At 47.4% G+C, this 288,358-nt stretch overlaps 7 protein-coding genes, 2 long non-coding RNA genes and 2 pseudogenes across 12 annotated transcripts in view; 5 read left to right on the top strand and 6 right to left on the bottom strand.

Moving 5' to 3' along the window:
• Positions 1-11,298, top strand: part of LOC140389206 (uncharacterized) — a 17,488-nt gene extending 6,190 nt beyond the window's left edge. Inside the window, exon 2 of the mRNA XM_072473381.1 lies at positions 1-11,298. This exon is cut by the window's left edge and continues 3,309 nt beyond it. The gene's annotated coding sequence lies outside the window, so the exon portion shown is untranslated.
• Positions 11,299-32,114: 20,816 nt separating this feature from the next.
• On the bottom strand, positions 32,115-37,301 carry LOC140389205 (uncharacterized). Of its 3 annotated transcripts, none has more exons than XM_072473379.1 (4): positions 37,142-37,301; positions 34,974-36,177; positions 33,394-33,550; positions 32,115-33,303 (listed from the first exon to the last, which is right to left on the bottom strand). In XM_072473379.1, the coding sequence occupies exons 2-4, from the start codon at positions 35,760-35,762 to the stop codon at positions 32,906-32,908; spliced, it is 1,344 nt and encodes a 447-aa protein (XP_072329480.1). In that variant the 5' UTR covers positions 35,763-36,177; positions 37,142-37,301; the 3' UTR covers positions 32,115-32,905. The 3 variants fall into 3 exon arrangements, with proteins under 3 accessions (XP_072329480.1, XP_072329481.1, XP_072329479.1); XM_072473380.1 differs by having other exon boundaries at positions 37,054-37,143; XM_072473378.1 differs by lacking the exon at positions 37,142-37,301 and having other exon boundaries at positions 34,974-36,806.
• Positions 37,302-72,995: 35,694 nt separating this feature from the next.
• On the bottom strand, positions 72,996-129,957 carry LOC140389211 (uncharacterized). Its single transcript, XM_072473389.1, has 3 exons — positions 129,922-129,957; positions 127,175-128,567; positions 72,996-74,523 (listed from the first exon to the last, which is right to left on the bottom strand). The coding sequence occupies exons 2-3, from the start codon at positions 128,184-128,186 to the stop codon at positions 74,483-74,485; spliced, it is 1,053 nt and encodes a 350-aa protein (XP_072329490.1). The 5' UTR covers positions 128,187-128,567; positions 129,922-129,957; the 3' UTR covers positions 72,996-74,482.
• Positions 83,052-166,034, top strand: LOC140389219 (uncharacterized; annotated as a pseudogene).
• On the top strand, positions 116,528-116,641 carry LOC140390936 (U6 spliceosomal RNA; annotated as a pseudogene).
• LOC140389230 (uncharacterized) lies at positions 134,855-147,082 on the bottom strand. The gene is made up of 2 exons (XR_011934306.1): positions 146,833-147,082; positions 134,855-136,683 (listed from the first exon to the last, which is right to left on the bottom strand). It is a non-coding gene; the product is annotated as an uncharacterized lncRNA (long non-coding RNA).
• A 1,832-nt stretch (positions 166,035-167,866) lies between the features above and the next one.
• On the bottom strand, positions 167,867-198,157 carry LOC140389217 (uncharacterized). Its single transcript, XM_072473403.1, is given in 7 exon segments — positions 167,867-169,493; positions 169,582-169,738; positions 170,457-171,239; positions 194,238-194,329; positions 194,618-194,660; positions 194,893-196,172; positions 197,701-198,157. Coding segments are annotated over 6 exon segments (2,859 nt in total). The 5' UTR covers positions 195,856-196,172; positions 197,701-198,157; the 3' UTR covers positions 167,867-168,672.
• An 8-nt stretch (positions 198,158-198,165) lies between these two features.
• On the top strand, positions 198,166-199,693 carry LOC140389231 (uncharacterized). The gene is made up of 2 exons (XR_011934307.1): positions 198,166-199,231; positions 199,554-199,693. It is a non-coding gene; the product is annotated as an uncharacterized lncRNA (long non-coding RNA).
• Positions 199,694-226,604: 26,911 nt separating this feature from the next.
• LOC140389199 (uncharacterized) lies at positions 226,605-230,638 on the top strand. Its single transcript, XM_072473369.1, is given in 3 exon segments — positions 226,605-229,649; positions 229,651-229,724; positions 229,727-230,638. Coding segments are annotated over 3 exon segments (1,596 nt in total). The 5' UTR covers positions 226,605-228,468; the 3' UTR covers positions 230,068-230,638.
• An 8,780-nt stretch (positions 230,639-239,418) lies between these two features.
• On the bottom strand, positions 239,419-255,242 carry LOC140389202 (uncharacterized). Its single transcript, XM_072473374.1, has 5 exons — positions 254,823-255,242; positions 252,784-253,020; positions 252,057-252,691; positions 241,583-241,739; positions 239,419-241,495 (listed from the first exon to the last, which is right to left on the bottom strand). The coding sequence occupies exons 3-5, from the start codon at positions 252,585-252,587 to the stop codon at positions 240,771-240,773; spliced, it is 1,413 nt and encodes a 470-aa protein (XP_072329475.1). The 5' UTR covers positions 252,588-252,691; positions 252,784-253,020; positions 254,823-255,242; the 3' UTR covers positions 239,419-240,770.
• Positions 255,243-274,577: 19,335 nt separating this feature from the next.
• Positions 274,578-288,358, bottom strand: part of LOC140389197 (uncharacterized) — a 16,990-nt gene continuing 3,209 nt past the window's right edge. For both annotated transcript variants that reach the window (XM_072473365.1, XM_072473366.1), the window contains exons 2-5: positions 285,386-286,538; positions 279,524-279,715; positions 278,624-278,768; positions 274,578-278,489 (exon numbers count right to left, since the gene is read on the bottom strand). In XM_072473365.1, the coding sequence (XP_072329466.1) occupies positions 277,702-278,489; positions 278,624-278,768; positions 279,524-279,715; positions 285,386-286,084 (1,824 nt within the window). In that variant the 5' untranslated portion in view covers positions 286,085-286,538 and the 3' untranslated portion in view covers positions 274,578-277,701. The remainder of the gene's footprint in view (positions 278,490-278,623; positions 278,769-279,523; positions 279,716-285,385; positions 286,539-288,358) is intronic.

Here is a 288,358-nt window from a genome sequence, read left to right as displayed (position 1 = left end):
GTCGCTGGCTGGGCCAGCATTTATTGCCCATCCTTAGTTGCCCTTCAGAAGATGGGGGTGAGTTGCCTTGAACTGCCGCAGTCCCTGGGGTGTAGGTACACCCACTGTGCTGTTAGGGAGAGAGTTCCAGGATTTATCCCAGCGACAGTGAAGGAACGGCAATGTATTTCCGAGAGACTTGGGGGCGGGGGAAACTCCAGGTGGTGGTGTTCCCGGGATGGGCAGCACGGTAGCACAGTGGTTAAAATTATTGTTTCACAGCGCCAGGGATCCGGGTTCGATTCCCGGCTTGGGTCACTGTCTGTGTGGAGTCTTTACATTCTCTCCGTGTTTGGTGAGATTCCTCCGGGTGCTCCAATTTCCTCCCACAAGACCCAAAAGATGTGCTTGTTAGGTAATTTGGACATTCTGAATTCTCCCTCCGTTTACTCGAACAGGCACTGGAATGTGGCGAATAGGATCTTTTCACAGTAACTTCATTGCAATGTTAATGTCAGCCTACTTGTGACACTAATAAAGATTATTATCTGCTGCTCTTGACTTCTAGATGGTAGTGGTCGTGGGTTTGGAAGGTGCTGCCAAAGGAACCTTGGCCAGTTACTGCAGTGCACTTGTAGATAGGACACACAGCTGCCACTGTTCGTCGGTGGTGGAGGGTTTGAATGTTTGTGAAAGGGGGAGCAATCAAGCGAGCTGCTTTGTCCTGGATGGTGTTGAGCTTCTTGAGTGTTGGAGCTGCACTCATCCAGGCAAATGGAGAGTATTCCATTACACTCCTGACTTCTGTCTTGTGGACAGGCTTTGGGGGGGGTGGTCAGGAGGTGAGATATTCACAGTAGGATTCTTAGCCTTTGATCTGCCCTGGTACCCAAAGACTATGGCTAGTCTAATTCAGTTTCTGATCAATGGTAACCCCAGGATGTTGATTGTGTGGGATTCACCGAAGGTAATGCCATTGAATGTCAAGGGGCGATGGTTAGATCCTCTCTTGTAGGAGATGGTCATTGTTTGGCACTTGTGTGGCATGAATGTAACTTGCCACTTGTCAGTCCAAGCCTGGATATTGCCCATGTCTTGCTGCATTTGGACATTGGCAGCTTCATTATCTGAGGAGTCGCAAATGGTGCTGAACATCGCGCCGTCATCTGCAAATATCCCCACTTCTGACCTTATGATAATAATCGCTTATTGTCATAAGTAGGCTTCAATGAAGTTACTGTGAAAAGCCCCTAGTCGCCACATTCCGGCACCTGTTCGGGGAGGCCGGTACGGGAATTGAACCCACACTGCTGGCCTTGTTCAGCATTACAAGCCAGCTGTTTAGCCCACTGTGCTAAACCAGCCCTTTAATAAATAATCTTTATTGTCACAAGTAGGCTTGCATTAACACTGCAATGAAGTTGCTGTGAAAAGCCCCGAGTCGCCGAATATGATGTAAGGGAGATCATTGATGGAGCAGCTGAAGATTATCATAAATTTACAGTGCAGAAGGAGGCCATTCGGCCCATCGAGTCTGCACCGGCTCTTGGAAAGAGCACCCCACCCAAGGTCAACACCTCTACCCTATCCCCATAACCCAGTAACTCCACCCAACACTAAGGGGCAATTTTGGACACTAAGGGTAATTTATCCTGGCCAATCCACCTAACCTGCACATCTTTGGACTGCGGGAGGAAACCGGAGCACCCGGAGGAAACCCACGCACACACGGGGAGGATGTGCAGACTCCGCACAGTCAGTGACCCAAGCCGGAATCAAACCTGGGACCCTGGAGCTGTGAAGCAATTGTGCCATCCACAATGCTACCATTCAGTGAAGAATGCATGAGAGCATGTTGGTTTGATCGTTTGGCCTGGGACACTAACTACCCTGAGGAACTCCTGCAGTGATGTTCTGGAGCTGAGATGATTGACCTGCATCGACCACAGCCATCTTCCTTTGTGACAGGAATGGCTCTAACCAATGGAGAGATTTCTCTCTAATTCCCATTGACTTCAGTTTAGCCAAGGCTCCTTCATGCCATACTCGGTCAAATGCTGCCTTGATGTCAAGGGCAATCTCTCTCACCTCACCTCTGGCATTCAGCTCTTTTGTCCATGTTTGAATGAGGTCAGGAGCTGAGTGAGCCTGGCGGAACCCAATCTGAGCGTCCGTGAGTAGGTTATTTCTGAGTAAGTGCCGCTTGATAGCACTGTTGATGGCTCCTTCCATCACATTGCTGATGATGCAGAGTAGGCTGATAGGGCAGTAATTGACTGGTATGGATTTGTCCTGCATCTTGTGTACAGGACACACCAGGGTAATTTTCCACATTGCCGGGTAGATGCCAGTGTTGTAGCTGTACTGGAACAGCTTGGCTAGGATTGCGGCAAGTTCTGGAGCACAAGTCTATTCTGGAGCACTATTGCCGGAATATTGTCAGGGGACATATGCTTTGCAGTACCCAGTGCCTTCAGCGGGTTCTTGATATCACGTGGAGCATTGGCTGTGGACTGACATCTGTGATGTTGGGGACCTCCGGAGGAGACTGAGATGGACCATTCACTTGGCACTTGTAGCTGAATATTGCTGTGAATGCCTCAGCCTTGTCTTTTGCACATAGTACTGGGCTCCTCATCATTGAAGATTGGGATATTTGTGGCTCCTCCTCCAGTGAGTTGTTTAATAGTCCACCACCATTCACGGCTGGATGTGGCAGGATTGCAGAGCTTAGATTTGATCCGTTTGTTGTGGAATCACTTAGCTCTGTCTATTACTTGCTGCTTATGCTGTTTGGCACACAAGTCGTCCTGTGTTGTAGCTTCACCAGGTTGACACCTCATTTTTTGGTATGCCTGGCATTGCTCCTGGCATGCTTTCCTGCACTCTTCATTGAACCAGGGTTGATCCCCTGGCTTGGTGGTAATGGTAGAATGGGGGATATGCCGGGGCATGAGGTTGCAGGTTGCGTTTGAATACAGGTTTGATGCTGCTGATGGCCCACAGCGCCTCATGGATGCCCAGACTTGAGTTGCTAGATCTATTCGAAGTCTATCCCAATTAATACAGTGTTAGTGCCACACAACACGGTGGAGGGTATCCTCAATGTGAAGACGGAACTTTGTCTCCACAAAGACTATGCGGTGGTCACTTCTACCGATACTGATGTGGACAGACACATCTGCAGCAGGCAGATTGGTGAGGTTGAGGTCAAGTATGTTTTTCCCTCTTGTCGGTTTCCTCACCACCTGCTGCCATCCCAGTCTAGCAGCTATGTCCATTAGGACTCAGCCAGCTCGGTCTGTGGTGGACTGAGCCACTCTTGGTGATGCCTACGGAAGTCCCCCACCCAGAACATATTCTGCGCCTTTGCCACCCTCAGTGCTTCCTCCAAGTGGTGTTCAAGGAGTAGTGATTCATCAGCCGATGGTGGGCAGTACGTGGTAATCAGCAGGCGGTTTCCTTGCCCATGTTTAACCTGAAGCCATGAGACTTCATGGGGTCCAAAGTCGATGTTGAGGACTCCCAGGGAAACTCCCTCCTGGCTGTAGACCACTGTACTGCCACCTCTTCTGGGTTCGTCCTGCCGGTGAGACAGGACATCCTGCAATGGTGATAGTGGTGTCTGGGACATTGTCTGTAAGGTATGATTCTGTGAGTATGACGATGTCAGGTTGTTGCTTGACTAGTCTGTGAGACAGCTCTCCCAACATTGGTAAAGGGCCCCAGATGTTAGTAAGGAGGACTTTGCAGGGTTGACAGGGCTGGGTTTGCCGTTATAGTTTCCGGTGCCTGGATTTATGCCGGGTGGTCTGTCCGGTTCCACTCCTTTTGTATGTTTTTGTAGAGGTTGGATACAACTGAGCATGGAGAGGAAGTTGGGAAAGTTCGGGGCATTCTCGGGATATAAATTAAATATAGGGAAAAGCGAAGTGTTCCCGATGAACAAGTTGGGTCAGCGAGCTAATCTAAGGGGGTGGGTGCCATTTAAGGTGGCCAGAGACAGGCATAGATACCTGGGGATTCAGGTAGCGAGGGAATGTGCGATGCTTCACAAATGGAATTTAACAAAACTGGTGGAGGAGGGTAGGGAGGTTCTGAAGACGTGGGACATGCTACACTTGACTTTGGCAGGGAGGGTCCAAGTGGTGAAGATGAACATTCTACCGAGGTTCCTGTTCATATTCTAGACCCTCACGATCTTTGTACCGAAGACCTTCTTTTGAAAACTGGATATGATTATTTCAGACATTGTCTGGGCAGGGAAGGTGCCTAAGGTTAAGAGGGCGGCACAGTGGCACAGTGATTAGCACTGCTGCCTTACAGCTCCTAGGTCCCAGGTTCAATTCCGGCCTCGGGTGACTGTGCAGAGTTTGCACTTTCTCCCCAAATCTGCGTGGGTTCTCTCCGGGTGCTCCGGTTTCCTCCCACTGTCTAAAGATGTGCAAGTTAGGTGGATTGTCCATGCTAAATTGCCTCTTAGTTAGGTCGGGTTACTGGGGTTACAGAGATAGGGTGGAAACCTGGGCTTAAGTGGGGTGCTCTTTTCAAGGGCTGGTGCATACGCAATGGGCCAAATGGCCTCCTTCTGCACTGTAAATTCTATTATTCTATGACCCTGTTATAGAGACAGAGGCAGAAGGGAGGGTTGGCAATGCTGAACCTGCTACATTATTACTGGGCGGCGAACATGGAGAAGATGAGGCAGTGGTGGGAAGGAGAAGGGGTAGAATGGGTTAAGATGAAAGGAAAACCTGTAGAGGGTCCAGCTTGAGGGCTATGGTGATGGTGGAGTTGCCAATGGTTCCAAGGAAACACTCAGAGAGCCCTGTAGTGAAGTCCAGGGTCAAGGTGTGAGGAGGCACTTTTGGATAGAGGGCTGAAGAACTGAACAGGTTTTTTGGGTCGGTCTTCACAGTGGAAGACACAAATAACATGCCAGTGACGGATAGAAATGAGGCTTTGACAGGTGAGGACCTTGAGAGGATTGTTATCACTAAAGAGGTAGTGATGGGCAAGCTAATGGGGCTAAAGGTAGACACGTCTCCTGGCCCTGATGGAATGCATCCCAGAGTGCTAAAGGAGATGGCTAGGGAAATTGCAAATGCACTAGTGATAATTTACCAAAATTCACTAGACTCTGGGGTGGTCCCGGCGGATTGGAAATTAGCAAACGTGACACCACTGTTTAAAAAAGGAGGTAGGCAGAAAGCGGGTAATTATAGGCCAGTGAGCTTAACTTCGGTAGTAGGGAAGATGCTGGAATCTGTCATCAAGGAAGAAATAGCGAGGCATCTGGATGGAAATTGTCCCATTGGGCAGACGCAGCATGGGTTCATAAAGGGCAGGTCGTGCCTAACTAATTTAGTGGAATTGTTTGAGGACATTACCAGTGCGGTAGATAACGGGGAGCCAATGGATGTGGTATATCTGGATTTCCAGAAAGCCTTTGACAAGGTGCCACACAAAAGGTTGCTGCATAAGATAAAGATGCATGGCATTAAGGGTAAAGTAGTAGCATGGATAGAGGATTGGTTAATTAATAGAAAGCAAAGAGTGGGGATTAATGGGTGTTTCTCTGGTTGGCAATCAGTAGCTAGTGGTGTCCCTCAGGGATCAGTGTTGGGCCCACAATTGTTCACAATTTACATAGATGATTTGGACTTGGGGACCAAGGGCAATGTGTACAAGATTGCAGACGACACTAAGATGAGTGGTAAAGCAAAAAGTGCAGAGGATACTGGAAGTCTGCAGAGGGATTTGGATAGGTTAAGTGAATGGGCTAGGGTCTGGCAGATGGAATATATTGTTGACAAATGTGAGGTTATCCATTTTGGTAGGAATAACAGCAAAAGGGATTATTATTTAAATGATAAAATATTAAAGCCTGCTGCTGTGCAGAGAGACCTGGGTGTGCATGAAATTGAAAATCGCTTATTGTCACAAGTAGGCTTCAAATGAAGTTACTGTGAAAAGCCCCTAGTTGCCACATTCCGGCACCTGTTCGGGGCGGCTGGTATGGGAAAAGTCGCAAAACGTTGGTTTACAAGTGCAACAGGTGATTAAGAAGGCAAATGGAATTTTGTCCTTCATTGCTCGAGGGATAGAGTTTAAGACTAGGGAGGTTATGCTGCAATTGTATAAGGTGTTAGTGAGGCCACACACTGTTCAGTTTTGGTCTCCTTATTTGAGAAAGGACGTACTGGCACTGGAGGGTGTGCAGAGGAAATTCACTAGGTTAATCCCCGAGCTGAAGGGGTTGGATTACGAGGAGAGGTTAAGTAGACTGGGACTGTACTCGTTGGAATTTAGAAGGATGAGGGGGGATCTTATAGAAACATATAAAATTATGAAGGGAATAGATAGGATAGATGTGGGCAGGTTGTTTCCATTGGCGGGTGAAAGCAGAACAAGGGGGCATAGCCTCAAAATAAGGGGAAGTAGATTTAGGACTGAGTTTAGGAGGAACTTCTTCACCCAAAGGGTTGTGAATCTATGGAATTCCTTGACCAGTGAAGCAGTTGAGGCTCCTTCATTAAATGTTTTTAAGATAAAGATAGATAGTTTTTTGAAGAATAAAGGGATTAAGGGTTATGGTGTTCGGTCCGGAAAGTGGAGCTGTGTCCATAAAAGATCAGCCATGATCTCATTGAAGACGGAGCAGGCTCGAGGGGCCAGGTGGCCCACTGCTGCTCCTAGTTCTTATGTCGGTGTTAAGGCCGTTGTGCGAAATCCACGGTTTTGAGCCGTGGGCTGCAAATAGATGGCATGTATAGGAAGTGGCGAGAAGTGGGGCTGGTTAAAATGAGGGATCTGTACCTGGAAGAAGGGTTTACCAGTATAGAGGAACTGAAGGAGAGGGTAGAGTTCCTGAGAGGAAGTGAGTTTAGGTACCTGCATGTAACGGACTTCGCAGGGAAGGTTGAGAAAGAATTCCCCAGGTTGCCCTGTTGGAGTGACTGCGACTTCCAGATGTGGAAGCGGAGGCCAGGATCGGAGACCTATACAGGTGGCTGGGAGAGCAGGGCGGCGAGCAGGTGGTGAAGATTAAGGAGAAGTGGGAGAGGGAGCCAGGAGGGGAGATAAACCGAGGAGTATGGAGTGAGACGCTACAAAGGGTAAATGTGACCTCCTCATGCGCAAGGATGAGCCTGATACAGTTCAAGGTGGTACACAGGGTACCCATGACTCGGGCAAGAATGAGTGGGTTCTTCCAGAGAGTGACAGACGAGTGTGAGAAGTGTGGGCGAGGGCCAGCGAATCATGTTCATAGGTTTTGGGACTGCGAAGAGTTAGGGAGATTTTGGGCGGGAATGTTCGCGGCGATACTGATTTTCTTCAGTATTTATGAATGAGAGGGGCCATATTGTTGGAGAGGACAGTGTGAAACAGACTGGTAAGCTCGAGGAGATACTTGTTGGAAAGGAAGATGTGTTGGGCATTTTGAAAAACTTGAGGGTAGACAAGTCCCCCGGGCCTGACGGGATATATCCAAGGATTCTATGGGAAGCAAGAGATGAAATTGCAGAGCCGTTGGCAATGATCTTTTCGTCCTCACTGTCAACAGGGGTGGTACCAGGGGATTGGAGAGTGGCGAATGTCGTGCCCCTGTTCAAAAAAGGGAATAGGGGTAACCCTGGGAATTACAGGCCAGTTAGTCTTACTTCGGCGGTAGGCAAAGTAATGGAAAGGGTACTGAGGGATAGGATTTCTGAGCATCTGGAAAGACACTGCTTGATTAGGGATAGTCAGCACAGATTTGTGAGGGGTCGGTCTTGCCTCACAAGTCTTATTGAATTCTTTGAGGAGGTGACCAAGCACATGGATGAAGGTAAAGCAGTGGATGTGGTGTACATGGATTTTAGTAAGGCATTTGATAAGGTTCTCCATGGTAGGCTTATGCAGAAAGTAAGGAGGCATGGGATAGTGGGAAATTTGGCCAGTTGGATAACGAACTGGCTAACCGATAGAAGTCAGAGAGTGGTGGTGGATGGCAAATATTCAACCTGGAGCCCAGTTACCAGTGGCGTACCGCAGGGATCAGTTCTGGGTCCTCTGCTGTTTGTGATTTTCATTAATGACTTGGATGAGGGAGTTGAAGGGTGGGTCAGTAAATTTGCAGACGATACAAAGATTGGTGGAGTTGTGGATAGTGAGGAGGGCTGTTGTCGGCTGCAAAGAGACATAGATGGGATGCAGAGCTGGGCTGAGAAGTGGCAGATGGAGTTTAACCCTGAAAAGTGTGAGGTTGTCCATTTTGGAAGGACAAATATGAATGCGTAATACAGGGTTAACGATAGGGTTCTTGGCAATGTGGAGGAGCAAAGAGACCTTGGGGTCTATGTTCATACATCTTTGAAAGTTGCCACTCAAGTGGGAAGAGCTGTGAAGAAGGTCTATGGTGTGCTAGCGTTCATTAGCAGAGAGATTGAATTTAAGAGCCGTGAGGTGATGATGCAGCTGTACAAAACCTTGATAAGGCCACGTTTGGAGTAATGTGTGCAGTTCTGGTCGCCTCATTTTCGGAAGGATGTGGAAGCTTTGGAAAAGGTGCAAAGGAGATTTACCAGGATGTTGCCTGGAATGGAGAGTAGGCCTTACGAGGAAAGGTTGAGGGTGTTAGGCCTTTTCTCATTAGAACGGAGAAGGATGAGGGGCGACTTGATAGAGGTTTATAAGATGATCAGGGGAATAGATACAGTCAGAGATTTTTTTCCCCAGGTGGAACAAACCATTACAAGGGGACATAAATTTAAGGTGAATGGTGGAAGATATAGGGGGGATGGCAGAGCTAGGTTCTTTACCCAGAGAGTAGTGGGGGCATGGAATGCACTGCCTATGGAAGTAGTTGAGTCGGAAACATTAGGGACCTTCAAGCAGCTATTGGATAGGTATATGGATTACGGTAGAATGAAGGGGTGTAGATTAATTTGTTCTTAATCTAGGACAAAAGTTCGGCACAACATCGTGGGTCGAAGGGCCTGTTCTGTGCTGCATTTTTCTATGTTCTATGATAACAAAGATAGTGAGGGAGGAGGTTGAACTGGACCCATTTGTGGCGATATTTGGGGTATCGGAGAAGCCATAGCTGATAGAGGGCAGGAGGGCCGATGTTGTGACCTTCACTTCTCTGATTCCCCGGTGAAGAATTCTGCTGGAGTGGCGGTCAGCAATCGGGGCGGCTGGCTGGGGGACCTGTATGACTTTCTTTGGTTGGAAAAGATTAAGTCCGAATTAAAGGGTTCAGCGGAGGGCTTCGAGGCAAGGTGGGGGATGTTTGTGGCCATGTTTCAGGAGCTGTTCATCGCGGAAGGGTGAGGGGGAGGAAGGGGTGAAAAAGGAGAACATTTGTACAAACTGGCTCGTTGGAGTTTGTTCCTCGAATCGTTTCTGTTTTGTAATTTAAAAAAAAAGAAATGGAGACTTTGAGCAGTGGATCAGGTGGGGATTTAAACTTGTCATTGCCCCATCTGAATAAAACCTGACTTATATCAACTGCTGTCTCAGTTCCCCCGGTAAACGTTTGACAGAGATTTCTAGTGTGGGAATAGCATTCTCATCCTCGGAGGGTTTCAAACTGACACCAGTGTGGGATGTGTATCCTCAGATGTGTTTGACAGCAGATCAGAAGAGGAAGACCCACAGTATCCAAGGCAGTGATGATGGGGAGTGGTGTGGTCAGCATATGTACAGGAGAGGACACAGTAGCATGGGAGCCAGAGAGAGAGGGACAAGAGGGAGTAACAGAAGAGAGTGGGAGAGTAACTGTTCCTAAGGGAGTGACTCTTGGACCTGTGGAATATTACTTTTACTCAGGCTGTAAACTGTTCTTGGGAGTTCCTCTTGCTGGGGAGTCGCTGTGGCTCGGAGATTGAGTCTATTGTCACCAAATCTAACAAAATAAGGTACACCTTGACAGTCCTCCATGTCAGTACTGGGTACATCTGATACAAGCTCTGTTAACACGAAACCAGCTGTATGGAAGAGAAACCTTCAAGTGTGAGATTTGTGTTAACATTTTCCAGGTATCTTCATGCTTCCTGAGAAATCAGAGGGATCACAGTGGAGGAACCTTTCAGCTGTGAGATGTGTGACTGCTTTGACAAAGGGTCATCCGGACTCGAAATGTTAGCTCTTTTCTCTCCCTACAGATGCTGCCAGACATGCTGAGATTTTCCAGCATTTACTTTTTGGTTTCAGATGTGTGACTGAGTCTTATCACCTATTACCACTGCCCAGCATTTCTCCCCTTATCACATTCTTATTTTTCAGATCATACTCACTGTGTGTACCTGTTTCTGCCACATTCTCAGACAGTGCATTCCAGATCCTAACCACTTGCTGTGTGAAAAGGTATTCCCTCACATCTCCATTGATTCTTTTCTGTTCCTCTGGTTCTCAATCCTTCCACCAATGGGAACAGTTTCTCCCTATCTACCCTGTTCCAGACCCATCATGATTTTGAAACCTTGTGAATGTTGGGGGTCCTGGAAAGGGAGGAGGCCTGTACAGGGGCTTGGGGAGTCTGAACAGGGAGGGCCCTCAGGGACCCAATAATGGACTGTCCTTACTTGAGGAGGTGTGGGGTAATGCTCATGTGTGTGGGGGGTGACATTACCCATGGGTGAGAGACCCTCAAGCTTACTTAGAGAGCGGGGCATCCTTTCAAAATGGCACCCTGATCACTGAGGAGCCAGTCGGGTCAGTGAGTTCAGATCCCCAGGGATGAAAGTAATTCTAAGTGTGGGCTAAACCGGTGAGAAACTTTCCAGAGCCCCAAAAGGTGACGGTGTCGTTTGATAGAGGTGGGGAACTCTCCAACAGAGCCGGCGGAAAACCCGCCACAAATGACAGAAACATTTCCATTAGATCGCAGCCTATATTTTGGATGGCTCGCTGGGGTGTAGATAATTTGATGGATTGTATTCAGTCCTAACGAAGCAGGCCATGGGATATCTTAATGGGATACAGATTATGTAATTAATGTGAGGAGCCAGGTCTGTCTGCAGTTCTGCCAAATACTGTCAGGCTGAGCAGAAGGGTCTGATAAGACAGAAGTGTACTGGATCAGCCCTTGAGTCTTTCTCCAAAACGTCTCTACACCAAGGACCGCAAGTAAACCTGTTCTGTTAACTTTTTAAAATTGGCATTTGAACTGTATTGGGTTGTATAATTCGAATTAGTGGCAAGTGTAGATAGTAAGTTAAAGTTTTACCTTTTATTGAAGAACTTTTTAACTGTTAATTGTAAAACTATTTATTTGATGTTAATGTGGTTAATGCTGTGTTTAAATTAAAGTTTGTTTTAACCTAAAACATACCTATTGGTCAGAGTCATCACTCCTGGCGTGAAGTATCCTTTCTTCAGCTTAACAAATTGCAAATTGTTTGGAGTTTCTCGTCTGGTATCCAAACAAAAATTGGGGTCTGGTCCGGTATCCTAATAGCCCCTTTGCACCCAGATCCTTCTGCTCCTGCTCACCCTTTAGAATTAGAATTCCTCCAGTGCAGGAGGCTATTCAGCCCATTGAGCCTGCTCTGAACCTCTGAAAGAACACCCTACCTAGGTCCACTCTCCTGCACTATTCCCATAACCCCACCTACCTGCAAACCTTTGGACATTAAGGGGCAATTTATCAAGACTAATCCACTTAACTTGTACATCTTTGGAATGTGGGAGGAAACCAGAGCACTTCATCTATTATCTCTCTATTTCTACTCTAGTGCCATCTGTCCCCTGATACTTTGTGTACCTTGGTGTTTCTCTCTACTGCGACATCCTGCTTCCCACTCCTGCCAACTTAGTTTAAACCCTCTCCAAGAGTATCAGCCAATCGCTCTGTGAGGAAATTGGTCACGGCTCTGTTGTTTTTTTAAAATTTAGAGTACCCAATTAATTTTTTCCAATTAAGGGGCAATTTAGCATTCCCAATCCACCTACCTAGCACATGTTTGTGTGGGGGCGAAACCCACACAAACGCGGGAAGAATGTGCAAACTCCACACGGACAGTGACTCAGAGCTGGGATCGAACCTGGGACCTCGGCACCGTGAGGCAGCAATGCTAACCACTGTGCCACTGTGCTACCCTTCGCGGCTCTGTTTAAGTGTAACCCGCCCAATCTGTACAGGTCCCATCTCCTCCAGAATTGATTCCAATGTTCCAGAACTCTAAAGCACTCCACCCTGCTCTATCTCTCCAGCCACATATTCATCTGCTTTATCCTCATTTTTCTATACTCACTTGCCTCTGGTACTGGGATTCATCCAGAGATTTCTACTTTTGAAGTCCCACTTGATGATTTTCTACTGCGCTCCCTAAATTCTGACCACAGGATTAAATCCCACTGTCGACCTATGTTGGTGGTACCGATGTAGACCTTGCTGTTCATTCTTGATCCCTCAGGGTGTGGGGCAGCTGAACATAAGAACTAGGAGCAGGAATAGGCAATTTATTCTCTCAAGCCTGCTCTGCCATTCAATATGATCGTGGCTGATCTCCTCTCGGCCTCAACTCCACTTTCTTGCTCATTCTCCATAACCCTTCAACCCATTGCTAATTAAAAATCTGTATATCTCCTCCTTAAATAAACTCACTGATTCACATCCACTGCAATCTGGGGTAGTGAATGTCAGACTCACAACCCTTTGAGAGAAGTAATTTCTCCTCACCTGTTTTAACTCTGCCACCCTTTATCCTTAAATTAGATTGCCCAAAAGAGAAAGTTCCAGTCAACGTCTACTTTGTCAATACGTTTTACCATCTGATGTACCTCAATTAGGGTCTCCTCATTATTCTAAACTCGACAGAGGATAGGCCTAAAATACTCAATCTCGCTTCATAAGACAAACCACTCATCTCTGGAATCAATCTAGTGAACTTCCTCTGAACTACATCCAATGCAACTGCATCCCTCCTCAAAAAAGGGGACCAAAACTGTACATAGTACTCCAGTTACGGTCTCACCAATGCCTTAGACAGTTGCAGCAACACTTCCCCACTTTTATACTCTACACCAAAAATTCCATTTGCCTTCCTTATTACCTTCTCTATCTGCAGCTAGTTTTCTGCGATTCATGCACAAGGACACCCAGATCCCTCTGCACCAAAGCATTCTGATGTTTCTCTCCGTTTCGATAATACGTTGCCGTTTCATTTTTCTGACCAAAATGGACAACCTCACACTTATCGATGTTAAACTCCTTCTGCCAAATTTTGGCCCACTCACCTAATCTATCTATATCCATCTGAAATTTTCTAATTTCCTCATTGCAACTTACTAGCCCATCTAATTTATTGTCATCAGCAAATTTGGCTATCATACCTTCTATCCCAACATCCAAGTCATTAAAATATATTGTAAATATTTGGGGCCTGAGGACCGAGCCCTATGGCTCCCCACTAGTTACATCTTGCCAACCAGGAAAAGACTGATCAATGCCAACTCTCTGTCTTCTGTTGGTTAACCAGTCTAATCCTATGTGACCTTAACTTGTGTGCTGTACCTTATCAAATGCCTTCTGGAAGTCCACACAAACTGCATCTGCAGGATCCCCATCATCCACTTCACTTGTTACATCTTCGAACAACTTTAGCAAATTAGTCAAACACGATTTACTCTTCATAAAACCATGCTCTGATTGATTGTGTTTTGGCTTTCTAAATGTCCTGTTCTTACTTCCTTAATAATTGATTCTAACAATTTCCCTACGACAGATGTTAAACTAACTAGTCTATATTTTCCTACTTTCTGCCTCCCTCCATTTTGGAATAAGTGTGTTACATTAGGATTCATCCAATCCACTAGAATCTTTCCCCATCCAGGGAATTTGGAATATTATAACCAATGGATCCACTATCTCCACTGCCACTTCATTTAAGTCCTTAGGATGTAGGCCATCAGGCCCTGGGGACTTGTCTGTCTTCAATCCCAATAGTTTGTTTAGTACTTTTTCCCTATTGATGATTTTTAAAGTTCCTCCCTTTCTATTACCTCTACATTACCTGTTACTATTGAGATGGTACTAGTGTCCTCCACCATGAAAACTAATGCAAAATATTGATTTAGTGTCTCTGCCATTTCTCTGTTCCCCACTATTAACTACCCAGTCTCATCCTCCAGAGGACAAAAAATCCCTTTTATATGGTTTTAGAAGCTTTTGTTATCTTTTTTATATTTTGTGCATGTTTTCTTTCATAATTTACCTTTGCTCTTTTTATTACTTTTTCAGTAAACCTTTGTTGATCTTTTACATTTCCCAATCTTCCGGCCTGCCACTGGTCTTTGCAATATGGTATGGCTTAGTTTTTGTCTTTGTTTAATTTCCTTGCGAAGCCATGGATATTTTTTCCCCCTCTCAAAATCTTTCTTCCTCCCTGGAATATATTTGAGTTGGGATAAATTGAATATTTCCTGCCACTACTCATCAACAGTGTTCTACATTTTAGTCTTCCTGCCCAGTCCTCTCAGGCCAAATTTGTCCTTTTAAAAAAAAAAATTTTTAATTAAAGTTTTCACAAAATATCAACAACAAAATGTAAGACTTCCGGTTGCGGTGATGCCGAGCTAGCCGCACGTTTCGGCGGCTCCAGCTCCGACGGACCTTCGGGCTCTTTTAAGAGCCCCAACGTGGAATTTTTCGACTACGCGACCCGGTGTGGGGTGTGTGGGAAGGGAGTCCCCCCCGAACGAAGAAGGAAAAAACCGGTGGCGGCGGCTGCAGCCGGAGGAATCATCGACCAAAAGGTCAGAGGGAGAGAAAAACAAAATGGCGGCGGAGAAAGCGCAGGCGGCATGGGGGCCTGAGCAGGACGAAATCGTGAGACGGTGCGTGGACCTGCTGAAGAGGGAGGTGCTGACCCCGATGCTACAGGCAATCGAGGGGCTCAAGGAGACATTAAAGACCCAGGAGACTGAGCTCCGCGTGGTGGAGCAGAAGGTGACAGATGTTGAGGACGAGATCCTGGGCCTGGCGGTTAAGACTCAGACGCACGAGGCACTTCATAAAAAGTGTGCGGAAAGGATCAAGGCCCTAGAAAACGGAGCGCGAAGGAAGAACCTTAGGATACTAGGTCTCCCTGAGGGTGTGGAAGGAGTGGACTGTGGAGTGTACGCGAGTAAGATGCTGAGCTCACTGATGGGTGCTGAGGCCCCTGCGGGCCCCATGGAGGTGGAGTGGGCAAATCGGATTCCGGCGAGAAGACCAAAAGCGGGAGAACCACCGAGGGCGATAATCGTGCGATTTTACCGCCTTAAGGACAGAGAAGAGGTCCTGAGATGGGCTAAAAAGGTGCGGAGTAGCAGATGGGAGAATGCTGTGGTACGGATATACCAGGATTGGAGTGCGGAGGTGGCGGGAAGGAGGGCGAGCTTCAACCGAGCCAAAGAGGTGTTGCATAAAAGGAAAGTGAAGTTTGGGATGCTGCAGCCGGCAAGACTATGGGTCACGTATCAGGAGACACACTATTATTTCGAGACGGCGGAGGAAGCATGGTCCTTCATCAAAGAAGAGAAATTGGACCGGAACTGAGGGACTGATGCTGCAGGGAATTGTTATTGTTATTGTTTTTGTTAATGTTATGGTGGAAGTTAAGTGAAACAGGGAAGGGGGGAGACATTGGGGAAATGTGGGCGCCGGCGAGGGGGGAAAGACGGGACATAGTCGGAGAATGGGGAATGGGAGGGGGAGGGGAAAGGGAGCTGCGCCATAAGAGGCGGGTCAGGTAAAGGGATGTTCCCGCGCCAGAAAGAATAAGGCGGGAAGACAGGCGCAAGGCAGATGGGAGTTCCCCCACACGGGGGGGGGGGGTCGAGGAGTGAGCAGGAGTAGCCGGGGTCAGTTGAAGTCAGCTGACTTACGGAAGTGATATGGGGGGAGCAATCAAGCTAGATAGGGATCTAGCGGGGGGGGGGACAACTGGGTTGCTGCTGCGGAAATCTAAAAGGAAATGGCTAAAGAGTGGGTGAGCGGGGATGGTGTGCGACGCTGGGGGAGCGAGCGGGAGCGCGGAGGCGGGATGTGGGACTGGCCTAGAGAAGGTAATGGCTAGTCGACACGGGAGGGGGGCACGTAGCCCCCTAGTGAGGCTGATCACGTGGAACGTGAGAGGCCTGAATGGACCGATAAAAAGGGCCCGAGCGCTCGCGCATTTGAAAGGACTAAGGGCAGACGTGGCTATGCTCCAAGAAACGCACCTAAAGGTGGCGGACCAAGATAGGCTAAGGAAAGGATGGGTGGGACAGGTGTTCCACTCAGGACTGGACGCAAAGAACAGAGGGGTGGCCATTTTGGTGGGGAAACGATTAGCATTTGAAGCAAAGAACATCGTAGCAGATAGCGGAGGTAGATATGTAATGGTGAGTGGTAGGCTGGAGGGAATGGAGGTCGTGTTGGTTAATGTGTATGCCCCAAACTGGGACGATGCGGGATTCATGAGACGGATGCTGTGGCGTATTCCGGACCTGGAGTCAGGAAACTTGATTTTAGGAGGGGACTTTAATACGGTGCTGGGCCCGGGGCTAGATAGATCCAGCTCAAGGACCGGAAGAAGGCCGGCAGCGGCCAAGGTACTTAAGGGCTTTATGGACCAAATGGGGGGAGTGGATCCATGGCGATTTCTTAGACCTAGGGCTAGGGAGTTTTCCTTCTTCTCCCATGTCCATAAAGTGTACTCCCGGATAGATTTTTTTGTTTTGGGAAGGTCGCTGATCTCTAGGGTGGAAGAAGCTGAGTACTCAGCCATAGCGGTTTCGGATTATGCCCCACATTGGGTGGACCTGGAAGTAGGTGAGGACAGGGAACAGAGAACACTCTGGCGATTAGATGTGGGACTGATGGCGGATGAGGGAGTATGTGCAAGAGTGCGGGGGTGTATTGAGAGATACCTGGAGGTCAATGACGACGGCGAGGTCCCTGTGGGAGTGGTCTGGGAAGCATTAAAAGCGGTGGTCAGAGGAGAGCTGATCTCAATTGGGGCCCACAAAAGGAAAACAGAGGTCAAGGAAAGGGAAAGGTTACTGGGGGAGATTTTAAGGGTGGACAGGGAATTTGCAGAGACCCCGGAGGAGGAGTTGTACAGGGAGAGGAGACGACTCCAGACGGAGTTTGACCTTCTGACCACCAGAAAGGCGGAGGTACTGTGGAGGAAGGCACAGGGGAGGAGGTATGAATATGGGGAAAAGGCTAGTCGCCTGTTGGCGCACCAATTGCGAAAGAGGGCAGCAGCGAGGGAGATAGGAGGAATTAGAGACGAAAGGGGAGACACGGTGCGAAGGGCAGGAAAGATAAATGAGGTGTTCAAGACCTTCTATGAGGAACTGTATAGGTCTCAACCCCCAGAGGAAGAGGAGGGGATGAGGCAGTTCCTGGACCAATTGAGGTTCCCGGAAGTGGAGGAGCAGGAGGTGGCAGGCCTGGGGGCACCGATTGAGGTGGACGAGGTTATTAAGGGACTGGGAAGCATGCAAGCAGGGAAGGCCCCGGGGCCAGACGGGTTCCCGGTGGAATATTACAGAAAATATGTGGACTTGTTGGCCCCGTTAATGGCGAGGACGTTCAATGAGGCCAGGGAAGGTGCGACTCTACCCCCGACGATGTCGGAGGCGACGATATCGCTAATTTTGAAGAGGGACAAAGATCCGTTGCAGTGCGGGTCCTATAGACCTATTTCACTATTGAACGTGGACGCCAAATTGCTGGCAAAGGTACTGGCATCGAGGATAGAGGACTGTGTCCCGGGGGTGGTGCACGAAGACCAGACAGGGTTCGTAAAAGGGAGACAACTGAATGTTAACGTGCGACGACTATTAGGGGTGATAATGATGCCCCCAGTGGAGGGGGAGGCAGAGATAGTGGCGGCAATGGACGCAGAGAAGGCATTTGATAGGGTGGAGTGGGAGTATTTATGGGAAGTGTTAAGGAGGTTTGGGTTTGGGAACGGGTTTATTAGCTGGGTTAGACTTCTTTATGGGGCACCAACGGCATGCGTAGTTACAGGTCGACATCGATCGGAGTATTTCCGATTATATAGGGGAACAAGGCAGGGATGCCCACTGTCTCCATTGTTGTTTGCGTTGGCAATTGAACCTCTGGCCATGGCGTTGAGAGACTCCAGGAAATGGAGAGGGGTGATTAGAGGGGGAGAAGAACACCGAGTCTCGTTATACGCAGATGACCTATTGTTATACGTGTCGGACCCAGCGGGGGGGATGATAGAGGTTATGAGAATTTTGAGGAGGTTCGGGGAATTCTCGGGGTATAGGCTAAACATGGGGAAGAGTGAATTATTTGTGATACATCCAGGGGACCAGAGTAGAGAGATAGAAGGCTTACCGCTAAGGAAAGTGGAAAGAAACTTCCGATACCTGGGGATTCAGATCGCTAGGAGCTGGGGAACCTTGCACAGACTTAATCTGACACGGCTGGTAGGACAAATGGAGGAGGACTTCAAGAGGTGGGACATGCAGCCTCTGTCGCTGGCGGGCAGGGTGCAGGCAATTGAGATGATGGTCCTCCCGAGGTTCTTATTTGTATTTCAATGTCTCCCTATATTAATCACCAGGACCTTTTCTAATAAAATAGATAGGAGCATCACGAGCTTCGTGTGGGCAGGGAAAGTTCCGAGAGTAAGGAGGGGGTTCCTTCAGCGTAGTAGGGACAGAGGAGGACTGGCACTACCGAACTTGGGTGATTACTATTGGGCCGCCAATGTGGCAATGATACGTAGATGGATGATGGAGGGTGAGGGAGCGGCGTGGAAAAGACTGGAGAGAAAGTCCGGTAAAGGGACGAGTTTAGAGGCGCTGGTGACGGCGCCGCTACCGTTCTCACCTAAAAAGTATACCACAAACCCGGTGGTGGCGGCAACACTGAACATATGGGGACAGTGGAGGCGACAGAGAGGGGTGCGGGGAGCCCTGGTGGGGTCCCCTATCAGGAACAACCATAGGTTCTCCCCAGGAAGAATGGATGGAGGATTTCAGAGCTGGTACCAGTCGGGAATTAGGAAGGTGGGAGATTTATTTATAGATGGGACTTTTGCGAGTTTGGGAGCATTGGAGGAAAAGTATAAGTTGCCCCGGGGAAATTTTTTGAGATATATGCAGGTGAGGGCGTTTACTAGACAACAGGTGAGGGAATTTCCGTTGCTCCCGACACAGGGGATACAGGACAGGGTGCTTTCAGGGGTGTGGGTCGGAGAGGGCAAGGTGTCAGAGATTTACAAAGAGATGAGGGAAGAGGGGGAGGAGTCGGTGGGTGAACTAAAGGGAAAGTGGGAAGAAGAATTAGGGGAGGAGATAGAGGAGGGTATGTGGGCTGATGCCCTAAGCAGGGTAAATTCCTCTTCCTCATGCGCCAGGCTTAGCGTGATTCAATTTAAGGTGCTACATAGAGCACACATAACGGGGGCAAGATTGAGCAGGTTCTTTGGAGTGGAGGACAAATGCGGGAGGTGTGGCGGGAGCCCGGCAAACCACGCACATATGTTTTGGGCGTGCCCGGCACTGGAAGGGTATTGGAAGGGAGTGACGGGAGTGATTTCGCAAGTGGTGAAGGCCCGGGTCAAACCAGACTGGGGGTTAGCTCTATTTGGAGTTGCGGAAGAGCCGGGAGTGCAGGAGGCGAAAGAGGCCGATGTCGTGGCCTTTGCGTCCCTAGTAGCCCGGCGCAGGATCCTACTCATGTGGAAGGAGGCGAAACCCCCCGGACTGGAGGCCTGGGTAAATGATATGGCGGGGTTTATTAAACTGGAGCAGATAAAGTTTGCCCTGAGAGGATCGGCTCAAGGGTTCACCAGGCGGTGGCAGCCATTTCTCGACTACCTAGGGGAACGTTAGAGGGGAGATAGATGACCAGCAGCAGCAACCCGGGGGGGCGGGGGGGTTTAGTTTAGTTTAGGTCAATGGATAATGGGGTTTTGTTACCTGTGTATTAAAAATTTCTGCTTTGTTATTGTTTTGTTTGCTTTGTAAGAGGGAAAAATGTTGTTTAGAAAGAATTTTCAATAAAATATATATTTTTAAAAACAACAAAATGTAAAAGGAACCCAGTGGAATTAAATACAAAACAAAACAAAACCCAGTGCCCCCCTCCCCCCAAACATAAATAATATATTAACACCCACCGAATCACATAGCAAACATAGCAAATATATACACCCTCTCAGATCCCCCAGTAGAGACAAACAAAAATAAATTAAAATAAAATAAAATAAATAAAATAGAACCCCCCCCCCCCCCCCCCCCGGGTTGCTGCTGCTGCTGACCATTGTCTACCGTTCTGCCAGGAAGTCCAAGTACGGTTGCCACCGCCTGAAGAACCCTTGCACCGATCCCCTTAAGGCAAATTTCACCCTCTCCAATTTAATAAACCCCGCCATATCGTTGATCCAGGAACGCCAAATCTGTCCTCATGCCAATGTAATTACCTTTGTTTATCTCCAGAAAATTAAGTGATGTGGTAGTCACCACTAGCAGTATTATATGTATTACGGTAAGACACGTATAATAGAGGTACATGGGTAAATCCCTGCCTGCTGGCTCCGCCCAGTAGGCAGCGTATAAATGTGTGTGCTCGCCGGTGCTGCAGCCATTCTGGTGGCAGCTACAGGAGGCACAACATCTTTGCTCAATAAAGTCTTGATTATTCCATTACTCTCGTCTTTGTGGTAATTGATAGTGTATCAAGTGACATCCTTGACCCCAGCATGAGGGAGACAATATTCCATCCTGGATTCACGTGTATGGTCACACAAATGCCTGTCTGTTCCCCTAAATATCAAATGTCCAATCACTATTCTCAGTATGTCTTTGTGCTCCCCTGATCCAGCTGTGCTCTGATAGACTTGGTTCTGGTTGAATTCCCCGAGCTCCTTCCTGCGTCACTAAAGTTCAGTGTCATTTCTGACCATCAGAATTAGAACCAGACTAGAACCAGGGACTTTATATAAACTTATTTTTGTAGTATTCTGAGAGTTTTCCCTGATGTAAGTGTGTGTGTGTATGTTAGTAAAGTGAGACAGCTCTCAGGAGTGGGTATGGGGTAGAATTGGACCCTGCTTTCGTTGGTGATGTGAATTATAGACAGATCCTCTTCAGGTGACAGGTGTTTGACTAATACCATGGCCAATGTTTGTACTCTCCTGTCTGGGATGACGACTATCCTGAGTATGGTTTGGGAGTCGGGGTGAGTTTCTCCAGACCTGAGTTCCCTCAGCCATCATACCACAATGTAATAATGGTGTGATATGTTCACCGTACACTCTTCCATGATTCATTTTGTGTTCTGGGAAAGATCTTGGGTAATTTTTAAATGCTTTGATTTTTGGTTGATTCAAAGTTTGGTGTGAGCTGACTATTGCGTTGTTATTTGTTTGCTGTTTTATCAAACTTCTGTACAGATTTATAACTCACAATAATTGCATTTCCGAGACATTTTCCCTTTTTTTTCAGCAAGTTGTGTTCCTATTCACTGAAACACTCAGGAGCCTACAGTAAGAGTCCCGTACACAATATACTGATCAATGTCACTGTGGCTGGTATACTTTCTCTATCAATGGGTTTCAAATTTCCAGTTCACAGGAAGCAGAATGTTTCCCTCAAAAGAAAGACTTCCAATTATCTATATAAGTTTGTGAATGCAGCACGTCCAAAACACTTTAGCCAATTAAGTGTTTAAAAAGAAATATAGTCACTAGAAATGTGTCAGTCAATTAGTGTACAGAAAGACCCCACAAATAGCAATGTGATAATGACCAGACAATCAATTTTTGTGACATTGATTGCAGGATCCATATTGACCAGGACATCAGCGATAACTCCCCTGCTCTTATACAATATAGTGTCATGGAATCTTTTACATTCCCTGAGAGGGCAGACCGGGCCTTTTATAACTCATCTGGAAGATGATACCTCTTGACAGTGCAGCGCTCCCTCAGAACTGCACTGGAGTGTCAGCCTCAGAGCTCAAGTCTCTGGAGTTAGACCTGAACCCACAACCTTCTGATTCAGAGACGAGAGTGCTAACTAACCCACAGCTGACAACTTATAATATTTCTGTTATGTTGCATTCAGTTTCTAAGGGGTTAAGTCCCAAGGCTGTGTACAGAATGCTTTTCCCCTGTAAAGTGGCAGCCTAAATGTTTGATTTGATTTTAAGTGGTAACTAGTTGGAGCTGCTACAGGTGTCAATGTTGTCTTTGTGTCTGGATTCCTGAAAAAACAGAAAGTACTGGACAATCTCAACGGGTCTGACAGCATCTGTGGAGAAGGGGGCTAACGTTTCGGGTCTAGATGACTCTGTCAAAGCGAGGGAGAACTGGAAATAGGGTCAGATTTATCCTGTTTGGGGGGGGGGGGGGGGGTGCGCGCGCGCGTGGAACAGTGGAGCTGGATAGGGAGCCGGCAATAGCTGGAGATTGACAAAGGTGTGGACAGAAAGACAAAAGGAATGTAAACGGAGGTGACTACAGCGATGAAGGGTGCTGATAGTGGCACATTAAGCAGTCAGAATGTTTTAAATGGCAACAAAAAGATAAGCAGTGTGTCAAGCAGGGGCAGCACGGTAGCATTGTGGATAGCACCATTGCTTCACAGCTCCAGGGTCCCAGGTTCAATTCCGGCTTGGGTCACTGTCTGTGCGGAGTCTGCACATCCTCCCCGTGTGTGCGTGGGTTTCCTCCGGGTGCTCCGGTTTCCTCCCACAGTCCAAAGATGTGCAGGTTAGGTGGATTAGCCATGATAAATTGCCCTTAGTGTCCAGAATTGCCCTTAGTGTTGGGTGGGGTTACTGGGTTATGGGGATAGGGTGGAGGTGTTGACCTTGGGTAGGGTGCTCTTTCCAAGAGCCGGTGCTGACTCGATGGGCCGAATGGCCTCCTTCTGCACTGTAAATTCTATGATAATCTATGAAAGGAGAACCTGGGACAAGAGGGAACAGATGGCCCCAGTGGGGTGGGGAAGGGGGGATAATGGTGAGAGAAAAACAGATGGATAGAAGAAATGAAAAGTAATTGATAGAAATAAAAATGGAACGAAGGTGGAGGAGAAAGTTCACTATCTGAAGTTGTTCAACTCAATGTTAAGTCCGTAAGGCGTGCCGAATTGGAAGATGATGTGCTGTTTCTCCAGTTTTCACTGGAACACTGTAGCAGGCCAAGGACGAACATGTGGACATGAGAGCAGGGCGGTAACTTGAAATGGCAAGGTCAAACAGGAAGGTCTGCTTGCAGATGGATAGGAGTCTGCGTTTAGCCTCCCAAATGCAGAGTGGGCGGCAGTGGGAGCAGCAAATACATTCGACCAGATTAAAGGAGGTTCCCATGAAGTGCTGCTTCATCTAAAAAGAGTGTTTTGGCCCGTGGATGGTGAGCAGGGAGGAGGTAAAGGGGTACGTGTGACTACATTACCCATGCTGCATGTGGGCCCAGGACCTGCGCAGTGTGGAGTGGCAGTATGGAATTGGATAGAGCTGGGGCTCGCAGTGCCTGATGAGAGTTGCAGTTCTGAACGCAGCAGCGGTTGGAGCCCAGCGTTCGGGAGTGAACGCGAGGAAACCCACGCCCGAGTAGCTAAATTGAATTGAAAAGCAGAGATTGAACCTTGGTAGGAACCAGAGCGATGGCGGTGGGAAGATTCACTATTGCAGCAGATTCTCTGCATACAACTGAAGAGTGAAAAGTGCCACAATTCAGAGCCGTCCCACTGACTGGACAACACAGAAGAGTTGCAGGAGGAGGACAGTGTGGTCCGGGCATGTCAAAGGCTGCAGAGAGGTTGCTTCTCTCTCCACTGATGTTTCCTGACCTGAGCATTTCCAGCACTTTCTGAATCTCTCTCACATTTCCAACATTCACAGTATTTTTCCCCATTGGAGTCCAAGAGCTGGCTGTGTGCACTTTAGGGAAGTGTAGTCTATGGGTTGATTTGATGGAGCTTTGAAAATAACAAACAGTTTGTCTTCATGACTTCATGTGGATAAATTATTTCAATTGGAGAGGTTAGGGAGGACCAAAGGCCATATTTACAAGTTGTGCAAGGGCAGAACTATAGATTCTTCAATCATTAAAAGTAACAAGGCAGCACAACAAGACATTTTATTAAAAAATCAAACAATAACACGGGAAAGAATGGTTTTTTTCTGTTCACTGTAAGGATACTTGGCAGCCTTCGATGGCCAGGATGTTTACTGGAACATAAAGTGCCGGGTGTTCAAACTCGGGTGTTCTCATGCCACACTTTGCTTAATGCTTCATTTATCCAACTATTTGCAACATCTTGTTGACTTTCCCAACTGCTTATCTATTGGACTTATTTACTTCACTAAATGTCAGGCCCTTTTGCTCGTTCGTTGGACTTTGCCTCGGACTAGAGCCAGGCACCGAATCCCGAAGCCATGGTCAACCCAGGGGTTCCCAACAAAGAGAATGGCGTGAGATTCTTGTTTTATATTCTTGTTTTATATCCTTATTTTATATTCTTATTTGTATTATTTTTGCAAATAAAGTAGAGTCGATGAACTTCTGTCATTGTTCTCTTTATTATTGTGCCTGAACCATAAAGAATCTTTGGAGTAATCCAAGACAAACACTGGGGTCCTTTTTTGGATGAATAGAATTGAAAAGCAGAGAAGTGATGTTGAATTTGTCTAGAACCTTGTTTCGACCTCACTTGGAGAGCTGAGCACAGTTCAGATCAACATATTGAAAAAGGACAGAAAGAACTCGAGAAGGTGCAAATAATATTGATGAGGATGATATTGAGATTGTAACTATCAGGAAAGACTGAACAGGCTGACACACTTTTCCCTAAATGTTGAATTATAAAATTAAGAATTAGGGTGTAAATGCAGGGAAGATGTTTCCACTTGTGTAGGGGAGTCAAAAACTAGCGGCCAGAAATATAAGATGGTAAATAATAATAATCTTTATTGTCACAAGTAGGCTTACAGTAACACTGCAATTAAGTTACTGTGAAAAGCCCCTCGTCACCACATTCCAGTGGCTGTTCAGGTACACAGGGAGAATTCAGAATGTCCAATTCACCGAACAGCACGTCTTTTGGGACTTGTGGGAGGAAACCCACACAGACACAGGGAGAACGTGCAGACACCGCACACAGAGTGACCCAAGTCGGGAATCGAACCTAGGACTCTGGAGCTGTGAAGCAACAGTGCTACCCGCTGTGCTACCTTGCTGCCCTCATTCACAGTAAATAACAAGTCCAATGAGGAATTCCAGAGAAACCTCTTTCACAATAGAATGATGGGAATGTGGAGCTTGCTCCCACAAGGAATGGCTGAGGCAAATAGTTTTGATGTATTTGATGGGAAGCCAGGTAAATAGATGAGGGACAAAAGATTAGAAGGATCTCCTGTGAGGGTGAGATAAAATAGGTTGGGAGAAAGATCATGTGGAGCATAAGCACTGGTAGAAAGCAGATGGGCAGAATGGTTTGTCTGCTGATGGGGTGAGTAAAAGGCTGCATTTGTTGCATGTGTTTACTCCATTACCACTGATAGATTAGGTAGCTGCCAGGAACAAAGATGGGGCTGCTCAAATAATCACAGCTGTGTTTTAGCCAGCATTGTTTAATTTCCAATTGAAGCAGATTGGCCAGAGCGCCTGTCACTGATGGAGAGGGAGCCAGGTTTCCAGTTGGGAGCCACAGTCAGACTCAAGCCTGGAGCAGTGAGTTTGGTCTGAGTGGGAGTCAGATATTTGTTTATCAGAGATGGCATTTTGTGGATGTGAGAGAGAGTGTTTATATTGTTCCAAACTGAAAATGCCTCTTAAAACCTCAAGTTTCTACTCTGTGCCCTGGCTACAACTTTAATGTGACAAGAATTATGACAAAATCATTCACAAATTGACCTTTCGTTGCTGCTTCTTTCAGTCTGATGTGTTGGAAGCAGCTCTCACTACACTCAGCTTGTCTACCTCCAGCAGTTCCAGTATCTATTACTTAGAATAGCATTTAGCTCCTGTAAAATGTCCACTTCTTCCTTCAGATTGTTTCCAATCAAATCAACCCCAGATGTTGTAATTCAGCCTTTTTGACATTTTGTTTTGACTGCGAGCAGCAAAAGGACAGTTTCTGGAAGCAGGGGACGTCTCCTGTGAATTGGAACTTGCCACCTCTATAGGTGTTTAGTTATTTCTCTTCCCACACCTCGTGGTGCCGAAGGCAGACTTTCATCTGATCCCAAAGCAAGGTTTTTCTGGAACATTTCACTACCCTGTCACCAGAGGCCACTCCACACTCAGCATGTCTGACCAGGAGTCTCTCCCACTCTTACCACCAGCCACTGGTGTGTTGGAAGGATTTTCCAGGTTGATGCTCATCCTGTTTGGCCCTGTTATGAATGCACCTTCATTGGCCACCAAATCCTGGGGTGGGATTTGAACCCAGAACTTGTGTCTCAGAGGCACACTGCACCACAAGGCCACCTCAATCAGTGCTTTGTAGGATGGATCTGACATTATTGACTTTACAGTTCCCCAAAGACCACGCGCATGAGCTGCCTCTCACTTTTCCATCTCATTTTAAAAGTAGTAAATGTCACACCGTCAAACTGTTCTGGACAAACTAAAATAAATATATTTATCAATATGCAAGATTTTAGACAGAAGCAGAAAAAAAGTGCCAGAAACAATTGGGACTAAATAAACATTCCAGAGCATCAGGAAGATGGTATATGTGCGCAGTGATGTCATTGACACAGGTGCAGAGGGTATCGGCAGGCTGAGCGCAGCAGATTGACATCATTGGATTTCTGGGCAATCGCAGACCCGTGCACCTGTGCGGACGGGTATTGGCGACCATCTTGTATTGGCAAGAGACATTGTGAGAGAAAATAGATAGGGAGATGGCTCTTGTGGAGCAGAAGCAAGTAGAAAGTAGTTGGGCCAAATGATTTGTTTCCAAGCTTTAAAAACAAATCAAATCTAAAAACGCTGGAAATATTCAATATTCCGCCTCCTCCCTCACCAGTGACGGTCCTATGCTGCCCCCTCCCACACACCATCCCTGCCGATCAAATGTCCTTTTATTTTATTACCTCACCTTTGGTCACTGTGGAGTCAATCTCCGAGTCATTGTCACCTCCCAAGCACGAGGAACTCCCTAAGCACAGTTTCTGCCCTGGGCAGAGAGTCATAGTGTTACTCCGCTATTCCCGGAGCCACTCCCCGAGTAACAGCTGTAATGTTGTCTGCTTCATGATAAGGATGGCTTGGATGCGTAGTGTGCAACAAAGAACATCAAGCTATGTTGTTCAACAAATCTAATTTATTAACACTACTTATAACTAGATTTGAACGTCTTCCTAAGTACAAAGGTTGCTAAATAAACTATGCTATAACTATATCTACAGATCTCCTGAACACACGATTACTCTCTCTCACGCCTAAACACCTACTCCCAGAATCAAGTATGTCACCCGATCTGTGGGCGGCACGGTAGCACAGTGGTTAGAACTGTTGCTTCAGGGTCCCAGGTTCAATTCCAGGCTTGGGTCACTGCCTGCACTGTCATCCAGCAGAGGGCAGTAGAGCGGAGCTGCTGATTGGCTGTTGCGGGGGAAATTTGCATACGTCCGTGTGCTCACCCTAACTTGAAGGTGGTTTGTGGAGGAGCTGTTGTCAAGTGAGCACTTTGGTGATAGTGACCACAATTCGATTACGTTTACTTTAGTGATGGAAAGGGATAGGTATATACCGCAGGGCAAGAGTTATATCTGGGGGAAAGGCAATTATGATGTGATGAGGCATGACTTAGGATGCATCGGATGGAGAGGAAAACTGCAGGTGATGGGCACAATGGAAATGTGGAGCTTGTTCAAGGAACAGCTACTGCGTGTCCTTGATAAGTATGTACCTGTCAGGCAGGGAGGAAGTGGTCGAGCGAGGGAACCGTGGTTTACTAAAGCAGTCGAAACACTTGTCAAGAGGAAGAAGGAGGCTTATGTAAAGATGAGACATGAAGGTTCAGTTAGGGCGCTCGAGAGTTACAAGTTAGCTAGGAAGGACCTAAAGAGAGAGCTAAGAAGAGCCAGGAGGGGACATGAGAAGTCTTTGGCAGGTAGGATCAAGGATAACCCTTAAGCTTTCTATAGCTATGTCAGGAATAAACGAATGACTAGGGTAAGAGTAGGGCCAGTCAAGGACAGTAGTGGGAAGTTGTGCGTGGAGTCCGAGGAGATAGGAGAGGTGCTAAATGAATATTTTTCATCAGTATTCACACAGGATAAAGACAATGTTGTTGAGGAGAATACTGAGATTCAGGCTACTAGACTAGAAGGGCTTGAGGTTCATAAGGAGGAGGTGTTAGCAATTCTGGAAAGTGTGAAAATAGATAAGTCCCCTGGGCCGGATGGGATTTATCCTAGGATTCTCTGGGAAGCTAGGGAGGAGATTGCTGAGCCTTTGGCTTTGATCTTTAAGTCATCTTTGTCTTCAGGAATAGTGCCAGAAGACTGGAGGATAGCAAATGTTGTCCCCTTGTTCAAGAAGGGGAGTAGAGACAACCCTGGTAACTATAGACCAGTGAGCCTTACTTCTGTTGTGGGCAAAATCTTGGAAAGGTTTATAAGAGATAGGATGTATAATCATCTGGAAAGGAATAATTTGATTAGAGATAGTCAACGCGGTTTTGTGAAGGGTAGGTCATGCCTCACAAACCTTATCGAGTTCTTTGAGAAGGTGACCAAACAGGTGGATGAGGGTAAAGCAGTTGATGTGGCGTATATGGATTTCAGTAAAGCGTTTGATAAGGTTCCCCATGGTAGGCTACTGCAGAAAATACGGAGGCATGGGTATCAGGGTGATTTAGCAGTTTGGATCAGAAATTGGCTAGCTGGAAGAAGACAAAGGGTGGTGGTTGATGGGAAATGTTCAGACTGGAGTCCAGTTACTAGTGGTGTACCACAAGGATCTGTTTTGGGGCCACTGTTGTTTGTCATTTTTATAAATGACCTGGAGGAGGGCGTAGAAGGATGGATGAGTAAATTTGCAGGTGACACTAAAGTCGGTGGAGTTGTGGACAGTGCGGAAAGATGTTACAAGTTACAGAGGGACATAGATAAGCTGCAGCGCTGGGCTGAGCGGTGGCAAATGGAGTTTAATGCAGAAAAGTGTGAGGTGATTCATTTTGGAAGGAATAACAGGAAGACAGAGTACTGGGCTAATGGTAAGATTCTTGGCAGTGTGGATGAGCAGAGAGATCTCGGTGTCCATGTCCATAGATCCCTGAAAGTTGCCACCCAGGTTGAGAGGGTTGTTAAGAAGGCTTACGGTGTGTTAGCTTTTATTGGTAGAGGGATTGAGTTTCGGGGCCATGAGGTCATGTTGCAGCTGTACAAAACTCTGGTGCGGCCGCATTTGGAGTATTGCGTGCAATTCTGGTCGCCGCATTATAGGAAGAATGTGGAAGCATTGGAAAGGGTGCAGAGGAGATTTACCAGAATGTTGCCTGGTATGGAGGGAAGATCTTATGAGGAAAGGCTGAGGGACTTGAGGCTGGTTTCATGAGAGAGAAGAAGGTTAAGAGGTGACTTAATTGAGGCATACAAGATGATCAGAGGATTGGATAGGGTGGACAGTGAGAGCCTTTTTCCCCGGATGGTGATGTCTAGCACGAGGGGACATAGCTTTAAATTGAAGGGAGATAGATATAAGACAGATGTCAGAGATAGGTTCTTTACTCAGAGAGTAGTAAGGGTGTGGAATGCACTGCCTGCAACAGTAGTGGACTCGCCAACACTAAGGGCATTCAAATGGTTATTGATTAGACATATGGACGATAAGGGAATAGTGTAGATGGGCTTTAGAGTGGTTTCACAGGTCGGCGCAACATCGAGGACCGAAGGGTCTGTACTGCGCTGTAATGTTCTATGTTCTGCCAGTGTCTGCGTGGGTTTCCTCCCACAGTCCAAAGATGTGCAGGTTAAGTGGATTGGCCAAAAAAAAAAGGTAAGGTGGGGTTACTGGGATAGGGTGGAGGTGTAGGCTTAAGTAGGGTGCTCTTTCCAAGGAGCGGTGAGGACTCGATGGGCTGAATGACCTCCTCCTGCACTGTGAATTCTATGATCTACGTTGGTGTTTTTCAAACTTTCTTTCCGGGGACCCATTTTTACCAACTGGCCAAACTTCAGGACCCAACCCGGCCGACCTTCACGACCCACGCTGGCCGACCTTCGCGGCCCACGCCGGCCGACCTTCACGGCCCAGCATTTTCTCTTACCTTGTTTGCTGCTGACAAAAATGGAGGAAATGGGTTTGGGTCCCTTTGCCGCTCGTACACACTTCTCCAATGGAAGCCTTCCGGTGTCGGAAAGTATGGAGTCTCCATCTGTCCAAAGTTCTGCATTTTTTTCCTGTAAAATTTTATCAAATAACGCCCCCCCCAAACTTGTAAAAAATAATAAAAATAAAATGAAAAAAATAAAATGAATAAAATAAAAGAATAAAATAAAATGAATGAACCCCCCCCCCGAACTTGTAAAAAAAAGCTGCGACTGTTTAAAGAAAAGGCGGCCGTGCATGCGTGCCCGATCACCGGCGCGCACCGATGATATGGCACGCATGCGCAGTGCGGCCACATTTGTTTTACATGTTCGCGGCCATTTTGAAGGCCGCTTGCAGCCGACGTGATTAAAAGCCGGCTGCTGCGGCTGTTGAGTGGGGATTTGCGTGATCGGGAGCGCAGCGACGGACGGCTCCGCGACCCTCCCGACACCCATCCGCGACCCACCCGTGGGTTGCGCCCCCGAGTTTGACAATGCCTGATCTACGTGACTGCTCTTGAGCACCATCTGGTGGTTAGATGTATTTACATGAAATTGTTGACCCTTCATTTACCATACAATATCCATATTGTCACAACAGTCAGTCCCCAAATCACAGTGTTACTCCCAAAGTCACAATGTTACTCCGAGTAACATTCACTTCCCAAGTACTGGTCGATTCGCCTCTCCCAATCTCTTTTGTGATTCTTTTTCCCATCGCCCTCTCTCCTGTGCATGTGCTGCACTTGGATGCTGTGGGTCTTCCTCTTTTGATCTGCTGTTGAACACATCCGAGGCTACACATCCCACACTGATGTTGTCAGTTTGAAATCCTCCGAGGATGAAGAATGCTATTCCCACACTAGAACTCTCTGTCAATGTTTACCAGGAAAGGAGCAGTTTGTTTTATAGATGGCATTGTGTATGTAATATCTACACTCATTCAGGAATAAATATTCAGTGAGATGGATCAAGATTCTTATGAATTTCATCCCATAATATCCACACTAATGTTCAGGCAGTCTGACTATCCTGTGGGCAGTCAGGTGTGGAAATGCCCCTTATGCTGTGTGAGAAGATCCAGCTGAGAGACCTGTTTACTCGGTGCTTTGTGCTGAGCTGTTTGACTGGAGCAAACCCAACTCAGGAGAAAGGGCCTGGAAGTTAGAGTTGGGCTTCCGTTCCAAGGTTGTGGAGTATCCTGGGTGTCGGGCCGAGTGACCCTGGATTGAGTAAGGAGAATGCTGGGTGAGGAGCCGGGTAGAAGGCCCGTCCTCAAGAACTGGCATTGTATCTAAGTTTAAAAAACAGAGAAACACAAAACAGCTGTCAACACTCACATTTCACATCCCATCCATGCCAACCGATGCCCGTGCAGCATAGCTCCACATACCTGCTACATCTTATGCCCCCCATCCATACCCCCTCCATACCAACTTAGGCATCCAACCACTCCCATGGCTCCTCATACCGTTTATGCGAACCTCTTTCTCCCACCCAGTCCACATGGCCCTTTATAGCCTCTGTACCAACTATGTGCTAATTCGAACTAGCTCATGCTGCCCATCCACCACCCATTGTCCTTACGCAACCACCAGTATCCATAATGGACAGACTTCAGAACCCACGCTGAGGGTAAATAAAGTGCAGTTCCGAGTGTCTTGCAGACTTTTTTTCAACCATTTATTTTTTTTAAAAACCCTTGTAGTACATTTACATTCCTTATAACAAACATCTCACTCAATTGCAACATCCTGTCTAAAAAAAAAGCATTGAAATTCAGAACCACTTGGAGCTGTCAATCAAAATACGATATGGCAGGCACCCTAAAATAATTATAGAAGGTTGTGAAATATTTCATGAAACATTAATCCATTTAATTTCGGAGGTTCATATCAACAGACGAGAGTGTAAGACAATAATTTTAACACTCCAGTTTTAATGCACACCATTTCTACTTTCAGTCATCTCAAAGGGCAGCTTAACTCCCACGAAAGATCTCTGGGCACCATATTCTCGACAAAAGGGGACCCTATCTATCTGAGCAATCCACCAAGTTCAGTCCTGTTCCTACTGAGTCTAATTTGCACACCAAGGCTTTCAGACACCTTTCAAGCAAAACCAACAAGTGGAGGCAGCTGCTGATTTCTATGGATCGTTGTCTCTGTGTAACATGCAAATCCAAACCGGACCAATCCTGATCCCACGGATTCGGGTCTCTTCTGCCATTGTCCTCACGATGGAGAGGCTTGTCAGTAATGGCAAAAATCCAGACAGAAAACTGTTCCTCAGGAGGGTGGAGAATGCAGTCGAGGAGGAAAGGAGGCAATGTTGGAGGGATGGACCCTAATGCCTGCTGTGGCCTCCCCAGTCCTCGTGACGTGAACCATCCTGTTGCAGAGACATGTCCAGCAGCAGTTGACTCTGCACTGGGCTGCTGCTGTCCAGAAGGTGCAGGTGCTACAATCTGAGACACAATCTGCCTCATTTCATTTGACGTTTCATTGCAAAAGCTGAAAAAAAACCTCATTCTGCTGCTGAAGAATCGCATTGTTTCTTTGCAGATCCATCTTAAATTCGGTCAACTTTTGCTGAAGCAAGTTAGAAGTGGCCTGATAACTTACAACCTGTTCCTGATGTGAGCACTCAAAGAGGTTTCAGATCATCTTCATTTTCTTCACCGGTAGCATGGGCCTGATGTTGTCCGTGTGCTCGTGGAGATGGCGGAGCTTCTGCTCCCAAAGCCGCAGGTTCCTCATCTACGGAAGGTTCTGAGTGCTCTCGCTCCACCACAGCAGCCAGATCATCACAGGCCTCCTCCTTCACATAAGCCATAATATTTAACTTTAACTCACCCACACTGCTCTCCAAGTCAGACAGCTTACCCTCCTGACACTCCTCTCCCTCCTTCACTGCAGCTGCCATGCCACATTGCTGTGAGGTATTCACCTCCGTCCCTTCCTCATCAGCCCTTTCAGGAATCTCGGACGCTGCTGCCAACTCTCCTCCATCACCATCTGATGTGTCCATGGACACCTGTGTATCTGTCAGAGGAGGAAAATCACAATTATTATCTTTTGTCACATAAATTAACTCTGCTCCTGATGGTTTAAACACTCAGCTGCTGACATCACCTTCACTCATCCCCATTTCTGATCTGCCGTTGGTTATCGTGGGGTTAGAGAGATCAAACAGCTTCCTTGTGAACACCTCCTGTTCCGTCAGTTCCTTAATGTACGGAACCCGCCCTCCAGTCAACAAGTGCTCCTGCGTGTTATGGGCCAACTTTCCCTAAAGGAAGAAATGAAAATTAAAAATGATCCATTATCCAGACTTTGCTGTGCTTTCTTGTGACAGTTTTCAGCCTGCACCCAGGGAGACATCTGACTGGAGATCAATCTGGGTGGCATGGTAGCACAATGGATTAGCACTGTTGCTTCACAGCGCCAGGGTCCCAGGTTTGATCGCCGCTTGGGTCATTCTGTGAGGAGTCTGCACGTTCTCCTTGTGACTGCGTGTGTTTCCGCCGGGTGCTCCAGTTTCCTCCCACAATTCCCGAAAGACGTGCTGTTAGGTGAATTGGACATTCTGAATTCTCCCTCTGTGTACCCGAACAAGCTCCGGACTGTGGCAACTAGGGGATTTTCACAGTAACTTCATTGCGGTGTTAATGTGAGTCTACTTGTGACAAATTTTTGAAAAAAAATCTTATGACAAAGTCAGAGCCATCTCCCAGATAACTGCATTTTACAACACCTCATTAAATTATTTTTTAAATCTTGTTGTTTTTCCGTATTTTTAACTCAAAAACTATTGGATTTGTTTATTGTCACGTGTACCAAGGTACAGTGAAAAGTATTTTTCTGCGAGCAGCTCAACAGATTATTAAGTACATGGGAAGAAAAGGGAAGAAAAGAAAATACATAATAGGGCAACACACGGTATACAATGTAACTACATAAGCACCGGCTTTGGATGAAGCATACAGGGTGTAGTGTTAATGAGGTCAGTCCATAAGAGGCTCATTTATGAGTCTGGTAACAGTGGGGAAGAAGCTGTTTTTGATTCTGTTCGTGCATGTTCTCAGATTTCTGTATCTCTTGCCCGATGGAAGAAGTATGATTTAAAGTTGAAAAAAATAACATATATATATATTTTATATATATATATATATATTTAATATTCAGATATTGCCCTCTTGTCCATGATAGGTAAACTTGTGCATAAGCAGCCGCTTCTATACAGATTGATATCTTCTTTTGGTGATTTAACCAACGGTTAAATTGGCCTTCGTGAAACAATTGGACTGATGGTTGGAGAGTTTGAAGACAGACGCTGCTGAGACAGACAGTGATTTGGAAGGACAGCTCCCCTGTGTGAGCACTGGGGGTAAACAACACAAACAACTCTCGTGTAATGGAAGCCAGTGAGCTGCAGTATGAATGTGCTGTGGTGTCTGTGGTGGTCTGATGACCTTGAGAATGATTTGTTGCACACTTTGCAGATAAATGGTTTCTCACCATTGTGTACAGATGGCTGATTAGTCCGAGAATGATTTATTACAATCAACACATGTGAATATTTTTCTCTCCGGTATGAATGTTTTGCTGTGTGCAGAGGGAAGGTGACTCCGGGAATGATTTGTCACATATCATACATGTGTACACGTCGATGTACGCAGGAAGCCAATGAGCCTGAGAACCATTAGTCATACCTTGCATGGGAAGGGTTTCTCCACTGTGTGAGTATGTCGGTGTCTCTGGAGGTTCGATAACTGTGAGAATGATTTGTCACACACCTCGCACCTGAAGGGTTTCTCTCCTGTGTGAATGCGTTGATGTACAAGGAGGGTCGATGAGCTCCAGAATGAATGGTCACACACCTCGCACGTGAAGGGTTTCTCTGCTGTGTGAAGGCGTCGATGCTGACGAAGGATTGATGACTTTGAGAATGATTTGTCACACATTTTGCACCTGTAGGGTTTGTCTTGCTCCCCTGTATGAAGACGTTTATGTTCAGTGAGGTTTGATGACCGTGTGAATGATTTGTCACACACCTCACATGTGAAGGGTTTCTCTGCTGTGTGAATCCTCTGGTGTGTTAGACGGTTGCAATTTCGGCTAAAAGTCATCGCACAAACATCACACCTGAAGGGTTTCTCTCCTGTGTGAAGACGTTTGTGTTCGCTGAGGCTTGTTGACCGTGTGAATGATTTGTCACACACCTCGCACGTGAAGGGTTTCTCTCCTGTGTGAATGTGTTGGTGTCTGTGGAGGTATGATGACCACAGGAATGATTTGCCACACTCTTTGCACATGAAGAGTTTCTCCCCTGTGTGAATATGCTGGTGTTGACGGAGGGTCGATAATTGTGAGAAAGATTTGATACAAACATTACACTGAAATGGTTTCTCCCCTGTGTGAATCATCTGGTGCTTCAAGAGATGCGTAGAATTCACAAACCCTTCATCACAAACATCACAGCTGAATCGTTTTCCTTCCATGTGGCTGCCCTTGTGCTAACAGTGCTTGTAACAAATGCACCCGAGAAGATCATACGAACCTGTGGAGCCCCGCAATTGAACACACTACCACTTGTAGGAAGGAGTCATTGGTTCATGAAGCTCAATCAATGATTGAAGCTCTCACCACATCTGCAGCCCACTCACACTTCGTCCCAGTCTCACCCTGACCGATCACCCACAGCTGAACTATTGGTCTGATGATATGTGAAAACTCTCCTGGCCTGACCGATTTCCAGATGATGGTTTCACTGCCCAATCTTCTCTGTGTTGAGCAATGCTGTGAAGGGACTGAATGTCTTCCCACATATATGCAGTTGTTCCTTAGGTGATAGGTAGGATCTATCTGTGGTCTATATTCGCTCTGTATTCTCTGGTGTACGACGGTGCAATCCTTCTGTAAAACAGGAAAAGGAAACATGATTTCTTCCAAATCCCTCTCCTCCTTTGCTGAAGGGTCAGACTCCTCAGTTAGAGACTGTTCCACAGTGAGTGTCAGTCTGCTCGACCTGTGTCAGGGAACAGATACAAGTCCTTTCTTCTTCCTCACTTGACTGTCACACACCCTCTGTTTCCAGCAGAGACACTGGGCAGTGGCCAGAAGCAAACAATGTGGCTACTTTCTTTCCAAAGTCCAGTTCCCATCTTATGAAGCAGCATGAAGGCAATGGAAAAGCCAGTCGGGCAGAGTGTAAAAGGGCTGTCAATTCACCAAGAACTCGAGTTGTGCTGGCAAAGAAAAGTTTTATGCTTTGAGTATGTGTTTAATATAAAAACACTCAGGAGAAATGTTAATTCAATCGAGATTTTGTAATTTCTTCCCTTGTTTTCCTAAAATATTTGAAGAACACTTTGGGCAAGAAGTGCTAAATGCTAAGGATAATATTGCTTCAGTGTCACTGATTAAAGGGTTCTGGATTATCCTGGGAAATTACTCAGACTGCACATCCCAAATTCAGCTCTCAGCCACAGCACTGGGCAAAACTATCAAATCCAAGCCCAGGCTTCTGGGAAAGGCCGGGGCCTTCAGGTAAAATCTTTAAAGAAGACATTTCAATAAATATGTCCCTGTCCCTCCCAGATAATAACACCTCACCTTCTCATATTCAGCAATGACCCATTAACAAAACTCAGCCTGTAAATCAGAAGGGAAATGCTTCCAATAAACACTCAATATTCAACACACAGCAAATCAAACAGCTCAGCACAAAGCACCGAGTAAACAGGTCTCTGAGCTGGATCTTCTCACACAGCATAAGGGGCATTTGCACACCTGATTGCCCACAGGATAGTCAGACTGCCTGAACATTAGTGTGGATATTGTGCAATGTAATTCTTCTAAATTCTGCTCCTTCACTCACCATCTCCTGACTTGGTTTGGAGTCCCTACAGGAAGTGAAGCAGCTGTGGTAGAGGAAGAGGAGAGAATGGGCAGAGTGGGTGGGCTCTCTGATTGACGTCTCTCACAGACAATCCAAATATTTCTGCAGGAACAGGAGTTTCCTGAAGTTTGGGAAACTGACCGGGGAAACGGGGGCGACTTTGAGCAGCAGCTCAGGTGGGGATTTAAACTTGTCATTGGCCCATCTGAGTAAAACCTCACTTATTGCAGCTGCTGTCTCAGTTCCCCTGGTAAATGTGTGACAGAGATTTCCTGGGCGCAATTCTCTGAAATGGAGACAGAGTGTTCGCACCGTCATGAACGCCGTTGAGGTTCACGACGGCGCGAAACGGCCCCTATCCCGACCGATTCAGGGCCCGAAAATGGGCTAGGAGCGGCGCATGCCAGGCGGCGCCGCATACATGACGCGGCCAGCGCCGCATAACTGGCGTCACCCGCGCATGCGCGGTTGCCGTCCTCTCCGTGTCCGCCCCGCAAGAAGATGTCTGACGGATCGCGCGGGGCTGCGGAAGAAAGGAGGTCCTCCTTCATAGAGGCCGGCCCGACGATCGGTGGGCACCGATCGCGGGCCAGACCCCATTTGAGGCCCCCCTGGGTGCAGGATCCCCCCTCCCCCCATCCTGCAGGCCGCACCCCCCCCCCCCCAGCGATCCCGCGCTGTTCCCGCCGGTAGCGAACAGGTGTGGACGGGGCAGGGGGGAACCCGCCGTTTTGGGCAGGCCGCCCGGCCCATCCAGCACTGAGAATCGCGGGGGTACTGGTGAATCACCATTTTGGCTGTCTCGGGCGATTCACTGGACCGTGCCGTGCAAAACACGATTGTGCCGATCTGGCCGCTTCCGTGAATCGCGGGAGGGCGTTGGACCGGCATCGCGGGAAAATTTGGCGACCCAGGCGATTCTCCAAACCGGCGCGGGAGCGGAGAATCGCGCCCCTAGTGTGGGAATAGCATTCTTCATCCTCGGAGGCTTTCAAACTGACAACAGCAGTGTGGGATGTGTAGCCTCGGCTGTGTTTGACAGCAGATCAGAAGACCCACAGTATCCAAGGCAGCAATGAAGTGCAATGGAGCTGCACAGGAGAATGGGGAACAGTAGAGATAAGTATAGTTGGGAGGAACAGTGATGAGAATGCGTGGGGATATTGCACCGGATCATTGGTGGATTATTGCTGAATAAGAGGTGTAATTATCTGGGAGGGGCAGAGACACATTTATTGAAATGTATATTTATGTCTTTAAAGATTTTATCTGAAGGCCTCCGCCTTTCCCAGAAGCCTGGGCTTGGATTTGATAGTTTAGCCCAGTGCTGTGTGTGGGAGCTGAATTTGGGATGTGCAGTCTGAGTGAGTGCCGTGTATCTAATTTCCCAGGATAATCCAGAACCCTTTAATCAGTTACACTGACGCAATATTTTCCTTAGCTTCCAGCACTTCTTGGATTATTAGTCTGATTTGGAGAGTGATTCTGATCTGCAGGGTGAGTTTGCGCTCAGGGTGTAACCTGGGATTGGGAAGTGACTATCTGAGATATTTTAAAAAGGTAAAGTCACTATAGTTCCAGATGACCATAGGCTACTTTGAGGGCAAGAGATGACTGGTTGTATTTTAACCTGAGGATCACCACACCTCAGGCAAGGGGCAAAGTTGAGAAAGTTCATCAATAACCTCAGCTGATAAAGGAATTGAACCCACGCTGCTTGCCTCGTTCTGCATCACAAACCAGCTGTCTAGCTCACTGAGCAATAATATCTCAGATATTATTGACCACCGGGTGACCAATTCTCTGGAAGTAGAATAAGGAAAGCTCAATAGTGGGAGAAGGGGTCTAGGGGGCACTAGGAAGAATGGTGCTGGGGTGGGGGGGGGGGGGAAGGAGTGTGGTAAGCAGTGCTGCTGAGAGTAGTGGGTGGTGCTTATGTGAATGGGCAGGGACCGTGCCAGTGAGAGTGGATAGTATATTCTGTGACATTTGAGCCACCCAAGATCCAACCTTGTTTCTGATGAAAGGTAATCTCAAACTGAAATGTTAACTGTTTCTCTCCACTAATGCTGCCCGACCTGCTAAGTATTTCCAGCATGTTTTGTCTTGTTGTTAGTTTTTAAAGCACAGAAACAGACAATTTTGTCAATCAACTTCCTACCGGTTCTCATGCTCCATATAAGCTTTCTTCCTATTTTATCTCACCCCATCAGCCGATTCTTCTATTCCTTTCTCCCTCATCTACTTACCTGCCTTCCCATCAACTACATCCTGATGAATGTTTTTTCTGCACCTTCTCCAGTTCCTTTCTGTCCTTTTTCGATATATTGATCATAACTCTGCAGGGATCTCCAAGTGTGGTCTACCCAAGATTCTAGACAAGTTCAACATAATTTCTCTACTTTTCAATTGATTGAATTTCATGAGGAGGTGACTATGTGTGTCGAAGAGGGCAGTGCAGTTGATATAATCCACATGGACTCACTAAGGCTTTTGACAAGGTCCTGCATTTGGAGACTGATCAAAAAAGTAGGACCCATGGTATCCAGGGCAATTTGGATCCAAAATTGGCTTAGTGGCAGGAGGCAGAGGGTGTTGGTCGAAGGTTGTTTTTAAGGAAGACTCGGGCGGGACCTGACTCAGGCGGGACCTGACTGAGGAGTCCAAAATTGAGGAACATAGTTCGGAAGAAACATTTCCCCGGATAAGTCATTAACCAGGTCATTTAAGATGCAAACGCCGTAGCACACTACGTGATGGACCAAGGGATGAAAAATGGGAACAGACTATATAATAATATAATCTTTATTATTGTCACAAGTTGGTTTACATTAACACTGCAATGAAGGTACTGCGAAAATCCCCGAGTCACCGTACTCCAGCGTCTGTTCAGGTACACTGAGGGAGAATTCAGAATGTCCAACTCACATAACAAGCACGTCTTTCGGGACCTGTGGGAGGAAACCGGAGCACGTGGAGTAAACCAATGCAGACACGGGGAGGACGCGCAGACTCCGCACACAGTGACCCAAGCCGGGAATCGAACCTGGGACCCTGGCGCTGTGAAGCAACAGTGTGCTACTATGCTGAATTGATAGGTGCTTGATAGCCGGTGGAGACACGATGGGCTGAAGGGCCTCATTCTCTACTGTAAACATAGGAACATAAGAATTAGGAGCATAAGTCGGCAATTCAGCCCTTCAAGCCTTCTTCACCATTCAATCAGATCATGGCTGATCTCTTCCTGGTCTCAAATCTACCTCCCTAACCTTTCCCCATATTCTTTTAACCCATATTTAATCAGAAATATATCTATCTAAAGGCAGCACAGTGATGCAGTGGTTAGCACTGCATCCTCACGGTGCCGAGGGCCCGTTTTCGATCCAGGCCCTAGGTCACTGTCCGTGTGGAGTATGCACATTCTCCCCGTGTCTGCATTGGTCTGACCCCCACAACCCAAATGCTAATTTGCCCCTTAATAGGAAAAATAAATAATTGGGTACTCAGATTTTAAATTAAAAAAAAACATACCCATCTCCTTCTTGACACCATTTAATGATTCAGATTGTGCAGTGAGTTCCCAAAATTCACCATCCTCTGCGAGAAGTAGTTCCTCCTCATCTCAGTTATAGCCTCTCAACCAATATCTGAAACTCTCTAATTCAATTCCTCGAAAAATGGACCCGAGTATTGTTTGAATTTTAAAAAAATGTCCTTCTTGAGCCTTGTCACTTTTAATGATTGATGAATCTGTAGTTCTGCCCTTGCACAACTTGTAAATATGCCGTGTCCGGTCAGCGGGATTAAAATTTGTGGCACTTTTTCCTCTTCAGTTTTATGCAGAGTATTTGCTGCAATGGTGAATCTTCCTGTGGTGATATGCATCACTGTAAATACACAAGGGGTTAATGTAAATACACTATGACTAAGTAAACACTAGAGGGAGCACCAGAGACGTCATGACATGCAGACATACAGCTAATGAACACATAGAATAGGACACGACCAATGGGCAGTCAAGACACCCAGAGGTGACACTACCACAAGGGGGCATTACACAACCTATATATAAGGACAGGGCACACGTGCCCTGTCTCTTTCCACAGGCGACACTTAGAGAGTAGGACAGGGGCAGATCAGAAGCATCACACCCACCACGTGGCTGAGAGTAGACTGGTTAGTTAGACTGAGTTACTATAGCAAGATTAGCAGGAGAGTCGAACTCATAGAGAACTGTGCTAATGGTTCAATAAATCACATTGAACTTACTTCAAAGTCTGGAGTATCTTTTGGTCAAAGCTGCATTGAGTTGCAGCCTGTGTTATCCCAGAGTATACAACACAACATGGTACCAGTAGTGCCTGTTGAATCTATATAGTTCAACTCAGCAAGATACGTGACAATCAGCAACTAGGCAAGATGATCGAGATTCCGGTTCCTCAGAAGCTCAGGTACCACTGCAATCTCAGTGCCAACTGGCGTGCATTCAAGCAGAGATTTGAGATTTACATGGTAGCATCCAACGTAGATGGCATGGCCGTGCTGAGAAGATAGATCTTCGACTCACCATTGCGGGTGAAAGTGCAACAGAAATCTTCAACTCCTTCAAGTACTCCAAAGGGCAGGACAAGAGAGACTTCCAGACAGTCCTGGACAAGTTTGAAAACTACTGCGAAGTGAACACAACAGAAATCAGTAAAACTGGTGCCTATACTCACCAAGAGGCAAAGGTAGGCTTGCAGCAGAGGCAAATGGCAATTTTGATTGGCAGCCATCTTGCGCAAGGAGCCACACATGCGCAGTTGCGAAAAGAGTGCACAGTGAAGGAAAAGCGATCTGCGCATGCGCAATCCATTCCTACGCTCTACGTCACAAGCGTCATGATGTCAGGGGCCACGGACCATGCCCACTTAAAGGGGAAATGTCCGAAAATAGTGAAAAACATTTTAAAGCCAGAAAACACAATTCTTTCACCTGCAACGACAGCACAATGCCTGAACTTCGACCAGTAGCTGAAAGTAACCTCTGCAGAACCCTGCAACAAGCAGTTAGCACTGCCCTAAGAGATGATTTAGTCCTTGAAGACTACGACTCAGACGATGATTTCATCATTGGACGTGGCGACATCAGTACCAAATCCGAACCGCAACAAGATGTGTTGTACACTGAAGCATCCGACACAGTCATGGACGAGTTCTTTGGATTTGAGGATCCTCAGCCCAGCATAGACGACATCCCGACCCACGAGTACAGGATTCTGCTGCGGCCTGACGCCAAGAGACAGAGAGCGGTACAAGCCTCCACAGCGAGCTCGTTGACAGACTCTGCGATGGAAGCAATGCAAGACTCCAGAGCGCAATCCTGGCATGAACAAGACCATGAAGGTCTAGCAATCGTATCTGAGCAACCCGCAGCAGACGATGCAAGTCTGCCATGCTCAAGTGCACAGCAAGACGACTATGACAGTCTACCACGCTCATGTGAACAACAAAAAGACTATGACAGTCAACCCAGATTATTTCAGCCACCGGAAGAAGACTGACAGTCTACCCAGCTCATCTAACTGACAAGAAGACACTGAAGGTCTACCCACTGTATGTGCGACAAGTGACAAAGGCTTCACAATTCCCAGACAAGATGTGCGACATCTCAGCGAGACTGACAGATCTCAGCTAGTATGTACAGAGGCACTTGACAATCAAAGTGAGGCTAGTGACTCCAGTGACACCACGTTAATTCAAACCTCATCTACTCGAGCCTCTCCACAAGAACCTGAAATGACTCCAGACAGGGAGCATCAAGAAACCAAAGGTGATTCAGGTGAACCAGAAAGGGCTGCAGGCGGGGAGCATCGACAAGCCAAAGATGATTCCAGTGATCCGGACATGACTCCAGATGGGGAGCACCGAGGAATCAGAGACGGCACGCTCAATGAAACAGCAGATGCTACAAAGGACACTGACACACGTAACTTTATGAAGGACTCGGACTTCCGGTGGCATGGGCAAGCAGGGCGGCCGCAGCAACAAGAGCTCCCGCCGGTGGCCGCGATTCACGGCGATTTCGGGGAAATCCCCGAGTCTTCACGCACCCCCCGACTATCGTCGGCCTTTGGGGCCGTCACGAGCAGCCAGCGGGGGTTTAAAAACAGGCGAGGAACCCCGCGCGGGTGTCGGGCGGCGGGGCTGAGGCGCTAGGCCTAGCGTGGCGTCGAGGTCAGAGCAGCGGGGGCGGAGCTACGAGGAGGCCGAGGCGGCAGGCCTGAGGCCAGGGCACTATGTAGGGAGGGTGCTCCATGTCGGATGGCTCCCACCTAGGAGGAAGAAAGAAGGCTGAAGCCTGGTCCCAGGGGAGCTTTGGGTGAATGCAGAGGAGAAAGAAAGAAGGTTTAAGGAAGTTTGGTCAAAGTTTTTTTTTTCTCTCCCCTTTTTTTTCCAAAAAAATAATATGTCAGATTGATGGGAGGACAGGAGGGTGAAGGGGAGAGAGGAGAAAAGAAAGAAGATAAAAAACAATAAACCGCTAAAGGATGCGAAGAGCAGCATCGAAGAAAGGAGGAAACGCGGTTTCGCCGCTGAAGGAGAAGACGAGCAAAAGTGTTGACAGGATGGCGGAAGCCGAACTGCAAGGCGGGGCCGCACTACTTACGGTGGAGAAGATGACCAAGGTGATGGCGGTGGAGCTGGAAAAATAGTTTGCGAGGCACATGGAGGCCTTGAGGAAGGAGACGGCGGTCGTGTTGAAGTCATTGGTGGAGGAGGCAATCGGACCGGTGAGGGTGGCGGTGGCAAAGGCATCGGCCGAGGTGAGAGAGCAGGGCGAGAAGATGAAGGAAGTGGAGGAGGCCGTGTCACGACACAGCGACCAGGTCACTTCAATGGGGGACGAGCTGCAGAGGATGGTGGAGGTTAACAGAGGACTCCGAGCAAAGCTCGAAGACTTGGAAAACCACTCAAGGCGGCACAATTTGAGAATTGTGGGCTTGCCCGAAGGGTCAGAGGGCCCAAGGCCAATGCAATACTTCGCTAAGAAGTTGGCGGAGCTGATGGGGGAAGGTGAGAGCCCCACCCTGTACGAGCTAGACTGAGATCATCGGTCATTAAGGCCGAAGCCCAAAGTGAACGAGCCGCCAAGGGCAGTAATTATCTGCTTCCATACGTTTTGCATGAAGGAGAAAGTATTAAGTTGGGCGAAGCAGAAGCGTGAGGTGCTGTGGGATGGTACTGCGGTTCGGATCTACCAGGACTTGACGGTGGAGTTGCAAAAAGACGAGCGGCGTTTGGGCGAGTGAAGGCGGCTTTGTACAAGAAGGGAGTGCGATTTGGTGTGGTGTACCCGGCGAAGTTGAGAGTAACATATAACGCCAAAGACTTTTATTTTGAGACAGCGGAGGCGGCTGAGGCGTTCGTGAGGGCAGAAGGCTTGGGACAGATGTGAAGAGCGGAACTGGAAGAGAGACTGTGGACTGTGTTTGAGCAGCTGGAAAATGTATAAATGTTACAACTTTCTTTTTACTGATTTGTATTGCAATTTACTTCTCTTTGCATTGTTACAGAGTTCAAGTTAATGGCGTTCTGTGTTGCGACGGTTAAATGTTATGTTAGTGAATTGTAGGGATTGGATTGTTGGGTTTGTTTTGGAGTTTCTTTCTCTGGGACTGGGTGGAAGGGGGCGAGAGGTCTTGGCGGGGGGAGCCACCCACGCTAGCTAACTAAAGTCAGTTAGTGAACGGGGATGAGGTGAGAGGAGGGCTGTGGACGTTGGAGCCTGGATAACAGGCTTCAATGGGCCTACGAGGCGAGCGAGACGAGGGGAAGGGATGGATGTTGGGCGATGTTTTTGTAGGGGGGGTTCTTGGGAGGGGGGAAGGGGTTCGATATTAACAATGGACAGGGGCGGGTCAGGCTTATGGGGCAGGGCCTGGTGGTATGGTGATGGTGGATAAGAAAGATGGGGGGGGGGTGGTGAGAGACCCCCAGTAAGGATAGTCATGTGGAACGTGAGAGGGCTAGGAGGTCCAGTCAAGAGGTCAAGGGTGCTTGCACATCTTAAAAGTTTGAAAGCCGATGTAGCAATGCTGCAGGAGACTCACTTGAGGATGAAGGACCAGGTGATACTTAAAAGGGGCTGGGTTAGCCAAGTGTTTCACTCTGGATTTGATGGAAGGGCTCGAGGGGTAGCGGTGTTGGTCAGCAAAAGGGTACGCTTCCAGATGGAGAAGGTGGTGGCAGATGAAGGGGGTAGATATGTGATTGTGGCAGGGGCGCTGGAGGGGAGATTAGTGGCGCTGTTAAGTGTATACAGTCCCAATTGGGACGATGTGGGATTCGCGAGGAAGGTGTTTGGGCCATTCCCGACTTGGACACGCATGAGCTGATTGTGGGGGAGGACTGGAACTTGGTGCAGGAGCCAAGGTTGGACAGATCACGGCCGCGCTCGCTGGTCCCATCAGGGGGGGGCGAAGGCGTTGGCTGGGCTAATGGTGGAAATGGGAGGGGTGGGCCCTTGGAGGTTCCTGCACCCAAGGGAACGGGAGTACTCGTTTTTCTCAGCGGTCCATAAGGTATACTCGCGGATCGACGTTTTTGTGGTGGGGAAGGCTTTGCTGGCTGGAGTCAAGGGGTCGGAATACTCTGCAATTGCAGTGTCAGATCACTCTCCACATTGGGTGGATATGGTGCTGGAGAAGGGGGTAGCGCAAAGACCGGGATGGAAACTGGATGTGGGGCCCCATTTAGAATACTGTGAGCAATTTTGGGCCTCACATCTCAGGAAGGACATACTGGCACTGGAGCAGGTCCAGCGGAGATTCACACGGATGATCCCAGGAATGGTAGGCCTAACATACGATGAATGTCTGAGGATCCTGGGATTATATTCATTGGAGTTTAGGAGGTTGAGGGGAGATCTAATACAAACTTACAAGATAATGAATGGCTTAGATAGGGTGGACGTAGGGAAGTTGTTTCCATTAGCAGGGGAGACTAGGACCCGGGGGCACAGCCTTAGAATAAAAGGGAGTCACTTTAGAACTGAGATGAGGAGAAACTTCTTCAGCCAGAGAGTGGTGGGTCTGTGGAATTCATTGCCACAGAGGGCGGTGGAGGCCAGGACGTTGAGTGTCTTTAAGACAGAAGTTGATAAATTCTTGATTTCTCAAGGAATTAAGGTCTATGGGGAGAGAGCGGGTAAATGGAGTTGAAATCAGCCATGATTGAATGGTGGAGTGGACTCGATGGGCCGAATGGCCTTACATCCGCTCCTATGTCCTGTGGTCTTATGGCTTCTGGGGAACCAAGTGTTCTGTGAGAAAATTGAAAAGGTAATTAAGGACTATGTAGGTTTCAATTGTATGGGTGAGGTGTCGAAGGCAGTCGTCTGGGAGGCTCTAAAGGCGGTGGTGAGGTGGGAGGTAATTTCATTTAAGGCCAGGGTGGACAAAGAGGAGAGGTTGGAGTGGCAGAGGGTAATAGATGAGATGTTGGAGGTAGATAGGAGGTATGCAGAAGATGGGGACCCAGCGAAGCTGGAAAAGAGGAAGGAACTACAGGCGAGCTTCGACCGACTGTCCACCAGGAAGGCGGTGCGCCAACTGAGAGGAGCAAGGGGTGCAGTTTATGAACATGGAGATATGTTAGCAGGTCAACTTCGGAGGGAGGGAGCGGCAAGGGAAATTCTTCAGGTGAGGGATAGGGCAGGGAAGTTAGTGGTGGCTCCAGTGCTGATTAACAAGTTTTTTGAGGAATTTTATGTGAGATTGTACAAGTCAGAGCCACCCGGGGGAGACCGTGAGATGCAGGAATTTCTAGATGGGTTGGAGTACCCGAGGCTAGGGGAGGGGGACAGGGCTATATTAGAAGGAGCAATAGTGGAGCAGGAGATAAAGGATGCGATTGGGAGGATGCAGTCGGGGAAGGTGGCAGGGCCGGATGGGTTTCCGGTGGAATATTATAAAAAATTCAAGGATAGGTTGGCACCCCTGATGGTGGGGATGTTTGAGGAGGTGTTAGGGAAGGGGGTGTTGCCGCAAACCTTGGGGCAGGCATCGATTTCACTGTTGCTAAAAAAAAATAAGGCTCCGACGGAGTGTGGATCGTACCGGGCTATATCACTTCTGAATGTGGATGCAAATGTGTTGGCGAATGTACTGGTGGGTAGGCTGGAGGAGTGCCTCCCGAAGGTGATAGGGGAGGATCAGACGGGGTTCGTGAAAGGGAGGCAGCTGTTTTTTAACATTAGGAGGGTTTTGAATGTCGTTATGGCACCGGCGGAGGGAAGGAAACAGAGGTAGTTGTGGCATTGGACGCCGAGAAGGCGTTTGATCGGGTAGAATGGGGGTACCTGATGGCAGTGCTGAAGCGGTTTGGGATTGGACCAAGATTTGTGAACTGGGTAAAGCTATTATATAAGGAGCCGAAGGCGAGTGTCCGCACAAACAATATCAGTTGAGATACTTTTCTCTCCACCGTGGGACGAGACAGGGATGTCCTATGTCCCCCCTGCTGTTTGCACTTGCGATTGAGCCGTTGGCCATCGCATTGAGAAGTTCGGGAGTATGGAAAGGAATAGCAGGGGGGATAGAGCATAGGGTGTCCTTATATGCCGCCGACTTGCTGCTGTATATGTCGGAACCAAGTGCGTCGAGAGGAGGAATATTGGAGCTGCTGCAGGTATTTGGGTCTTTCTCGGGGTACAAGCTGAAACTGGACAAGAGTGAGTATTTTGTGGTGTCTCGGCCGGGGGTGGGGGCAGGGGTGGGGGGGGGCTGCCATTCCGTAGGGCAGGGACTCAATCTGGGGGTGCAGGTTGCCCGGGAGTGGGGGAGGCTTCGTAGGTACAACATCACTAGTTTGGTGGGGAGAGTGAAAGCCGATCTGGCAAGGTGGGGCGGCCTTCCTCTGTCACTGGCAGGTCGGGTACAGGCGGTTAAAATGAATGTGTTGCCGCGATTCCTGTTTATTTTTCAATGCCTACCAATTTTCCTGCCAAAGTCTTTTTTCAGGGAGATTGAGGGAAGGATTACCTCATTCATATGGCGAGGGAACGTGGCCAGAGTGAGAAAGGTGCTGCTACAGAGGGGAAGGCAGGCAGGGGGTTTGGGTCTCCCGAACCTGTTGTACTACTACTGGGCAGCGAATGTGGAGAAAGTGCGGAGCTGGGTCAGAGGGGTTGATTCTCAGTGGGTCAGAATGGAGGAGAGATTGTGCAGGGGATCGGGGCTGAAGGCACTAGCAACAGCGCCGCTCCCGATAGCTCCGGGGAAATACTCAGGGAGTCCGGTAATAATAGCTTCATTGAAAATCTGGAGGCAGTTTCGCCAACACATCGGGTTGGGAGTAGGGTCAAGGGAAATGCCGATTCGGGGGAACCACAGATTTGAGCCAGGGAGGTGGGATGAAGTTTTCGGAAATGGGAAGAGAGGGGGATTAAGACACTAAAAGATTTGTTTCTTCGGGGTCGGTTTGCAGGATTGAGGGATCTGGAAGCGAAGTATGGGCTGGAGCAAGGAGAAGTGTTTCGGTACATGCAGGTTTGGGATTTTGCCAGGAAGGAGATACAGAGCTTCCCAGAGGAACCGGCCTCCACATCGCTGGAGGAGGTGCTGACGACAAGGGGACTGGAGAAGGGGACAGTGTCAGCGGTGTACGGAGCTATTTTGGAAGAGGATAAGGCACCACTGGAAGGGATCAAAGCAAAGTGGGAGGAAGAGCTGGGAGAGGTTATAGAGGAGGGGGTCTGGTGTGAGGTGCTCCGGAGAGTGAATGCCTCCACCTCATGTGCGAGGTTGGGGCTGATACAGCTGAAGGTGGTATATAGAGCGCACCTCACGCGGGTGAGGATGAGCCGATTTTTTGAAGGAGTAGAGGATGTGTGTGAGCGTTGCGGGGGGGGGGGGGGTGGGGGGGGGGGCACTAATCACGTTCATATGTTTTGGTCCTGTCCAAAGCTAGGGAAGTACTGGAAGGAGGTGTTTCGGGTAATTTCCAAGGTGGTGCGTGTGAAACTGGACCCGGGTCCCCAGGAGGCCATATTCGGGGTGTCGGACCAGCCAGGGTTGGAATGGGAGCGGAGGCAGATATCATAGCCTTCGCCTCGTTGATTGCCCAAAGGCGGATCCTGCTGGTATGGAGAGCAGCCTCCCCACCCAGTGCCCTGGCGTGGCGGGGGGGACCTGTTGGAATACTTGACCCTTGAGAAGGTTAAGTTCGAACTGAGGGAAAGCTCGGAGGGGTTCTACAAGTCATGGATACTATTTATTATGCACTTTCAAGAACTGGATAACATCGAACATTAGTTGGGGGGGGGGGGATTGTAGGGGGGGGGGGTTGGGGGGGAGGGGGGCTGTGTATATTAAGGGTGACTATGGGTAATCCCTGATTCCTTTTTGTCATTTGTTTATGTAAACATGCGGACTGATGTTTGGGGGTTGGTAGGACGATGGGATCGTTGTTATTGTTATGGGGATTGACATATCTTGCTGATTATTGTTTATTGTTGATGGGTGTAAATGCGGGAGAAAATGTGAAAAAGGAGAATAAAAAAAATTTTGTTTGAAAAAACTTTGTGAAGGACTCAAATTCTCCACTCCGTGTGGTCATTGTGCGCGACAAACACAACAACCAGCACGTCAATAACAACAATGACAATAACAATAGAACAACAACTGCGACGACATGGTACAACTCTGCCCATGAAGGACAAGGTTACTGCTCCGCTCAGAACAATGGCGAGAGTGCAAACATTCCATGGGATGTCAATGCATCTTACCAATTCACGTTTGCTACACTACGGACAAGCAAACCAGCTATCAGGAAAGATGTCATCAAGAATTGCGACCACAAGCATAAAAAGAAAAGAGTCCACCTCAGACAATGAAGTGATTTGACCATTTGAACACCTCTCGATGACTTCTTGGTTACGTAAACACCAGGACACTGACGGCGTTCACAAGGGAATGACAACATCAACATCGACACTTCCATAACAGCACACGAAAGCCACTCGACCGTGTAAATTCATGAACTTTGGACTCATAACTATTATTTGGTATTGTATAATCCTCAACGTCATCATAACTATTATTTGGTATTGTATAATGCTCAATGTCATCATAACTATTATTTAATCTTGTATTGTCATCACAGTCATCATAACTTGTACATGTCATCGCTTATTTATCTGTTTTTGTTCAATTTTTCTTTGACACAGAAAATATGTAACACGAAAAATGGGGGGATGTACTGATATGCATCACTAAATACACAAGGGGTTAATGTAAATACACTAGGACTAAGTAAACACTAGAGGGAGCATCAGAGACGTCACGCCATGCGGACATACAGCTAATGAACACATAGAATAGGACACGACCAAATGGGCAGTCAAGACACCTAGAGGTGACACTACCACAAGGGGGCATTAAACAACCCATTTATAAGGACAGGGCACACATGCTTTGTCTCTTTCCACAGGCGACACTTAGAGAGTAGGACAGGGGCAGATCAGAAGCATCACACCCACCACGTGGCTGAGAGTAGACTGGTTAGTTAGACTGAGTTACTATAGCAAGATTAGCAGGAGAGTCGAACTCATAATGAACTGTGCTAATGGTTCAATAAATCACATTGAATTTACTTCAAAGTCTGGAGTATCTTTTGGTCAAAGCCGCATTGAGTTGCAGCCTGTGTTATCCCAGAGTGCATAACATAACGCTTCCCACCGCCATCGCTCTGGATCCTACCAAGGGTCAATCTCTGCTTTTCAATTCGATCCAGCCGCTCGGGCTCAGGCTTCCCCACATTCCAACTCCCAACGCTGGGCGCCAACCCTGCTGCGCGTGGCAGAACTACAACTCCCATCAGGCACCGCGGGTATTGGATATTGGGTGTGTTTATTGGAAATATTTCCCTTCTGATTTACAGGCTGAGTTTTGTTGATGGGTCATTGCTGAATATGAGAAGGTGACGTGTAATTATCTGGGAGGGGGGAGACACATTTATTCAACAGTCTTTTCATGCCTTGTTTAAAGATTTTACCTTAAGATTTCGGTCTTTCCCAAAAGCCTGAGCTTGGATTTGATAGTTTTGCCCAATGCTGTGGTCTGAGCTGAATTTGGGATGTGCAGTCTGAGTGAGTGCCGTGTATCTAATTTCCCAGGATAAATCAGAACCCTTCAATCAGCGACACTGAAGCAATATTTTCCTTAGCTTCCAGCACTTCCTGTGCAGTGTTTTTTCTGCAAATAATTTAGGAAAACAAGGAGAAATTTCAAAATCTCCATTGAATTAACGTTTCGCCTGAGTGTCTTTATATTAAACACATACTCAAATGGTAAAACTGGCCGTTGTAGTGATCTGTACATTTGTACATACATCTGCACATATACCAGGGACTACAGACAGATGTAACAGCCACAGCATCACTAGAGGGCAGCATCAGAGACGGGTATAAAGGGTCCAGCCCAAGGGAGGATCCGCCTCTTTCAGAAGCACCGGGCTAGTGAGCAGCAGCAGACAGAGACAGCTCAGCATAGGCAGTTTACCTTAGCTTCACTGGTCATACCTCTTGACTGTATTATATCTAGTTAAGCTCTGGAAACAGAATGAACCCACTGAATAAAGTATTTGTGTTAACTGGGCAGCATGGCAGCATTGTGGATAGCACAATTGCTTCACAGCTCCAGGGTCCCAGGTTTGATTCCGGCTTGGGTCACTAGCTGTGCGGAGTCTGCACATCCTCCCCGTGTGTGCGTGGGTTTCCTACGGTGCTCCGGTTTCCTCCCACAGTCCAAAGATGTGCAGGTTAGGTGGATTGGCCATGATAAATTGCCCTTAGTGTCCAAAATTGCCCTTAGTGTTGGGTGGGGTTACTGGGTTATGGGGATAGGGTGGAAGGTGTACCTTGGGTAGGGTGCTCTTTTCAAGAGCCTGTGCAGACTCGATGGGCCAAATGGCCTCCTTCTGCACTGTAAATTCTATGATAATCTGTGAAACTGGAAGTCTACAATCTTTATTCAGACTTGGAGAATAACATATGGTACCAGAAGTGATTTCAGAAAGCTAGCTAGACACCAGCAAGAGAAGAAAAACTTAAACCGGATATTCGGCTATGGAAGACTTTGCAGCAAATGGATCCTCAACAACTAACTGATTTGATGGAACTTGTTGGGACTCCATGGCATAAGTTATAACTGGAAAATGTTTGAACAGCTGTTCCAAATATTTATTACAGCTAATGATTTAAGCACTGCCTCTGACGCACCGAAAATAGCCCTACTACTCTCAACATGAGGGCATGAAGCTAGAGAAATCTATAATTGCATTGATTACTTAAAAGGTGAGGACAACACCAAAGTAGACGTTATACGCAAAAAATTTGCTGAACGCTGTAACAGTCAGTCCGGTGAGATGCTGGAAAGATTTAACTCTTGTCAGAGAAGCGGAGGGCTCATCACTGATTTTATTACAAATCTCAAGTTATTTTTTAAAAAGATATATTTTTATTAAGGTTTTTTAGCAACACAATTTTTTCCCCTTACAGACAATAACCCCCCCCCCCCCCCTCCCCGTAACAAAATAACGCAAATTCTCCCTGAGCAAGATATATACAAGGCAAGATGGTATATTTACATAGCTTTATACACTGGCTCTTGGCCGCGCGTACCGTTTCCCCCCACCCTCCATGCTATCTCCCGCTCGTCCATCCCCTCAGAAAGTCTCTCGTTCCCCCTCCCCCCCGCCCCCCCCCCCCCAGGGTTGCTGCTGCTGCTGATCGACCTTCTTCTAACCCTCCGCGAGATAATCTAGGAACGGTTGCCACCGCCTGTAAAACCCCTGTGCAGACCCTCTCAAAGCAAACTTAATTCTCTCCAATTTTATGAACCCCGCCATGTCATTAATCCAGGCCTCCAGGCTAGGGGGCTTCGCTTCCTTCCACAATAGCAAGACCCTTCGCCGGGCTACTAGGGACGCAAAGGCCAGAATTCCGGCCTCTTTCGCCTCCTGCACTCCCGGCTCATCCACTACTCCAAATGTTGCTAGCCCCCAGCTTGGCTTGACCCGGACTTTCACCACCTGGGATATTACTCCCGCCACTCCTCTCCAGAACCCCTCCAATGCCGGGCATGACCAAAACATATGGACATGGTTCGCCGGGCTCCCTGAACATCTTTCACATCTATTCTCTACCCCAAAGAACCTACTCAGCCTCGCCCTCGTCAAATGCGCTCTGTGAACCACCTTAAATTGTATCAGACTGAGCCTGGCACACGAGGAAGAGGTATTAACCCTACCCAGGGCGTCGGCCCATAGCCCTTCCTCAATCTCCTCCCCCAGCTCCTCCTCTCATTTACCTTTCAGTTCTTCTACTAGCGCTTCCCCCTCTTCTTTCATCTCTTGGTGTATTGCCGACACCTTGCCGTCCCCGACCCATACCCCCGAGATCACCCTATCTTGAACTTCTTGTGCCGGAGCAACGGAAATTCCCTCACCTGTCGCCTCACAAAAGCCCTCACCTGCATATATCTAAATGCATTTCCCGGGGGTAACTCAAATTTCTCCTCCAGTGCCCCTAGACTCGCAAATGTCCCGTCAATGAACAGGTCCCCCATTCTTCTTATCCCCGCCCGATGCCAGCCTTGGAACCCCCCGTCCATCTTCCCCGGGACAAACCGGTGGTTACCCCTGATCGGGGACCACACTGATGCTCCCATTGCACCCCTGTGTCTTCTCCACTGGCCCCAGATCTTTAATGTTGCCGCCACCACCGGGCTTGTGGTGTATTTTGTCGGCGAGAGCGGCAGCGGCAGCGGTGCCGTTACCAACGCCCCCAGGCTCGTTCCTTTGCAGGATGCCATCTCCATCCTCTTCCATGCCGCCCCCTCTCCCTCCATAACCCACTTACGGATCATCACCACATTTGCTGCCCAGTAGTAACTCTCTAGGTTTGGCAAAGCCAACCCTCTCCTAACCCTCGGGGTCTTATTTGCCCACACATACCCCATAATACTCCTACCTACTCTCTTGAAAAAGCCCTTGGTGATCACGATGGGGAGGCACTGAAACACGAACAAAAACCTCGGAAGGACCACCATTTTGACCGATTGCACCCTACCCGCCAACGAGAGCGGGAGCATGTCCCAACTTTTAAAATCCTCCTCCATTTGCTCCACCACCCTCGTCAAATTCAATTTATGTAGGGCCCCCCAACTTCTGGCTATCTGGATCCCCAGATACCGAAAACTCCTCTCCGCCCTCCTCAGCGGCATGTCCCCTATCCCTCTTTCTTGGTCCCCTGCCTGTAATACAAAAAGCTCACTCTTCTCTACATTAAGCTTGTAGCCCGAAAACTCTCCAAACCCCTTCAGAGTCTGCATGACCTCCACCATCCCCTCCATTGGGTCCGCCACGTATAGCAGCAGGTCATCCGCATATAGCGATACCCGATGCTCCTCTCCCCCGCGGACTATCCCCCTCCATTTCTGAGACTCCCTAAGTGATATGGCCAAGGGTTCGATCGCCAATGCAAACAACAGGGGGGACAGGGGGCACCCCTGTCTCGTCCCTCGGTACAGCCGAAAGTACTCTGACCTCCGCCAGTTTGTCACTACGCTCGCCACCGGGGCGCTGTAAAGGAGCTTAACCCATCTAATAAACCCTCCCCCGAACCCAAACCTGCGCAATACCTCCCAGAGGTACTCCCACTCTACTCGGTCAAAGGCTTTTTCCGCGTCCATAGCTGCCACTATCTCCGCCTCTCCCTCCTCCGATGTCATCGTTATCACGTTTAAGAGCCGCCGCACATTGGTATTTAACTGCCTGCCCTTTACAAATCCCGTTTGGTCCTCGTGTATCACCCCCGGGACACAGTCCTCAATCCTAGTGGCCAGTACCTTCGCCAATAGCTTAGCATCCACATTGAGGAGCGAAATCGGCCTGTACAATCCACATTGCAGTGGATCCTTGTCTCGCTTTAGGATCAGGGAGATTGTCGCCTCCGACATTGTCTGGGGCAGGGTTCCCTCCTCTCTTGCCTCGTTGAAGGTCCTCACTAGTAGCGGGGCCAGCAGGTCCACATATTCTCTGTAGAATTCCACCGGGAACCTTCCGGCCCTGGGGCCTTCCCCGCCTGCATGCTCCCCAAACCCTTACTCAACTCCTCCAGCCCAATTGGTGCCCCCAAACCAACCGCCTCCTGCTCCTCCACCCTCGGGAACCCCAGCTGGTCCAGGAATCGCCTCATTCCCCCCTTCCCCCCCTGGGGGCTGGGACCTGTACAGCTCTTCATAAAAGTCCTTAAATACCTTATTTATTTTTGTTGCACTTCGTACCGTGGCATCTCCTTCCATCTTTGATTCCCCCTATTTCCCTCGCTGCCGCCCTCTTACGGAGCTGGTGCGCCAGCATCCGACTAGCCTTTTCCCCGTACTCGTAAGTCGCCCCTTGCGCCTTCCTCCACTGTGCCTCCGCCTTGCCCGTGGTCAGCAGGTCAAACTCCGTCTGGAGCCGTCGCCTTTCCCCAAGTAATCTTTCCTCCGGGGCCTCTGCGTATCTCCTGTCCACCCGCAAGATCTCCCCCACTAACCTCTCCCTTTCCATTCCCTCTATCTTCTCCCTATGAGCCCTGATGGAGATCAGCTCTCCCCTGATCACCGCCTTCAACGCCTCCCATACCACCCCCACTCGCACCTCCCCGTTGTCGTTGGCCTCCAAGTACCTTTCAATACACCCCCTCACCTTCCCACACACCACCTCATCGCCCATCAGTCCCACATCCAGCCACCACAGCGGGCGTTGGTCCCTCTCCTCTCCCAGCTCCAGTTCCACCCAGTGCGGGGCATGGTCCGAAACGGCTATGGCCGAATACTCCGTCCCCCCCACTCTCGGGATGAGCGCCCTGCCCAGAACAAAGAAATCTATCCGGGAGTAAGCCTTATGCACGTGGGAGAAAAAAGAAAATTCCCTGGCCTGCGGTCTTGCAAACCTCCATGGGTCCACTCCCCCCATCTGATCCATAAACCCCCTAAGTACATTGGCCGCCGCCGGCCTCCTTCCCGTCCTTGATCTGGAGCGGTCCAGTGCTGGGTCCAGCACTGTATTGAAGTCCCCTCCCATTATTAGTCCTCCTATCTCCAGGTCCGGAATGCGCCCCAACATGCGCTTCATGAATCCAGCATCATCCCAGTTCGGGGCGTATACATTTACCAACACCACCCACGTCCCTTGCAACCTACCGCTCACCATCACATATCTCCCTCCATTATCCGCTACGATAGTCTTGGCCTCAAATGACACATGCTTTCCCACCAGAATTGCCACCCCTCTATTTTTTGCGTCCAATCCCGAGTGAAATACCTGTCCTACCCATCCCTTTCTTAACCTGACCTGGTCCGCCACCTTCAGGTGTGTCTCTTGGAGCATTGCCACATCTGCCTTCAGTCCCTTCAAGTACGCGAACACTCGAGCCCGCTTCACCGGCCCATTCAGGCCCCTCGCGTTGCACGTTATCAGCCGGATTGGAGGGACTCTCACCCCTCCCTCCCCCCCCCCCCCCCCCCCCCCCCCTCCCACCGACTATCCATCTCTTTTTCTGGGCCAGTCCCTTGTCCGCGTCTCCCTCACTCTCCAGTCCCCCAGCTGGGGGACCCCCGTCCCAGTCACCTCTTCTGTGTCCCGTTCTCTTTCGGCCAGTGCAGCAGCAACCCTTTCCCCCCCCCCCTTCCCCACCTCCCTCCTCTCCCCCCCCTTCCCCCCCCCCCCCCCCCCCGCTAGATCCCCGTCTAGCTTTTTTGCTCCCCCCATATCCCCCCCGTAAGTCAGCTGACACCTGCTGACCCCGGCTTCCCCCGCCATCCCTTTAACCCCCCCGTGTGGGACTCTCCCAATCAATGTACATTCCTTTGTCCCCTTCCCGCCCTTTTTATTTATTTATTTTGCCGCGCGCGGGAAAAACCCCGCGCTTCCCAAAGCCTGCCCCGCTCCCCATGGCGCTGCTCCTGTCATGGCCTTGTCCCTCTCCCCCAGCCCATATAGCATTTCCTGCGCGTGGTTGACCCCCTATGTACAACAACCATCATACTTCAACCCTCAAACACCCCCTCCCACACAAACCCTCAATTAGAGTCCAATTTTTCAGCTAATATAAAGGTCCACGCCTCTTCGGGCGTTTCGAAGTAGTGGTGTTGGCCATTATGTGTAACCCACAGTCGCGCTGGCTGCAGCATTCCAAATTTCACCCCTTTCCGGTGCAGTACCGCTTTGGCCCGGTTGAAACCCGCTCTCCTCTTAGCGACCTCCGCGCTCCAGTCCGGGTATATTCTGATCTCCGCATTGTCCCACTTGCTGCTCCGTTCCTTCTTGGCCCATTTCAGGACCCTCTCTCTGTCCGTAAACCGGTGAAATCTCACCACCATCGCCCTTGGCGACTCTTTTGCTCGCTAGCACTGGTGCGCCCCATCCAGCTCCAGCAATCTCGGGGGGGCCTCCACACCCATCAGCGTCCCGATCATTGTGCCCACATATGCCGCGGCATCGGCCCCCTCCATTCCTTCTGGGAGACCCAGGATCCTCAAGTTGTTTCTCCTTGATCTGTTCTCCAGGTCTTCGAGTCTTCCCGCCCACGTCCTGTGCAGCGCCTCGTGCCGCTCCACTCTCTCCGCCAGGCCCACGAGCTCGTCGCCGTTCTCACTCACTTTTTCCTGGATCTCCTGAATCTTCACCTCTTGGGCTTTCTGGGTTGCTCCAAGTTTTTCCACCATTGCCAGTATAGGCGCCACCATCTCCTTACGCAGCTCCTCGAAGCAGCCCTTGATGAACTCTTTCATCTCCTCTCTGTCTGTGGGCGCCGCCATTTTGTTTTTTTCTTCTTTCTTCTCCCGCTGCTCCAGGGCCGCTTTCCTTGCCGTTTCACTGCGGGTCCGGTCCATGCAGGGCTGTAGGGGACTTCCTCCGTTCTTCCCCACGGGTTTTTTTTTTTAAAGGTCCGTTGGGGCTCCGTTAGCGGGCCCAAAAGTCCGTTTCTGCGGGAGCTGCCGACTCGCGCGGCTTAGCTCCGCATCGCCGCGACCCGGAAGTCAGTCACAAATCTCAAGTTAATGCCACAAGGCTGTGATTATGCTGATTTCAGAGACATTGTGAAATGCATCAATTAATTTCTGGACTATCTGATAAAAATTTGAGGGAAGAACTTTCACAAAATAAGTATCTAACTCTAGAAATCGCTTTCCAAAAATGCCTTGCTTATGAACAAAAACAAAATCAGTACTTTGAGTCTCTACAAACACAGAATCATCATTTAGAAAACAAAATCGGTAAAAATGGCGCGAACACTCACCACGAGGCGGAGGCAGGGTTGAATCGGAGAAAGACGGAGGTTCTGAGCGGCAGCCATCTTGAGAAAGGAGCCGCACAAGCTCGGTTGCGAAAAGAGGACACAGTACAGGAAACTCGGTGTGCGCATGGGCAATCGAGTCCTGCGCATGACGTCACGCGCATCATGACGTCAGAGGACCAGGACCACGCCCACTTAAAAGGGAAATGCACGGAAATGAACAAAAATAAATTTCAAGCTGCAAAACCCAATTTTCTTGCCTCAAAAGACAGAACAATGCCCGAACTTACACCAGCAGTTGAAAATAACTTTCACAACACTCTGGAACAAGCAGTTAGCACCACCCTAGAAGATGATATGGTCCTTGTAGATTACGACTCAGATGAAGATTTCATCTTGGGAGATGGCCAGTACCAAATCCGAACCGCAACTAGCGGTGTTGTACCGTGAAGACCCCAACGATGAGTTCTTCGGAATGAGAAATCTTCAGCCCAGCATATATGACTTCCCGAATGGTGAGTGCAGGATTATGCTGTGGCCTGACGCCAAGAAACAGAGAGTGGTCCACGCACCATGAAGAGTCCCAGCCTCCACACAAGAAGATGATTTGTTCATTGAACATGAAGAGAACGATCACAAATCCGAAACAAAAAGCGATGATGTGTCCAATGAACAATACACACAATACTGCTCAGACATGGCTGAGTTATTCGGAGATCCTGATCACAGCATCAGCAACACGGTTAAAAAGCTCAATACGACTCTTCTCATGGTAGATGAATCCAATACCATGGTGCCATGACAGATCGTCGGTACACTGGATGACAGCAATACCCAAGACGAAGACGACGCCACACAGAGAGCACAGAACGACTCCGGTGAGAGAGCACAGATCAACTCTACAGCGCGAACACTGCACGACTCCACAGAGAGAGCGATGACAGACTCCACAGAGAGAGCGATGAACGACTCCACAGAGAGAGCGATGAAGGACTCCACAAAGAGAGCGACGCAAACCTCCACAAAGAGAGTGACGCAAGCCTCCACAGACAGCTCGGTGACAGACTCAAAAATGGAAGCAAGCAAACACTCCAGAGCGAACACCATGCATGTACAAGACCGTGAAGATCTATCAAGCTTATTTGAGCCACCAGAAGAAGACACTGAATGTCTACCCACTGTATGTGAGACAAATGACGAAGAAATCACAATTCCCATACAGGATATGCAGGATCCCAGCGAGACTGACATATCTCAGCTCGTCTGCACAGAAGCACTCAATAATCAGAGGACGGCCACCCATGAGTCCAGAGAGACCATGTCAATTGAAATCTTGAAGATTTTGACTCCAGAAGAGGAGCACCAAGAGTCCCGAGAGACCACGTCAATAGAAATCTTGAGGATTTTGACTCCAGAAAAAGAGCACAAAGAGATCACAGATGATTCAAATGAACCTGAAATGACTCCAAAAGAGGAGCACCTAGAAATCAATGATGATTCAAGTAAACCAGAAATGACTCTGGAAGAGGAGTACCAAGTAAGCAAAGAAGAGGAATCAAATCCACCACAAATGACTGATGTCACCAACATCAATGCAACATCAGATCATTCTCGCAATTTTCAAGAAGATACGCTCAATGTAGCAGATACCACAAAGGACACTGACACCAATAACTGTGACAATGACTCAAATCATCCACATGGCACACTCATTGAGCGCAACAAGAACAACAAAAACCACAAGAAGCACAGCAGAAACAAGAACAACAAAAAACAATAAAAACAACATGCAGCGCAACAAGAACGACAAAAGCAACAAGAAGCATCCCAGAAACAACAAGCACGACCAGAAAAAGAACAAGAATAAAAGTGAAAACAACGAAAACAGAATCAACAAGCGCGACAAAAAGAACAACAAGAACGACAACAACAAGAACACCAACAAAAACAACCAAGACAGAAACGACAAAAACAACAAGAACGACAATGAAAACAACAAAGACAAAAACGACAGAAACAACAACAATGAAACAACGACCTGTACAACATGGTACAACTCTGCACGTGAAGGACAATGCCACAGCACACTGCGAAACAATGACAAGACTACAAACATGCCATGGCATAATAAAGAATCTCACAAATTCACATCTGCCCCAGAACAAACAAGCAAAACAGCTTTTACGAACGATGACATACGGAATCAAACCACAAACACAGGAAAAAGTTGAGGTCAGACACCGGTGCGACACAGAATCGCTACCCGTAATCAAATGGAACAGGGGATAAAGCTGTCCACATCATTAAACGACTCATCGGCAAAGCAGCCGAGTCACGTTCCGACATCAACCTAGCTCTGTTATCATACCAAGCAACCCCATTGAGCTCAGGACTGTCGCTAGCACAAATGCTATTCGGCAGAGACATCTGGACAACCCTACCGGCAAAGCAATTCCAAGACCCCGGCAACGCACCGGTTCTCGACGACATGCGGGCACTATGCTCCAAACAAAAACTATACTACGATCAACATGCAATCCCACTCAAGCCACTGACAATAGGTGACACCATCAGAATCAAGGACCCAGAAGGAGGATGGTCTGAGTCAGCCACGGTGATCAGGCAGGAGGCACCGCGGTCCTACATTGTCAAATCATCTGCGGGAGTACTTTTTCACCATAACCGCCAGGATATATTAGAGATTCGACCTACAACGCCAGTATTTGCCACACTGGACTTGACCGAGTCCATTTGTCCACAGAACGTTTCTCGCCACACAACGCCAGACAGTACTCTTCATGACATCCTACTACCACCGTTAAGACGCTCCAGCAGAAGCCGTAAGGCACCCGACCGGCTAGATTTGTAACGAATATGGACATTTCTCACAATGGACTCACAACACAGTTAATTGTTTCTGTATTACTTTTATCATTTTCACAGTGTGCAGATTTGCATATTCTCACCACTTGTTGTGTACAGTTTTCTTGAGGCCAGTCTAGAAAACATGTCCAATAAAAGGGGGGGGGGGGATGTAGTCATCTGTACATATATCTGCACATACACCAGGAACTACAGACAGATGTAACAGCCACAGCATCACTAGAGGGCAGCATCAGAGACGGGTATAAAGGGTCCAGCCCAAGGGAGGATCCGCCTCTTTCAGAAGCACAGGGCTAGTGAGCAGCAGCAGACAGAGACAGCTCAGCATAGGCAGTTTACCTTAGCTTCACTGGTCATACCTCTTGACTGTATTATATCTAGTTAACCTCTTGAAACAGAACAAACACACTGAGCAAAGTATTTGTGTTAACTGGAAGTCTACAATCTTTATTCAGACTTCGAGAATAACATAGTCGTCACCAGCATGATTCTAGCTCATAGTGAATTGATAGCCTGTTTTACATTCCACCTGACTGTCTTGTCCTCATGGTGCCTGGGAAGATGGGGGCCTGGATGAAGGAAAGAAAGTAGCCAGGTTGTTTGCTCCTGGTCACTATCCAGTGTCCCTGCTGGAAACACAGGGTGTGTGACAGTCAAGTGAGGGAAATCAAAGGACTTGTATCTGACACCCCCTCCCACACTCCCCCCACCCCCCTCCTTCCCACTTCCTCACCTCCCCCTCCCCCTTCACCCCCCCTATCCCACTCTACCCCCTCTATCCCACTCTACCCGCTCTATCCCACACTCCCCCCTCCTCCCCCTCCCCCTCCTCCCTGCTCCCCCCTCTCTCCCCCCTCCCCCTCCCTTCCCTCACTTCCCTCCCTCCTCCCTCCCTCCCCCTCCATCCCCTCCCTCCCCTCCCCTCCAATCCCTCCCACCCCCTCCCTCCCTTGTCCTCCACCCCTCCCCTTCACCCCTCCCCTCTCCCCTCCCAACCCCCCTCCACCCTTCCCCTCCCCCCTCTCCTCCCCTTTCCCCCCCCTCCCCTCCAGGAGGATTATTTCATGAACATGGATTAAAGTTGTTGTCAGGGCCACATGAATAATTTCTCAGACTCTGGGCTCCCTGTACAAACCCCACCCACCATTTATAGAACACCACAAACATGTTGTAAAATGAGTGAAGGAATTATCCTGTCGATGTTTACACACTGCACTGATGATCAATTCAATCAGATCACAATGTCCCACCCTTAATAAAACTGCTTCAATTGGTTACACACGTTATTTGAATGTTTGTTTCAATAAAGCTACTTGAAAAATCTGCAATAACCATAAGTGTGCAGGTTATGGTTGAGAGTTTACACTAGTTTGTGTCAGTTTATCAGGTAATCTGGCTGAAATTGACCGTATCAGAATTTAAATGTAAACTACATCAAGTGTAAATTGACCTTTTGTGATCTTTAACATTGGTTTATGAAAGATCACCCAGGAAGCTGGTACCAATTACAGAAATGACCACGGCTCCAGATGGGAATAATGAGAGTGGTGAGTTTCTGCCGATTGTGCCTGATTGAGGCGGTTCAAATTACACTGAGTTTTTGGGCGTTCAGGCACCAACAGTCAGTTATATTCATTTTTTTCTTTTTTTAATATAAATTTAGAGTAGCCAATTATTTTTTTCCCAATTAAGGGGCAATTTAGAGTGTCCAAACCACCTAACCAGCACATCTTTGGGTTGTGGGGGTGAAACCCACGCAGACACGGGGAGAATGTGCAAACTCCACACGGACAGTGACCCAGGGCCAGGATTCAAACCCGGTTATATTCATGAGTTATATTCATGACTCCAGTCTACAGGCTGTGACCAGAAATTATTTCAGCAACTACAGGCTCACAGATGATTTATTTCAGTTGTGGCACAGAAACAGTAGTAAAAAAAAAAGTTTTATATCATCATAATTATATTTAGTCATAACTACATTATTCTCTCAATAATATTGTCTGGAGTTTCTGCTTTGTTTATTCATTTATGATAAGAGTTTAAAATGGTGAATACTTTCTCCATTCCTCTCATAAATGCTAAAGGAGAAAGGATGGATGAGAAAAGGATAAGAGAAAGAGTGGAGGAAAAAGAAAGGGGGAGGAGAATTAGAGATAGGAGAGAGTGATATGAGAGAGGCAGTAGAGGGAGAGGCAATGGACGAGAGAGGGGGAGAGATAGGAGAGAGGCAGTGGAGGAGAGAGTGGGATAGGAGAGTGGCTGTGGAGGAGAGAGGGGGAGAGTTAGGAGAGAGGCAGTGGAGGAGAGAGGGGGAGAGATAGGAGAGATGCAGTGGAAGGGAGAGATAGGAGAAAGGCAGTGGAGGAGAGAGGCAGTGGAGAAGAGAGGGGGAGAGATAGGAGAGAGGCAGTGGAAGGGAGAGTGGGATAGGAGAGAGGCAGTGGAGGAGAGAGTGGGATAGGAGAGAGGCAGTGGAGGAGAGAGTGGGATAGGAGAGAGGCAGTGGAGGAGAGAGTGGGATAGGAGAGAGGCAGTGGTGGAGAGTGGGGAGAGATAGGAGAGAGGCAGTGGGGGACAGATAGGAGAGAGGCAGTGGAGGAGAGATAGGAGAGAGGCAGTGGAGGAGAGATTGGGATAGGAGAGAGGCAGTGGGATAGGAGAGAGGCAGTGGAGGAGAGAGTGGGATAGGAGAGAGGCAGTGGAGGAGAGAGTGGGATAGGAGCAAGGCAGTGGAGGAGAGAGTGCGATAGGAGAGAGGCAGTGGAGGAGAGAGTGGGATAGGAGAGAGGCAGTGGAGGAGAGCGGCGGAGAGATAAGAGAGAGGCAGTGGAGGAAAGAGGAGAGAGGCAGTGGAGGAGAGAGGGGGAGAGATAGGAGAGAGGTAGTGGAGGAGAGATCGGAGAGAGGCAGTGGAGGAGAGAGTGGGATAGGAGAGAGGCAGTGGAGGAGAGAGGGGGAGAGATAGGAGAGAGGCAGTGGAGGTGGGCGGGGAGAGATAGGAGCGAGGCAGTGGAGGAGAGATTGGGATAGGAGAGAGGCAGTGGGATAGGAGAGAGGCAGTGGAGGAGAGATTGGGATAGGCGAGAGGCAGTGGGATATGAGAGAGGCAGTGGAGGAGAGAGTGGGATAGGAGAGAGGCAGTGGAGGAGAGAGTGGGATAGGAGAGAGGCAGTGGAGGAGAGCAGCGGAGAGATAGGAGAGAGGCAGTGGAGGAGAGGGGGGCGAGATAGGAGAGAGGCAGTGGAGGAGAGATAGGAGAGAGGCAGTGGAGGAGAGAGTGGGATAGGAGAGAGGCAGTGGAGGAGAGAGTGGGAGAGATAGAAGAGAGGCAGTGGAGGAGAGAGGCAGTGGAGGAGAGAGGGGGAGAGATAGGAGAGAGGCAGTGGAGGAGAGAGTGGGATAGGAGAGAGGCAGTGGAGGAGAGCGGGAGAGAGATAGGAGAGAGGCAGTGGAGGAGAGAGGGGGAGAGAGGCAGTGGAGGAGAGATAGGAAAGATGCAGCGGAGGAGAGAGTGGGATAGGAGAGAGGCAGTGGAGGAGAGCGGGGGAGAGATAGGAGAGAGGCAGTGGAGGAGAGAGTGGGATAGGAGAGAGGCAGTGGAGGAGAGAGGAGGAGAGACAGGAGAGAGGCAGTGGGGGAGAGATAGGAGAGAGGCAGTGGAGGAGAGAGTGGGATAGGAGAGAAGCAGTGGAGGAGAGCGGGGGAGAGATAGGAGAGAGGCAGTGGAGGAGAGAGTGGGATAGGAGAGAGGCAGTGGAGGAGAGAGTGGGATAGGAGAGAGGCAGTGGAGGAGAGCGGGGGAGAGATAGGAGAGAGGCAGTGGAGGAGAGAGGAGGAGAGATAGGAGAGAGGCAGTGGAGGAGAGAGGGGGAGAGATAGGAGAGAGGCAGTGGAGGAGAGATAGGAGAGAGGCAGTGAAGGAGAGAGGGGGAGAGATAGTAGAGAGGCAGTGGAGGAGAAAGGGGGAGAGGTAGGAGAGAGGCAGTGGAGGAGAGGGGGAGAGAGGCAGTGGAGGAGAAAGGGGGAGATAGGAGAGAGGCAGTGGAGGAGAGATAGGAGAGAGGCAGTGGAGGAGAGAGTGGGATAGGAGAGAGGCAGTGGAGGAGGGAGTGGGATAGGAGTGAGGCAATGGAGGAGAGCGGGGGAGAGATAGGAGAGAGGCAGTGGAGGAGAGAGGGGGAGAGATAGGAGAGAGGCAGTGGAGGAGAGAGGGGGAGAGATAGGAGAGAGGCAGTGGAGGAGAGATAGGAGAGAGGCAGTGAAGGAGAGAGGGGGAGAGATAGTAGAGAGGCAGTGGAGGAGAAAGGGGGAGAGGTAGGAGAGAGGCAGTGGAGGAGAGGGGGAGAGAGGCAGTGGAGGAGAAAGGGGGAGATAGGAGAGAGGCAGTGGAGGAGAGAGGGGGAGAGATAGGAGAGAGGCAGTGGAGAAGAGAGGGGGAGAGATAGGAGAGAGGCAGTGGAGGAGAGATAGGAGAGAGGCAGTGAAGGAGAGAGGGGGAGAGATAGTAGAGAGGCAGTGGAGGAGAAAGGGGGAGAGGTAGGAGAGAGGCAGTGGAGGAGAGGGGGAGAGAGGCAGTGGAGGAGAAAGGGGGAGATAGGAGAGAGGCAGTGGAGGAGAGATAGGAGAGAGGCAGTGGAGGAGAGAGTGGGATAGGAGAGAGGCAGTGGAGGAGCGAGTGGGATAGGAGTGAGGCAATGGAGGAGAGAGTGGGATAGGAGAGAGGAGCAGAAATTCCGACAAATTCTAAAAGGACCACAGTGATCATTGCAATAAACTAAACTCTGATAATTAATGTTAATGGAAGATGCTGAGAATGATTGGGAATATTCTGCAGGATAGGGAATATCGTCAGCACTGTACCTTGGTACACGTGACAATAAACAAATCCAAATGTGTTCTGCTCACACATGCCACACATGTCACAGAGCAGCTTCAGCCTCTGTTCCCAGCCACCATCTCCTGAAACCCTGATGAGAAATTGAGTTTTGTTTAGTTACATTTTTCTGGAGAGATATTAAAGACTGCAGATAAACTCCAAAATATCAATCAGCTACTTTACACCAAGAAATCCTCACAATTGATCTATTGACCTCTGAAGATGATGAGAAAATCTTAAAGTACATTGGGTGTTGGATTTGGATTTGTTTATTATCACGTGTACCAAGGTACAGTGAAAAGTATTTTTCTGCGAGCAGCTCAACAGACCATTAAGTACATGAAAAGGGAAGGAAATAAAAGAAAATACATAATAAGGCAACACAAGGTACACAATGTAAATGCATGGACACCGGCTTTGGGTGATACATACAGGAGTGTAGTATTAATCAGGTCAGTCCATAAGAGGGTCGTTTAGGAGTCTGGTAATAGCAGGAAAGAAGCTGTTTTTGAATCTGTTTGCGCGTGTTCTCAGACTTTTGTATCTCCTGCCTGATGGGAGAAGTTGGAAGAGTGAGTAGGCCGGGTGGGTGGGTCTTTGATTATGCTGCCCGCTTTCCCCAGGCAGCGGGAGGTGTAGATGGAGTCAATGGATTTGAGGCAGGTTTGTGTGATGGACTGGGCTGTGTTCACGACTCTGCGTGTTGGCAGTGCCTCTGAGCTGGGGCTAGATTTAAAGTGGATTCTAGTGGCGAAGTGGTTAGCACTGCTGCTGGACCCGGGTCACTGTCCATGTGGAGATTGCACATTCTCCCTGTGTCTGCGTGGGTCTCACCCCCACAACACAAAGATGTGCAGGGTAGGTGGACTGGCCGTGATAAATTGCCCATTAATTGGAAAAAAAAAGAATTGGGTTCTTTAAATTAAAATAAAAATAAAATGGATTCTGGGTCAGCGATCTCCACGTTAATTAATTACGTCCGATTTGTAGATTAACTCTGCTTGGTTCCATATTCCTCAATACCCTTCCAAACATAAATCTCTCCATCTAATTTTACATAACATCAGTTGACAGGTCAAAGCAGTGACTGTGTTTAAGGTCTTGGGTAAACTGAAGACAGGAGTTAAAGGGACAGGATTGGCCTGGAAAGCGGAGTTGACATTGTTGTTCCCTGAGTGTTGGGGTAGTTCACAGTTCAGGAGAAACATTGCATTAGTTTGTGTCAGTGGAAAGCCAGTGACAGAGTGAGAAGGGGGCTGAACAGGAACTACCCAGATTGATTGAGGAGTTAAACAGAAAGTTCCCTGACTGTCACAGAACGTGACAACGTCTGGAGAAGGAGCTTTGATATTTGTTTCGGGACCACCCCAGATTGGACTTGAACCCACAATCCCTGGCTTCGGATCCATTAGGCCACTGGGGCTGTACAAGATGTGAGTTTGGTGATTGTAACTTTGAGCCTTTGTCTCGACGAAATTGCTGCCAAATTTGATGCCTTTTTGTGGGGCCGACCCTTTCTTTTCATCCACAACCAGATTGGATCAATTCCAAACATTCCAGGAATGAGCGGAATTACTGCGTGTCAGTAATTAATGTCATTCCAGCCCCATTTTAAATGTGGAGAAGTTATTCCTTTGAGTTTGTATCTGTGTTTTTAAAATCTGATGAGGATTTCTGCCTCTATCACCTTTTCAGACAGTGAGTTCCAGACATTCACCACCCTCGAAGTGAAAAAATTACTCCTCAATTCCCCTTAAAATCCTTCCATCAATCTCTGCTTGACTTCACTGCTCAGGGAAATAAGATTGAAACAATCCCATCAGCTGCCTCTGCAACTTCATCACTTCCACTAGCCCGCCTGGACAAACCTCCATTAATGCTCCCGCTGCCCGAGCCCGGAACTCACATCTTTCTCTAGTTTCTCCCCTATCTCCCTTCATGTCCACTCTGAGCTCTTCTTGTCCATGCGACCCATCTCCTGTTCCCTCGACCCTATTCTCACTAAACTGCTGATCACCCAACTTCCCCTCCGGGTCCCCATGTTCGCCGATATTGTTCACGGTTCTCTCTCTTCAGATGTTGTCCCTCTCTCCTTTAAATCTGCTGTTATTACCCCTCTCCTAAAAAAAAAAGCACAACATTTCCCTCTTAAAAACGTGCGCCCATCTCCCACCTCCCGTTCCTCGCTAAGGTCCTTGAACGTGTTCTCGCCTTCCAAATCCTGGAAAGGGACATGGGGACACGCAGGAGGTGAAGAGCAGAGTGAGGGGGCAGGCGCAGAGCGTTATATTGAGTAAGGCGATGCACTATCAATTACGACGAGACGAGAGTAGAGAGTAATCGAGGCTTTATTAAGCAGAGATGTGTGACCTCCTACAGCTGCTGCCGAAATGGCTGCAGTTTGGAGAGCACACACATTTATACTCCGCCTACAGGGCGGAGCCAGCAGGCAGGGATCTACCCCCGTACCTGTAGTACAGGAGCCTTACCGTATTACTTCTCATATGTGCAATATATACAAACAGTGGTGACTACCACATTCACCCCCTGTTAAAAAAGAGGCCAGCGGGGGTGGTGGAAAAACTATTTGCATGTATGTGAGCATTTTTGAAATGTACAGTTCAGGAAAAGTTCACAAATTTAGCTGGTCGGGTGCCTTGATCCTCCGTTGTGAGCGCCGCAGTCCCGGTGGCGATGCAGCCGCCGGCTTGGTCGCCAGTGACTCCGGGAGCGTGTGGTCCTCATCTTCATCCCCGGGTGGAACCAATGGGAGGACGGATCGTCCTGGAGCGGGGGCTGTGACGAGGTGCGTTGGGGGAGGATGGGTGGCGCCAGGGCAGTTGGGGGGGGGACCCAGCTGGTGCCAGGTCCCTGAGGGAGACTGTGTCTTGGCGGCCGTTGGGGTACGCCACGTAGGCGTACTGCGGGTTTGCATGGCCAACAGGTCCGCCTTGTGGAGCCGCACGTGCTTGCAGAGGAGAACGGGTCCTGGAGCTGCCAGCCACGTTGGGAGCGAAACCCCGGAGGTGGACTTCCTAGGGAAGGCAAGGAGACGTTCATGGGGGGTTGCATTAGTCGCAATGCAAAGTAGCGATCGGATGGAGTGGAGGGCATCGGGGAGGACCTCCTGCCAGCAGGAGACCGGGAGACTTTTAGACCGTAGGGCCAGCAGGACGGTCTTCCAGACCGTCCCTTTCTCCCTCTGCACCTGCCCGTTTCCCCGGGGGTTGTAGCTGGTCATCCTGCTCGAGGCAATGCCCTTGCTGAGCAGGAATTGACGCAGCTCATCACTCATAAAGGAGGATCCCCGGTCGCTGTAGACGTAAGCGGGGAACAGAGTGAAGATGCTATTGAGGGCTTTGATGACGTGGCAGACGTCACATCGGGGCATGGAATGGCGAAGGGGAATCTGCAGTATTCGTCGACCACATTAAGGAAGTACGTGTTTCGTTCGGAAGAGGGGAGGGGCCCTTTGAAGTCCAGGTGCGCCCGGTCTGGACGGTAGAAGTGCGGTTTGCACTCCGCGCAGACCTGGCAGTCTTTGGTGACCGCCCTGACTTCCGCACTGGAGTAGGGTAGGTTGCGGGCCTTTATGAAGTGAAAGAACCAGGTGACCCCTCGGTGACAGAGACCATCGTGTAGGGTCCGGAGTCGGTCCACTTGTGCGCTGGCACATGTACCTCGGGATAGGGCATCGGGGGGGTCGTTGAGCTGACCGTGGCGATACAAAATCTCGTAACTGTAGGTGGAGAGCTCGATCCTCCACCTCAAGGTTTTATCATTTTTGATCGTGCCCCGCTGTGTGTTATTGAACATGAAGGCAACCGACTGTCGGCCAGTGAGGAGAGTGAATCTCCTGCCGGCCAGGTAATGCCTCCAATGTTGCACAGCTTCTACGATGGCTTGGGCCTCCTTTTCGACGGAGGAGTGCCGAATTTCGGAGGCATGGAGGGTGCGGGAAAAGAGTGCCACGGGTCTGCCTGCCTGGTTCAGGGTGGCGGCCAGAGCGACGCCTGATGCATCGCTCTCGACTTGAAAGGGGAAGGTCACGTCGACCGCGTGCATTGCAGCCTTGGCGATGTCGGCCTTGATACGGTTGAAGGCCTGGTGAGCCTCAGCCGTGAGGGGGAAAACCTTGGAGTGAATGAGTGGGCGGGCCTTGTCCTCATAGTTAGGGATCCACTGGGCATAGTATGAGAAGAACCACAGGCATCGTTTGAGGGCCTTGGGGCAGTGGGGGAGGGGGAGTTTCATGAGGGGGCGCATGCTGTCGGGGTCAGGCCCTAGAACTCCATTTTGCACCACATAACCAAGGATGACTAAGCGGTCGGTGCTGAACACTCACTTCTCCTTGTTATACGTTAGGTTCAGGAGTTTGGCGGTGTGGAGAAATTTGAAAAGGTTAGCGTCGTGGTCCTGCTGGTCGAGGCCGCAGATGGTGACGTTATCCAGGTGCAGGAAGGTGACCCGCAGTCCGTACCGGTCAACCATTCGGTCCATCTCCCGTTGGAAGACCGAGACCCCATTAGTGACGGCGAAGAGAACCCGAATGAAGTGGTAAAGGCAGCCGTCTGCTTTGAACGCAGTGTATTGGCGGTCCGCCTTGCGAATGGGGAGCTGATGGTAGGCAGATTTCAGGTCCACTGTAGAGAAGACCCGGTACTGTGCAATCTGATTGACCATATCAGATATGCGCGGGAGGGGGTACGCGTCAAGCTGCGTGTACCGACTGATGGTCAATGACCAGCCTGTGTTTCTCCCGTCTTTACAACTATCACTTGGGCTATCCAGGGGCTGTTGCTGGATTCGATGATGCCTTCCCGGAGCAGCCTTTGGACCTCCGACCTGATGAAGGTCCTGTCCTGGGCACTGTACCGTCTGCTCCTGGTGGCGACGGGTTTGCAATCCGGAGTGAGGTTTGCAAACAGGGAAGGTGGGTCGACCTTAAGGGTCGTGAAGCCGCATACAGTAAGGCGTGGTAGGGGTCCTCCGAATTTCAGAGTTAGACTTTGGAAGTTGCACTGGAAGTCCAGGCCGAGTAGCAAGGCAGCGCAGAGGTTGGGGAGGACTTAAAGAGCCGAAAGTTACTGAACTCTATGCCCTGGACGGTGAGGGTGGCAGTGCAGTACCCCCGGATCTCCACAGAGTGGGATCCGGAGGCCAGGGAGATTCATTGGGTAATGGGGTGTACCGCGAGGGAGCAGTGCCTTACCGTATTGGGGTGGATGAAGCACTCCGTGCTCCCGGAGTCAAGAAAGCAAGGTGTCTTGTGGCCATCGACTTTCACCGTCGTTGTCGCGGTTGCGAGGTTGTGTGGCCGGGACTGGTCGTGCGTGATGGAGGCGAGCTGCGGCTGGTGTTGGTGCGCCCCGGGCTGGTCGGCGGCGGTTGCGGGCGATGAGTGGCCCGATGAGGTGCCCGATGAGCAGGGGTCCTGAGGTGCTGTCCAAAATGGTGCCGAAGATGGCGGCGCCCATGGCGGGCGGTGTTAAAGATGGCAGCGCCCACGGGCTGCACGAGGTCTGATGGGGGGAAGATGGCGTTGCCCACGAGTCGCACATGGGGGGGGGGGGCGGGGGGGTGCTCGAACAGCGGCGATCGACCGGGCCTGGCACACCGCAGCGGAATGTCCTTTCTTCCCGCAGGCCTTGCAGAGTGCGCTCCACGCCGGGCAGCGCTGCCGGGGGTGCTTTGTCTGCCCGCAGAAATAGCACTTGGCCCCCCGGGGTTGGATGGATGCCACGCGGCGCAGGCTTGGGGTTGGCTGGGGGTGGTCGCTGGTCCACGATGTCCAGGAGGGGGTCGCCGTGCGGTCGGGGGCGTACGCTTGTACATTACGGGAGGCTACCGTTAGCGAGGTCGCGGGTTTCATGGTCGCCGCGAGGTCGAGCGTACCCCCATCTAAGAGGCGCTGGCGGATGTACGCCGATCCTATGCCCGTAACGAAAGCATCCCTGATTAGGAGTTTGGAATGTTCAATGGCCGAAACTGCTTGGCAATAGCAGTTTCTCGCCAGGGCGTGCAGGGCACGCCAGAAATCCTCCAATGACTCGCCGGGGAGTTGTTGCCGCATGGGCAGGAGGTGCCTGGCATAGAGTTTGTTGATCGGCCGTGTGTAGCTCTCTTTCAGAAGCGTCATGGCCTCAGTGTAGTTGGGCGCGTCCCGGATAAGGGGAAAGATATCAGAGCTCAACCGTGTGTACAGGATCTGGAGTTTCTGAGCCTCTGAGGGTTGTTCTGTCGCTGATCCAATGTAGGCTTCAAAGCAAGCTAGCCAATGGTTGAAGGCCGATGTGGCGTTGTCTGCTTGAGGGTGCAGCTGCAGGCGATCTGGCTTGATGCGTAGGTCCATCGCTGTAAAAGCTCTGCTTAATAACTTGATGCACTCTCAATTACGACGAACGAGAGTAGAGAGTAATCGAGGCTTTATTAAGCAGAGATGTGTTACCTCCCACAGCTGCTGCCGAAATGGCTACAGCTCGGTGAGCACACACATTTGTACTCCGCCTACTGGGCGGAGCCAGCAGGCAGGGATCTACCCCCGTATCTGTAGTACAGGAGCCTTACCGTATTACTTCTCATATGTGCAATATATACAAACAGTGGTGACTACCTGTTGCTAACTTTCCGGTTGGTTCAATTGCTCTGTTTTATTACCTTTGCTCTCGAGTCGCCAGGTATCTTTATGATACCGCCACGAGGTTCAAGTCCAAGTAATGATCAATAACTCAATACACCGATTAGTAAGATTCACATCAAAGCACATTTATTATACACAGTAATCGTTACTCATGCACAAATTCTACGTCTAAGCTACTTCTACAACTAACAGGCCTATACTTAACTTCGGACTGGCACACCATGTCAGGGGAACAAATGGCCTTTCGTTCGGGTTCTGAGTCTGCGGGATTCGAAGTTGGTACGGATTGGTAGCTAGGAGCGCCTATCTCGTAGCGAGCGTTGACTTGAGACTTCTTTCAACGGTCACTGCACCGGTCACGGTCAAGGTTGGTTCAAAGTTGCTGGGTGACCCGGGCAGGAAGAAGAGAGCGAGTTGAACTTGGGGGCTTAACTTTATAGTCCCCAGGGGCTTCCCACCTTTTGGGGCGGACCCTGTACCTGGTTCTAGGTGATTGGACTTCGTTCCAATCGCTTGGTTCGATTTCTCCAATACTGGAGCGGTTCCCTGATCGATGGGCGGTCTTGAGGTGTTCGTTAACATCTTTTGTGTTGGCTCCTGCTGGCGCCGGGGTGTCTGGCTTAGCTTTGTGTGTCCCAAATGTTGCTATTGTTCCCGGGGATTGCTCATTAGTATGTAGATGGCTGCTACATTATTATGCTGATGGTCGCTGGTATCGATGCTGTCTGGGATTTGCAGAGTTAAATACACAGTAAACCTGCACCTGCTGGTTTCTGCCTGTGTTGGCTGAATATCCCTTCAGCCTTTGCCGTTCGCCATTTTAAATCAGGAGTTGGCCAATTTAGGTGGCTACACGTCCTCCTTGTGATCCTAACGCGAAGCGTGAAGGATCACATAACTGCGTTGTTTTTCATTCCCTGACCCGGTGAGCACTCCTTTCATGGCCTCTACACTGACCATAACTCTGCCCAAAAATTTTTTAACTGACAATGCTAAGGGGCGCTATGTCAAACAGGGACATGCATTACAAAACAAGAAAATGGGAACCTCTAACTATCCTTAATACACTACACTCACTTAAACATTTCATCACTCTAACTTCCTCAACCATACAAACAAAATCATAGCAGTTTATACACATTTCTCCTGGCTTGGCAGTCAAGCTCAGGATCGTACAATTGCTCATGAACATTTCTTTATTTACAACAAATCGCAAACTAATGCTCTTTATTATAGATCGCGGGGGTCGGGGGTCTGGTCGTATCCGAAAATAGGGGATCTTATCCTATATACCGGGTTGCGAGCGCGGTAGGCTCTCCTTCTCCATTTTCTCAGACGCATAGTCTGCACGATGCAGCAGAGTATCGCCAATACCAATAGGGGTTCTATCAAGTAGGACAGGGAGTACCAGGTTATAAACCTGGCACACCAAGCTGGTGTGGTGTCGCTTGTGACTGGGCTCTGGGTACTGCGGGGAAGTGAATCATTAACGGCTGGGGGGCTTGAGGTCATGGGGTTCGCGGTCGCGCGCAACCAAATGTCCACTATAACGATGAACCACGTGGAGGATGTCCTCATGGTTCTTCTTCTTTCACTTCCCTTCTCTTCTCTTGTCCTGGAACTTCTGGAGTTCTGTGTGATCAAGCATAGTGTCTGTTACTATCTTGGTTTAACATCTTGTATGATAGCCTGTCTGTCCTTTAGTGCCAATTACTCCCTTTATAATTGGTCACTATGTGTGACTCCCTCATTTTTTTCCCCCCAAAACAGAATTTCAGGACAAGACACACTTACAAATACTGAACCAGTGTGAGCCGTCATGCAGACTGTGCGGTTTACCATCCAAATGTCTGAGGATGTAAATAGCATGTGGTTGGCAACCTAAGGGTTACCTGAAAGAAAACAAAACTTTTTGAACTAAAACTTTCCAAAATGAGGTGCGTATGGGCCGCGACGGGTACGAGTTGGATGGAGTCCCCGGGTAGGACGGCGACCAATGCCGTGTGTCCCCTACCCGAACGTAGCTGACCAGAGGGGGGTTCCCAGGCAGGGCGGGTCCCAAGCCGATTCTCCACTGCCTGAGCAACCGACAAGAACGGGCAAGAAATGTAGTCATCGTGGGGGGTTGCCGTATTGGTTCAATCTTCGAACCAGAAGGGCAGTTACGAACGGGCGTCTGTCGACAGACGGGTTCCTCTGAACTGGCTTCTGGGACAGTAGCAAGTCTCTGTGGGCAAGTCCTCAGAGGTTTTGGCCGAAAGGGCGTGGGGCCGTGGAAAATTTTTTTCCTGTCTGACATACAACATTTAACAATACACTACAAACAACATAAAACATGCTGCAGGTTCCATCAGAAAGGACACCGTTTTCTCCCAAGCGGTTCCTTTTAAAACATCATCTGGACACCTCAGTTATCGGTTGCGAACAGGGTCGCAAAGGGGTTCTCGTTTTGGGAGTCAGACTCAAGGTCGTCATTTTCTCCCGGATGCCAAACTCTTGAATGTATCAGGGCTGATAGGGCTGCTTGGTATGATTTCGGATCACTCTCGTCATTTCGGACAAGTCTGTACGAATTATCTCTGTGCCAACAGGTGGTGTCTCGTTGTGTGGGGACGGAATCGGGGTCGCCATGGTAGGTCGGTGGTGGGGTTTGTGTAGGAAAGTGATCGTGAAGGGATCATTCGAATCGTGGTCAGATTCGCTGGGTGTGGGTCCTGTTGCATGGGGATAGTAGGGAGGCGTGCTGTGGCTATCGTCCGAGTCACAGTCGCTGTCTCTGCTTCTGCAGTCTGTGGGCGTTCCGGGGTGGAGTGTATATTTCGGGGGTGGAGTCGAGGTTGAATCCGTGGCTAGGCTGGACGTGTTGGGGGATGGTAGGGTTACGTTGGCTGTGCGCGGGGTGTGGTGTGCTGCGTCGAGCATGACGTGGTGTGCGTGGTTAGACTGTGTTCCATATGCCTTCAGCTGGTTGATATGGAACCACGCAGTCTTTCCGTTGGGATACTTTATCTTGGAGACGGAAGGGCTTACTTTGTCCGCAATGGAGTACGGACCCGAGTACTTTGGTGACAGGAATGTGCTGGGGTTGTATACGGAGAGCATGACTTGCTGACCTACACTGAACTCAGTCGCATGCACTATCTTGTCGAAACAAGCCTTGCTCTGTTTCTTTCTTGTGCCCAATTTCACTGCGGCTGCTAGCTGAGCCGTTTTAACATTCTCTACTAATTGTTTGACTGCGTTCTCGTGTGTGAGGGCCGTCACTTCGGGGCTGGTCAAGTCTAAACCTAATAAAAATTCTGTGCCATTCATGGGGCGTCCGGTCATGAGAGTGTGTGGGGTGTAACCTGTGGATGTGGAAACTGTATTTCGCAAAAACATCACCGCAAAAGGGAGGACTGAGTCCCAAGTGGTATTGTTTTGCCGGACCATTTTTCTGAGGGTGGATTTTAGGGTCTGATTCATGCGCTCCACGATACCACTCGACTAGGGGTGGTATGCAATGTGGAATTTTTGGGTAATGCCAAATATCGTGAGGACGTTCTTCATGACACGTCCCGTAAAATGGGAACCTTGGTCGGATTCAATGCTGCGGGGGAGTCCCCATCTTGTAAAGATGTGGTGGGTTAAAATCTTGGCTGTGGTCTGTGCCTTGTTAGTTCTGGATGGGAATGCTTCCACCCATTTTGTAAACGTGTCTATCACCACGAGTACATGTTTATAACCATTCCTGCAAGGGGGCAATGGTCCAATAAAATCAATCTGGAGGTTAGTCCAGGGGCCATTAACGGGTCGGGTGTGACTGAGTTGAGCCTTTTTGGCATATCTGTCCGGATTATTCTGGGCACAGATAAGACTATTCTCGATGTAGTGATTTAAATCGTCCTTTAAATTCGGCCACCAACAAAGCTGCCTGCGGTGGGCTGCAGTGGGATCGATTCCCTGATGTCCATGACCGTCATGGAACAAACAAATCAGTTGATTCCTGTCCTGTTCAGGAACCACATAAAGGGTGTCTTTTAACACCACACCGTCATGTGTGGTCAGAGCATTTTTAAACCTCTCGTAAGGTGCTGGATAGTTTCCTTTTAAAATCTCCCTGAGATTGCTGTCCTGCTTCTGGGCCTGCACTAAATCCTCGATCTTAGTCTGTGAGACCTGAACTGCATTTACTGGTGCGCTTTTGGGGGGTGTCCAAAAATATCCGTGCCTGGAACCTGCTTTTGCCAGTGCGTCGGCTTTTACATTTCCAGGGGGGTAGGAACGATGGTGACTTCGAACTTTGACTATACCAAAAGTCCTGTTCTGTGCTCTCTCTAAGATGTGACGGAGCAATGGGGCTGAAGGGAGGGGTTTTCCGTCTGCGGAAACAAATCCTCTTACTTTCCACAGGGGCAGGAATTCCGTAAGGCTGTTGCAGACATAGAGGCTGTCCGAGTATATGTCTGCTGGGCTGGGGAAGGAATCTGGGTGTTCCACTATGTATGCGATGGCCGCAAGCTCTGCTGCCTGCGCGCCCAAGTGTCCTGGAAGTTTTGTTGCTATTTCTTCTAGGGCGCGTCCCTGCGCGTCCTCGACATAAATACCGCATCCTGTTATGTGCTGCCCTTCTAATATTGTGGAAGATCCATCCACATATATCTTTATGGGTTCGCACGTGTCTGTGTGCTGGGGGCTCTGGGTTGAACTACCTATCTTTCTGAGGGGTGTTTTAGCAATAAAGGGGCCTGTGTTGTGGTGTGGAGAGATAATTTCACATTAATGAGAGGTTCCGGGGTACTGTAGGTTGTCGGCTAAAAAAGTGTGGGTCTTTGTCCGTTTCACAGTGATGTCCCGTCCCTGCAAGAGAAGGGTCCATCTGGCTGCTCTTATTTTACTGACTGTACCGTCCTTGAGTCGTCCGTCCAGTAAAAGTTGGGTGGGGGTGTGTTCTGTGAGGATTGTGATGGGGTTCAGTCCGGTAATGTACGAAAAATACTGAACTGCCCAAAATACTGCGAGCAGGTGCCTCTCACAGGCTGAAAATCCCTGCTCCACAGCATCTAAAATTCTGGAGGCGTAAGCTACGGGCCTTAACTGCTCGTGCCGTTCCTGGTGGAGCACGGCCGAAAGGGTGCGGTCTGTGGTCTCTACCTCTATAGCGTAAGGGGAAAGCGGGTCTGGAACTTGTAGTGCGGGGGCTGCTATGAGTGATTGCTTCAACGCATCCACAGCATCCGTATGCTGCGGAAGCCATTCCCAGGGGGCTCCTTTCTTCAGGAGGTCTGAGAGGGGTGCTGCCTTTCTGGCGAAACCGTCAATGTGGTTTCGGCAGTAGCCGACCAGTCCTAAAAACGACCGGAGGGCTGAAACGTTCTGGGGAAGGGGCAATTTAGCAATCGAGTCAATCCTTTTGTGCTCGATCCCGCGTTTACCATGCATGATAATTGTTCCCAAATATATCACGTTGTCTTCCAAAATCCGGTGTCTTTTTGGGGTTAACTTTACAACCAATTGAGTGTAAGAGTTCCAGGAGTTCGGACAGAAGCTCAATGTGCTCTTCCTTGGTGTCTGTCTGTAGCAGTAGGTCGTCTACGTACTGGACCACACATTCGGGGTGAGAAAATTTGGCTCAACCATTTGCCAGCTGTCGGTGGAAAATGGAGGGGGAGTTGTGGAATCCTTGTGACAGGCATGTCCACATGTACTGCTGATTTTTAAAAGTGAAGGCAAATTTGTACTGGCACGCCTTTGCCAATGGAATGGACCAGAATCCATTACTGACATTCAAAACCGTAAAGAATCAGGAATTGAGTCCCTGCTTGAGCATGGTTTCGGGACTTGTGGCTACTGTGGAGGCTGCTGCGGGGGTGATTTTGTTGAGCTCCCGGTAATCGATGGTCAGTCGCCATGATCCATCGGGCTTTCTCACTGGCCAAATCGGGGCATTATTAGTGGAGGCTACTGATCTAAGTACGCCCTGCTCTAATAAACTTTCGATTACTTTTGCGATTTCTCCCTCTGCCTCTTGGGGAAATCCATACTGCTTTTGGGGTCTAGGATCAGGTCCTGTGATTTGTACGGAGCCAGTCATCCGGCCACAGTCGTGTTTGTGGGTCGCGAATGCAGCCCTGTTCTTTTGCAGAACTGCCCTAACCTGCTTGTCCATGCTAAGCGTGGTCGGGTTGAACCAAAATTCGCCGATTGCGCTAATTCTGTTCGCGTATTCCCCTATGTTGACCGTTGCGGGGGCTCTTGCAGACTTTGCCATTTTCCAGACACACTGGTTGACTGGATCAAATGAAAGATTGTGGGAATTCATGAAGTCTATTCCCAGAATGTGTTCTGCTGTGTGGGGCAGGTCAACTAAAACCACGGGGTGCTTGGTGGTGATGTTGCCGATTACAATGGGTACAGGGGCTGTGATGTGTCCCTGCTGTGAGTGGCCTGTAAAGCCGCTGAGGGTGATGGTGGCTGTTGTGGGCCACGTGTCCTTTTGGGACATGGTGGAGGAATTTATTGTGATGCGGGACCCTCCTGTGTCCCAGAGAAATTCGATGGGCTGTCCCCGAATTTTTGCTGCAACTACCGGTCGTCCGGACCTATCCCAAAAGGTGTCGCAGACCCAACTGGGGGAGCCCGAACACCGTCAGTCCATTCCGGTCAGGTCCATCTGATCTGAACGGGCGCTAACACTATGAATGGGCTCTGTCTTCTTCTTACTCAGAGTGCCCGTCTGCTGGGCTCTCTGTGGCTTTCGTGGGGCATTGCACTCTCTTGCAAAGTGTCCCAACTGTCCACAGTTGTAACACTCCTGTGACTTGGGTGGGGGGCTGTTCTTTCCTTCATTCACCCATGCGGGGTTCTGGTGTGTTTTTACTGCCAGTATATCTGCGTCGGCCTGCTTTTCTTTGGGATTTTTAACTGCGGGTTTGCTTTGTACAGATTGCTCCCAAGCGCGGGACAATCTTTTTACTACCCATTTTCCGTTATGAGCCTCCTCTGAGGGGTCATAATTGGCACACGCTATCTGTCCTGTTTCTGTGGCATGGGAGATAAGGGTGCGGGGTCCATTTGGCCATGTCATCTGGGGACAAATGGGTGCGGTCTAAGTCTCCAAAGACTGCTGCAAAGTGGATCCACAGGCGTCCAGCGAACGCTGTGGGGTGCTCGGTTTTCTTTTGCCTGCATTTGTTGAGGCCATCTACGGGGTCACCCCGGTTATACCCGATCGCATCCAGGATCGCGGTATGCATTTCTGCAAGGGTGCCTCCTCCTACATTCTGTGGGTCGGGAAGGGCTGCTACGACCGAAGGGTCTAAACTTAAAACTGTGAGCTTTACATGCTCTCGCTCATCCAGACCGTATATGGTTGCCTGCTGCTTTACTCTGGCAAAGAAATGGTGGGGGTCTGAGGTGGGGAGGAACGGTGTGATTTTCTCGCACGCGACCTGTAATTGGGTCACTGTTAAGGGGGTGGTGTATAGAAATTCCGCGTTGTCCGATATGGCTGTGTGGTGGGTAGTTACTGGGTTCATTGGAGCCTGAACTATCTGCTCTGTGGGGGTTTGGGGCACTTTCCTCTTCTGTGGCTTTCCCTGCGCACATGTTCCCTGAACATACCTCTGCGCTGTTTCATTTAATTCTTCCCAATCAGGGCCATCTTCCTCATCTAATTTTGCTCCAAAGGTTTCCTGGAATCGTTTTTGGACTGAAAGCAGATATTGCAGCTCTGCAATCTGCTTCTGGCACTTTGCGTGGTCTAGTGAGCTTTGTCTTTGCTCCGTGGTGGCAGCATGGAGTGCTCTTAACGCTGTCTTCAGGTCACTACACTGCCTCTGCAATGTCTCTACCTGCTTCTCAGTTTCCTATCGTACCAGGACTGCACGTTGCGTGTACTGATAGGCCTTTTCATACTGGGACTGGAAGCTGCTTAAGTGCGCCAGACAAGACTGGTGTGCCCTTTTGGCATCATCCACCTCTCCGTCTTTTGCTACCAACTTCCTCCTTAACTCTACATTCTCTCTTTCTACCTCACTTACATTGACCTTGCTCATTCGATGTATGCCTTCTATCTCTTTCTGGAGCGTCCCAACGACCTCTCTGTGCCTCGCAATTGTGCCAAGCAGGACACGATTGCCATCGGCTTGCGAGCTTTTCCTAAGCTCTTCTTGTGGATCTCGCTCAGGGTCTCCCACCAAGTATGTCCTATACTCCCGGGGCCTGATTCCTCGTTGTCACAGAATTCACTCCAAAGGGGCCATCCCTTCCCTTTGTGATATTTCCTGAACTCCTCTTCCCAAATGGGACATTGTCCTACTCTACTACTGCTGGTCGCTGCGACTGCAAATTCCTCGGGGTTCATGAGGCGTTGCATTGCCTGCATTGCCATCTTTCCTATCCGAATGCTGCTCTTGAAATTTGGGACATAGGTATTAAGGCGGTGCTGTAAATACGGGTACGGCTTTCGCTACTTTCCGATATACAAATTCCCGACAGTTTTGTCGCAACAAGAAAATCTATCAGTTTTACCTTATCGCCTTGTTAGTTCCGCATGCATACATACACTTCTGAATTATGAGTATTGATCAGAACTGCTTGAACACTTGTGGTTTTCTGTTCCCAATTGGATCTCTAATTCAAATTCTGGGTTCTGCCGGAGTGGTTATGCCACTTCTAGATCAGGTCCCACCAGAGTCACCAAATTATGTTGCTAACTTTCCGGTTGGTTCAATTGCTCTGTTTTATTACCTTTGCTCTCGAGTCGCCAGGTATCTTTATGATACCGCCACGAGGTTCCAGTCGAAGTAATGATCAATAACTCAATACATCGATTAGTAAGATTCAAATCAAAGCACATTTATTATACATAGTAATCGCTACTCATGCACAAATTCTACATCTAAGCTACTTCCACAACTAACAGGCCTATACTTAACTTCGGACAGGCCCACCAGGTCAGGAGAACAAATGGCCTTTCGTTCGGGTTCTGAGTCTGCGGGAGTCAAAGTTGGTACGGATTGATAGCTAGGAGCGCCTATCTCATAGCGAGCGTTGAATTAAGACTTACTTCTTTCGGGGGTCACAGCACCGGTCACGGTCAAGGTTGGTTCGAACTTGCTGGGTGACCCGGGCAGGAAGAGAGCGAGTTGAACTTGGGGGCTTAACCAGGGGCTTCCCGCCTTTTGGCGCAGACCCTGTACCTGGTTCTAGGTGATTGGACTTTGTTCCAATCGCTTGGTTCGATTTCTCCAATACAGGAGCGGTTCCCTGATCGATGGGCGGTCTCGAGGTGTTCGTTAACCTCTTTTGTGTTGGCTCCTGCTGGCGCCAGGGAATCTGGCTTAGTTTTGTGTGACCCAAATGTTGCTATTGTTCCCGGGGATTGCTCATTAGTATTTAGATGGCTGCTACATTAGTATGCTGATGGTCGCTGGTATCGATGCTGTCTGGGATTTGCAGGGTTAAATACACAGTAAACCTGCACCTGCTGGTTTCTGCCTGTGTTGGCTGAATTTCCCTTCAGCCTTTGCCGTTCGCCATTTTAAATCGGGAGTTGGCCAATTGAGGTGGCTACATACCACATAAAGAACGAGAGGCAAGCAGTGAGGTCTCCTGAGTAAGGGATCAAATAACGATGCCAGTAACAGAGTCACAGTCTCTCACTCGGTCACAGAGCAAATCTGTTATGCCCTTTCTCCTGTCTCGCTCTCTCCTGTAGATGTGCTGATCCCACCACTGCAGGTCATCACTGCCCTGGATGCTTTGGGTCTTCCTCTTCTGATCTGCTGTCAAACACATCGGGGGCTACACATCCCACACTGATGTTGTCAGTTTGAAAGCCTCCGGGATGAAGAATGTTATTCCCACACTAGAAATCTCTGTCAAACGTTTACCCAGAGAACTGAGACAGCAGCTGCAATAAGTGAGGTTTTATTCAGATGGGACAATGACAAGTTTAAATCCCCACCGGAGCTGCTGCTCAAAGTCGCCTCCGTTTCCCCGGTCAGTTTCCCAAACTTCAGGAAACTCCTGTTCCTGCAGAAATATTTGGATTGTGTGTGAGAGACGTCAATCAGAGAGCCCACCCACTCTGCCCATTCTCTCCTCTTCCTCTACCACAGCTGCTTCACTTCCTGTAGGGACTCCAAACCAAGTCAGGAGATGGTGAGTGAAGGAGCAGAATTTAGAAGAATTACATTGCACAATATCCACACTAATGTTCAGGCAGTCTGACTATCCTGTGGGCAGTCAGGTGTGGAAATGCCCCTTATGCTGTGTGAGAAAATCCAGCCCAGAGACATGTTTACTCGGTGCTTTGTGCTGAGCTGTTTGATTGGCTGTGTGTTGGATATTGAGTGTTTATTGGAAGCATTTCCCTTCTGATTTACAGGCTGAGTTTTGTTGATGGGTTATGCTGAATATGAGAAGGTGAGGGGTAATTATCTGGGAGGGGCAGAGACACATTTAATTGAAATGTCTTCTTTGAAGATTTTATGGGAAGGCCTCGGCTTTTCCAAAAGCCTGAGCTTGGACTTAGTCCTTTTGCCCAGTGCTGTGGCTGACAGCTGGTATTACAGAAGGGGGGAAGGGGGAGGGGAAGGGGAAGGGGGAGGGGGCGGTTAATCTAAACAGCAAAACTTTCTCCTCTCACCATACGTCTCTAAACAGAAAGGTTTTCTGATTTGCTTCCACCCTATGCAGTGGCATATTTCCCAGTTTTGGTGTGATCCAGTTTTCTATTAATAACCTCACAGCAAACTCGAAACTCAGAATCACAGAATAATACAGCACAGAAGAGTCCCTTCGACCCATCGAGTCTGCGCCAACGCATGAAAAACACCTTCCCTGCCTGACCATGCCCCTCATAATCTTGTACAACTAGATCAGGTCACCCTCTGTTCCAGCGAAAACAACCCAAGCCTATCCAACCTCGCTTCATAATTTAAATGTTCCATCCAAGGCAACATCCTGGTGAATCACCTCCGCACCCCCTCCAGTGCAATCACATCCTTCCTATAATGTGGTGACCAGAACTGCACACAGTACTCCAGCTGTGGTCTTACCAAAGATTAGATTTACATCTAATTTTCCAGGATAAACCAGAACCCTGTTCAGCTATACTGAAGCAATATTTTCCACCGCTTCTAACACTTCCTGACCAGTGTGTTTTCTTCAAATAATTTTTGGGAAAAAGGAGAAATTTCAAAATCTCCATCGAATTAACATTTCTCCTGAGTGTATTTTTATATCAAACACATGCTCGAAGACTAAAACTGGTCTTCACCAGCAAGACCCGAGGAGCTCCTCGTGAATTGATAGCCCATTTTACATTCCATCCGACTGTCTTTTCCATTGTCCTCATGGTGCCTGGGAAGTTGGGGTCTGGGTGGAGGACAGAAAGTAGCCACATTAGGGCAGCACGGTGGTGCAGTGGTTAGCACTGCGGCCTCACGGCGTCGAGGTCCCAGGTTCGATCCCGGCTCTGGGTCACTGTCCATGTGGAGTTTGCACATTCTCCCCGTGTTTGCGTGGGTTTTGCCCCCACAATCCAAAAATGTGCAAGCTAGGTGGATTGGTCACACTAAACTGCCCCTTAATTGGAAAAAATGAATTGGGTACTCTAAATTTACAACAAAAAAGAAAGTAGCCACATTGTCTGCTCCCGGTCATTCTCCAGTGTCTCTGCTGGAAATAGAGGGTGTACTGATCAAGTGATGAAAAAGAGAGGACTTGTATCTGATCCCCACACGGGAATAACAGACTGACACTCACTGTGGAACAGTCTCTAACTGAGGAGTCAGCCCCTTCAGCAAAGGAGGAGAGGGAGTTGGAGGAAATCATTTGCTTTTCCTGTTTTACAGAAGGATTGCACCGTCCTACACTAGAGAATACAGAGAGGATATACACTGCAGATAGACCCTGACCATCAGCCAAGGAACAACTACACAACTGTGAGAAGACTTCCAGACCCTTCACAGCATTGCTCAACACAAGGAAGGTTGGACAGTGGAAATCGGTTGGGTCAGGGGAGCCTTGACATATCATCAGATCTGAAACTGGTCAGTGGTGTGGAACCGTCTGTCAGAACCAACCTGTCCGAAGGTGCAGCTGTGGGCGATAAGTCAGGATGAGAGCTTCAATCATCGAACAAGCCTCATGAACCACTGACTCATTCCTACAGGTGAGAGGTTGTTCAATTGTGAGGTGTGTAAGAGGGCTCCACAGGCTCATAAGGTCTCTGAACACACAGTTGCATGCTTTTTTTTTTGCATGCATCTTTAACCACCAGCGTTAAGGGCAGAAACATGGAAGAGAAACGATTCAAGTGTGAGGTTTGTGATAAAGCTTTTGTGACATCTTCGAGCCTCCAGATGCACCAGAGGATTCACACGGGTGAGAAACTCCTCAAGTGTGAGGTGTGCAAAGCGGTTTTCACCAATTCATCCAACCTCCTGAGACATCAGAGGACTCACACAGGAGAGAGACCATTCATGTGTGACGTGTGTTACAAATCATTCTCTCAGTCATCGACCCTTCGCAACCATCAACGCATTCACACAGGGGAGAAACCATTCACATGTGAGGTGTGTGAGAAATCATTCACATGGTCATCGAACCTTCTCAGCCACCAACGCACTCACACCGGGGAGAAACCATTCACGTGCGAGGTGTGTGATAAATCATTCTCGCGGTCATCGGAGCGCCGTGTCCACCAACGTACTCACACTGGGGAGAGACCATTCACGTGCGAGGTGTGCAACAAATCATTCTCCGAGTCATCGGCCCTACGAGAACATCACCGCATTCACACAGGTGAGAAACCATTCACATGTGAGGTCTGTGACAAATCATTCTCACGATCGTCAGACCTCCGCGTTCACCAGCGCACCCACACAGGGGAGAGACCGTTCACATGTGAGGTCTGTGATGAATCGTTTGCGCAGTCATCCACCCTCCGTGTCCACCAACGCATTCACACAGGAGAGAGACCGTTCAAGTGTGAGGTGTGTGTCAAAGCTTTCTCACAGTTATCTAAGCTCCTGATCCACCAGAGAATCCACACAGGGGAGAAGCCATTCATGTGTGACGTGTGCTACAAATCATTCTCGCAGTCATCGAGCCTCCGCAGACACCAACGTATTCACATGATATTAACCGTTCAAGTGTGAGGAGCGTGTCAAAACCTTCCCAAAGTTTTCAAAGCGCCTGGTCCATCAGAGGATCCACACGGGAGAAACCCTTCGAGTGGGAGGTTTGCAATAAAGCTTCCTTGCCACTTTCAATGTGAGGTATCAGTCCAAGTTCTGTCAGAAACCTTTCACATAGTTGTCAGACCCTCGGAAATTTGTGAACCCACACGGGGACCACCTCACCAAGTTCTTGACAATCTGTCATCAGAGTGTGAATCTCCACACAATCTCACTGCAAAGGATGTTCAGTGGTGTTGGGACACAGAACAAGAAGCAGCTTTCACCCACATCATACAACTAGTGACGACAACGCCAGTGCTGAGGTACTATGGTGCCAATGATGAAGTCACCCTGCAGCGAGATGCCAGTGACACAGGACATGGAGCAATCCTCATGCAGCAAGGACAACCAGTTGTATCCAGAGCATTAACACAAACTGAATGATGCTATGCACAGATTGAGAAAGAGTGCCTGGATATTGTCTTTGCTTGTGAGTATTTCAATCAGAACCTGTTTGGGAGAGAGAGAGTGATGGTCAAGTCTGACTAAAAACCACTTCAAAGCATCTTTCTCAAACCACTTCTATCTGCTCCAAAGTGTTTACAGAGGGTGTTATTTCTTTTTTAAAAAATCTGTGCTCACTTTTTTTAATGCACTGTACATAGTGTTGAATAGTTTGATTGATCTGGATTTCATTCTGTTAGTTGGTTCTCTGATCTATGACTGTGCTTGATTGCTTAATCCGAGGTTGGAGTTCAAGAGCTAATTAGACAGAAGCTTCGGAGAGAAGACCTGGATTCAGGCAGAGACTACCAGATGGGTATAGAACTTTGTAATTTATGAAATGGTTAAAAGTAATTTAAATAAACCTGTTTAAATATTAATCTAATGTAATTGCTGCATTGTTTTGAGATAAAGCTGGCATCTAAGGTATTCAGCAGACTGGTGAACACATAACATCGTGGATGTGGAATAACTTTCAAATGATAGTGGCGTGTAATTTTTTATGAGAAAGAGAATGTTTGGTTAAATACTTATATACACTGTCATATTAATGTGAAATAATATCTACTGTCATGTTCATGTGACCTGATGTTATCATTGGTAAATAAAGGTTTAAATGCAGTAGCCATTTTTAAAAAATATTTTAATTAAGGCATTTTCACATTTATTCAAACCAAAGAGAAACAGCAACAACATCAACACACATGCAATAACCATAACCAAACCGTTATCCCTCCAGCCGATGCTCCCCTTTTCTTTTAGCAGAACAAACCCCCCCGAAGAAAGAAAGGAAACCTCACCCCCACCGATGTTATACCACTCCTTTAAAGAAGTCAATGAACAGCCTCCACCTCAAGAAAAACCCCTCCTGCAAACCCTTGATAACAAACTTTATTTTCTCAAGGTGCAGAAACTCTGCCAAATCACTCACCCATGGCGGCTCCGAGTCCTGCCACCTGAGCAATATTTACCTCCAGGCTAACAGGGAGGCAAAGGCCAACACGTCGGCCGCTCTCCCCACCTGAACACCTATCCTCCACTCCAGCAACGAACCGGCTCATCCTGGACGATGTTTTGTGTGCCCGATACACCACCTTGAGCTGGATGAGACTCAGTCTTCAACACAATGAGGATGAATTCACCCTCCATAAGGCCTCACTCCATACCCCAGACTCTCTAACCCCTCCTAGCTTCTCCTCCCACATGTGCCGTATTTCCTCCACTGAAGCTCTCTCTCTCTCTCCATCAACTCCTCATATATATCCGACACATTTCCCTCTCCTCGGACAGAATCTTATCCTGTAGGGTTGGGGGCGGTAGCTTTGAGAACGAGGCCAGCTCCTTTCTCATGAAGTGCCTAACTTGCAGGTACCGGAACCCATTCCCGTTTGGTAATTGATACGTCAGCTCAAACTCTGCAAACCTCCCCCCAATTTACCCCACCCGCCCCCCACTCCTTAAACTTCGAATCCAACCCAGCCGGGACAAACCTGTGGTTGCTGCAAGTCGGCACCCTCAGGGACATGCCATCCATTTTGAAGTACTGCCGATGCTGGTTCCACACCCTCAGCACTGTCACCACCATGTCAGAGTTCGTGGAGTACCTAGCCAGTGAGAAAGAAGAGGCGCCAGAAATAATGCCCTCAAACAGGTCCCCCTACACGAGGCTCCCTCCATCTGCCCCCACACCGACCCCTCCCGCACTGCCCACTTCCTAACCGTTGTGTTATTTACTGCCCAGTAATAATTCTGCAGATTTGGCAACTGCCAGTCCCTCTCAGTCCAGGGAACCTTGCCAGCCATATCAACGCAGAGATCATTTTATTGATCCTCCTAAAAAGGACCTGGACACAAAAATCGGAAGGTTCTGGAAGACGAACAAAAAAGTTGGCAACACCGTCATCTTCACGGTCTGGACCCTCCCAGCTAATGATAACAGCAAAACATCCCACCTCAGTCCTCCTTCATTCCCTCAACCAAATTCCCCAAGTTCAACTTGTGCAGCTGCGCCCAGCTCTGCACCACTTATATTCCCAGATACCAAGAGCTCATTCTTACCAGCCGAAACGGTAGCTTCCCCAGACTCCTCCCCTGGCCTTGCACATGGATCGGGAACACCTCACTTGACCCCATGTTGAGCTTATACCCCGAAAACAACTTAACTCCCCCAGAATCCTACTGAAACTGTCCACCAGATTTGAAATCTACAGCAGGAGATTGTCCATGAACAAAGAGACTCTATCCTCCACCCTCCTATCCCCAGGTTCTAAGTGCCATAGCCAATGGCTCAATCGTTACAGCAAAAAGCAACAGAAAGAACGGACATCCCTGCCTCGTCCCCCGCTGTAACCCAAAGTATTCCGAACTGACGTTATTCGTCCGGACACTCACCTTAGGGGCTTTATACAGCAGCCTCACCCAACCTACGAATCCCTGCCCTAACCCAAACCATCCCAACACCTGAAACAAATACGCCCGTCAACCCGGTCAAATGTTTTCTCTGTGTCCATCAACATTATCACCTCCACTGTTAAGTAATGGGTTAAGAGACATTCCAATTAGTTGTTTCATTTATGTCAAGTATCCAATAATTGACACTGATATGTAAAGGGGCTTCAGGTGGCCTTTGTGTCAGCTGATGTGATGTTAGAGTTTTGTGCAGAGTCTGCTAAAGTGAAATAAAGGTGTTGGTGATAAGGAGCAGAACCTTTGACTCTTTATACAACAGCAGCTAAAGATCTAACAAATGGTAGCAGGGGATGGTTGCTGTACAAATGTGAAGGGTTGAAAGATACAATTTTTCCAGACCAAACCAAGGAATGAGTGAGAAGAAATAAAACCCAAAGATATATGGCTGAACCTAGGATAAAGATGGCTGGATATGACTATCCTCCTTATTTTCTGAAAGGGGATCGTACGACCAATGGAGAAGTGCAGTAGTTATGTGGACTAAGGTAACTGCTTTGGGAAAGAGAAAACAAGGTATGGCATTGGCTCTTTCTTTACTTTATGACAGTAAAATCCGGAGCAAAGTGTTTTCTGAGCTGCAATTGGAAGAGTTAGACTCAGAAGAAGGTCTGTAGACTCTATTACGTTATATGGATAAGATTTATAAGAAGGATGACTTGTTAAGTGCGTATGAAGCATGGTTGGATTTTGATAGGTTCCGGAAAATAGAGGATTTCTCCATTGAAGACTATATAATGGGATTTGGCAGACTATATTTGGCAGACTTTCAGTCGGCAGGTCATGTTACAGTTGTATAGGACTTTGGTTCGGCCACATTTGGAATACTGCAGTTCTGGTCGCCACATTACCAGAAGGATGTGGATGCTTTAGAGAGGGTGCAGAGGAGGTTCACCAGGATGTTGCCTGGTATGGAGGGTGCTAGCTATGAAGAAAGGTTGAGTAGATTAGGATTGTTTTTGTTGGAAAGACGGAGGTTGAGGGGGGACCTGATTGAGGTCTCCAAAATTATGAGAGATATGGACAGGGTGGATAGCAACAAGCTTTTTCCAAGAGTGGGGGTGTCAATTACAAGGGGTCACGATTTCAAGGTGAGAGGGGGAAAGTTTAAGGGAGATGTGAGTGGAAAGTTTTTTATGCAGAGGGTGGTGGGTGCCTGGAACACTTTGCCAGCGGAGGTGGTAGTTGCGGGCACGATAGCATCATTTAAGATGCATCTAGACAGATATATGACGGGCGGGGAACAGAGGGATGTAGATCCTTGGAAAATAGGTGACAGGTTTAGATAAAGGATCTGGATCGGCGCAGGCTGGGAGGGCCGAAGGGCCTGTTCCTGTGCTGTAATTTTCTTTGTTCTATATAAAAGGCTGCAGAAACACAACCTGGAATTTCCACAGTCTGTGTTGGCCTTTAAATTACTTGACTGTGCTAGAGTGAGCAACATGGATAGGCTCCTGGTTTTGACAGGAGTTCAGTTTACAGATAAGGATACCTTATTCGATCAGATGACAGAAGCTTTAAAAAAGTTTCTGGGGAAGCATTTGATTCCGATGGCTCTGATGACCCAAATAGGTCAGCCTGCAATAAAGCAGAATATGGAAGATACACTACTAACAGGATGGTGAAATCGTACGGCTACGAACAGGTTGCAAGACTATAGAAGGAGATCGGGACCCGGAAATTATGAAGACAGAAACCCAGTTAGAACCTACAATAGGAAGATGAACCCCAGAAATGCATGGGGCATGATAAATCAATGTTTTCGATGTGACTCTCAATACCATTATGCTCTCAACTGTCCAACACGTTAAAGTAGAGTGTTTGAAGCGACACATGACACGGAAGAGTCAGAAGAGGAAAAAGATAGTGACCAGAAAGAAGGCATTGTCCTATTAACAAGCAGTTTTACGCCGGTAATGAGGGTGTTGGTTGCAGAATCCTTCAACTGTGCTGTATTGGACAGTGGCTGCACATCTACTGTGTGTGGAAATGACTGGTTAAAATGTTACCTGGACTCCTTGAATGCTGAAAATCGTAACAAGGTTAAGGAATTTGAAAGTTCCACAAGTTTCAGGTTTGGGGATGATAATATTCTGAAGTCGCTGAAAAGAGTGGTGATCCCTTGCAACATTGCAGGAGTGAATCATTTCAAAAGCACAGAACAAGTGAGATACCTTTGCTTCTGAGCAGACCGTCGATGAAGAAAGCACACATGAAACTGGATATGGAATAGGATAAGGCAACAGTTTTTGGAAAGATGGTGGACTTACAATTTACACAGTCGGGACACTATTGTATACCATTACTGACAAATAATATTTCAAGTAGATTTGTTAAGGATGTGTTAATGGCAGTTGAAAATAGGACTTTAGCTGATTAAAAAGCTTGTTGTATTAAAACTGCAGAGGCAATTTGCGCATCCGTCTCCTCGGAGGCTGAAAAATGTATTAAAGGATGCAGGGGTAAGGGAGGAAGACTATATTAAACTAATAGAACAAGTTAGTGATCGCTGTGAAGTTTGTAGGAAGTACAGAAGGACACCAGCACGACCGATAGTAACCCGACCTTTGGCCAGGGATTTTAACGACATTGTGACCATGGACCTTAAGATCTGGGATAAAGCCAATAATATATTTATTTTGCATTTTGTAGATTTAGCAACCAGATTTAGTCAATCAACGATTGTACGAAGTAAAGAAAAGAGAGTAATTCTGGATCAAATCGTGGAAAAATGGATAGGGACAGGAATGGGCCCACCGGCAAAATTCCTTACGGACAACGAGGGAGAATTTGCTAATGGTGAGTTTAGGGATATGTGTGATAACGTGAATATCACAGTTATGAATACTGCTGCGGAAAGTCCATTTAGTAATAGTGTCTGTGAAAGAAACCATGCTGTAATTGATGACATGCTCCGGAACATTTTGGCAGATAGACCGAATCGTAGGCTAAATTCAGCTTTAGCATGGGCGGTACATGAAAAGTATTCATTTGTGATGGTTGGGGGCTATAGTCCCTATCAATTAGTGTTTGATAGAAATCCTAAAATTCTGTCCATTTTGGATGACCAGCCTCCTGCTTGGAAAGGGACTACAATTAGCTCTGCCCTTGCTGAGCATTTAAATGCATTACATAGCAGTAGAAAAGCCTTTTCGGCAGCAGAAGTCTCTGAAAGAATTCGCAGAGTTTTAGGGCATAATGTACGGCCATCAAATACAGTTTTTCAGCAAGGAGACACAGTATACTATAAGAGAGACAATTTTAATGAATGTAAAGGCCCAGGGAAGATCATAGGCATAGATGGCAAAACAATTATTTTGCAACATGGCACAATCAAACTGTTAGGGTACATTCATCAAGGATAATGGGTACGGACTACAAATTTTCAAATTTAGACAGAGCAGACAGACATGACGAGGAACCAGAGTCATCTGATACGCAAGTGTTACAGACCTATGAGGACCAGTTAACTGATATAGACAGGGTTTCTGTAGAGGAACACAACACTTCTGATGAATTAGAACAGGCCATTTTTCCAAAAGGACAACGGTCAAAAGTTGGTACAAAAGTGACATACTTGCCTAAAGGCTCTAGTCAATGGAAGGATGCAATTGTTATTAGTAGAGCAGGGAAGGCCACTGGAAAGTATAAACATTGGTTGAATGTGCAGCATTCAGGGGAAGGAGTCAAGACAATGGATTAGGAACACGAAGTTCAAAAATGGAGGGCACAGAAACGCAGTGCCAGTTCAGATAGTACATCGGACAGTGAACAGGTCTGCAGGAAAAGGTCGAGAACTATTGAAAGGACATTCCACAGCAGAAGGGAAAGATCAAGCAGTAGCAGTACAGAACGAGAGGTAGTTTATCAATGTCTCGGAACATGAGTAAGACTACGAATACCAATAGGAGTTGAAGCCCACATTCACGTGAGATTTTGGTGGCTTCCAATAAATTAGATGAAAAAGTTATCAAAGATGCCAAACAGCAAGAACTGCATAGTTGGAGTGAATTTGGGGTATACACGGAAGTACCGATAGGGGACAATGAGCTGTATCCCACAGATGGATTTGCACGGAAAAGGTTCTTCTGGATGGAACTTATAAGGCAAAGACCAGGCTTGTGGCAAGGGGATTTGAAGAAAACTTAGAAGATCAGGATTTAAGGCTAGATTCACCTACGGCAGGAAAGGTTATTTTAAAGATCTTCTTGGTTCTATTAGCCACAAAGGCATGGGAATGCAAATCTATAGATACAAAAGCAGCCTTCTTGCAGGGGCATCAGCTCCAGAGAGACATTTTTCTCCGTCCTCCTAAAGAAGCAGCTAACACAGAAGGGATACTCTGGAAGTTGAACAAATGTGTATACAGGGGCTGTTTAGCACAGGGCTAAATCGCTGGCTTTGAAAGCAGACCAAGGCAGGCCAGCAGCACGGTTCAATTCCCGTATCAGCCTCCCCGAACAGGCGCCGGAATGTGGCGACTAGGGGCTTTTCACAGTAACTTCATTTGAAGCCTACTTGTGACAATAAGCGATTTTCATTTCATATGGATTAAATGATGCGTCTGGAGTCCGGTATTTTTCGGTAAGGTTAATTTTGTTAAAGTTAGGCTGTTGCCAGTTGAAAGCACTCTAAAGGAAATCTTTCTGGCATCTTTATGATGTCGATGATTTTTTTGGGGGGGGGGGGACGGGGGGGGGACTAGTGATTTCGAAGCTATTGTAATCTCTGGTTTGAAGAAAGAATTCAGGGTTGGAAGTCAGGCTTCCGGTGCATTTAAATATATTGGACTGGAAATCGGACAGACTAAGTTAGGGGCAACTTTACGTTAGCAATCTTATTTGGAAAGCATCAGCCCAATAGCAATTAGCCATGGCCAGGTTTCACAAAAAGACGCAATGGTTTCAAAGATGGAAAAAGAGCAACTGCGAAGTTTAATTGGGCAACTGAATTGGTTAGGTAGTCAGACTAGACCGGACATGAGTTTTGATGTCTTAGAGTTGAGTACAAAAATGAATGATCCCAAAGTGGAAGACATAATAAAAGCAAATAAAACGTTGGTCAAACTAAAAATGCAGGGGTATGTTTTGAGGTTCCCGGTTTTAGGTGACCTTAGGCACTTGAAACTCATAGTTTATAGTGATGCGTCCTATGCAAATTTATGTGATGGGGTTTTGTAGAAGCCAGGTATTTCTAATACAACTAGTATAGGTAAAAGATAGATGTTTAAGCATAAAGGAGCAGCTTCCACCCATCTGGAGAATTTATCCACTATTACAAGGATGTCATTGTATTGTTGACATTTAGGAAGGCTGATGTAATCTACCTGTATATCCTGGAATGGGCCTGCGGGAGCAGGAGCTCTTAATTGAGGCATTGATGTTACAGGACCCAAGTTATTCTTTTGACAGGTTACACAACGGTTTGCTACTAATTGTGTATATTTTTTGAATCCTTTACCACACCAACTTCTATGGAATCGATCCATCATTTGTTGAGGTGATATGTGTCCCCATGAATGAATTTGTTGAGCTAAAAAAGGCATTAGCGATTGTGGTGCGACTGGTTTACAAGTTTGAACTTCTCTCCAAATTTCATCATTATACGGTTGAATACCTGATTCTAACCATGTCCATTTTTCTTCCTTTGTACAATCATTCTGCATTTCACGTAAATCATGTAATAAGGTAGTTACTCCCAATTTGTAAATGTGACTGGATTCCTGATGCCACTGAGAGGCACAAAGGGGGGCAGCTTTTGCCGATTGTGCCACTAGGTGGAGTGCTTTGGAGTGTTTTGTTTTAGTGTTTTGTGTTAGGGAGTGTGTTTTAGTTTTGTATTTTAGTTATGTTGGAGTTTAGTTTTAGTTTAGTTCTCTCTCTTTTTCATATTTCATTTTCAGACTTTGACCTTTTAAATGATTTTCGAGCTGTCTGCCTAAGCAAGAAGATAATGTCTTTGATTCTCTGAAAGCTTCAAATTGACTACGAATTGCCTTTTAAATGACTTTCAAATTGTAATCAATAGAACAATTCCTATTGGCACCTGAGAAGTTTTTACTGCAAATTTCTACTGAGTTCCAGTAATCGCAAAGTGCTGCTGGTAACCGAATAATGGTAGGAATCCTTCAACTTGGCATAGTCGAATACTAGAAATAATACTAGGAGTCTTACAACTTGGCGTAGTCGGCAGCAGGGGGGAGTGCTGATACGACCTTCGGAGGAGGCCCAGGCGACGACAGAAAGCTTCGAAGATAATCGGAGGAGGCCCGGAACCTTCGGGAAGCTTCGGAGGAACCCACGGCTAGACTAGGGTAAGAAATATCTTTTTCACCCATTAAAAATCTTAAAGCCACATCAATCAGTGCTTCGACCCCTGAAAAGAACATTTTTATAGACTGTGTTAAATCAATCAGGTGCCAGTCATTGAGACTAACATTGGCGTGGCTGGAAGATTAGTCACTGCAGTCAGCGATCAAGGAAAATTTATGGCTGATCCAAATCAAAATGTAGATTCAGAGTCTTTAGCAGGCAGAAAATTACTCCCTACTACATCCAAGGGGGGTGCTGGAATACCAGATGTTTCTGTTGAAGATATGTTGGGGGATTGTAGATCTTTCATTCGTAGACAATTTGACCTATGTGAAACCTCAAAAAAAAATTGAATCAAAGTATGATATCCCCCGAGGACAGTGGTCGTTCGATAATATCAAGAGAGCATGGAGAAAATGCACACGATTACACGGTGCAGAAGGTGTAAAATGGTCCCTGGTAATTACGGGACAGATACGCAGTCAGCAAGAGATCATTATTCAAAATAAAAGTGATAATGAGTATAGGTCCACTAAAGACCAACTAATTGCAGTTGTTGAAGAATTGTGAGATGCAAAATCCAAACTTGAGCATTATGATGAAATTAAAACAGATTTGCAAAATAAAACCTCTGAACTCCAGCAGTTATCTTTTCAAATAGCAGAATTCCAAAATCAAGTTTTTGAAGAGGAGTCAGAATTCCAAAATCAAGTTTTTGAAGTGGAGTCAAAATACCAACAGTTGCAATTAAATACTGAGCGAAGTGATGATGAGTATAGGTCCACTAAAGACCAACTAATTGCAGTTGTTGAAGAATTGCAAGATGCAAAATCCAAACTTGAGCATTATGATGAAATTAAAACAAAATTGCGAGATGCAAAATCCAAACTTGAGCATTATGATGAAATTAAAACAGATTTGCAAAATAAAACCTCTGAACTCCAGCAGTTATCTTTTCAAATAGCAGAATTCCAAAATCAAGTTTTTGAAGAGGAGTCAGAATTCCAAAATCAAGTTTTTGAAGTGGAGTCAAAATACCAACAGTTGCAATTAAATACTGAGCGAAGTGATGATGAGTATAGGTCCACTAAAGACCAACTAATTGCAGTTGTTGAAGAATTGCAAGATGCAAAATCCAAACTTGAGCATTATGATGAAATTAAAACAAAATTGCGAGATGCAAAATCCAAACTTGAGCATTATGATGAAATTAAAACAGATTTGCAAAATAAAACCTCTGAACTCCAGCAGTTATCTTTTCAAATAGCAGAATTCCAAAATCAAGTTTTTGAAGTGGAGTCAAAATACCATCAGTTGCAATTAAAAACTGAGCGAATTGAACTTGAAAATTGCAAGTTAATCGAAGAAAGATGTGTTTTAGAAAGAGATATAAACAACGTCACTGAACACTGCAATCCTTCTGTGCAGAAATTTGAACAAACAGCACAAACTCAGAAAGCAGCCCAAGCACCCCACCTAGTGGCAGAATCGGCAATTTCACAGCTGAGATCAAGTGTCAAGAATAAATCTGTTAGTTTGTTAGATGAATCAGACGAAGATAGTGTTCCTACAATGCAAAATACTAAATTAATTCGACTAGCCCCTTTAAAACGCAAACGGGCTAGAGTTGGAAGCAAAAAAATAGAAGAAGACGGTGAAACTATCACTAGAAACATATTTGACCACCAATGGATTCATGAACCAACAGATCCTTCAAATATTGACGAATGGTCCACAGATCTTCCACACCCTAAAAAAGGTGGTATAACCACATGGGATGGAATTCACAGATTACAAGCCATTTACAGTCTCCACCCATTTGATGGAGTACAAATTCTGACTATCATGCTAGGTACTCGTGTAATTTCAACCCTTAGAAATGAAGTAGAAGTTGCCCTTGGAGACGATTTGCAAAATTTAGAAGCTGGTTGGCTGGCAGTCAAGAATTGGCTTTTAAAATTTCGCCCCCCCGAGGTCTAAGATCACATCTTGCATTCAAAAAAATAATGAAGATATTCAGGATTTTGAGGAAAGATTTTTACATACTTGGATGGAATATTCAGGGATGACGTTCGACCAGGAAAATGACACATGGGATGCAAGCACTTTAAGTCCATTAAAATCGGCTTTTATAGCCGGTGTTAAACCTGAGGTTTCTGCTGCCTTGAATTTGGTTTTACCAGCTTGGGCCACAGCTGGCACATACCGAGACATTAAATCATATAGAATTTACAGTGCAGAAGGAGGCCATTCGACCCATCGAGTCTGCACCGGCTCTTGGAAAGAGCACCCTACCCAAGGTCAACACCTCCACCCTATCCCCATAACTCACCCAACACTAAGGGCAATTTTGGGTCACTGTCTGTGCGGAGTCTGCACATCCTCCCCGTGTGTGCGTGGGTTTCCTCCGGGTGCTCCGGTTTCCTCCCACAGTCCAAAGATGTGCAGGTTAGGTGGATTGGCCATGATATATTGCCCTTAGTGTCCAAAATTAGTTGACCGATGCATTCAGATAGATCGTGGTTTGCACAATCAGGCAACCTTTAACACTGCAGCTGCTCAAATGCAGGCTATTGCTCAATATGCAGGCTATTGCTAGGGGCTGGTTTAGCACACTGGGCTAAATCGCTGGCTTTTAAAGCAGGCCAGCAGCATGGTTTAATTCCCGTACCAGCCTCCCCGAACAGGCGCCGGAATGTGGTGACTAGGGGCTTTTCACAGTAACTTCATTGAAGCCTACTTGTGACAATAAGCAATTTTCATTTTTCAAATCCAGCCCATGTTACCTGCTGCTCCAGCGGCAGCTGTTGCAGCACCTGCAGGAATATCAGCAGTAACTACAATTTCACCACCAGCGCGAGGGCAAACATGTACCCTTGCTCCGTTAAAATCACGTAAGGAAATACCACAATGTCTTCTCTGTGGTAGAGTAGGACACTGGATGGCAAAATGCTATCATAAACAACGGATGGATTCAAGAGATGATAATGAAGTAGACAATGTTCACTACAATACATTTCCACCTCGTGGTCAACCATGTAACGCGTACCAACAAGACACACCCAGTATGGCTTCTGAAATGAAATGAAAATCGCTTATTGTCACAAGTAGGCTTCAAATGAAGTTACTGTGAAAAGCCCCTAGTCGTCACATTCTTGCGCCTGTTCGGAGAGGCTGAAACGGGAATTGAACCGTGCTGCTGGCCTGCCGTGGTCTACTTTAAAAGCCAGCGATTTAGCCCAGTGTGCTAAACCAGCCCCTGGTCAGTACCACTGGCTAAGCAACTACAACCATGGTTTGCTTTTACAGTTAATCAGCAACACTCTCACAATAGCCCAACTGTTTACCACATGGCTCTACAGAATCATCTCAGGCAACTTCCACCATTATCCAGTATGAAGATGATGTTCTGATAACTTCCATCAATAAAGATGATCATGACAAAGACTTACGGGTGGTCTTGAACCACCTCAGTACTAACAGTCACAAAGCTAGCTTTCACAAAGCACACATTGCCCAGAAAGAAGATGTTTACTTGGGACAGAAAATTTCCAAAGGAAAAAGGGAACTTACTCAGAACAGAACGGCTCCATCAACGCAGCTAAAGAAACCTCAATGTATCGCTAAAAAGTTGCCAAGAACTGTCAACTTAAGAAAACTGTCATTATTCTGAATGTTGCTTTATTAATTTAAAGAAATTAACATATCTTGTTAGCTGTGTTTCCTTTAACAGAATCGACAAATTCATCTCATTCCAAGCTATACGCTCCTTTTTGTCTCTGCAAGAAAATTAACCCTTTCAACAAGCTTTTGTGTATAATCCAGAAGATGTCAAAGACTTGACAATTCACATCCAATACAAAGTTTCATTGTTATTCATTTATTAGTGAATTATTATTAATAATTTATTAATAAATTACACAACCAATTTTGATAATCATTTTACCATTTATTACTAGATCATATGTTCAACTTTTTATTGTATAATCATTTTATTTGTATCCATGAAGTTATAATTAATTGTTTATTGCTGAATTATGTAATCATGATATCAATTTTCAATCAGTATATCAATGTTAACCGTAGTATTACAAAATCGAATGGCACTTGACTATGTGCTAGCTGAAAAAGGTGTCACCTGCACCCTGACTGGTGCAGAATGTTGCACTTTCATTCCCGATAACTCTAAAGACGTTAAGGATTTGGCATCACATATCTAAAAAGAAATCAAAAAACTTGATCCACCCCAATTTATCTCTCTCTGGATAACATTTGTGAGTGGCTTGGACACACTGGAATGTCCACAATAAGAATAATCCTATTCTCCTGTGTAGCTGTATTCATCATTTACATAACATACCAATGTGCTAAGTGCATTAAAAAACTATTCGCTAAACGCAGGGGACTAACTATCAGAATGATTCAAACTAAGCCAACTGCACCCCCAATTGATGAATTTGAGCTGAAATACTATTATTGAAATGTTACTGATCAAAGAACAAAGAACAAAGAAATGTACAGCACAGGAACAGGCCCTTCGGCCCTCCAAGCCCGTGCCGACCATACTGCCCGACTAAACTACAATCTTCTACACTTCCTGGGTCCGTATCCTTCTATTCCCATCCTATTCATATATTTGTCACGATGCCCCTTAAATGTCCCTATCGTCCCTGCTTCCACTACCTCCTCCGGTAGTGAGTTCCAGGCACCCACTACCCTCTGCGTAAAAAACTTGCCTCGTACATCTACTCTAAACCTTGCCCCTCTCACCTTAAACCTATGCCCCCTAGTAATTGACCCCTCTACCCTGGGGAAAAGCCTCTGACTATCCACTCTGTCTATGCCCCTCATAATTTTGTATACCTGTATCAGGTCGCCCCTCAACCTCCTTCGTTCCAGTGAGAACAAACCGAGTTTATTCAATCGCTCCTCATAGCTTATGCCCTCCATACCAGGCAACATTCTGGTAAATCTCTTCTGCACCCTCTCTAAAGCCTCCACATCCTTCTGGTAGTGTGGCGACCAGAATTGAACACTATACTCCAAGTGTGGCCTAACTAAGGTTCTATACAGCTGCAACATGACTTGCCAATTCTTATACTCAATGCCCCGGCCAATGAAGGCAAGCATGCCGTATGCCTTCTTGACTACCTTCTCCACCTGTGTTGCCCCTTTCAATGACCTGTGGACCTGTACTCCTAGATCTCTTTGACTTTCAATACTCTTGAGGGGTCTACCATTCACTGTATATTCCCTACCTGCATTAGCCCTTCCAAAATGCATTACCTCACATTTGTCCGGATTAAACTCCATCTGCCATCTCTCCGCCCAAGTCTCCAGACAATCTAAATCCTGCTGTATCCTCAGACAGTCCTCATCGCTATCCGCAATTCCACCAACCTTTGTGTCGTCTGCAAACTTACTAATCAGACCAGTTACATTTTCCTCCAAATCATTTATATATACTACAAACAGCAAAGGTCCCAACACTGATCCCTGTGGAACACCACTGGTCACAGCCCTCCAATTAGAAAAGCATCCCTCCATTGCTACCCTCTGCCTTCTATAGCCTAGCCAGTTCTGTATCCACCTTGCCAGTTCACCCCTGATCCCGTGTGACTTCACCTTTTGTACTAGTCTACCATGAGGGACCTTGTCAAAGGCCTTACTGAAGTCCATATAGACAACATCTACTGCCCTACCTGCATCAATCATCTTAGTGACCTCCTCGAAAAACTCTATCAAGTTAGTGAGACACGACCTCCCCTTCACAAAACCGTGCTGCCTCTCACTAATACGTCCATTTGCTTCCAAATGGGAGTAGATCCTGTCTCGAAGAATTCTCTCCAGTAATTTCCCTACCACTGAAGTAAGGCTCACCGGCCTGTAGTTCCCGGGATTATCCTTGCTACCCTTCTTAAACAGAGGAACAACATTGGCTATTCTCCAGTCCTCCGGGACATCCCCTGAAGACAGCGAGGATCCAAAGATTTCTGTCAAGGCCTCAGCAATTTCCTCTCCAGCCTCCTTCAGTATTCTGGGGTAGATCCCATCAGGCCCTGGGGACTTATCTACCTTAATATTTTTTAAGACACCCAACACCTCGTCTTTTTGGATCACAATGTGACCCAGGCTATCTACACCCCCTTCTCCAGACTCAACATCTGCCAATTCCTTCTCTTTGGTGAATACTGATGCAAAGTATTCATTTAGTACCTCGCCAATTTCCTCTGGCTCCACACATAGATTCCCTTGCCTATCCTTCAGTGGGCCAACCCTTTCCCTGGCTACCCTCTTGCTTTTTATGTACGTGTAAAAAGCCTTGGGATTTTCCTTAACCCTATTTGCCAATGACTTTTCATGACCCCTTCTAGCCCTCCTGACTCCTTGCTTAAGTTCCTTCCTACTTTCCTTATATGCCACACAGGCTTCGTCTGTTCCCAGCCTTTTAGCCCTGACAAATGCCTCCTTTTTCTTTTTGACGAGGCCTACAATATCACTCGTCATCCAAGGTTCCCGAAAATTGCCGTATTTATCTTTCTTCCTCCCAGGAACATGCCTGTCCTGTATTCCTTTCAACTGACACTTGAAAGCCTCCCACATGTCAGATGTTGATTTGCCCTCAAACATCCGCCCCCAATCTATGTTCTTTAGTTCCCGCCTAATATTGTTATAATTAGCCTTCCCCCAATTTAGCACATTCATCCTCGGACCACTCTTATCCTTGTCCACCAGTACTTTAAAACTTACTGAATTGTGGTCACTGTTACCGAAATGCTCCCCTACTGAAACATCTACCACCTGGCCGGGCTCATTCCCCAATACCAGGTCCAGTACCGCCCCTTCCCTAGTTGGACTGTTTACATATTGTTTTAAGAAGCCCTCCTGGATGCTCCTTACAAACTCCGCCCCGTCTAAGCCCCTGGCACTAAGTGAGTCCCAGTCAATATTGGGGAAGTTGAAGTCTCCCATCTCCACAACCCTGTTGTTTTTACTCTTTTCCAAAATCTGTCTACCTATCTGCTCCTCTATCTCCCGCTGGCTGTTGGGAGGCCTGTAGTATACCCCCAACATTGTGACTGCACCCTTCTTATTCCTGATCTCTACCCATATAGCCTCACTGCCCTCTGAGGTGTCCTCTCGCAGTATAGCTGTGATATTCTCCCGAACAAGTAGCGCAACTCCGCCTCCCCTTTTACATCCCCCTCTATCCCGCCTGAAACATCTAAATCCTGGAACGTTTAGCTGCCAATCCTGCCCTTCCCTCAACCAGGTCTCTGTAATGGCAACAACATCATAGTTCCAAGTACTAATCCAAGCTCTAAGTTCATCTGCCTTACCCGTAATGCTCCTTGCATTAAAACATATGCACTTCAGGCCACCAGACCCGCTGTGTTCAGCAACTTCTCCCCGTCTGCTCTGCCTCAGAGCCACACTGTCCCTATTCCCTAGTTCTCCCTCAATGCTCTCACCTTCTGACCTATTGCTCCCGTGCCCACCCCCCTGCCATACTAGTTTAAACCCTCCCGTGTGACACTAGCAAACCTCGCGGCCAGGATATTTATGCCTCTCCGGTTTAGATGCAACCCGTCCATCTTATACAGGTCACACCTGCCCCGGAAGAGCTCCCAGTGGTCCAGATAACGGAAACCCTCCCTCCTACACCAGCTGTTTAGCCACGTGTTTGTCTGCTCTATCTTCCTATTTCTAGCCTCACTGGCACGTGGCACAGGGAGTAATCCCGAGATTACAACCCTCGAGGTCCTGTCTTTTAACTTTCTGCCTAGCTCCCTGAACTCCTGCTGCAGGACCTCATGCCCCTTCCTGCCTATGTCGTTAGTACCAATATGTACAACGACCTCTGCCTGTTTGCCCTCCCCCTTCAGGATTCCCTCTACCCGTTCGGAGACATCCTGGACCCTGGCACCAGGGAGGCAACATACCATCCTGGAGTCTCTTTCACGTCCACAGAAGCGCCTATCTGTGCCCCTGACTATAGAGTCCCCTATTACTATTACTCTTCTGCGCTTTGACCCTCCCTTCTGAACATCAGAGCCAGCCGTGGTGCCACTGCTCTGGCTGCTGCTGTTTTCCCCTGATAGGCTATCCCCCCCGACAGTATCCAAAGGGGTATATCTGTTCGAGAGGGGGACAACCACAGGGGATTCCTGCACTGACTGCCTGCCCTTTCTGGTGGTCACCCATTTCTCTGCCTGCACCTTGGGTGTGACCACATTTACATAACTGCGATCTATGACGCTTTCCGCCACCTGCATGCTCCTAAGTGCATCCAATTGCTGCTCCAACCGAACCATGCGGTCTGTGAGGAGCTGCAGTTGGGTGCACTTTCTGCAGATGAAGCCATCCGGGACGCTGGAAGCCTCCCGGACCTGCCACATCTCACAGTCAGAGCACAGCACCCCTCTAACTGACATTGCGTCAATTAATTAAAATTAAAATTTGTCTTTTTTTTTTTAAATACTTTTTTTTTTAAATTGCAAAGTTACTGTCAACTATCTGTTTCCTAGCACTAGATTTCTAATAGAAATGCGATAGCTAACTATAATACTCTCCGATCTCTGGCTTAGATATCCTCTAAATTATAATTAAGTTATGATGTTTAATTAGTTCCCAAATACTCAAATTTTTTTTAAAGTTTAGGTTAGAATCCCAACCAGCCACTCTGGCCACAGCTTTTCTGTGATGTCACTTCAGTTTCCCCCCGACACACACAATTTGAAAAAAGGTATAAAAGTAAAAATAAGTAAAAATCACTTACTTACCTTCTTACCTTCTGAGTGTCTGAGATGTTCTCAGGTTCTCTCCTGACAGAGACTGCTCCTCCACCTCCGAACCTTGACCTGCACAATGCTAATAATATAATAATAATATAATATGGCACTTACCTTACATCAATGGGTCTTATTATTAGGTTAGAGGAGGAGGGCGGGTGGGAGACACTACACGTGTAGTGTCTCGGGTTTCCTCTCCACCAGAATTTATTGGTTGGGGGGGGGGGCGGGGGACTTGCCAGAGGTCGAACTTCCGGTTCCCGCCTTATATAAAAACAAATAAAACAGAAAAGAAGAACAGACACGGGACCAGGCAAGGCTTTTTAAATACACTACTCACCTCCCAGAAGGCCCCTGCGCACCGCTGCCGCCGAAATCCAAAGGGCTGCTCCTGTAAAGGTAAGGTTTTTAAATACACTACTCACCTCCCAGAAGGCCCCTGCGCACCGCTGCCGCCGAAATCCAAAGGGCTGCTCCTGTAAAGGTAAGGTTTTTAAATACACTACTCACCTCCCAGAAGGCCCCTGCGCACCGCTGCCGCCGAAATCCAAAGGGCTGCTCCTGTAAAGGTAAGGTTTTTAAATACACTACTCACCTCCCAGAAGGCCCCTGCGCACCGCTGCCGCCGAAATCCAAAGGGCTGCTCCTGTAAAGGTAAGGTTTTTAAATACACTACTCACCTCCCAGAAGGCCCCTGCGCACCGCTGCCGCTGAAATCCAAAGGGCTGCTCCTGTAAAGGTAAGGTTTTTAAATACACTACTCACCTCCCAGAAGGCCCCTGCGCACCGCTGCCGCCGAAATCCAAAGGGCTGCTCCTGTAAAGGTAAGGTTTTTAAATACACTACTCACCTCCCAGAAGGCCCCTGCGCACCGCTGCCGCCGAAATCCAAAGGGCTCAATCAACTATTTGACTGTATTATTAACATATTGTATAATTTATTAATACTGAATCAGTAGGGTCAAATTTGATTAATTTATTAATTATAATAATTATTTTGAAATGCCTGTTGCAATGCTAAGTGTCCATTCTATTGTTTAAAACTGCAATGCGGGGCAGCACGGTAGCATTGTGGATAGCACAATTGCTTCACAGCTCCAGGATCCCAGGTTCGATTCCCGGCTTGGGTCACTGTCTGTGCGGAGTCTGCACGTTCTCCCCGTGTGTGCATGGGTTTCTTCCGGGTGCTCCGGTTTCCTCCCACAGTCCAAAGATGTGCAGGTTAGGTGGATTGGCCATGCTAAATTGCCCTTAATGTCCAAAATTGCCTTTAGTGTTGGGTGGGGTTACTGGGTTATGGGGATAAGGTGGAGGTGTGGACCTTGGGTAGGGTGCTCTTTCCAAGAGCCGGTGCAGACTCGATGGGCTGAATGGCCTCCTTCTGCACTGTAAATTCTATGAACTCTATGAATGACAATATGAATGAGTTATTCTTTGCGCTTTTACCTATCCTATCGCATTAATGATGTCTTTTATCTTATTCTGATATATCTCACTTAATCTTTCGATTTACCAAAGGGCCGACTGTAGAAGCCAGGTATTTCTAATACAACTAGTATAGGTAAAAGATAGCTGTTTAGCATAATTAAGCCCAGTTTTAAATACCCATTTAAAATGAGAATTTCAGCATCCATAACCGCAGGTCATGACCAAACACATAGCTTTAACAGAGGCACAAAAAGGCCTGACACATGCATAAACTAATTGGAGATAAAGACAACATTTTCACTGAGATATTTTCAAAGACAGTTTGACATTAAGAAATGAGCTGTACCAGTAATCAGATCAAGGACAAAGCAGGCACCATAGCAACCTGAAGGCACCATTGTTCACAATGCAGATAACAGCTAAGTCAGCAGAAGACCAGTTTTTGCTGGTAAAAGATAAGGCAGAATATCGCATTCCATAACATGCACAAGTATTCAAACATGAAACAATTAAAACTAATGTTGCACATTGAAGATGGATGGCTTGCCGTCAAATCAAATGTGTTTGAGTCTAACCCAAACCAATTAGGATTATATTGGGGTGTGATTAGATGACTTAAGACAGATATGAAAGGGTATAACTGAAAAAGTTTCGCCCCACCATTTTGAAGTGTTTTGTGTTAGGGAGTGTGTTTTAGTTTTGTATTTTAGTTATGTTGGAGTTTAGTTTAAGTTTAGTTCTCTCTCTCTCTTTTTCATATTTCATTTCCAGACTTTGACCTTTTAAATGACTTTCGAGCTGTCTGCCTAAGCAAAAAGATAATGTCTTTGATTCTTCTGAAAGCTTCAAATTGTCTATGAATTGCCTTTTAAATGACTTTCAAATTGTAATCAATAGAAGACTAATAAAACAATTCTTATTGCCACCTGAGAGGTTTTAACTTAAATTTCTACTGAGTTCCAGTAATCGCAAAGTGCTGCTGGTAACCGAATAGTAGGAATACTATAAATTCCTTCAACTTGGCGTAGTCCAATATTAGAAATCTTACAGGTTTCAAGCGCAGGAAGTTTTATAATTTTCCTTTTGGGAACAATGGTAAATGTTGCCCTCTTGTGTGGGAAACAAAGAAAATAAGGAGAGTGGTCAAAAGCGCTTTGGCTGCTGAGATGTTAAGCCTTGTAGAGGCGGTAGATATGGCCTTTTATATATCTCAGATATTGACAGAAATTTTGGGAATATGGGATTTGGGTAATATACCTATTGAATGTCACATTGACAATAAATCCCTGTGGGAAAATGTGCACTCTACAAAAAGGGTCCATGGAAAAAGGTTAAGGATAGACATCGCAAGTTTGAAGCAGATGTTGGACAGAGGGGAAATAGCAAAAATTAAATGGATCGACAGTAGCTATCAATTGTCAGACTGTTTTACAAAAAGAGGGGCTAGCTCACAGAAACTTTTGGATATTGTTAATGAAGGGCGCCTGTTTCTGTGACTTTTTTTTTCTTCCAAAAATGAAAAAAAAGAAGGGGGGAAATTGCGTGTGTGTTTTTAAGTTTCTTGTAATTTTGGTTTCACCTAATTATTTTTTTTCTCCAAGGAAGGGGAGACTGTTAAGTAATGGGTTAAGAGACATTCCAATTAATTGTCTCATTTATGTCAAGTATCCAATAATTGACACTGATATGTAAAGGGGCCTCAGGTGGCCTTTGTGTCAGGTGATGTGATGTTAGAGTTTTGTGCAGTCTGTTAAAGTGAAATCAAGGTGTTGGCGAAAAGGAGCAGAACCTTTTTGACTCTTTATACAACAGCAGCTAAACATCTAACATCCACGACCTGGCCCCTAAGAGGCATCATAATGATCACATTCAATAACCTCCGGACGTTAGCAGACAACTGCTACCCCTCCACGAATGTAGTCTAGTCCTCTCCAATCACTCCCGGCACACAGTCCTCCATATGCATCACCAGCACCTTCCCCAATATTTTCGCGTCCACATCCAACAATAAAATTGGGTGGGACGACCCACACTGCTCCAGGTCCTTATCCTTTTTTAAAAATAAGCGAGATCGAAGCCTGAGCCAGCATGTGCAGGGCCGGTGGGAGGGGTGAGGGGGGTGGTGAGAGAGAGTTCCCCTTCCTCCAATGACTCATTGTACATCTCGACTAACTTCAAACCAAACTTTATATTGAATTCTGCCGGAACCGCAGCCTGTCGGAGAACCACTTCACACCCTCATCCCCCACCGGAGGCTCCGAGCTGTACAGTTACTGATTAAAAATCCTTAAATGCCCCATTAACCTCCCCATACTCTGTGACCACCACACACACACTATCCCTCATTCGTCCAATCTCTCTCGCCATCGCTGCCTCAACAGATGCACCAGCATCCTGCTGGCTTTCTCCCCATGCTCGTACATCACCCTACTGGCCCTGCGCAACTGCCCCACCGCCTTCCCTGTAGACATAAGCCCAACCTCCATTTGGAGCCTCTGCCTCGCCTTTAACAGCGCCTCCTCCGGGACCGCTGAGTCCCTCCGGTCCACCACTTGGATGGCATCCACCAAACTCTGCCTTTCGAACCTCTCTACCCTCTCCTTGTGCATCTGAATCAAAATAAACTACCCCCTAATCACTGCATTCAGCGCCTCCTACGACATGGAGGCGGTGACCTCACCCGTCTCTTAATGCTACACATAATTCCGGATAGCTTCCCCAACCCGTCCACGAATTTCCTTACATCCCAACAACCCCACAGCTAATCTCCACTGCGGCCACTGGGAGCTGCCCTTTTCACTCGCAAGTCCGTCCAGTGCGGCATGTGGTCGGACACTTCATCGCCGAATATTCCAACCCAAACTTGGCCTTGGCTAGTACAAAAAAAATCAATCTGGGAATACACCCGGTGGAAATGCAAAAAGATCAGAAACTCCTTCGCCCTCGGCCTATCAAACCTCCAGGAATACACCCCATTGTTATGGGCCAGGGTTTCGAGAACCCCAAAGTGTATCATGGAGTTCACCTGACCCACAACTTTTAATAGATTGTGGTATGGGGAGCACACGGCCCACTCTACAGGTGTGGTACAGCAGAAATGGAAAAGTATTTTTTAAAGCAAAACAATGTTTATTCTATGAACTTAAGTTAACCTTTTTAAAACATACAGTGAACATCTTACCAACCATTAATTCAAATACAACCCCCAAAGAATACACTAAGTAATGCTTAATAACTTCCCAAACATCCAGAAGACAAAAGAAACACCTTTTAACAGAAGCACATTAGGTTTACATTCACTACTGAGAACATTTATAATTCTGAATTCACCAAATGATCAAGAGATAGTCTTTTGATGGCATAGAGAACAGCAGTACACCTGCTTGGTCTGGCTTCAGCTCCAACACGGAAAACGAAACTAAAACACATCCTGCAGCAAACAGCCTAAAATGAAAGTAAAAAGCTAACAGACAGCCCAGCTCCACCCACACTCTGTAATCACTGCAGTAATATGAGCAGCCAAACATTTCTTAAAGCGACATTCTCATGACACGTCCCCCCCAAGAAAAAAAATAAGCCATCAACTTCAAGATGGTTTCATTTTTCACCTTTTCACTATCCTTTAAGAAATGCACACAGTCAATATACTTCTTCATTTCAAAAAACAACACACGCAAACAGGTATAATAATATAGTCCTTTTTTTTCCTTCTTCCTCCAACTGGAATCCTTCTCAATTGACAGTCTCTTTGAACAAGAAGGTCTCTGCACGATCCATCCGTTTCTCTATGCCTCGGCATTTCTCTTTAAAGTCAGGTACTTGTTTTTAATATAAATTTAGAGTACCCAATTCATTTTTTGCAATTAAGGGGCAATTTAGCGTGGCCAATCCACATAGCCTACACATCTTTGGGTTGTGGGGATGAAACCCAAGCAAACACGGGGAGAATGTGCACACTCCACACGGACAGTGACCCAGAGCCATGATCAAACCTGGGACCTCGGCGCTGAGGCAGCAGGGCTAACTCACCGCGCCACCATGCTGCCCTTAAAGTCAGATACTTTAGTTCAATCTGATCACAGAGTCCCTTGTAATTCTCCAACACAAGAGCATTGGTTACCACAGCTTTCAGGCCGTCAAATGCCTGTTGAAACTCTGCTGTCCACTGAAATTTTCGACGTTTCTTCAGCAAGCCTTTCAGTGGAGCAATCATGGTACAAAACGTTTGCACAAATGTTCGATCAAATCCACTCATGCCAAGAAATCGCATTATTTCCCTTCATCTTGAGGGTATTGAAAACTCCTCAGTAACTGTTGGTTTCACATCCCGTGTGACCATTCAACCCTGTCCGATTTTATGGCCAAGGAAAGTGACTTGGGCTTTTCCAAATTCACTTTGGGTTCAGTTTATCACCTGACCCACCTCTTGAAGTCGATCAAATAACTCCATCAGATGTTTTAAATGTTCTTTCCATGTCTGGCTGTAAATTACCAGATCGTCGATGTATACCGCACAATTGGGTAATCCTGAAACGACTGTATTAGTTAACCGTTGAAATGTGGCTGGGGCGTTTTTCATGCCAAATGGCATAACTTCGAATTGGTATATACCATCTGGAGTCACAAAAGTTGAAATCCCCTTCGCCCTTTCGGATAAAGGTACCTGCCAGTAACCTTTAAGTAAATCCAGTGTGGAAATAAAAGCTGATTGTCCCACTTTCTCAATGCAACCCTCCAAATGTGAGATAGGATAAGAGTCCGTCCTTGTAACTGCATTAACCTTTCTATAGTCCACACACAACCATTGGGTACCGTCTGGTTTAGGTACCATCACTATGGGTGAGCTCCATTGGCTGCAACCCACTTCAATTATGCATTTTTAAGCATATTCTCAACCTGTGCCAATTTTAAAGGGTTATGTCTGTATGGATGTTGTTTGATTGGAACAGCATTTCCCACATCTACATCATGTATAGCATTTTAGTACTTCCCAATTTATCTCCTCAAACTTGCCCATGTGGTATCAATAACTCTTTCACGTCAGTCCGTTTTTCCTCTGGAAGGTAACTCAACAATTTATCCCAATTTTTAAGAACATCCTCGTTTTCCAATTTAATTTGAGGTATGTGAAATTCACAAGTCATCTGGATTTGGTTCGTCACTTTGAGTTAGAATCATTAAATCATTAGGTGCATCCCTAATTGCAAACAGTACGAATGGAATTCCTTTATCCCAATTCTCTGGATAATCTTGACAATAAGCCCTCAACATTGTCTTTAATGTCTGATGCTACCTTTCTAACGCTCCCTGCGATTCTGGATGGTACGCAGTTGATATAAATTGTTTTATTCCTAAACTATCCATAACTTCTTTGAATAACCTGGAGGTAAAATTTGATCCTTGATCCGATTGTATTTCTGTGGGTACATATCTAGTAAAGAATTTAAGTAATTCCTCCACAATCTTTTTAGCTGTAATATTACATACTGGAATGGCCTCTGGAAATCTAGTAGACACATCCATTATCGTCCAAAGATATTGATTCCCACTTTTTGTTTTAGGAAGCGGTCCTACGCAATCAATTAGGACCATTGTAAAAGGTTCCTCAAATGCTGGAATGGGTATTAAGGGCGCTGGTTTTATCACTGCTTGAGGTTTCCCTATCACTTGACATGTGTGACATGATTGACAAAATTTAACTACATCTTTATATAGTCCAGGCCAATAAAAATGTTTTTGGATTTTAGCTTGAATATTCTTTATTCCCAAATGACCTCCCACTGGTACCTCATGTGCAACTCGCAACACCTCCTTTCGATACCCTACCGGCAATACTACTTGATGAACTTCTGCCCACTTTTCATCCGCCTGCATATGTAAAGGTCTCCATTTTCTCATCAAGTCATCACTTTTACGGTAATAACACTCTGGTATACACTCAGATTCCTCTTCCGTGTATGCTTTCTGATACATCCGTTTTGTTTCTACATCTTTCTGTTGTAACTCCACCAATTTTCCTGAACTAAAAATATCCGCCTGTTCTTTTCCAACCATTTGATCAAAAATAATTTCTGATGGGCAGCACGGTGGCGCAGTGGGTTAGTCCTGTTGCCTCACGGTGCCGAGGTCCCAAGTTCGATCCCGGCTCTGGGTCACTGTCCATGTGGAGTTTGCACATTATCCCCGTGTTTGCGTGGGTTTCGCCCCCACAGATGTGCAAGTAGGTGGATTGGCCACGCTAAATTGCCCCTTAATTGGAAAAAAAATGAATTAGGCACTCTAAAAAAAATTTTTTTAAATTGTTTCTGATAATTGCACTTCACCTTTATCTTTACTCTCTGATTTCTCCTCTTGTCTTAATCTGTGACTTTGCGACCTTGTTACTACACAATCTGGGAAAATACCAGGATATTCGCCCTTCTACACTTCAGTTGTCTGATTTTCCACTGGCTTATCAAGCACAGTAGGCATCACTCCCATCTGCGATCCAGCTATATCATTACCCAAGATAAACTGTATTCCTGGACAAGATAGTTTCTCTATTACTCCTACTACCACTTCACCACTCTTCACTGGACTTTCCAACCTTACCTTATATAATGGAACACTACTCCTCTCACCCTGAATTCCGCATATTACCATCTTTTCTGGCAACATTCTTCCCAAACTACATAACTCCTCATCTTTTACCATTAAAGATTGACTAGCTCCCGTATCTCTTAAAATTGTGATTTCTTTACCTGCTCTTCCTGATACACATGAGTAATCTATACCCACATAAGTAAATTCTTTGAAGAGATCTGGCACCTTCTTATCAATCACCTCTTGATCAGGTTGTACAATCTTTTGCACCTCCTTCGCTTCACTTGGGCTTTCCTTTACCACTTTAACAACCCCCACTGTCTTGTCCTGTTTTACCACATCAGCTTTCCCAGTGCTTTTCTTCAACCACCAACAGTGTGACTTAACATGGCCTAGTTTATTACAGTGAAAACATCTGAAACTTTTCATTTCTTTTCCACCCTCCTGGATTTCTTTTTTAGCCTGAGGTACACTCTCATTATCTCCCATCAGATCACCTTTACCTTTACCACTTGAGTATTTCTATCGCTCACAGGCTGAAACTGATGTTGGAAACCAAACTTTGATTTATGAACTAATTCATAATCATCTGCCATTTCTGCTGCTAACCTCGCAGCTTTAACCCTCTGCTCTTCCACATGAAATGAAATTAAATGAAAATCGCTTATTGTCACAAGTAGGCTTCAAATGAAATTACTGTGAAAAGCCCCTAGTCGCCACATTCCAGCGCCTGTTCGGGGAGGCTGGTACGGGAATCGAACCATGCTGCTGGCCTGCCTTGGTCTGCTTTAAAAGCCAGCAATTTAGCCCAGTGTGCTAAACCAGCCCCGTGCATGAGTTCTCACTACATCAAGAATTGAATTTTTAAACTCCTCCAAAAGTATAATTTCTCTTGAGAGCTTCATCCATTTGGTCTATTTTCAAAGCCCTTATCCACCTATCAACATTACTCTGTTTGATCCTTTCAAACTCCATGTACGTTTGATCAGGTTCTTTCCTTAAATTTCGAAACCTTTGTCTGTAGGCTTCTAGTTCATATGCACCTCCTCATACGTCTCTGATACCTCCTCCGGTAGTGATGCAAACACTTCACTAGCCCTACCTATCAGCTTTGTTTGAATCAGTAATAGCCGCAAGTTCTGTGGCCATTTCATTTGTTTAGCCACCTTCTCAAATGAAATGAAAAAGGCTTCCACCTCCTCCTCATCAAACCTTGGCAATGCTTGGACATATTTAAATAGATCCCCACCAAGTCTTCGACTATGACGCTCTTTCTCACTATCCTCATCACTATCATCCAACTGTGCGTTTCCCTTTACGTCTGCCAATTTTAACTGACTGTCATGTTGCATGGCCATTTTCTGAAGTTCAAACACTCTCGCTTTATCTTTTTTCCTGTTCTGTATCTCCTTTTCTCTTTCTTTTTGTTCTGCTAGGGCTATTCTTTCTTTTCTCCTTCCTTCTCTCTCCTTTTCTTTTTCCTCTCTCCCTCTTTCGTATTCAAGCTGCTTTAATTCTTTCTCATGTTCCATTTGTTTAAGTTGTAACTGAATTTTTGCCATTTCCAATGAGTCAAACTGTATCTCAGGCAACTTTAAATGCTGAGCCACCGCCATAATTACCTCATCTTTTCGCAATTTGTCAGGTAATGTTAACTGCAATGTTTTTGCCAAATCTAACAGTCTGCTTTTAGTCTCTGTCCGTAAGGTACTGCGTGTCTCCACCCCCAAAAACATCAGAGCCTCTGAAAGAGCCATTGTCCACAACACACTCCCTACTTAAACAGGAATACCGCACCTGAAAAGCAACCACAATATGCTCACCCCTCACTGTCTTTAAGTTCACTAAGCCAATCCAATAGATAGACTTTTATCCCCCTCGAGCTCCCAATTTATGGGCCAGGGTTTAGAGAACCCCAGAGTGTATCATGGAGTTCACCTGACCCACAACTTTTAACAGATTGTGGTCTGGGGAGCACACGGCCCACTCTACAGGTGTGGTACAGCAGAAATGGAAAAGTATTTTTTAAAGCGAAACAATGTTTATTCTATGAACTCAAGTTAACCTTTTTGAAACATACAGTGAACATCTTAGTAACCATTAATTCAAATACAACCCCCAAAGAATACAACACTAAGTAATGCTTAATAACTTCCCAAACAACATCCAGAAGACAAAAGAAACACCTTTTAACAGAAGCATATTAGGTTTACATTCACTGCTGAGAACATTTATAATTCTGAATTCACCAAATAATCAAGAGAAAGTATTTTGATGGCAGAGAGAATAGCAGTACACCTGCTTGGTCTGGCTTCAGCTCCAACACTGAAAACTAAACTAAAACACACCCTGCAGCAAACAGCCAAAAACGAAAGTAAAAAGCTGACAGACAGCCCAGCTCCACCCACACTCTGACATCACTGCAGTAATATGAGCAGCCAAACATTTCTTAAAGTAACATTCTCATGACACCATCTATCCGCTCCATAAACCCTGCAACTCCTTCGCCATCGCCGACACCTTCAAAGACCCAGCACATAAGCCGAGGATCCAACACTATATTAGAGTTCCCCCCCCCACCTAAATAATCAGCCAGTGTGTGTCCAAGTCTGGAACCTTTGCACCATGATTGCCCTCGGTGGCTCACCTTCTTTCAGATACCTCCTTAGCGACCTGGGCACTCAATCCACTTCAGGAGGTGGGTCAACAACTTTGCCACATATTGGATGGTCTGCGTTCCCTCGATCCCCTCGTGCAAGATTTTGCCGCCTCAAGTGATTCTCCAATATTTCCACCTTCTCTCTTAACGTCTTCTGGCCCTCCGCCACTAGCATGATTTCTGGCTCCAACCGATACTTGTGCTCAGCCATAGACTCCTCTACCTTCTGGAGCGATGCATGCTGCGTCTCCAGCCTTTGTTCCACTCTGTCTATGGCTGCATGGATTGGCCCGGCCACCCTGGCCAGATCCTCTGAGGCCTCCTTTCTCTGCTGCTCAAACTCAGCCATCAGGAACTCCTGTTCCCAACTGTTCTGTGGACCACTATGTAGGCAACAACGCCACAGAGCTCTCCACCATCTTTTCTTCCCTGTGTCGCAGTTCAAGAGATCTCTTGGTCTGACTGTTGCATCTTACTTGTTGCTCTCCTCGTTTGAAAGGCCCCAGACATACCCTACTGAAGGAGAATTCTTAGTCCCTTATACTTAAACTCTCCACCTATATAACTCCTCCCGAAATGGGCGAAAACACCCAAAACAATTCCACTTCGAGCAAGAGCCTAATGTGCGACCACTCTCACCAGGGTCACCACAAGAAGTCTGGAATAGCCATTTTTACACACCACATGGAACATTGTTTCAAAATTTAATTGCTCCAAATAGGAATAATACATGTTACCTTCCTCTTTTCCAACTTCGCTGGGTCTCCATCTTCTGCATAACTCCTATCTACCTCCAACATCTCATCTATTACCCTCTGCTGCTCCAACCTCTCCTCTTTGTCCATCCTGGTCTTAAACGAGATCACCTCATCCCTCACCACCCCCTTTAGAGCCTCCCAGACAACTGCCTTCGACACTTCACCCGTACAGTTGAAACCTACATATTTTGTCACAGAACTCTGGGTCCCCCAAAAGTATTAATGTTCTTGTTTGTACATGTTTGGAATAAAATACATTAAAAAAGAGAAATATGGAATCAGGCAAAATCAAAAAGGTTGCAAGAGAAAGTTTGAAATCTTAAAATCTTCAGCTATGGTGTTGAATTGCTCTGATGCTGGATTAACAATCCAGTGATTGAGAGTTCAAATCCAACCACAGAAAGTTACATACATACAATTACAGAGCAGAAACAGGCCATTCGGCCCGATTGGTTCGCTGCTGGTGTGGAAGCTTCACATGAGTCTCCTCTCACCCGATCAGGAAATCCTTCTTTTCCTTTCTCCCTCCGGTCTAGTTTCCCCTGGAAGAGTCTGTTCTATTCATCTCAGCCACTCCACGGAGCTAAATAAATTTTAAAAGGTTGAAATTTGTGGAATAGAATCAAAATAAAAACATGAAAACTTTTAGATTGGCTGAAAACCCCCAAACTTGACCTTCAGGGAATGGAAGCTGCTACAATTGCCTGAGGTGCACTGTGACTGCCAGAGTGATTTGGGGATCTGTCACTCCTCGCCAGACACATCTGTCAGCCTCGCACCCCTCACTTGCTAATTGCCTGTCATCCCTTGCTTGACCCCTAGTCCCTTTCCAACTTTATAATGGGGGTGGGGGGTCAGATCTCTAAACACAGTGTACCCAGTGGTGTTAGAGGAAACTGCACATCAATATCACTGAGGATACCAAGGATTTTCAGACATAGATGGTTATTGGTGCAGTGGGAAGAGTGCTTCGCTTCAGCAGCACATATACATTAAAATTTGAGCCATGCAGAAAAGATTAGCATGGCCCCTGTGCAAGGATGACACGCAAATCCATGAAGCAAGCATTCCATATTTTTGCTGGTAGCGTTGGCCAGTGATCAAAAGCACTGAATTCAAATTGGCAAAATCTGTGGTGGCGTGAGATTGAATCCCATAACGGCAAAATGTTCAGTTGATTAAATTTGCGGAATCTCTCTAATGTAGTGGTTATCACATTCGCCGCACACGCGAGGCATCCGGATGTTCAAAACCATATAGAAACATTTCCATATGGTTGGGCCTGATATTAGTTGTGGCTCAGTGGGCAGTGCTTCACCTCTGAATCAAATGGTTGTGAATTCCAATCCCACTCCAGACCTTGAACAGAAAAATCTAGGCTGACACTTTAGTGCCAGTTTTAGAGGTACTGTTCTTTCAGAAGTGGCATTAAAATAAGGCCCCCTAATGGATGCAACATCTCCAATGTCCCTGTTTCTGAGCCAGGAGCTCCAGCTTCACGGACAAGGAAGGTCTGTTCATAACATGACCAAACAGTTTGAAAATGAACTTGTAACTTATTCGAGCACACACCAATGGCAGGCGGTGAGAGCGGGAGAGATTCCTGGTCAGCCATATGACGGAAAGAAATTGGAGCATCTACCATCATTACCCATAGCTCCAGACTGCAGTGGATGTTGTCAGAGCAACTTAGACTTCCTTGGGAGGCCTGTTAGCTCAGTTGAGTTTGATTGGGGATCTGCCTCCTTGGCATTCCTGAGGTGAAGCTCGTGGCGATGTTGGTTGAACCTGCTTTTGGGCAGAGAACACACAAAGAAAAATGGTTGTTCTGGTGTGTGTTTCTATTTCAATCAGTGAGATTTAGGATGTTTGGATTTTTGCTCGATGTGGGGATCCTCTATCAGCAACGAGCCTGTAAGGTTGTTCCTCATTCCTGGAGTCTACTCACTTTTCTGCATCAGTTTCACATCTCCTGACACCAGGGACTTCACCACCTTTCCCAGCTTCAGAAACACAAAGGCAACACTGACACCTGCAGCTCAAACTAGTTACTAATTTAAATGTAATCAAACTTTCAGACACAAGAACAGAAGAAAATGGAAAATCTCAACGGGTCTGACAGCATCTGTGGAGAGAGAACAGAGCTAACGTTTCAAGTCTGGATGACTCCATCAGATCTGCCAGTTGACAGGGAGAAAAGAAATCTGTACACAGCCTTGGGGCTTAACCTCTTAGAAACTGAATCTAATACAACAAAAATATTAATGGCCATAGCTTCTCTGAGAAGGTTGAGGGTTCAAGTCTCACTTCAGAGGCTTGAGCACTGAGGCTGGCACTCAGTGCAGTACTGAGGGAGCACTGCATTGTCAGAGGTACCAACTTTCAGATCAGTTAAACCAAGGCCCTGTCTGCCCTCTCAGGGAATGTAAAAGATCACATGACCCTACATTCTAGGGGAGTTTATCCTTGATGTCCTGGTCAATATGGATCTTGCCATCAAAATCAGAAAAAAAGATTATCTGTCATTATCACATTGCTGTTTCTGGGATCTTTCTGTGCACTAATTGGCTGCCAAGTTTCCTACATTACAACAATGACGACACTTCAAAAAGCCCTTTATTGGCTGTAAAATACTTCAGATACCAAGCTGATATAAAAAGCAAGTCTTTCTTTCTTAGGGAAACATTCTGTTTTCTGTGAACTGGGAATTCTAAACCCATTGATGGAGAAAGTATACCGGCCACAGTGACATTGAGCAGTGTATTGTGTACAGAACTCTTACTATAGGCTCCTGAGTGTTTCAGTCAATTGGAACACACCATGCTGGCAAATCAGATTGTTTGGGCTTAGCTAAAAAAAAAATTATTGGGAGTTTTAAATCTATACAAATAGCAACATAATATTCAACTTACACCAAACAACAAAACACTTGAACCAAAAGAACAAAGTATTTGAAAATAACTCCCAGAATATGAAATGAATCTTGGAAGAGTATAAGGTGAACATATCACACCGTTATTACATTGAGGTATGATGGACTGAGAGACTCGGGTCTGTAGAGATCCACCCCCCCCCCCCCCCCACCACACTCTCTCACCATACTCAGGATAGTAATCCTTCCAGACAGGATAGTACAAACATTATCCACGGTATTAGTCAAACACCCGTCATCTGAAGTGGATCTGTCTATAATTCACATCACCAACTAAAGCAGGGCCCCATCACTTGACTGACACACACGTATCTAATTCACAACTCTCTGACCTTTGACCCTCCATTCACCACAATGCTTCGGTACCCATCAATCTGGTTTAACCACATCCCTCATAGCCACCTTCTACACCCTTGTCCCCCAAATTACCTTTGCTCTCTTCCTTCCTGGCTGATCATCCTGCTTCTCAAGTCCAAATGAGTGAGGTTTTGACCATATCTGGTCACAACTGGTTTAGCCGTCCATTGCCAAATAAGGTAAAACTTTGAACTCTCAGTTCCATAGAATCCCTTCGTGCAGGAGGCAGCCATTCGGCCCATCGTGTCTGCACCGGCCCTCTGAAAGTGCACCCCACTGCCCTAACCCCGTAACCCCACCTAACCTGCATATCTTTGGACACTAAGTATGACCAATCCACCTAACCTGCACATCTTTGGACTATGGGAGGAAACCGGAGGACCAGGAGGAATCCCACAGACACGGGGAAAATGTGCAAACTCTTCACCTAAAGTCGGATTGACCCGGGTCCCCGGCGCTGTGAAGTAACATTGCTAAGCTCTGTGCCACTGTGCTACCTATATAACAATTTTTTCTTACATCGTTGTGTGACCAGTGTCGTGTGACAAGTAACCATTTTGAAATCTTTTTCATACCGCTACAAAGCTGAGGAGTAGTCGTGCTCCGGAGGTACTGTCAATGAAGCAGTAACATAGAGAAACATAGAGCAGGAGGAGGCCATTCGGCCCTTCAAACCCGCTCTGCCATTAATTATGATCATGGCTGATCATCCAACTCAATAGCCTAATCCGGCTTTCCCCCCATATCCTTTGATCCCCTTCGCTCTAAATGCTATATCTAACTGCTTCTTGAAACTATACAATGTTTTGGACTTAATTACTTCCTGTGGTAACGAATTCCACAGGCTCACTACTCTCTGGGTGAAGACATTTCTCCTCATCTCTGTCCCAAATGGTCTACCCCGTATCCCAAGATCGTGACTCCTGGTTCTGGACACACCCGCCATTGGGAACATCCTTCCTGCATCTACCCAGTCCAGTCCTGTTGTAATTTTATAGGTTTCTATGAGATTCCCCCCTCATTCTTCTGAACTCCAGCGAATACAATCCTAACCGATTCAATCTCTCCTCGTATGGCAATACTGCCATCCCAGAAATCAGTCTTGTAAACCTTCCTCAGATAAGGAGACCAAAACTGCACACAATATTCCAGGTGTGGCCTCACCAAGGCCCTGTATAATTTCAGCAAGACATCCCTGCTCCTGTACTCGAATCCTCTCGCAATGAAGGCCAACATTTTCCCCCTTCTTAATCAACCCCTTGTTCTTCTTTGTTGAATTCAACAGCACTCAATCCTCAGACCTCTTGTTTTTCTTGGCCAATTTATACGCTACTTTCTTGGATCGAATACTATCCCTAATTTCCCTTGTAAGCCATGGATTGGCCACCTTTCCCATTTTACTTTTGTGCCGAATAAACAATTGTTGCAGTTCCTCAATTAACTCTTTGAATGTTTCCTATTGCCTATCCATTGTCATCCCTATAAGTAACATTACCCAATCGATCATAGCCAACTCTCACCTCATTTGATTGTAGTTTCCTTTGTTAAGATTCAGGGCCCTAGTCTCGGAATCAACTACTTCACTCTCCATTTTGATGCAAAATTCTGTCATTTTATGGTCACTCATCCCCAAGAGGTCGCGCTCAACTAGATTGCCAATCATTCCGTACTCATTACACAGTACCCAATCCAGGATGGCCTGTTCTCTAGTTGGCTCAACATACAGATCCAGAAAACCGCATACAGTCCAGGAATTCCTCCTCTATGGCAGTGTTTTTCAAACTTTTTCAGGGGGACCCATTTTTAACAACCGGCCAACCTTCGGGACCCATGCCGGCTGACCTTCACGACCCACGCTGGCCAACCTTCGTGACTCACGCCGGCGGCCCTTCGTGACTCACGCGAGCTGACCTTTGTGACGCACGCCGGCCGACATTCGTGACCCACCATTTTCTCTTACATTTAATGCGAGAGGTGAGCCTGCTTGGTCCTCATTTACTTGTTTGCTGCTGACAAAATGGAGGAATCGCAATCGCGCCCAAAGCACGTGACATCGACGTTCGGGGGGGGGGGGGGGGGGGCGTGACATGCTCTCTGCCCCGCTTCAGGCAGGAAGATTACATAGAATTTTAAAAAAATTCTTCTGCATCTCCAATTGCGCAAATTCATGGGCAACGGCCGCAGCAGTTGCCAGCTGCAAGAAGCCTTCAAAATGGCCGCGACCATATAAAAACAAAATATGGCCGCACTGCGTATCCATGCCCACTCATCGGTGCGCATGTGCAAAACTCAGCATATGTGTACCGATGAACATTCACGCATGGGCAGTGCGGCCGCTTTTTAAAAATATGGTCGCGGCCATTTTGAAGGCCGCTCGCAGCCAGCGTTGTTAAAAGCCGGCTGCTGCAAGTGAATTTGCGCAATCAGGAGTGCCATGACGGACGGCTCCACGACCCTCCCAACATCCGCCCGTGACCCACCTGCGGGTCGTGACCCCGACTTTGAAAATGTCTGCTCTATGGTATTGTGGCTAATTTGATTTTCCACATCTATATGCATATTAACATCACCCATAATTACAGTTGTTCCTTTATCATCTGCGTCTCTAATTTCCCGTTTCATGCCATTTCCAACAATATCACTGCAGTTTGGGGGTTTATATCTGACGCCCACGAACATTTTTTTGCCTCTTGCTGTTTCTCAGCTCTAGCCATACAGATACCACATTGCCGGAGCTAATATCCTCCCTCACCACTGTTAATTTCCTTCTTTTTTTTTTAATTTAGAGTACCCCATTATTTTTTTTCCAATTAAGGGGCAATTTACCGTGGCCAATCCACCTATCTTGCACATCTTTGGGTTGTGGGGGTGAAACCCACGCAGACATGGGGAGAATGTGCAAACTCCACACGGACGGTGACCCAGGGCCGGGATTCGAACCTGGGTACTCAGCACCGCAGTCCCGGTGCTATCCACTGCACCACATGCCACCTGTTAATTTCCTTCTTAACCAGCAATGCAACCCCACCACCTTTTCCTTTTCGTCTGTCTTTCCAAAATACGTTCTAATAACGTTCTATCTCATTCATAGAATCATAGAATTTACAGTGCAGAAGGAGGCCATTTGGCCCATCGAATCTGTACCGACCCTTGGAAAGAGAACCCCACCTAAGCCCACACCTCCACCTTATCCAGTTGTTTTGTTACCTGTGTGGTACTCAAACCTTGGTTAGTGATGAGGTCTTCTGAATCTCAATGAAGACTCAAACTTGTCCAGTAGTAACAAAAGGTTTACTGAGTAACTATGACAATAATTGCATGAGTTCTTTACTTTAACTATGATACTAGTGATAAGGTTAACAAGATCTAACTACGGTAACTATACCTAACTCCACTAGCCATCTGAACTAGTCTGCTATTGCCCTGGTCACAGTGCACCCAAGAGAGAGAGAGACCCAATGTGGTCGCCTTTTATACCCCTGTTGGTCCGGCCCTCTAGTGATCATGTGGTGCTACTGATTACACATTAACCCCTTGTGTACATGCATATATAGAGGTCACTACATCCCCCTTTTTTCGTGTTACATATTTTCTGTATGTTGTAAAGAAAATTGAACGAACATAATGGATGCAGTTTGCAAATGCATTACATAAAATCAATGGGTTAGTCCATCAAATGTTAATACATTTAGCCTCTTCGGTTTTTCCGCTTGCGTGAAATAGGTAGACAAATGATGTTATGTACAAATTGTGATGATCTTGATGAGTACACAAAGCCAATTAATATTTATGAGTCCTATCTTAATAATAAAAAAAAAAATTGTGAGTCCATACGTTATGAGTTTGGTCGGTCGACTTGCTTTCTTCTTCTGTTGTTGAAGTGGTGATATTGATGTTGTTATTTCTTTGTGAACGTCATCAGTATTCCTGTGTTTAAGTAACCAAGAAGTCATCAATGAGGTATTTGAATGGTCGAATCACTTTGTTGTCTGATTTATGCTTTTTTTCTTATGCTTGCGGTAGCGATTCTGTGTTACATCTTTGTTGGCTGACCTGGACTTTTTCCTGTGTCTGTGGTATTGATTCTGTATGTTATCTTTGTTGTCTGACCTGGACTTTTTCTTGTGTTTGTGGTATTGATTCTGCATGTCATCTTTCTTGAAAGCTGGTTTGCTTGTTGTTGTGGAGCAAATATGAATTTGTGAGATTTGTTGCCATGCCATGGCATATTTGTACTCTTGCCATTGTTTTGTAGTGTGCTGTGGCATTGTCCTTCATGTGCAGAGCTGTACCATTTTGTACAGGTCGTTGTTCCTTTGTTGTCGTTTCTGTCTTGGTTGTTTTTGTTGTTGTTCTTGTTGTCTTTCTTTTTGATGTTTTTGTTGTGCTTGTTGTTTCTGTTTTTGTTGCTTTTTGTTGTTGTTATTGTAGTTTTTGTTGTTGTGCTGGTTGTTCTTGTTTCTGCAGCGCTTCTTGTTGTTTTTGTTGTTCCTATTGCGCTCAGTGGTCCGTGTGGATGATGTGAGTCATTGTCACAGTTATTGGTGTCAGTGTCCTTTATGGTCTCTGTTACATTGAGCGTTTCTTCTTGAGAATTGTGAGAATGATCTGATGTTGCATTGATGTTGATGACATCAGTCATTTGTGGTGGATTTGATTCCTCTTCTTTGCTTCCTTGGTACTCCTAGAGTCATTTCTGGTTCACTTGAATCATCTGTGATTTCTTTGTGCTCCTCTTCTGGAGTTATTTCTGGTTGATTTGAATCACCTTTGGTTTCTTGGTGCTCCTCTTCTGGAGTCAAAATCTTCAAGATTTCAATTGACTTGGTCTCTGGACTCTTGGTGCTCCTCTTCTGGAGTCAAAATCTTCACGATTTCATTTGACGTGATCTCTCTGGACTCATGGGTAGTCCTCCTCTGATTGTTGAGTGCTTCTGTACAGATGAGCTGAGATCTGTCAGTCTCGCTGTGATCCTGCATATCCTATATGGGAATTGTGATTTCTTCGTCATTTGTCTCACATACAGTGGGTAGACATTCAGTGTCGTCTTGTTGGTTAAATGAGCTGGGTTCTGGTGGCTCAAATAAGCTGGGTAGTCTATCATAGTCTTTTTGTTGTTCACGTGAGCTTGGTAGACTTTCATAGTCTTGCTCATGCCTGGTGTTCGCTATGGAGTGTTTGCTTGCTTCCATTTTTGAGTCTGTCACCGAGCTGTCTGTGGAGGCTTGCGTCGCTCTCTCTGTGGAGTCTTTCATCGCTCTCTCTGTGGAGTCTGTCACCGCTCTGTGTGGGGTCTGTCTGTGCTGTCTCAACTGAGTCATTCTGTGCTCTCAGTGTGGCGTCATCTTCTTCTTGGGTATTTGACAGGTTGCTGTCATCCAGTGTATCGACGATCTGCCATGGCATCATGGTATTGGAATCATGTACCATGAGTAGAGTCATGTTGAGCTTTGCAACCGTATTGCTGATGCTGTGATCAGCATATCCGAATAACTCAGCCATGTTGGAGTAGTATTGTGTGTATTGTTCGGTAGACAAATCATCTTTTTGTTTCGGAGTTGTTATCGTTCTCTTCATGTTCAATGAACAAATCATCTTCTTGGGTTTCGGATTTGTCATTGTGCTCTTCACTTTGGGTGGTGCAGACTGCTTGTTGCAGGATGTTGTGAAAGTTATTTTCAACTGCTGGTGTAAGTTCGGGCATTGTTCTGTCTTTTGAGGTAAGAAAATTGGGTTTTGCAGCTTTAAATTTCTTGTTGTTCATTTTCTTGCATTTCCCTTTTAAGTGAGCGTGGTCCGGGTCCTCTGACATCATGACGCTCGTGACGTCATGGGTGGGAATCGAATGCGCATGCGCAACTCGAGTTTCCTTTACTGCACGCTCTTTTCGCAACTGTGCATGTGCGGCTTCTTGTGCATGCAATGGTTGCCGTTTTCCTCCTTTTTGAGAAGTGCGCATGTGCGTACTGGCCGGAACGCTCTCGCTCAAGATGGCTGCCAATCAAAAAGTGCTGTTGCATTGAGTGAGATCCTGCCTCTGCCTCGTGGTGAGTATCTGCACCATTTTTACCGATTTTGTTTTCTCGATAATGATTCTGTGTTTGTCGAGACTCAAAGTATTGATTTTGTTTTTCTTCATAAGCAAGGTATTTTTGTGTAGCGATTTCTAGAGTTAGACACTTATCTTGTGAAAGTTCTTCCTTCAAATTTTTATCACATAGTCCAGAAATTAATTGATTCATTATCAGTGTCTCTGAAATCAGCATAATCACAGCCTTGTGGGATTAACTTGAGATTTGTAATAAAATCAGTGATGGGCCCTCCGTTTCTCTGGTGTTTATGACAAGAGTTAAATCTTTCCAGCATCTCACCAGACTGACTCTTAGTGTTCATCAAATTTTTTTCAGTATTACTTCCATTTTGGTGTTGTCTTCACCTTCTAAGTAATTAAAGCAATTATGGTTTTCTCTAGTTTCATGCCCTCCTATTGAGAGTAGTAGTGCTATTTTTGTTGCGTCAGAGACCGTGCTTAAATCATTAGTTGCGATAAATATTTGGAATATCTGTTCAAATCTTTTCCAGTCATAACTTAAATTACCGGTTGGTCAAATCTTTTCCAGTCATAACTTAAATTACCTGGAGGTCCAATGAGTCCCATAGTCAGTCGTCGAGGATCCATTTGCTGTGAAGTCTTCCACAGTCGAATGTCCAGTCTGAATTTTCTTCTCTTTTTTTCTAACTTAATCTAACAAGTTCTGTTAAAGCCACACGCCTGGTACCATGTTTTGTTACCTGTGTGGTAGGTAACATGTGCTACTCAAACCTTGGTTTGTGATGAGGTCTTCTGAATCTTGATGAAAAATACTCAAACTCGTCCAGTAGTAACAAAAGGTTTATTGAGTAACTATAACAATAATTGCATGAGTTCTTTACTTTAACTTTGATACTAGTGATAAGGTTAACAAGATCTAACTACGGTAACTATACGTAACTCCACTAGCCATCTGAACTAGTCTGCTATTGCCCTGGTCACAGTGCACCCAAGAGAGAGAGACCCAATGTGATTGCCTTTTATACCCCTGTTGGTCCGGCCCGCTAGTGATCATGTGGTGCTACTGATTTACACAGTAACTCCTTGTGTACATGCCCATATAGAGATCACTACACCAGTAACCCCACCCAACCTTTTTTGGACACTAAGGGAAATTTAGCATGGTCAATCCACCTAACCTGCACATCTTTGAACTCTCTCAAATAAAGTCCTCCCTGTACAGCCTAAAGATCTAACACAGAAATAGTGAGTTCACATCAAAAGCAATTTCAGGGGGAAATGGATTACACATTAAGAAATAAAATTGTCTGCAGCATGTGCAGTTACACGGACTTCAAACCAGCCTCTGGAATTTTAACCAGCAAATCACTCAAACTGTGAACTCTCTTTTTATCTTTCAGTGTTGACTTTTTAATTTGGATAAGGATATAACTACCTCCAGTATAACTGGTAAAACTTTGCATCCTTGTGTCTTCTTAAAAAACGTTGCTATCTTTACCTGAGTGGGTTTGACTCAATAAGAATTGACCCCTTTGGTTCAAAAAACATAAATGGTTAAACACTGTGTGAACTCAACAACTATGTGAAGGTTTTATTTTAGAGCTCACACTGATCAGGACCGTCCCCCGTGTGAGTGCATTAATGGATACATTGACTGTGTGAGAGCCTTGTAACACACCTGAATGGTTTCTCACCATTGTGCATCCTGAGGTCCTTCAGGCGATCAGAGGGGTGGGTGATTTCCTTATCACAAATATCACACCCAAGGTTTCTCCCCAGTGTGAATCCTCTGATGTCCCAGGAGCCTCAAATACGTTGTTGATGCTTCCTCACATTCATCACCCTTTAAGTTTACTCCCCTGTGTGGATACTCTGATGGCAGCAGGTACAATAACTTTGAGGAGGATTTGTTGCACATTTTACACCCGAATGATTTCTCCCCAGTGTAAATCCTCTGGTGTCTCAGGAGTCTCATAGACATCACAAATGTTTCATCATAAACCTCACCTTGAAAGGGGTTTTCCCCATGTGGATTGTCTGCTGGCGGAGGAGGCTCCTGAAATCTGTGAAAGCTTTGTTTCCACCTCATACTTAACCAGTTCCACCCGTGTGAATGTGCTGATAAGAATGAGGTTCAGTAAGCGTGAGAATGATCTGTCAAGACACCTCATACATGATGATTTCTCCTGTGTGAATATGTTGACGTACTAGGAGAAAGGAAGAGTGGGTGAAAGCTTTCTCACAAACCTAACGCCTGAATGGTTTCTCACCTGTGTGAATCCGCTGGTGTTTCCTGAGTTTTGCTGACTGTGAAAACGATTTTTCACACACCACACAAATGAATGGCTTCTCTCCTGTGTGAATATGTCGATGTACGCGGACAGATGATGGATCCGAGAATGATTTGTTGCACACTTCGCAGGTATACGGTTTCTCTCCGGTGTGAATGTGTTGGTGTTCAAGGAGGGTTGTTGACCGTGAGAAAGATTTGTTGCAAATCCCGCACGTGAATGGTTTCTCTCCTGTGTGAGTGCGTTGATGGTCGAGGAGTGTGGATGACCGTGGGAATGATTTGCCGCACACCTCGCATGTGAATGGCTTCTCCCCTGTGTGAATGCGTTCATGTGTGCGGAGGTGAGAAGAATTTGAAAATGATTTGTCACACACTTCACACGTGAATGGCTTCTCTCCTGTGTGAATACGTTCGTGTGTGCGGAGGTGAGAAGAATTTGAGAAGGATTTGTCACACACTTCGCAGGTGAATGGCTTCTCCCCTGTGTGACTGCGTCGATGCGTGTGAAGATTTGGTAACTGTGAGAAGGATTTGTCACACATCTCGCACTTGAATGGTTTCTCTCCTGTGTGAAAGCGTTGGTGCACATGGAGAGCCGATGACTGTGAGAATGATTTGTTGCATACTTTGCATATGAATGGTTTCTCCCCTGTGTGAATGCGTTGGTGCTTACGGAGGTTCCCTGCTTTGGAGAAGGATTTTTCACACACGTTGCATGTGAATGGTTTCTCACCAGTGTGAATGCGTCGATGATACGCAAACGTTGAAGGGTTTGCAAAAGCTTGCTCGCACACCTCACACTTGAACGGCTTCTCCCCCGTGTGAATGCGTCGATGATACACAAGTGTTGAAGAGTTTGCAAAGGCTTGCTCGCACACCTCACACTTGAATGGCTTCTCCCCAGTGTGAATGCGTCGGTGATTTACGAGCACTGATTTTCGTTTGAAAGCTCGGTCACACACCTCACACTTGAACGGTTTCTCTGCCATGTGGCTGTCCTTGTGTTGAAGGTGGTACAACAGATGAACCTCATGTGTTATAAGTTCTTATGATCCCGTGGAGCCCTCCTCATATATGAAGAAGCTCTCACCTGCAGGAATGAGTCAGAGATTCATGAAGCTCGATGAATGACTGAAGCTCTCACCATACTTAAAGTCCACTCACACGTCCCATTTTCACCCTGACCGATTTTCCACAGCCAAACCTTCAAAAAGGCTTATTCTGGTGGAAGGCTCCACACCTGACTAGTTTCAGATCTCATGATATGTCAAAGCTCCCCTGACCCAACTCAATTCCAGATGATGGTTTTACTGCCAAACCTTCTGTGTCTATCCTCTCTGTATTCTCTGGTGTAGTATGGTGCAATCCTTCTGTAAAATAGGAAAAGGAAACATGATTTTCTCCAGTTCTCTCTCCTCCTTTGCTAAAGGAGCTGATTCCTCAGTTAGAGAATGTTCCACAGTGAGTGCTATTCTGCTAATCTCCTGTGAGGGGATCAGATGCAGTCCTTTCTTTTCCCTCGCTTGACTGTGACATACCCTCTATTTCCAGCAGGGACACTGTACAGTGACTAGGAGCAGACAACATTGCTATTTTCTTTCCTCCACGCAGACCCCCATCTTCCCAAACACAGTGAAGACAATCAGTCGGAGTGTAAAATTATCTTCAAAAAACATACTGGGGTTAAAAAGGGGAGGCATGGGGAGTTGGGTAAGATGGGGTCAGGTTGGTGGGGATTGTGGTTGGGGGGTTGTTTATGTTCACCATGTTGGCTGGGTTTTGTTTGTTTGGCGTGTGGTTGCTTATTCTGTTGAAATATAATATAAATGCCTCAATAAAATATTTTTATAAAGATAAACATATTGGGCAGGAAGTGCTGGAAGCTAAGGAAAATATTGCTTCAGTGTAGCTGATTGAAGGTTTCTGGTTTATCCTGGGAAATTAAAGACACTGGATTCACTCAGACTGCACATCCCAAATATGGCTCTCAGACACAGCACTGGGCTAAACTATCAAATCCAAGTGCAGGCTTTTGGGACAGGTTGAGGCCTTCAGGTCAAAAAAATTTAAAGAAGACATTAAAAGATATTTGAATAAATGTGTCCCTGTCCTTCCCAGATAATGACATCTCACCTTCTCAGATTCAGTAATGACCAATCAACAAATGGGAGGCACAGTAACACAGTGGTTAGCACTGTTGCTTCACAGCACCAGGGACTTGGGTTCGATTACTGGCTTGGGTCAATGTCTGTGCGGAGTCTGCACGTCCTCCCGTGTCTGCGTGGGTTTGCTCCGGTTTCCTCCCACAGTCCAAAGATGTGCAGGTTAGGTGGATTGGCCATGATAAATTGCCCTTAGTGTCCAAAAAGGGTAGGTGGGGGTTACTGGGATAGGGTGGAGGTGTGAGCTTAAGTGGGGTGCTCTTGCCAAGGGGCAGTGCACACTCGATGGGCCGAATGGTCTCCTTCTGCACTGTAAATTCTATGAAAACTCAGACTGTAAATCAGAAGGGAAATGCTTCCAATAAACACCCTCGATATACAACACTCAGCCAGTCACACAGCTCAGCACAAAGCACCGAGTAAACAGGTCTCTGAGCTGGATCTTGTCACACAGCATAAGGGGCATTTCCACACCTGATTGCCCACAGGATAGTCAGACTGCCTGAACATTAGTGTGGATATTGTGCAATGTAATTCTTCTAAATTCTGCTCCTTCACTCACCATCTCCTGACTTGGTTTGGAGTCCCTACAGGAAGTGAAGCAGCTGTGGTAGAGGAAGAGGAGGGAATGGGCAGAGTGGGTGTGCTCTCTGATTGACGTCTCTCACAGCCAATCAGAAACAAAGATTTCAAAAGCCCGCCCACAGTTTGTGAGCTGAGAGTTTGACTCTCCCAGTGTTGAATACACCTCCCTTACTGCTGCTGAAGGACCTGTCCTCCATTCCTCCCCTGCCCCAGTGAAGATTGTAGATCTAAGGTGAATTGCTCCATGGCACGGTCCTCAAATCATTTCTCTCTCTCGTGAAGGTGTCTGCTCATCATTCCTTTACTACTAATTTTCTGTTTTGTCAAGTGGTGAGTGCCATTTATTTCTGCCGCGACTAAAATTGGGAAAGGTTGTAAGAAAACTTATGGGAATCTGACACCCTGTCGTCGATGGTTTTGCAAATGAGCAGCATTTGGGTGAGAAATAGATGGGGGCCGAGGATAAACCCTTGGTAGGAACCAGAGCAATGGTTCACCATTGCAGGACATTCTCCGCACACAACTGAAGAGGTAAAACCTGGCCAGGCGATAATAATATAATATCCTTTCATTGTTACAAGTATGGAGTTACTGTAAAAAGCCCTAGTCGCCACATTCCGGCACCTGTTCGGGTAAGCTGGTACGGGGATTGAACCCGATCTGCTGGCCTTGTTCTGCATCACAAACCAGCTGTCTTGCCCACTGAGCTCAAGCAGTCCCACTGACTGGGCAACGGGTTTTCTCTAACCCAGGGTCCACAGGAGGGTTTCAGAAGGGTTGTGGAGTTGAGGGTCGCGGTCTGCACCTTTGTTAACACGGGAAGTGTGGGGGATTCAGGTCCATGGACATAGTCCCAGCCCTCGAACAGGATCCAGTGAGAGTGTGTGAAAAAGATATGAAAAATATCCAAGCAAACGACAGTCGCTGAGCTCACTGACTTAACTGTGTGCAATGAATGTTTTGTGTTAGTTCTGAGCCGCCTCATTCGCTGCCCGTAGACCCACTCCTGACTTGTTGCAACTGAGTGTTGGGAGTCAGTTGCCACTGCCACAATCCATTCACCTGATTTATTTGCACCCACACGAAAGTACTGACTGCTCAGCACTATAAGCAATACCAGAAGTGGATCCCAGAAATATTCCTTTGTGACATAGCGTCCCAAATCTGTGACCTCCGCGTCGCAGAATGATAATGGAGGCAGGTGCACGGTAACTTGAAGGTTGTCCTCTGAACCTCGCGGTTATGCCTAACTCTATTTTTGGAATGGTGCCAGGAAGAATAAGTTTTGAGCATTGAAATAGGAAGATAAGAGATTATGCATTTTTAGAAAGTATTGATTTGTAAATATTTCAGAACCTTAAGCGTTTTCTGATATTGGGGAGTGCAGTATTCACCCGACACAAAATAAATGCTCCTTTGGCCTCTCAATTACTAGGGATGTGGAAATGCACAGATCTCCAGTTTCCTTGATTACAATTGGAAGCCATGGGAAATTTTGCAGAACTTTCCCAATGGAGATCAATTTTTTTTTAAATTTTAGAGTACCCAAATATTTTTTTCCAATTAAGGGGCAATTTAGTGTGGCCAATTCACCTACCCTGGACATCTTTGGGTTGTGGGGGTGAAACCCACGCAGACACAGGAAGAATGTGCCAATTCCACACAGTGACCCAGGAATGGGACGAACTGGGTCCTCAGCGCCATAGACAGCAAAGCTAACCACTGAGCCACTGTGCCGCTCGGATTCAACTTCTAAGTAGAGTCCATTATAGAATACTGTTTCTGAATCTATTTTTGTACCAGTTTTTTGCACCAGTAACAACATAAGGCTATCCATAACATAGCACCAGGGGTCAGTGATTATGAACAAAATTAGACGACTTTTCTTTCTGTCCCATGCCTCGGGCATGAAAACTTTAGTGTCGCGAACACTGCCTTATCTCAGGAGTGACTATGTAAGCAAATGTGGCATGGATCCTGAGGGTCTGCCAATTAGCAAAAGTGGGTCTCAGGAAACAAAATTTGAAAACACAGCTCTAACCGGAGTGCAGACCAGGGAGTAATGCACAGATGGGTTTCGGTGACCATCTTCTGTTGACAAGAGACTGGAGAGAATGCAGTTGGGCTGAATGGTCTGTTTCTGTGCTTTAAAACTGTAATCAAAATTTAAAATACTCAGCGGGTCAGGCACTGATCCCCGATGCTCCACCCTGTGGACCGACAGCGAAAGTGACCTTACTGTATTTTGCGAGTCGGTCATGCTGGAGTCAATCTCAGAGTCACAGTCACCCCCAAAGCAAGAGAAATTCCCCAAATACAGTTTAGACGGAGTCACTGCAGAACTCCAAATTCACTCCTTCAGTAAGAGTCACTCCCCAAAAACTGGCTCAAACTCCTCACCCACTCTTTCTGTTCCACACTCCCATCACCCACCTCTCCCTCTCTTCAATGTCATTAGAAGTATTGGAAATTGGAAAAGCCCTGAAAATGGATGGCTCTGGAGCATCGGGCCCATACCCGGCCGTCGCTGGCAATGGAGAGCCCGTGGGGGCTACGCAGTGATGAGTAGGAGGGCCGCTGCGGTGAGCACGGAAGCCTAGGGCGCGGGCCCGGGTGGAGCCGCCGCAGGTGCAGATCTTGGTGGTAGTAGCAAATATTCAAATTAGAAGTATTGGAAGTGGTGGATAAATGTTTGATAGATCGTGGAATAGAGGGCTATTGAGGCAATGGTGCCGAAAAGGAGTTGAGGCCGGCATAGATCAGTCGTGATCATATTGAATGGAGAGGCAGGCTTGAAGGGCCTAGTGGCCTATTCCTTCTTCTAATTCTTGTGTTACGCTATGTGAGAAGATCCAGCCGAGAGACCTGTTTGCTCAATGCTTTGTTGCGAACTGTTTGATTGGCTGTGTTGGAAATTGAGTTTATTGGAAGCATGTCCCTTCTGATTTACAGGCTGCGTATTGTTGATGGCTCATTACTGAATATGAAAAGGTGAGGGGCAGGGACACATTTATTGAAATGTCTTTTAATGTCTTCTTTAAAGATTTTACTTGACGGCCTCAGCCTTTCCCCGAAGCCTGGGCTTGGATTTGATAGTTTTGCCCAGTACTGTGTGTGAGAGCTGAATTTGGGATGTGTAGTCTGAGTGAGTGCAGAGAATCTAAATATCCCAGGATAAACCAGAACCCTTCAATCAGCTACACTGAAGCAATATATTCCTTAGCTTCCAACACTGAGAGGCTGTTCAGATGTGAGGTATGTGAGGAGGGCTCCAAAGGATCATAAGATCTCTGAACACACAAGGTATACCTGTTGTACTATTTGTAGACCAGCCTCTCTCAAATCTCGTGCAACACCAAAGCATTCACACGGGAGAAACCATTCACAGGTGAGGTGTGACAAATCATTCTCACACTCATCTCACTTTAAAGCACACCCACGCATTCAATTACTCCCTACCTCCTTGACCCCTCTCTCCAGTTCATGCGTTGATCCCACCAATTGTCGCTGCCTTGGATGCTGTGGGTCTTCCTCTTCTGACCTGCTGTCAAACACATCTGACACGACACATCCCACACTGAGTCAGTTTGAAAGCCTCCAATGATGAAGAATGATATTCCCAAACTAGAAATCTCTCAAGGGTTTACCAGGGGAACTGAGACAGCAGCTGCAGTAAGTGAGGTATTATTCAGGAGGAAGAATGACAAGTTTAAATCCCCACTCAAGTTACCACAAGCTTCAAGAAACCAGTGTTACTGTAGAAATATTTGGTGCAATTTGATTTTTTTTAAAAAATTTAGAGTGCCCAATTCATTTTTTCCAATTAAGGCCCAATTTAGCATTGCCAATCCACCTACCCTGCACATCTTTTGGGTTGTGGGGGCGAAACCCACGCAAACGTGGGGAGAATGTGCAAACAGCACACGGACAGTGACCCAGAGCCGGGATCGAACTTGGAACCTTGGTGCTGTAAGGCTAGCGATTTGATTTTTAAATGATTTTAATGTGATGTGCAAAAATAGTCACTGTCCTCAAACTTTTATTTACATGTGATGTACGAATTAAGTAATGGCATGATGGGATAACTGGTCAATGGGAAAACTGGTCAACTAGTTGATACAATGTAAGAAAAGCTGACCTAGCCACTTCAATGTACCAGAGCCCTTTGTAAGGAATGCTGATCTAGCCATTCCAAAATGCCAGACCTCTGTAAATTCTGATAAGGCTAACTTGTCATAACCCAGGACGGTATGAATAAGACGAGATAAGATCAGGAATGAATAAGTCTCCTCCGACCTTTTAATGTTCCATCAAAGGACAAGATAATGGTATGAGTGATGAGACAAAGAGTCCGAGAAGGTCAGCAAGGTTATGCCTGTTTCATGACATTGCTTACGTTTCTACTTCCGATCGAATTCCTGACTAAGCTGTAGTCATGCAATCTTGATAATGATAATGTATAAATACTGAACTGATTTTCTGTAAAATCTTGGGAAGGAATCAGCAGTGGTAATAACTTCTCTCTGACCTCAAGTTTCAGCCATTACTGCATGCAGTCGTTTCGTAAATAAAGCCTTGTTATTTTGCCGTAACGAGCGTTGTTGAATCTTTCTACTACAGTCCAGAAGCAGGAAATTATTGACTTCGACATACATTTGATAACATTAGGTCACAATATTTCAGAGTTAAAAAGGTATTTATCAAAACATTCCCTTTGTCATGAAAAATGAGTCACTACCAGTTGCAAGTTGTGCCACAGATATAATGTTATATATTCACCAGTTTGCTATTATTACGATCCCAAACCAGAGACTAACATTGGCTAGGATACTGGACTGAAACCCCAATATTTTATTTTAGAAGACTGTGTGGAAAGAATACTTTGCTCCAGGAGTGATTGCACAAAGCAATTTGGTATTTCAAAACAAAACTTTATTATTGACACAATATTAAACTCCTGAACATCACATCCAGAAATAAAGTACAATTACGTGGAAACAATACTGCTCAATTCCCAATTGAACAACAAGAAAGAGCAAACAACATCCAGCTCTCAATCCATCCTACATCCCAATGGCACAGAATAATACTTGCTTTCCAGGTCAGATTTGGCTCCTGTTAGAATCTTTTCAGACTCTGGCTGATGTTAAAGATGTCACAAAAGTTTCATCACAAACCTCACATTTGAAGGGTTATTCCAGGTTGTGGCTCCTCTGACGGAGCAGGAGGCTTGATGACAATGAGCATGATTTGTCACACACCTCACAAGTGAATGTTTTCTCCTATGTGAATGCGTTTGTGTTTTTCTGAGGTTCCCTGACACTGAGAATGATTTGTCACAAACCTCACAAGTGAATGGTTTCTCCCCTGTGCGAGTGCGTTCGTGTGTGCGGAGGCTCCCCGACACTTGAGAATGATTTGTCGCACACCTTACACCTGAATGGTTTCTCCCCTGTGTGGCTCCTCTGATGGAGCAGAAGTTTCGAGGATGTAAAGAATGATTTCTTGCAGACCTCACACAAGAACGGTTTCTTTCCTGTGTGAGTGCGCTCGTGTGCGTGATGCTCCGATGATGTCGAGAATGATTTGTCGCACATCTCACATGTGAAAGGTTTCTCCCCTGTGTGGGTGTGACTGTGTGTGCGAAGATGCGATGAATGTGAGACTGCTTTATCACACACCTCACACGTGAATGGTTTCTCCCGTTAGTGACTGCGGCGGTGTTTGTGGAGGTTCCCTGATAACGAGAATGCTTTCTCACACACCTCACACATGAACGGTTTCTCACCTGTGTGAACGCGTTTGTGTTTGTGGAGATCCGATGATGGGAATGATTTGTCACACACATGAACGGTTTCTTGCCTGTGTGAATGCGTTGGTGTTTGCGCAGATCTGATGATGATGAAAATGGTTTGTCACACACCTCACACGTAAACAGCTTCTCCTGTGTGAATGCGTTTATGTTTGCGCAGTTCTGTTGACGATGAGAAGGATTTGTCACACACCTCACACGTGAATGGTCTCTCCCCTGTGTGAATGCGTATGTGTAAGCGGAGTGCGAATAACCACGAGAATGATTTGTCACACACCTCGCATGTGAACGGATTCTCCCCAGTGTGCATTCGCCGATGATTCACCAGACCTGATTATTGTGTGAAGTACTTGTTACACACTTCACATTCAAACAGCTTTTTCCCATTGTGACTGCGTTGGTGAATCTCCAATTGTGATGGATATACGAAAGCTCGATCACACTTGAATGGTTTCTCTACCATGTAGTTTTATGTGGTCTACCACTGGTGGGATAACAGATGTAGCTTGTGTGTTAGGAGATCTTATAAGCCTGTGGAGTCTGCCTCACACACCTCAGACTGTAACTGCCTCTCCCCTGTAGGAATGAAGCTCGATGAATGATTGGAGCTCTCACCACACTTGGAGCCCACTCACGCGTCTTCCCAGCCTCACCCTGACCAATCACTCACAGCCGAACCTTCGGAAAGGCTGGTTCTGATGGAAGGTTCCACACCACTGACCAGTTTCAGATCTGATGATATGTCAAAGCTCCCCTGACCCGACCGATTTCCAGATGATGGTTTCACTGCCTAACCTTCTCTGTGTTGAGCAATGTTGCAAGCGGACTTAAAGTCTTCCCACAGTTGTACAGTTGTTCCTTGGGTGATGATCAGGATCTATCTGCAGTGTCTATCCTCTCTATTCCCTGTAGTATGGTGCAATCCTTCTGTAAAACAGTAAAAGGAAACATGATTTTACCAAAATGCAAGAGGAAGAGAACTGCAAAAGAAAAAGTAAGACCTTGTACATGGTAACATGTGGGTTGATTCAGAAGATATGGACAGGATACTCAATGAGTATTTTGTCTCTGTCTTGATGAAGGAACCATTTTAGGAAAAGAGGAGGAATGTGAAATATTGGATACAATAAGCATAGTGAGAGTGGGGGTACTGGAGGGACTGGAATCCTTGAAGGTGGATAAATAACCAGGCCAAATGGATTGTAGCCCTGGATGTTGAAAGAAGCCAGGGAGGAAATAACGGATACTCTAAGGATCATTTTCCAATCTTCACCAGATACAGGTGAGGTCCCAGAGGATTGGAGGCCTGTGAACGCTGTATCTATACTGAAAAAAGGTGCGAGGGATAGGCCAGAAAATCTTCGACTGGTCAGTCTGACTTCAGTGGTGAGCAAATTTTTGGAAATAATTCTGAGACAGGATAAACTTTCACTTAGAAATGAATAATTCATAATGGAGAGGTAGCTTGGTTTTGTGAGAGGAGGATCGGGTCTTACTAACAGTGGTTAGCACTGCTGCCCCACAGCACCAGGGACCCAGGTTCAATTCCAGCCTTGGGTCACTGACTTTCTGGAGTTCACACTTTCTCCCCGTGTCTGCGTGGTTTCCTCCAGGTTCTCCAACAGTCCAAGAGATGTGCGGGTTAGGTGGGGATTGGCCATGATAAATTGATCTGTAGTATCCAGAAATATGTAGGTTTCGGGATAGGGCGGAAGGGGCAGTGGACAAGAGCTCTTTTGAGGGTCAGTGCAGACTCAATGAGCCGGTATGCGTGATGGCTTGGGCTACATTCACAACCTTTTGTAGTTTCCTGCGGTCTTGGGCAGAGCATGCTCCATACCAAGCTGTGATACAGCCAGACTGAATGCACTGTTGGGGTTCTATGATTATGAATAGAATTTATTTGAGGAAGTAACAAGGAGGATTGATGAGGGTAGTGCAGTGGATATTGTCTATATGGATCTCAGGAAAATATTTGACAAGTTCCCACATGGCAGACTAGTCAGAAAAGTGAGATTTTTTTGATTTGATTTATTATTGTCATATGTATTGGTATACAGTAAAATGTATTGTTCCTTGCATGCTGTACAAACAATGCATACCATACATAGGGAAGGAAGGAGAGACTGCAAAATATAATGTTACAGTTATAGCAAGGTGTAGAGAAAAGATCAACTTAATACGAGGTCCATTCAAAAGTCTGATGGCAGTAAGGAAGAAGCTGTTCTTGAGTCGGTTGGTACGTGACCTCAAACTTTGGTATCTTTCCCCTGACGGAAGAAGGTGGAAGAGAGTATGTCCGGGGTGCGTGGGGTCCTTAATTATGCTGGCTGCCTTTCCGAGGCAGCGGGAATTGTAGACAGAGTCGCTGGATGGGAGGCCGGTATGCGTGATGGCTTGGGCTACATTCACAACCTTTTGTAGTTTCCTGCGGTCTTGGGCAGAGCATGCTCCATACCAAGCTGTGATACAGCCAGAAAGAATGCTTTCTATCATGCATCTGTAGAGGCTGGTGAGAGTCGAAGGTGACATGCCAAATTTCCTTCGTCCTCTGAGAAAGTAGTCGTTGGTGGGCTTTCCTAACTATAGTGTCGGCATGGGGGGACCAGGACAGGTTGTTGGTGATCTGGACACCTAAAAACTTGAAGCTCTCGACCCTTTCTACTTCGTTCCCATTGATGTAGACAGGGGCTTGTTCTCCACTATGCTTCCTGAAGTCAATGACAATCTCCTTCGTTTTATTGACATTGATGGAGAGATTATTGTCGTCACACCAGTTCACCAGATTCTCTATCTCATTCCTGTACTCTGTCTCGTCATTGTTTGAAATCCAGCCCACTACTGTGGTGTCATCAGCAGATTTGAAAAGCGAATTGGAGGGGAATTTGGCCACATAATCATAGGTGTACAAGGAGTATAGTAGGGGGCTGAGGACGCAGCCTTGTGGGGCACCGGTGTTGAGGATTATCGTGGAGGAGGTGTTGTTGCCTATCCTTACTGATTGTGGCCTGTGGGTTAGAAAGTTCAGGATGCAGTCACAGAGGAAGGAGCCGAAACCAAGGCCACGGAGTTTGAAGATGAGTTTCGTAAGAATGATGGTGTTGAAGGCTGAGCTGTAATCGATAAATAGGAGTCTGACATAGGTGTCTTTGTTATCCAGGTGTTCCAGGGTAGAGTGCAGGGCCATGGAGATGGCGTCTGCTGTGGACCTGTTGCAGCGGTAGGCGAACTGTAGTGGATCAAGGCAATCCGGGAGGCTGGAGTTGATTCGTGCCATGACTAACCTTTCAAAGCACTTCATGATGATGGATGTCAGAGCCACTGGACGATAGTGGCACGCTGCTTGGCTTTTTTTGGTTCAGAGATGATGGTCATCTTCGTGAATCAGATAGGGACCTCAGATTGTTGCAAAGAGAGGTTGAAGATGTCTGCGAATACCCCCGCCAGCTGATCCGCGCAAGACCTGAGAGCTCATCCGGGTACTCCATCCTGGCCAGTGGCTTTCCGAAGGTTGACCTTTCAGAAGGCTGCTCTGACGTCTGCAATGGTGATCTCAGATACAAGTTCATCAGAGGCTTCTGGGGTGGAGGGCTTGCTCTCACTGATCTCTTGGTCAAAGCGTGAATAGAATGTGAGCTCATCAGGGAGGGGTGCTTTGGAGCTGGTTATTTTACCTGCCTTCATCTTGTAGCCTGTTATGTCTTGCCGACCTTGCCATAGTAGGCGGGGGTCCGTGTGGCTAGCCTGGGACTCGAGCTTGGTCCGGTACTGTCTTTTGGCATCTTTGAAGATCATATCTGGCTTTCTTGTATAGGTCAGGGTCGCCTGATTTGAATGCCTCAGACCTAGACTTCAGCAAGCAGTGGATATCCCTGTTCATCCAGGGTTTCCGGTTGGGAAAAACGCCGATTTGTTTCTTTGGCACACATCTTCTACATACTTACGAATGAAGTCAGTTACTGTAGTGGCGTACTCGTTCAGGCTGGTCGCGGAGTTTTTAATTACTGACCAGTCCACTGACTCTAAGCATCCGATTCCTCAGACCAACAATGCACAACTTTCTTTGACGGATTTTGCTTATAAGCCGGGAGCAGGAGCACAGCCTTGTCAGATTTGCCAAAGTGTGGGCGGGCGACAGAGCGGTAGGCATGTTTGATATTTGTGCAGCAGTGGTCCAGGATGTTTGGGCCTCTGGTAGAACAGGTGACGTGTTGGTGGTAATTTGGTCATTCGCTCTTGAGCTTGGCCTGATTGAAGTACCCAGCTACAATGAACAAGGCCTCGGGATGTTTCGTTTCAAGGCTATTTGTGGCGGGTGAATATTTCGTCCAGTGTGATTTTCACCTTCGCATGGGGTAGGATGTAAACTGCCGTCAGGATAACCGAGCTGAACTCCCTCGGAAGGTAGTAGGGGTGGCATTTTAGTGTCAGGTATTCTAGGTCTGGGGAGCAAAAACTCGCCAGTGTTGCTACATCTAGGCACCAGGAGGTGTTGGTTAGGAGGCAGACCCCACCTCCCCTAGCCTTGCCTGAGGCCGCCTTACGGTCCATTCGGTAGATTGAGAAGCCTTCTGATTGTAGGGCACAGTCCGGTGAAGCAAGAGTGAGCCATGTCTCCGTGAAACAGAGCACACAGCAGTCCCTCAGTTCTCTTTGAAAAATGAGTCTGGCTTTAAGTTCGTCTAGTTTGTTTTCTAGCGATTGGACATTAGCAAGGAATAAGCTAGGCAGTGGGGCTTTGGGGCCGCATTGTTTCACTCTCACCTGCAGGCCTGCACGTTTTCCACGCATCCTGGAGTGACAGCTTCTTTTTGAGCCAAGGAGACGGTGAGAGTATGCGGTGTTAAGGGTATAGTTGTGTCCAATGAGGTTCTTCACTCTGGTCGGTGTGTGGATGGAGGATTTGTTGCCTTGCTTGCAGTTCCTGCCTCGGAAAATGGGTCTGCACGATTGAGTGTTTCGGGCAGGCTGCGGTTTGTCTTCACGGGTTGGTGGATTTCCGGACCACGCTCCGGCATGGATGGGGTGAAGGCCGGTAAGTGTACAACGTCTCTGGGGTCGCAGTTGTGGATGGGGCGATGGCCGGGTCCATGTGTTGGGCTCCGCAGGGTCCTTTCCAGATCACGGTCTTCCTTCAGAGGTCGGAGGATCTCTAGACCTGCAGGTAAATTTAAAAGATCTCATGGGATACAGGGGAAGGTGACTGGTTGGATCCAAAATTGGCTCAGTGACAGGAAACAAAGGGTAATGGTCGATGGATATTTTGAGAATGGAAAACAGTTACCAGTGATGTTTCTCAGGGCTCAGTGTTAGGGCCCTTGCTGTTTGTGGTATAAAGTAATGATTTAGATCCCTTAAATGTGGGTGACATGATTGGGAAATATGCAGATGACAGAAGAATTGGCGGTGTGGTTGAAAGTGAGAGGATAGCCGGACTGCAGAATGAGATCAGTGGTTTGATCAAGTGCTCAGAGAAGGGGCAAACGGAATTCAATCTGGAAGTGTGAGGTAAGGCATTTGGGGAGGGCAAACAAAGCACTGGAATACTCAATAAACGGGAAGATATTGAGGGGTTGAGGAAGTGAGAGACTTTGGAGTGCATGTCCACAGATCTGTGAATGTGGCAGGTCAAATGGTGAAGGAAGCATATGGAATGTTTTCCTCTATTGGGCGAGGTATTGAATACAGCAGCAGGGATGGTATGTTGAAACTGTATAAAACACTGGTCAGGCCACAGCTGTGGTTTTGTGTCACCACATTACACAAAGCACATCATTGCTCTGGAGAGAGTACAGAGGAAATTTACAAGAATGTTGCCAGGGCTTGAACATTGCAGCTATGAGGAGAGATTGGATAGGCAAGGGTTGTTTTCCTTAGAACAGAGGCTGAGCGGTGACATAATTAAGTTGTACAAAATTATGAGGGTAGACAGGAAAAACTTGTTTCCTCCAGCTGAGGGATCAATTACCAGGGGGCATAGATTAAGGTGATTGGTAGAAGGATTAGAGGGGACATGAGGAAAACCTTTTTCACCCAGAGGGTGATGGGCATCTGGAATTCACTGTCTAAATTGGTGGTTGAGGCTGAAACACTCAACTCATTTAAAAGCTGGATCTGCATCTGAAGTACTGGAACCCGCAAGGCTATGGACCAGGTGCTGGAAAATGGGATAAATTCAGCAGCTTTTTTTTTTGGCCGGTGCAGGCAAATGGGCTGAATGGCCACTTTCTGTCGCGTAACTTTTCTATGGTTCATCTCCCACTTTGCTGAAGGGGTTGTCTCCTCAATCTTTGAGTGATACTTCCCAAGAATTGTGGATGTCCCTGGCTCGGCCAATATTTATTGCTCATCCCTAATTACCCTTGCTGGTGGTGAGCTGTCTTCTCTCGCTACACCCGTCACTAGGAAATGGTCAACACTGTTTTACCACACCAATTCTCTCACTACACAGGACACCGGACTGTTTTACCGCACCAGTTCTCTCTCTAAACTGCATACTTCTTTGTGCATGGTATAACTCCAACCAGTGGAGAATTTTCTGCAGTTTTGCTTGGGCTCTTTGATGTTACAAAAGGTCAAAGGCTGCCTGGGTATCAAGGGAAATCACTCCTTCCTCACCTCTGGAGTTCAGCTCGTTTATCTATATTTAGACCAAGGTCGAAATGAGGTCAGGAACTGATTGGCCCTGGCGCAACTTAAATGGAGTGTCAGTGCAATCATTAACCTGTGCACTGTCAATGACACCATCAAGCACTTTGCGGATGATTGATAGTGGGCTGATGGGCAGTAATTGGCCGGGTTGGATTGAACTATTTTTGGACAGGGCATACCTCAGCTATTTTCCACACTGCTGGGTAAGTGCCAGTGTTGTAACTACTGGAACATTTTGACTAGAGGCCCAGCAAGTTCTGAGCACAAGTCTCCAGTGCAAATGGAAATATACCCGGATCACTGTCCATGTGGAGTTTGCACATTCTCCCCATGTTTGCATGGGTCTCAGCCCCACAACCCAAAGATGTACAGGCTAGGTGGTTTGGCCACGCTAAATTGCCCCTTAATTGGGAAAAAAGAATTGGGTACTTTAAATTTATTAAAACAAACAAATGGAAATATTGTCAGGGCCCAGAGCAGTCGCGGTATCCAGTGCCTTCAGCTGTTCTTTTGGTATCATATGGCGTGAATTTAATTGGCTGAAGACTGGCATCTGTGTTGTTGAGGACCTCAGGAGGAGGCCACAATGTATCAATTTTTCTTACCTCTGATTGGGGATGATTGAAGATGCTTCAGCCTTGTTTTGTGCCGGGCTCCCCCAATCATTGAGGAAGTGGAATCTCCTCCTGTGGTGAGTTGTTTAACTCACCATTCAGGGCTGTAGTGTGCAGGACGGCATAGCTTAAATATGATCTGATCCATTGCTTGTGGGATCGCTCAGCTCAGTCTAGCACTCATTGCTTCTACAGTTTGGCATGCAAGTAGTCCTTCTACCTTCACCAGGTTGCTACCTCATATTGAAGATGCCTGTTGCTGCTCCTGCACTCTTCATTGAACTAGAATTGATCCCCTGGCATGTTGGTAATGGTAGAGTGGGGGATATGCCAGACCATGAGATCACAAATTGTGGTTGAATTCAATTCTGCTGCTGCTGATGGCCCACATGGATGCCAAGTTTTGCGTTGCTGGATGTTTGAAATCTATCCCATTTAGCACTGCGGCAATGATATGAAACATGATGGAGGGTATCCTGGACTTCAGTAGGGAGTGGATCTCCTGGTTAAACCATGGTTTCTGGTTGGGGAACGCAAGTACTACCGGCTTTGGCATGCAATCTTCGACACACTTACTGATGGTTGGATACGATTCAGTGATTATCGCTATGTCAGGCTGTTGCTTCACTAGTCTGTGGGACAACTCTCCCATGTTTGGCCCAAGCTCCCAAATGTTGGTATGGAGGACTGTGCAGGGTCCACAGGACTGAGTGAGCCATTGTTATTAATAATCTTTCACAGTGTCACAAGTAGGCCTACATTAACAGTGCAATGAAGTTACTGTGAAAATCCCCTAGTTGCCACACTATGGCACATGTTAGGGTACACGGAGGGAGAATTCCGAATGTCCAATCTGTGGTGATATGCATGCACACATAAATGTATATAGTTGTATAAATGTATAAAGCTGTTTATCAGTATACATAATCGTAGGTATGACCTACGGCCAGCGGGTGGGTGGCACCAGACATGCAACACGTGACTGATGGGACTCGCCAGTTGGCAGTACGACGTACAGTAAGATAGGCGCACTTAAGAGTAGCTCCCTAGGAATTTGAGTAACTTTGTTTGTATATAAATCTGTTAGTTATCCTTCCACATGTTTGACAATAAATCATCATTCTGGTTGAACACATAGATGTTCTGTGTATGTCTTCATCATCGAACACAACACAATCCACCGAACAGCACGTCTTTCGGGACTTATGGGACGAAACCGGAGCTCCCGGAGGAAACCCACGTAGATATGGGAGAATGTGCAGACTTGGAAGAGACAGTGACCCAAGCTGGGAATCGAACTGGGGTCCCTAGCACTGTGAAGCAACAGTGCCACCATGTCTCCTTTATTGCTGGTGCCTGGGTCTATTCCGGGTGATCTGTTTGGTTTCATTGCTGTGTCAGTTTTCAGCGGTTTGATAGAACAGTGGTTTGCTCAGACATGTCCGAGGGAATTATACTCAACCACGTTGCCCTGGTTATGGAGTCACATGTGGGTCAGACTGAACCAGCCCAGGCTGAGTCGACATCATCCCTGAGATGAGCTTTATAGTCCAGATTTATTCATTGTCGTTTAATTTCACCGGCTGCTGTGGTGGGATTTGAACCCGTGTCCCCACAGCCTTATCTTGAGTCTCTGGATGATGAGTCAAGTGACTGCACCACCACCTTCCCTCCCCTCCCATTTAGAGACTGTTCCAAAGTGAGTGCCAGTCTGCTACTCCACTGTGTGGGGGATCGATACAAGTCCTTCCTTTTTCCTCACTTGACTGTCACACACCATCTGTTTCCAGCAGGGATACTGGATAGTGACCAGTGGCACACAATGTGGCTACCTTACAAAATGGATATAATTAGATTAGGAGAGTGGGCGAGAATGTGGCAGATGGAGTTTAACATGGATAAATATGAGGTCATGCATTTAGGTCAGAAAAATGGAAAGACAACTTATTATCTGAATGGGGAGAGACTTTGGGGTGCTCCGGTGCAGGGGGATCTGGGTGTCCCCGTGCATGTGTCACAGAAATCTAGCATGCAGATAGAGCAGGTAATAAAGAAAGCGAATGGAACATTGCATTTATAGCTAAAGGAATACAATATAAAGGTAAGGAAATGTTGTTGCCACAATACAAGGCATTTGTGAGACCACACCTGGAGTATTGTGCACAGTTTTGGTCCCCATATTTGAGGAAAGATGTAGTAGCGTTGGAGACAGTTCAGTGGAGGTTCACTGGATTGATTCCAGAGATGAGGGATTTGTCATATGAAGAGAGATTGAGCAGTTTAGGCCTATAAAAATGACGAGAGATCAAATTGAGGAATACAAGATGCTAAAAGGTATGGTTAAAGTAGACGTGGGGTGGATGTTTCCTCTTGTGGGGCAGTCTACAACAAGAACTCATAGTCTTAGGAGAAGGGGTAGCAAATATAAAACAGAGATGAGGAGAAAAGGGTTGTGAATTTGTGGAACTCGCTGCCCCAGATTGTGGTGGATGCTGGGACAGCAAGTAAATTTAAGGAGGAGTTAGATTTTTAATTGTTAATGGATTGAAGGGTTATGGAGAATGGGCACGCCAATAGAGTTGCGGCTATGAGGAGATCAGCCATGATCGCAGAATCATAGAATTTACAGCGCCGAAGGAGACCATTCAGCCTATTGAGTCTGCACCAGCTCTTGGAAAGAGCACCCTACCCTATCCCCATAACCCAGTAACCCCACCCAACACTAAGGGCAATTTAGCATGGCCAATCCACCTAACCTGCACATCTTTGGACTGTGGGAGGAAACCCACATACACACAGGGAGAACGTGCAGACTCCGCACAGACAGTGACCCAAGCTGTGAATCTAACCTGGGACCCTGGAGCTGTGAAGCAATTGTGCTATCCACAATGCTACCGTGCTGCCCGTTAATGTCCAAAAGGTTAGGTGGGGTTACTGGGTTACGGGAATAGAGTGGAGGTGTGGGTTTAAGTAGGGTGGTCCTTCCAAGGGCCTGTGCAGACTCGATTAGCTGAATGGCCTCCTTTTGTACTGTAAATTCTATGATTATATAATTCTATGTATTGAATGGTGAAGCAAGCTTGACAGGCTAAATGACCTGCTCCTGCTCCTAGTTCTGATGCTCAAAGAAAGAACTATTCTGTGATTTCACCATCCAGCTCCTGGTCTGTAACCCTGTAGGTATCAGCACCTCAAGCACAAATCTGGTGTTCTTGATTAATATGGGGATTTCTTGATTAATATGAAGATCAGGGGTTATGGGGAGAATGGGGATGAGGAACATATCAGCCGTAATCGATAGGCGGAGCAGACTCAACGGGCCAAATGGCCTAATTTTGCTCCAATATCTTCTGGTCTCAAGCTCTTTTTTTCTTCCAGCCAGACCTCCAACGGAAAAAGACAGTCGGGCAATCAATTCACTGTGAGCTCAAATTATGCTGGAGGAGACTAGTTTTCCCCTTGGAGTGTGTGTTTAATATAAAACGAATTCAGCAGAAATGGAAATTCAATGGAAATTTTGAAATTTCTCCTGTTTTCCAAAATTATTTGAAGAAAACACTGGAAAGTCCTGGAAGCTACGGAAAACATTGTTTCAGTGTAGCTGATTGAAGGGTTCTGGTTTATCCTGGGAAATTAGACACACTGCACTCACTCAGGCTGCACATCCCAAATTCAGCTCTCACACACAGCACTGGGCAAAACAATCAAATCCAAGCCCAGGCTTTTGGGAAAGGCCGAGGCCTTCAGGTAAAATCTTTAAAGAGAACATTTCAACAAATGTGCCTGCCTCTCCCAGATAATTACACCTCACCTTCTCATATTCAGCAATGACCCATCAACAAAACTCAGCCTGTAAATCAGAAGGGAAATGCTTCCAATAAACACACTCAATATCCAACACACAGCCAATCAAACAGCTCAGCACAAAGCACCGAGTAAACAGGTCTCTGAGCTGGATCTTCTCACACAGCATAAGGGGCATTTCCACACCTGATTGCCCACCGGATAGTCAGACTGCCTGAACATTAGTGTGGATATTGTGCAATGTAATTCTTCTAAATTCTGCTCCTTCACTCACCATCTCCTGCCTTGGTTTGGAGTCCCTACAGGAAGTGAAGCAGCTGTGGTAGAGGAAGAGGAGAGAATGGGCAGAGTGGGTGGGCTCTGATTGACGTCTCTCACAGACAATCCAAATATTTCTGCAGTAACAGGAGTTTCATAGAATCATAGAATTTACAGTGCAGAAGGAGGCTATACGGCCCATCAAGTCTGCACCGGCCCCTGGAAATAGCATCCTACCCAAGCCCACACCATCACTCTACCCCAGTAACCCCACCCAACCTTTTTGGACACTAAGGCCAATCCACCTAACCTGCACATCTTTGGACTGTGGGAGGAAACCCATTCAGACACGGTGAGACTTCGCACAGTCAGTGACCCAAGCCAGAAATTGAACCTGGGACTCTGGAGCTGTGAAACAACTGTGCTAGCCACTATGCTACTGTGCTGCCCAAAACAGTTTTCTGAAGTTTGGGAAACTGACAGGTGAAATGGAGGTGACTTTGAGCAGTAGATCAGGTGGGGATTTCAACTTGTCATTGTCCCATCTGAATAAAACCTCACTTATTGCAGCTGCTGTCTCAGTTCCCCCCTGGTAAGAGTTTGACAGAGATTTCTAGTGTCGGAATTACATTCGTCATCCGCGGAGGCTTTCAAACTGATATCATCAGTGTGGGATGTGTAGCCTCGGATGTGTTTGACAGCAGATCAGAAGAGGAAGACCCACAGCATCCAAGGCAGCGGTGATGAGCAGTGGTGGGACCTGCACATGCACTGGTGAGATCGGCACAGGAAAAAGAGAGACAGGTAGAAGGGACATGCACAGGAGTAACAGGGAAAGAATGGGACAGAAATTGAAGCAGTGCATGCAGAGTTACGTTGTTCCTGAGGGAGTGACTTGTTGGGCCTGTGGAGGTTTACTGCCACTGTATTTTGAGGTGATTCAAGGTTACAGAGCCAAGGCAGGTAGATAGAGTTAAGACTGATCAGCTATGATCTGATTGATGTAAAAGGCTTGAGGGAAGACTCCAAATCTTAAACTTCTCTCACTTTCCCCCTCTACTCTTATCTCCAACAAATATTCTTCTATTCAACCTCCAGCTGAGCTTCAAAACCCCACCCCCTCTCCATCACAAAGGCCACTTAGTTACCCTTATGCAAGTGTGTTGATGGACCAGGAGATACACTGACTCTGTGAAAGTCTTGTCACACACCTCACATTTGAACAGTTTCTTCTGTGTGAATCCTATAATGCAGCAGGAGCTTTGTTGAGCTTGAGAACGATTTGCTGCACACCTCACAAGTAAATGGTTTCTCCCTTGTATGAATATGCCAGTGGCTCACCAGGGTCAATGATTGAGCAAAGCCCCTGTTATAAACCTCACACTTGAACAGTTTCTCCCCAGTGTGCATCCGTTGGTGCACACGGGGGTTCCTGGACTTGAAGGCTTGATTACACATGTCACATTTGAATGGCTTCTCCCCAGTATGGATGCATTGGTGCTTCGGGAGAGTTGATGACTGTGCGAAGACTCGATCACACCCTCACATTTAAAGGGGTTCTCCCTTGTGTAAATCCTCTGGTGGATCAGCAGATCAGAGGAGCAGGTAAAAGCCTTATCGCAAACCTCACAGTTGAAGGGTTTCTCACGTGTGAATTCTCTGGCGTAACAGGTGGCTTGTAGACTTCACAAATGCCTTACTGTGAACCTCACACTTGAATGCGCTGGTCTGTGCGGAGGTGCGATGACACCGAGAATGATTTGTTGCACAATTCTCATGTGAATGGTTTTTCTCCTGTGAGAATGTGTCAGTGGGCGGCACAATAATTAGCATTGCTGCCTCACAGCACCAGACACCCGGGTACAATTGCGATCTTGGATGACTATCTGTGTGGAGTTCGCATGTTCTTCCCGTGTCGGCGTGGTTTCCTTCGGGTGCTCCAGTTTCCTCCCACATTCCAAAGATGTGCAGATTATGTGGATTGGCCATGCTGAATTTTCCCCGTAGTGACCAAGGATGTACAGGTTAGGTGGGGTTACAGGGATAGGGTGGGCCTAGGGTAGGGTGCTCTTTCAGAGGGTCCATGCAGACTCAATGGCCCGAATGGCCTCCTTCTGCACTAGGGATTCTATGACTTCTTTGTTTCATCAGATCTGAAGTCTGTGCAAATCTTCTATTACACACCTCGCACGCGATGGTTTCTTCCCAGTGTGAACGTGTCGGTGAATTATGAACGTTGATGACTGGACGAAGGCTCAGTCACACACCTCACCCTTGAATGATGTCTCTGCCATGTGGCTGTCTTGGTGTTATAGGTGATATCACAGAGGCACCTCTGTCAGGAGATCTGTGGATTCTCCTCAGACTTGAAAAACCTTTCACCTGTAGGAATGAGTCAGTGGTTCACAAGGCTCGATGAATGATTGAAGCACTCACCACACTTCTTCCCAGCCTCACACTGATCAATCACCCAGCTTCAAAAAGGTTGATTCTGATGGAAGGTTCCACACCACTGACCAGTTTCAGATCTGACGATCTGTCAAAGCTCCTCTGATCCGACCGATTTCCAGATGATGGTTTCACTGCCCAACCTTCTCTGTGTTGAGCAATGCTGTAAAGGGCCATGGACTTCCGGTGACGGCGGGCGGGAGGCGGCCGCACAATGGAGGGCTCCCGTTCGGCAACGGCATTTTCGGGGCTTTAAGCCCGGTCCCAGGGTCCGCGGAGGCAGCAGAAGCAGGGAGAAGGCACGGAGGAGGCACAGTGAAGACAGGAGGAAAAAAAGAACAAAGAAAAATGTCGAGGGTGAGCAGGAAAACGGCCGGAAAAAAAACAGCTGGAGGTCCGTGAGCAGGAAAACGGCCGGAAAAAAAAAAACAGCTGGAGGTCCGTCGGGGAGTGGAAAGGTCACCACGGGGTCACTAGGAAAAATGGAGGCTGGAGCACCAGGGAAGGCCGCACTGCTTACGGCTGAAGAAATAACTAAGGTGATGGCTGCGGAATTTGAAAAGCAGTTGGCGCAGATTGCGAAATGCATGGAGACAGTGAGGAAGGAGATGAGGGAGGTTTTGAGTGTGCTGGTGGAGGAGGTGGTTTCCCCGGTGAGGACGGAGGTGGTGAGCGCAGTGGCGGAGGTGCGAGAGCAAGGGGAGGCGCTGAAGGAAGTGGAGGAGACGTTATTGCAGCACGGTGATCAACTTGCCTCGATGGGGAAAGAGATGCGGAAGGTGATTGATACTAACAAGGATCTGCGAGGAAAAATGGAAGACCTGGAAAACAGATCCAGGCGACAGAATTTGAGGATTGTGGGGCTGCCCGAAGGAGTTGAAGGACCGAAGCCGACTGAGTATTTTGCCGCGATGCTGGCAAAACTATTGGGGGAGGGGGAGGATCCCTCCCGATATGAACTGGATCGGGCTCATCGGTCGTGGAGGCCTGTACCAAAGGCGAGTGAGCCGCCAAGGGCAGTGACTCTGTGCTTCCGTAGGTACAGGGTGAAGGAGAAGGTCCTGAGCTGGGCCAAGCAGAAGCGGGTGGTGCAGTGGGCTGGAGCTGGTATACGTGTATACCAGGACTTTACGGTGGAGCTGGCAAGGAGGCGGGTCGCCTTCAACCGGGTGAGGACGGCACTGTACATTATTAGCATGGTGCTGTGCGGCATTGTATATCCAGCGAAGCTGAGGGTGACTTACAAGCTCAGGGACTTTTATTTTGGAACGGCGGAAGCAGCGGAGGAGTTTGCGAAAGTAGAAGGACTGTGGCAGAACTGACAAATTGAGGAATGGCCCTGTGCCGATGTAACCTCATGACTGTATTTTCTTCCTTTTTGTATCACTGCGCGCGGGTGTACAGATTAAAGGAGCCAATGTGGTATATATTTGGACAAGGGAAGGGGCGGGACTTTCACTCAAAATGAGAGTTCTTTGGGGTGTAGGTGGATATGCGGGGTTTGTGTGCTAAAAGGGGATCTTTCGGCTTTCCTAGGGCCGGGCAAGTGGGAAAGGGACCCGGGCGGGGGCCTCCATGCTGGCCGGTTTAAGCCGGCCAGTGAACGGGAGTGAGGTGGGGGGAGGGGCTGCGGCCATCGGAGCCTGGCAGAACAGGGTGTGAGTGGTCTAGCCGGGGTGGAAAGTTGGGGGGAAGGAACCGAGGTTGGGAGGAGGTGTTTTACAAGAGGCAGTGGACGGGAGGAGCTGGAGACCTGCGGTGTGTGTGTGGGTGGGTGTGGGGGGGGGGGGGGGGGGGGGGGGGGGGGGGAGCTGTGTAAAATTAAGGGTGACTACGGGTAATCCCTGATTCCTTTTTGTCATTTGTTTATGTAAACATGTGGGTTGAGGTTCGAGGGTTGGTGGGTAGATGGGATCGTTGTTATTATGGGGACTGATGTATCTTGCTGATTATTGTTTATTGTTGATGGATGTAAATGTGGGAGAAAATGTGAAAGAGGAGAATAAAACAAATTTTAAAAAATGAAAAAAAATGCTGTGAAGGGACTGGATGTCTTCCTACAGTTCTGCAGTTGTTCCTTGGGTGATGGTCAGGATCTATCTGTGGTGTCTATCCTCTCTGTATTCTCTGGTGTAGTACGGTGCAATCCTTCTGTAAGGCAAGAAAAGGAAACATGATTGCCTCGAAACCCCTCTCCTCCTTTGTGAGAATCCTTTTTGAGTTATGTTTTTTTATTGAGGGGGAGGGTTTGTTTCCGGCAGCCGCCAGTGATAAGGCACTGCGGGGGGGGGGGGGGGGGGGGGGTACTTAAAATCATTTAGAAATAAACAGACCCCTCCCGAACCTCCACCTCTCTTCCAGTTACGATAATCTTCCTGATAGAAAAGATAAAAAGAACTGGCAGGAAAATGTGGGAGGGAGGATGGGAGGGAGAGGAAAACACTGAGAAAGGAAAAGGAGGATTGCAGGAGACAGAAGGAGGCCACTCAGGGCAAAAGAGAGAGAGGCGGGTTTGGGCATGGAATTTGAGAGTGATGGGAGGGGTGGGGGAGGGCGAACAGAGAGAGAGATACCGTCATGTGAGAGTACCTTTAAGAAATGGATGTTTAAGCAATGTACTTTTAAGAAATGCAGTGATGTCAGAGTGTGGGTGGAGCTGGGTTTTAACTCTGCCATTTTGAAGCTTTGTAGTTTCAGTTTTGGGAGAGAGCAGCTAAAAGGTGCCTGGCTGGTTTGTTGTGCGATGCTTGAAAGGAAAAAGCCAGTCCTGAGGAAGCATTTTGAGACGTGCCTGTGTTGGCTGTGTGCTGCATGAAAATGTGCTGGGTTTTAGATCAGCCATTTTGCAGTTTTTAGTTTCAGTTTGAAAAGAGCTTGGGTGTGTGTCTGTGTTTGCAGTGAGCTGGATCTGCTGTGATCGCTGCCATGAAAGACTATCTCTGGATCATTTGAGTGATTTGAACTCATAATAGTAAAGCCTTTAACCTGATGTGTTTCTGTTTAAAGGTGTTAAGTCTCTTGGATGTTGAAAGGAATAACTGAAGGATTATTTAGTGTTGCAATATTTTTGGGGTTATCTTTAAAGTAAGGGGTGTTAAGTGATCCAATGTTTATTTAAAAGGTTAAGTTGAGTTCATGGAATAAACATTGTTTTGTGTTTAAAAACCCACGTGTCCATAATTGTAATCCCACACCTGGAAAACAAGCCGTGTGCTAGGCAAAGCAACAATACATTAAAGGGGGAGGTTGGTTGAACTCCATGATACATTTTGGGGTTCTGAAAACACCTCTCTCATAACAATACTGAGAACGGATTAGGCAGGAGAGAAGGAGGCCAATCAGGGCAAGAGGGAGAGTGAGAGTATGGATAAGAGAAAACATTTCTCACTTCCTCCTCTGATCTGCTGTCAAACACATCGGAGGCTACACATCCCACACTGATGCTGGCAGTTTGGAAGCCTCCGAGGATGAAGAAAGCTGTTCCCACACCAGAAATCTCTGTCAAACCAGGGGAACTGAGACAGCAGTTGCAATAAGTGAGGTTTTATTCAGATGGGACAATGACAAGTTTAAATCCCCACCTGAGCTGCTGCTCAAAGTCGCCTCCGTTTCCCCGGTCAGTTTCCCAAACTTCAGGAAACTCCTGTTACTGCAGAAATATTTGGATTGTGTGTGAGAGACGTCAATCAGAGAGCCCACCCACTCTGCCCATTCTCTCCTCTTCCTCTACCACAGCTGCTTCACTTCCTGTAGGGACTCCAAACCAAGTCAGGAGATGGTGAGTGAAGGAGCAGAATTTAGAAGAATTACATTGCACAATATCCACACTAATGTTCAGGCAGTCTGACTATCCTGTGGACAGTCAGGTGTGGAAATGCCCCTTATGCTGTGTGAGAAGATCCAGCTCAGAGACCTGTTTACTCGGTGCTTTGTGCTGAGCTGTTTGATTGGCTGTGTGTTGGATATTGAGTGTTTATTGGGAGCATTTCCCTTCTGATTTACAGGCTGAGTTTTGTTGATGGGTCATTGCTGAATATGAGAAGGTGAGGTGTAATTATCTGGGAGGGGCAGATAAACATTTATTAAAATGTCCTTTAATGCAGAGTTTGTCAGATTGCGGGTTGCGTGGGTGCGTCATAGGCGGGTGTCAGAGGTGTTTGGAGCCTGCGGCCAGTGACAATTCTGTACTTAATAAGGAGAAAGTGCTTCCCTGGAAAAACAAGAATTTAACGAGACTCAACATGAAGTTCAGACATATCCATTGGCTTGCCGAGCCACAGTAACTATAGTGTGTCAGGGACAGGAACTGTTTCTAATTTGCTCTGACGTTGTGTGGATAAGACTGGGAAACTAGAACTTCCCCACTCGAAGTGCAACAATCAATTGGGATATTAATAATTACTAATCTTTATTAGTGTCTGATGCCCATTTGGCCACTGGGGCTGTACAAGATGTGAGTTTGGTGATTGTAACTTTGAGCCTTTGTCTCGACGAAATTGCTGCCAAATTTGATGCCTTTTTGTGGGGCCGACCCTTTCTTTTCATCCACAACCAGATTGGATCAATTCCAAACATTCCAGGAATGAGCGGAATTACTGTGTGTCAGTAATTAATGTCATTCCAGCCCCATTTTAAATGTGGAGAAGTTATTCCTTTGAGTTTGTATCTGTGTTTTTAAAATCTGATGAGGATTTCTGCCTCTATCACCTTTTCAGACAGTGAGTTCCAGACACTCACCACCCTCGAGGTGAAAAAATTACTCCTCAATTCCCCTTAAAATCCATCCATCAATCTCTTCTGACTGGTTATTGAATTCACTGCTCAGGGAAATAAGATTGAAACAATCCCATCAGCTGCCTCTGCAACTTCATCACTTCCACTAGCCCGCCTGGACAAACCTCCATTAATGCTCCCGCTGCCCGAGCCCGGAACTCACATCTTTCTCTAGTTTCTCCCCTATCTCCCTTCCTGTCCACTCTGAGCTCTTCTTGTCCATGCGACCCATCTCCTGTTCCCTCGACCCTATTCTCACTAAACTGCTGATCACCCAACTTCTCCTCCGGGTCCCCATGTTCGCCGATATTGTTCACGGTTCTCTCTCTTCAGATATTGTCCCTCTCTCCTTTAAATCTGCTGTTATTACCCCTCTCCTAAAAAAAAAGCACAACATTTCCCTCTTAAAAACGTGCGCCCATCTCCCACCTCCCGTTCCTCGCCAAGGTCCTTGAACGTGTTCTCGCCTTCCAAATCCTGGAAAGGGACATGGGGACACGCAGGAGGTGAAGAGCAGAGTGAGGGGGCAGGCGCATCGCATTATATTGAGTAAGGCGATGCACTATCAATTACGACGAGACGAGAGTAGAGAGTAATCAAGGCTTTATTAAGCAGAGATGTGTGGCCTCCTACAGCTGCTGCCGAAATGGCTGCAGCTTGGTGAGCACACACATTTATACTCTGCCTACTGGGCGGAGCCAGAAGGCAGGGATCTACCCCCGTACCTGTAGTACAAGAGCCTTACTGTATTACACCTCGTATGTGATATATACAACAGTGGTGACTACCACATTCACCCCCTGTTAAGAAAGAGTCCAGCGGGGGGGGGGGGGGGGGGGGGGGGGGGTGGAAAACTATTTACATGCATTTTAAGGTTAACATTTTGGGGAAAGTTCACAAATTCAGCCGATCGGGTGCCTTGATCCTCCGTTGTGAGCGCCGCAGTTCCGGTGGCGATGCAGGCAGCGGCGCGGTCGCCGGCGACTCCTGGAGCGTGTAGACCTCATCTTCATCCCCGGGTGGGACCAAGGGGAGGACTGATCGTCCTGGAGTGGGGGCTGTGGTGAGGTGCGCTGGGGGGAGGAAAGGTGGCGCCGGGGCAGAGAGGGAGGGGGGGGGGGGGGGGGAACCCAGCTGGTGCCAGGTCCCTGAGGGAGACTGTGTCTTGGCGGCCGTCGGGGTACGCCAGGCGTACTGCGGGTTTGCATGGAATAGCTGTACCCTCTCGACCAATGGTCCGCCTTGTGGAGCCGCACGTGCTTGCGGAGGAGCTGCCAGCCACGTTGGGAGAGAAACCCCGGAGGTGGACTTCCTGGGAAAGGCAAGGAGACATTCATCGGGGGGGGGGTTGCATTAGTCGCCGTGCAAAGTAGCGATCGGGTGGAGTGAAGGGCGTCGGGGAGGAATTCCTGCCAGCGGGAGACCGGGAGATTTTTGGACCGTAGGGCCAGCTGGACGGCCTTCCAGATCGTCCCATTCTCCCGTTCCACCTGCCCGTTTCCCCGGGGGTCGTAGCTGGTCGTCCTGCTTGAGGCGATGCCCTTGCTGAGCAGGTACTGACTCAGCTCATCACCCATAAAGGAGGATGTAGGCGGGGAAACCGAACAGGGCGAAGATGGTGTTGAGTGCTTTGATGACGGTGGCAGATGTCATATCGGGCATGGGACGGCGAAGGAGAATCTGGACCACGTTAAGGAAGTACGTGTTTCGGCCGGTGGAGGGGAGGGGCCCTTTGAAATCCACACTGAGGCGTTCAAAGGGGCGGGAGGCCTTCACTAGATGCGCGCGGTCTGGCCGGTAGAAGTGTGGTTTACACTCCGTGCAGACCTGGCAGTCTCTGGTGATAGCCCTGACCTCCTCAATGGAGTAGGGCAGATTGCGGGCCTTTATGAAGTGAAGGAACCGGGTGACCCCTGGGTGACAGAGAGAGTCTGGAGTCGGTCCACTTGTGCACTGGCATATGTACCTCGGGATAGGGCATCGGGGGGCTCGTTCAGCTTACCGGGGTGATACAAAATCTCGTAATTGTAGGTGGAGAGCTCGATCCTCCACCTCAAGATTTTATCATTTTTGATCTTGCCCCGCTGTGTGTTATTGAACATGAAGGCAACCGACCATTGGTCAGTGAGGAGAGTGAATCTCCTGCCGGCCAGGTAATGCCTCCAATGCCGCACAGTTTCTATGGTGGCTTGGGCCTCCTTCTCGACGGAGGAGTGCCGAATTTCAGAGGTATGGAGGGTGCGTAAAAAGAATGCCATGGGCCTGCCTGGTTGAGGGTGGCGTCCAGAGCGACGTCTGATGCATTGCTCTCGACTTGGAAGGGGAGCGTCTCGTCGACCGCGTGCATCGCGGCCTTGGCGATGTTGGCATTGATGTGGTTGAAGAGCCTCGGCCGCCATGGGGAAAACGGTGGACTAAATGAGTGGGCGGGCCTTGTCCTCATAGTTAGGGATCCACTGGGCGTAGTATGAGAAGAACCCCAGGCATCAAGGCAGTTTGAGGGCCTTGGGGCAGTGGGGGAGGGCATGAGGGGACGCATGCGATCGGGGTCGGGCCCTAGAACTCCATTTTATACCACATAGCCGAGGATGGCTAAGCGGTTGGTGCTGAACAAGCACTTCTCCTTGTTGTACGTTAGGTTGAGGAGTTTGGCGGTGTGGAGGAATTTGGAAAGGTTAGCGTCGTGGTCCTGCTGGTCATGGCCACAGATGGTGACGTTGTCCAGGCATGGGAAGGTGGCCCGCAGTCCGTACCGGTCAACCATTAGGTCCATCTCCCATTGGAAGACCGAGACCCCATTAGTGATGCCAAAGGGAACCCTAAGGAAGTGGTAAAGGCGGCCATCCACTTCAAATGCGGTGTACAGGCGGTCCACCTTGCGAATGGGGAGCTGGTGGTAGGCAGATTTCAGGACCACTGTCGAGAAGACCCGGTACTGTGCAATCTGATTGACCATATGCGTGATAGGCGTGGGAGGGGGTACGCGTGTACCGACTGATGGTCTGACTGTAGTCAACGACCATTCTGTTTTTCTCCCCAGTTTTCACAACTACCACTTGGGCTCTCCAGGGGCTGGTGCTGGCCTCGATAATGCCTTCCCGCAGTAACCGCTGTACCTCGGACCTGATGAAGGTCCTTGTGGTAGTCTGTGTTAGGAGGATTACGGTACCTAGTAATGCCGGAATACCATTGGTGGAGAATGTACTTGTTCCCATTGTATAAGCTTGCATATTAGCTCCGCCTTGCAAGGCGGGGTATAAGAGCCCGTGTTGCCGCAGCAGCTTTCTTCTGTACCTGCGCTGCTGGGGGAAACCTCTAGCGTATTAAAGCCTTCAATTGTCTCCAATCGCGTTTCTGAGGTTATTGATTGTGCATCAGTCCTGTCCTGGGCACTGTACCGTCTGCTCCTGGTGGCGATGGGTTTGCAATCCGGGGTGAGGTTTGCAAACAGAAAAGGCGGGTTGACCTTAAGGTGGTTCTGTCGCAGATCCGATGTAGGCTTCAAAGCAAGCTAGCCAATGTGCGAAGGCCGACTTGGCGTTGTCTGCTTCAGGGTGCAGCTGCAGGCGATCCAGCTTGATGCGGAGGTCCATCGTTGTAAAATCTCGCTTAATAAATTGATGCACTATCAATTACGACGAGACGAGAGTAGAGTGTAATCGAGGCTTTATTAAGCAGAGATGTGTAGCCTCCTGCAGCTGCTGCCGAAATGGCTGCAGCTCGGTGAGCACACACATTTATACTCCGCCTACTGGGGGGAGCCAGCAGGCAGGGATCTACCCCCGTACCTGTAGTACAGGAGCCTTACTGTATTACATCTCATATGTGATATATACAATAGTGGTGACTACCAATGTCACAAGTAGGCTTACATTAACACTGCAATGAAGTTACTGTGAAAATCCTCTAGTCGCCACACTCCAAAGCCTGTTCGGGTACACAGAGGGAGAATTGCGAATGTCCAATTCACCTAACGAGCAGGTCTTTCGGGACGAAACTGGAGCACCCGGAGGAAACCCACACAGACAAGGGGAGACCGTGCAGACTCCACAGACAGTGACCCAAGCTGGGAATCGAACCCAGATCCCTGATGCTGTGAAGCAACAGTGCTAACCACTGTGCTAACGTAGCGCCTAATCTCAGTTTACAACAAAAAAACATGAGAAGGATTTGGTTTGTCTGAATTATAAAAAGAACAATTCGTACAAGCCTCCAATAAAATGTCTCTTATAATTTTTGAAAGGAAAGGGACTTGAAATTTCCAAACACAAGAACATCTTTGTACTGCATCAGATATTAATGATTTGACTAAGTATGGTGCACACAATCCTGTCCCATGGATTTACAAAACCTAGAGCACTCCCCCTCCACATAAGCCCTATCAAGATGAGAGATACCGTACTGATCAGTGAAGGTCAGTGAAGGTGGTTGAATTTGGACTGATTATTGATACCTTGGGGAATTATCATAGAATTTACAGTGCAGAAGGAGGCCATTCGGCCCATCGAGTCTGCACCGGCTCTTGGAAGGAGCACCCTACCCAAGGTCAACACCGCCACCCTATCCCCATAACCCAGTAACCCCACCCAACACTAAGGGCAATTTTGGACACTAAGGGCAATTTATCATGGCCAATCCACCTAACCTGCACATCTTTGGACTGTGGGAGGAAACCGGAGCACCTGGAGGAAACCCACGCACACACGGGGAGGATGTGCAGACTCCGCACAGACAGTGACCCAAGCTGGAATCGAACCTGTGACCCTGGAGCTGCCACCTTCCCCAAGATCTGAGCTATTGCTGGAAGCCTTCACTGACAGACATTTTATATATTGCCTAACATTAGTGTTTCGGCATCTTCCTTCATAGCAGTCTTTGTACTAGTAATAACATAAGGCTATGAAATGTCCTGTGGTGCGCTGTTACTTAGCTATTGTAAATTTCCATGCCCTTTAACTCACTTAGAATAATCAGATGCTCAGCCATCACACATTGTACAGTACACGCAGCACGTTATAAAGCTGGTACTGCTATCTTAGACTTTTGACTGATAACAGAAAGCAGAACATGTATCACGCTGTGGAATATTGAATGTTCCTGCTCCCCTACAACACTCAGAGCAAGTGTAGTCGGTCTATGATCTTCAGTATCATTGTTCACGTTCCATTGTTGAAATTCTATTCCAAGCTGTTTTCGGTAATCCTGTCTCATTGTAATCAAAGTGTAAGAACTTTAACTGTGTATTCTTTTTTTTTTTAATTTAAGAGTACCCGATTTTCTCTTTCCAATTAAGGGACAATTTAGCGTGGCCAATCCACCCATCTTTTTGGGTTGTGGGGGTGAGACCCACGCAGACACAGGGAGAATGTGCAAACTCCACATGGACAGTGACCAAGGGCTGGGATCGAACCCGGGTCCTCGGTGCTGTGAGGCATCAGTGCTAACCACTGCGCTAACACGTCGCCCTCTCCCCCACTATCCTCGTTAGCGCCGGGGACACTCCCACCCAAAATCTCCCCAACGTTTTGCAGCCCCAGAACATGTGTGATTCGCTGGTCTCCGTCCACACTTCTCACACTCGTCTGCCACCCCCTGGAAGAACCCACTCATTCTTGCCCACGTCATTCATGATAACCACTGCGCTACTGTGCCACATTTTAACTGTGCATTCTAATTGGAAATTGTATCAATCGTTCAGTGAGTTTACCAACACAGATGCTTACTTCTGAAATTTCACCATATCACCATGAATTTTCCTGGATGGATTGGGGATCAGGAAGAGGTGGCAGCAGAACATTGGAAGTAATCTTTCTGAGGTGGCCAATTAAAAAGCCACCTCTGGGAGCTGTATCCAAATGGAGATAGCGTCCAGGTTTCAACATCAGGGGGTCCATTTTGCATACCACGTGAATAGGACCACTGCTGCCCTTCATAGAACATAGAAAAATACAGCGCAGTACAGGCCCTTCGGCCCACGATGTTGCACCGAAACAAAAGCCATCTAACCTACACTATGCCATTATCATCCATATGTTTATCCAATAAACTTTTAAATGCCCTCAATGTTGGCGAGTTCACTACTGTAGCAGGTAGGGCATTCCACGGCCTCACTACTCTTTGCATAAAGAACCTACCTCTGACCTCTGTCCTATATCTATTACCCCTCAGTTTAAAGTTATGTCCCCTCGTGCCAACCATATCCATCCGCGGGAGAAGGCTCTCACTGTCCAGCCTATCCAACTCCCTGATCATTTTGTATGCCTCTATTAAGTCTCCTCTTAACCTTCTTCTCTCCAACGAAAACAACCTCAAGTCCATCAGCCTTTCCTCATAAGATTTTCCCTCCATACCAGGCAACATCCTGGTAAATCTCCTCTGCACCCGCTCCAAAGCCTCCACGTCCTTCCTATAATGCGGTGACCAGAACTGTACGCAATACTCCAAATGCGGCCGTACCAGAGTTCTGTACAGCTGCAACATGACCTCCCGACTCCGGAACTCAATCCCTCTACCAATAAAGGCCAACACTCCATAGGCCTTCTTCACAACCCTATCAACCTGGGTGGCAACTTTCAGGGATCTATGTACATGGACACCTAGATCCCTCTGCTCATCCACACTTTCAAGAACTTTACCATTAGCCAAATATTCCGCATTCCTGTTATTCCTTCCAAAGTGAATCACCTCACACTTCTCTACATTAAACTCCATTTGCCACCTCTCAGCCCAGCTCTGCAGCTTATCTATATCCCTCTGTAACCTGCTACATCCTTCCACACTATCGACAACACCACCGACTTTAGTATCGTCTGCAAATTTACTCACCCACCCTTCTGCGCCTTCCTCTAGGTCATTGATAAAAATGACAAACAGCAACTGCCCCAGAACAGATCCTTGTGGTACTCCACTTGTGACTGTACTCCATTCTGAACATTTCCCATCAACCACCACCCTCTGTCTTCTTTCAGCTAGCCAATTTCTGATCCACATCTCTAAATCACCCTCAATCCCCAGCCTCCGTATTTTTTGCAATAGCCTACCGTGGGGAACCTTATCAAACGCTTTGCTGAAATCCATATACACCACATCAACTGCTCTACCCTCGTCTACCTGTTCAGTCACCTTCTCAGTGTGGTTGCTGCTGAGGGGTCAGCAGCGTGTGTGTCAGCGAAGCCATGGTGCATCTTCAGTGGGAGGAAATCGGCTGCCATTGCAGCAAGAGCTACATTATTGCAGACATCAGTCTCCATTAAGTGACTGCAATGGCATGTTTACTGGTTGGGGAAACATGAGCACATCACACTACCATAATTGAATGAGCAAAACGTTGTTCAATTTCCAATCTGTCTGATTAATGACAACCAGAAGTAAGTTTGCCAGTTGTTTGTAGGGAATTTTAATGTCAGCATTCATCAATATTGATGAACTGGTTTGTAATAGTGTACTTTGAAGTTTTGAATAAGCTTGCATCAAGTAATATAATTGCATTTCAGCCAATTATAAATCAAGATTTTGATATCACCATCTTCAGATTTGTGGCTGATTTATTTACAACAACCACATATGATTCTCTCCCAGTGATATCTATTCTTTGTTCTCCTCTCCTCAATCTTCTTCCTTCGCTTCCTTATTTCCTCGAGACAGTGTCCCACGATGAATGCAGGTTCACAATTGTTGGCAGTCCTCCATTACCTCTCATGAGTAAGTATTCTTCATGTGACCCTGTACAGTGAACATTTATAGATAGGAGGACATCACAGGCATGTCTGATCATGTCCTCGCTCAATGCTGACATGAATTTAATGCACCAGAGCTACTGGATAGTGATTACTAATAGAAAAAGTAGATGATTTACTTTCTCTTCCTTGCCTGGAGCAAGAAACCTTCAGTGTCCAAAACAGTGCCTTGACTCAGGATAGATTGGATAAGCGAATGTGGCATGGGTTCCGAAGGTCGGCCGGCATGGATACCAAAGGTCGGCCAGCTGGCAAAAGTGGGTCCTGGGAAAGAAAGTTGGGAAAACACTGCTTCATGCCTTCATTAAAGATTTAATGCGCATTCACACTGGGGAGAAACCCTTCAAATGGGAGGTGTGTGACCGGTCTTTCACTCCGTTATCAACGCGCATGAATCACCAACGCATTCACACTGGAGAGAAACCATTCAAGTGTGAGGTGTGCACAGAGAGCTTTACACAATCGTCTGGTGAATCACCGGCGCATTCACACCGGGGAGAAACCATTCATGTGTGAGGTCTGTGACAAGTCATTCTCGTATTCATCTCCCTTTCGAAGACATTAACACATCCACAATGAAGAGAAACTGTTTAATTGTGAGTTGTGTGACAAAGCGTTCACAGACTCTTGGACGCTCCTGAATCACCAACACACACACACCGGGGAAAAACCGTTCCAGTGTGAGGTGTGTAACAAGGGTTTTGCAAAATCAGCAAATCTGTTGAATCACAGGCGCGTTCATACAAAGGATAAACCATTCAAGTGAGGTGTACAACAAATCGTTTTCACACTCCTCTCCCTTCAGCATGCATGAACGTGTTCAAACACAGAGACAAACCATTGAATGAGATGACGCAGGATCCTTTGGGAAATGTTGACGTACAAATGGACTTGAGTATTGTACACCAGTCACTGAAAGCAAGCTTGCTTGTGCAGCAAGCAATTAGCAAGGCAAGTGGTATGTTGACCTTCAATGAAAGAGGATTTGAGTCCAGGAGCAAGAATGTCTTACTGGGTCTTGGTGAGATCACACCTGGAGTATTGTGTGCAGGTTTGGTCTCTTTATCTTAAAAAATTATATATTTGCCATAGAGGGAGTGGAGTGGAGTTTCACCAGAATAATTCCTGGGATAGCAGGATTGTTGTAAGAGGAGAGATTGTGTTGACAGGGCCTGTAGTCACTGGAATTTAGAAGATTAAGAGGGGATCTCATCGAAATGTATAAAATTCTGACAGCCCTGGGAAGATTGGATGCAGGGATGTTTCCTCTGACTGGTGGGTGGCGGGTTCTAGAACAAGGGGTCACAATCTCAGGATATGGGGAAGGATATTTATCACTGAGATGAGGCGAAACCTCTTCATTCAAAGGGTGGAAAACCTATGGAATTCCCTACCACAGAAGGCTGTGAGACCAAGACACTGAACGTATTTAAGAAGGAAACCAATTTTGTGTCTAAGGGTATTGGAAGAGTGCAGGAGTATAACACTGAGATAGCATCTTTGGAGGGGGAGAATCAGCGAGGAATCCCATTCCTCATCAGTGAGCCTAGTTGGAAAGTCAGGGGGAGGACAGGATGTGTCTCAGCTGTGACAGTCTCCATTGCCTCACAACATTCACTGTCTGGGTCTACACACGCTGAGTGGCCACTCAAACAGAGCACTAGGGGACAATCAATATCCACAGGCTGTACTCCAGGTCAGTACCTTATGGATTGGAGGGAATGTGAGCAGACAACAGCTTGTATTTATAGAGCACTTTAATATAGTCAAACAATCCAAAGTGTTTCATAGAGACGTAATCAGAACAAAATTAACACCGAGACAAAGGAGATATTAGGAGGGCATGATCAAAAAATATGGTCAAAGAGGGATTTAAGGAGGATCCTGTAGGAGGGAAAGAGATAAAGATTCAGAGGCTTAAAGAGGGAATTCATGAGCATGGAGCCTGAAGACTCAGCCGTCAATGGTGAAGTGAAGGAAGTGGGGGATGTACAAAAGGCCAGAATTGGAGGAGCACCGAGATCTTGAAGGGAGATGGTGCTGGTTGTGACAGAGATAGGAGGGTGAGGACGTGGAGCAATTTGTACTTGAGCAGGAAAATTTAAAATTTGGCGGACTGATAACTAGTGTAGATCAGTGAGCACAGGGGGTGATAGGTATGAGTTAGGATAGAGACCGCAGAGTTTTAGCTGACCTGAAGTTTCTGGAGGGTGGAGGGTGGAAGGTGGGAAGCTGGACAGGAGAGCATTGGAATGGTCTAGCCTAGTCAAGTAGCAACAACAGCATAGACGAGGATTTCAACAGCAGATGGACTAGTGTGGGAATGGGTGGGGGTGTTGGAAATGGGCGCTGTTACAGAGGGGGAAATAGGTGATCTTTGTGATGGAGAGGGTATGGGGTCGGAAACTCAGCTGGAGGTTGAAGAGGATGACACGGACCAATTGTTTGAGATGAGAATGGGAGGGAAATTGAGAGAAATTTAAAAAAAAAAATTTAGAGTACCCAATAATTTTTTTCCAATTAAGGGGCAATTTAGCATGGCCATTTCACCGACCCTGCACATCTTTGGGTTGTGGGGGTGAAAAAATTGTGAGGAATTTAATGAAAGTAGACACTGGAGTCATTCCTCGATCTATCAATCAGTTTTGAAATTTTCAGTTGAACCCCAACATCAGCAGATTTTGTGGGGAGAGAGTTCCAGATTTCCAGTCCCGTTTTGGGGAAGAAGTGTTTGCCGACATCACCCCTGAATAGCCGAGCTCTAATTTTAATGCTGTGTCCCCTTGTTCTGGACTCTCTCACCAGAGAATTAGTTTCTCTCCCCCTACTCATTTTATCATCATAAATTACCCATTGATTGCCCATGTGACCGCTGGATCTCTGTCACCATTGGTGGGTTTGTGTGATGGCATCAAGGGTTGTGTCACGAAAGTTCTGTGTCATTTCTCACCATGGGAACTGGGAGCCACACTATATCACTGGGATTTTAAAGAAACTTCTGTCTGTAGTATTAATAATAATAATCTTTATTGTCACAAGTAGGCTTACATTAACACTGCAATGAAGTTACTGTGAAAAGCCCCTAGTCGCCACATTCCGGCGCCTGTTCGGGTACAAGGAGGGAGAATTCCGAATGTCCAATTCACCTAACAGCACGTCTCGGGACTCGTGGGAGGAAACCGGAGCACCCGGAGGAAACCCACGCAGACACAGGGAGAACGTGCAGACTCTGCACAGACAGTGATCCAGGCCAGGTATCGAACCTGGGACCCTGAAGCTGTGAAGCAATAGTGCTATCCGCTGTGCTACCGTGCCGCTATTCTGAGAGAGTTTCCCCTGACGAGGGTGTGTGTGCAAGTAAAGTGGGTATGGGGTAGAATCGGACCCTGCTTTAGTCGGTATGTGAATTATATTCAGATGCTCTTTAGGTGATGGGTGTTTGACTAATACCGTGGGTAATGTTTCTACTCTCCTGTCTGGGAGGACAACTACGGTATGGTGAGGGAGTGGGGCGAGTCACTACAAACCTGCGTTCCCACAGCCCATCACACCTCAATGCAATAACAGTCTGATATAATAGAATTACTGCAGCGCAGGAGGCCATTCGGTCCATCCAGTCTGCACCGACCCTCTGACTAAGGGGCAATATAGCTAGGCCAATCCACCTCACCTGCACATCTTTGGACTGTGGGTGGAAACCTGTGCAGATGCAGGGAGAGTGGGCAAACTCCCATGGTCGGAATTGAACCCGGGTCCCTGGCACTGTGAGGCAGCAGTACTAACCATTGTGCCACCATGCCACCCTTGCTTACCTTACACTCTTCCAAGATGCATTTCATGTCCTGGGAAAGGTCTTGAATTATTTTCAAATGCTTTTGGTTATTTTGGTTAATTCAAAGTTTGGTGTAAGTTGACTATTGTGTTGTTTGTCTGCTGTTTTATCAATCTTCTGTATCAATTTATAACACACAATAAATTCATGTTTTTAACTTAACCCAAACTACGTGTGTTTTCAGCATGGTGTGTTCCTATTCACTGAAACACGCAGGAACCTACAGTAAGAGTCCTGTACAAAATATATTGGTCAATGTCACTGTGGCTTGTATACTTTCTCCATCAATGGGTTTATAATTTCCAATTCAAAGGAAGAACATTTCCCGATGAAAGAAAGACTTTCATTTTTACATCAAGTTTAAGAAACTCACTGCATCCAAAATCACTTTACAGCTGACGAGGAAATTTTTGAAGTATAGAATGTGTGACTTGAATCCAGAACCATAGACTCCGAGACGAGAGTACTAACTAAGCCAAGGCTGACAATAACTTTGAATACTTCTGTTGTGTCAGATTTAACTTCAAAGGGGTTAAGTCCCAAGGCTGTGTACAGAATGTTTTCCCCCCTGTAAAGTGGCAGCCTCTAAGTTTGATTTGATTTAAAGTGCCAACTAATTTGAGCTTTGTTGTCTTTGTGTCTGGGTTGCTGAGGTGGTGTTGTTTATTGATGTCCATGTTTCTCTGCGGCAGCTCACACAGAGAAGCTAGAGGTGTGTTGAAGAACTGTTTCGGGTACTGGCTACACCTGGAGGTGGATCACATTATTCCCCGGAGAGAGAGAATGGTGACAATCATCATAGAGTACTGTACATCAAACAATATCTCTTAAACAAGGCTCAGGTTGAGACAGTGCAGGAGAGGAACTGAGAGGTGAATGGAGCGGGACGTCCCAAGAGAGGATGAACAGACCAGGTCACCCTGGGAGAGCGGAGCGGACAGGGATCTCCTGGGAGAGGTGAATGGACCTGAACATCTCAGGACACAAACCGGACAAGATGAATTTTAAGCCTCGAAAATTGAAGCTAAGGGGAGCTGAACTTCTTCAGGTGACCCGAGGATGGGGCAAGGCTATCAGATTCTTGTCTTCTCCCACTCTCTGGTGATCCCTTCTGTCTTCCTTTCATTATGTGCCCCTCTCCTGTGCATGCACTGATCCCACCACTGCATATCATTGCTGACTTAGATGCTGTGGGTCTTCCTCTTCTGATCTGCTGTCAAACACATCCGAGGCTACACATCCCACACTGATATTGTCATTTTGAAAGTCTCTGAGGATGAAGAATGCTATTCCCACACTAGAAATCTCTGTCAAACATTTGTCAGGGAAGTAGCAGTTTTCTTTTTAAAGAGATGGCTGAAGATTTCCATGAATTTCAACCCACAATATCTACTAATGTTCCAGGAGTCTGACTATCCTGTGGGGAATCAGGTGTGGAAATGCCCCTTATGCTGTGTGAGAAGATCCAGCTCAGAGACCCGTTTACTCGGTGCTTTGTGCTGAGTTGTTTGATTGGAGTAAACCCAACCCGGGAAAAAGGGCCTGAAAGTTGGGATTTTCGTTCCAGGTCAGTGGAGTAACTTGGAAGTCTGGCTGTGTGACCCTTGAATGAATGAGGAGGATAGTTGATGTAAGGTCTGTCTCGAAGTTTTAAAAACTAAGAAGCATAAAAACAGCTGTCACTCCTCACATATCTCATCCATACCAACCAATGTCCCAACACCCCCCCCCCATGGCCTCTGTCATCCTGTGCTCTCGACTCCTCATACCCTCTATTCCAAACTCTGCCCCGACCTCCTCCACATGCCGCTTTATAACCTCTATGCCAACTGAGCGTCAACTAAAACCACCTCATGTCCACCACCCATTGCCCTTAAATCACCCATACCAACTCACCCACTATGCACAATGGCAGACATCAGGACCCATGTTGCCATTAAATAAAATGAAGTTCCAAGTATAAAACTTTTTATATCAACAAAAAAATTACTGCATTTAACCACAAGCATTTATTTCAATTACATCCCCTATAAAAGCAATTTACAGCCTTAACTTCAATGTGTCCACAACCATTTGGAGCTGTGAAATGGCGGGCACTCTACTGTGGTAATAGATGGTTGTGAAACCTGCCATGGAACACAAATCCAGTCACTCCCTGAGGCTTCTAACAACAGAGTGAAAGGCTCCAAACAGTTTTGGTAAAGGCAGGAGTTTTACATGTATTTTGAGCTTGACAGCTCTCTTTTACAGTTCATCTTAACATTTTTGGCAATTGTTCTTGAAAGTTCCGATGAGCTCTCAGTTATGTGGATCTATGCACTTTAAACACACATTCATGCCTAATTTTAGTGTTCTCAAAGGACGTCTTTTCCCAAACTGCAGCTTACCTCCCCCAAAGTTGTCCATACCCAAAGGGGTATCATTCCACACCGCAAGGGTACCCAATCTATCCAAATGAATCCAGAGATTTTTGTCCAGCTCCTAGCGTGTCAAATATGCACACATTGGGTTTCAATCACCTCTCACGAGTGGATTCAGCTGCTGATTTCTCAGGACAACTGTCGAATGGATCATGCAAATCTTGATCCTACCAATTCCTGGCCCCATGAAAATAGGAGGTGCTGTGATCAGGTGGCATGTGTGTGGGGGAGGAGGAAGAGAGAGACACTTCTGGATTCAGGCCTCTTCTGTCATTGTCCTTATTTCGTTGCAAACCCAGTCCAAAAAGACAAAGATATTTCTCATGATGAAGAAGGAGGCAGGAGAATGAGGTTGAGGTGACAGTGTTGCAGGAGGAACCCTAATTCCTTCTGTGTCTCCCCAGTCCCCATGGAGTGATCTCTCCTGTACCAGAGGGATGTCCAGCAGCAGATGTCTCTGCACTGGGCTGCGTCTGGCCAGAAGGTGCAGGCACTACAGTCCGAGACAGAATCTTACTCATTTCATTCAGAGTTTCATTGCTTCTTTGCAGGAGCTGACAAAGAGCCTCATTCTGCTGTCTCAAAACCTCATTCTGCTGCTGAAGAATCTCATTGTTTCTTTGTAGATGCTGGTTTCGAATCTCATTCTGCTGTCTCAAAACCTCATTCTGCTGCTGAAGAATCTCTTTGTTTCTTTGCAGGTTCTGGCGAATATCTGTCTTAAATTCAGTCAAAGTTTGCTGAAACAAGTTAGAAGTGACCCGATAACTGTCTGTACTTTGAACCTGTTCCTGATGTAAGCGCTCAAGAGGTTTCAAATAATCTTCAGTTTCTTCACCAGGAACATGGGCCTTGTGTTGTCCGTGTGCTCGTGGAGACGGTGGAGATTCTGCTCCCAAAGCCAGAGGTTCCTCACTGCCGGAAGGTTCTGAGCGCCCTCCCTCCACCACAGCAGCCGGATCATCACAGGCCTCCTTCTTCACACAAACCACAATATTTAACTTTAACTCATCAACACTACCCTCCAAATCAGACATCTTAACCTCCTGACACTCCTCTCCCTCCTCCACTGCAGCTGCCATGCCACATTGCTGTGAGGTATTCACCTCCGTCCTTTCCTCATCAGCCCTTTCAGGAATCTCGGACGCTGCTGCCAACTCTCCTCCATCACCATCTGATGTGTCCATGGACACCTGTGTATCTGCCAGCGAAAGAAAATCAGAATGTTATCTTTGTCACATAAATTAACTCTCCTCTTGATGATTTGAACACTGAGCAACTGACATCACCTTCGTTCATCCCCATTTCTGATCCGCCATTGGTTATCATGGGGTTGGAGAGGCCAAACAGCTTCCTCGTGAACACCTCCTGTTCCGTCAGCTCCTTGATGTACGGAACCCGCCCTCCAATCAACGAGACCTCCTGGGTGTTATGGACCAGATTTACCTAAAGGTATAAAATAAAAATGAATCATGGTCCAGGCTTTGCTGTGCTGTCTTGTGACACATTTTCCAAGTGTTGGAGACAGTTTTCAGCCTGCACCTAGGGGACTTCAGATTGGAGATCAATCTTATGACAAAGTCAGAGCCATCTCCAAGACATTTTACAACACTTCAGAAAATGAATTTTAAAAAAAGCTTGTGATCTTTCTGTATTTTCAACGAGGATTAAAATTTCAAAAATTAACATTTATATATTTAATATTCAGATATTGCCCTCTTGTCCATCACAGTGAAACCTGTGTATCAGCGGGAGCTTCTATGCATATTGATGTCTTTTATTGATGATATTTGGCGATCTGGTCAAAGATTAAGTTAACCTTGAAACGCTTGGATTTACAGTGGGAGAGGTTGGAGACATTGCTGAGACAGACACTGCTTTGGAAGGACAGCTCCTCTGTGTGAGTACTGGAGGGTAAACAACACAGACAACTCTCAGTGTAAGGGAAGCAGGTGAGCCACTGTGTGCATGTGCTGGTGTCTGTAGAGGTCTGATGACCGTGAGAATGATTTGTTGCATACCTCTCACGTGACTGGTGCCTCACTGGTGTGAATGTGTTGGTGTGTGCAGAGGGTCAATGATTGAGGGAATGATTTGTCACATACTGTGCTAACACATCGGTGTACACAGAAGCCAATGAGTCTGAAAATAATTGGTCACGTACCTTGAATGGTAAGGGTTTCTCCGCTGTGTGAATGCGTTGGTGTGATAGAAGATGAGAGGATCGGTTGAAAGCTTTTCTACAATAGTCACACTTGAACGGTTTCTTTCTCTCCCCTGTGTGAATGTGTCGGTGTTTACGAAGAGTCGATAAATCCACAAATGATTTGTCACACACCTCACACATGAGTGGTTTCTCCCCTGTGTGAACACATTGGTGTGACAGAAGATGGGAGAATTGGTTGAAAGCGTTCCTACAAAAATCACACTTGAACGGTTTCTCCCCTGTGTGAACGCGTTGGTGTTTAGAGAGGGTCGTTGAATCCACAAATGATTTGTTACACACCTGGCACATGAATGGTTTCAACCCTGTGTGCATGGCATTGTGTCGATGGAGTGTTGATGACTTTGAGAATGATTTGTCACACACCTCGCACTTGAATGGTTTCTCCCTTGTGTGAGTGCCTTTGTGTTGACGGAGGGTCGATGAATCCGAGAATGATTTGTCACACACCTCGCATGTATATGGTTTCTCCCCTGTGTGAATGCGTTGGTGTCTACGGAGGGTTGATGACACCGAGAAAGATTTGTAACACAAGAAGCACGTGAACGGTTTCTCGCCTGTGTGAACACGTTGGTGTACACGGAGGGTCGATAAATTTGAGAATGACTTGTTACACACCTCGCACCTGAAGGGTTTCTCTCGTGTGTGAACCCTCTGGTGCCTGAGGAGACTCATGGATGTCACAAAACCTTCATCACAGACCTCACACTTGAATCGTTTCCACTCCATGTGGCTGCCCTTGTGCCAATGGTAGTTCTTGCAGATGCACCTTGTGTGCCAGAAGATCTTATTGGCTTGTGGAGCCTCTCAAACAAACAAATGACAGTTCAACAGCTCACCTGTAGAAATGAGTCATGAGGCTTGATGAATGATTGAAGCTCTCACCACACTTGGAGCCCACTCACACTTACCCAGCCTCACACTGACCGATCACCCACAGCAGAACCTTCAGAACGGTTGGTTCTGATGGAAGGTTCCACACCACTGATCAGTTTCAGATCTGATGCTATGTCAAAGCTCTCCTGACCCGACCGATTTCCAGATGATGGTTTTGCTGCCCAACCTTCTCTGTGTTGAGCAAGGCTGTGAAGGGACTGAATGTCTTCCCACAGTTGTACAGCTGTTCCTTGGGTGATGGGTGATGGTCAGGATCTATCTGTGGTGTCTATCCTCTCTGTATTCTCTGGTGTAGTACGGTGCAACCTTCTGTAAAACAGGAAAAGAAAACATGATTCCCTCCAACTCCCTCGCCCCCTTTGCTGCTGAAGGGGATGACTGCTCAAGTTGTTTATTCACAGGATGTGGGTTTTGCTAAGTAGGGCAGCATTTATTGACCAACTCCACCTGCCCTTGAAAAGGGGTTGGTGAGCTGCTTTCTTCAACTGCTGCAGTTCATGTGGTGTAGGTACATCCACAGTGCTCTTATCAAGGAAATTACATAATTCTTCCCCAGTATTAGTAAAGGAATGTTGATATTGTTCCAAGTCAGTAGGAGGCTTGGGGGGGAAATAGTGGGTGGTGATATTTTCATGTTCTTCCAGGTGAGAGTTCATGGGTATAAAGTGGCTTTCAAAGGGCCTTGATGAATTTCTGCAGTGCATCTTGTAGATGGTGTACACTGTTGCCACTGTGTATTAGTGGTGGAGGGTGTGAATGTTTAATGTAGTGTGTGGGGTGCCAATCAAGTGGGCTGCTTTGTCCTGGATGGTGTTGAGATTCTCACCGAGGACACCGAGTACTAACACCATGTTGGATGGCCCCCGAACAAAGGGAAACCCCGGAGTGCAGGAGCACATCAACGAGGTAAGTATGGCTGACCCCGCAGGAGGGGAGGGGAGGTGGGGGACACAGAAACCGCCTATCAGAAGAGTCTGAAGGCCAATATAATCTTCCTCCAAGAGATGCACCCGAGGTAAAAGGACCAACTGAGGGTAAGAAAAAGAGTTGGGTAGGACAGACATACAAGTCTTGGTCCATGACAAGAGCCAAGGGGGTGGCCATACTGCTCAATAAGAGGACAGCATTCATGGTGATAAATATAGTAAAGGGCCCAAGAGGACGGTTAGCAGTGTCCTGGAAGGGGCACCAATGGTCCTTGTAATCGTCCACGCTCCCAACTGGGATTCATAAAGAAAACTATGGCAGAAATTCCCGAAATGAATGCCCACTGACTCATTATGGGGGGAGACGTCAACTGTGCACAGGACCCATGGACGGACAGATCCAGCCCCAAAACTGGGAAACAATCAAGCATAGCGAGAGAGCTGAACGCCTTCATGGAGCAGATGGGGAAATAGATCCCTGGAAGTTCACGCATCCAAGGGAGAAGGAGTTCTCCTTCTCCCGGGTACACAGGGTCTACATTAGGATCAATTTCTTCGTAGTGGAGAAAATTGGTGCTTCAAGGACTAGTAGAAGCGGAGTATTCCGCAATCGTAATCTCCGACCACGCTCCACATTACATGGATGTGAAGTTGGAGACGGGCTGTGCTCATTGCCCCCCATGGAGGCTGGACATGGCCCTCCGAGCCGATAAGACATTCTGTGAGCGGATATCACGAGCCATGTATGTAATTTACAACCAGAATGGGTGTCTCACCCTCCACATTCTGGGAGGTACTGAAGTGGTGATAGGGGGGGTGGGGGGGGGGGGGGGGGTATTATTGAGTCCAGGGCACTCAAAGATAGGAAGGAGGGGATGGCTAGGCAACAGCTGTTCAACTCCATACTGGAAGTGGACCGGCGGTACTCCACGGACCCAACTAGCGGGGAGGAAAAAGCTACAAATACAGTTTGAGCTGCTTTCCACTAGGAAAGTAGGGCACCTGCTCTGCCAGACATGGGGGACCTTCTATGAACATGGAGGCAAGACCAGTCACCTGCTGGCTCACCAGCCAAGAAAGCAGGCAGCCATGAGGGAAATAGCTCAGGTAAAGATAGGAGCGGCAGACGAGTCGCAGCGCCAAAGCAGATTAGCAAAATCTTCGCAACCTTCTGCCGAGAGCTGTACACCTCCAATCCTCCAGAGGGGGACTCAAAGATAATAATCATCATCTTTACCAGAGTCACAAGTAGGCTTACATTAACACTGCAATTAAATTACTGTGAAAATCCCCGAGTTACCACACTCTTGTCGCCTGTTCGGGTACACTGAGGAAGAATTCAGAATGTCCAATTCACCTAACAGCACATCGTTTGGGACTTGTGGGAGGAAACCGGAGCATCGGAGGAAACCCACGCTGCCCAAAGATGAAGCACTTCTCCGATGGGCTGGGCATGCCGGTCATGGGGAAAGATAGGAGACGGGGCCTGGAACCAACATTAGAGCTGGGGGATGTCATAGAGAGCATTACCTCCATGCAGGCAGGGAAGGCACCGGGGCCAGATGGGTTCCTGGCAGATTCCTATTGTAAACTTGCACCAGCATTAACCCCGCATTTGCGGAAGAAGTTCGCTGACTCGCCCTGCCACCAACGCTGGCTCAAGCCTCAATATCACTGATCCCCAAAAAAGACAAAGACCCGACAAGAATGTGAGTCCTTCCGGCACATCTCACTCTTTAATACTGACACCAAGATCCTGGTGAAGGCCCTGATGAGGCAGCTGGAAAGCTGCGTGCCAGAGGTACAGAGCAGAGCATCAGACAGACTTTGTCAAGGGCAGACCGTTAAAGGCAAACCTCAGGCGCCTACTGAATGTGATCATGACCCCATCCAAGGAGAGAACGTCGGAGGTGATCATCTCACTGGAAGAGGAGTAACCCTTCGACTGGGTCGAATGGAAGCGCATCATTGGTACTGGAACGATTTAAGTTTGGGCCAGCTTTCACAGCTTGGGTGAAACTACTGTACAGCGCTCCTAGGGCGAGCGTACAGCCAAACTCCACCAGCTCTGGATACTTCCGACTGCACAGAGGCATAAGGTAGAGGTGCCCATTGCTCCAGCTGCTGTTCGCTCTGGCAATTGGGACACTGGTGATCACCCTCAGAACGGCGAAGGGGTGGAGAGGTATCAAAAGAGGAGACAGAGAGCATAGAGTCTCACTCCATGCAGATGACCTGCTCCTCTGCATCTCGAACCCCCCCTGGTCAGCATGGAAGGGATAATAAAACTCCTAAAGAAGTTCGGAGCCTTCTCAGGTTACAAACCTAACCTGACTAAGAGCAAAATCTTCCCTGTGATTTCCCCAGGGGGGACAGGAGCAGAGATGAGGAGGCTGCCGTTCAAACTGGCCCAGACCAAATTCCGATACCTGGGGATCCAAATAGCCCACAGCTGGATACCAAACCTGATGAGTCTGGTGGAGGAATTTAAAAAGGATCTGCAGAGGTGGGGCTCACTCCCACTCTCCCTGGCAGGTATAGTGCAAACGATCAAGATGAACGTACTGCCCAGTTTCCTCTTCCTGTTCAGGTCTACATCCCCAAGGCCTTTTTCACCACGGTGGACAAAATAATCATGGCGACTGTTTGGGGAGGGAACAGCCCGAGGATTAGAAAGCAGGTCCTACAAAGGAGAAGAAATGTGGGAGACCTGGCCCTCCCTGACCCCCAGTTTTACCACTGGGCGGCCACCGCAGAAAGGGTACGGGGGTGGGTCCAGGAACCAGGAGCGGAGTGGGTCAAGATGGAGGAGAGCTCCTGTACTGGGACATCCCTCCGAGCACTGGCCACAATCCCACTCCCATCACCCCAGCCAAGTACTCACAAAGCCCAGTGGTAGTGGCCACACTCCAGTCGTGGAACCAAATGAGACAGCACTTCGGATTAACCGAGATGTTCACTATGGCCCACACCTGCAAAAATCACAGGTTCACACCGCAACAATGGACACCTCCTTCAAAAGGTAGAGACAGGATGTGGGGAACGCTAACTGGGGACATGTACAGGGACGGTAGAATAGCGACCCTGGGGTACTCACGGACAAGTTCCAACTCCCAAGAGGAAATGACTGGAGGTATATACAGATCAAAAACATCCTCCAAAACGAAATGATGATATATCCCCAGATACCAGGACACTCATTACTAGAACTATTGAATGCGGGTGAACTAGGAGAGGGGAACTGTGCAGACATATTTGGATGTCTATGAGGTGGTGATGTATCCCCACTGGATGAGACAAGAACACAATGGGTGGTAGAGCTAGGCAAGGAAACAGGAGGACGACTCTGGATCGAAGCAGTGCACAGGGAAAACCTCACCTCCACGTGCGAAGGGCTGAACCTAATTCAGCTACAGATGTGCATGAACGAGCGGGTTCTTCCTGCAGGTGGAGGACAGGTGTGAATGGTGCCAGGGAGGCCCAACCAATCACACCCATATCTGGTCCTGCCCCAGACTTGCCGGGTACTGGATGTCCTTCTTTGAGCCCATGTCCATGGTTGTGAGGGTGAAGCCGTGCCCACCAGTGGTGATCTTCGGGGTATCAGAGCAGCCAGAACTCTTCACAGGGAGAGGGGGCCAACACTTGGCCTTTGCCTCCCTGATCACATGCCAGGGGCTCCTGCTGGGCTGGAGCAGCACCACCCAAGGCTGCAATCTGGCTGTCTGACCTGGAAAGATTTCCCAGGCTGGAGAAAATAAAGTACACTATCAGAGGATCGGAGGATAGCTTCTGCAAGATGTGGAAGCTGTTCACCAACCTGTTCAAAGACCTGTTTGTAGGCAGTAACCAATAAAGAGGAAGGTGGGTGTGGGTGGGGGACCCAGAACAATCTCGAAATAAGGAATAGAAAGGAAGGGGAGAAGAACACGGAGAGGGGATACACCTGAGAAAAACACAGGACAGGTAGAGAAGAGGAAAACCGCAACAAACGTGCTGGTAAATTACTGCCTGAACAACAGTGGCTGTGAATTTTTGTAAATACGTGTTTTGGTCTTGTCATGTAAAGTTTGCAATGAAATGTTAAAATCGTAATTAAAATATTTCAAAAATATATTAGGACAATTGTTAATTCAATGGAAATTTTGAACAATTATTTGAAGAAAACACTCTTGCTGGACGCTAAGGAAAATATTGCTTAGTGTAGCTGATTGAAGGGTTCTGGTTTATCCTGGGAAATTAGACACACTGCATTCACTCAGACTGCACATCCCAAATTCAGTTCTCACACAGCCCTGGGCAAAACTATCAAATCCAAGCCCAGGCTTTGGGGAAAGGCCGAGGCCTTCAGGTAAAATCTTTAAAGACAGTAAAAGATATTTGAATAAATGTTTCTCTGCCCCTCCCAGATAATTACTCCTCCCCTTCTCATATTCAGTAATGACCCATCAACAAAACTCAGCCTGTAAATCAGAAGGGAAATGCTTCCAATAAACACCCTCAATATCCAACACACAGCCAATCAAACAGCTCAGCACAAAGCACCGAGTAAACAGGTCTCTGAGCTGGATCTTCTCACACAGCATAAGGGGCATTTCCACACCTGACTGCCCACAGGATAGTCAGACTGCCTGAACATTAGTGTGGATATTGTGCAATGTAATTCTTCTAAATTCTGCTCCTTCACTCACCATCTCCTGACTTGGTTTGGAGTCCCTACAGGAAGTGAAGCAGCTGTGGTAGAGGAAGAGGAGAGAATGGGCAGAGTGGGTGGGCTCTCTGATTGACGTCTCTCACAGCCAATCCAAATATTTCTGCAGGAACAGGAGTGTCCTGAAGTTTGGGAAACTGACCGGGGAAACGGAGGCGACTTTGAGCAGCAGCTCAGGTGGGGATTTAAACTTGTCATTGTCCCATCTGAATAAAACCTCACTTATTATCAGTGCCCCTGGTAAATGTGTGACAGGATTTTCTAGTGTGGGAACAGCATTCTTTATCCTCGGAAACTTTTCTAACTGACAACATCAGTGTGGGATGTGTAGCCTCGGATGTGTTTGACAGCAGATCAGAGGAGGAAAACCCACAGCATTTAAGGCAGCGAAGCCGCGTAGTGGTGGGACCAGCACCTGTACAGGAGAGAGGGATCCAGGAGAAAAGAGGCTATTGGCGGCTGGGACCCAGGAGTTACAGGGACAAAGGAGAGATGGGCACACGAGAAAGAGAATTGGGAGAGAGAAACAGCAGACTGTCCGAATGTTTGGAGAGTATCTCTCAGAGAGACATGGGTATCAATAAACAACACCTCCTCCTTGCTGCATGAAATTCATGCCACCAATGATGTCACTCACACATGCTCACAATTGCTAAAGACATATATATATATATATATGTACATTTACATCGGAAAATGTTTACAATAACATTCTATAACACTTCACTACTAAAGAAACTGGACCACTTTGGTTCAGAATAACTCCAGGCTGCCATAATTGGTTACTGCCAAAATTCATTACATAGACACAGACGTTTGGATTGAAATGCCTCCCTTGGTAGTCATGCTCTCCTGTTTTTCCTGTCTCATTCCTACTCTTGCTTTGATATCTAGATGTTGCAGATCCAGGTGAAACTTTGGCTTTGTACCCATCAACTATTCAGCTGGTGAGAGTCCTGTTGTTTGTGGCATGATATGATATTGGACCAAGAACCAGCTTAGTTTCCAAAGTACCACCTGGCATTCTCTTCAGATCTTAATTCAGTATCTGTTCAGCTCATTCTGCCAAACCATTCGACACTGGATGAAAAGGAGCCATACGCACATGGGCATATTCCATTTCTTTGCACAAACTCTTGGGACAAATCACTCGTAAACGTTGATTGGTAACCACGAACAAGGGAATCCGGTAAGCCATGAGTTGCAAAAACATGGCGTAGCTTCTCTATCGTAATGAATGCTGTAATCTTGCTCATGATGTGTACTTCTAACCACTTAGAATGTGAATCCACGATGACTAGAAACATATAACCCAAAAACATTCCTGCAAAGTCCACATGAAGTCTAGACCAGGGACGGTCAGGCCGCTCCTACGAACGGAGTAGTGCTCATGGTGCCACCTTTTAGTTGATCTAACACACAACAGGATTTCACCATGTTCTCCAAATCCTGACCCATGATCGGCAACCAGACATATGACTGTGTTAAATCTTTCATCCGGGGCGGCACCCGGGTGAGCCTCACGGACCTCATTGAAGACTTGCAAATGATCAGGGGGTGGGATGGCTACTCTGGACCCTAAAGGATGCAACCATCCTGTGCACCTAGTTCAGCTTTGCATCTTGCATATGGTCTCAGTTCATCATCCCCTATATCAGGAGGCCATCCCTACATAAGGAATTGCTTCACCTGGGACAGGACAGGATCCCCGCCCGTCCACTGTTTAATCTGTATGGCATTCACAGGAGAAGTTAAAAGTTTCTCAAGCAAGAAAATCGTCTTGGGAATACTGTTTTGGTTGGCATGTCTGGTAGAGGGAGACGACGCAGTGCGTTTGTGCTTGCATTGTCCTTGCCTGCCCTGTGCATGATGTTGTAGGCTGACAATGTGAGAGCCCAATGCTGCAATCTCATCGAGGCCATGGGAGCAATACATCTGGATTCGTTAAAAAGACTCATCACTGGCTTGTGGTCTACATGTAGTGAATGAATGATCAAAAATGTACTGATGAAAATATTTCACAGCAAAGCTAATGGCTAGACCTTCCTTATCTAGCTGCAAATATCCCTTCTCACCATACGTGATGCAAAACCTATGGTTTTTTCTGACCCGTCCTCCATCAGTTGAGAGAGGACTGCCCCATCATGGTAGGGTGAGGTGTTGCATGACAGAATGAGCTCTCTGTTGATCCATGTGAACTAGCAGATTAGCTGATTGTAGCAACACCTTCAATGTCCTTGAAAGCTTCCTCTTGTGTTGCCCCCACTTTCATTTGGTCTCTTTGTGAAGCAGCAGATACAGTGGTGCCAATACTGTTGAAAGGTCTGTCAGAAGCTTCCCGTTCACTAAGCCCAGAAATGACCTGGGCTCAGGCATATTCTTGGGATTTAGAGCTTCCTTGTATGCTCTGACTTTTTCCTCCACAGTGGGGTTCTACAGGAATTGGTGCTGAGACCACAATTATTTACAATATACATAAATGACTTGGAGGAAGGAAGCAAAGGTACAGTAGCTAAATTTGCAGATGACACACAAAATAGTTGGAACGGCAAGTTGCAAGAGGGATACAAACAGTTGCAAAGAGATATTGATAGGTTAAGGAAATGGGCAAAAAGTTGGCAAATAATATATAATATGGGAAAATGCGAAGTTGTTCATTTTGGAAAGTAGGACAAAAGAACAGCATTATTTAAATGGAGAAAAACTGCAGAAAGCTGGAACATAACGGGAGTTGGGGGTACTTGTTTATGAAACACAGAAAGCGAGCACACAGATGCAGCAGGTAATCAGGAAAGCTAATAGAATATTGGCTCTTATTTCAAGGGTGTTGGAATATAAGAGTAGGGACGTTTTGCTGTATAAGGTACTGGTGGGACCACATCTGTAGTACTGTGAGCAGTTTTGGTCCCTTTATTTAAGGAAATATATGATATCATTGGAGGCGGTTCAGGGAAGGTTCATTAGGATGACGCCCACTTTGGAGGGATTCTCTTATGAGCAAAGGTTAAACAGGTTGGAACTCTACTCATTGGGATTTAGATGAATGAGAGGTGATCTAATTGAAACATACAGGGTTCTTAATGGCTTGACAAGGTAAATGCTGAGAGGATGTTTCCCCTCATGGGAGAGTCTAGGATCAGAGGGTATAGTTTTAGAATAAAGGGGTACCAATTTAAATTGCAGTGAGAAGGGATTTCTTCTCTCAGCGGGTTGTGAGTCTTTGAAACTTGCCACAGAGAGCTGTGGAGGCAGACACCTTGCGTATATTTAAGGCTGAGATAGATAGATTATTGATCAGTAAGGGAATCAAGGGTTACAGGGAAAGGACAGGAAAATGGACGTGTGGAATGTTGATTCAGCCACGATCTTATTGAATAATGGGGCAGGCTCTTGGGACCGAATGGGCTACTCCTGTTCCTATTTCTTATGGTCGTATGGACAGACCCTGCGCTGCAATATCGTGATCCAGATATTCCACACTTTGTGCCTGAAAGATGCACTTGTTACGTGTCAGACGCAAACCTGCCTCTGAAAATCTCTTTGAACCTGATCCAGGTTATTGAGGTGGTCCTCCTCAGTTTTTCCTGTGATTAAGATGTCGTCCAAGGAAACTGCTGCATGAGGAATCCCTTGCAACAGATTGTCCATTGTACTTTGAAAAATTGCCGGACTGGAAGACACCCTGAAAACTAGATGGTTGTTTTGGAGCAAACTCTTGTGATTGTGATGTACTGTTTTGAGTCCTCCTCTAACAAGAGCTGCTGGTAAACTTGGCTCACATCAAGTTTTGAGAACATCTTGTCTCCTGCAAGGGTTGAAAACAGACCTTCTGCCCTCGGCAACAGGTAAGCGTCCAGCTTGGAAACCTGATTAATGGTAAGTTTGTAATCCACACATCTGCGCATAGTAGCATCACTTTTAAGAACAGAAACAATTGGAGCTGCCCAATGTAAAAACTGAATGGGCTCAATGATTCCTAACCTTTGGAGCCGCAGAACCATAGAAACGTTACAGCACAGGGAGGCCATTTGACCCATCTTGGCCACACCAGCCTAAGGATACCCAAGCACCCTTTCTAATCCCACCTCTTGCACCCGGCCGATAGCCCTGTAGCTTACAGCACTTAAGGTGCAGATCCAGGTACTTTTAAAAAGAGTTTAGGATCTCTGCCTCCAGTGCGGGCAGCGAATTCCAGACACCCACTACCCTCTGTCATGGGAGTGTCCCTCATCACATGGCTTCAGTGAGGTCATTGTGTGCGTGGAGCTGGCCTGTAGCTCTGGGAGTTGGTTTTACTTTCGCTTTGAGTTTGAACTGGTTGAAAGAAGGTTTTTTCTCTGTCTGCATTTTTAAAGCTGCTTGGAAAAAAACAATTGTTTTCTGGAAGAAATTCAAACCTGCTATTTTGCTAAGGAAACAGGAACATCCATACCAGGACTTGAGTGTCCTGTGCTGGGCCACCCCTTTGAAGAGGTTTTTCTGGTTTATGGGAGCTTGTTATTAAATTGGAACAGCTAAAGGGGGGATTTATTTAAAACATTTTAGAGTACTCAATTAATTTTTTCCAATTAAGGGACAATTTAGCGTGGCCAATCCACCTAACCTGCACATCTTTGGCATGTGGGGACGAAATCCATGCCAACACGGGGAGAATGCGCAAACTCCACACGGACCAGAGCCGGGATCGAACCTGGGACCTCGGCGCCGTGAGGCAGCTATGTTAACCACTGCGCCACCGTGCTGCCCTTAAAGGGGAATTTATTAAGGGTTATACATAGAGTATTGTAGCTGTGTGGGGTATTTATGTTGGTAGTTGATAAAAATGCTTACTGTGTGTGTTTATAAAATGTTAACTAAATTCGTAGAATAAACTTTGTTTTTGATTAAAAGTGTTTAAGGCCGCTGTTGAATATCACCTGAAAGGCAAGTCCTTGTGCTCATCATAACCAAAATCAATAAACAGTTGTAGGTCAGGTGAACTCCATGATATACTTTGGAATTTTCTAACACCTCTGCGTAAAAAAGCTCTTCCTCATGTCTCCTCTGCAACTTCTTCCACTTATTTTGAATCTATATCCTCTGGTTCTAGAATTCTCCACCAAAGGAAATAATTTTACTAACTTTACTAATTTTACTAATTTTTTCCTGCACACTCTATCTCTTCTTCCAGTTGTGTTTTATACAATTCCAACATTATATCCTTACTTTTATATTTTATACATCTGCCATTGAAGGAGAGCATTCCATATGCCTTCTTTACAATCTTGCCTACTTGAACTGCTTCCTTTAGGGACCTGTGTTCATGTACGCCAAGATCTCTCATTTTATCTACCCCTCTTAGTATATTTCCATCTATTATGTGCTCCCTATAACTGCTTGACCTTCCTAAATTCATTACGTCACATTTCTCTGTGTTAAAATCCATCTGGCACGTTATCGCCCACTCCACCAACCCATCTATATCATTTTAGAGATTATAGCTATACTCGGCCAATTTTTGTCTCCAAATTTCCCAATTGTGCCCCCCACATTTGCGTCCAAATTGTTAATATATAACACAAATAGTAAGGGTCTCAACACCAAGCCCTGTGTAGAACCACTTGAAACAACTTTCCATTCGCAAAGACATCCATTGACCCTTTGTTTTCTGTTACTAACCAGCTTTTTATCCAGTTTGCCACATGAACCTGTATCCCATAGGCTTTTACTTTTTAGACCAATCTGCCATGTTGGACCTTGCCAAACGCCTTGCTAAAATCCATGCACACAACATCCACTACACTACCTTCATCAACCCTCCTTGATACTTCCTCAAAGAATTCAATCAAAGTTATGAGAAACGACCTTCCTTTAACAAACCCATGCTGACTTTCCCTGACTGGTCCATATCTTTCTACGTGACAGTCTCTCAGGATTGATTCTGCTAATTTGTCCACCACCCATTTAAAACTAACTGGCCTATAATTGTTTGACATTTCCTTTGATCCTTTTTAAACAATGGAACCACGTTTGCATTTCTTCAGTCCTCCGGTACCTCCCCCGTATCTAGTGAGGATTAGAAAATCATCCTCAGAACATTTGCTATCTCCTCCCTGACCTTCTTCAGCAGTCTCGGAAACAATTCGTCTGCTCTGGCGAATTATGCAAGGATTCCAACGCTTCGAGTACTTCCTCTCTTTTTATGATTATCCCATCTAATGTCTCACAGTGTTCCTTCTGGACTACTATATCTGCATCATCCATTTCCTTTCCAAACATGGAGACAAAATATTCATTTAAAATCCTTCCCATAGCCTCTCCATCTGCACACATGTTCCCTTCTTCATTTCTGATAGGTCCCACTTTTTCCTGAACTAATATTCCGACTCTTCCTCCACTTTGCCTTTCACAGCACAGGACACTGTCCTTGGCTTGAAAAAGCGAGGAGTAGCCTGAGGATCTACAAACAACTTAACTGTAGCGCGACGCAATGTACCCAGTTCGCCTTTGAAGACTTCAGGATATTTCTGAATGACACCCTGTCACTTTTGTTTGCTTTATATCACCCCAGTTCAACTGAATTGTATTGAGTCAGTCACACCCTAGTAGATTCGGCTCATTCCCTTTTACAACCAGGAGCCGTGCTCTTGCTTCTTGGCTGTTGTATGCAATGTACACCTCTAACGGCCCAAGCAGTGGTATAGTCTCTCCGGTGTACAACCGAAGGCTGATCCATGCCTGAGTAAGGCTCCTTAGAGCTCCAAGTCTTTTTATAGGTCTCTTCACTGATAACTGATACGGAGGTTTCCGTATCCACTTTCATTTTCTGCCCTTGACTTCCATTGTAGCATAGATAGGCTCTGCTCACATCTCATTTACATTAAACATGTTGTAGGAATGCTCCTCTTCCTGCTCTCTGCCTTCCAGCTGATGCGTAGCTGACTGAGACTTCTTTAAATTTAAACTTTCCTGCCCAGCCGTTGACTTGCTCTCAGCACCCCTGCACTTTTTGGCCAAATATCCCTTTTTATTGCAATTATGACAGACATCATCCATGAATTTGCAATTATTCGCATAGTTTGTGCCTCCACTCCGGAAACATTCCACCGCTTTCGCCTTTTTTGTCTGCTAACTCTTTTCTAACTTGAAGCATTCCCCACCCCGCCACAGCCTCCCCCATCCCCAGCTTATGCATCACCATTGGCCTTTTGAACAGCTTTTGTATTGTTGCCAGCCATTTCCATTCCCTGAGAAATTTCAAGACCCTTCTTGAAAGTCAGTGCGGCTTCTCCCAACAAGTGATGCTGTATGCTGTCTACATAATGCCTGTCCCAGGGCATACCCTCCAATACAGCCCCAAACTCACAATGTTCATAGAGCTGGTGTAATTCAGCAACTGCGCCGCCTTACAAAAATGACAATGGAACTTGAACTGCTGGGCAATCACTGAGGATTTAGGATTGTGGGGATTCTTAATGAGTGCAACTAAATCCACAAATCTTCCCTTCACTCCCTCTGTCAGCATTCCACAGAGACTGTTCCCTCCGAGATAATCTGGTCCACTCCTCCACCATACCCAACACCTCTCCCATCACCCATGTTACCTTCCCATGCAATTGCAGAAGGTGTAACACCTGCCCCTTTACCTCTTCCATGCTTAACATCCCAGCCCAAAACACTCATTCCAGGTTTTGCAGCATTTCACTTGCACCTCTTTCAATTTGGTCTATTGCATTTGCTGCTCCCAATTGGTCTCCTCCAAATCGGAGACCAAACGCAGACTGGGTGATCGCTTTGCTGAGCACCTTCGGTCTGTGTGCATTCAGGACCCTGACCTTCGTGTTGCTTGCCATTTTAACACAAAACCCTGCTCCATTGCCCACATGTCAGTCCTGCTGCAATGTTCCAGTGAAGCTCAACGCAAACTGGAGGAACAACATCTCATCTTCCGATTAGGCACGCTACAGCCTTCCGGTCTCAACATCGAATTGGGATGATTAGCTCTACCCCAGCTCGACCCCTTTGTTTTCATCCCATTTCATTTTAACTGTCTTTTACCATTTCTTTCTTTCTTGTCTTTCTTTATATATATTTACCCCCACCCCTATCTTATCCCCGTTTCCTTACCTTTTCTTCCCTTTGCTTCCCCTTCCCCTCCCCCCACATCAACATCTGTCACAGTTTACCCTCTGATGTTAGTTTCCCCGCTGTTTGGCCTTTCACACCTTATGTTCTTGCTGGGGACTGCCATTAGCACTCTTTCCCTTGGTTTATGTGTCTATTAGTACCCCATTTCCCTTGGTTTCTGTGGCTATGACTAATCTTTCAGTCTCTCACTCCACAGTATAAATATTTCACAATTTCTCTGTCTTTTAGCTTTGACAAAGGGCCATCTGGACTCGAACCGTTAGCTCTTTTCTCTCCCGATAGATGCTGCCAGACCTGCTGACATTTTCCAGCATTTTCCCTCTTGGGTTCCGCAAATTAAATGTCCCCTGGGTTCTGTGGTGTTGCTAAATTGCTCACCCTCCCCACACACACTCAGGAGATCTGAGCACTCTGTACCTTCGTCTGCAATCCCATTGCCAAGAAAACGTGTTCCAACCTTTTGACATATTCAGTCCGGTCCCCGTTCTCTTCTACAAATTCACTGATAGTCCCAAACATTGTCATGGTGCTGCTACCTTGTCTTCTGTCATTAAACTCATGAAACCTGCTGGTTAGACTTTGGACCGTCGCTCATGTTGCAAACTAGCTAGTCACCGTGCAAAACATTGTGTCACCAAGCTGCACTTTGAATTTTTCTTTTCCTTTTCTTTGTAGGTTTTAATTTTCTCCTTGTTGCCAAAGAAAATGTGGTAACTTGATCAAAAAGGTAGTCAAATGCATTGCGAACACTCAATCTTCTTTACTTATAAAAATATCAAAATAACAGCACAGCATGAGTTCAGAAACAAGTGGCAGCTGTACACAGGTCCCTTATGGCAATAATGACACCCGTGCAAGTCCGCGCTACCGATGACATCAATTACGTATGCTCACACTTGCTGAAGTCATCTGTGTACATATTCAAATAGGAAGATGCTACTATAGTACTCTGTAACAGTGTTTTATGAACTTCTTTGCCCGGGACCCATTGTTACCAACCAGCCAACCCTCGGGACCCATGACCGCCGACCTTCGCAACCTATGCCGGCCGACATCCACGACCGACCGTTTTCTCTACTTTTAATGCGAGAGGTGAGCCTGGACTTATATTCTATAGTCTAGAGTAACGAAGAATGAGAAATGACCTAATTGAAACAGGCATTATTCTCTCAGGACTTTACAGAGCAGATGCAGAATGTAATTTTTCCTCAGATGGGTGGTTTACAGCCTGGGGATATAGTCTGCAAATTACTTTGGAACGATTTTATCATAGATGAGGAGGAATTACTTAACTCAAAGTATTGTGAATCATTTTAATCTCTAAAATTCAAGACGATGCAGGAAGACTGAATTGAATTCAAAAGAAATCTTATCCTGGGACGGCGTGCTGACATCACGAGGAGGCGGTGTTTCTCTCTGGGCTCCGGGCATGCGCACTGATGAGCGGGCACGCATGCGCAGTGCGCCCGCATTTTTAAAGCCGGTCACAACCGGCATTTTTAAAAGCCGGCTGCTGCGGCCGTTGCACCTGAATTCCCGCGATTGGGAACGCCGCGCCCCATCCGCTGGTCATGACCCCCACTTTGAAAATGCCTGCACTATAACATCAATAATCAACTGACCATCAGGTCACTCACCTTCCCGAGTTCCTAACAATGAAAGCATTGAGGGATGATCCAGTGTGAGTGACATGGAGTATTCTCAGACGACCATTACACACAACATGAAGGAGGGGAATTGTTTTCTGTTCAGGGAGCTCTGTGAGTCTCCCCAGGTAACCTTCAAAGTCATGTTAATGTCATCAATCACTCCCAGCACCTTGGGGAAGCAGGCGTTCCATAAAACTCCTGTGACCCCTGCTGCTGCTCTCTGTGTGTTGTATTCAATTTAATTATGTCATTTATTCTGCGGAGTCATTCCCAGAGCCAGTACAGGCAAAAGGCCTCCTGTGCTGTGATGATTCTATGAGAGGCTGGACGAGGGAGATAATGAGCAGGAGGAGAAGGGAGACAAACAGAAGAAGGAAGATGATGATGACAAGCAGCTGGGAGGGGGGAGGGGGGGGGGGGGAAATTAAGGGATGTGGGGAGTGGATAGGAAAGTGGAGTTGAAGCCAAAGATTGTATTAAATGGCAGAGCCGGCTCTTCAGGACATATAGTCGTGTTCCTATTTCTTGTAACAAGGACAAATAAGAAGAAAGGACAATAATGAGGAGAGATGGGAGTGAAGGAGGAAATTGAGCAATGAAGCTGACACTCCAGCGCAGAACTGAGGGAGTGCTGCACTGTCAGAGGTCCCATCTTTCATCTGCCATCGCTGTTGAATGTAAATGATCCCATGAGACTACCTTATACCACAGCAGGAGAGCTATCCCCGATGTGATGGTCAATATGGATCCCACAGTCAACACCACAGTAGCAGATTATGGTGCTGGATTCTCCAGTTCCCCTGCCGCATGTTTCTCAGCGGCATGCCGTTTGATGACTATGGGATTCACTCCTCCCACCACATGTGAATGGGATTTCCCAATAAAGCCACCCCACTTTACCGCAAAACCCGCGGGCGGGGATATGCTGCCGACAGGAACAGTGAATAGTAATGGTTGGAGAATTTGGCCCTGGTCATTATAACATCAAGTTTGTGGGAGCTTGCTGTGCACTAATAAACTGCCACATTTCCAGTGACTACAGTTCAAAAACAGTTCTTTGGCTCCAAAGCGCTTTTGGACCCCTCAGTTCGTGAAAGTGTATATTTGTAAAATAGTTTATTTCTGAGGGAAAAGTTATGCTTCCTGTGAACTGGAAATTCTGAACACCTTGATGGAGAAAGTGGACGGGTTTCTCCATCGGCCGTCACTGAAATCAGGAAAGGCGATTGGGCGGAGAATCAGTCTTGACACAAAAATTGTGACCGACACCAAGTTCACACCAAATGGCAATTCTCCAGTGCCTCAACAGCGGCGTCAATGCAGACCACTCCGCACATACCTTGTTATACTATTGGGAGTGGCAGTTGTTGCTGACCACCACTCCAACAGAATTCTTCGCTGGGTAATCAGAGAGGTGAAGGCCACAACGTCCGCCTTTCTTCCCTCCATCAGCTCCGGCCTCTCTGATAGCTCAAATATCGCCACCAAAGGGTCTGGCTCAATCTCCTCCCACAATAATCCTTTTTTTAAAAAAATGTTTTTTAAATATAAAGTGCCTAATTCTTTTTTTCCAACTAAGGGGCAATTTAGCGTGGCCAATTCACTTACCTTGTACATCTTTTGGGTTGTGGGAGTGAGACCCACGTAGGCACAGGGGCCAGGATTCTCCGACCCCGCGCTGGGTCAGAGAATCCCCGGGGGGGGGGGGCGAGAATTGCGCTACGCCGCCCCGACGATTCTCCGGCGCCGATTTTCGGGCGCCAGCGGGATCATGCCGCGCGGCCGGGGGCCGTTGAAAGCGGCCCTCCCGGCAATTCGATGGGCCGAGTGCCCGCCGGCGTGGGTTACGTATGGTCCCACACGGCGGGCCCTCTGAGTTCTGTCTGCTGGGGCCATCCTGGTGGGGGGACAGGGTCTCCACGGTGGCCTGGTCCGCGATCGGGCCTACCGATCGGCGGGCGGGCTATTTCCGTGGGGGCATATGTTCCTCCGTGCCGAGCCCCTGTAGGGCTCTGCCCTATTGCCCGGGGGTCGGCGCGGAGACAGGAACCCACGCGCATGCGCGGACTGCCGGCTGGAGCAGTGGACCAGCTGGTGGAACTATTATCTAATTCCAAACCCCCCCCCCCCCCCCCCCACTTTAACTTGCCCCGCCTTCTACACACAAGCACAGAGGGGTGCAAAATGATGCTGAAAGTAAAAGGATAACAGTCTTTGTTTCAGATGGACATAAACAATTTGGAGGAAAATGTAGCCAGTCTGATTAGTAAGTTCGCGGATGGCACCAAGGTTGGTGGAGTGGCAGATAATGTTGAGGATTGTCAGAAGATACAGCAGGACAAAGATAGGTTGGAGACTTGGACAGAGAAATGGCAAATAGATTTTAATCCGGACAAATGTGAGGTAATGCATTTTGGTAAGTCTAACATAAGAGGGGAAATATACCGTAAATGGCAAAACTCTTAGGAATATAGAAAGTCAAGAGAGATCTGGGCGTGCATGTTCACAGATTTTTGAAGGTGGCAACACAAGTGGAGAAAGTAGTCAAGAAAGCATACGGAATGCCTGCCTTCATTGGACGGGGCATTGAGTATAAAACCTGGTAGGTCATGCTACAGTTCTAAGAACCTGGTATGGCCGCACTTGGAATATTGCACGCAATTCTGGTTGCCACACTACCAGAGGATGTGGAGGCTTTGGAGAGGGTGCAGAGGTTTACCAGGATGTTGCCTGGTCTGTAGGGTGTTAGTTATGTGGAGAGGCTGAATAGACTCGAACTGTTTTCATGAGAAAGATGGAGGTTGAGGGGTGGCCTGATAAGAGATCTACAAGATTAAGGGCAGCATTGTAGCACAAGTGGATAGCACTGTGGCTTCACAGCGCCAGGGTCCTAGGTTCGATTCCCTGCCGGGTCACTATCTGTAGAGTCTGCACGTTCTCCCCGTGTCTGCGTGGGTTTCCTCCGGGTGCTCCAATTTCCTCCCACAGTCCAAAGACATGCAGGTTAGGGGGATTGGCCATGATAAATTGCCCTTAGTGACCAAAAAAGGTTAGGAGGGGTTATTGGGATGGGGTGGAAGTGAGAGCTTAAGTGGGTCGGTGCAGACTCGATGGGCCAAATGGCCTCCTTCTGCACTGTATGTTCTATGAGGAGCATGGATAGAGTAGATGGACAGGCATTATTTCCCAGGGTGGAGGGGTCAGTCACCAGGGGCATAGGTTTAAGGTCCATGGGACAAAGTTTAGAGGAGATGTGTGAGACAGGTTTTTTTACGCAGGGGGTGGTGTGCAAGGAACGCGTTGCCAGGGGAGGTTGCGGAAGCAGATACATTAACGACGTTCAGAAGGCATCTTGACAAACACATTGATAGGATGGGTATAGAGGGATACGGCACAAGGAAGTGCTGAGGCTTTTGGCAAAGATTGGTATCAAGCTAGGAGGGCCGAAGGGCCTGTTCCTGTGCTTTATTGTTCTTTGTTCTTCCAGTACACCTTTCTAGGCCTTCAGTCGGAGGTATTTTTTTCAGTCTGTAATGATGTTCACTGTAGGTTCATCCAGGCCTCAAAAACATCTCTGCAGGTTCAGAAAACAATAGATAGGCAGTATTTATGAAGGAACTCACTGCTGCTCCTTTCAGGATCCAGAGTTTGCACGTTCTCCCCGTGTCTGCGTTTTTTTCCTCCATGTGCTCCGGTTTCCTCCCACAGTCCAAAGACGTGCAGGTTGGGTGGATTGGGCATGCTAAATTACCCGTAGTGTCCAGGGAGGTTAGGAGCGGTTATTGGGTTACAGGGGTAGGGTGGAAGTGAGGGCTTAATGTGGGTCGGTGCAGATTCGATGGGCTGAATGGCCTCCTTCTGCACTGTATGTTCTATGTTCTATGTACCAGGATCCAACTGTCACTTTCTGTGTCCTCTGAAAACCATCCCATTTGGGTAGGACCCAATCACCGTCTGTCGCCGGGCAGAATAAAGCCTTTTGCCAATTCATTGGCCACCAGCCAACCAATCGAACTGAATCCCTCTGATCCCCCGGGTGCCAGAAAGTCTGTGATCTTCTGTTCAACAGTGTATTATTTTGCAACTTTTGAGTTCCTCACTTTCTCTGCTCGACTCAAAAGTATATGCCTCTTAAATATCCATGGATCAAAAATGCTGATGACAAAGTAAATGAAATGGGAATTAAGGGAATCAACAGGAATAGCCCTTACTACACAGAAATATTATAAGTTGTCAGCAGTGGCTTAGTTAGCACTCTCTTCTCTGACTCAGGAGGTTGTGGATTCAAGTCTCCTTCCAGATACTTAAGTACTGAGGCTGACACATTGCTGTTTGTGGGAGCAGATGATATATGAATGCAAGTCTTTCTTTTTTAAAATAAATTTAGAATACCCAATTCTTTTTTTTTCCCCAATTAACAGCAATTTAGCATGGCCAATTCACCTACCCTGTAAATCTTTTTGGGTTGTGGGGGTGAGACCCTCCCGCAGACATGGGGAAGATGTGCAAACTCCACATGGACAGTGACCCGGGACTGGGATCGAACCTGGGTCCTTGGCGACGTGAGGCAGCAGTGCTAACCACTGCGCTGCCCTGCAAGTCTTTCTTTCTCAGGGAAATGTTTTGCTTCCTGTGAACTGGAAATTCTAAACCTACTGATGGAGAAAGTATACCAGCCCAGTGAAATTGACCAATATATTGTGTACAGGACTCTTACTGTAGGTTCCTGAGTGTTTAGTGAATAAGAACACACCATGCTGACAAATCAGGTAGCCACGTCAAACAGGGAATTTATTGAGAGTTTTAAATCTGTACAGAAGACCGATAAAACAGCAGACAAACAACACAATATTCAGCTCACACCAAACATTGAACCAACAAAACTAGCAAAATATTTTGAAATGACTCAAGATCTTTCCCAGAATATGAAATGAATCTTGGAAGCGTGCAAGTGAACATAATGCACCGTTATTACATTGAGGTACGATGGGCCGAGGAAACTGAGGTCTGTAGAGACATAACCTCCACTCCCTCACCATACTCAGGATAGTAGTCTTCCCACTGCGCTGCCCTGCACGTCTTTCTTCCCAGACAGAGGAGGACAAACATTACCCATGGTATTAGTAAAACACACAATACCTGAAGAGAATCTACATAGAGCAAGAGTCCCTGAGTGTATCTCCCTCTCCAACCAGTATTCAGTTCTGAACACTGATGAAAGTTATTGTTGATCCGGGGAGTGCAGCCAGAGCCAAGTCCATGGCACCACAGCTGGTTCAGCTGTACAGAGGACACAAAGAAGACTGGAAGAGTAATAGTGATTGGAGGAGATTCAATAGTTTGGGGAACAGACAAGCGTTGCTGGGGCTGCAGACCTGAATCCAGGATTCTTTGTTTCCTCCCTGATGCCAGGGTCAGGAATGTCATTAAATGGCTGCACAGCACCCTGAAGGCGTGCATCGGGGAAGGGGGGTTTTGTTGAATCACCAGGCATCATCATGCTTCATTTCTGTACAAATTACAATGGTAGAAAGTAGGATATGGGTCTGTAGTTAGGATTTACAGAGCTAGGTAGGAAATCAGGACCTCAGATTTTCACACATAAAAATAGTATAGGGGTGATAAAAAGAGCAGGACGGATTAGAAACCAAAAGGGGAATCTGCCTGGAGACAAGGGACATAGCTGAGATATTAAATCAATACTTTGTATCTCTTCACCCAGGAAGATGACGCAGTCTAGGTCATGGAGAAAGTGGAGTTTGTTCTGACACTTGAAACACTGGTTTACAGTTTAAAGGTGATAAGGCACTGGAGCCGGATGAGATACATCCACGAATACTCAGGGAAGCTAGAGTGAAAATTGCAGAGACGCGGTCATAGTTTTTAAGTCTTCCTTAGACTCAGGGCACTGTCAGAGGATTTTAGAATCGACAGTGTCACATCCTTGTCCAAGGAGCTTTCCTTGTTTCATAGAACCTTACAGCACAGGAGACCATTCAGCCCACCGCATCCTTGCTGCCTCTTTGAAAGAGTTAATTAGTCCTTGCTTTTTCCCCATAGCTCCGCAATTATTTGCCTTTTTGTGGATATATCCAGTTCCATTTTGAGAGTTCCTGCTAAGTAAGATTCCACAACTCTTTCAGGCACTTAATTCCAGGTGAGAACAAATTCCTGCGTAGAAACAAATATCAAATTCTCTTGGGGTATTTGGATTGGATTTGTTTATTGTCACGTGTACCGAGGAATAGTGAAAAGTATTTTTCTGCAAGCAGCTCAACAGATCATTAAGTACATGAGAAGAAAAGGGAATAAAAGAAAATACATAATAAATTATGCCCTAGTTGTCAATTAGTTTAGATCCGTAATCTCTGGTTACAGACCCGCTTGACAAGGGAAACAGTTCCTCCTGTCCTGGTCTACTGTGCCAAATTTTAAATAATCTGTTGAATTTCCCTTTAAACTTTAACTCTCAGGAGAACAATCTGAGTTTCTCTAATCTCACCAATTAATTGGAACGGTGAAATCTCTGATAACATTGTAAATCTCCTTTGCACCCTCTCCAAACCTTGATGTCCTTTTGAAAATGTGTTGCCCAGAATAAACAAACTGAGTGATTTCTAAAGGTTTAGCATGGTGACCTTGCTCCTATACTTTGTACCTCCATATATCAAGCCAATAATGTTTTTAACAGCCTTTTCAGCTTGTCTCGCAAACTTCAAGCAATTCGTAAGTAGCCTGCCTGGTCTCTCTGTTCCTTTAAATTTAATTTATACTGTCTCTATTCATTCCTCCTTCCAAAAAGCATCACTTCGCTTTTCCCACATTGCATTTCACCTGCCGTGTGTCTGCCCACTTCACCAGTCTGTCTGACTGAAGTCTTGTTCCATGTGTTGCAAGCTCAGGCAGGAAAATTAGCCAGGATTCCCATCCGACCCAGATTCTTCTGTTAAAAAGCCGCTGTCAGATGAGGGCGAGATTGAGTTTAGCTCTGACTCAACTGGCCGTTAATCCGGTGACACTCATTCACCCCTGCAAGTGCCTGTGCCTTCAAGACAGGAGATTACTGACGAGGAGGAAACATATTTTTAAACAATTATTATGTTATTAATTCAAGTTTTGTGATGTGATGTCAGTCTTTAAAGATATCTCAAACCAAGCCACAATTTACAGAAGAGGCCAATTCATCACAAGAAATAGTGACAGGAATATGTGTCCATCAACACATTCCTAACAGGTTCCTCAATTTACAAACAGAAAATATTACAGTAAGCTGTAAATGGAAATGCCTCCTTCCCACAAAGCACCTCCCATGCCAACAGTAATAGTAAGACATGGTGATGCCTACATGCCTCAAGTGCCACACAACAGGTCAGGAAGAGAACTTTATCTCAGATCACACTTGAAGAATCACTCCCGTTTGGATCCTCTGATGGATTAAGAGATCCAATGAGTTTGACAAAGCTTTGTCACATACTGAACACCTAAATGGGTTCCAAAGAATCCCTACAGTGCAGAAGGAGACCATTCAGCCCTTTGAGTCCGCACTGACCCTCTCAAAGACCCCACTATCCCCTTAATCCCACACACGAATCATGGATAATCCACCTAACTGCACATCTTTGGACGCTAAGAGGCAATTTAGCATGGCCAATCCACCTCACCTGAGCATCGTTGGACTTTGGGAGGAAACCGGAGCACCCGGAGGAAACCCACGCAACCACAGGGAGAAAGTGCAACCTCCAAGCAGGCAGTCACCCGAGGTCGGAATTGAACGCGGATCCTTGGTACTGCGAATGCACTGGTGATACATCAGGCTCTATGATTGTGCAAAGTCCTCGTTAAATGCCTGACACTTGTACAGCTGCTGTCTATTGTGAATGTGTCGGTGTTTCACAAATGTCATTCACAGTGTGAAAGCTCAGTCACGTTGCTCATAGTTCTCGCCTGTGTAAATTGTCAGGTGTATCGTGAAGCACATTGATCTTGTGAAGCATTTGTCACACTCCTCACACTTTGACATGGTTTCCTCAGTGTGGATGTGACAGTGTTTAATTAGTGTTTTTTACTGTGTCACACACGTCATGTTTGAATTGCTGCTTCTGTGTATGAATGCGACGGTGATTTAACAGGCCCGATAATTGTGTATACCCCTCAGTACACACCTCACACTTGAAAGGTTTCTCCCCCGTGTGGATTCGTTGGTGGACACGGAGGTTCGATGAGTCAGAGAATGATTTGTCACACACCTCGCACTTGAACGGTTTCTCCCCAGTGTGGATGCGTTGATGTACACGGAGGTTTGATGAGTCGGAGAATGATTTGTTACATGCCTCACACTTGAACGGCTTCTCTCCAGTGTGAATACGTTGGTGTTGCAAAAGCATCGATGACCGTGTGAAGGCTCGGTCACACATCTCACATTTGAATGGTTTCTCCCCTGTGTGAATCCACTGGTGTGTCAGCAGGTCGGAGGATTGGGTGAAAGCCTTCCCACAAACCTCACATCTGAAGGGTTTTTCCCCAGTGTGAAACCTCTGATGTATCAGGAGATTCGTAGATGTTGCAAACACTTTATCACAAATCTCACAGTTGAAGGGTTTTTCCCCTGTGTGAATTCTCTGATGGACCTGGAGACTCGATAATAGTCTGAATGATTTGTCACATACCGCACACCGGAAAGGTTTCTCCCCTGTGTGAATACGTTGGTGTCCACGGAGATTTGTTAAATGTGAAAATGATTTATCACACACCTCGCAGGTAAATGGTTTCTCCCCAGTGTGAATGCGTTGGTGCGCACGAAGGTTCGATGACTGCGAGAATGATTTCTCGCATACATCACACACAAATGGTTTCTCCCCTGTATGAATGCGTCGATGTGCATGGAGATTTGTTAAATGCGAGAATGATTTGTTACACACCTCGCACGTGAATGGTTTCTCTCCTGTGTGAATGCGATGGTGTTGCAAAAGTGTTGATGACTGTGTGAAGGCTAGATCACACACTTTACACTTAAATGGTTTGGTTGCCATGTGGTAGTGTTTTGGGAGATCTTATAAGTCTGTGGAACCTACTCACACTGCTTCCCAGCCTCACTGTGACTGATCACCAATAGCCAAATCTTCAGAAAGGTTGGTTCTGATGGAAGGTTCCACACCACTGACCAGTTTCAGATCTGATGATATATCAAAGCTCCCCTGACCTGACTGATTTCCAGATGATGGTTTCACTGCCCAACCTTCTCTGTGTTGAGCGATGTTGCAAAGGGACTGGATGCCTTCCCACAGTTGTGCAGTTGCTCCCAGCGCGATAGTCAGGATCTATCTGTGGTGTTTTTCCTCTCTGTATTCTGAAATGAAAATGAAAATCGCTTATTGTCACAAGTAGGCTTCAAATAAAGTTACTGTGAAAAGCCCCTTGTCGCCACATTCTGGCGCCTGTTCGGGGAGGCTGGTACAGGAAATGAACCGTGCTGCTGGCTTGCCTTGGTCTGCTGTCAAAGCTAGTGATTTAGCCCTGTGCTAAACAGCCCCTGCCCTTCTCTGGTCAGTAAGGCGCAATCCTTCTGTAAAATAGGAAAAGGAAACATGATTTCCTCATACTTTCTCTCCTTCTCCCTCAGTTGGAGACTGTTCCACAGTGAGTATCCACTGTGTGTATGGGGATCAGAAAAAAGTCCTCCTTTTTTCCACATTTCATAGATCATAGAATTTACAGAGCTGAAGGAGGCCATTTGACCCATCGAGTCTGTACTGGCCACTGGAAAAGACACCCTACCCATAACCCAACCCAACCTTTTGAATACTAAAGGGCAATTTAGCACACCCAATCTACCTAACCTGCACAACTTTGGACTGTGGGAGGAAACTGGAGTACCCAGAAGAAACCCACACAGATACAGTGGGAAAGTGCAAACTCCACAGAGACAACTACCCGAGGCTGGAATTGAACATGGGACCCTGGACCTGTGGGGTAGCAGTGTCGACCACTGTGCCACCCTTGACTGTCACACACCCTCTGTTTACAGGAGGGACACTGGATGGTGACCAGGAACAGACAACGTGGCTACTTTCATTCTTCCGCCCAGACCCCCATCTTCCCAGGTACCTTGAAGCCGATGGAAAAGACTGTCGGGCGGAGTGTAAAATGGGTTACTGATTCTATATGAGCTTGGATCGTCCTGTTGAAGACCAGTTTTATCCTTAGAGTCTGCGTTTAATATAAAAACACTCAGGAGAAATATTAATTCAATAGAGATTTTAAATTTATCCCCTTGTTTTCACAAATTAGAACATAGAACATACAGTGCAGAAGGAGGCCATTCGGCCCATCGAGTCTGCACCGACCCACTGAAGCCCTCACTTCCACCCTATCCCCGTAACCCAATAACCCCTCCTAACCTTTTTGGACACTAAGGGCAATTTATCATGGCCAATCCACCTAACCTGCACATCTTTGGACTGTGCGAGGAAACCAGAGCACCCGGAGGAAACCCACGCAGACACGGGGAGAACATGCAGACTTCGCACAGACAGTGATCCAAGCCGGGAATCGAACCTGGGACCCTGGCGCTGTGAAGCCACTATACTACCGTGCTGCCCAATAAGAGCCCTGACAAGAAAAGACATTGGGCAGGAAGCTAAGGAAAATATTGTTTCAGTGGAGCTGATTGAAGTGTTCTGGTTTATCCTGGGAAATTAGACACACTGCACTCGCTGCACATCCCAAATTCAGCTCTCACACAGCACTGGGAAAAACTATCAAATCTAAGCCCAGGCTTCTGGGAAATCCGAGGCCTTCAGGTAAAATCTTTAAAGAGCACATTAAAAGACATTTTACTAAATATGTCCTGCCCCTCCCCGATAATGACACCTCACCTTCTCATATTCAGCAATAATCCATCAACAAAACTCAGGCTGTGAATCAGAAGGGAAATGCTTCCAATAAACACCCTCAATATCCAACACACAGCCAATCAAACAACCCGGCTGCCTGATTGACGGCCCCCATAGCCAGTCGGCTCCACGGTTACTTTGATATCCCGCCCACAACCACAATGTCCAATCCCTGATCGCAATGGAGGGCGGGGCTTCAATGGTTCTGCGCAGGTGCACTGCAGAGCCTCTTCGAAAGTCGGAACGGCATCGGCCATGGTGCATGTGGAACCAGGTGGCAGTATCGAATGGGGAACACGTCCACCCTTTCTCACTTGTTCCGATTTCCCATCACAATCCAGGCTCCTTTGGAAAGGCAGCGGCCACTCTCTGACGCTGAATGTTCTCCGCAGGCACGGCGAGACTGCCTGAAAACCGGTCCGAACAACATTACCCACATGGCATGTGGCCCCGGAGCCGCGTAGTGAGGATGGGCAGTCGGATGAGAGTTGTAGTTCTGCCGCCTGCCTGATGGGGGTTGTAGTTCTGCCGCCTGCCTGATGGGGGTTGTAGTTCTGCCGCCTGCCTGATGGGGGTTGTAGTTCTGCCGCCGCCTGAAGGGAGTTGTAATTCTGCCGCCTGCCTGAAGGGAGTTGTAGTTCTGCCGCCTGCCTGAAGGGAGTTGTAGTTCTGCCGCCTGCCTGATGGGGGTTGTAGTTCTGCCGCCTGCCTGATGGGGGTTGTAGTTCTGCCGTTGGCGCCCAGCGTTCGGGAATTGGAATGTGAGGAAGCGCGAGCCCGAGCGGCTGAATCGAATTGAAAAGCAGAGACTGACCCTTGGTAGGAACCAGAGCGATGGCGGTGGGAAGATTCACTATTGCAGCAGATTCTCTGCATACAGCTGAAGAGGAAAAAGTCCCACAAGTCAGAGCAGTCCCACTGACTGGACAACACAGAAGAGTTGCAGGACGAGAATAGTGCAGTCAGGCATATCAAAGGCTGCAGAGAGGTTGCTTCTCTCTCCACAGATGTTTCCTGACCTGAGCATTTCCAGCATTTTCTGAACCTCTGTCACATTTCCAGCATTCTCAGTATTTTGCCCCATTGGATTCCAAGTGTTCACTTTAGAGAAGTGGAAACTATGGGCTGATTTGATGGAGCTGTGGAAATAAAACCAGTTTGTCTTCATGGGGACAACTTATTTCAATTGGAGAGGTTAGGGAGGACCAAAGGTCAAATTAACAAGTTGTGCAAGGACAGAACTACAGATCCATCAATCATTAGAAGTACCAAAACATTTTATAAAAAAGATCAAACTGGGGTCTATTTGATCCATTTTTGGAGGAATAGAATTGAAAAGCAGAGAAGTGATATTGAACTTGTCTAGAACCTTGTTTAGACCACACGTGGAGAGCTGTGCACAGTTCAGAACAACGTATTGAAAAAGAACAGAAAGGAACTGGAGAAGGTGCAAAAACATTGATAACGATGATATTGAGAATTGAGAGATTGCAACTATCAGGAAAGACAACAGGTTAGCACTCTTTTCCCTAGAAAAGAGAAGATTGATTGGGGAGAGGGGGCAGCATAGAAATCTTTGAAATATGAATTATAAAATGAAGAATTTGGGGGCAAATGGAGAGATAATGTTCCCATTTGTGTGGGTGAGCCCAAAACTAGAGTCCATAATAAATCCAATGAATAATTCAGGAAAAATCTCTTCCCCAACAGAATGATTAGAATCTGTATAGGTCCCAGTTTGTCTATCACTTTCTGGAGTATGTGGAATGTTAGCTCTGTTCTCCACAGATTCTGTCAGACTGCTGATTGTCCAGGATTTTCTGTTTTTGTTTCAGATTCCAGCATCCACAGTAATTTGCTTTTAGATTAGGATCTGGAACTTGTTCCCACATGGAATAGCTGAGGCAAATAGCTTTGATGTATCTGATGGGAAGCCAGGGTCTGATCATATGGTGAGATAAAATAAGTAAGTGTGGTGAAAGCTTTAGTCATTCATCGAACCTCATGAACCACTGACTCATTCTTGCAGGTGAGAATGGCCCCCCAGGCTCATAGGATCTCTTACTACAGATGCACCTTGTGTAATATCACACAAGGACAGATACATGGACGAGAAACTATTCAAGTGTGAGGTGTGTGATCGAGCCTTTGCACAGTTATCGGCACTCGTGAATCACTGGCACATTCACACTGGGTAGAAACCTACACGTGTGATGTGTGTGACAAATGCTTCTCGTAGTCAAATAATCTTTGCAATCACCAACAAATTCACATTGGCGAGAAACCAGTGATGTGTGTGAAACACAATTTTCATGGTCATCGCATCTCCATGTACACCAGTACAGTCACACGGGAGAAATCATTTCCATGCGAGATGCGTGAAAAATCAATCCCACTGTTATCAATCCTCCACATACAGCAATGCATTCACACAGGGAGAAACCATTCACGTTGAGTGACAATTTTTTGTCACGTTTATTGATCCTCCACATAGGGGAAGAACCATTTAAAGGTGTGTGTGACAAAGCATTTGCACATTTATTAACACTCATGAATCATCAAAGCATTCACACGGGACAAACCATTCACATGCAATGTCTGTGACTGAAATGTCTGTGGCATAATTATCACAGTCATTGCATCTCCACATACATACAGTCACACAGGGGAGAAACCAGTCACAAATCGAAGTGTGTGAGAAATCATTCTCGTAGTTCATGAACTCCGTAAACACTAATGCATTCACATGGGAGAAACCATTCAGATGTGAGGTCTGTGATAAATTATTCACACTGTTATCAAGCCTCTATGCCTATCAGACAATCCACACAAGGGAGAAACCATTCAGAGGTTTGCAATAAAGTTATAGCAATATCTAGAAAACTTCTAAAACTCCAAATGATTCACAAGGGAGAGACCCTTCAGGTCTGGTACATGACCAAACCTTCACACGGTGATCACTGGTGAATGACTGATGTATTCACACAGAGGAGGGACTATTCAGATGTGAGGTGTGTGACAAATCTTTCTCAAAGTGATTGTCTATGAGTTCTATGATGTTGGTTTTTTTATGTCTTCAATCCTCCTGATGGAGCAGATAATTCACAAGTGGGAGAAACCCTCAGGAGTGAAGTTTGTAAGGTGGTTTTCCATTTCTCCAGCCTCCTGATTCACCAGAGCACAATCAGAGGGGAGGAACCACTCATGTGAAATGAGCAGCAATTCTCACAAATAATACAGAGAGGATAGATGCAGCAGACAGATCCTGACCATCACCCAAGGGACAAATGCACAACTGTGGGAAAACATGCGGTCCCTTTACAGCATCGCTCAAGATGTGGAGATGCCAGCGTTGGACTGGGGTGAGCCCAGTACGAAGTCTTACAACACCAGGTTAAAGTCCAACAGGTTTGTTTCGATGTCACCAGCTTTCGGAGCGCTGCTCCTTCCTCAGGTGAATGAAGAGGTATGTTCCAGAAACATATGTATAGACAAAATTCAAAGATACCAAACAATGCTTGGAATGCGACCATTAGCAGGTGATTAAATCTTTACAGATCCAGAGGTGGGGTAACCCCAGGTTAAAGAGGTATGAATTGTGTCAAGCCAGGACAGTTGGTAGGATTTCGCAGGCCAGATGGTGGGGATGAATGTAATGCGACATGAATCCCATGTCCCGGTTGAGGCCGCACTCATGTGTGCGGAACTTGGCTATAAGTTTCTGCTCGGCGATTCTGCGTTGTCGCGCGTCCTGAAGGCCGCCTTGGAGAACGCTTACCCGGAGATCAGAGGCTGAATGCCCTTGACTGCTGAAGTGTTCCCCGACTGGAAGGGAACATTCCTGCCTGGTGATTGTCGCGCGATGTCCGTTCATTCGTTGTCGCAGCGTCTGCATGGTCTCGCCAATGTACCACACTTCGGGACCTATATGCACGCCAAGAACAGAAAGCTTGGGAAACTTGGCATCACCACCGGCAGCAACCAAGCCACCCCCGGTGCCACAGTAGAAAACAATACAGGGAAATCTATTATCAACTTGTCAGACTACACCCTTCAACCAGACGAAATCGAAGTCCTCAGCAGAGGGCTCAATTTCTGCACCACCACCAAAATGGACCCCATCAGTCTCGCGGCAGACACGGAGGAATTCATCAGGCAAATGAGGCTCCGGGAATTCTTCCACAGACCCCAAGAGGCCAACAGCGAACCCAAGCAGACCGAGAGATCTGCGGTGCCGCAACCGAAGAGGAAAGAGTCGAATTGGACCCCTCCGGAAGGCCGCTGCCTTAGACTCAACATGTATGCTCAAGCCGTCAGGAGTCACGTCAATGCCAGATTCATCAGTCGCATTCACAAGACAGCCCCGAACGTCACCCAAGCACAATGCAATGCCATCCGCGCTCTCAAGACCAACTGCAGCATCTTCATCAAACCAGCAGACTGTCGTACTGAACAGAACGGACTACTGCAAAGAAGTATACCGACAACTGAACAACCAAGAACACTACAGACAGTTACCTGCAGATCCAACCAAGGAACAGATCTGCCAACTTAACAGACTGATCAAGACCTTGGATTCAGAGCACCCTACGTGCTCTCATCCCACGTACTCCCTGCATTGGAGATCTCTACTGCCTCCCGAAAATACATAAGGCCAACACACCAGGCCGCCCTATCGTTTCAGGCAATGGGACGTTGTGTGAGAACCTCTCTGGCTACATCGAGGGCATCTTGAAACCCATCGTACAAGGTACGCCCAGCTTCTGTCGCGACACGACGGACTTCCTACAGAAACTCAGCAACCATGGACCAGTTGAACCAGGAACATTCCTCGTCACAATGGATGTCTCGGCACTCTACACCAGCATCCCCCATGACGACGGCATTGCTGCAACAGCCTCAGTACTCAACACCGACAACTGCCAATCTCCAGACGCAATTCTGCAACTCATCCGCTTCATTCTGGATCACAATGTCTTCACCTTCGACAACAAGTTCTTCATCCAGACGCACGGAACAGCCATGGGGACCAAATTCGCACCCCAATACGCCAACACCTTCATGCACAAGTTTGAACAAGGCCTACTCACCGCACAGGACCTTCAACCGACGTTATACACCAGATACATCGATGACATTTTTTTCCTTTGGACCCACGGCGAAGAATCACTGAAACGACTACACGATGACGGTAATAAGTTCCATCCAACCATCAGACTCACCATGGACTACTCTCCAAAATCAGTTGCATTCTTGGACACACTCGTCTCCATCAAGGACGGTCACCTCAGCACTTCGCTTTACCGCAAACCCACGGATAACCTCACGATGCTCCACGTCTCCAGCTTCCACCCTAAACACATTAAAGAAGCCATCCCCTATGGACAAGCTCTCCGTATACACAGGATCTGCTCAGACGAGGAGGAGCATAACAGACATTTACAGACGTTGAAAGATGCCCTCGTACGAACGGGATATGGCACTCAACTCATCGATCGACAGTCCCAACGCGCCACAGCGAAAAACCGCACCGACCTCCTCAGAAGACAAACATGGGACACAACCGACAGAATACCCTTCGTCATCCAGTACTTCCCTGGAGCGGAGAAACTACGTCATCTTCTTCACAGCCTTCAACACGTCATTGATGACGATGAACATCTTGCCAAGGTCATCCCCACACCCCCACTACTTGCCTTCGAACAACCGCGCAACCTCAAACAAACCATTGTTTGCAGCAAACTACCCAGTCTTCAGAACAGTGACCACGACACCACACAACCCTGCCATGGCAATCTCTGCAAGACATGCCAGATCATCGACATGGATACCACTATTAAACGTGAAAACACCACCCACCAGGTACGCGGTACATACTCGTGCGACTCGGCCAACATTGTCTACCTCATACGCTGCAGGAAAGGATGTCCCGAAGCGTGGTACATTGGCGAGACCATGCAGATGCTGCGACAACGAATGAACGGACATCGCGCGACAATCACCAGGCAGGAATGTTCCCTTCCAGTCGGGGAACACTTCAGCAGTCAAGGGCATTCATAGAACATAGAACATAGAACAATACAGCGCAGTACAGGCCCTTCGGCCCACGATGTTGCACCGAAACAAAAGCCATCTAACCTACACTATACCATTATCATCCATATGTTTATCCAATAAACTTTTAAATGCCCTTAATGTTGGCGAGTTCACTACTGTAGCAGGTAGGGCATTCCACGGCCTCACTACTCTTTGCGTAAAGAACCTACCCCTGACCTCTGTCCTATATCTATTACCCCTCAGTTTAAGGCTATGTCCCCTCGTGCTAGCCATTTCCATCCGCGAGAGAAGGCTCTCACTGTCCACCCTATCTAACCCTCTGATCATTTTGTATGCCTCTATTAAGTCTCCTCTTAACCTTCTTCTCTCTAACGAAAACAACCTCAAGTCCATCAGCCTTTCCTCATAAGATTTTCCCTCCATACCAGGCAACATCCTGGTAAATCTCCTCTGCACCCGTTCCAAAGCCTCCACATCCTTCCTATAATGCGGTGACCAGAACTGTACGCAATACTCCAAATGCGGCCGTACCAGAGTTCTGTACAGCTGCAACATGACCTCCTGACTCCGGAACTCAATCCCTCTACCAATAAAGGCCAACACTCCATAGGCCTTCTTCACCACCCTATCAACCTGGGTGGCAACTTTCAGGGATCTATGTACATGGACACCTAGATCCCTCTGCTCATCCACACTTTCAAGAACTTTTCCATTAGCCACATATTCCACATTCCTGTTTTTCCTTCCAAAGTGAATCACCTCACACTTCTCTACATTAAACTCCATTTGCCACCTCTCAGCCCAGCACTGCAGCTTATCTATATCCCTCTGTAACCTGCTACTTCCTTCCTCACTATCGACAACACCACCGACTTTAGTATCGTCTGCAAATTTACTCACCCACCCTTCTGCGCCTTCCTCTAGGTCATTGATAAAAATGACAAACAGCAACGGCCCCAGAACAGATCCTTGTGGTACTCCACTTGTGACAGAACTCCATTCTGAACATTTCCCATCAACCACCACCCTCTGTCTTCTTTCAGCTAGCCAATTTCTGATCCACATCTCTAAATCACCCTCAATCCCCAGCCTCCGTAATTTCTGCAATAGCCTACCGTGGGGAACCTTATCAAACGCTTTGCTGAAATCCATATACACCACATCAACTGCTCTACCCTCGTCTACCTGTTCAGTCACCTTCTCAAAGAACTCGATAAGGTTTGTGAGGCATGACCTACCCTTCACAAAGCCATGCTGACTATCCCTGATCATATTATTCCTATCTAGATGATTATAAATCTTGTCTCTTATAATGCCCTCCAAGACTTTACCCACTACAGACGTGAGGCTCACCGGTCTATAGTTGCCGGGGTTGTCTCTGCTCCCCTTTTTGAACAAAGGGACCACATTTGCTATCCTCCAGTCCTCTGGCACTATTCCTGTATCCAATGATGACATAAAAATCAAAGCCAATGGTCCAGCAATCTCTTCCCTGGCCTCCCAGAGAATCCTAGGATAAATCCCATCAGGCCCCGGGGACTTATCTATTTTCAGCCTGTCCAGAATTGCCAACACCTCTTCCCTACTTACCTCAATGCCATCTAATCTATTTACCTGGAGCTCAGCATTCTCCTCCACAACATTATCTTTTTCCTGAGTGAATACTGACGAAAAATATTCATTTAGTATCTCGCCTATCTCTTCAGACTCTACACACAACTTCCCATCCCTGTCCTTGACTGGTCCTACTCTGTCCCTAGTCATTCGCTTATTCCTGACATACCTATAGAAAGCTTTTGGGTTTTCCTTGATCCTTCCTGCCAAATACTTCTCATGTCCCCTCCTTGCTCGTCTTAGCTCTCTCTTTAGATCCTTCCTCGCTACCTTGTAACTATCCATCGCCCCAACTGAAACTTCACACCTCATCTTCACATAGGCCTCCTTCTTCCTCTTAACAAGAGATTCCACTTCTTTGGTAAACCATGGTTCCCTCGCTCGGCACCTTCCTCCCTGCCTGACCGGTACATTGGCGAGACCATGCAGACGCTGCGACAACGAATGAACGGACATCGTGCGACAATCACCAGGCAGGAATGTTCCCTTCCAGTCGGGGAACACTTCAGCAGTCAAGGGCATTCAGCCTCTGATCTCCGGGTAAGCGTTCTCCAAGGCGGCCTTCAGGACGCGCGACAACGCAGAATCGCCGAGCAGAAACTTATAGCCAAGTTCCGCACACATGAGTGCGGCCTCAACCGGGACATGGGATTCATGTCGCATTACATTCATCCCCACCATCTGGCCTGCGAAATCCTACCAACTGTCCTGGCTTGACACAATTCATACCTCTTTAACCTGGGGTTACCCCACCTCTGGATCTGTAAAGATTTAATCACCTGCTAATGGTCGCATTCCAAGCATTGTTTGGTATCTTTGAATTTTGTCTATACATATGTTTCTGGAACATACCTCTTCATTCACCTGAGGAAGGAGCAGCGCTCCGAAAGCTAGTGACATCGAAACAAACCTGTTGGACTTTAACCTGGTGTTGTAAGACTTTGTACTGAGCATCGCTCAACAAAGAGAAGGTTGGAAAGTGAAACCATCTACTGGAAATCGATCGGGTCAGGGGAACTTTGAACATTGCTCTCCATGGTGCCTAGAAATTCCTTATCCATTAAAAGGAAATGGGGGAAACTTCCGGTGGAGACAAGAAGGTGGAGGTTGCACGTTGGGTGGCTCCTGCTAAAGTTTCTGTTTTTTGGCCCATTATGCTGGAAGGTCTGAGGAGTTTGTGGAATGTCAAAGTTCCAGAAGCAGAATCGGGAGGAAGGGGCGAGCAAACATCTGTTGGTGAGTGTGGCTGTGAGTTTAACAGAAAGGTGGCGGGTGCTAGTTCGTCAGAAGGGGTCACTCCCATTAAGGTGGAAAAGCTGACTGAAGTGATGTTGGGGGAGTTTGAGTGAGGTGAGGTGAAGGGCATCGGAAAGAGAAGATGACCTTGCTCAAGGAGTGGGTAGATGAGACTCTTGCCCCAATAAAGGCGGCTTTGACTAAGATATCGACGGAAGTGCAGGAGCAAGGAGAGGTGTTGAAGGGGTGGAGCATAGCGACCAGTTCACCTCGATGGGTGAGGAGCTGCAGAGTGTGGTGGAGAGCAATAAAGGACTGAGAGCTAAAGTGGAGGACCTGGATAACAGGTCACAAAGGCAAAATTTGACGGTCACCAGGCTGCCTGAGGGGGTGGCGGGCCGAACGTCAACGGAGTACTTTGCGGAGATGTTTGTTAAATTGATGGGGGAGGAGGAGGACCCCTCACTTTATGAGTTGGACAGGGCCCATCTGTCACTCCGGCCGAAGCCAAAGACGAATGAACCACCGAGGGCTGTGATAGTTTGCACAGCTACCAGGTGAAGGTGAACATATTGAGATGGGCGAAACAGAATTGTGAGGTGAAGTGGGATGGCTTTGGTATTCAAATATACCAAGATCTTACAGCAGAGCTGGCGAGAAGGCAGGCGGCTTTTGGTCGGATGAAGGTGGCATTGGGTAGCAACATGCGGTTTGAAGTGGTCTAGCCGGTGAAGCTGAGGGTGGCTCACAACCCGAATAACTGGGACAGAGATGAGTTTGGACTTGGATGATGTTGACCATGATCCTTTTTTTTACGTGTGCTAATTTATTTTTGGTGTGGTAGTGGGGAAGGGAGGGTTTGGGGGTTGGTAGGGTTTGGCTGGGTATTTGTGTGTTTTTCATTGTTGGATTTGTGGGATTATGGGGTGGGGTGTTTGGAAGGTTTGGGCATAGGGACTGGGTGTTGGTTTCGTTTCTGTGTGGGGGATAGGGCTCCGGCAGGGGTCACCTTGCTAACAAACGCAGGTTGGCGAGTGAACGGGAGCAAGGTGGAGGAGAGTCTGTGGTCGTTGGATCCTGTATGGACATGTTTCGATGAGCTTGGGAGGTGTGAATGATGGGATGGGGATGATACTCGGTGAGCTGTTTTCAAGAGAAAATGGTCGGGTGATTCTAGGGAGGGTAGGGGGCTGACAGTAATAGAGCTGGGTTCCGCCTGATTGGCCTGGAGTAGTGGGTATGGCGGAGAAAAGGGGCGGGGGGATGAGATCCCCGGTCAGAGTGGTGATCTGGACCATGCGAGGGCTGGGGGGACCAGTGAAGTGATTAGGAGTTTTCTCGCACAAAGCGTTTGAAAGCCGATTGGGTGCTATTGCAGGAGACACATCTGAGGGTGAAGGGCCAGATGAGGCTGAGGAAGGGCTGGGTGAGCCAGGTGTTTCACTCGAGCTTTGACAGCAGGGTCCGGGGAGGGTGGTGATTCTGGTGGGCAAGAGGGTGAGGTTCCAGACGGGGAAGGTGGTGGCGGAGGCGACGGAGGAATGGCAATGGCTGATAAGAGGACATTTTGGAAGTATATAGCAGGTATGCGGTGAACCCAGATCCTGGTCTTCTGGTGAGGAGAAAGGAGTTACAGGTGAAGTTCGATCTTCTGTCTACAGGGAAGGTGGTTTGGCAGCTGAGAAAGACCATGGGGTCGTTTATGAGCATGGGGAGAAGGCCAGCCACATGTTGGCGGGCCAGCTCCGCAGGCAAGTAGCGGCGAGGGAGATAGTTCGGGTCAGAGATGGGACCAGTGAGCTGGTTGCGCCAGAGCAAGGCTGGGGTTGATACAGTTGAAGGCATTTGACAAAGTCAAGGATGAGCTGGCTGTTTGAGGGGGGTAGAGGATACTTGCGAATGGTGTGGGAGGGACCCGGCTAATCACGTGCATATGTTCTGGGGATGCCTGAAGTTGGAGAAATTTTGTGGATCGTTTTTCAGCACCATGTCGACGATCCTGCATGTGGTTTTTGAGCTGAGGGCCATATTCGGGGTATCGGACCTGCAGACGGGAGCGGGGGCAGATATTTTAGCCTTCGCCTCATTGATTGCTCACAGACGGGTTCTGTTGGGGTGGAGGTCAGCTTCTCTACCCTGTACCTCAGCGTGGCTGAGGGATCTAATGGAGTTCTTACATCTTGAGACGGTAAAATTTACCCTAAGGGGGGCAAACGAGGCATTCCATAAGAGATGGGGTTTGTTTATATTGCATTTCGGAGAGGTAAACACCATCAACTGTTGGGGGGTGTTGGTGAGGGGGGGAGGGGGGAAGGGTTGGTGCAGGGCTTATTGTATTTGGGGTGCAATGTTTGTGCTTTTGTAAAATGCTAAAACGTTTGAATGAAAATACTTTTAAAAATAAGTAAAAGGAAATGGAAGGTTGAACTGCAACAGCAGTTATTTATGGAAGACTGGATGAAATTTGATCGGAGGCCCATCTTTTTACCTGTTCAAATACCTGGAGAGAATATAAGTGGCAGCTCATTACTTGGTACCTCAGGCACCACATATTACTGTAAAATTTGATTCCTCCTCCGCAAATAGATGCAGGTCATTACTTATCACATTCAGGTCATACCCAAATTTTAAGGCGTATTAGGATAGGATTCAAAAAATTGGACAAGGTATTCCACATGGACATCCCACAGACCCCTTCCCCTCGCAGCTCTATTAGGTACAATTCCAGAAGGGATGGAAGAAAACATTTACAAATTTTGCTTAGAGCTCCCATGAAGGGTATCACCCTCAATTGGCAGAAACCCATGTGCCCAACCTATGAAACTTGCTTATCCAAAGTAAAATAACTATTTGAGATGGAAAGAATCACACATGCATTAAACTTAGAGAGCAAAGAATTATTTCAAAGATGGATACCAGTAATGAGAATATTGTTCACATGAACTAAACCACAGAGAACAGTCCCCACCACAACCCAACTCATCTATATTTTATTTGCCGCCCACCCTTTTCTTTCCCATGCTTTCCCATATTTTCCTATAGTCATTTTTCACTGGTACTCTATGTAAGGAAGCAACTTTTATACTATTACAACACTCTGGGCTAGTGAGCCATCGACTCCAGCTCCACAGACCCCAGAGTCCCAACACAAGTGAATGAACCAATAATTTGTATAAAATTTGGAGAATGTTTGGCCCCTTGGCTGCTCAATAAGTTATAGCCACCAGGTTTGTAAGTTGAACACAATGACAGTTTATCTATAAAGAAACAAAGTTGAAATGTGCATTCAGCCAGTACTCCCAGACAATAGGTTTTACTCATTTATCAACCTGGGCCTTCACTCAAAAGAACAGCTTTGGGCCTGTTCAATTCTTACTTGTTTCCAACTCCACCAGAATGACCAACTGTCTTACTGAGATGAGAACAGAGTTCCCCACATGAGATTTTCAAAAGGATTTTAAACAACTGATCCTGTCTTAAGCTGGTGACTGGACTGGATTTCCCTGCAGTTCAGCTGAGCTGTGGAGAGAGAATAATCTTTCCTTGGATCTTCAGAAAGAATCCATTAGATGAAAGAGAGATCAGAGTCATGACCCTCCAGCTTCTGACATCAAAACAGTCACACAGAGACTATAAGACATAGGAGCAGAATTAGACCACTCGGCACATCGGGTCTGCTTCGCCATTCAATCATGGCTGATATTTTTCTCATCCCTATTCTCCCACCTTATCCCCATAACTCCTGATCCTCTTATTAATTAAGAACCTATCTATCTCTGTCTTAAAGACACTCAGTGATCTGGCCTCCACAGCCTTCTGCGGCAAAGAGTTCCACAGATTCACCACCCTCTGACTGAAGAAATTCCTCCTCATCTCAGTTTTAAAAGATCGTCCTTTTAGTCTGAGATTGTGCCCCCTAGTTCTAGTTTTTCCTACTAGTGGAAACATCCTCTCCACATCCACTCTATCCAGGCCTCGCAGTATCCTGTGAGTTTCAATAAGAACCCCTCTCATCCTTCTAAACTCCAACGAGTACAGACCCAGAATTCTCAACTGTTCCTCATACGACAAGCTCTTCATTCCAGGGATCATTCTTGTGACCCTCCTCTGGACCCTTTCCAAGCACATCCTTCCTTAAATATGGGGCCCAAACCTGCTCACAATACTCCAATTGGGGTCTGACCAGAGCCCTAGCCTCAGAAGTACATCACTGCTTTTGTAATGTAGCCCTCTCGACATGAATGCGAACAATCATGCCAACTTTATAACTGCTGACTGATCCAACACATTAACCTTGAGAGAATCTTGAACAAGGACTCCCAAGTCCCTTTGCGCTTCTGATTTCCTAAGCATTTCCCCATTTAGAAAATAGTCTATGCCTCCAATATTCCTTCCAGAGTTCATAACCTCACACTTTTCCACATTGTAACCCATCTGCCACTTTTTTGCCCACTCTCCTAGCCTGTCCAAGTCCTTCTGCAGCACCCCTGCTTCCTCAATACTACCTGTCCCTCTACAGATTTTTGTATCATTGCAAACCTAGCACCCGTGTCTTCAGTTCCTTCTTCCAAATCGTTAATGTATATTATGAACAGTTGTGGTCCCAACACAGAACCCTGAGGCACACCACTAGACACCAGCTGCCATTCTGAAAAATACCCCTTTATCCTCACCTTCTGCCAGTCAGCCAATCCTCTATCCATGCCAGGATCTTACCCTTAACACCATGGGCTCATCTTATCAACAATCTCCTATGTGGCAATTTGTCAAAGGCCTTCTGGAGGAAAAAACATTCCAGAGAAAATTCTGACCAATCGGAAAGGGCCACTGATAAGGCCTGGCAATTCAAAACAGTTCATTGGCCGACAGCCAAGTCCATCACGATGTATCAGCACTGATCTCCCTTGAATCTGCTATCCGAATTATGAATAGCTCTTTGCAACTTGCCTTTGTTATAGGCCAGGGCTCAGAAACTCCAAAGTGTATTATGAAGTTCACCTGACCTATAACCTTTATGTTGAATTTGGCTAGGATGAACACAAAAGCCTTTGCTTCAGATGTGATTCACAATACTTCCTAGGCGGTTTAATAAAAACAAGGTTTATTCTAAGAATGTAGTTAACATATATATATAAACACAGCAAGAATTTCTTATCAATTACAAACATAAAGACAACACAACAGCTGCAGTAATCTATGTTTATAACACTGAACGAATTCCCCCTGGGCAACACGGTGGTGCAGTGGTTAGCATTGCTGCCTTATGGCACCAAGGTCCCAGGTTCGATCCCATCTCTGGGTCACTGTCCATGTGGAGTTTACACATTCTCCCAGTGTTTGCGTGGGTTTCACCCACACAACCCAAAGATGTGCAGCGCAGGTGGATGGGCCACGCTAAATTGCCCCTTAATTGGAAAAAATGAATTGGGTACACTAAATTTTTTTTTTTTTTTTAATGGATTCCCCTTTAGCTGTTCCAATTCAGTAACAAGATACAATAAACCAAAACCCGTTTCAAAGGCGTGGCCCAGCACACTGTATTCTCACTTGACTGGGACTGGTCCTTTCCCTGAGTTTCTGATCCAGTTTCAACCAGCAATTTCAACTGGAAAGCAACTCTATCATTAAAGTTACCAAGGCAGTTTGCCACCCCAATGTGTTCCCACTGGAACAATTTGGAAAAATGAAAACAGCCAATAAACATACATACATTTTAAAACATCAAACCAGGCAAACATTTACAATAATACAGTCCATTTTAGTTCTTTGTCTTCCACCATTGAACCTGCTTCTCTTCATCACATTTGTGACAAAGCATCAGCTATCATGTTTTCACATCCTCCCACATGTATAAGTTTTAAATTATTTATTTTTAAAAAATATTTTTATTCTCCATTTTCACATTTCCTCCCAAATTTACACCCAACAATAAACAATAATCAGTAACGAATGCAATGTCAATCCCCATATCAATAACAACAATCCCATCCTCTCACCAAAACCTCCAAACATTAGCCCACATATTAACATAAACAAATAACAAAAAGGAATCAGGAATCACCAGTCACCATTAACACTTACAGTTCCCCCCCTCCCCCCAACTGCCCCCCTAATGTTCGATGTAATCCAATTCTTGAAAGTGGATAATGAATAACGCCCATGAATTGTAGAACCCCTTCATCCTTCCCCTCAGTTCAAATTTGACCTTCTCAAGAGTCAGGAATTCCATCAGGTCCCTTCCCCCCCGCCATTCCAGGACACAGGGTGGAGAGGTTGATCTTCACCCCAACAGGATTCACCTTCGGGCGATCAACGAGGCAAAGGCTACAACATCTGCCTCCGCACCCGTTTCCAACCCCGGCTGGTCCGACACCCCAAATATGGCCTCCCGAGTGCCCGGGTCCAATTTCATGTGCACCACTTTAGAGATTACCCTAAAAACCTCCTTCCAGTAATTCTCCAGCTTTGGACAGGACCAAAACATATGAACGTGGTTTGCGGGGTCCCCCACAACAACGTTCACACACATCTTCTACCCCCTCAAAGAGCTGGCTCATCCTCGCCCTTGTGAGGTGTGCTCTATATACCACCTTCAGCTTTGTCAGCCCCAAGCTCACGCACGAGGTGGAGGCGTTAACCCTCCGGAGCATCTCACACCAGAACCCCTCCTCCATACCCTCTCCCAACTCTTCTATTTTGTCTTGATCCCTTCCAGCGGTGCCTTCTCCTCTTCCAAAATAGCCCCGTAAACCACCGACACTATCCACTTCTCCAGTCCCCCTGTCGTCAGCACCTCCTCCAGCAATGCACTGTGGAAGCCGGCTCTACCGGGAAGCTCTGTATCTCCTTTCTGGCAAAGTCACAAACCTGCATGTATCTAAATATTTTCCCCTGCTCTAGTCCATACTTTGCTCCCAATTCCTTCAATCCTGCAAACCGACCCCTAAGAAACAAATCTTTTAGTGTCCTAATTCCTTTCTCCTTCCATCTCCGAAAATTTCCATCCCATTTCCCTGGCTCAAATCTATGGTTCCCCCGAATCGGTATACGTTTTAAAATAAATGGCTGTAATAATAGACTCCATTGAAACAGTCTGGCATTTTTATTCATGAATTTCTCCAGAAACGTCAAAAGGGTTCTGATCAGTATATACAATTGTTTCAGAAGAATTACTGGTAATATAAATGTTAAAATGTTGCAAAGCCAGCACCAAGCTCAAAGTCTCCTTTTCAATTGTTGAATACTTCCTCTGGTGATCATTTAATTTTTTGGAAAAATACCCAATAGGCCGCTCCATTCCTTTGTTGTCTTCTTGCAAGAGCACAGCACTTACACCCACATCACTCGCCACCTTGAATGGTTTTGTGTAATTTGGGGTGGCCAATACAGGAGCGGTGGTTAACACAGCCTTTAGGCCTTCAAATGCCTGTTGACACTCCGCCGTCCACTGAAATGTGTTACGTTTCTTCAGCAAGTCCATCAGTGGAGCAACCACGCTGCTATAAAACAACTCAGGCCAACAAATCTCATTATTTCCCTTTGTGTCAAAGGTATTGGGAACTCCCCAATAACTTTTATTTTCACATCCCGTGACTTGGGCTTTTCCAAACTCACTTTTGGCTCAGTTTACCAAACCCGGCTCTTGAAGTCGATCGAATAACTCCATCAGATGATTCAAATGGTCTTTCCATGCCTGACTAAAAATCACCACATCGTCTATGTACACTGCACAATTTGGTATAACTGAAATGACTTTGTTAGTTAACCGTGGAACTGTGGCTGGAGCATTTTTCATGCCAAATGGCATAACTTTGAATTGGTATATACCACTATCATTTGGAGTCACAAAAGCTGAAATCTCCTTCGACTTTCGGATAAAGGTACTTTGAGTAAATCCAGTTTAGGTTCTTGTGACCTGAATGTGGTGGTGAAAAACACAGTTTATTCCGTCCCATTCTGCATTGTTTCCAAGGGCTTGAATTGATTATTAGGTGATCAGTCCTGTGAAGAAATAGGTCTCGTGCTGTTGGTGTACAGCATCTACACAGTATTGGAGCAGCACTCCAATGATTTTGAGCAAATTGTCTACAATTTCAGTGATGCGTTCACAGGTTTTGGTGCAGTACCATTCACCTCCAAGATACAACTTAAAGAGGATGCAAAACCTGTGATATATGCACCAAGAAGAGCACCTGCATCCCTTTGCGATCACCTCAAAAAGGAGCTAGACAGAGTGACAAAACGTTTTTAAAAAATATATATATTGTATTGAGGCATTTATGTTATAAATGTTAACATAATGAACAACCACACATCAAGAAAAACAAACACCCAGCCAACATGGCTTATACAACCAACACTGGGCTAGTTTAGCACACGGGCTAAATCGCTGGCTTGTGAAGCAGACCAAGGCAGGCCAGCAGCACGGTTTGATTCCCGTATCAGCCTCCCCGAACAGGCGCCAGAATGTGGCGACTAGGGGCTTTTTACAGTAACTTCATTGAAGCCTACTTGTGACAATAAGCGATTTTCATTTTCAACACCCCAACAACAATTCCCCACCAACCTACCCCCACCGTACCCAATTCCCCCTGCCTCCCCTTTATAACCCTCCCCCACCCCTGCTGACAGCTTAGTCCATTCAAAAAAAGTCGATAAATAGCTGCCACCTCATGGCAAACCCCCTGAGGGCGAACTTAATTTTCTCAAGTCTGGGAAACCCAGCCATATCACAACAGAATTACAAAATTAAAAGTAATCAGAAAGATAGAAGCACCTACCGATTGTGTACATTCCACGGTATGTGTAAAGAAAAAGAATGGCGCTATTCACATATGCATGGATCCCGACGATCTTAATAAGAATATCAAATGAGAATACTACCAAATACCAAAGCGTGAGGAAATCACATCTGAGATGGCTGGTGCACAATTATTTACGAAACTTAATGCATTGCAAGAGGTTTTTGGCAACTAAAGCTTTGGCAACAAGAGTACAAATTACTGCACTTTTAATACACCATTTGGATGGTATTGCTTGGATGGTATTGCTTTCTGAGAATGTGGTTTGGCATGATTTTTGCATCAGAAATGTTTGACCGTGCCATGGAGCACATTATCGAAGGCATCGAAGATGTACATGTGCACGTGGCTTATATCATAATTTGGGGCTTAACCATAGAAGAGCACAATACGAGGTTGCTTAAAGTTCGAATGAGCGTCAGGAGAAATGGGCTGGGGGAGGCGGTGGCATCGTGGTATTGTCACTGGACTAATAATCCAGAGAGAATTATTATTAATATTGAGGTCATATTCCTAGGTGACAAGCTCTCATCGCCTGGCATTGATCCTGACAAGGACAAAATCCAAGCAATTCTCAACATGCCAAAACCACACAACAAGAAAGCCATCTTTTCTCTTTTTCTTTTTTAAAATAAATTTAGAGTAGCCAATTATTTTTTCCAATTAAGGGGAAATTTACTGTGGCCAATCCACCTATCCTGCACATCTTTTGGGTTGTGGAGGGCGAAACCCACGCAGACACGGGGAGAATGTGCAAACTCCACACGGACAGTGACCCAGGGCCGGGATTCGAACCCGGGTCCTCAGCGCCATAGGCAACAATGCTAACCACTGTGCCACCATGCTGCCCAAGCAAGCCATCTTAAGAGTAATGGGTATGATCAATTTTATAGGGAAATTCATTCCAACCCAGTCAGCAGAAACAACACATCTACATGATCTCCTGAACAAGACAATGGATTTCACTTGGACTGAGTAACATGAACAAGAGTGGAAGAAGCTCAAGACTTCACTCACCACCACACCAGTTCTCACATATTTTTGAGACCAGGAAGGATCAAACTCTTCAAGAGGTGATGAGGAACTTCAAGACACACTGGTCCAGAGGTCAATGAATGAAGTTCTACAATATAAGATCTGAACTCAGTATCATAAATGGAGTGGTACTTCATTTGAACATTATAGTTATACCCCAATCTCTTTGCAAGGATGTACTAAAGAGGACATGAAAGACATCTGGGATTGAGAAGTATAAACTGAGAGCTCGTGACTCGTGTTTCCTGGCCAGGTGTAAACCAGGAAGATTGACAGGATGGTCAGTTGTTGTGACACATGCCAGATGCATTACATAAGAACTAGGAGCAGGAGTAGGCCATCTGGCCCCTCGAGCCTGCTCCACCATTCAATAAGATCATGGCTGATCTTTTGTGGACTCAGCTCCACTTTCCGGCCCGAACACCATAACCCTTAATCCCTTTATTCTTCAAAAAACTATCTATCTTTATATGAAAAACATTTAATGAAGGAGCCTCTACTGCTTCACTGGGCAAGGAATTCCATAGATTCACTACCCTTTGGGTGAAGAAGTTCCTCCTAAACTCAGTCCTAAATCTACTTCCCCTTATTTTGAGGCTATGCCCCCTAGTTCTGCTTTCACCCGCCAGTGAAAACAACCTGCCCGCATCTATCCTATCTATTCCCTCCATAATTTTATATGTTTCTATCAGATCCCCCCTCATCCTTCTAAATTCCAACGAGTACAGTCCCAGTCTACTCAACCTCTCCTCATAGTCCAACCCCTTCAGCTCTGGGATTAACCTAGTGAATCTCCTCTGCACACCCTCCAGTGCCAGTACGTCCTTTCTCAAGTAAGGAGACCAAAATTGAACACAATACTCCAGGTGTGGCCTCACTAACACCTTATACAATTGCAGCATAACCTCCCTAATCTTAAACTCCATCCCTCTAGCAATGAAGGACAAAATTCCATTCGCCTTCTTAATCACCTGTTGCACCTGTAAACCAACTTTTTGCGACTCATGCACGAGCACACCCAGGTCTCTCTGCACAGCAGCATGTTTTAATATTTTATCATTTAAATAATAATCCCTTTTGCTGTTATTCCTACCAAAATGGATAACCTCACATTTGTCAACATTGTATTCCATCTTATTGGAATTTCTTATTGGACTTATTACTGATTGTATTTCTGGACCTCGTTTCAGCCTCCCCACACATGTGGGAACATCTCTCCATTTACCCCCAAATCCTTAATTTTATAATTCATAATGTCCTCCCTCAGTCTTTTGTATGGAAAAGAGTGGCAGCCTGTTCAATCTTTCCTGATAGTTACAATCTCTCAATTTCATCCTTATCTATGTTTTTTGCACCATCACCAATTCCTTTCTGTGCCTTTTCAATATGTTGATTTGAACTGTGCACAGCTCTCCAAGTGTAGTCTAAACAAGGTTCTAGACAAGTTCAATATCACTTCTCTGCTTTTCAATTCAATTCCTCCAAAACTGGACCAAATAGACCCCAGTTTGATGTTTTTTATAAAATGTTCTTGTTACTTCTAATGATTGATGAATCTGTAGTATTGTCCTTGCCCAACTTGTAGATATGACCGTTGGTCCTCCCTAACCTCTCCAATTGAAATAATTTGTCTCTAAGAAGACAAACTGTTGTTATTGCTGAAAATGCTCAGGGCAGAAACCATCTGTGGAGAGAGAAGCAACCTCTCTGCAGCCTTTGATATGCCCGACCACACTATCCTCCTCCTGCAACTCTTCTGTGTTGTGCAGTCAGTGGGACTTCTCTGACTTGTGGGACTTTTTCCACTTCAGTTGTATGCAGAGAATCTGCTGCAATGGTGAATCTTCGAACCGCCATCGCTCTGGTTCCTACCAAGGGTCAGTCTCTGCTTTTCAATTCGATTCAGCCGCTCGGGCTCGCGCTTCCTCACATTCCAACTGCCGAACGCTGAGCGCCAACTGCTGCTGTGCGCGGCAGAACTACAACCCCCATCAGACACCGCGGGCCGGCTCTCCCCCGATTTGGTCGTGCCTTCATAGGCGCGGGCTCTGGCGCAGTCAGGGTAATGGCGTGGGTTTGAGCCTGTCTCCACCGCGCCTGCGCAATACCCGGGAGGCGCCTTGAGGAAACCCTAGGGTCGCAGATTGGGAAACTCCAGCAGCATCAGCTGGCTTTCCAGAGGACACTGGATTGTGATGGAAAAGCTGAACAAATGGGAAGGAAACACTGGAAAAGGCAGAACTCCCTGGATGATGAAACAGGTGGAATATAGGACGTGGCAGGGTGTCAGTTTAATAATTCAAATGATAATCAGGATGTAAAGTGAGAGGATGAGTAGAGACTGGATATAAACAATGAGAATATTTGATAGGCAAATAAATACTTCAAATTTAGTAAGGTTATTAGTGGGTGAATTAGGGACCAGAAAGGAATGTCGGTTCGGAGACAGTGTAGTGGAGTTACTAAGAGATAACCTTGTCCTTACCAAAGGAGAAGATGCTGCTGAAACCATAGTGACAGAGGAGATAATTGAAGCACTGGGGTTGTTAAAAATTAATAAAGAGAGGGCAGCATGGTGGCGCAGTGGTTAACATTGCTGCCTCACGGTGCCGAGGTCCTTGTTCGACCCCGGCTCTGGGTCACTTTGTGCAGTTTGTACATTCTCCCCGTGTTTGAGTCGGTTTCGCCCCCACAACCCAAAGATGTGCAGGCTATGTGGATTGGCCACGCTAAATTACCCCTTAATTGGAAAAAATTAATTGGGTACACAAAATTTTTTTTTAAAAATTAATAAAGAGGATGTATCAAAAAGGCTGGTGTATTTAACGTTGCTATGTCACCAAGGCCAAATTTGATGTCTACCTGGGAAGTATGGAGTGAAAATCCCATAGGTACTGGAGGCCATAACTTTCTATCTTTCTTAGACTGGAGGCTAAGAAAGGGCTGGAGAATTTCAAAGTTTAGAGCCTTGTTGGCAAAATCATGGAAGGAAAGGCAATAAATATGGGTTGGTGACTTTAACCTCTGTGGTGGGAAAGCTTTTAGACCCAATAATCCAGCACAAAATTAAGAATCTGGCAAAATGGATTAAATTAAGCCAACATTTAATTTTTCAGGGCAAAAAAAATCAAGGTAACATGTGCCTGAGTGTGATGTGTGATATCAAGGATGGAATTGCGGGGGGACGGGGGCGGGGGGGACACTCTCCGCTGGTTAGTCATATCTAACACAAATGAAGACTTGGGTGACTGTTGAGTTTGCAAGTTCTCCCCATGCCTACGTGGGTTTCCTTCCTCCCACAGTCCAAAGGTGTGCATGTTAGCTGGATTGGCCATTCTAAATTGCCCCTTAGTGCTCAAAAGGTTAAGTGAGGTTACAGGGCTTGGGCAGAAGAGAGGGATTGGGTGGCGTGCTCCTTGAGAGAATCGGTGAAGACTCGATGGGCTGATCGGCCTCCTTCTGCACTATCAAGATTCTATGAAGATAGTTAATTTTAATTTTTTTTAAAGTAGTCAATTCATTTTTTACCAATTAAGGGGCAGTTTAGCGTGGCCAATCCACCTACCCTGCACATTTTTGGGTTGTGGGGGTGAAACTCACGCAGACACGGGGAGAATGTGCAAACTCCACATGGACAGTGACCGAGGGCCGGGATCGAACCCAGGTCCTAGGCCCTGTGGGGTAGCAGTGCTAACCACTGCGCCATCATGTCACCCTTTATGAAGATAGTTGTGACGGTTGAAGGTCAGTCATCTCAGTTCCAGGACATAATTGCAGAAGTTCCTGAGGGTAGTGTCCTAGGCTGAACCATTGTTTCATCAATGACTGTCTTGTCATCTTAAGGTCAGAAATGGGGATGTTAATTTGTTCAGTATCCTTTGAAACTGCTCAGCTATTGAAACAGTCTGTGCCCATATGCAGCAAGACCTAGAAAACATTCAGGGTTGATAAATGGCAAGTAGCATTTGCGCCCAACAAGTGCCAAGCAATGACCACCTCCAATGTGCGAGAATCCAACTAAATCCTCCTGACATTTAATGGCAATATGATTGCTGACTCCCCCCACTATCAACAGCCTGGAGGCTACCATTGACCAGAACCTGAATTGGAGCAGCCATATAAATACTGCGAACAGATCAGAAGCTGGGAATTCTGCAGTGAGTAATTGAATCCTGACTCCCCAAAACCAGTACATCTCAGTGTGACTTAGAATAAAATGCTGCGAGTTAGGTGATTAATGAGTTAGGGGAGGAGGGGAAAGCGGTGCTCCTTGTTTTTGCTTTTGTCATTTGATAGTACGAGAGGAGTGGTGGCCTTAAAGAGTGAGAGGAACCAGGCCCAAGACCAGAGCTGGATAGCAGGTAATTGTGAGAAGAGCAGTCTTAAACAGTGAGGTAAATCAATCCACTCAAGAGTGGGAAAGCAGGCGATTGAGACACGAGCAATGGCCTGAAGAACATAAGAACTAGAAGCAGGAGTAGGCCATCTGGCACCTTGAGCCTGCTCCGCCATTCAATAAGATCATGGCTGATCTTTTTGTGGATTCAGCTCCACTTAAAGAGTGAGGGGAAACCAGGCCCTAGACTAGAGCAGTATTGGAAACCAACACAAGAGGAGCAGCAGCTTTGGTTAGTAGGGCCTGGTGAGCATTTCTACTGCCCAGTCTTTAAAGTAAATATTGGTCTTGAAGTCAGATTAAGTAGCGTTTAAAGTAGATCAAATAAGATCCCAAATATATATTTAATATTCATAAAACTACATGGAGTATAAGTCATGGTAGGGCAGCTTGTCCACATTGAATGCTCCTCCTGTGCAGTGTGGGAACTCAGGGACACTTTTAGTGTCCAGGATGACCACGTGTAGGGAGTGTCTCCAGATGCAGCGACTCAAAATACGCGTTTAGGATCTGAAGCTGTAACTGGAGTCACTGTGGAGCATCCACAAGGATGGGATATCCGTGGATAACTTGTTCATTGAAGAGGTGCACACTCTATTGTCAGTTCTTGACTTTAGCATTTTATAAAGGACAAATTAATAGTCATGGGATTTTAGGCTCAATGTGTTTATTAATAAGAAAAAACATTCCCATACAAGATCTCTATAAAGTAGTGTAATGATGCCGCACAACCCTCAAAACTACAGCTTGTTAATAAAATCCTCCATTGAAAATCCACAGGAAAAAACCCACGTTTCTGCCCGTACCAGTTCAACTCAAACCCCCTCAGGATTTAGTTGCTACCCTTAAACTGTCCTCAAACGTCAGCCCCACTATCCCTCGGATCTGGCTGATAGTTACAATTCCCCTGTTTAGCACAGGACTAAATCGCTGACTTTGAAAGCAGACCAAGGCAGGCCAGCAGCACGGTTCGATTCCCGTAACAGCCTCCCCGAACAGGTGTCGGAATGTGGCGACGAGGGGCTTTTCACAGTAACTTAATTTGAAGCCTACTTGTGACAATAAGCGATTTTCATTTCATTCATTTTTTATTCATTTCATTTTCATGTTCTGGTGTGAGCTATCAGTCTCTGAATCTGATTGACCCTTCCTGACTCTGCTTGGTGACTGCAGTGTCACACACTATGGTCTTGGCCTTTTTGTTACAGAACTTTATCGAAAATATCAAAGCGTATTTCCTGGAAACATTCTGTTTGGATAGTCGGTGCTTGGCACCGTTTTAGCCTCTTTAGCCTGGTTCCTGCCTTGGTCCAGACAACCCCATTCATCACGGTGTTGTTGCCCGACCGAAACAATGGAGCCTATTCAGGTGTGTTGTCTCTGGCTTCCATGTTGATGTGTACGTGATAAAGTCCATTCCTCATTAGGTGTTGTCGGTGTTGTTTGTTTAATATGTTGTCTGGGGCGATCAGCTCTGATAGTTTCCCAGTTTTTTACAATTGGATTGTCTGATGGCCACTGTTTTGTAACTCTGAGATGATAATATCCCAGTGCCTTTGCACAGAATAGACTTGGCCTTGATATCGACATGCTTTGCACATCCTCTGTGTGTTGAGGTTTGACCTGTTAATTTGTCGTGTTTTTGTTCATGAAGCTTTTGGGGTTTTATATTCAATAAAAGTTCAGTTTGATGGGATTCCAATCCTACAAATCCCACCTTTTTGTTTACAATTGATTCCACATAAATAGTCCATAAAGAAAATGATCAAACTTGAACAAAAAAAAAATTGTTTTAGTCTGTTACTACACACACATTTTACATCTAATCTTTAAATTATTCAGATCTTCACTTCTGATAGATTACTGATTTATTGGTTTATTGATTTATTCATGGTTTTCAATGCTAATTGAATGCCGAGCTAAAGAGTGAAATCATTAAAAGTGTCTTGACTGTGAGAATACAGTCATTGTTTCAGATAATGAATTAACTATTGAACTCTCGTTTCTTGGCTGTGGAAATTTAGACATTGTTTCAGTGAATGTTTCATATAATGAATTGACTACTGTATTTCAATGTATTCAGCAATAAGAATGTATCAACTAATTAGTTACAGCAAGGTCTACAGCCAGCAGTGTCGTGCAAAACATATTTACATATGTTCTGTTTTCTGTGACTGGTGAGAGACTGTTTTCTCCAGACAACAGAGTAAAAGTATAAAAGTTCGACTCTCCAGTATTATATACACCTCCCTTACTGCTGCTTAAGGACCTGTCCTTCATTCCTCCCCTGCCCCAGTGAAGATTGTAGATCTAGGGTACGCTGCTCTATGGCACGGTCCTCAAAACATTTCTCTCCCTCTTGAAGGTGTCCGTATGCCATTCCTTTACTACTAGTTTTCTGTTTTGTCAAGTGGTGATACTAGAAACATAGAAGATAGGAGCAGGAGGAGGCCTGTTGGCCCTTCGAGCCTGTTCCACCATTCATCACGATCATGGCTGATTATCCAACTCAATAGCCGAATCCTGCTTTCTCCCCATAGCCTTTGACCCCATTCACCCCAAGTGCTATATCCAGCCGCCTCTTGAATATATTCAAAATTTTAGCATCAACTACTTCCTGTGGTAATGAATTCCAGAGGCTCACCATTCTTTGTGTGAAGAAATGTCTCCTTATCTCTGTCCGAAATGGTTTACCCTGAATCCTCAGGCTGTGACCTCTGGTTCTGGACACACCCATCATTGGTAACATCTTCCCTGCATCTACCCTGTCTAGTCCTGTTAGAATTGTATAAGTCTTTGTGAGATCCCCCCTCATTCTTCTGAACTCCAGCGAGAACAATCCCAACCTAGTCAGTCTCTCCTCATGACAGTCCCGCCATTGCTGGAATCAGTCTGGTAAACCTTCGCTGTACTCCCTCAAGAGCAAAAACATCCTTCCTCAGAGAAGACCAAAACTGCACATAATACTCCCAAGTGTGGCCTCACCAAGGCCCTATACAATTGTAGCAACACATCCCTGCTTCTATACTCGAAACCTCGTGCAATGAAGGCCAACATACCATTAGCCTTCTTTACCGCCTGCTGCACCTGCATGCTTACCTGCATGAGTGCCATTTATTTCTGACTCGACTGAAAATGGGAAAGGTTGCAAGAGAAGCCCTGGGAATCTGACATCCTGTCATCAGATTGTTTGGCAAATGAGCAGCATGTGGGTGAGAAATAGGTGGAGGCTGAGGATAGACCCTTGATGGAACCAGAGCGATGATTCAGCATTGCAGGAGTGTAGCACAATCAATCACTCACGAGATGAGAAGGAGTTGAACGATGGCTTTATTACGCAGACTTGTTCCCCAGCAGTACAGTTACAGAATGTGGCTGCTGGGAGAACCCGGGCTCTTATACGCCACCTTACTGGATGGAGCCAGCAGGCGGCTGATCAAATCGGGATCCAGTGTCTATCCACCAATAGCCTCTTGGCATCCCAGGGTACCCTAATACCCCTAATACATACCACCACATTCACCCCTTGTTAAAAAGGAACCCGGCGGGGTAGTGGGCCGTATGGTGGTAGGGGTTTCCAGAGTCGGTACCTAGGATGCCGCTGACACGGCGGCTATGCTCCGATATTAACTACTTACAATGCCGCTTTAACTGGGCAACCCAAAAAAAATTATTTACAGAGGCATCTCTTGCTTCATCATACCGATTCGATGAGTCGAATGGGTGCCCTGGTCGTCCTCACCGATCGTCTTAGCCCCGGTGGTGATGCAGGCGCAGATTCCGGCCTCATCGTCTCTGGGAGCGTCGCAATGCCTCGTCCCGCTCCAATATCCCTATTCGGGGCCGGGGGAAGGACCGATCCACCCTGGAAGGGGGCGGCTGTGGGGTGCGCCGGCGGGAGGGAGGGGTGATTGGTGTCGGGGGGGTGTGCGTGGCTCCAGGGGGGGTCACTGGTGTTGGGGGTGTGTGTGGGGCTCAGGCGGGTGCCAGGTCCCGCAGGGAGACCGTGTCCTGTCGGCCGTCGGGGTACGCCACGTAGGCGTATTGCAGGTTTGCGTGGAGGAGATGAACCCTCTTGACCAACGGGTCCGATTTGTGCGTCCGCACATGCTTTCGGAGCAGGATGGGTCCCGGGGCTGCCAGCCAGGTCGGAAGTGACGTTCCGGAGGAGGACTTCCTAGGGAAGACAAGGAGGCGTTCGTGAGGTGTTTTATTTGTTGTTGTACACGGCAGCGACCGGATGAAGTGGAGGGCGTCAGGGAGGACCTCCTGCCAGCGGGAAACTGGGAGACCTCTGGACCCCAGGGCCAGTAGGACGGTCTTCCAGACCGTTCCGTTCTCCCTCTCTACCTGACCGTTCCCCCGGGGGTTGAAACTGGTCGTCCTGCTCGAGGCGATGCACTTGCTGAGCAGGAATTGACGCAGTTCGTCGCTCATGAAGGAGGACCCCTTATCGCTATGTATGTAGGCGGGGAAACCGAACAGTGTAAAGAGAATCACAAGCAGATTCTCTGCATACAACTGAAGAGGTAAAAGTGCCACAGGTTTCAGCAGTCCCACTGACTGGACAACACAGAAGAGTTGCCGGAGGAGCATAGTGTGATAGGGATGTCAAAGGCTGCAGAGAGGTCTCTCTCTCCCCAGATTAATTCTGACCTGAGAGTAAATGTTTCAGCTCGAGGTGACCTTTATTAGAAACTAGGTTGGATGTTGGGGACCTCTTCCATTTGGCAAAAAAATTCCCGTTCTCACCAGCATAGTACCCCCGCCTTTCATCTCCCCCACCTCCCCATTCTGACTGCCGCACACACACACCGTGTCCCTGTCCCCTGGTCAACCCTTGCTCCATTTCCTCAGAGTGCATCTCCTTAGAGTCAATTTCCAAATCACAGTCATTCCTTAAAGTCATAATGTTGCTCTCCGAGCATACAGTCAATCTCAGAGCATGGAATCACACTCAGTCATTCCACAATATAGAGTCACTCCCCAACCACCATCTCAATCTTTTCTCCAATCTCATCTCTTTTCCTTCTACTTGTGCCACACTCTCCTGTGCATGTGTGGATTGCACCACCCACGTGATCACTGCCTTGGAAGCTGTGGGTCTTCCACTTGTGATCTGCTGTCAAACACATCCGAGGCTACACATATTGTCAGTTTAAAAGTCTTAGGGGATGAAGAATGCTATTCCCACTAGAAATGTTTACCAGAACAGAGACTACAGCTGCAATAAGTGACGTTTTATTCAGATGGTACAATGACAAGTTTAAATCCCCACCTGATCTGCTACTTAAATCGCCTCCGTTTCACTGGTCAGTTTTCCAAGCTTCAGGAAACTCCTGTTACTGCAGAAATATTTGTATTGCTGTGAGAGACGTCAATCAGAGAGCCCACCCACTCTGCCCATTCTCTCCTCTTCCTCTACCACATCTGCGTCACTTCCTGTAAGGACTCAAAACCAAGTCAGGAGATGCTGAGATATAGCAGAATTTAGAATAATTACATTGCACTATATCCACACTAATGTCCACACTAATCCACACAGGCAGTCTGACTATCCTGTGGAAAATCCGGTGTGGAAATGCCCCTTATGCTGTGTGAGAAGATCCAGCTCAGAGACCTGTTTACTCAGTGTTTTGTGCTGAGCTGTTTGATTGGCTGTGTGTTGGATATTGAGTGTGTTTATTGGAAGCATTGTTGTTGCGAGTGGATGTCCCATTGTCATCGCACGTGTCCCTTTGATGTCGTGAGTGCATATTCCATGGTCATCGCGAGTATGTGTTCCATGTTGGGCGCGAGTGCGTGACCCATTGTTGCCGCGAGTGTGTCCCATTGTCGTTGTGAGTGCGTGCCCCATTGTCATCGTGAGTGTGTGTTCCATTGTCGTCGGGTGCGTGACCCATTGTTATCACGAGTGCGTGTTACATTGTTGTCGCGAGCGCCTGTTCCATTGTCGTTGGGTGCATGACCCATTGTCGTGAGTGCGTGTCCCATTGTTGTCGTGAGTGCGTTACATTGTCGTCAGGCACGTGACCCATTGTTGTCACGAGTGTGTGTCCCATTGTTGTCGCGAGTATGTGCCGTATTGTTGTCGCGCGTGTGTGTTCCATTGTTGTTGGATGCATGACCCATTGTCACGAGTGCGTGTCCCATTGTTATCGCAAGTACGTGTTCCATTGTCGTCGGGTGCGTGACCTATTGTTGTCGCGAGTGCCTGTTCCATTTTTGTCGCAAGTGCGTGTCCCGTTGTCGTCGTGAGTGCGTGTTACATTGTCGTCAGGTGCGTGTCCCATTGTTGTCGCGAGTGCGTGCCGTATTGTTGTCGCGAGTGCGTGCCGTATTGTTGTCGCCTGTGCGTGTTCCATTGTCGTTGGGTGCATGACCCGTTGTCACGAGTGTGTGTCCCATTGTTGTCGCGAGTGCGTGTTCCATTGTCGTTGGATGCATGACCCATTGTCACGAATGCGTGTCCCATTGTTTTCGTGAATGCGTGTTCCTTTGTTGTCGCAACTGCGTGTCCCATTGTTGTTGCGACTGCGTGTCCCATTGTTGTTGCGAGTGCGTGTTCCATTTTCATCGGGTGCGTGACCCATTGTTGCGAGTGTGTGTCCCATTGTCTTTGTGGGCTAAATTGCCCCTTAATTGGAAAAAAAATTGGGTACTCTAAATTTATTTTAAAAAATTTCTAGCACTTCTGTCCAGTGTTTTCTTCAAATAATTTTGCAAAATATGGGGAGAAATTTCAAAATCTTCATTGAAGTAACATTTCTCCTGAATGTTTTTTTCTTAAACCTAATCGAAGGATAAAGCTTGCATCTATCAGCACAGCATGAGCTTATAACAAATGAATAGCCCGTTTTACACTCCGCCTAAAGACTGTTGCCCTCCCGGTGTCTGGGTAAATGGGGGTCTGGGTGGAGGAAAAAAGTAGTCACGTTGCCTGCTGCTGGTCACTATCCAGTGTCCCTGCTGGAAACAGGATGTGTGACAGTCAATGAAGAAAAAGAAAGGACTTGTATCTGATCTCCCACATAGGGGAATAGCAGACTGACACTCACTGTAGAACAGTCTCTAACTGAGGAGTCAGCCCCTTCAGCAGAGGAGAGGGAGTTGGAGGAAATCATGTTCCCTTTTCCAGTTTTACAGAAGGATTGCACCGTACTACACTAGAGAATAAAGAGAGGATAGACACCGCAGATAGGTCCTGACCACCACCTAAGGAACAGTTGCACAACTGTGGGACAACATCCAGTCCCTTCACAGCATTGTTCAACCCAGAGAAGTTTGGACAGTGAAAACAACATCTGGAAATTGGTCAGTACAGGGGAGCTTTGACATATCATCAGATATCATCAGAGGTGTGGAACCTTCCACCAGAACCAACCTTTCCGAAGTTTCGGCTGTGGACGATCGGTCAGGGTGAGGCTGGGAAGAAGTGTGAGTGGGCTCCAAGTGTGGTAAGAGCTTCAGTCATTCATCGAGCCTCATGAACCACTGACTCATTCCTACAGATGAGGGGCTGTTCAAATGTGAGGAGGGGTCCAGAGGCTTATATGATCTCTTATATGTAAGGTACATGTGCTGAACAACTGTTAATACAAGGACGGCCACATGGAAGAGAAACCATCCAAGTGTGGGTTTTGTGACCGTGCTTTCATACAGTCATCAATGGTCTTAAATCACCTTCATATTCACACTGCGGAGAAACTGTTTAAGTGTGATGTGTGTTCTAAGGGTTTTTCACAGTCTTTGGGTCTAATATATCACCGGTGCATTCACACAGAAGAGAAAGCATTCACATGCAAGATTTGTGATAAAGATTTTATGAAGTCTTCGAATCTGCGGATGCACCAGAAGATTCACGCAGGAGAGAAACCATTCATATGTGAAGTGTGTGACAAATCATTCTCACGGTCATCGACCCTCCGCGCGCACCAACGCATTCATACTGGGGAGAAACCATTCACGTGTGAGGTGTGTGACCAATCATTCTCACAGTCATCGTACCTTCGCACCCACCGACGTTTTCACACAGGGGAGAGACCATTCATGTGTGAAGTGTGCAACAAGTCATTCTCAGATTCATCGACACACCGTGCACACAGACGTGTTCACACAGGAGAGAAACCATTCACATGCAAGGTGTGCAACAAATCATTCTCATGGTCATCTGCCCTGCGCGAACACCAACGCATTCACACAGGGGAGAAGGCATTCGCTTGCAAGGTTTGTAAGAAAGCTTTTGTGAAATCTTCGACCCTTCTGAGACACGAGAGGATTCACACGGGAGAGAAACCATTCAGGTGCGTGGAGTGTGACAAGGTATTCACCAACTCCTCAGATCTCCTGACACACCAGAGAATCCACGCAGGGGAGAAACCCTTCAAGTGTGAAGTTTGTGATAAAGCTTTTGTGACGTCTTCGACACTGCTGATACATCAGAGGATTCACACAGGCGAGAAACCCTTCATGTGTGAAGTTTGCGATAAAGCTTTTGTGACATCTGCTACCCTCCGGAGGCACCAGATGATGCATACTGGGGAGAAACCCTTCAGCTGTGAGGTTTGTGATAAAGATTTTGTGACATCCTGGACCCTACTGAGACACCAGAGGATTCACACAGGGGAGAAACCATTCACGTGCGAGGTGTGTGACAAATCATTCGCAATCTCATCCAATCTCCATGTACATCAACGTATTCACACAGGGGAGAAACCATTTACGTGTGAGGTGTGTGATAAATCATTCTTGCGGTCATCAACCCTACGCAAACACCAAAGCATTCACATCGGAGAAACCCTTAAAGTGTGACATGTGTGATAAAGCTTTTCTGATGTTTTTGAACCTCCTGGGACACCAGAGGATTTACAGAGGGAGAAACCCTTCAGATCCAATGTTTGTGGCAAGGCTTTCACCCACTCCTCCGATCTCCTGAAGCATCAGCAGATCGATGAGAAACCAGTCAGGTGTGAGGTCTGTGAACAAGATTCTCCCAGTCAGTCTATCTCCTGGTTCATCTACACACTCCTGGGGAAGAATTCTGTAATAATTCACAGTTATCGGATTTGCTGGAACATCAGTGAACCCACACAGGAGACAAACCTTTCCAGTGTGATGTGTGACAGGATAGTATCACCTACTCCTCCTCTCTCGCCAAACACTGACACCTCCACATGGACCTGGAGCCGGTCACTGCTTCCCTTACACTGAGAGTTGTCTGTTGTTTAGCCTCTAGTGCTCACACAGGGAGCTGTCCTTCCAAAACATTGTCTGTCTCAGCTGTGTCTGTCTCCAACCTCTCCCACCATCAGTCCAATCGTTTCAAGAAGGTCAATTTAACCTTTGACCAGATGGCCAAACATCACCAAAAGAAGACATCAATCTGTATAGAAGCTGCTGTATAAAGTCAGCATCCTTTCAGTGCAGTGTCAGGTACAAGTCACTCACTGACTCGCACTCTGACCAAGAAGACAATCAGATACTCAGTGGTTGGAAAGGCTTCAGCTTCTGAATACCAAGTATTCACTCCCTCAGTACTGCACTGGATTGTCAGCCTCAGCTCTCAGCAATGGTATGGGGTAGAACGGACACTGCTTTATTTGGTGATGTGAATTAGATGGGCATTTGACTAATATCATGGGTGATGTTTGTACTCTCCTGTCTGGGAGGACTACTATCCTGAGTATGGTGAGGGAGTGGGCGTGAGTCTCTACAGACCTGAGTTCCCTCAGCCCATCATACCTCAATGTAATAACAGTGAGATATGTTCACTCTACACTCTTCCAAGATTCATTTCATGTTCTTGGAAATAACTTGAATTATTCTGAAATGCTTTGTTAATTTTGTTGATTAAAAGTTTGATGCAAGCTGAATGTTTTGTTGTTTGTCTGCTGTTTTATCAATCTTGTGTGTCGATTTGTAACTCCCAATAAATTCATGATTTTTTACCTGATCCAAACCACCTGGTTTGTCAGCATGGCGAGTTCCTATTTAGTGAAACACTCAGGATCCTACAGTAAGTCACTGTGGCTGGTATACTTTCTCCATCAATGGATTTAGAATTTCCAGTTCACAGGAAGGATAACCTTTCCCTCAGAAAGAAAGACTTGCAGTTTTATATCAACTTCCAGAAACTCAAGACATCTGAAAGTATTTTGCAGCCAATGAGGAGATTTTTGAAGTGTCGACAGTGTTGTAATGTGTGACTTGAACCCACAACTTTCTGATTCAGGTGAGAGAGTGCTAACTACGTCATGGCTGACAACTTTCCAGCCAATGAAATACTTTTGGACGTGAAGTCACTGTTGAAATGTAGGAAACATGGCAGTTAATTAGTGCAAGCTCCCACAAACAGCAATTGGTAATGACCAGATATTCTATTTTTGTGGTGTTGATGGCAGAATCCATATTGACCTGGACATCAAGGATAACTCCTCTGCTCTTATACAATATAGTGTCATGGGATGCTTTATTTCAGGTGAGAGAGCAGACCGAGCCTTGGTTTAACTGATCTGAAAGATGGTCCCTCTGACAGTGCAGCACTCCCTCTGTACTGCACTGGAGTGTCAGCCTCAGTGACTAAGTCTCTGGAGTGAGACTTGAACTCACAACCTTCTGACTCCGAGACAAGAGTGCCAACTAAGCCATGGCCGATAATAACTTATGATATTTCTGTTGTAATAGGTGCAGTTTCTAAGGGGCTAAGTCCCAACGCTGTGTCCAGATGCTTTTCCCCCTGTAAACTGGCAGCCTGAAAGTTTGATTTGATTTAAACTGGGAACTAGTTCAAGCTGCAGGTTTCGGTGGTGTCTTTGTGTCTCGTGTCCTGAGGAGGTGTTTATTTTATTTTTAAAAATATATTTATCAAAGTTTTTTAACAACACAATTTTTTCCCCTTACAAACAATAACCCCCCACCGTAACAAAATAACACAAAACGCACTGAGCAAGATATATACATGGCAAAATGGTATATTTACATAGCTTTATGCACTGGCTCTCTCCCGCACGTGCCAGTTTCCCCCAACCTTCATGTTATCTCCTGCTCATCCATCCCCCCCAAGAAATCCCCCATTCCCCCCCCCCCCCAGGGTTGCTGCTGCTGCTGACCGACCTTCCTCTAACGCTCCGCGAGATAGTCTAGGAACGGTTGCCACTGCCTGTAGAACCCCTGCGCAGACCCTCTCAAGGCAAACTTAATCCTCTCCAGCTTTATGAACCCAGCCATGTCGTTTATCCAGGCCTCCACGCTAGGGGGCTTCGCCTCCTTCCACATTAGCAAGATCCTTCGCCGGGCTACTAGAGACGCAAAGGCCAGAATGCCGGCCTCTTTCGCCTCCTGCACTCCCGGCTCGTCCACTACTCCAAATATTGCTAGCCCCCAGCTTGGCTTGACCCGGACTTTCACCACCTGAGATATTGTTCCCGCCACTCCCCTCCAGAACCCCTCCAGTGCCGGGCATGACCAAAACATATGGACATGGTTCGGCGGACTTCCTGAGCACCTCCCACATCTGTCCTCTACCCCAAAGAACCTACTCAACCTTGCCCCCGTCAAGTGCGCTCTGTGAACCACCTTAAATTGTATCAGGCTGAGCCTGGCACACGAGGAGGAGGAATTAACCCTACCCAGGGCATCAGCCCACAGACCTTCCTTGATGCCTCCCCCAGCACCTCCTCCCATTTACCCTTCTACTCGCGCTTCCCCCTCTTCTTTCATCTCTTGGTGTATTGCCGACACCTTGCCCTCCCCGACCCATACACCCGAGATCACCCTGTCTTGAATTTCTTGTGCCGGGAGCAACGGGAATTCCCTGACCTGTCGCCTCACAAAATCCCTTACCTGCATATATCTAAAAGCATTTCCCGGGGGTAACTCAAACTTCTCCTCCAGTGCCCCTAGGCTCGCAAATATCCCGTCAATGAACAGGTCCCCCATTCTTCTAATCCCCGCCCGATGCCAGCCCTGGATCCCCCCGTCCATCTACCCCGGGACAAACTGGTGGTTACCCCTGATCGGGGACCACACCGATGCTCCCACTGCACCCCTGTGCCATCTCCACTGGCCCCAGATCCTTAACGTTGCCGCCACCACCGGGCTCGTGGTATACTTTGACGGCGAGAACGGCAGCGGTGCCGTCACCAACGCCCCCAAGCTCGTTCCTTTACAGGACGCCTCTCCATCCTCTTCCATGCCGCCCCCTCTCCCTCCATAACCCACCTACGGATCATCGCCTCATTTGCTGCCCAGTAGTAGCTCCCTAGGTTTGGCAGCGCCAGCCCTCCTCGGTCCCTACTGCGTTCCAGGAACCCTCTCCTTACCCTCGGGGTCTTATTCGCCCACACAAACTCCATAATACTCCTACCTACTCTCTTTAAAAAGCCCTTGGTGATCACGATGGGAAGGCACTGAAACACAAACAGAAACCTCGGAAGGACCACCATTTTGACCGACTGCACTCTACCTGTCAGCGAGAGCGGTAACATGTCCCATCTTTTGAAGTCCTCCTCCATTTGGTCCACCAACCTCGTCAGATTCAGTTTATGTAGGGCCCCCCAACTCCTGGCTATCTGGATCCCCAGATACCGAAAACTCCCCGCCGCCCTCCTCAGCGGTAGGTCCCCTATCCCTCTTTCTTGGTCCCCTGCCTGTAATACAAAGAGCTCACTCTTCCCTACATTGAGCTTATAGCCCGAAAACTCCCCAAACTCCCTTAGAGTCTGCATGACCTCCACCATCCCCTCCATTGGGTCCGCCACGTACAGCAACAGGTCATCCGCGTATAGCGACACCCGATGCTCTTCTCCCCCTCGGACCACCCCCCTCCATTTATTAGACTCCCTCAGTGACATGGCCAAGGGTTCGATCGCCAATGCAAACAACAGGGGGCACCCCTGCCTCGTTCCTCGGTACAGCCGAAAGTACTCCGACCTCTGCCGGTTCGTCACTACACTCGCCACCGGGGCTCTGTAAAGGAGCTTAACCCTTCTGATAAACCCTCCCCCGAACCCAAACCTACGCAGCAACCCCCAGAGGTACTCCCACTCTACTCGGTCAAAGGCCTTTTCCACGTCCATAGCTGCCACTATCTCCGCCTCTCCCTCCTCCGATGGTATCATTATCACGTTTAAGACGAATCCCGTCTGGTCCTCATGGATCACCCCCGGGACACAGTCCTCATTCCTCGTAGCCAGCACTTTTGCCAATAACTTAGCGTCCACATTGAGGAGCGAAATCGGCCTGTACGATCCACATTGCAGTGGGTCCTTGTCCCGCTTTAGAATCAAGGAAATTGTCGCTTCTGACATTGTCGGGGGCAGGGCCCCTCCTCTCTTGCCTCGTTAAAGGTCCTCACTAGTAGCGGGGCCAACAGGTCTACGTACGTTCTGTAGAACTCCATCGGGAACCCATCCGGCCCCGGGGCCTTCCCCGCCTGCATACTCCCCAAACCCTTGCTCAGCTCCTCCAACCCGATTGGTGCCCCCAAACCAGCCACCTCTTGCTCCTCCACCCTCGGGAACCTCAGTTGGTCTAGGAATCGTCTCACCCCCTCTTCGTCCACTGGGGGCTGGGATCGGTACAGCTCTTCATAGAAGACCTTGAATACCTTGTTTATTTTTGTTACACTCAGAACCGTGGCTCCCCTTCCATCTTTGATTCCCCCTATTTCCCTCGCTGCCGTCCTCTTACGGAGCTGGTCTGCCAGCATCCGACTAGCCTTTTCCCCGTACTCGTAGGTCGCCCCCTGCGCCTTCCTCCGCTGTGCCTCCGCCTTCCCCGTGGTCAACAGGTCAAACTCCGTCTGGAGCCGTCGTCTTTCCCCAAGTAATCTTTCCTCCGGGGCCTCTGCCTATCTCCTGGCCACTCTCAAAATCTCTCCCTTTTCATGCCCTCTGTCTTCTCCCTTTGAGCCCTGATGGAGATTAGCTCTCCCCTGATCACCGCCTTCAACGCCTCCCATACCACCCCCCACTCGCACCTCCCCATTGTCGTTGGTCTCCCAAGTACCTTTCGATACACCCCCTCACCTTCCCACACAACACCTCATCTGCACGCAGTCCCACATCCAGCCGCCACAGCGGGCGTTGGTCCCTCTCCTCTCCCAGCCCCATTTCCACCCAGTGCGGGGCGTGGTCCGAAACGGCTATGGCCGAATACTCCGTCCCCTCCACCCTCGGGATGAGCGCCCTGCCCAGAACAAAAAAATCTATCCGGGAGTAGGCTTTGTGCACGTGGGAGAAGAAAGAAAATTCCCTAGAAAATTCCCTGGCCTGCTGTCTTGCAAACCTCCATGGGTCCACTCCCCCATCTGATCCATAAATCCCCTAAGCACCTTGGCCGCCGCCGGCCTCTTTCCTGTCCTTGATCTTGAGCGGTCCAGTGCTGGGTCCAGCACTGTATTGAAGTCCCCTCCCATGATCAGGCCTCCTACCTCCAGGTCCGGAATGCTCCCCAACATGCGCTTCATGAATCCAGCATCATCCCAGTTCGGGGCGTATACATTTACCAACACCACCCATGTCCCTTGCAACCTACCGTTCACCATCACATATCTTCCTCCATTATCCACTACGATAGTCTTGGCCTCAAATGACACATGCTTTCCCACCAAAATTGCCACCCCTCTATTAGAACATAGAACGATACAGCGCAGTACAGGCCCTTCGGCCCACGATGTTGCACCGAAACAAAAGCCATCTAACCAACACTCCCTATTCTTCGCGTCCAGTCCCGAGTGAAATACCTGTCCTACCCATCCCCTTCTTAATCTGACCTGGTCCGCCACCTTCAGGTGTGTTTCTTGGAGCATAGCCACGTCTGCCTTCAGTCCCTTCAAGTGCGCGAACACTTGCCCTCTTCACCGGCCCATTCAGGCCCCTCACGTTCCACGTTATCAGCCGGATTGGAGGGGCCCTCACCCCCCACCCCCGCCGACTAGCCATTTCCTTTTCTGGGCCAGTCCCGTGTCCGCGTCTCCCTCACCCCCCCAGCCGGGGGACCTCCGTCCCGACCACCTCTTCTGTGTCCCATTCCCTTTTGGCCAGTGCAGCAGCAACCCTCTCTCCCCCAGCCCATAAAACATTTCCTGCGCGTGATTGACCCCCTATATACAACAACCATCACACCAACCCTCAAACACCACCCACCCTCACAAACCCTCAGTTAGAGTCCAACTTTTCAGTTTGTATAAAGGTCCACGCCTCTTCAGGCGTTTCGAAGTTGTAGTGTTGGTCCTTGTATGTAACCGACAGTCGCGCTGGCTGCAGCATTCCAAATTTCACTCCTTTCCGATGCAACACCGCTTTGGCCCGGTTGAAACCCGCTCTCCGCTTAGCAACCTCCGTGCTCCAGTCCGGGTATATTCGGATCTCTGCATTGTCCCACTTGCTGCTCCGCTCCTTCTTGGCCCATTTCAGGACCCTCTCTTTGTCCGTGAACCGGTGAAATCTCACCACCAACGCCCTTGGCGGCTCATTTGCCTTGGTCTTCCTCGCCAGCACCCGGTGTGCCCCGTCCAGCTCCAGCGACCTCGAAGGGGCCTCCGCGCCCATTATCGCCCCGATCATCGTGCCCGCGTATGCCGCGGCATCGGCCCCCTCCACTCCTTCTGGGAGACCCAGGATCCGCAGATTCTTTCTCTTCGATCTATTCTCCAGGTCTTCGAGTCTTCCCACCCACTTCTTGTGTAGTGCCTCGTGCCGCTCCACTCTCACCGCCAGGCCCTAGAGCTCGTCCTCATTCTCACTCACTCTTTTCTGTACCTCCTGGATCTTCACCTCGTGGGCCTTCTGGGTTATCCTCGTCCTTCAATTACCGCCAGCATAGGCGCCAGCATCTCCTTGCGCAGCTCCTCGAAGCAGCGCTTGATTAATTCCTGCAGCTCCGTCCCGCACTCTGCTTTGTCCCCGGCCGCCGCCATTTTGATTTTTTCCCTCGCTTCTCCCGCTGCTCCAATGCCGCTTTTTTGGCCGTTGCACTTCTGGTCCGGTCCATAAAGGTTGGAGGCGGACCTCTCTCTTCACTTCCCCACGGGTTGTCGTCAAAAAAATTCCGTTGGGGCTCCTCCAATGAGCCCGAAAGTCCGTAGTAGCGGGAGCTGCCAAATCGTGCGGCTTAGCTCCGCATAGCCGCAACCAGTAGTGAGGAGGTGTTTATTGATACCCGGGTCTCTCTGAGATAGTTCACAGAAAGAGGCTAGTGGATACATGTTCAAGAACTGTTTCAGGCTAAACCTGGAGGTGGATAACAGTGTCCCCAGAGTTAGAGAACGGGCACAATCATCCTCATGTACTGCACGCTGGATATCATTGTCAAACAAGGTCTAAAGTGGGACAACCAAGGCAGCACGGTGGTGCAGTGGTTAGCACTGCTGTCTCACAGCGCCGAGGTCCCAGGTTCGATCCCGGCTCTGGATCACTGTACATGTGGAGTTTGCACATTCTCCCCATGTTTGCGTGGGTTTCGCCCCCACAACCCAAAAGATGTGTAGGGTAAGTGGATTGGCCACGCTAAATTGCCCCTTAATTGGAAGAATGAATTGGGCACTCTAAATTTATTTTAAAAAAGTAAACTGGGACAACCCAGGAGGGGGACTGGGACAGATGAATGGACCGGAACATTCTGGGAAAGGTGAATGGACCGGGACGTCCCAGGACAGGTGAATGGACTGGGAAATTCCAGAAGAGTTTCTGGCATTGGAGCTGATAGGAGGTGACCACTGGACATGGTTGGGCTGTCAGACATCAACTCACGGGACATATGCTCATACAATGAATCTCAGCTCATATCCTGAGGCAAAGTCCAATGACTAGATCCTTAACCTCTCTGCTGTGCCTCTCCCACCCATCTCTCTCTCTCTCTCTCTGTCTCTCCCACCTATTCCGCACTTGCCTATACCCCTCTCTCCTGTGTTATACAGGAGAGCTGTGGGCCTTCCTCTTCTGATCTGCTGTCAAACACATCCAAGGCTACACATCGCACACCTATGTTGTCAGTTTGAAAGCCCCCAAGGATGAAGAATGCTGTTCCCAGACTAGAAATTTCTGCCACATGTTTACAAGGGAAGGAGTATTTCTTTTTGAGATAGCATCCTGTAATGTCCACACTCATTCAAGAATGAACATTCGGTGAGTGATCGATGAAGATTCCTGTGAATTTCATCCTATAATATCCACACTAATCAGGTAGTCTGACTATCCTGTGGGCAATCAGGTGTGGAAATGCCCCTTATGCTGTGTCAGAAGATCCAGCTGAGAGACCTGTTTACTCGGTGCTTTGTACTGCGCTGTTTGATTGGAGCAAACCCAACCCGGGGGAAGTTGGGCTATTTGTTCCAGGGTGGTGACGTACCGTGGGAGTGGGATCAGGTGACTCTGGAATAAGTGTGGAGAATGCTGGGTGAGGAGGCAGGCTGGGTGAAAGCATGTATTGGAGAACGAGCATTGTATCGAAGTTTAAAAAAGAGAGAAACATAAAACAGCCATCACCCCTCACACACTCTCTCCATCCCAAATGGTATCCAAGCTACCACCCTTCATACCCTCTGTCATTCTATGCCTTCCATCCATGGCCCCTCATAGCCACTGTTCTAACCTCTGCCCGCCTCCCCAACCCAGTCCAGATGGCCCTTTATAGTACCTATGCCAACTCGTGGCAACTCAGTCCAACCCATCTACCCCCCCCCCACCATCCATTGCCCTTACACCACCAATGCCAACTCTCCCATTATCCACAATGGGCAGACCTCAGGAGCAATGCTGAGGTTCAATAAAAAAAAGTTGCAAGTGTCTATTGCTGACTTTATATATTTTTTATAACATTCATTAAAAACAAATGACTACAATAACATTCCTTCAAATATATTATTCCATATAACAACAAAGTTTCATTCAATTCCACAATCCTCTATAACAACAAACATTGAAATTGATAGTCCCACTTCAAAATATCCATAACCAGTTGGAGCTGTAAATCAAACTGAAATTGCAGGCACCCGACTGTGATAATGGATGGTTATGAAATCTGTCATGCAGAATTAATCCAGTCAATTCCTGTGATTTATCTCAACGGACACAATCATTTTAACACTCCAAACAGTTTTTTCCAAGATATAATGCCTTTTGAGCTTGACAGATCTCTTGACAGTTAATCTTGACACTTTTGGCAACTGTTTTTGAGTATCAATGAGCTCACAGTTCCAATAGGTTATATACTTCCCACACAATTCACTTCCTACTTTTAGTAATCTCAAAGAACATCTTAATTTCCCCAACGGGCAGCTTAGCTGCCACAAAGGTGTCTGGGGACCATAACCAAAGGGGTACCTTTCCTCTTCACAAAGTCACCCCATCTATTCAAACAAATCCATGGAGTTCAGACCAGCTGCTAATAAGTCAAATCTGCACACATTGGGTTTCAGATAACTCTCACCCCAAAACCACATGTTACGATCCCTGTTGATATAACTGGATGGGAAATTCCCAGAATGGAACCCTGGCTCAAAAGTAACTTTTACTTTTTAAAAAAATCAAACAGGGAGGAAAAGAGTCACAGGACTGCAAATTAGTTTTAGCAACAAGAATTTTTTTTTAATTAAACATGAAAAATGGATTATAATCCATTTTATAATCCTTTACTCCTTCAGGTTAGCAATCATACACAGGTTAAGATTAATATGGATAACAAAATATATTTGAAGCTAAATGGTCTCATTAACACACAAAGTTAATGTCTGCGGATTTCTCCTCAGAATTCCCCCAGATGATTGTCATATGAAAACTTCCAAACTCCACTCCCAAAATACACTTTAAAATCTTCTCTCGTAGTAATACTTTCACTCAGCAGTTTGCATTCCGGAATCCTGTTCAGATTTTTCAAATGACACTTTTCTACAAATCTTCCGCTCCACTTTTAACAGACTACGTCCAGGATTTTAAACCAACCCAATTGTGAATTATTTGCCTTCGCCGTCTTCCAATGTTACACAAATTCTGATTTCCAGCCTTAACTTTCTTCCCAATTGCTTTAACCTTTGTTTCCGGGTCATAATAAGCTATTCCAAACTTGAGAATTACTTTAGGAGCCTTTCTCTAGCATTCTCATGAGCATAGTCCTTCTCAGTTCTGTGACTTGAAATGAACAGTACCCTGTTCTGCTCCCCACTCCTCTTTGTTCCTTCAACTTCATACTGAAACTTTTCTTCATTTCTCTAATTTCCTTAACTAGTTGCTCTTTTGATTTCTGGCACTGGAAATCTTAAATCTTAATCCTTTGCATGATTTTTCTTACAGCAAAGCTGAGAGAGATGTTCTCTCTCTATCTGCCTTTGGCTTCCAGCTAATACTAAAGAACAAAAGCTCTCCCACTCTCTCTCCGGAAGGGCCTCAAGTTGCTGAGCAACTATATTTATTCTTCATGCTATATCGCTCTAAGTACAATAGAATCCCAGCATAACGGAAACCAACCCACTCATACACACACCTTTGTCAAGCATGAAATCTAACTATAGGTCCCTTTCCAGGCACATAAGCATTAAATGAAACCCACCTAAAACGAGAACTTATATGGTTTACCCATACAAATATAGATCCCTTAAAATGATCTTTGGTTTCCAAACACACACGAGTGGAGGCAGCTCCTGATTTCTATGGACAGCTGACTCTGAAATGTGCAAACCCCAACCTGGCCCATTCTCGATCCCAGGAAAATGGTAGGTTTCGTGATCAGTGGTTGGGACTTCTGGCTTTGACCGTCTTCCGCCATTTTTCTTACAATGGAGAGGCTCTCTGTCATGGCAACAATCCAGACTGAAAAGAGAAAAATATCTCTCATGATAAAAGAGGAGGGTGGCAAATGAGGTAGAGTTGGCAGTGTTGGAGGGAGGGACCCTTATTCCTTATGTGTCTTCCCCATCCCTATGATGTGACCTCTCCTGTACCAGAGGAATGTCCAGCAGCAGATGTCTCTGCACTGGGCTGCTGCTTGCCAGAAGGTGTTACAGTCTGAGACAGAATCTGCTTCATTTCATTCAAAGTTTCATTGCTTCTTTGCAGAAGCTGAAAAAGAACCTCATTCTGCTGCTGCAGAATTTCATTGTTTCTTTGTAGATGATGTTGAAGAATATCATTGTTTCTTTGTAGATTCTGGCTAACATCCGTTTTAAATTCAGTCAAAATTTGCTGAAGCAAGTTCGAAGTGGCCTGATAACTTTCTGTACTTTGAACCTGCTCATGATGTAAGCACTCAAGAGGTTTCAGATCATCTTTATTTTCTTCACCAGCAGCATACACCTGATGTTGTCCATGTGTTCGTGAAGACGGCGGAGCTTCGGTTCGCAAAACTGCAGGTTCCTCACTTCCAGAAGGTTCTGAGCGCCCTCCCTCCAGCACAGCAGCCGGATCATCACAGGCCTCCTCCTTCACACAAGCCACAATATTTAACTTGAACTCACCAACACTACCCTCCAAATCAGACATCTTACCCTCTTGACACTCCTCTCCCTCCTCCACTGCAGCTGCCATGCCACATTGCTGTGAGGTATTCACCTCCGCCCCTTCCTCATCAGCCCTTTCAGGAAATTCAGACACTGCTGCCAACTCTCCTCCATCTCCATCTGATGTGTCCATGGACAACTGTGTGACTGTCAGAGGAAGAAAATCACAATTATCTTTAGTCACATAAATTAACTCTCCTCCTGATGGTTTAAACACTCAGCTGCTGACATCACCTTCACTCATCCCCATATCTGATCCGCCATTGGTTATTGTGGGGTTGGAGAGGCCAAACAGCTTCCTCGTGAACTCCTCCAGTTCCGTCAGCTCCTTGCTGTATGCAACCTGCCCTCCAGTCAACGAGCGCTCCTGGGTGTAACGGGCCAGCTTTACCTAAAGGAAGAAATGAAAATTATAAATGAATCATTGTCCAGACTTTGCTGTGCTATCTTGTGACACATTTTCTGTGCTGGAGACAGTTTTCAGCCTGCACCCAGGAGGACTTCTGATTGGAGATCAATCTTCTGACAAAGTCAGAGCCATCTCCAAGGTAATTGCATTTTACAAAACCTCATACAATTAGTAAGGAACCATAATGCGATCTTTGTATTTTCAACTCAAAAATTAGGATTTAAAATTTCAAAAACTAACACATATATACATTTCATTTCAAGTGCGCAGACAGGTACACAGACCACCAAATTACAGTGGTAATGTTGGGAATTTAAAAAAAAATCTGTATTGCCACAAGTAGGCTTACTGCAATGAAGTTACTGTGAAAAGACCCTAGTCGCCACATTCCAGGCCTGTTTGGGTACACAGAGGGAGAATTCATGAGACAGGAAATCAGAAATGCATATGTTAAAGGAACATCTGTGATTATGGGTGACTTTAGAACATAGAACATAGAACAATACAGCGCAGTACAGGCCCTTCGGCCCACGATGTTGCACCGAAACAAAAGCCATCTAACCTACACCATGCCATTATCATCCATATGTTTATCCAATAAACTTTTAAATGCCCTCAATGTTGGCGAGTTCACTACTGTAGCAGGTAGGGCATTCCACGGCCTCACTACTCTTTGCGTAAAGAACCTACCTCTGACCTCTGTCCTATATCTATTACCCCTCAGTTTAAAGTTATGTCCCCTCGTGCCAGCCATATCCATCCGCGGGAGAAGGCTCTCACTGTCCAGCCTATCCAACCCCCTGATCATTTTGTATGCCTCTATTAAGTCTCCTCTTAACCTTCTTCTCTCCAACGAAAACAACCTCAAGTCCATCAGCCTTTCCTCATAAGATTTTCCCTCCATACCAGGCAACATCCTGGTAAATCTCCTCTGCACCCGCTCCAAAGCCTCCACGTCCTTCCTATACTGCGGTGACCAGAACTGTACGCAATACTCCAAATGCGGCCGTACCAGAGTTCTGTACAACTGCAACATGACCTCCCGACTCCGGAACTCAATCCCTCTACCAATAAAGGCCAACACTCCATAGGCCTTCTTCACAACCCTATCAACCTGGGTGGCAACTTTCAGGGATCTATGTACATGGACACCTAGATCCCTCTGCTCAACCACACTTTCAAGAACTTTACCATTAGCCAAATATTCCGCATTCCTGTTATTCCTTCCAAAGTGAATCACCTCACACTTCTCTACATTAAACTCCATTTGCCACCTCTCAGCCCAGCTCTGCAGCTTATCTATATCCCTCTGTAACCTGCTACATCCTTCCACACTATCGACAACACCACCGACTTTAGTATCGTCTGCAAATTTACTCACCCACCCTTCTGCGCCTTCCTCTAGGTCATTGACTTTAGTTTGCACATAGATTGGAAGAGTCAAATTAGTCACAGTACAGTGGGGAAGAATTTCTGGAGTGTATACAGGACGGTTTCCAGGACCAATAGGTTGAGGAACCAACAAGGGAACATGCCATCTTGTACTAGGTGTTGTGCAATGAGAAAGGATTCGTTGGCTACTTAGTTGTGAGAGAACCCTGGGGATGAGGGACCATAATATGATAGAATTCTCTGATGGTGGATAGTGAGGTAGTTGATTCTAAGACTAGGGTCCTGAATCTCAATAAAGGTAACAATGATGGCATGAGGCATGCGTTGGCTATGATGGACTGGGAAACATTACTGGAAACATTACAGGCAATGGAAGGCATTCAAGGAACGAATAGGTGAACTCTAAAAGTTGTTTATTCCTGTTTGGCGTTGGAGTGGAAAGGGAACTGCGACCAACATATGGCTTACATGGGAAATTAGAGACAGTATTAGATTCAAAGAAGAGGCATACAAGTAGCAGGAAAAAGTGATAGGCCTGAGAATTGGGAACAGTTTAAAATTTAGAAAGGCAGACCAAGGTATTGATTACGAAGGGGAAAATACAATATGAAAGTAAGCTAGCAGAGAACATAAAAACTGACTGTAAAAGTTTCTATCGGTAAAGAGAAAAAGATTGTTTAAAAACAAATGTAGGTCCCTTAGTCAGAAACAGGGGAATTTATAATAGGGAACAAAAATGGCTGAGGAACTAAATTCATACATTGTTTCTGTCTTCACAAAGGAAGAAATGAATAATGCACTGGACATACTGAGAAACACAAGTTTTAGTGAGGTGAGGAGCTGAAGAAAATTGGTATTAGTAGAGAAATGGTATTAGAGAAATTAATGGGATTGAAAGCGGATAAATCTCGAGGCCCTGATAATCTTAATTCCAGAATGATATGCCATCAATCAAGACGGAGAACACAGAGTGAATTAACTATGGCTTTAATTGACTTACAACAGAACTGGCAGTGTGCCCCAGAATGAGGCAGTGTGAAAGGTCGGCAGCTTATATACCCAGGCCCTAGGGGGAGGAGCCACGGGCAGAGCCAAAACCGTACAACATGTAATATAGTGGCAATACTGTACAACACATAATACTGTGGCAGCACAATACAACACAGTGGTTTCACCACACAGAGTTCTTAAGTGGCCCTAGAAATAGTATATCCATTGGCGGTCAATTTTCCAAAATTCTTTTGACTCCGGAATGGTTCGTACAGATTGGAAGGTAGCTAACATAACCCCGCTATGACTTCTGGTGGCAGCTATGAGGGAGTAAGTCGCACATTTGGTGGCTCTCGCTCCGGTCAGACTTTTAGACCTTTTCCCCCCCGACTTTTTCGAACTTTTGAGCGCTGGAGTGGAAAGCAACAGCATTGTAGATCTGGATCCATACAGAGTTGCATGGACTTAAGGAGTAGAAGGGAGCGAAAACAGGCGAAGAAGGGGCTGAACAAAGGTGGTGTGGAAGTTCAAGAAGTGGGAGGAAAGATGGCCGACGAACGGACCACGGAACGGACGGTCCAGACAGCACTGGACAACATGCTGAAGGTCATGAAGGAGAGCTTCGCAGCACTGAAGTGGGATAATTTGGAACCGCTTCAGAAAGCGGTGGAGCGACTGGACCAAAGACTGGACACCCAGGATAAGAAGGTCCAGGCACTGGAGAAGACAGTGGAGGAGCAGGCGGATTTCCAAATGGTAGCGGACGTGGAAATTAGAACGTTGAAGGAGCAACAAACAAGGCTGATGGACAGGCTGAAGGACCTGGAAAATAGGTCTCGCCGGCAGAATCTGAGAATCATTGGCCTCCCGGAATGGGCTGAGGGAGTGGATGCCACGGCATATGTGGCAGACATGCTGCAAAAGCTGAAGGGGGATGATTTCTTCCCGCGGCCGTTGGAGCTGGACAGGGCACACAGAGTGCAAGCGAGGCAGCTGCGAGGTGGGGGGCCCGGGCGATGATGGTCAGGTTCCATAGGATCGTGGACAAAGAGCGGGTCCTACAGTGGGCCAAGAACACGAAGAGCTACTTATGGAACAACAGTGTCCTGCGCATCTCTCAGGATCTGAGCCAGGAGGTGGCCAGAAGGAGGGCAGCCTACAGTCAAATTAAAGAGATCCTGTTAAAAAGGTCAGGTTTGGGCTACTTTTTCCGGCGCGGCTTTGGGCCACATACCGGGAACAGCAACACTATTTTGACGACCCGGCGGAAGCGATGGACTTCGCTAAGGGGCATGGACTAGTGCCGAACTGAGAAGCCATGGACTCAAGTTAGTGTTTCAAGGGATGTTTACATTTTTTCTTAAATTGCCCTTCATGTTAGCGATGGTGCTCAGCATGTTCTTTTATTTAAAATTTGTGGTGTTTTTGTTTTGGTCTGTTTTTTGGGTCCTCTTGTGTATGGAAGCACTGTCAGGAGACAACAGGAGTTAAAGTTAAAGTTAATGGTGCTGGGGGGCTTTACGGGTTCTTTTTGCTATTTTTCTTGTAATGCTGGGAGGGGGGTGGGTTGTAGCGCCCACCTCATTACACAGTTTGAATTGCACTACTGTGGGGGCGAGCTTTGTTCTTTGTTTGTTTTCTCTCTGTTTCGGTCCCAGAGTGTTGCTCGAACAGGGCTGTTCTGTGGAAGTAGTGTTGAGGGGGAGGGGAGCGGGGAGACAATAGGTGGGAGACATGGTGGCGGTAGGAGTTGAGAGTCACCAAGCTAGCTGGTGTGAGCTAGTCAACGGGAGTGAGGTGGGGGGGGGGGGGGTATACAGCCAGTATATGGCAGGGATCAGGTTACAGGGGGTTGTTGCTTGGGGGGGGGGGGGGGGGGGGGGTGGGAGTTGATCTGCTGACGAGGGAGGGAACTGAACAAGGTAACACGGAAGAGGTCGGGGGTGGGAGCTGCCAAGAGGCGGACCAGGGGAGGCGTGGCACATGGGCTGGGGGTGGGCCCAAGAAGGGGGATGGCGATCGCCGCAGGGGGGGGCAGGGTGCCCTCCAACCAGGCTGATCACCTGGAATGTTAGAGGGTTAAACAGACCAGTCAAGAGGGCACGTTTGTTCGCGCACTTACGGGCTTTGAAGGCGGATGTAATGATGCTGCAGGAGACACACTTGAAAGTGGCGGAACAGATTAGATTGCGGAAGGGCTGGATTAGCCAGGTCTTCCATTCGGAGCTTGACGCTAAGACCAGAGGGGTCACGATCATGATTAACAAACAGGTTCAATTTGAGGCGGATAGCACAGTTGCGGATGGGGGGTGACAGATTTCTCATGGTCCGGGGTAAGCTTGAGGGGGTGAGGGTGGTCCTAGTGAATGTATATGCTCCAAACTGGGATGATGTAGATTTCATCAAAAGGCTGCTGGGGAAAATTCCCGACTTGGATTCGCACAAGCTGATTATGGATGGGCACTTTAATACTGTCCTTGATCCCACCCTGGAACGGTCGTGCTCCAAAACGGGCAGGGTTCCGTCAATGGCAAGGGAACTGAGAGGGTTTATGGAACAAATGGGGGGGTGGACCCATGGAGAGTCAGTCGGCCAACGGGGAAGGAGTTCTCGTTCTATTCACATGTTCACAAGGCTTCTTCCCGAATTGACTTCTTTATTACGAGCAGGGACTTTTTGGAGGGGGCGAAGGATACAGAATACTTGGGGATCACTATTTCGGACCATGCTCCACATTGGGTCGACCTGCAGGTCTGCAAAGAGAGTTACCAGCGCTCACAATGGAGGTTAGAGGTGGGATTGTTGGCAGATGAGGGTGTGTGTGAGAGAGTGGGGGAATGCATGCAGAACTACCTGCAGGTCAACGATACAGGGGAAGTCTCAGCAGCGGTGCTCTGGGAGGCGCTGAAGGCAGTGGTGAGAGAGGAGCTGATCTCAATCCGAGCCCATAGGGACAGAACGGACAGGGCGGATTTGGACAGACTGGTTAAGGAGATGATACGGACGGACAGGGAATATGCGGAGTCCCCGAGGGCAGAGCTACTTAGGGAACGACGGAGACTGCAGGCGGAGCTGGGGGCGCTATCCACTGGAGCTGGAAGGCCGTAGAGCAGCTCAGAATGGCAAGGGGCACGGTGTATGAGTATGGGAAGAAAGCCAGCAGAATGCTTGCACAGCAACTTAGGAAGAGGGAGGCGGCCAGGGAAATAGGAATGGTAGCGGATGGGGAAGGGAACCGGGTTGGAGACCCGGCAGGACTGAACAAGATATTTAGGGACTTTTACAGCAAGCTGTATACCTCGGAGCCCCCCATGGGGCAGGAGGGGGTGAGGCGCTTTCCAAAGGTGGGCAGGGGGATGGTAGAGGGGCTGGGGGCCCCTATTAGAGCTGAAGAAGTCATGGGGGGCCCGAAGGCCATGCAGTCGTGTAAAGCCCTGGGGCCGGACGGGTATCCAGTGGAGTTCTACAAAAGGTTCTCGGGGATAGTGGGGCCGGTGTTGGTTAGGGTGTTTAACAAGGCGAGGGACAATGGGGGGTTACCCCCGACGATGTCGCAAGCCACTATCTCGCTGCTATTTAAACGGGATAAAGATCCGGAAGCCTGTGTGTCCTATAGGCCAATCTCCCTGATTAATGTTGACGCTAAACTGCTGGCCAAGATCCTGGCATCCAGAATCGAAGATTGTGTACCGGATGTGATTGTGGAGGACTAAACGGGGTTTGTAAAGGGCAGGCAGCTGGTAGCCAACCTAAGAAGGCTGCTCAATGTGATTATGATGTCCCCGGAGGGCAGAGAGGTGGAGGTAGTGGTGGCAATGGGTGCCGAAAAGGCTTCTAACCGGGTTGAGTGGGACTATCTATGGGAGATGTTGGGATGGTTTGGGTTCAGCGAAGGCTTTGTGGATTGGCTATATGAGGCCCCAGAGGCTAGTGCGAGGACGAACAGGACGACATCGAGTATTTTAGACTATACCGTGGGACAAGACAGGGGTGCCCTCTCTCCCCATTGCTGTTTGCCATAGAACCGCTGGCAATTGCTCTGAGAGCGGCAAGGGGTTGGAAAGGAATGGTCGAGGGGGGGGGGGGGGCGAACACAAGGTCTCACTCTACCCGGATGACCTGCTTCTGTACGTGTCGGATCCAGTGGCAGGGATGGACGGGATTATGAAAATCCTAGGGGAATTTGGCCGGTTTTCGGGGTACAAGTTGAACATGGCAAAGAACATGTGGTGCAGGCGAGGGGTCAGGAGAATAGGCTGAGGGAGCTGCCGTTTAGGCTGGTTGGTGAAAGTTTCAGGTATTTAGGGATACAAGTGGCACGGGACTGGGGCAGGATGAATAAGTTGAACTTGTCCAGACTGGTTGAACAAATGAGGAGCGAGTTCCGGAGATGGGATGCGCTCCCGCTGTCACTAGCGGGGAGAGTGCAGACGGTGAAGATGACGATTCTCCCGAGATTCCTGTTTATTTTTCAGTGTCTCCCTATTTTCATTGTTAAAAGGATTAATAAAATCATCCTGGGATTTGTTTCCGCGGGTAAAGAAGGGGATGCTTGAAAGGATCCGTAGTGAGGGGGGACTGGCGTTGCCGAACCTCAGCAACTACTACTGGGCGGCTAACATAGCCATGATAAGGAAATGGATGGTGGGTACGGGGTCGGTTTGGGAGCGGGTGGAGGCTGCTTCGTGCAGGGGCACCAGCTTGGCACCCCTGGTCATGGCTCCTTTGCCGTTCCCGCCGGCCAGGTACTCCATCAGCCCTATAGTGGTGGCGGCTCTGCGGATTTGGGGCCAATGGAGGAAACATGCGGGGGAAGTGGGATCGTCAGTGTGGGCCCCAATATGTAACAACCACCGATTTGCCCCGGGGAAAATGGACGGCGGGTTTCGAGCATGGCGGAGGTGGGAAGGATGGGCAACTTGTTCCTGGAAGGGAGCTACTCGCGAATGAGGGCGCTGGAGGAGAAATTCGGGCTGGCAAGGGGAAATGACTTTCGGTACTTGCAGGAGCGGGATTTCGTACGTAGACAGGTCCCGTCCTTTCCACGCCTTCCACCAAGGGGGATTCAGGACAGGGTAGTTTCCAGGGGAGAGGTAGGAGAGGGGAGAGTCTCGGATATTTATAAAGAGCTTATGGGAGCAGACGACACAGGGACCGAGGAACTGAAACTCAAGTGGGAGGAGGAGCTTGGTGGGGAGTTAGAGGGAGGCATATGGACAGACGCTCTAAGGAGGGCAACATATGCCAGGCTCAGCCTGATTCAGTTCAAGGTAGTTCACCGGACCCACATGACGGTAGCCCGGATGAGTAAATTCTTTGGGCTGGAGGACAAGTGTGCTAGATGTGCGGGAGGACCAGTGAATCATGTTCACATGTTCTGGGCGTGTCCAAAACTCAGGGGGTACTGGCAGGGATTTGCGGACGTCATGTCCCAGGTACTGAAAACAAGGGTGGCGATGAGTCCAGAGGTGGCAATTTTTGGGGTGTCGGTGGACCCGGGAGTCCAGGAGGGGGATAGAGGCCGACGTTTTGGCCTTTCCTTCCCTGGTAGCCCGGTGACAAATACTGTTGGCCTGGAGGGACTCAAAGTCCCCAAGGACCAAGGTATGGCTGTCGGACATGGCAAGCTTTCTCAGCTTGGAAAAAAATCAAGTTTGCCTTACCAGGATCACTATCGGGGTTCGCCTGGAGGTAGCAACCATTCATCGACTTCTTCGCGGAGAATTAATCGTCAGCAGGGGGCGGGGGGGTGAGGGGGGTAGAATAGTGTAGAGTAGGGGGGAAGAATAGGCGGGTCTATTTGTGAGCGAGGAGCTGTTATTTTCACTATGTTTTTATAAATTGATATTTGCACACTAATGTATATTGTTACTGTTTACAATGGCAAAAAATACCTCAATAAAATTGTTTTTTTAAAAATCCATAACCCCGCTATTCAAACAGGAAGGTAGAGAGAAAACAGGGAACTATAGACCAGTGAACCTCACATCAGTCGTAGGGAAGTTGCTGAAGTCCATTATCAAGGATTTCATAGCACAGCATTTGGAGAGCAGTGGTATAATCAGACAAAGCCAAATGGATTTATGAAAGAGAAATCATGCTTGACATATGTATTGGAATTCTTTGAAGATGTGACTAGTAGAGTTGACCAGGGAGACCACAGTGGATGAGATTTATTTAGACGTTCAGAAGGTTTTCGACAAGGTCGCACATAGCAGATTACTATGTAAAATTAATAGCATGGGATTACGAGTAGTATCTTAAGATGCATAGAAAGCTGGTTACCAGACAGGGCGCAAAATATTGGAAAACGTGGATCTTTTTCTGATTGACAGGCTGTGACTAGTGGGGTACCACTGGGATCTGTGCTGTGAACCCCAACTGTTCACATTATATATTAATGATTTGGATGAGGGAACTAAATGTAGTATTTCTAAATTTGCAAATGATACAAAGGTGGGTGGGAGGTGAGATGTGAGGAGAATGCAGGGATGCTGCAGCGAAATTTGGACATGCTGAATGAATGGGCATATGCATGGCAGATACAGTATAACTTGGATAAATGTGAGATTATCCATTTTGATAGCAAATATAGGAAGGCAGATTATTTTTGAATGGGTGTAAATTAAGAATGGTGGCTATTCAGCGAGACCTTCATGTCCTCATACATCAGTCGCTGACAGTAAGCACCCAGATACAGCAGGCAGTAAAAAGGAAAATGATATGTTGGCCTTCATAGTGTGAGGATTTGACTACAAGAATAGGATGTTTTACTACAATTATATAGGGCATTGGAGAGGCCACATCTGTAGTATTGTGTGGAGTTTTGGTGTCCTCATCTGAGGAAGGATGTTTTTGCTATGGAGGGAGTGCAACAAAGATTTATCAGGGTGATTTCTGGGATGGTGGGACTATCATATGAGGAGAGATTAAGTCAGTTAGGATTATATTAGTTGGAGTTTAGAAGAGTGAGAGGGGATCTCATAGAAACGTATAAAATTCTAACAAGATTAGATAGGGTAGATTCAGAAAGTGTGTTCCCAATGGTTGGGTGTCCTGAACTAGGGGTCATATTTTGAGGATATGGGGTAAACCTTTTAGGACTGAGGTGAGGAGAAATTTCTTCAGGCAGAGAGTGGTGAATCTGTGGAATTCACTACCGCAAAAAGTAGTTGAGGCTAAAACGTTGTGTAATTTCAAGAAGGAATTAGATCTTGTTCTTGGACTAAAGGAATCAAGGGGTATGTGGGGAGGGGGGGGGGGGGGGGGGGAATCAGGATATTAAACTTGATGATCAGCCATGATCACAATGAATGGTGGAGCAGGCCCGAATGGCGAAATGGCCTCCTCTTGCTTCTATTTTCTATATATGTTTTCATGTATATATTTAATATTCAGATATTGCTCTCTTGTCCATCATAGGGAACCTTGTGTAGAAGCAGTAGCTTTTATACATATTGATGTCTTGGTGATCTGGTCAAAGATTAATGACCTTCTTGAAACGATTGGACTGATGGTGGGAGAAGTTGAAGACAGGCACTGCTGAAACAGACAGTGATTTGGAAGGACAGCCCCCTTGTGTGAGCACTGGAAGGTAAACAACACAGACAACTCCCCAGTGTAAGGGAAGTAGGTGAGCCGTAGTGTGAATGCTCTGGTGTATGTGGAGGTCTGATGACCATGAGAATGATTTGTCGCACACCTCGATAGGAATGGTTTCTCAGTAGTGTGTGCAGAGGGCTGACAAGTCCGAGAATGATCTGTCACATACCATACATGTGAATGGTTTGTCTCCTGTGTGAATGTGTTGCTGTGTGCAGAAGAAAGGGGACTCGGAATGATTTGTCACATACTGTACATATGAAGATGTTGGTGTATGCAAGGAGCAAATGAATCCAAGAATAATTTGTCACATACCTTGCCTGGGAAGGGTTTCTCCCCTGTGTGAATGTGTTGGTGTTTCCGGAGGGTCGATGACCTTGGGAATGATTTGTCACACACATCACATGTGAACGGTTTCTCCCCCGTGTGAATGCGTCGGTGTCTGTGGAGGTGCGATAACTGTGAGAATGATTTGTCACACACCTCACATAGAAAGGGTTTCTCCCCTGTGTGAGTGCGTCGGTGACTGTGGAGGCTCGATGACTGCGAGAATGATTTATCACACAACTCGCATATGAAAGGTTTTTCCCCTGTGTGAATGCGTCGATGTCTGCAGAGGTCGGATGATGCAGAGAATGATTTGTCACATACATCACACTTGAATGGTTTCTCCCCTCGATGATTCCTCTGGTGCAATAGAAGTTGGCAGGATAGAGTGAAATCCTTCTCACAAACATCACACCTGAAGGGTTTCTCCCCCGTGTGAATCACCTTGTGCCTCAAAAGATTTGTGGACGTCACAAAACGTTTATCACAAACATCACACCTGAATCGTTTCCCTTCCATGTGGCTGCCCTTGAAGAGACAGTATTTGTAACAAATGCACCTTCGAAGATCTTTTGAAACTGTGGAGTCACCGACACACACCTCACACTTGAATAGTCTCTCACCTGTAGGAATGAGTCAATGGTTCATGAGACTCGATGAATGATTGAAACTCTCACCGTACTTGGAGCCCACTCACACTTCTTCCCAGCCTCACCTTGACAGATTGCCCACAGCTGAACCTTCAGAAAGGTTGGTTCTGATGGAAGGTTCCACACCACTGACCAGTTTCAGATCTGATGATGTGTCAAAGTTCCCTTGACCTGATCGATTTCCAGATAATGGTTTCACTGCCCAACCTTCTCTGTGTTCAGCAATGCTGTGAAGGGACTGGATGTCTTCCCACAGTTGTCTGTCCTCTGTGTATTCTCTGGTGTAGTACGGTGCAATCCTTCTGTAAAACAGGAAAATGAAACATTCCGTGTGGAGTTGCACATTCTCCCCGTATCTGCGTGGGTCTCACTCCCACAACCCAAAGATGCGCAGTGGTTAGCACTGTTGCTTCACCGCATCAGGGTACCAGGTTCGATTCCCGGCTTGGGTCAATGTCTGTGCGGAATCTGCCCGTTCTCCCTGTGTCTGTGTGGGTTTCCTCTGGGTGCTCCAGTGTCCTGTCTCAAATCCCGAAAGACATGGGGCGCGATTCTCCGTTCCCGTGCCGAAGTGCCCACGCCGTCGTGAACGCCGTTGAGGTTCACGACGGCGCGAAACGGCCCCTATCCCGACCGATTCAGGGCCCGATAATGGGCTAGGAGCAGGGCCGCGTCATTTACAGGCGCCAGGCCTTGTCGCCGCTTAAAGGCGGCGCCGCATACATGACGCGGCCAGCGCCGCATAACTGGCGTTACCCACGCATGCGTGGTTGCCGTCCTCTCCGACTCCGCCCCGCAAGAAGATGTCAGACGGATCTTGCGGGACTGCGGAAGGAGGTCCTCCTTCAGAGAGGACGGCCCCATTTGAGGCCCCCCCCCAGTGCAGGATCCCCCCTTCCCCCCCCCCCCCCCCCCCCACGCAGGCCGCCCCCCCAGCGTCCCCGCGCTGTTCCCGCTGGCAGCGACCAGGTGTGGTAGGCGCCGTGAGCCGTTTTGGCCTGGCCGCTCGGCCCATCCGGTCCTGAGAATAGCCATTTTGGGTGTCTCGGGCGATTCTCCGGCCTGCGCAGCGCGGAACTCGACAGGGCCGTTCTCGCTGCTTGAATCGCGGGAGGGCGTCGGACCGGCGTCGCGGGAAATTTTGGCGACCCAGGCGATTCTCCCAACCGGCGGGGGAGCAGAGAATCCCGCCCATGCTGTTAGGTAATTTGGACATTCTGAATTCTCCCTCTGTGTACCCTAACAGGCGCCGGAATGTGGCGACTAGGGGCTTTTCATAGCAACTTCATTGCAGTGCTAATGCAAGCCTACTTGTGACAATAAAGATCATGAATTATAAATTGCTCCTTAATTGGAAAAAAAATGAATTCGGTACTTTATATTCATAAAAAAAATTAATAAAAAAGTAAACATGCTTTCCTACAACTCCCTCTCCTCCTTTGCGAACGGACTAACTCCTCAGTTAGAGACTATTTTCATTGTGATCTTGAGTCGTGCTGGCAAGGACCAGTTAAACACTTCAAGAATATATTTAATATAATATATAAAACATTCTGGAGAAATCTTAATTCAATGGAGACTTTGGGCGGCATGGTGGCACAGTGTTAGCACTGCTGCCTACAGCGCTGAGGACCCGGGTTTGATCCCGGCACCAGGTCATTGTCTGTGTGGAGTTTGTACACTCTCCCGTGTCTGCCCCACAACCCAAAGATGTGCAGGTTAGGTGGATTGACCATGCTAAATTGCCATTTAATCAACAACAACAAAATTGGGTACTCTAAATCTATATTTAAAAAATCAATGGAATCTTTGAAATTTCTCTCATGTTCCAAAATTATTTGAAGAAAACACTGGGCAGGAAGTGCTGGATGCTGAGGAAAATATTTCTTCACTGCAGCTGATTGAAGGGTTCTGGTTTATCCTGGGAAATTAGATACACTGCACTCACTCAGACTGCTCACCCCAAATTCTCAGAAACAGCACTCAGAAAAACTATCAAATCCAAGACCAGGCTTTTGGGAAAGGTCGAGGCCTTCAGGTAAAATCTTTAAAGCAGACATTTCAATAAATGTGTCTCTGCCCCTCCCAGATAATTACACCTCACCTTCTCATATTCAGCAATGATCCATCAACAAAACTCAGCCTGTAAATCAGAAGGGAAATGCTTCCAATAAACACACACAATATCCAACACACAGCCAATCAAACAGCTCAGCACAAAGCACCGAGTAAACAGGTCTCTGAGCTGGAACTTCTCACACAGCATAAGGGGCATTTGCACACCTGGTTGCCCACAGGATAGTCAGACTGCCTGAACATTAGTGTGGATATTGTGCAATGTAATTCTTCTAAATTCTGCTCCTTCACTCACCATCTCCTGACTTGGTTTGGAGTCCCTACAGGAAGTGAAGCAGCTGTGGTAGAGGAAGAGGAGAGAATGGGCAGAGTGGGTGGGCTCTCTGATTGACGTCTCTCACAGCCAATCCAAATATTTCTGCAGGAACAGGAGTTTCCTGAAGTTTGGGAAACTGACCGGGAAACGGAGGCGACTTTGAGCAGCAGATCAGGTGGGGGATTTAAACTTGTCATTGGCTCATCTGAATAAAACCTCACTTATTGCAGCTGCTGTCTCAGTTCCCCTGTTTTGACTGAGATTTCTAGTGTGGGAACAGCATTCTTCATCCCGGAGGCTTTCAAACTGACAACATCAGTGTGGGATGTGCAGCCTCGATGTGTTTGACAGCAGACCAGAGAGGATGACCCGTGGTGGGATCAGCACATGCACAGGAGAGAGAGAGGTCCGGAAGGGGAAAACTGACCCAGTGATGGGAGTTTTACAACTCCCCTACAGGAACATAAGAAACTAGGAGCAGGAGTAGGCCATCTGGCCCTTCGAGCCCGCTCCACCATTCAATGAGATCATGGCTGATCTTTTGTGGACTGAGCTCCATTTTCCCACCTTTTTTCTTCAAAAAAACTATCTATCTTTATCTTGAAAACATTTAATGAAGGAACCTCAACTGCTTCACTGGGCAGGGAATTCCATAGATTCACAACCCTTTGGGTATAGAAGTTCCTCTAAACTCCTTCCTAAATCTACTTCCCCTTATTTGAGACTATGCCCCCTAGTTCTGCTTTCACCCGCAGTGAAAACAACCTCCCCGCATCGAAACCTGTATAGCATCCGATTCCCCTCCCACATATATTTTAAGTTTATTGACAGTCAAGAATACAAAAGAATCAGTAACATGCTAAAAAACGGTCACGAAAATCAGTAATATGCTGAACGCATTTACAAGACACCAGAAAAACAAAACCACCAGCTCTCAAGCCAAAGCCAACACACATCGACCCCCCGCCCCCACACCTCCTCCCGGACCCAACCGTAGCCCCACATTGGTCGAAACGCACTCAAACGAGTAGCACAGACCATCTGAAATGGGCACACGGTGTGAGAGAGAGAGAAAACACCCCTCCCCTCCCAAGAGGGTGCCACAGATCAACCCAAAACAGTTCCTTTAAACAAACCACCAGCTGCAAAGCCAGCATACGGCCACCTCTACCCCCCCTCCTCTCCCAAAAGGTAGCCCCACATTGGTGGAAAAGAGCCCAACCGAGCAGCACAGACCACAGGAAAAGTGCGCACCGTAACCCTGCCCTGACAGCAGCCCCACAGTGGTGGAGAGGCACCCAAACAAGCAGCACCCGGAAAAGGACACACCGATACAGGGCATGGCAGAAGAGAGGAAGAGAGAGAGAACTCCTTTACAAATAAAAAGAGAAAATACAAGAGCAACCGCAAGTAATCCATCAAACAACTAAGTACAGTGCCGCCAGCGCCCCGCCAGCGCCCCCCCGCCCCCCCCCCCCCCCCCCCCCCGGACAGAAGCAGGAGGGCCGCAACAGGCGCGGACCCAGCCACTAAGCACAAAAAAACGCACAAAAAACACACAAAAATACCATAAAAACCATACAATCTCCTCCAACAATAAAACAAACCAAAATAAAAGCAACATCAGTACAAGCAGCACACAAAGTCAATTGGGCCACTGCTCTCACAGTTACAGCATCCGGACACCAGCCCAAAACTGCCAAAGCGATTCCGTTCTCCTCGACTTTCAGCCTGGCAGAAGGCCAACCAAAATCCGCCCCGTGCTCCACTCCCAGCCGATAAGCAGAAAGACAGCCCATAAGAAGTACGATTCCCAGGCGTGACAAATGCAGGCAGGCAAAAGGCTCCTCTTCCTCTCCATCCAACTGGTCGTAGCACCATTCTCCCTTGCCATAGCCAGGCTTCAAAGTCGGAAATGGCAGCCGGCATACACAATAATACATCAGGCCTGGAAGCAGGGTTACAGCCAGAAGCAGCAGGAGCTCAGAGAAACACAGCCTGCAGATGCCTCAGAGTATGAGCTATTCAGGTGACTAGGCGGCAGAGCTTTCTTCCAATTGGAGGAGCTCCCACAGGATATAAGCCACGACCTGGAAGCAGTTCAGGGAGGAGATCCTGCAGGGTGGAGAGGAATGATTATTGTGACTAGTGTGGAATAAAGTGAGTTGTACCCTGTCAGCTGGCCTCTTCTGGAGTCTTTGCCTCCATCTACAATATTGGCGATGAGGATCAAGGGGCACTGCCGTAAGTCGTAAGTGCTGCGAATTCGGACCTTTTTCAACTACCTTGGGAGGACATTCTCCAGCCAGCAGGCATGGCACACAGAGGTAAATTCGAGACTTTTGACGCCGATTCGAACAATTGGGCCCAGTACATCAAAAGACTTAAACGTTTTTCTGCACAAACGCCATCACCAGGGACGAGCGACAGACTTTCACCTCACTGATCACTGTTGGCGGACCAATGGATGCACTAATCAGGAACTTGACTTATCCAGACAGGCCGGACGGATTGCCGTTCACCACGCTGATCGACTAGGTGGGCCGTCACCTCAATCCACAGCCCTCAATTATGGTCCGATGGTACCATTTCCATACCGCTCCGCAGACGCCAGCGAGTCCACCGTGGAATACTCGGTGCGCTTACGGGGACTCACTGCCCCCTGCGAATTCAGAGCTGCCCTGGCTGAATCGCTGCGGGACAGCTTCATTTGTTGACTTTGGGACCGGGAGATGCAGCTGCTAATGGAGATCCCTCTGACCCTTAACAGGGCCATCAACATAGCACTCACCCAGGAAAGCGCCAACCGTGGGATCCAGAACTCCAGGCGGTCCTGAACATTGGACATCGTCCAGACCATTGGACATCGTCCAGACCGTCAGTTAGCAACTACCGGAAGTGAGGTGCCAGGAATGTCCCAGGTTGGAAGTTCACCACAGGTCCTGCAATCGCCGCTGCTATTCACCCTGTAGCGACCGTAGGCTCCCCGTGACTCAGCATTCCCGGTTGGCAGACACTATTGTCGAGCGGGAAACCAAGGCCATGAATGAGGCTCCGGAGAGCACTCGAGGGCACCATCCCACAGAAATGGACAAGTCGCCATCCTCCCCTCGAGATCGCACACATTTCCAGAGGATTTGGAAGCTGAGGAGCCAACCCTACCACTGCTCTGTGTGACTGGCCCCAGAGCGGCGCCTATCCGGATGACGCTTGCTGCTAAACGGACACCCCACCAAGTTGGAACTCAGTGGCATTGCTCTCCTGGGATGCCATCATTCATTTTCTCCTCTCCCGGAATGCCCAATTCATTTTCCTTGCTCAAGATGTCTTGTTCAGTCTCATGTCCCAATTCATTTTCCTCTCCCAGGATGTCCCGGCCTATTTTCCTGTCCCGAGATGACCCAGTCCATCTTCCTCTCCCAGGATGTCCCATTTCTTTTTCGTATCCTGGAAGTCCTCGATTCATTTTCATGTCCCAGGATATCCTGGTCCTTTTTCCTCTCCCATGATGTTTTGGTCCATTTTCTGATCCCGGATTACCTTTTTTGTCTCTCAGGATGTCCCCGGTCCATTAACATCTCCCGGGATATCCAGGACTATTTACCTCTCCTGGGTGTTCCAGTTCATTCTCCACTCCCAGGATGTCCCAATCCCAGACTGTTGGTGCCTGAGTGCCCCAAAACCCTGAGTGTAATTTGAAGAGCTGCCTCAAATAGGCACAATCGGCAGAAACTCACCACTCTCATTATTCCCATCTGGAGCCATGGTCACCTCTGTTGTTGTTACAGTTTCCTGGGTGATGTTTAATAAACCAATGTAAAGATCACAAAAGTTCAATTTATGTTTAATATCTCATTCAACAGAAATATTATAAGTATTGTCAGCCATAATTTAATTAGCACTCTCGTCTCTGTTTCAAAAAGCGGAGGGTTCAAGTCCTATTCCAGAGTCTTGAGCACAGAGGCCAACACTGTCAGAGGTACCAGCTTTTAGATGAGTTAAAACAAGGATCTGTCTGCCCTCTCAGGTGAATGTAAAAGATCCCATGACACTATATTGTAAAATAGCAGGGGAGTTATCCCTGATGTCCTGGTCAATACGGATCTGTGCAATCAACATCACAAAAACAGATTATCTGGTCATTATTACATTGCTGTTTGCGGGATCTTGCTCTGCACTAATTGACTGCCATGTTTCCGACATTACAATACTGGTTAAACTTCAATATAATTCTTCGGGCTCCAAGGTGCTTTCGGATGTCCGGAATTCATGAAAGTTCATATAAAATGCAAAGCCTTAATGGAAAAAATTTAATCCAAACCACAAAGGTGACAATGTAACAATTTAAGTGAAGCCAGCAGTAAATTAGATGCAAGTATAAATGCTAGTATAAAATGCTGCGAGAAAATGCAGAGATGGAGCGCAATCAGGAGTCACAACTCAGGATTACTAAGCCAATTGGGAACAGAGTGGGTGTTAGCAAAAATGTGCATGTACAAGAAAGCTTGATCCTTTGTGCACGTGGTTCTTTTCTTTGTTCTCTTTCTTTTGCTCCTTTGTGTTTTTATTTCTTTTTATATCTGAATTTGTACTAAGTTTTGCAATAAACTCAACCTAAACCTACCACCGGACTTCGACTCTAAAAGGTCCTATAAGTTGGTGCTGCAAGCAAGGTCGCTAGAGGAAAAAGAACCGGAGATCTAGACATCATCGAACCTATAGCGGACCCGGAGATCAGGACACCTCTTTATTCTAAAAAAAACTCCTTGGCCATTGTTATAGACTCGGTAACCCACTTACGCGATCTCAAACCCCTCCGGTCTGGTACTTGGCTCAAGCCCCTAACAAATGTCTGAAATTCAGCAATGTAAAATATAGATATATACCAACCCGGCTAAAAATACCCCACGGTTTGAGACCACCAATAAGAATCGGTATTATGACAGAGGAAAAGAACAAACAGTTGTCTACCACAGTCATAGGGTGGCAAGCCCCGCCGGATGTCTCGGAAGACCAGATCCTTCAGCAATTAAAAGAAAATATAGAGCAGCAATTTGACTTATCCAAAACCTGTACCAAGATTGAGCAAAAATATGGTGCCTCCAAGGGACAATGTCCGTGGAAGATATTAAAAGGGTGTGGGGAAAAACGACCCGTATGAAAGACCAACTGAAAGTACAGCGCAAATATATCCAGACAAGGAATGTCAAAACAGTGCCTTTTGTTACTGTGGAGAGAAAAATGTCACAACAAAATTGATCAAATAAAGAATTAGTTGGGTTGTAGATGAAATAGAAGCATGTATTGTTCTGAGTCAACATCAGATTATAAACTTATGGTTTGGTGGTGATCCAATTTTAATTCTTCAAAACAAGTTAAAACTGAACATCAGACAGCTGCTGAATGTGACACTGACCCCATCCGGGGGCAGAACATCAGAGGTGATTGTCTCCCTGGTCGCAAAAAAGGCCTTCAACAGAGTCGAGTGGAAATATCTCATTGAGGTACTAGAGCAGTTTGTGTTAGGGACAGGGTTCACCTCATGGATGAAACTCCTGTACAACACCCCCAAGGCGTATATTTGGACCAATACCACCAGCTCTGAATACTTCCAGCTGCACGGAGACACAAGGCAGGGATGCTTGCTATCCCTGGTCTTGTTTGCCCCAGCAATTGAGCCGTTGCCAATCACCCTGCGAGAGGTGGAAGTGCTGGAAGGGAATCCGAAGGGGAGGCAGAGCACAGCGTCTCACTCAAGTGGATGACCTGCTCCTCTACATCTCGGACCTGCAAAACAGTATAAAATAAATCATGAAACACTTGGGAGAGTTTGGAGCCAAGCTGTGCGAGAGCAAATTATTCCCGGTAAACCCGAGAGGGGGAACAGCAAAGCTGGAGGGTCTACCATTTAAAATAGCCCAAAGCAAATTCCGCTACCTGGGAATCCAGATAGCCCATGACTGGACGCGGCTCTACAAGTGGAACCTGACCAGCCTAGCAGAGGAAGTAAAACAGGACCTAACGAGATGGGACTTTCCATGGTGGGGAGGGTGCAGAATATCAAGATGAACGTACTGCCCAGGTTCCTCTTTCTGTTCAGATCTACATCCCCAAGGCCCTTTTCCAGGCAATAGACAAAATGATCATGGTGTTTTTGTGAGGGGGGAGGGGTGGGGATCAAAGAATTCCCAAAACAGTACTACAAAGGAGAAGCATGGAGGAGCTGGGCAACCAGGGGCGAAAGAGCGAGGGGATGGGTGAAGAAACCAAACACAGAATGGGTGAGGATGGAAGAGTCCTGTACAGGAATGACCCTCCAGGCCCTTGCCACGGCAGCGCTCCCAACCCTGCCAACAAAACACTGAACAAGCCCCGTGGTGGTAGCAACACTGAGAATCTGGAACCAGATGAGGTAGCACTTCGGTCTGACCGAGGTATCCGCCATCTGCGACCACAGGTTCAGACCGGCTCTGGTTGATGCCACCTTTAAGAGGTGGAGACAGGATGGAGGGAAACTAACGTTTGGGGACTTCCACATGGGAGACAGACTAGCATCCGGGCCATTGACAGAGGCCCCCCCCAGCAATTCTCCGGGCGAAACTGGCCGAGTTCCCGATGGCGTGGTTCTAACCACGTATCGTCTGTTGGGAACATTGGGTGGCGGCTGCGGACTCAGTCCACGGCCGCCCTGTTGGGGGGTTGGGGAGGATCGAGCAGTGGGGGTGCCTCGTGGGCAGTCAGGGCGGCGATCGTGCGGCTTGGATCCACGGGCACGTGCACCATCTCGGGGGGGCCAATATTTTGGATGTCACTCCGCGGTCCGAGTCCGCCATGTCACACAGAGCGGCCGCTGCAGGACGCCGTCGTGTGCATGCGCAGACTCCCAACTGGACTTGTGAGGACCGTTTCCTCAGCCAGGTATGCGGGCAGCTCCCCGGGGCCCTGCTAGCCCCTTTTTGAAGGAAAGTCAAGAGTGAAACGCCATAGTTTCTACACTGGCGTGGGGACATAGCCCCATTTTTTGGCGAATCCAGCCCCTTGTATTCAATGGCACTTTGCCATTTTCTTTTGCCCTCAGCGAGTTTCTTACCGCCGAGGCCGCACTAAGAGGGATTTCCTGCTGGCGCGATTGCAGATTGGGGCACCGTTTTGATTGGCAACCCCGATTTCTTTCTCTATTCCTCCCCCACCCCCTCCCCCCTCTCTAGCCTTGTCGAGGCCTCTGGGAATGCACCTCACTTCCCCCCTCCAATTGACGAGATCCCCCCAGGCCTGACACCTGGCCGTGCCAACCAGACAGCCTGACACTGCCAGCCTATATCCCGTGTGAGCTGGGCAATCCGATTCTGTATCACTCTTCATGTCTTATGTAGAGAGACAGTTGAATGTCTTTTTTAATGGGGTTGGCGTTTGACAAGTTATGCATTTTACCAAGAGGCATTTGCTCTGTTTCCCAGTTTGGCCTTATCCTGGTGGCTAGTATGTTATCGCATCAGTTATGAGACTTCTAATATGAAGATTGTGGATTCGAGCCACACGCTGGGCGCAAATGTTATAGCGTCAGTTATACGAGGAAAGGTTGAGGGTGCTCGGCCTTTTCTCATTAGAACGGAGAAGGATGAAGGGCGACATGATAGAGGTTTATAAGATGATCAGGGGAATAGATAGAGTAGACAGTCAGAGATTTTTTCCCCGGGTGGAACAAACCATTACAAGGGGACATAAATTTAAGGTGAAAGGTGGAAGATATAGGAGGGATATCAGAGGTAGGTTCTTTACCCAGAGAGTAGTGGGGGCATGGAATGCACTGTCTGTGGAAGTAGTTGAGTCGGAAACATTAGGGACCTTCAAGCAGCTATTGGATAGGTACATGGATTACGGTAAAATGATATAGTGTAGATTTATTTGTTCTTTGGGGCAGCACGGTGGCATTGTGGGTGGCGCGGTTGCTTCGCAGCTCCGGGGTCCCAGGTTCGGTTCCGGCTTGGGTCGCTGTCTGTGCGGAGTCTGCATGTCCTCCCCGTGTCTGCGTGGGTTTCCTCCGGGTGCTCCGGTTTCCTCCCACGGTCCGGGGATGTGCGGGTTGGGTGAATTGGCCAATGATAAATTGCCCTTAATGTCCAAATTGCCCTTGGTGTTGGGTGGAGGTGTTGAGTTTGGGTGGGGTGCTCTTTCCGGGGGCCGGTGCAGACTCGGGGGGCCGGGTGGCCTCCTTCTGCACTGTAGATTCAATGATAATCTATGATTAATCTAGGACAAAGGTTCGGCACAACATCGTGGGCCGAAGGGCCTGTTCTGTGCTGTATTTTCTATGTTCTATGTTCTACCGAATGGGAATGAACTTCGGCATTTTCAGGTCAAAAACATTCTCCACAAGGAGACAACAACATACCCAAGGACCCAAAGAGACAGAATGTTAGGGGAGTTACTGGACGCGGACAATCTAGGGATGAGGAACTGCAGTGAGCTGTATGGACAACTTTTAGAAAGGATGTGCTCCCCACTGGATGAAAAAAGGGGAAAATGGGAGGAACAGCTGGGGACGGAAATAGGGTGGGGACTCTGGAGCGAAGCACTGAGCAAGGCCAACGTCATCTCCTCCTGCGAAAGGCTAAGCCTCATGTAGCTAAAAGTGGTGCACAGAGCACACCTGACAAGAACCCGAATGAGCGGGTTCTTCCCAAGGTGGAGGATAAGTGTGAACGGTGTTAGGGAGGCCCGACCAACCACGCTCACATGTTCTGGGCCTACCCCAGACTTGTCGGGTTCTGGACAGCCTTTTTCGAAGCAATGTCCAAGGTTGTGTCCAAGCCGTGCCCTAGAGTGGTAGTCTTCGGGGTATTGGACCAGCCAGAACTACATATGGGGAAGAGAGCCGAGACCCTTGCTTTTGCTTCCCGAATCGCCCACCGGAAAATCCTGCTTGGCTGGCGATCAGTAGTACCACCCACAGCTGCAGACTGGCTGAGGATTCAGGGTAAACCATTTCGGACAGAGATAAGGAGACATTTCTTCACACAAAGAGTGGTGAGCCTGTGGAATTCATTGCCACAGGAAGTTATTGATGCTAAAACTTTGAATATATTCAAGAGGTGACTGGATAGGGGTTTAGCACAGTGGGCTAAACAGCTGACTTGTAATACAGAACAAGACCAGCAGCATGGGTTCAATTCCCGTACTGGCCTCCCTGAACAGGTGCCGGAATGTGGCGACTAGAAGCTTTTCACAATAACTTCATTGAAGCTAACTTGTGACAATAAGCAATTATTATTATATTATTATTATATATAGCACTTGGGGAGAATGGGATGAAAGGCTATTAAGTTGGATGATCAGCCATGATCGTGATGAATGGCGGAGCAGGCTCGAAGGGCCAAAAGGCCTCCTCCTGCTCCTATCTTCTATGTATCTATGTCTACTAAAACCCTAATTAAGGTCATAAAAGTTGAGGTAATTATTGTTTCTAACCATTTACTTGTTCACATACAGATAGCTATTAGGATATTGTTTTGATTCCCTGAGGTGTAGATAATTTATGAGGGAGTAGTTTTTAGTCCTTGCTAAGCAGGTGATGGGAGGGACATCTTAGTGGGATACAGATGATGTAATTAATGGGAGGAGCCAGGTCTGTGTAGTTTTGCAGTCTGCTAGAACATTTTAAGCTGAACAGAAGTTTGTCATAGGATTTGAGCCTGATGAGACAAGGACTTTCAGGATGTTCCTGAAAGGATCTCTCTCTCTGGGTCTGCACAGATGAGCAAGAAACCTATTTGCTTTAAAAAGGATTTGTATTAAGTTTTTGCCATTTTATACATAAGAAAGAGAGCCCACCCCACCTCAAACAAAACTAGTACAAAGAGAGAGAAAAATCCCCGTGCCCCAACCCACTCCCCCAGACCCCACTCTCCTCCCACCCCTCCCTTTCCAGCTGACGGTGACCAACTCTTTGAAACACAGAATATATGGATGGCATATTTTGTAGAACCCCTCGATTGCGCCTCTCAAGGTGAACTTAATTTTTTCAACGTACTGGAATTCCATTAAGTCCCCCAGCCGTACTAAAGCACAGGCCAGAGAAGCTGACCTCCACCCCACCATCACCCGCCTGCGAGCAATCAGCGAGGTGAAGGCTAAAACATCCCCCCCGCCCTCATCTGCGGCGCGGGCAGGTGCAAAACCCCAAATATGGTCCTCGGGGATTGGGCTCCGAATCCGTTTACAAGATTGCTGACATGGTGCTGAAGAAAGAGCCCCAAAACCTCTCCAACTCAGGACAAGACCAGAACGTATGAGCATCATTGGCCGGACCCCCAACATAGCTCACACTTGTCCTCCAGTCCCACAACCACTCATCCTCGACCTCATTAGATGTACCCTATGCACCACTATTAATTGAATCAACCCGAGTCTCGCAAAGTTGTGGATTCACCCTGCACAACACTTCACACCACACCCCTCCTCTAATGCCATTCCCATCTCCTCCTCCCACTTGCCCTTAAACCCCCTCCAATAATTAAACAATATTTACTCTCTTGTAATCAGTATTGCTACCCCCCTGGGCCCTACTGTCGAAGCCAGAGTGAAACAGCTGACTGACCCAGCCCTTACAAAGCCTTACCTGATCTTTCACCCGCAAATGGGTCTCCTGCAGTAGCACCAATCGGCCCTCAAACCCTTTAAGTGAGAGAAAACTCTTGCCTGCTTTATTAGTCTTCCCAATCCCCGCATATTCTATGTTACTATCCACAGGGGTCTCTCACCAACCCTCCCCTCCATTGCAGCCATGTCCACCGCAAGGGAAAATCCTATCCCTCCACCTGAATCCTAGAACCAGAGCCCACCCAAAATGTAACCAGCTCCGCCCCATGAATGGGACCAAGAACTACCCCCAGTCACCATCAGCCAACTGCCCCTCCCCATCCCAACCCCCCCCCCCCCCCCCCCCCCCCCAAACCATTTCCTCTCGAAATATCTCCTGTCTTCAATCTCCCCTTCCCCCCATCATTCACACCTCCTAGGCCAGTCATTTTCAAATTCAGGGTCGTGAGCCACAGAGTGTCGGGAGGGTAGCGGGGCTATCAATTGCAGCAGTCCCCCATTCGCCGGGAATAAGTGCCCAGCCACCAGGACTGGCTTTTAAAAATGCCCATGGTGACCGGCTTTCAGAATGCCTGCCGTCCCACGCATGCATGCCCCCTCAGCAGTGCACAGGCCTGGAGCCCAGCAGGGCAGACCACCTCCTTCTGACGTCAGTGCACTGACCCAGGAGCAGATTATTTTAAAATATCGATGGAGTATACTCTCTAGAACAGGCGGCAGAGAGCAGGTCACGTGGTCTGTACACTGACGTCACGTGCTCTGGGCGTGAGACAGATTCCCCCATTTTGTAGCAGCCAGCAGTGCGGGTGTGAGCTCCAGGGCCTCTGGTGAACAACCCATGAAGAAGAAGCTGAAAATTGGAACAAAGCAGCATAAAGATGATTTCTTGAGGTATCGGGTTATTAATTGTGGAACTGCAAATCAGGATGCAAAGTTCAGATGTGTTATAATGCAGGGAAATACTGGCAAATGAAAGATTAAAATCCTCAAAACTTAAAAGGCATTTCAAGACTGAGCATTGCGAGTTCAAGAACAAACCTCTTGATTTTTTTCAATGGATGCAGTGAAATCTTAAGTCCTTATCAGAAATGTAACATTGGATAACAAAGCAAGTGAGATGGTGAGGACCAAGCAGGCTCACCTGTCACATTAAAGGTAAGCAAAAATGGTGGGTTGTGAAGTTCGGGCAGCACGGGTCACGAAGGTCGGCTGATGTGGTCCCAAAGGATGGCCGGTTGGTTAAAAATGGGTCCCTAGGACTTCCAGTGGCGGCCAGGCATGGGTAGGTCATGTTTTCGGGAACTCCCCGCCGCTAACGGGCCCTTTCAAGGAGCTTTGACGGCCCTTTTTCGGCACAAATCGCAGGCAAACGGCGCTAGAAGGCTCCCCACAGCAGTTTATGGAGGGGATCAGGAGCAGGACGGCCAAACAAACGAGCAACGAGAAGCGGCAGGAAAGGGCGTGGGAACAGAAAATGGCGGCCCGACTTGGATCAGGCAGCGTGGGCCCAGTGGTCACCGGGAACAGCAGGAGGTCCTTAGAAGCTGCTTTGCTGACCAGAAAACAGAGACGCTGGCTCCAATGAAGGCCTCAATGGAGAAAATGGTTGAGACCCACAAAATGCAGGAGAAGGCGATCAAGGAGATTGAGAAAAAGGTCTTGGATAATGAGGATGAGATACTGGGCCTGGCTGTCAGGGTGGAGGCGCACAACGCCCTACATAAGAGGTGGCAGGAGAAGCTGGAAGACCTTGAAAACAGGTCCAGAAGGCAAAACCTGCGCATTCTGGGCCTACCTGAGGGTGCGGAGGGGTCGGGCGCGAGCGCATTCGTGACCATGTTTCTGGGGACCCTGATGGGGCAGGAGCATTCCCTCGGCCTCTGGATCTGGATGGGGCACACAGAGTCCTTGCAAGGAAGCCCAAAACGAATGAACTGCTGAGGGCCATGGTGGTACGGTTCCACTGCTTCTCAGATAAGGAACAAGTCCTGCGATGGGCTAAAATGGAGCGGAGCAGCAGGTGGGAGAACAGTGTAATCCGCATTTACCAGGAACTGGGAGGAGAACTGGCCAAGAGGCGCGCTGGATTCAACCGTGCTAAGGCGGCCCTCCACTGCAAAGGGGTGAAGTTCGGGCTGTTGCATCCGGCGAGGCTGTGGGTCACGTATCAGGATCGCCACGATTACTTTGATACACCGACGAGGCGTGGACTTTTATCAAGCAAGAAAAGTTGGACTCACAACCTAAAGGACAGCCAGACTGGGGGACGTTACTCTGGTGGGGATGTTAATTGCCGAGTAGCCGGAGGGAGCAACATTATGTTGTTCCCTCTTATTTTTGTTTGTTTCCTGTTTCTTCGGCCATGTTTTTGGCTTTTGTCAAGCTCGGCCGCAGAGGGAGGAGAGGGGCCATACTCGTTGGTCTGCTCTTCGACAGTTGGAGCCGTTTCTTTTGTGGGGTTGGGTTTGCGCCTGGGATTTGTTGTTTGTTTCGTGGAGAGAGGGGGGTGGGAAATGTTCTTTGGGGGCCGTTGAAGCAGATAAGTTGGGCTTTCCACAGGGAGGGACCCGAGAAATGAGGCATCTGAATAATCGGAGACAGAGGTGGGAGCAGCCGGGGTCAGCATGGGTCAGCTGACTCACAGAAGCGTAATGGGGGGAGAGCCAGTGTCAAGCGGGTGCTTGACTTGGGGGTTTGGGATCACGGGGCTGCCGAGGGGGGGGAGGGAGGATGGGATGCTGCTTTGCTGACAGAAAAGGAGCCAACATGGGGAAACAGAGGGAGTGTCGGGGGGCCCAATGGGAGGGCTCGAGTAAGCGGGAGACGTGGGCTCGTGGCTGGCTGAAAAAGGGAGATGGCTAATCGGCAGGGGAGTGGGGGGGGGGGGGGAGTGTTAGCCCCCATCCAGGCTGATCAGGTGGAATGTGCGGGGCCTAAATGGACCGATCAAGAGTCCTCGCGTGTTCTCACACCTAAAGGGGTTAAAGGCAGACGTAGCCATGCTACAGGAGATACACCTAAAACTTGCGGACCAAACAAGATTGAGAACGGGTGGGTGGGCCAGGTCTTCCATTGGGGCCTGGATTCACAGACCAGAGGAGTAGCAATCCTGGTCAGCAAACGGGTGGCTTTTGAGGCAGGGAATATTGTGGCTGACAAGGGGGGCAGGTACATAATGGTTAGCGGGAAGCTGCAGGGGACTCAGGTGGTGCTAGCGAATGTTTACGCCCCGAACTGGGACGACGTGGAATATATGAGACGCACGCTGGGTAAAATTCTGGACTTAGACTCACACAATCTGATTATGTGGGGTGATTTCAACACAGTTATCGACCCTGTATTGGACCGGTCAAACCCCAGTTCGGGGAAGCGACCAGCGGAGGCAAAAGAACTGAGGGGATTCATGAAACGGGGGGGGCGGGGGGGGGCGTAGACCCGTGGAGATTTGCCCGACCGAGGGCGAAGGAGTTCTCTTTCTTTTCCCATGTCCACAAGGTTTACTCCCGTATAGATTTCTTTGTGATGAGCAGGGCGCTAATCCCTAGGGTGGATTAGACAGAATACTCCGCCATTGCAGTCTCCATGCATGCTCCACACTGGGTGGATTTGCATCTTGGGGAGGAGAGAGGTCAGCCCCACTATGGAGGCGAGATGTGGGGCTGCTGGCAGACGACGAGGTTTGTGGGGAGAAAGCGAGTAGAATGCTTGCGCACCAACTTCGCAAGAGGAAGGCGGCCAGGGAAATTGGGGAAGTACGGGATAAGGAGGAACATTAAAAATTACCTGGAAACTAATGAAACGGGGAGGTAGCGGCGTCCACGGTGTGGGAGGCCCTGAAGGCAGTTATCAGAGGGGAGTTGATCTCTATCAGATCCCATAGAGAGAAGAAAGACAGAGCGGAGAGAGAAAGGCTAGTCGAGGAGATACTCAGAGTAGTCAGGAGCTACGCGGAGACCCCCGATACGTGGCTACTGAAAGAGCGCCGGAGGCTGCAGGCGGAATTCGACCTGCTGACCACTGGGAAGGAGGTAGCACAGCTGAGGAAAGCCAAAGGGGCTGTCTACGAGTACGGGGAGAAAGCGAGTAGAATGCTGGCGCACCAACTTGGCAAGAGGGAGGCGGCCAGGGAAATTGGGGAAGTACGGGATAAGGAGGGCAACAAGGTCATAGACCCAGAGGGGGTGAACAAATTTTTTCGGGCGTTTTACGGTAAATTGTATGAGTCAGAGCTCCCGCCGGGAGGGGAGGGGATGAAGCAATTCATGGACCAACTAAGGTTTCCAAAGGTGGAAGAGGATCTGATGGAGGGACTGGGGGCCCCGATAGAGCTGGAGGAGATGGTAAAGGGGCTAGGGAACATGCAGTCGGGCAAGGCCCTGGGGCCGGATAGCTACCCTGTAGAATTCTACAAGAAATTTTCAGAACTGCTCTAAGGACCTTTAATGAGTCCAAAGAGAGAGGGACCCTCCCCCCAACAATGTCACAGGCTTCGATTTCACTCATCCTCAAACGAGAGAAAGACCCACTAGTGTGGATCTTATAGACCGATATCGCTCCTGAAGGTAGACGCCCAGCTGCTGGCCAAGATCTTGGCTGCTAGAATTGAGGACTGTGTCCCTGGGGTGATAGGGGAGGATCAGACAAGCTTCGTCAAGGGCAGGCAATTGAACTCCAATGTACGGAGGCTCCTAAACATCATCATGATGCCCTCAGAGGGAGGGGAGGCAGAAGTAGTGACGGCGATGGACGCAGAGAAAGCCTTTGGCCGGGTGGAATGGGAGTACCTGTGGGAGGCGCTAAGAAGGTTTGGGTTCGGTCAGGGGTTCATAGGTTGGGTCCAGCTACTCTACCAGGCCCCCGTGGCAAGTGTGTGCACGAACAGGGTGAGGTCGGAGTACTTTAGGCTCCACCGGGAGACGAGGTAGGGGTGCCCCCTCTCCCCGTTACTATTCGCCCTTGCGATAGAGCCGCTGGCTATAGCGCTGCGGACTTCAAAGAACTGGCAGGGGTTGGTTCGGGGGGGGTGGGGGGGGGGGGGGGTGGAGCACCAGGTCTCGCTTTACGCGGACAATCTGCTCCTGTACATCTCGGATCCTTTAGAGGGGATGGGGGAGATCATGCAGATTGTGAAGGACTTTGGCAATTTCTCAGGGTACAAACTAAACGAGAAGAAAAGCGAGATCCAAGGGGCAGGAAAAGAGACTGGGCGAGCTTCCGCTGAAGATGGTCGAGAAGAGCTTTCGGATCTAGGGATACAGGTGGCTCGAAAGTGGGATGCCTGCCACAAGCTTAATTTATCTCGGCTGGTAGAGCAGATGGAGGGGGACTTCAAAAGGTGGGACATGCTCCCGCTATCTTTAGCGGGGAGGGTGCAGACCGTTAAGATGACAGTTCTCCCCAGATTCCTGTTTGTCTTCCAGTGCCTTCCCATCTTCATCCCTTAGTCCTTCTTTAAGCGGGTGAACAGGATCATCTCGGGATTCGTATGGGCAAATAAGACCCCACGAGTAAAGAGACTGTACCTAGAGCGCAGTCGGGGCGGGGGGGCTGGCGCTGCGAACTTTTGCAGCTACTATTGGGCGGCCAATATAGCCATGATCAGGAAATGGGTACTGGGGGAGGGGTCGACGTGGGAGCGGTTAGAGGCGGCCTCATGCAAAGGTACAAGCCTAGAGGCACTGGTAATGGCACCTCTGCCGTTCCCGCTGGCCCGCTACGCCTCCAGTCCGGTGGTGCTGGCGGCATTAAAGATCTGGGGTCAGTGGAGAAGGCACAGGGGGGTGGAGGAAGCCTCAGTTTGGACCCTGATACGCAACAATCACAGATTTTCCCCGGGCAAGATAGACGGAGGGTTTCAAAGCTGGCATAGGGCAGGCATTAAAAGGATAGGGGACCTGTTCATAGACGGGACGTTTCCCAGCTTGAAAGCGCTGGAGGAGAAATTCAGTTTGGCCCCCGGAAACGCTTTCAGATACCTTCAGGTACGCGCCCTTCTCAAAAAACAGGTGGTGACATTTCCGCTGTTAGCCCCACGCAGGATACAGGATAGGGTGGTCTCTGGCACCTGGGTAGGGGAGGGGAAGGTATCGGACATCTACCAGGAACTTCAGGAGGCGGAGGAAGCCCCAGTGGAGGAACGTAAGGGCAAATGGGAGGATGAGCTAGGCGGGGAGCTCGATGCGGGCCTGTGGGCGGATGCCCTAAACAGGGTCAATTCCTCCTCATCATGTGCCAGGCTTAGCTTAATCCAGTTTAAGGTGGTCCACCGGGCGCACATGACGGCAACCAGGATGAGCAAGCTCTTTGGGGTTGAGGATAAATGTGCGAGGTGTGCGGCAAGCCCTGCAGATCATGTCCATATGTTCTGGCCATGACCGGCTCTTAAGGGATTCTGGCAGGGTTTTTCTAAGGCAATGTCCAAGATTTTAGACACGCGGGTGGTGCCGAGTCTAGAGGTAGCGATCTTTGGTGTGTCAGACGATCCGGGAGTTCAGGAGGCGAAAGAGGCCGACGTATTGGCCTTTGCCTCCCTGGTAGCCCGGAGACAGATCCTTTTAATGTGGAGGGACTCGAAGCCCCCGAGTTTGCTAGTGACATGGCTGGGTTTCTCCGTCTCGAGAAAATAAAGTTTGCCTTACGAGGGTCCATGACAGGGTTCTCTCGGTTAGGTCAGCATTTATTGCCCACCCTAGCTGCCCTTCAGTAGGTGGTGGTGAGTTGCCTTCTTGAATTGATGCAATCCTTGAGGTACAGGTACACCCACTGTGCTGTTAGGGAGGGAGTTGCAAGTTATTGCCCCAGCATCTGCAAACGCTGCTGCTGCCGCCGTCTCCGGTGTCTGGCTGCCCGGCCTAGCAGCAGCACCACTAGCGCAACTTCTGCGTCCAATATCCCTGCCACAGCATTCAATATCTGTGAGGCATTGGGAGAGTGTATTGGACTGGCAAACAGCGGTGGTTCCCACCCCGGGACCCTCCATTCCCCCAACCTGGGATAAAGGGCCTGAAAGTTGGGATATTTGTTCCAGGGTGGCGGAGTACCCTGGGAGTGAGGCCAGATGACCCTGGCATGAGTGAGGAGGATGCTGAGTGAGGAGGTGGGCTTGGTGGAAGGCCTGTCCAGAATGGAAGTTTTAAAAACAGAGAAACATAAAACAGCCGCCACTCCTCACACACTCTCCACATCCTATCCATGGCAAACAATGTTCCAGCCACACCCTAATGGCACTTTATACCCTGTCATGCTATGCCTTCCACCCATATCCTCTATGCCAACCTCTGCCCCCCCCCCCCCCACCCAGTCCAGATGATCCTTTATTGTCAATTAGTGGCAACTCAAATCAACCCATTCCTCCCACCCACCATCCACTGCCCTTACACCACCAATGCCAACTCTCCCATTATCAACAATGAGCAGATCTCACGACCCAATCTGAGGTTTAATAAAAATGAAGTTTCAAGTTCCTATGTAGACTACATTCCTTCAATTACCTTATTCCATATCACAAAAGTCTTCATTCATTTCTATAATCCCCTATAACACACAAAATGAAATTCATAGTCCCACTTCAAAGTGTCCATAATCACTTGCAGCTGTGACTCAAACTGTGAAATTGCAGGCACCCAACTACGATCGTGGATGTTGTGAAATCTGTAATGCAGAACTAATCTGGTGAATTCCTGAGGCCTATGTCAACAGACACAATGAAAGAGAATGGACTGTAATCTCTGATTTTCAGGCTATGTCCTGACACCGGCGTGGGAACGGTGGCGTTTTACGACCTAAGATTCGGCGCAAAACGGTCACCGATCCTCCGTTTGGCTGGGAGCTAGTAGCAAGGCAGCATAGAGCACCCGCTCTAGCTGCCGATATGGCCCGGAGAATTGCCAGGTCCGTGGACGCGCACGGCAGCGGCCTGCAATGGCCGGGGTGTGCAACATGGGGCCGGCCGTGAGCGGACCCGGCCTGCAAAATAGTGTCTCCCATTTGGCCAGCGTGCGAGCTCCAGATCAACCCACAACAGTGCCCCCAGTCCCATGCCAAAGTCCCCCCTGCCCACGGATCAGCTCTCCCCTGACTGTGGTGGCACTGGACTGAGTCTGCAGCCGTCACGCCGAGTTACCGACAAATGATAACACATGCGACCAATGCCATCGGGAACTCGGCCGATTGGAAATGGGCCTCAGGCAACGTCCTGAGGCCGTTGACAGGGTGTGCGGCATACTCCTAGAGTACACTGCTTTGCAAGGTGCGGCGCATCGCGAAAGTGGCGCCGCCCCCCATTTCATCGGCCCCCATTTCATCGGAAACGGGGATTCTCCGGCCGATCGCTGAATGCGATTTTGGAGTCGGTGACCAGAGAATGCCACTAAATAATTTTAACACTCCAAACAGTTTCTTCCAAGAATTAAAGACAGGAGTTTTAAATGCCTTCTGAGCTTGACAGTTGATTGTTTATCTTGATAGTTTTGGCAACTGTTTTTGAGTTTTAACGAGCTCTCAGTTCTCATGGATTTGTACACTTTCCGCACACATTCATTGCCTACTTTTAATCATCTCAAAGGACATCTAACTTTTCCCAATGGGCTACTCAGGCGCCATAAAGATACCTGGGGACCATAACCAAAAGGGTAACTTTCCTCTCCACAAGGGCATCCTATCAATCCAAATGAATCCATGGAATTCAGACCATCTCCAAATGAGTCAGATCTGCACATGTTGGGTTTCAGACACCTCTCACCCCGAAACTACATTACAAACTACATTACAACTGGACAGGAAGGCCCCAGAATGAAACCCTTGGTCAAAAGAAAATAACTTTTACATTTTAAAAATTAAAAGTGGGGAAATGAGTCACAGGACAGCACATTAGTCTTAACAACAAGAAAAAAAGTTTATTAAACATGAAAAACTGATTATAATACAATCCTCTTTTACTCTTTTAGCTTAGCAATCACACACAGGTTTTAAGGTCATACGGATGACAAGGTATGTTTGAAGCCACAATGGTCTCATTAACACACAAGGTTTAGTGCCTGCGACTTTCTCCTCAGGCTACCCCCAGATGATTGTCATATGACAACTCCCAAAATACGCTTTCAAACTTTCTCTCGGAGTAACACTTTCGCTTAGCATTTTGCGTTCTGGAATCCTTTGCAGATTTTACAAATGACACTTTTCCACAAAGCTTCTGCTCCACTTTTAACATTGAGTCCATTCCAGGATTTTGTACCAACTCCTTTAGGATTTCTTCGCTGTAACTGTCTTCCACTGTTAGACAAATTCTGATTTCCAGCCAGTAATTCCTTTCCAATTTCTTTAATATTTGTTTCCCAGATGGTAGTTAAGACATTCTAAACTTGATATTTACTTTAGAAACCTTTCTCGAGCACTCTCATCTGATTCCCTCAATTCTGTGACTTGAAATGCTCTCCATCCCTCTTTGGTCCTTTAACTTCAGACCACATGGATACTTTTCTTCATTTTTCTAGTTTCCTTAACTAGCTGCTGATTAGATTTCTGGCATTGGCTGTCTTAACCATTACTCCATTGCGTGTTTTTTCTTCGAGCAAAGCTGAGAGACACAATAAAAGCCAACTATCATACATATCAACACCTTTATCCAGCATGAATTATGACTATGTCTCTCTCCAGGCACAGAAACATTAAATTAAAACCACCTAAAACTTGTCCTTCGGCTGGATTCTCCAAAGCCCGACGCCGTAATCGCGGCCGGCGCCGGGGCGGAGATTCCAGTTTGACGCCGTAATCAGGCCCGGCGATTCTCCGGGCCCCGAAAATCGGCATCACCATCGAGTACGCCGTGCCACCGGGAGCCCATTGCCAGATGCCTGCTCAGAAATCCTCCGCCCCCGACCTGCCGACTTAGTTCGCGGCCGCCCTGGTTGGGGGCGGACAGATCGGAGACAATGGGGGGCTTTATAGGCGCCGGGGATTAAATGTGCGGGGGTTGAGGCTCAAGTGCGCGGCCGATCGGAGGGTCTCTTTCTTCGATCTGGATCTGCGGTCCGAGTCCACCATGGAGCACAGCGCGGCCGCTGGAGGTCACCGCTGTGCCTCTGGCCCGGAAGTGCGGGGACCCATATCTGCAGCAAAAGCTGCGAGATTCACTCCGGGTCCCTGCTAGGCCCCTGCAGGGCTCAGAATTTGTTGACCTTTTTTGCAGAAATTTCAGGAGTACAGCGTGGGGACCTAGTCTCATTTTCAGAGAATCCAGCCCCTTATTTCTAATGTTGCCCACACAAATATAAATCCCTTAAAACTCTCTCACTTTCCTAACATCTCTCCCTTTGAAAGAAACAAATTACGCTGCCGTTATATCCACGTTACCCAAACGTATTACAAATATTTAACCACATAATTTATTACATCAAACAAGTAGTTTCCTAAGTTCACATGTACACGTCATAATTATAATTACAATTATTTAACCAAAACAAAGACAATGGGTGGGATTCACCATTCCCCGATGCTGATTTCGTAATCGGCGAACGGGCGCAGAATCCCTTTTGACTCCAAAATCGGGGACGGCGCCTGTTCGACGCAAGTTTCGTATGCTCCGCCGCCTCCAAAACGACATCATTGTGGCAAGCGGCGCGCGCCGTTGAGACGGCCTCAGCGCATCATCTAAAGGCCCTCCCCCCGATGGGCAAGTTCCCAACTGCTCGATTGACGTGTGGGCTCAGCTGTTCGGGAACCCGGCGTGGCGGCTGCGGACTGTATCCAGCGCTGCCACTATCGGGCAGGAGTCGTGCTGCTGGCCGGGGGGTCTTCTGCGAGGGCTGGGGGGTCTGGTGGGAGGTGGCTAGGAGGGAACTATCTGGCACGTCGGGTCCGCAAATGGCTGGCGCCATGTTTTACGGCACGACCGCTGCAGGTCGTCACTGTGCGCATGTGCGGCCACGGACCCGGCAATTCGCCGGCCGTTTATTTATCTGGAGCAGGATCGGTGCACGGTCGGCGCCGATTTTTTTTCCAGGTAAAACGCCACATATCCTCCTCACTTAGCCTCAGAAACGGAGAATCTGGCCCAATAACTTTAATAACATCTCAAAATTGTAACATTATAATCCTTAAGTCTTGTGTTTCTTTTTCTTCTACGTCTACCAAGCAGTTCTCCTTTTGGTTTCTTGTAGCTATGGTTCCACTCTCAAGCCCTATTTCTAAATTCACATGTAGTAAACTTGCATTTCGATTTAACACAGTCAAAATATAATTTTTGTGCATCAACATCTCATTTCTCTCTTATCAAAATCTCTTTCAGCTGTTTTGAGAATATTATTAAACTGTTCTTAGGCTCACTCAAGATAATATCATAATCTTGCTTTGTTTGTTCTTTAAATGTTTGTGATCTTGTTCCTCCCAGTCCTGTTTCAAACGAGTTATTTTCAATTGCATTTGAACAATGTCAATCACTTCCTCTATCTGAAGTTTCATAATTCATTCTAATCCTTAAACTTTTTTTCACGATTTCTGAATTATCTCCGTCCATTTCCCAGTAGATTTTGATTGGTCTTTTGCAAATTGTTCACTTTCCTTTCCACCAACTACGACTACTTGTGTAGTATCACCAAACATCATTTTAAAATCAGTGCTTTTGGTCATTGACTCAGAAGATCACTTTGCAATTTCAGCACTTCTGGTTGACAGTTTGTGATTTCTAATGTTTACCCATATGAATATAAATCCCTTAAAACTACCTTTCATTTCCTAACACACAGAGGCAGTCGCTGATGTCTATGCACAACTGCCTCTGTGAAATGTGGAAACTACAACCTGGCACTTTCTTGATCTCAAGAAAATGGGAAGTGCTGTGATCAGGGAGCGGAATTTCCGGATTCAACCCTTTTCCTCACGATGCGGGGGCTCTTTGTAGTGGCAAACATACAGACTGAAAAGAGAAAAAATATCCCTCGTGATGAAAAAGGAGGATGGAGAATGAGGTAGAGTTGGCAGTGTTGGAGGAGGGACCCTAATTCCATCTGTGTCTCCCCCGTTCCCAGGAGATGGCCTCTCCTGTACCAGAGGCGGGTCCATTAGCAGTTGTCTCTGCACTGGGCTGCTGCTGGTCAGAAGGTGCAGGCGTAACAATCTGAGACAGAATCTGCCTCATTTCATTCAAAGTTTCATTGCTTCTTTGCAGAAGCTGACAAAGAATTTCATTCTGCTGTTGAAGAATATCACTGTTTCTTTGTAGATGATGCTGAAGAATCTCAATTTTTCTTTGTCGATGATGTTGAAGAATCTCATTGTTTCTTTGCAGATTCTGGCTAACATCTGTCTTAAATTCGGTCAAAGTTTTCTGAAACAAGGTACAAGTGGCCTGGTAACTCTCTGTACTTTGAACCTGTTCTTGATAAAAGTGCTCAAGAGGTTTCAGATCATCTTTGTTTTCTTCACTAGCACCATAGGCCTGATGTTGTCTGTGTGCTCGTGGAGAAGATGGAGCTTTTGCTCCCAAAGCCACAGGTTCCTCACCTCCAGAAGGTTCTGAGCATCCTGCCTCCGCCACAGCAGCCAGATCACCGGGTTCCTCCTTCACACAAGTCACAATATTTAACTTGAACTCACCAACACTACCCTCCAAATCAGACATCTTATCCTCCTGACACTCCTCTCCCTCCTCAACTGCAGCTGCCATGCCACATTGCTGTGAGGTATTCACCTCCGTCCCTTCCTCATCAGCCCTTTCAGGAATCTCGGACGCTGCTGCCGACTCTCCTCCATCACCATCTGATGTGTCCATGGACACCCGTGTATCTGTCAGAGGAAGAAAATCACAATTATTATCTTTTGTCACATCAATTATTGTGACATACCTTTGTGTTCACTCCAATAACAAATCTTTTAATTGTTCTGACTGTATGGTTTAAACACTCAGCTGCTGTCATCACCTTCACTCATCCCCATATTTGATATTGTGGGGTTGGAGAGGCCAAACAGCTTTCTCGTGAACCCCTCCTGCTCCATCAGCTCCTTGATGTATGGAACCTGCCCTCCAGTCAACGAATGCTCCTGGGTTTTACGGGCCAGCTTTACCTGAAGAAAGAAATGAAAATTATAAATGTACCATGGTCCAAACTTTGCTGTGCTGTCTTGTGACACATTTTCCGAGTATTGGAGACAGTTTTCAGCCTGTACCCAGGGGAACGTCTGATTAGAAATCAATCTTATGACAAAGTTAGACCCATCTCATAAAATTACTGAAGCAACATGTGATCTTTCAGTATTTTCAACTCAAAAACTATGACTTAAAATTCAAAAATTAACATATATATATTTAATATTCAGATGTTGCCCTCTTTTCTATAACAGGGAAACTTGTGCATACGCAGTAGCTTCTATGCAGATTGATATCTTTTGGTGATGTTTGGTCACCTGGTCAAAGATAAACTGGCCTTCTTGACACAATTGGACTGATGTTGGGAGAGGTTAGAGACAGACACTGCTGAGACAGACAGTGCTTTGGAAGGACAGCTCCTCTGTGTGAGCACTGGGGGTAAACAACACAGACAACTCTCAGTGTAAGGGATGCAGTGCTGCAGTGTGAATGTTCTGGTGTCTGTGGAGGTCTGATGACCATGAGATACAAATGGTTTCTCAGCAGTGAGCACAGAGAGCCGATGTTCCGACAATGATTTGTTACAATTCATACATGTGAATGTTTGTCTCCTGTGTGAATGTGTTGCCTGCACAGTAGGAAGGTAACGCGGAATAATTTGTCACATACTGTATGTGTGAATATGACAGTGCACGAAAGAAGCCAATGAATCCGAGAATAAGTTGTCACATACCTTGCATGAGAAGGGCTTCTTCCCCGTGTGAATGCGTTTGTGTCTGTGGAGGTTCGATGACACTGAGAACGATTTGTCGCACACCTCGCACCTGAACGGCTTTTCTCCTGTGTGAACGCGTTGGTGTGCATAGAGGGTCGATGACTGTGAGAATGATTTGTCACATACTTTGCATGCAAAGGGTTGCTTTACCTAAAGGGAGAATTGAAAAATAAATCATGGTCCTGACTTTGCTGTGCTGTCTTGTGACACATTTTCTGAGTGCTGGAGCTGGTTTTCAGCCTGCACCCAGGGAGACTTCTGATTAGAGATCAATCTTATGACAAAGTCAGAGCCATCTCCAAGTTAACAGTATTTTACAACACCTCACAAAATTAGTTGAAGGGACTCCCGGTTGTGAATGTAGGTTGAGGTCGCATGTTTGGTGGCTTCTGCCAAAGTCGTCATTTTTAGGCTCTTTCGGTGTTTCTGGAAACATTTTTATGTGAGAAGTGGAAGATCTGAAGTATTTCAAGGATATCAAAAACTGGAAGAAAGAACCAAGGGAAAAAGGGAGTGAGCGAGTGAAAGTCCACCGTCAGACATGGTGAGGAGTTCAGTGGGAGTTAAAGATGGCGGGGAAGAGCTCGCTGGTGGGGCCGCGCCCATCACAGTGGAATAGATGGCTGAAGTGATGGCTGGGAGTTTGAGCGGCTGTTTTCAAAGCACATTGACAAGCATCGGACAGAGATGGTGAGAGTGGGTGGATGAGACCCTTGCCCCAATGAATGAAGCATTGGCAAAGACTTTGACGGCAATGCGGGAGCAAGGAGAGAAGATGAAGGGGGTGGAGGAGGACGCAGCACAACGACCAGTTCATTCGATCGGTAAGGAATTGCAGAGGGCAGAGAGCCAAAGTAGAGGATCTGGAGAAACGGTCACAAAGGCAGAACTTGAGGATCATGCGTGTCTGAGGGGCCAGAAGCCTGCAGAGTACTTTGCTGAGATGTTCGCGAAGCTGACGGGGGAGGACCCCTCCCATTACAAATTGGACAGGGCCCACCGGTCACTCCGGTGGAAACCAAAAAGGAATGAGCCGCCAAGAGCTGTGATCGTCTGCTTTCACAATTATTAGGTAAAGGCGAAACTGAAGTGGGACGGTAACAGTATACGTATATACCAGGATCTTAGGATGGAGCTAGCGAGGAGTCGGGCAGCCTTTGGTTGCGTTAAGGCAGTGGCGTTTGTGAAGGCAGAAAGCCTGGGACTGGACTGAGTTTGGACTTTGACGGTTTGTGTTCTGGTTTTTTCTTTATGATTTCCTTTCCCTTTGTGGCTGTTTATCTTTCATTGTTTTGTGTAAGAGGTGTTTGGGCTGGGCGCTTTGGGGGTGATGGTTGGGATTTGAGGTTTGTTGGGTTTGGGAGCATGTTATGTTGTAGGGTGTTGGATGTTTGGAGGGGTTGGGTGTGAGGGGCTTTGGAGTTGGTTTGTTTTTTTGATGTGGGGGAGTGGGCTCTGGCAGGGGCAGCCACGCTAGCAAATGCAATGTTGGCTAGTGAACGGGAGTGAGGTGGAGGGAGGGTCCGCGGGTGTTAGAACCTGTATGGACAGGTTCCGATAGGCCTGGAAGGTGTGAATGGTGGGGGGATGGGGACAATGCTGGGTGAGATGTTTTCAAGAGGAAGTGGTTGGGAGGATTCTGGGAAGGGGGAGCGGTAGGTGGCTGACTGACAAGGGCTCGGGTTGATTCTCGCCATCTAGGCGGGGCCTGGGGGGAATGGTCATGTCTCTTAGGAAGAGCAGGGGTTTGAGGGGGCAGTGAGAGACCCCCGGTCAGAGTGGTGACGTGAAACGTGTGAGGGTTGAGGGGACTGGTGAAGAGAGCACAAGTTTTCTCGTACTTGGAGGGCTGAAAGTGGACCTGGTGCTGTTACAGGAGACCCATCTGAGGGTGAAGGGCCAGGTGTTTCATTCGGTCTTCAACAGAAGGGTCCGGGGAGTGACGATACTGGTGAGCAAACAAATCGGGTTCCAGAAGGAGAAGGTGGCGGCGGACCAGGGGGCCGGGTACATTATAGTAATGGGTGAGTTGGAAGGGAGGCTGGTGGTGCTGGGTAGTGTATACGTCCCAAACTGGGACGATACTGGGTTTGTAAAGAACGTGTTGGCTGCCATTCTGGATTTGGATACTCACCAGTTGATACTGGGACCTTCGGTGGAGCGGGGTGGGGTGGGTTTGGGGGGGGGGGGCATAGGTGCTGGCAGGATTTATGAAAGAGATGGATGGGGTGTATGGGTTTTTCTATCCACGAGATAGGGAGTACTGATTTTTCTCATCAGTGTATAAGATATACTCGAGGGTCAACGTTTTTGTGGTAGGGAAGGCGCTGCAAGCTGGGGTGAGGGAGGAAGGCAGAGTATTCAGCAATCGTGATAGCGGACCATGCTGCGTATTGGATGTATGTGGAAAAGGGTCCAGCCCACGGAGGCTAGATGTGGGTTTGACGGCAGACCCGAATTTTTGTACTAAAATGGGGAGGTGATTGAGGAGTATTTGGGGTTTAACCAGAATGGCGAGGTTTCGCGTCTGCGGTCTGAGAGGCATTGTAGGCGGTAGTGAGCAGCGAGGTAATTTCATACGAGGCAAAAGTAGAAAGGGAGGCACGGGAGGAGGGGTAGCAGCTGATAGTGGAGATTTTGGAGGTTGGAGGTAGATGGGAGATATGCGGAGGATCTGGAGCTGGCACTTTGTGAGGAGGAAGGAGTTGCAGGCGAAGTTTGGGCTTCTATCCTCGGGGAGGGCGGCCCTGCGGCTCAGGCGAGTGAGGGGGACCATTTATGAGTATGGAGAGAAAGCCATCGATTGCTGGCGGGCCAGCTCCATTGGTAGGCGGCAGCGAGGGAGATTGTGCAGATTAGAGATGGGACGAGCGAGATAGTAGTGGCATCGGAGCAGGTGAATAAGGTGTTTGAAAACTTTTATAGGGGGTTATAGAAGTCGGAGCTGCTGGAGGAGAAATCGGATAAGAGGGAGTACGTAGAGTGACTGGAGTGCCCACAGGGGGAGGAGAAGAGGGAGGGACTGAAGGAACCAATGGGGGTGGAAGATGTGCGGGCAGCAAAAGGAAAGATGCAGTCGGGGCTGGACGGGTTCCCGGTGGAATTTAACATTTTTTAAGGATATGTTGATACCGCTGATCCGGTAGAGTGTGGGTCGTACAGGATAATTTCTCTACTGAACCTGGGTGCTAAGATATTTGCGAAGGTGTCGGCGCTGAGTTTGGAAGAATGTCTTCCGAAGGTGGTGAGGGAGGATCAGACCGGGTTCCCGTACCAGCCTCCCCGAACAGGCGCCGGAATGTAGCGACTAGGGGCTTTTCACAGTAACTTAATTGAAGCCTACTCGTGACAATAAGCGATTTTCATTTTCATTTAAGGGCAGGCAGCTGTCGTTGAATGTACGATGACTGCTGAACATGGTACCTTCAAGGCAGAAGGAAGGGAGTTGGAGGTGGTGGTGGCATTAGATGCAGAGAAGGCATGGAGTAGAGCTATCTGTTTGCAGTGCTAGAGAAATTTGGGATTGGGCCTAATAATCTTTATTGTCACAAGTAGGCTCATATTAACACTGCAATGAAGTTACTGTGAAAAGCCCCTGGTCACCACACTACAGCACCTGTTGAGAGGGAGAATTCAGAATGTCCAAATTACCTAACAGCACGTCTTTCGGGACTTGTGGGAGGAAACCAGAGAACCCAGAGGAAACCCACTCAGACACATGGAAGTACTTGGGTAGTCCTGTGGTGGTAGATTTGGAGGCGATTCTGAAGATTTGGAGGCAATTCCGGCAGCACTTTAAGTTGAGGGCAGGCTGAGGGGTGATGCTGATAAGAGGGAACCTTGGCTTTGAGCCAGGGAAGATGGATGAGGTTCCGGGGATGGGAAGAGAGAGGGTTGAAGGAGATGAGGGATTTGTTTTTGGAGGGGCTGTTTGCAAGCTTAGAGGAGTTGGGGATGAAGTTTGGGCTCCAGTATGAGGGCTTCAAATACATGCAGGTGCAGAAATTTGCAAGAAAGGTCTTCCCAAACCTTCCGGTGGCACTGTCCTCTTCGTTGATGGAGGAAGTGCTGTCAGTGACGGGGCTGCAGGGTGGGACGTTTTGCCGATTTACGGTAGGACTATGGAGGAGGATAAGGTGTCCATGGGATTAAGACCAAGTGGGGAGAGGCCAAGGCCAAGTGGCATTGAGGAGAGAGTATGGTGCGAGGTGCTGCGGAGGGCTAAGTCCTCAACCTTCTGCTTGAGGCTGGGGTTGACTCAATTAAATGTGGTGGACAGGGCGCACTTAACTACGACGAGGATGAGCCGGCTTGAGAGGGTGGAGGATAGCTGAGAGCGGTGGGAGGGGACCAGCTAATCATGTTCATATGTTCTGGTATTGCCCAAAGTTGGAGAAAGTTTGGGGGTCGTTTTTCAGTACCAAGTCAGAGGTCCTACACGTGGAATTGGAGCCGGGCTCCTGGAGGCCATAAACAAGGTGTCAGACTTGCCGGAGTGCAGACGGGTATGGGGGCAGATGTCTTAGCCTTTGCGTTGTTGATCGCTCACAGGCTCCTGTTGGGGTGGAGATCAGCTTCTCCCCCCTGTGCCTAGGTGTGGCTGGGGGATCTAATGGCGTTGCTACACTTGGAGAAGGTGAAATTTGCTCTGAGTGGAGCAGATGAGGGGTTCCAGAAGAAATGGGGTTTATTTGGGGATCTGGTTGATGTCAAGGGGGGAGGTAAGAGTTTGTGTTAGGTTTGTGTTTATTCTTTGTAGAAATGTTAAAATATTAAAAAATTTAATAAAAATATATATTCTTAAAAATAAATTAAATTAGTTTAAAAAGCTTGTGGGGTCGGATTCTCCGTTTCAAAGACTAAGTGCTGACGCCGGGACTGAATCGCGTTGGGTTTACGGCCCTCAAAGTGGCGCCGGAACGGAACGATTCAGGACATCCTAATGGGCTAGCACAGGGGTCACGTTGAACTATTGAAATTCCAATGAACGCTGGCGTGTGATTCGTCGCAATTGGCACTGGAGAGCCAGACAAGCAGGATCTGTAGAGAGGCACTCCACTCCCACATAACCTCATGCCACTTTCAGACCAAAAACTATGACTTGAAGTTTCAAAAATTTACACATATATATTTACTCTTCAGATATTGCCCTCTTGTCCATCACTAGGTAAACGTGTGCATTAGCAGCAGCTTCGATACATACGTCTTTTGGTGATGTTTTGCAATCTGGTCAAACGTTAAATTGATCTTTTTGAAACAATTGGACTGATGGTGGGAGAGGTTGGAGACAGACGCTGCTGAGACAGACAGTGCTTTGGAAGCCCTGTCTGGAGGGTAAACAACACAGATAACTCCGTGCAAGGGAAGGTGAGCCACAGTGTGAATGAGCTAGCATCTGTCGAGGTCTGATTTCTCACACACGTCAATGTGAATGGTTTGTCACCAGCGTGCACAGAGGTCTGAGAATGATTTGAAAAAATGAAAATCGCTTATTGTCACAAGTAGGCTTCAATGAAGTTACTGTGAAAAGCCCCTAGTCGCCACATTCCGGTGCCTGTTCGGGGAGGCTGGTACAGGAATTGAACCATGCTGCTGGCCTGCCTTGGTCTGCTTTAAAAGCCAGCTATTTAGCCCAATGTGCTAAACCAGCCTCTATATGATTTGTTACATACCATACATGTGAATGGTTTGTCTCCTGTGTAAATGTGTAACTATGCGCAGAGGAAAGGTGACTCAGGGAATAATTTGTCAAGTACCGCACATGTGAATGTGTCAGTGTACGCAAGAAGCCAATGAGTCCAAGAATAATTTGTCACATACCTTGCTTGGGAGCGGTTTCTCCACCTTGTGAATGCATTGGTGTCTACGGAGCGTCGATGCCTGTGAGAATGATTTGTCACACACCTCACATGTGAATGGTCTCTCCCCTGTGTGAACGCGTTGGTGTCTGTGGAGGTTTGATAACTTTGAGAATGATTTGTCACACACCTCGCACCTGAAGAGTTTCTCCCCTGTGTGAATCCTCTGGTGTGACAGAAGGTTGTTATTATGGTTAAAAGTCATCTTACAAACATCACACCTGAAGGGTTTCTCCCATGTGTGAAGACGTTTGTGTGCACTGAGCATTGATAACCACGTGAATGATTTGTCACACACCTCGCACGTGAAGGGTTTCTCACCTGTATGAATGCGTTGGTGTTTACAGAGGTACGATAACAATGAGAATGATTTGTTACACACCTCACACATAAATGGTTTCTCACCTGTGTGAAGGCGCTGGTGCTGACGGAGGTTTGATAACACCGAGAATGATTTGTCACACACCTCACACTTGAAGGGCTTTTCACCTGTGTGAACTTGAAGGTGTTGGCGGAGGGTCGATGACACCGAGAATGATTTGTCACACACCTCGCAAGTGAAGGGTTTCTCACCTGTGTGAATCATCTGGTGTCTCAGGAGCATCGTAGATGTCACAAATCCTTTATGACAAATATCACACCTGAATCGTTTCTCTTCCATGTGGCTGCCCTTGTGGTAACAGTAATTGTAACCCTAAAAGATATCATGAGCCTGTGGGGCCCTCTTCACACAAGAACAGTCTCTCACCTGTAGGAATGAGTCAGTGGTTCATGAGACTCAATGAATGATTGACGCTCTCACCACACTTGGAGCCCACTCACACTTCTTCCCAGCCTCACCCTGACTGATCACCCACAGCCGAACCTTCGGAAAGGCTGGTTCTGATAAAAGGTTCCACACCACTGACCAGTTTTGGATCTGATGATATGTCAAAGCTCTCTGACCCGACCGATTTCTAGATGATGGTTTCAATTCCAATCTTCTCTATGTTGAGCAATGATGTGAGGGGACTGATGTCTTCCCACAATTGTGCAGTTGTTCCTTGGATGATGGTCATGATCTCTCTGCGGTTTCTATCCTCTCTGTATTCTCTGGTATAGTATGATGCAATCCTCTGTAACACAGGAAAAGGAAACATGATTTCCTCAAACTCTCTTTCCTCCTTTGCTGAAAGAGCTGACTCCTCAGTTAGATACTGTTCCACAGTGAGTCTGCTTTTGCCCTGTGTGGGGATCAGATACAAGTCCTTTCTTTCTTCTCATTTGACTGTCACACACCTTCTTTTTCCAGCAGAAAAATAGTGATCAGGTAACAAACACTGTGGCTACTTTCTTTCCTCTGCCCAGTCCCCATCTTCCCAGGCACCATAACAGCAATGGAAAAGACAGTCGGATGGAGTGTAAAACAGGCTATCAAATCACTACAAGCTGTGTCGTGCTGGTGAAGACTCTGTCAAGTTATGTAAATGTGGTCACACCCAAGGTGCAGGCAGAGAAATGGATGACCACCAGAAAGGGCAGGCAGTCAGTGCAGGAATCCCCTGTGGTTGTCCCCCTCTCGAACAGGTATACCCCTTTGGATACTGTCGGGGGGGATAGCCTATCAGGGGAAAACAGCAGCAGCCAGAGCAGTGGCACCACGGCTGGCTCTGATGTTCAGAAGGGAGGGTCAAAGCGCAGAAGAGTAATAGTAATAGGGAACTCTATAGTCAGGGGCACAGATAGGCGCTTCTGTGGACGTGAAAGAGACTCCAGCATGGTATGTTGCCTCCCTGGTGCCAGGGTCCAGGATGTCTCCGAACGGGTAGAGGGCATCCTGAAGGGGGAGGGCAAACAGGCAGAGGTCGTTGTACATATTGGTACTAATGACATAGGCAGGAAGGGGCATGAGGTCCTGCAGCAGGAGTTCAGGGAGCTAGGCAGAAAGTTAAAAGACAGGACCTCGAGGGTTGTAATCTCGGGATTACTCCCTGTGCCACGTGCCAGTGAGGCTAGAAATAGGAAGATAGAGCAGCTAAACACGTGGCTAAACAGCTGGTGTAGGAGGGAGGGTTTCCGTTATCTGGACCACTGGGAGCTCTTCCGGGGCAGGTGTGACCTGTATAAGAAGGACGGGTTGCATCTAAACCGGAGAGGCATAAATATCCTGGCCGCGAGGTTTGCTAGTGTCACACGGGAGGGTTTAAACTAGTATGGCAGGGGGGTGGGCATGGGAGCAATAGGTCAGAAGGTGAGAGCATTGAGGGAGAACGAGGGAATAGGGACAGTGGGGCTCTGAGGCAGAGCAGACAGGGAGAAGTTGCTGAACACAGCGGGTCTGGTGGCCTGAAGTGCATATGTTTTAATGCAAGAAGTATTACGGGTAAGGCAGATGAACTTAGAGCTTGGATTAGTACTTGGAACTATGATGTTGTTGCCATTACAGAGACCTGGTTGAGGGAAGGGCAGGATTGGCAGCTAAATGTTCCAGGATTTAGATGTTTCAGGCGGGATAGAGGGGGATGTAAAAGGGGTGGCGGAGTTGCACTACTGGTTCGGGAGAATATCACAGCTGTACTGCGGGAGGACACCTCAGAGGGCAGTGAGGCTATATGGGTAGAGATCAGGAATAGGAAGGGTGCAGTCACAATGTTGGGGGTTTACTACAGGCCTCCCAACAGCCAGCGGTAGATAGAGCAGATAGGTAGACAGATTTTGGAAAAGAGTAAAAACAACAGGGTTGTGGTGATGGGAGACTTCAACTTCCCCAATATTGACTGGGACTCACTTAGTGCCAGGGGCTTAGACGGGGCGGAGTTTGTAAGGAGCATCCAGGAGGGCTTCTTAAAACAATATGTAGACAGTCCAACTAGGGAAGGGGCGGTACTGGACCTGGTATTGGGGAATGAGCCCGGCCAGGTGGTAGATGTTTCAGTAGGGGAGCATTTCGGTAACA

This window comes from Scyliorhinus torazame, chromosome 14 (assembly GCF_047496885.1).
Source record: "Scyliorhinus torazame isolate Kashiwa2021f chromosome 14, sScyTor2.1, whole genome shotgun sequence".
Taxonomy (NCBI): Eukaryota; Metazoa; Chordata; class Chondrichthyes; order Carcharhiniformes; family Scyliorhinidae; genus Scyliorhinus; species Scyliorhinus torazame.
The sequence above is the reverse complement of the archived record's forward strand: the minus strand, read 5'-3'. Positions and strand labels throughout refer to the sequence as shown.

What these genes read in the sequence shown, in the direction of transcription:
- LOC140389202 (XM_072473374.1), bottom strand. Translation starts at nt 252,587, where the DNA reads ATGGAAGGGAAACGATTCAGGTGTGATGTTTGTGATAAACGTTTTGTG. An exon ending in AGAAACCCTTCCCAGGCAAG is followed by an intron (nt 241,740 to 252,056) that starts GTATGTGACAAA and finishes TTCTTCCTTTAG; the next exon opens with GTAAAGCTGGCCCGTTACAC. An exon ending in AGATATGGGGATGAGTGAAG is followed by an intron (nt 241,496 to 241,582) that starts GTGATGTCAGCA and finishes TTCCTCTGACAG; the next exon opens with TCACACAGTTGTCCATGGAC.
- LOC140389205 (XM_072473379.1), bottom strand. Translation starts at nt 35,762, where the DNA reads ATGGAAGGAAAACGATTCAGCTGTGATGTTTGTGATGAAGGGTTTGTG. An exon ending in AGAAACCCTTCCCATGCAAG is followed by an intron (nt 33,551 to 34,973) that starts GTATGACTAATG and finishes TTCTTCCTTTAG; the next exon opens with GGAAAGTTGGCCCATAACAC. An exon ending in AGAAATGGGGATGAGTGAAG is followed by an intron (nt 33,304 to 33,393) that starts GTGATGTCAGCA and finishes CTCCTCTGACAG; the next exon opens with ATACACAGGTGTCCATGGAC.
- LOC140389211 (XM_072473389.1), bottom strand. Translation starts at nt 128,186, where the DNA reads ATGGCAGAGAAACCGTTCAAGTGTGAGGTGTGTGACCGAGCTTTCAAA. An exon ending in ACACCAGCGGATTCACACAG is followed by an intron (nt 74,524 to 127,174) that starts GTGAGAAACCAT and finishes TTGATCACACAG; the next exon opens with AACTCCAGAAGTTCCAGGAC.